This window comes from Moschus berezovskii, chromosome 16 (genome assembly GCF_049115385.1).
Source record: "Moschus berezovskii isolate FMDL1 chromosome 16, NW_MosBer_1.0, whole genome shotgun sequence".
Taxonomy (NCBI): Eukaryota; Metazoa; Chordata; class Mammalia; order Artiodactyla; family Moschidae; genus Moschus; species Moschus berezovskii.
Window position 1 is genome coordinate 38,299,287 of NC_142475.1, and position 288,358 is coordinate 38,587,644.

General features: G+C 41.0%; 2 protein-coding genes across 4 annotated transcripts; both read left to right on the plus strand.

Annotated features, from left to right (window-relative positions):
- The first annotated feature begins 6,142 nt into the window (after nt 1-6,142).
- TPD52 (tumor protein D52) lies at nt 6,143-138,692 on the plus strand. 3 transcript variants are annotated; one of them, XM_055432467.2, is made up of 6 exons: nt 6,143-6,305; nt 103,962-104,077; nt 116,459-116,607; nt 118,685-118,786; nt 131,309-131,357; nt 135,913-138,692. In XM_055432467.2, exons 1-6 carry the CDS (start codon nt 6,287-6,289, stop codon nt 136,030-136,032), a joined length of 555 nt encoding a protein of 184 aa, XP_055288442.1. In that variant the 5' UTR covers nt 6,143-6,286; the 3' UTR covers nt 136,033-138,692. The 3 variants fall into 3 exon arrangements, with proteins under 3 accessions (XP_055288442.1, XP_055288441.1, XP_055288440.1); XM_055432466.2 differs by lacking the exon at nt 6,143-6,305 and adding an exon at nt 39,907-40,180; XM_055432465.2 differs by lacking the exon at nt 6,143-6,305 and adding an exon at nt 87,020-87,508.
- A 4,224-nt stretch (nt 138,693-142,916) lies between these two features.
- MRPS28 (mitochondrial ribosomal protein S28) lies at nt 142,917-243,583 on the plus strand. Its single transcript, XM_055432469.2, has 3 exons — nt 142,917-143,160; nt 158,802-158,983; nt 243,175-243,583. Exons 1-3 carry the CDS (start codon nt 142,945-142,947, stop codon nt 243,341-243,343), a joined length of 567 nt encoding a protein of 188 aa, XP_055288444.2. The 5' UTR covers nt 142,917-142,944; the 3' UTR covers nt 243,344-243,583.
- Nucleotides 243,584-288,358: the final 44,775 nt, after the last annotated feature.

Genomic DNA, 288,358 nt, shown 5'->3' on the forward strand with positions numbered 1-288,358 from the left:
TATATTATTAATTAGGTTCTTCTTTACTTTCCCTACTGCCAGCTTAGCAATCAGCTTTTTTTCTCAGATCTGCAAGGTCTGAGAAATGCAACCTCTTGCATTCTTTTTGTCCTTGTGGGTTTTCCCCTTCTCTGTAACTTTAGTAGCATTGGGAGGAAGTAAGAATAAATGAAAGTTCATTCAGAATTGTGAGGTTTAAAAAGGTGAATTTTATGGCATGTGAGTTATATCTCAATAAAATACATTTAAAAAATGAAAGGCTGTGTGTTATATGCTATCATTATCCCAACATATGCCTCCTAATTTTAGAGGACAGTGAGTCAAAGAAGTTTAAAGTGAGCAGCTCAGGACTGTGACAGTCTTAAGTCAACTTTTAAATGACTTTCAACTAAATCCACACAAGTTTTCTAAGTTGTGTCTGACCTTGCTGAGTTACATTTTGGGACAGTGGCATATACTTTGGCTTCTCAAGCCCCAATCTTGGTCATTCTAGCCTGCACCATTTCTAGAAGAGGAACATTGATGCTCCATAAAAACTAAACATCTTTGCAGGGTGAAATGGACTGCATGTCATTGAGTCCAATGCCAGTTAAAAAGTGTACAAATACTTTTGATCACTTAATGATTGAATCTATACATAACTAATACAATTTGTATTATGCAATATCTTAAAGATAGATGAAAATACTGAGAACAGTGATATTTAAGGCTCCAGGAGGAAAGGGACCATGGCTATCCCTGCATTCCCCTCCCTACCCAGCTCCCATGATGTAATTTGACAAACACACAGAACTCAAAGTGGCTTAGAAAATACAAGGAAGTTTAAGTGGTCTATGGCTTTTCTTAACATAGCCAAAATCAATAATGTGAGATCTCTTCCTGTTAACATTAGGGATTTACATGTCTCACTTCCATTAGTATTAAGTACTCTTTCCTGCCAACATCCATTTTCGTGCATTTTAAAATTGTTTATAGCATATTCACAGTGAGTTTTTTTCATAGCTGAGAAAATAAAAGATGGCTGTAATATATTCTAAAGCAGTTAACTGTTAATTACCTGTCATTCAATCAATATTTCTCCAAATCTTCTTGATTTCTTGGCCCTCCTAACCTTCACCTAGCATATGGACCTTGTTTACTTCCACAGCTCAAGTACCCAGAGTCTGTCTTCCTGCTGGAAAATATGATGACTTTTTCAAAATTGTGGTATCATAGGCCTTTAGTGGTTTGACTGATCAGAGTGCTAGAACTGTCCTTAGAAAGAGTTTGGGTTGATAGAGTCAGCAAATAAAAACACAGGATCCCATTAAGAATTTCAGATAAACAGTGAATAACAATTTTTAGTGTAAGCATGTCACAAATATTGCAGGGGATATACTATAGCATATATTTTTTTTTAACCTGAAATTTAAATTGCACTGAGTGTCCTGTATCTTATCTGGCAATCCTAGACCCAGGTGACTTGGGACCTCTATACTGGGCCCCAGGCTTTAGAGATCACCCATGGGTGCCTTTCAAGGATGAGGAATCTTTGGCACAAAACAGACATACCCACACATTCCTGTACCCTCTTTATACATCATGTTCTGGGTATCTGCAATGCTAGTCTAAAGGTGTGAGCAAGGAGTGGCTGATGGGAAAGGGTGGATCGAGACGGTCTTTGGGGCTGAAGTGCCTGTACACAGGAGCATGCTAGGCTGGTATGGCCATAGGACAGAGTCCCAGGGGAGAAGACCGAACCAGAAGGAAGGGCTGGGGCCTTTGTCACCTTACCCTGGGTTCCACAAACGTCAAGCCTGCAGAGAGCATCTGACCACGTACACATTTTGTATGCTTTCTGCTGGCTATCAGATGGGGGATGGGTACAATGAGGGCAGAGCGTAAGTTTTCATTTCTAACGTATGGCTTCTGTTTCTATTCTCTTTAATATCTTCATTTGCTTCAATTCATCTGCCTTTTGGTACATTTGCTTTTTTTTTCTTTTTCTGTTCTTTTGCCATGCTGCATGACTTTTGGGATCTTAGTTTCCCAATCAGGGGTTGAACCCATAACCACTGGACTGCTAAGAAATTCCCTTGGTACATTTCCTTGTAGAAATTTCACCAACGAATGTGTATTTGAAAAAAGAAACTGAAAAAAAAAAAATTCCATATCACCATCAACAACAACAGCACTGCAAAATGAATCTTGTTTCTCTTTCCTATACCTAGGCTTTTAAAGGATAGCTCCGGTAATGCACCCAGGTGCTCAGTTTAAGTGCTAACTATTCCCCAGAGACCCTTTGGTGTGCTGAAACATAAGCTCTGTTCATTTTAGAAGTAACACAGCGTGAGTTACAAGTGCAGATTCTATTTGTCAAGAAAAAAAAAAATTAAGTAGCTGGAAGACACAAGAGAAAAGTAGGCTTTTGGGGAACTATCATATACTAGGTTTTTATAATATAAACAGTGCTTATTTAGCCTCACAGAGAAAAGTTTAATATTTGCCTAAGGCCCAGGGTTGCATGAAGCCACCGCTGTTGGTATGTGCCAGCAAGGGAATTTTAAAATGGTATGTTGTATCAGTTAGATTTTTTTTTTTTTTTCTCATTGTAACAGGAAGTCAACTCTAGTGGCTTAAAAAAGTCAGGCATTAATTTTTCTCCCGTAAGAAACAGCTCTATGATGCCACTGAATACCCAGGTTCTTTCTGCCTTTCTACTCTGCCAAACCTGACTTTCTTCCTCATGCTTTCAATATGGCTGCTGCCCTTCTAGACTGGAAGGAGGAAGCTGAAGAAAAAGACAATGTTGTCAAGTCTTTTTAAAATTGAGGTATATTTGATTTACAACATCGTGTTAATTTCGGTTGTACAGCAAAGTGATTCAGTTACATATATTCTCTTTCTAGTTCTTTTCCATGATAGGTTATTATACGATATAGAAGACAGCCCCTGAGGTATACAGTAGGCCCTTGTTTATCTGTTTACGTACAGTAGTCTGTTTCTACTAGTCCCATGTGCTTAGTCACTCAGTCGTGTCCGACCCTTTGAAACCCCATGGACTGTAGCCCACAAGACTCCTCTGTCCATGGGATTCTCCAGGCAAGAATACTGGAGTGGGTTGCCATGCCTTACTCTAGGGGATCTTCCCAACCCAGGGATCGAGCCCAGGTTGATTCTTTACCGTCTGAGACACCAGGGAAGCCTGTCAATCCCATACTCCTAATGTATCCCTCCTTCAATTTCCCTTTGGATGCGACGAGTTGACTCACTGGAAAAGACTCTGATGCTGGGAGGCATTTGGGGCGGGAGGAGAAGGGGACGACAGAGAATGAGATGGCTGGATGGCATCACCGACTCTGTGGACATGAGTTTGAGTGAACTCCGGGAGTTGGTGATGGACAGGGAGACCTGACGTGCTGTGATTCATGGGGTCGCGGAGAGTCGGACACGACTGAGCGACTGAACTGAACTGAACTGAACCATAAGTTTGCTTTCTACGCCTGTGAGTCTGTTTCTGTTTTGTAAATATGTTTATTAGGATTGTCTTTTTAGATTCCACATATAAGTGATATCATATAATAATTGTCTTTCTTTATCTGACCTAGTACTTCATTTAAATGATCATCTTGAGATCCAGCCAAGTCTTTCTTTTCTAATGATTTCTTGAAGGTTTCTAGTTCATATCTCATTGGTGATGAATGTGTCAGAGAGCCACCTCCAGCTGCAAGGGAGGTTAAAGTGACCAGTGTTTCAGCTGGACACACTGGTGCCCCAAATTATATTTGAGTTCTCTTAGGAAGAAAAATGGTAAGGTTGGATATGGGTAGGTAATTAGCCATCTCTGCCACAAATGGGAACAAGCATATAAACTCTTCAAAATACAAGTCATCTCTCTCCCAACATATATTAATAGGATCATTACTGTATAGCAAATTAAATAGATACGAATAATAACATTTTGAAACATTGCTATTTTCAAGTGCTATTTATTTGTCCACAAGTTAGTTCATAGGTTGAGAGATTGTCTTTCCAATTGTTTATCTGTGCAGCAGCTAGTCAAAAATTATTGACCACATTGTATTTCCTGCCTATGCAAAAATATACTACTGTTACATTTAAAAGGTCATTTAAGAGCAAAATGTAGGTGACTTCCTTGGAGGTCCAGTGGTTAAAACTCTGCACTTCCAATGCAGTGGGTCCAATGCAGGGTTCCATTCCTGGTCAGGGAACTGGGAAGTAAGATCCCATACAATGTGCCATGCAGCCAATAAATAAATATTTTAAAAAGAAAAAGATATATCATTGCACTTCTTTGTTATAAACACTGGATTGTTAGTAATAGTAGATAAGATATATTAATATCTTGGCTTCCCAGGTGGCATTCGTGGTAAAGAATCTGCCTGCCAATGAGAAAACTCAGAGAAGCAGTTTCGATCCTGGGCTGGGAAGATCCCCTAGAGTAGGAAATGGCAACCCACTCTCGTACTCTTGACTGGAAAACTTATGAACAAAGGAGCCTGCCGGTCTACAGGGATCCCAGAGAGTCAGACATGACTGAGGACACAATTTATCTTATTTTGAAATTTTAGTCTGAAAGCTAAACTTATAATATTGATTCATTGCGTGGCATAATTAAAGCAGTGAAAAGATGACCCAAATGATCTTTGACTTCCTGGAGCTCATAAACTGCTGGGTTATAACCTAGAGGGGCTGGGAATATAAACCTATGACTGTGGCGGGCTGGTCTGGGAGATGAGTGAGAGTAGTGGGTGCTACAAGAGAGAAGCCAAGTGCAGTGGGAGTAGGCAGAATCAAAGAGGAGAGGTCTCATCGGATTGAGATAAACCGAATTGAATAAAATTCAGAAGAGGCTGTCAATGCAGGTGGGAAACAGATACACTTACATTAAGTCCCTTCAAGTAACTATGGCTAATTTAAAAACATAGTAGCAACAGCCAAACTCCTGTGATGTTTCAGGCAACGTGCGCTGGAGGCCTAGCCAGAGTCTCTAAGTAGCACACAAGGAAGCTTGCCTTCCTTCTTAGACCCAGATGGCTTAGGAAATTAGGCTACCACCTTGCTGCTGCTAGGTCACTTCAGTCGTGTCCGACTCTGTGTGACCCCATAGACGGAAGCCCACCAGGCTCCCCCGTCCCTGGGATTCTCCAGGCAAGAACACTGGAGTGGGTTGCCATTTCCTTCTCCAATGTGTGAAAAGTGAAAGTGAAAAGTGAAAGTGAAGTCGCTCAGTCGTGTCCGACCCTTACCGACCCCACGGACTGCAGCCTACCAGGCTCCTCCATCCATGGGATTTTCTAGGCAATAGTACTGGAGTGGCTTGCCATTGCCTTCTCCGAGGCTACCACCTTAGCACTATGTAATAATCAACGTGACTTCACGGAAGACAGTAACTGCAGAACACTTACACAGAATGTTGATGCTAATTACAAAAAGTGTTATTACAGGAACTTCAAACTGTCCCTTGATCAATGGATGTGAAGCCTTTTGATATTTTCAAAAGATCCCTGTTGATAAGTCTACCCTTTGGTTAATTTAATCCATTTAACTCATTTCAGAGTGTGGTCCTTAACCCTGCACTCAAAATAGTCAGATTTTATTACACGAAAATCTTCTGAATTTGTCACTTAAAACCTTGCACTCTATTAAAAAGACAGGGCCACATCATTTTTTCGAGAGATTCTTTACAATTTTAACCTCTTGGCCTGTTTCGGACCTACTCTGGTAGACAGTCTAGGGTATTATTTTGGGAGCAGAACATGAGGAATGTGCGGGAAAAGGAGCCACTGGCAATTGAAAATAACCTTCCTGCGTTTGCCATAAGCACAGAAGAGCGGGTGTTCGGGGAGGCAGAGAAAGGGCATCTTCAATGCCCGGGAGGAAACTTCTGATGATAAATAACTTGAGGGTGGGACTAACGCCATCCCTGTCTGCACGCGGTCCCCATGCAGCCTCCACGGTGCTGCCGCGTCTTCGCCGTCCCCGCCTTCCCCGCTCTCCTACAGGGCGGGTTCCAGCCTGCGCTCACCCGGCCCTCCCCGCCCCGCCGCCCGGCACCGCCCGCCGGTCCTCCTCCCGCGCCGACGCGGCGGAGCACACCGGCCCGCGGGGTCAGGTGGTTGGGTGACGCCCCGGGACAGCGCTCCCCACCGCGCGCGGGCGGCGCCACCGCGCCCGACGCCTCCGGGGGAGGAGACTTCCCGGGAGCAGCCGGCGGAGGACGGGAGGAGCGCGGCGCGGCGGGCGGGCGGGCCGAGCGGGGACGGGCTGCCGGCGGGAGGGAGACATGGACCGCAGCGAGCAAGGTGAGGGCGCGGGCGCCTCCGGGCTGGGCGCGGGGCCCGGCGCGGCGCGGCTGGGGGTCGGGGTCCGGGGTGCGGCGGCGCGCGGCCTGGCGCCCGGGCAGGTGCGGAGCCTGCGGTGCCGGCGCCGCGAGTTGCGTCCCCGGAGCCGGATCCCGGGTCCTGGTGGGGCCGGGCTGCCGGGAACCGGCGGCCGGAGGGGGCGGATGGGACCGCGCGAGGGTCCGCGGGTGTTGGAGACAGCCGAGAGGAGGGCAAAGACAGAGAAGGTTCTGGGAGGCGGCGGAGGGCCAGCGCCAGGCGTTCGGAGCCGGGGCGGCCGATCGAGAAGCGCTTTGGTGGAGAGCGGCGCCCGGGAGCCCTGCTCACCCCGGTCTGGGACCCGTGGAAACTGAGGGACTGAGGACGGTGGGTCGTTTGGCCCCCCACGAGGGGCGCGTGAAGCCCTCCCAGCCGCATGTGAAGACTTTCTGCTCTCTCCTTCTTACGTGGTTAGGATTTTTGGTGGCATTTGAGCCCGTGGCGTTGGTTTTGGTTGCGAACATTTCGCATCCCCCAATTGTGGAGCAGTGTCTCTAGGTTTGTTTGGAGGCGGGGAATTTTTCTTTACGAGGGTCCCCTTTTATCCATCAAAGGTGAAACCCCCCAACACAAAACCTTAGTCTGATTACTCTAGCTTTGGATGCACTTGTTTCTGAAAATAGTATCTCAAGGGAAATTGCCTCCAGTAAACATTATTTAAGAGAGATGTGGCATAGGAGAACTAGGTTTTCAGATTTAAATATTGCCACATCCTAGAAATCTTTACTGATAATAACACAGTAACCACACTAACCATAACACAGATTCGTGGCAAGATTTTAAATGTATACGTATAAAGGCTAAAAAAAAGTAACAATATTGAGGTTAGTTTTGGGAAGTTAATGGAAATTATTACTATTTTGAGTCTTAACACATTTTTTTTTTTAATGCACTACCCTCCAGTATCTGCCTTCATGCATATGAGTTTTTATTTAAGTCAAACCATATTCCATGTATACTATTTTGTAGTTTACTTCTGGTCAGTTGTAAAATAGGATTTTTGGAGCCTTCCAATCCAGCTTTTCCTTTCTCTCAAACCCTCAAATTAATCTCACATTCATTTTATACAGTATGTACATGTGTGCACAGTTGTGTTCAACTCTTTGCCACCCCATGGACTGTAGCCCACCAAGGTCATCTATCCATGCAGTTTCCCAGGCAAGAATGCTGGAGTGGATTGCCATCTCCTTCTCCAAGGGATATTCCCCACCCAGGAATTGAACCCAGATCTCCAGCACTGCAAGCAGATTCTTTACCAGCTGAGTAATGGGGAAGCCCCATACAATATGTAGTTTATAGAATATATGTAATACATTATGTATGTACATATATACACATGTCCACATATTGTCTAGATTTCAAACTTTCTGAAGTTAGAAGCATATATTTCATTTTTGTCTGCAGTTGAGTAACCTGGTGATTTGCACATGGTAAACATTTAAATGTTTGAGTTGGAAAGCTCCTCACAGGTCTCAGGTGTATTATTGTTAGGAGAAGGCCTAGGGGCCACCACGTAAGTCAGCATTTTTCTATCTGGATTTTGATGGGGTAGTGAGGGTGTCCAGCATATGAGCATGCATACGTGTATATGTCTTACACTATGATATTTAACATAATGATGTTTTTAGAATATGTGGCTATGTTTGGTACTCCTCCAAGTAGATGAAATATTAGTGTTTGAATTAGGTGAATGGAGTGACTGATTTTATTAGATTTTGTATTCTAGTTTGGCTGGTAAGAGTCACGGCCAGTAGTACTTCTGTAATATTCCAGTTTGCTGATATGCTTTATGTGGTTATTGTAGGATTACTGTTTGTGCGTGTGTTTGTGTGTATGTGTCTAAGATATGTTTAATAAATCCCTTGGTTTATAAGAGGAGTCTTTTTCTGCCTCTAATTTTCAGATGTTATTCTTTGGTAAAGATATTTGTTAGTCATGTTACTCCTTGCGTGTACTTGTCATTCTTGGAGGGCAAGGGAAGTCCATCCTCTTAAAGTGGAGAACCTGGAGGCTAGACTCTAAATGAAAGATGAGCTTGCCTGGGCAAGGTCAGCTGAGGCTACATAGCTTTGCGGTCTTAACAACGACATGGCCTTTCCTTATACTTTGGGTTCCTTCTGCCTCTTTTTTGTCGTTTCATCTTTATGTTCCCACGGCACACAGTTTTTTAGAAATGTTTGTTGACTGCCTCAGATGAAAGGTAAGGGCCCAAGGGCCAGTCTCCTCCCAGCCCCTGGAACCTACTGATTCCCTCTGAGTTGGTCACTTGCTTCCCACTTCCTCCTGTTCTTTTTCCTCTGTGTTTTAAAGAAACAGAACTCTGGTTGGGTGGACAAAGTTGCTGATAAGACTGCAGTGGGTGTGGAGAGTAAGTTTATCTGTTAGCTCTCTGAGCTAGCAGAGACAGTTCCGTCTTGAGCAAGTCCATGTAGACTCTGGCTGAAAGTGAGGAGGAACCTGGATTTTTAACTTGCAGTTTCACCAGCAAAGCGTGTTGGCTGGAATAAAGTTTATACAAAATCTGTGATTGTCTGGTGAATTGTGATTTTTTTTCAAAGTGCCTAAAACCAAATCAGAATATTTTAGGATTTAACTTACTCTTTTGACATGTGTGGATTTTGTTGTATTTGTTCCTTAAAAAAATACTCTAGGGACTTCTCTGATGATGCTGTGGTTAAGATTTTGTGCTCCCAATGAAGGGAAACCTTGGTTGAGGAACTAAGATCCCACATGCTGCACAGTGTGGCCAGGAAAATAAAATCCTCTAGATACAAAATTAAATGGCCTACTACTTGTCTTGAATGCATGTCTCTGCTGAAATGTCTCCTTATCCGTTCCTTCTTATATGAAGTTGTCAAAAGCTACCCTTTGCTACTGATTTTATTTAACAGAGCTATAATGTTTTGAAATGAACAGTTTTATTTTCAGTGCTGTATTCTGAATGCTTTTCATTATCAGTCTGAGATTTGCCTATTTTTCATGCCCTCCCCCATACCCAGACTCTATATACAGTACTCTGCTTATGTAGAGAGCAGTCAACATCAGATGATTTAAAACTCACCATAAACAACATACTGCCTCTTAGGAGTTTCTATAGGTTCAGCACACTTAACATGTGTGCCATTTCCCACCTTGAGAGTGCAGCGGCCTGCTAACTGTAGAATACACCGTGTAAACAAAACTCCTGACTGCCTTTTATGGGGCTGAAGAGATAATTGTGCTCGAGTACTCTCTTATATTGGCTTCCCAGGTGGCGCAGTGGTAAGTAATCTGCCTGCCAATGCAGGAGACACTAGATGTGGGTTGGGTCCCTGGGTTGGGAACATCCCCTGGAGGAGCAAATGGCAACCCACTCCATATTCTTACCTGGAAAATTCCATGGACAGAGGAGCCTGGAGGGCTACAGTCCATGGGGTTGCAAAGAGTCAGACATAATTAAGCATGTGCGTGCATACACACACACACACAGACATGCACTCTCTTATATTAGTAATAACTTGTAGTTTAGCACCATTATATTGACAGTCACCTAGCCACTAAGCATTTTATCTGTGTTTGAATTAAAACACCACCACAGCTTTTTATTTTAAGGGAGTAAGGGAAGGCTGCTGTGGTCGAAACAACTGGGGAAAGGGGAAGCCTTCAATGAAACAGTGACACAATAATAGGCCACTATAACTTCAGGTTGGTAATTATGCCTTTGAAATAACGAAATGGTGAGGTGTTGTTGATTTACAGATAAACGTAGAAATGAATGGGTAACAGCTTTGAGGGTCTGCTCACAGATCTCTGGGTGTGAGTCACTCAGCTTCATGGTTTCTTTGGTCAAGTCTTGCTTTCCATATGGTGCTAATATCTTTGTTAACTTGCATTCACTTCCTGCATCTGTTTCTATGCAGCAGTCTGCCTGGTCCCTAGGGGAGAGCTGAGTGGTAGGAGGGGTTGTGATCCATCAGTGATCTCAAAACAGAATAATCTATGTACACAATAAAAGCAAATACACAGAACACCCAAATCCCCTGACTTTCTGTGCTCCTGGTCCTTGTATTGGAGGCTCACTTTATTTTATTTTCCTTGTAGAAAATTGTTTCTGTTTATTTGTTGAGTGTTTTAAAATCTGTCTTCTGAGACTCTCCCAAATTTTATTTAAACTGGGTGGGTACCAGAAACTGTAGTCTTGGTAGTGTATTTTTATTAGAATACATGTCCAAGGGATCAAGGGATTTAAAGTCTAGTGCAAGTTGAAAAATGTTTGAATTAAAAATACTTCTTGGTAGCTGAGAGGAATTGTTCATTTTAGAAAAATCAGAAAATACAGATGGAGAGAAAGAACATAAAACCACCTATAATCCCATCCTGGAAAATCACTGTTAGCATGTTGGTTTGTATTCATCCATATAGCTGTCCTTTTAAACAAATCACAAAATAATCTCTTATTGAACATGTCATCTTGTATCTTGCTTCTTCTTTAAAACTCAGAATATTTAAAAAATATCCTTCTGCAGCATCATTTTGACTAGTGTGACCGGGTAATTAATGCACATGATGGAGATCAGAATGATTAAAAGGCGCAAAATGTTAAATCTCCCTTCCATTCCTGTCTCCTTGGCTATTTCCCTTGGGTAGTGATGTCACCATTATTAACAGTTTCCTCTCCATCCATCCAGAGAGATTCTACTTATGTAGGTATACACACTTATATTTAAATACGTACAATATTAGTGTGTGTGTTATATAAGCTGTAGTGCACACATTATTTAGCACCTAACATCTTCCACTTAAATACAGTGTATATTTTAGAGATCATTCAACACATGTTATATAGAGTTGTTTCATTTTTCAGGGCTATTTGTAGATGTCTATTTTTAGATGTACCATGTTATGTACCATAACAGATGATACTTGTTCCCTATTGAGGGACATTTAGGTTTACCCTGATATTTTGCTATTAAAACAAAGCTGCAGGAAATAAATCTGAATGCAAATTATTTGATAAATGTGCTGGTGTATCTGTAGGAAGAATTCTTAGAAGAATGTGACTGTTCAATTTTGATAGTGGTAGATTCTGCTCCAAAGAAGTGGTGCCAGTTATAATCCACCAGCTATGTGTGAGCATCTGCTTCTCTCTATCATGTGGCCAGGGTGTTGTCACATTTTTCATCTTTGCTTCTCTTGTGGGGGGAAAGATGTTTTGCAGGCTGTGTTTTATTATATATTTTTCTTAATATGAAGGCCATTATGCTTCTTTTGCTATGTTTGAGATCTACCTATATTCATTTTCTGTGACATGCCTGATCATATACCTTGCCAGTTTTTTCTATTGTTTGATCTTTTTCTTCTTGATTTCTTCATGACGTGAATTGCTGTTATATTTTTTCCTAGTTTATCATTCCTTTTTTGACTTTCTGGTGATTTTTTTTCTGAGCAGAAATATTAGTTGATGGCAATTTTCATTTAATAGCTTCGAGCTTTTGAATCATTCATAGAGGTGCTATCCTCACTTTGATTTATGTTTTTATTTTTTGCCTTTAAATCTTGCATCCATCTGGAGTTTATTTTGATTAAAAAACGTGGGTTATGAATCTTAACCTCCTTCCCAACTCAGCTGGCTCCTCAATTGTCCAGCACCGTTCATTGACTAATGGGTCTTTGAAATCCTGCCATGTCAGCACTAAATTTCTGTATTCTTTTCTTTCCCCCTGTTCTGTCTGTTCACTCCTAGCAACTAAACTGTTTAAATTATTGTGGTTTTATAACATGTTAAAATGTCTGGAAGGACTAGTCGCTCCTGATCACTCTATTTTTCTTTTTATTACTAGATAATTTTTTAGCTGTTCTTGCCAGATTTTCTTTCCAAATGAACATTAGAATCAACTTGGTCTGGATAAAAATCCAACAGAAATGTAGTTGATATAGCTTTCTTCCCTTCCCCTGTTCTCTGTCCTCCTCATTTCCCTTTCTCTCCCTCTCTCTTTTTTTTTATTAGACCTGTTTCCTTGTTTTTTTCTTTATTGAATGTCCCAGTATATGTTCATCATAGTTGTATTGTACATACTATATATATAATTTTATATTGCATTTTGGATACTGCTAGATAATAAGAATTTGAATGTACCATTGAAAAAAGTATCTTCAAATTATATTTTTTGACAACTGTACTCTTTCAGCATTTGATGTTTGTTTTTTGTGTGTGGGAATATAGATTGCTTTTCGTTTTAGCTATTATAATACTTTAAAGAGAAATTGTTTTAAGATAAATTTCTTGAGACATGACAAAGGATGTGAATATGCTTAGGTTTTTCATGCCTTTGGCTAAATTGCTTTCTGGGAAACATAATTATTACTGCTTTTTTATTGTAGTAAAAATGCATTACAAAAAATATATCATCACAACTGTATTTAAGTGTATAGGATAGTATTGTTAACTCTATGTACTTCATTGTGTAACACGTCTCTAGAACCTTTTCATTTTGATGACTGAAACCCTGGACCCATGAGCAACACACATTTTTCTCTCTCTACAGCCCCTGGTAACCACTATTCTCTTTTCTGCTTCAGTGAGTTTGATTACTTTAGATACATCATTAAAGTGGAATCATGCAGTATTTGTCTTTTTATGACTAACTTATTTCACCTAGCATAATGTCTTCAAGGTTCATCCGTGTCATTGCATATTGTAGGCTTTCTGTCTTTTTTTAGGCTGTATAATATTCCAGTGTGTCTGTATGCCACATTTTCTTGATCACCTTTTATTTTTTTTGTTCATCCTTCGCTGGACATTTAGGTTGCTCCTGCCTCTTGGCTGTTGTGATCACGGGTGTGCAAAATCTCTTTTATGTCCTGTTTTCCACTCTTTTGGGTATATATTGTAGGAAAGGAATGTTTATTTCCCCTACCTTTCTTAGTTCTTTGGCTTGTCTAATAATTAAATTAACACAGGGCAGACTAACAGGAGAAAAACAAATTTAGTTGTATATGTTTGGGGATCTTACAAGAATATGAAACCCTCAGGCATTTAGCCAGTTGAGGCTTACATTACATTCTGAGCTATGGAGAAAGGGACAGGGCTCTGGGTCTTGAAAGGTGAGAAAGACAATTCACAGGAACATGGCGAGAAGGTTTGGTAAAGTGTTTTCCATTCCCTGCAGGACAACGGGGCCCAGAGAGGACTTTGATCCCTAGCCCCAGTCTGGCTGCCTGCAGTTCACCCCACCTCACCTGTACTATTTGTAGTTATCTCTTGTGATAGTTCCATTCCTGGACCAGACCCTCTATCTAAATTCTTTTAGTCAGGTAAGGGAGAGATAAAGGTTTTCCTCAGTCTGCTGGATTTTGATCGCCTTCAACTCAAAACAGTCACAATTCCAAAGTGGTATGTTTGAGGGAGACTTGTTCTGAGCTCCTCAATACTCAGAAATAAAATTGCTGGTTCATATGGTAGTTCTGTTTTTAGGTGTTTTGTTTTGTTTGTGAACTTCTCTCCTGTTTTCCATTGTGGCCGTACCATTTTACATTCTCACCAGAATTTATTTTAAAAAGAACATTGTAGGGACCAAACACCTGCAGAGAGAGGGAACCTGTGTGGGTTCTAATTTTTCCATATCCTCAGCTACACTTTTCATTTTCTGTTTTTGATAGGGGCCTTCCTAATTGAGCTGAGATAATATAACATCTCAGTGTGGTTATGATTTGCATTTTCCAGATGATGAGTGATGTTGAGTGCTTCTTGGTCATCTGTATGTCTTCTTTGGAGAAATGTCTATGGTTGGATTATTAATTAGTAATGTATTCTGGATACTTAGCCCTTATGAGATATGTGGTTTACACATATTTTTCTCCCATTCTGTAAAGTGCCTTTGTCACTCTTGGTTGTTTCTTTTTCTGCACAGATGTCATTGCCTTGGAAAAAAAAAATTATAAAGCTTATAGGTAAAAAAAAAATGCCATCCAACTTCTTCCACCTTCTAAGAGGCTGTAGATGACATTAGCCATTGTGTTCCCCTTTTGACACTGGTTGTTCTTTCATTGTTTTAATATCTTTTTATTTTATTAAATTAAAAAAGTTTTAATTGACTTATTGATTTTTGGTGCACTGGGCCTTGGTTGCTGCATGCGGGCTTTCAGTGGTTATGGTGAGCAGGGGCTACTCTGTGGTGTGCGGGCTTCTCAGTGCGGTGGCTTCTCTTGTTGCGGAGTCTGGTTCTGGGTGCGTGGGCCTCAGCAGTGGTGGTGCACAGGCTCAACTGTTGTGGCTCATAGGCTTAAGAGCAAGGGTCCAGCTGCCCCAAAGTGCGTGGGCTCTTCCCAGACCAGAATCAGACCCATGTCCCCTGCATTGGCAGGTGGATTCTTTACCACTGAGCCACCAGGGAAGTCCCCTCCTTCACCTTAAAATTGTGCCTTTGCCTTCTGCTGCTGCTACCCACCTCCCCTGTTCATATTAAACCTTTGTGTTTTGTAGGAAATATTTATTTTTTCTATTTTTTGGTTTTGGCTATGTTGCATCTTTTATGTTATTTTTCTAATGGAGGACATTATTAAGAGCAGATATTTTCTTGGTAACAGTTTTTAGAGTAACTTTCATGGATCTCAGTTGCCTCGATACTTTTTTCTCTGTGTATGTCTTCTCTTTAGATGCTTTTGTAATCAATATTAAAAGTAGTGGGTTTAGGTAGGACTATTAATTTACATGCTTTGGCTTATAGGTGTGGTGACTGTATTTCATGTTACAGCTATGCAAATGTAAATGTCAGCTTAAAAATGATATAAAACATCACCATATAAAGTTTTGGATTGAGAATTTGCTTAATAGGATTAAACTTCACCCCTTGTATTCTGAGCTTTTTGGAGGCATTGTGGTGTGGTAAAGGAGCTTATGGGGTAATGAATAGGGCTGTAGGAATAGAGATAGCAGTTTATCCAACCCATTAAGATTTGTACTTGGCTAGAAATGAAGTGTCAGTAGGAAACTGCTCTTCTGTTTGTATACCAGACTCTCATTCAAGTGTATAGACAGTTGGTACTCCATAAATATTTGTCCTATTGTACATATGTTCATTAGAAAGATTTCTAGCATATATAGAGTCATATGGGATTAGTTAACAGGGAAAGATAATAGTTTGGCAGGGAGACAAGAATACCTGTTCCAAATGTGCTTATAGTTTTATACATAATCACTGAAAGTCTGATCTGTAAATAGAAGCCAAATTGGTACTTTACTTCTCAAGTGTCTATGTAAGAGTATTTATGTATACATTTACAAGTAGAGGAGGGGACAGTGCTGATTAAATGTTTATTCTCCAAAGGAAGTTGGATGTAGTGCTCACTAAGTAACTTTCTTAAATGTTTTCTATGCTGTTTCATCAAAAGTAGTTATTTGCTTCTAATGTATCCTGAATTTAAGAGGCACAGATGGTGTTGATACATTTTAGAAGTTTTCTTTCAATAATTGAGAAGGGCAGTGGGGATGTTGACAGTGGTGGAAAGGGTTTGCTACTAGTTAACCAAAATGAAAATTATATAAAGAGGGAAAATGCAAACATTTACGCTGGCTGGAGCATTTTAGCAGATTGATGACCAACTTTCTATTTTTGTATATACTGATTATATCACTTTTGGTATATCTGTTTGTTAGCAGTGGGAATGATGATGATTCTACCTGCTTTTTTCACAACTCTAATTTTTCTTCATATTATTTCAATTCAGTCTTTCCTCAGTTCAGTTCAGTCGCTCAGTCTTGTCTGACTCTTTGCGACCCCATGAATCACAGCACACCAGGCCTCCCTGTCCATCACCAACTCCCGGAGTTCACGCAAGCTCATGTCCATCAAGTCGGTGATGCCATCCAGCCATCTCATTCTTTGTTGTCCCCTTCTCCTCCCGCCCCCAATCCCTCCTAGCATCAGAGTCTTTTCCAGTGAGTCAACTCGTCACATGAGGTGGCCAAAGTATTGGAGTTTCAGCCTCAGCATCAGTCCTTCCAATGAACACCCAGGATTGATCTCCTTTAGAATGGACTGGTTGGATCTCCTTGCAGTCCAAGGGACTCTCAAGAGTCTTCTCCAGCACCACAGTTCAAAAGCATCAATTCTTCGGCGATCAGCTTTCTTCACAGTCCAACTCTCACATCCATACATGACCACGAGAAAAACCATAGCTTTGACTAGACGGACCTTGGTTGGCAAAGTAATGTCTCTGCTTTTCATTATGCTATCTAGGTTGGTCATAACTTTCCTTCCAAGGAGTAAGCGTCTTTTAATTTCCTAATGCAAGGTAATAGGATTGGTATCATTTTTGTTTTATGTATGAGGGAACAGAAGCTGAGAGATCACGACTTCTCCATTCTCTGCTAGATGTGGAGATTGTTACAAAACCTTTGTCCCGCACCTGTTGTTTCTCAAAGGGTAACCAGGTGGCCAAGAACAGTTTCAGCTACATTTGCAAATCAGTTTAAAGGGCTGGGAACACTTCACACTTTTTAGAAATGTTTTCCTTCCAACAAATTAAAACAGAATTGGAATCTGAAGGGACTCCACTTCAAGCTCTGCATCATAATGACCTAAGTTTTCCAGCTGGGGTTTTACTGGGCAACTTTTAGTAATACCGCTACTACCACTAATACCAGCAACAACATCTGCTCAGGGTTTTCTGTATACCAGGTTCTGTTCTAAATGTTTTTCATGTTTCATTTTGAAAATGTTTAGAGCAAACCTATGAGCCACATCCTTGCTTTACAGATGAAGAAACAAGATGTGAGAAAATGGAGTAATAACTTCTGCAGGGGCACAAAGCTTGACATAGACAGAGCTGGGTTTTAAATCCGAATTATTTGGCGATAGTGTTCCTGTCCTTATGCTCCCTAACAGTTTAATGAAAGCTGTTGTTCAAAATGATGCCATTCTGTGGTAGCTACCATGGGGAAGGGAGCTCTAGGACTGGTATCCACACCAGAATGTGGTCTGGCCTCATGCACCAGAACTGATTGTAAATATTCAGGGTAAAGAATGCTAGAGCCGAAGTTATGTCTGGGTTGAAAACTGGCTTCATCGTTTTCTGGCTATGAGACACTGGATAAGTCACCCAACCTCTTGGAGGCTGATTATACCTCAACTATTTGTGAAATTTAAGTAAAACTCTGTGACTGGCATAGGGGCTCAATAGATACTAATTCTAAACTGGACTGTTTGTATTTCTGTAAAATGCCAATCCACTGATTTCCAATTCAAATTAAACATTTCATTTATTTGGAGACGGTTGTGATGCGGGCTTGCCTGGTGGCTCAGCAGTAAAGAATACACCTGCAGTGCAGAAGACACAGGAGATGTGTGTTCAGCCCCTGGGTTGGGAAGATCCCTGGAGGAGGGCATGGCAACCCACTCCAGTATTCTTGCCTGGAGAATCCCATGGCCAGAGGAGCCTGGCGGGCTGCAGTCGGTAGGGTCACAGAGAGTCAGACACGACTGAAGTGACTGAGCACGCACACACACATGATATGACGCCTGCCCTCACAGGCCAGGCTGGAGAAACGTACAGAGAATTCGGCCACTGTGTGAAGTGGAGGTTGTAAGGACTGCTTGGCTGGCTGAGAAGGAAATGAGGAACTCTGGCTTGTCATCAGGACAGGAATCTAGCCTCAAGTAACCTTTGAACTTAAAGGTGAAGTAGGAATCCTGGTTAGAGGTAAGAGAAGGAAGGGTGTGGAAGAGGATTTGGGAAGAAGATTCAGTATATGTAAAGGTGCAGAAGCATGAAAGGGCAAAAAGATACTCAGAAATTCCCTGTGACTGGAGTTCATGGTGGTCACTAGGGGTGTGTGAGCTGTCTTGTGTGCTGGGATCAAGATTCAGGACTGTGATGTACAGCAATAGGCTGGTGGTGGCAGGTGGGAGTTTCATTTTAGAGTAACATTTTGGCAACTATGTAGAAGGGGCTAGCTAACCAAGCCTGGGGTGTCACTGTGTTTCATGCCAGTGGTGGGGGGGCGGTGCTGGATTCCTGAGGGATCTTTGGGTAGAATGGGTCAGATGTGAAGGGCAAGGATCTGAGAATAAAGAGCAGAGAATAAAGAAAAGCCCTTGGACTTTTCAGACCGCATGGACTTGGAAAGGGGCCAGAGGCAAGGGAGAGAGAGGGAATTTCATTTGGGGTGTGTGTTACATCTGAGGTCTGTTCCATTTGTCCAAAGTTGTATAACAGACCATCCCCACACCTAGTGGTTTAAAACAACAGCATTTTTTTTTTTTTTAAATGGTCACAGACCTGTACGTGGGCAGAGCTTGGTGGGGACAGCTTGTCTCTCCTCCACTCAGCTCAGCTGGGAGGCTTGTATCATGAGGCAGGGCTCATCTGAAGGCTTCGTCACCCACATGGGGGGCAGCAGTTGGGGCTCCTCAGGCACCTGGTTCAGTCCCCATGGGCTCTGGTAGGACCAGCATGGCCTGTTTGAGGATGGTGACTTGCTTGCCTGTTTTTAGCTGGAGACCATGCTGTGGATGCAGCAGCAGGCCCCCTCAGGATGCCCCGTAACAGGCTTCTTACATGACCCCAGTGCTTCCAACCCATGGGTCCTAAGAGAGAGGCTGGCAGGGGCTGTGTGGCTTTGTATGACCTAGCCTCAAAGTCATGTGGAGTTGCTTCCTCCTTGTTCTGTTAGGAATGTGTCACAAGGGTCAGCCCAGATTCAAGGAGGGAGAGTTAGACACCACTTTTGGTGGGAAGAGGGTGCATGCAACAGATGTGTGCATGTGTTTTAAAACCACCGCCGGGTCCTTGTGGGATGTCAGTGTGGCTGGGTTAGGGGTGAACTATGGATCTTTAAGAGAAGGAGCTGGGCAGGAGAGCATGTGATCATTTGTAGCTGTTAATTATTAGCATGTTACTTCCATATTAGCACGTGTGATATTTGAAGCTATTAAGTTGCTGAGACGGCGAGGAACAAAAGTAGAACAGAACATGGAATTTGAAGATTTCAGGGCAGGGAAAGAAAGGTGCAGGATAGGGAGTGTGACTTTCACAGGCTCTGGAGAGGCCAGGTAGATTGAGGGGAAACAGTAGATAATGGCTTTGGTGATGAGGACCAGTTATGGATAATGCTGAGAGATTCAAGCTCCAATGATTGGGAGGGAGTTGAGGAGAAGGAACAGGGCAGATGCTATGGATTTGGGCCTTTGAGAAGGGTCAAATGTGTGTGTGTGTTTTGGTTTTTTAAAAATACGAATTGAGAGACTGACCTTTTGAGAAGCAAGATGGTGTTTTAAAGGGAAATCTGGATTACCTGGGTGATTTGCTTGCCTGCACTGAGTGTTGTCTTTTGTTTCCAGACACAGAGAGGATTCTGTTTTGACCTTTGGGTCTGTTTGTAAAATGAGAGAAGAAAGCGAGGCAAGGGAGAATAACTGGGTGCACCAGTCCTGTGTAGGTCACTGGTTTTGGTTATGATGCTTTTAATGCACAATGTATTTTAATAGCCATATCCTAGAGTCTGACCTTCAAGGTGCTCAAGTCTGTAAGCAATAATTCACTTGAATGTGTAAGAACCTTGTGGGGAATAAGTACTTTCTAAATATCTGCGAAATGAAAGCATGATACATTCTCCAGGTGGAATGAGGGCCACAGAAACAATTTAGCCTCGGGTTGACATTAGAGCCAAATCATAGTAAAGCTGTGATTTTTTTTTTTTTTTTTTTTATATACCAGCAATTTCTCAGGGCACATCTGAAGTTGTGAGCGCTCCCTTTTCTTCATGGAGCGTCTCCGCTGCAGGATTGATTTATGCCACATCTGAATTTGTGAAGTAGTCTCTTGAGAAATATTTTCCCTCCAGAATGGCAGTCCCCCCACAGGAGAGTAAGCCAACTGGGTCACGGTTGACCTTCTAGTCAGCTGCCCTGGTGATTTTTCAGTAGGTGGCTACTTACTATTTGCTGCTTCAGGCATTCAGTGAAGACTTTGACTAACAGTAAAAAGATAGGCGCCGGAGAAGGCAATGGCAAGCCACTCCAATACTGTTGCCTAGAAATCCCATGGATGGAGGAGCCTGGTAGGCTGCAGTCCGTGGGGTTGCTAAGGGTCGGACACGACTGAGCGACTTCACTTTCACTTTTCACTTTCCACTTTCACACATTGGAGAAGGAAATGGCAACCCACTCCAGTGTTCTTGCCTGGAGAATCCCAGGGACAGGGGAGCCTGGTGGGCTTCCGTCTATGGGGTCACACAGAGTCGGACACGACTGAAGTGACTTAGCAGCAGCAGCAGCAGCAGCAGTAGCAGCAGCAAAGATAGGCGCAGTGGTAAAGAATCTGCCCATTAATGTAGGAAGCATAAGACATGCAGGTTCGATCCCTGCATTGGGAAAATCCCCTGGAGTAAGAAATGGCAACCTGCTCCAGTATTCTTGCCTGGAAAATGAAAATCCCATGGACAGAGGAGCCTGGGGGCTACCGTCTTTGGGGTTGCAAAGAGTTGGACGTGCCTGAGTGACTGAACACATAACACACACAAAGATAGCATGGCAGATTTCTCGGCTTTTATTTTTCCCTTTATTACAGTCCCTCCCCAAACTTCCTGCCTCTTTTTGGCCCCGGTTAGAGACTCCAGGGCTGGGCATCTTGCTGTCCTGCAGTGACCTCTGGCTGGGCCTGTGGTCACTGCCCATGAAGAACTGATGACATTTTCCTAGTCTGATTATTCTCTTCACAATGGCAACATTGCTGTTAAATTTGAAAAGCAGTGACTTATGATGAAACAGCCAACTTTTCAGAGTGCACAGGGTCCCTCCTATTTGTAGCAACATTGTTTACAAGCTTTCCAGTGTTCACAGCAGCATTGTTTACAATTGGCAAGGTACGGAAGCAATCAAAGTGTCCATTGACAGATGATGGATAAAGAAGATGTGGTGTATATATACAATGGAATACTACTCAGTCATAAAAAGAATGACATTTTGCCATTTGTAGCAGTACAGATGGACCTGGAAGGCATTATGCTAAGGGAAATAAGTCGGAGAAAGATAAATGCTGTATGATAATCACTTATATGTGAAATCTAAAAAATACAGCAAACTAGTAAGTAAAACAAAAACGAAGCAGACTCACAGATACAGGGAACAAACTAGTGTTTAGCACTGGGGAGAGGGAACAGAGAAGGGCAGTGTAGGGGTAAGGGGGAAAGGTTACTATGGGATTATGTGAAATTGAAAATTGAAGCACTCTAGAATTTAAAGACTCTTTCATTCACTATAAAAAACAAACAGCAAACAAAGTGTAGTGGGTTACTTTGGTAATTTTCTAAAATCCAGTGCTGCATAAACCTCACATCCCACATCAATTTGTCTGTTCCCCTCAGTTTGGGTGTGTGCATGAACAGTTGTTTCTCTGAGTTTTCTGTTGTCCCTCTTTGCTTTTCCGTTCTCCTTCCCTTTTCGTGTCTTTTTAGTCTACCTAATTTCCATTTTCGTCTTTTTCTTTTTTATCCTTCTCCATTTGGGACATACTGTGCAATTCAGAGGTTTTGTTGCTGTTGTTCTTTTTGTTTTGCTTTTACTTAAGGGATGTCATGGATTTATTCAAGATGTTTTTTATGTTTCTTATTAGTATTAATTTTTTTCTGTAGGAGTTAAAAAAAAAAGCCCTGAAAACAGATTTCCTAGTTTGTTTATTTATTATTAATTTCATTGCTATCGTGTAGCTTATTTAGATCCCCTCTGCCCCCATTGGTGTGTGTATAGTGATTCAAAGCTTAGAAAAAATTATTTCAAATTATTAATTGGGAATTTTCAGGAATGATACTTCAGTAGTTGACCTATTTGTGTTTCTCTGTGTGGAGTCTCAGCAAAGTTAGAAACACTCAGAGGCTATATAATTCTTAAAACTTAATAGCACCCCAATGTTCATAGCAGCACTATTCACAATAACCAAAACTTGGAAGCAATCTAAATGTCCGTTGACAGAGGAATGGATAAAGAAGATGCAGTATATATACATAATTATTCAGCCATAAAAAGAATGAAAGATTGCCATTTGAAGCAGCATGGATGGACCTAGAGAGAATCATGTTAAGTGAAGTGAGTCAGAGAAAGACAAATATCATGTGATATCACTTATATGTGGAATCCAGAATATGACACAAATGAGCTTATTTATGAAACAGAAACAGATTCACAGACATAGAGAACAAACTCATGGTTACCAAAGGATAAGTGCATGGGGGAGGGATAAATTATGAGTTTGGGATTAGCAGACACACACTGCTGTATATAAAATAGATAAACATTAAGGTCCATTGGATCGTAGAAAAAGCAAGAGAATTCCAAAAAAACATCTACTTCATTGACTACAGTAAAGCCTTTGACTGTGTGGATCATAACAAACTGGAAAATTCTTCAATAGATGGGAATACCAGACCACCTTGCCTGCCTCCTGAGAAATCTGTGTGCAGGTCAAGAAGCAACAGTTAGAACTGGTCATGGAAAATGGACTGGTTCCAAATTGGGAAAGGGGTACAAGGCTGTATATTGTCACCCTGTTTATTTAACTTAAATGCAGAGTACATCATGAGAAATCCTGGGCTGGATGAAGCACAAACTGGAATCAAGATTGCCGGGAGAAATATCAATAACATCAGATATGCAGATGATACCACCCTTATGGCAGAAAGCAAAGAGAAACTAAGGAATCTCTTGAAAGTGCAAGAGGAGAGTGAAAAAGTTGGCTTTAAACTCAACATTCAGAAAACTAAGATCATGGCATCCGGTCCCATCACTTCATGGCAAATAGATGGGGAAACAATGGAAACAGTGGCAGACTTTATTTTCTTGGGCTCCAAAAATCAATGAAAATGGTGACTGCAACCATGAAATTAAAAGACTCTTGCTTCTTGGAAGAAAAGCTATGACCAACCTTGACAGCATATTAAAAAGCAGAGACATTACTTTGCTAACAAAGGTCCGTCTAGTCAAAGCTATGTTTTTTCCAGTAGTCATGTATGGATGTGAGAGTTGAACCATAAAGAAAGCTGAGTGCTGAAGAATTGATGCTTTTAAACTGTGGTGTTGGAGAAGACTCTTGAGAGTCCCTTGGACAGCAGGGGGATCAAACCAGTCCATCCTAAAGGAAATCAGTCTTGAATATTCATTGGAAGGATTGATGCCGAAGCTCCAATACTTTGGCCACCTGATGCGAGGAACTGGCTCATTGTAAAAGCCCCTGATGCTGGGAAAGATTGAAGGCAGGAGGAGAAGGGGACGGCAGAGAATGAGATGGTTGGATGGTATCACCGACTCAATGGACGTGAGTTTGAACAAGCTCAGAAGTTGGTGATGGACAAGGAAGCCTGGCATGCTATAGTCCATGGTGTTACAAAGAGTCAGATAGAACTAAGCGACTGAACTGAACTGAACTGAACTGAAGGTCCTACTGTATAGCAGGTAACTATATTCAGTATCCTGTGATAAACCATAATAGCAAAGAATATGAAAAAGAATATATATGTATAACTGAGTCACTTTGCTTTGCAGCAGAAATTAACACATTGTAAATAAAATATACTTCAATAAAATAAATTGAAGGAAGAAAGGAATTAAAGGAAGTGGTTAGTTAGTTGCAGTTCTAGTCTGTTGCCATGCCAGGATATGGACCTTTTGTCCTATTGTCACTTCCACCTTGGACTCTAGATATGACAGGTTGGTCACCAGCAGGTGCTCCAGCTCCCTGAGCTGAGGGAGGGGCCTCTGGGTAGGTGGCCCCTTCCCCCTGGGTTCTGGGTGCTGTTACTGGGTGAGCTTCAGGAGCCCCTGTGCTCTCTGACTCTGCTGCTTCTCCTGACTAACTTGCCTGTCTGCCCAGCCACCCTCTTGCTTTTGACAGTGAAATGCCATTTGGGGGAATATTGTATGCGTGTTCATGTTCCGGTTAATAGCAGTATGTTGCACCCATAGTTTCCACACTGAACATTTTTTTCAAATGTTGTGTCCTTTGCAGGTGCATCCTGCACCAGAGAGTGGCATTTCTGCTGTCCTTTCTTTCGAGTTTGCAAAAGGTGAATGAAAGGGTACAGAGGACAAGGTGGGGATGGTTTTGGTCTTTCAGTTTTGGAAGAATTTTAAATTCTTATTCTTTTCCACTAGTACTATGTAGAAAGGAACTCTTCTGTGGCGATGATGCTAAAACATTAAGTAGGTGCTGTCTTGGCTCCAGCCAAGAAGTGGTGGGTGACAAATGCCTCTTCCTACCCTCGCCTCAGCTCTCTGTAGATGTTCTCTTCCTCTTCTGTTTTCCTGGTGAGAGGGTTTGATATGTAGAGGACTTAGAGAGCCGCCCCACCCAGGATCATGCAGTTTCTATGCAATATTTATCACCTCGCAATACGTGCATTCTCAGTTGCTTCAGTCTTGTCCGACTCTTTACAACCCTATGGACTGCAGCCTGCTAGGCTCCTCTGTCCATGGGATTCTCCAGGCAAGATCACTGGAGTGGATTTCTGTGCCCTCCTTCAAGGCATCTTCCCGAACCAGGGATCGAACTTGCATCTCGGATTCTTCTGCATTGGCAGGTGGATTCTTTACCACTGAGGCACCTGGGAATCGGGTAGAGAGATCTCATTTTAAATTAATTTGTTGCAGACATAGATTTGCCTCAGTGGAGCTGATTTATTTAATAATATCAAGTCTCCAGTGTAAGGAATCTTGCCTATGAAACGTTGTGGGAACCGCAGATGTGTGAACTATTTTGATACCCATATGGCAAAAATCCCTGGGTCTGGGACTTACGTGGTGGTGCAGTGGATAAGAATCTGCCTGCCAACGAAAGAGACTTGGGTTCAATCTGTGGTCCAGGAGGATCCCACATGCCAAGGAGCAACTAAGCCCCTGGGCCACAACTCCTGAGCCCACGCTCTAGATCCCATGCTCCACAGTGAGAGAAACCACCACGTGTACTGCAAACGGTCTCACTCTTTGCAATTAGAGAAAGTCTGAGAGCAGCAATGAAGACCCAGGGCAGAAAAAAAAAAGAAATTTTGGATCTGTAAATGCAGTCTTGAGATGGCTATTGTAGGGAAGAGGCAGAGATGGAGGCAAGAGAGAACTGGGAGGGAGGCGTGTCCTCACCTCCTGCCGCTGCCCGTGGAAACCTGGACTCCCTTTGAGGAATTGTTGTTCATACTGAGGCTCATTCCAGTGGGAATGAGAATAGTGAGCAGTGGGAACAGTGGGAACAGTGAGCAGCTCTCAGGCAGTCCTATAGGCCCCAACTTTTTTTTTTCCTTCTTTTTCGAAACAACAATGGCTAGCCTGGCTATGGTTCATAGAGTCGCAAAGAATCAAACACAACAGAAGTGACTTAGCACATAGAACACGGCCATTGTTGGGGCTTCCTTGGTGGCTCAGATTGTAAAGAATCTGCCTGCAGTGCAGAAGACCTGGGTTCAATCCCTGGATTGGGGAAATTCCCTGGAGAAGGGAATGGCGACCCATTCCAGTATTCTTGCCTGGAGAATTTCATGGACAGAGGAGCGTGACAGCCAGTCCATAGGGTTGCAAAGAGTTGGACACAGCTGAGCAACTAACACTTTTAACTTTCTCTTTCGTGGCTGTTGTTAATTTCCTTCAGTTCCTGGGCATTGTGTCATTAAAGTAGCTGTACGTAACGTGTTTAGCATTTTTATATGCTTTGCAGAAATTCTTTGTCATTCTAGGGGGCATAAGTTAAACATAATCTTATTAGAGAAGCATGTAGAAATGCAAAGTAATAAAACATTTCTATTTTTGAAGATATTACATAATTATAGACTGTAATAAAGCATTCCTTTTATAAAGAACTGAGTGACCTCTGTAATCTTAAGTACTCCTCTCCTACATTTATTTGTTGGTTTGTAAGCATCATTCTGCCTTTGAATATACATGTTAATAAAGGGACAGATATACTCATGGAAGTAAAGAACGTTCTAATGAAAGTGAAAACCAAGGTGCAGGCCTCATTTTCTTTATTCAGTAATACTTGTCTGCCCGCCCTCCTCCCCATGCCCTGCACACACCCTGTCGAGTTAGGACTCAGGTTCTTAATCACAAGCATTAACTTGAAACTCAGGCTGCTTTCTTTGGCAGGCCTTCAGGAGGTCAGGTTTCCTCAGTTCAAAAGAAACCTAAGAACTGCTTGTGCCTGACTTCTTTCACCCAAGAGATCAACTTTAAAGCTGGGATTGCCAGGCACAGTTTCCAGTATTCAGTGCAAGGGACGTTTTGGTGGGGGTGGGTGTCGAGGCGGACAGATGTTTTCACAGCTGCTTTGGGTACCTCCTCTGGGAGCTGCAGCTGTCTTGGGTCCCATCGCAGCCCAGGTGGTTCATTTCTGCCACGTGGTCTTGTCAGTTATGGTGGTGGGCTGGCCTGGCTCCTCCAGACTACCCTGGGAATGTGGCCAGCCCCTCATCTCAGCATCAGCGCTATACCTCTGGGTGGAGGTGATGAGGATGGAGTTGGGGCAGGGGAGAAAAAAGATGTTCGAGACTGACCTGCTCCCAAGGTCAGGGGGCCCTGGTGGGGAGGTTGAGGCAGGGCTAACCTTTTCCCTTTCTTTAGCTGATACTGGACATTCAGAAATGTCTGCTCCGCAAGGTGCCTTTCAAGCCCACATGCCCCCAGAAGGCACAGCTTCCCAGAGTTGCAGTGCTCCTTTGTTGAACTAACAGATGCCAGGCTCTTGTTTATACTGAGAGCTGCTTATCAGTAAATGCTTAGGCCTTCTCTGACAAATATTGACCTAAAGGCAGTTATATTCCATGTCTTGCTTTTACATGAACTTGCTTCCTAATGCATTTAGACATAGATATATTGCAACAGACAGATTGCAAAATGATCTTGTAATATGGTTTACACCTTACAGTTATTCTCTGTTTCTTAAGTCTGTTCTCTTTTTCTTTGGTTGAAGTATAGTTGATTTACAATGTTGGGTTAGTTTCTACTGTATAGCAAAGTGATGCAGTTATGCATTATATATATATATGTATATACACACACATACATTCTTTTTCATATTCTTTTCCATTATGGTTTATTACAGGATATTGAATATAGCTCCCTGTACTGTACACTTGGATCTTGTTGTCTCCATTCTATATAGAAGAGTTTGCATCTGCTAATCATTCCCGAACTCCCAATCCTCTCTCCCACCTCTCCTGCCCCTTGGCAACCACCAGTCTGTTCTGTCTGTGACTTTAGTACTCTTGATGTAGTGGTAATTTTTTTAAATTGGGCATTTCCATTATATGAGAGTGTCACAACATTTTTTGCTTCGTCTTCTCTGTGTAAAGAACCCAAGCTTCTTGCATGGATACAAGTAAAAATTTGGCCTTGTTAAAGGAAGAAAGATAATTGGTTGAATGACGGAAAATGAGGAGAACTGTGCTTGCTTTTAGGCTAAAAAAAGAAATTAGTTTTCTCTGTACCATGGAGAAACATGGCCCAGAAAATTGAATGGCATACAGCTGTTTTTTTTTTGTAGTTCTGCAGTTGATGCCAGCATGGCGTTTTGCTTGTATCAAAGAACAAATGGGTTGTGATGACCTCGATATATCCAAGAGGATAAAGCTTGAAATTGTTGGAGCTGATGTTCCTAAAACCCCAGAGTGAGAGTGTACTTTTATTCAGCTTTTTCTCTTCAGTGAAATTTGAAGAGCACTTGTTATAGAAAGCAGAACTTTTACTTGATCTTTTGTTGCAAAGTTAAGGAAGAGTATCTAGGCTGTTTTAGATGTTGGCTGTTAAAATTGTTGTGTCAAGGGTGACACCATGCACTTTTGATACAAAGTCAGCTAAGTTCTCACTTTTTAAAAAAACTTAGAATTGGAAAATTAATAAATCTTTATAAAATACCACTTATTTGTATCTCTGGGTTAGAGCATGACTTTTACCAATAGTATGGAGGTTGATAGGTTACCTCTTATTGCCATCTCTCAACTGAAAATTAAATATATAGGTTTATGTTTTAAATATACAGATTCCTCTATATGCTTAAATATTTAGGCTTTAAATACATGTTCCTATAAACCTTATTTTAAAGAGGATTCCTGACTACGTTTATGTGTTTAGTTTTTTAAATATTGACAGTAATGGTTGATTTTACTTCTGATGTTCAAGTTAAGAAATAAAATACAATGTGTGTGGAGGTCTTTGTGTACATGTGTGTTTCCAGGTCCCACTCCCTTGAAGGGGGATAATCAACACTTAGAAGCATAGTGGCTAGAGGTGAGCACTAAGATTGTTACTTCGGTTTCAAAGCTCCATTTTTTGTCACCTGCAGAACAGTCCCCGTAGATGTGAGGATGACAGTGGCGTAGTGCGTGGCCTTGACGACTGCAGAGTGATGCTGAAGAGTCCACAAAACAGTGCAGCGAAAGACTTTATCCAAGTTCAGCTTTTCCAAAACAGTGTTTGCACTGTTCTTTTTTCTCCTTTGGTAGCTGCTGCTGCTGCTGCTAAGTCACTTCAGTCGTGTCCGACTCTGTGTGACCCCATGACGGAAGCCCACCAGGCTCCCCCGTCCCTGGGATTCTCCAGGAAAGAACACTGGAGTGGGTTGCCATTTCCTTCTCCAATGTGTGAAAGTGAAGTCGCTCAGTCGTGTCCGACCCTTAGCGACCCCAGGGACTGCAGCCTACCAGACTCCTCCATCCATGGGATTTTCTAGGCAAGAGTACTGGAGTGGCTTGCCATTGCCTTCTCCGCCTTTGGTAGCTAGCCGTCCTTTACTAGAGTTGACTGTCCTGCATTTTCCCCACAGGAGACACCAGTAAGACCAATTGAACTCTGGAGTAAAATTCCTACAGGGCTTGTTTTTCCTGTTTGTGACGTCCAACATTTCAGCAGCCCTTAGGGAACTTCTATTCTCTCTTTCCATCAACGTTTCCTCCACTGTTGTGTAGTTAATCATTCCCTAATCTCTACATGTAGTATCTGAAAAAATTTATTTCTGTCTTATGGAGCAATGCATGAATATAGTCTCCTTGTTTAAAAAGGGGGTTAGGTGTATAGATAAAGATAGTTGCTCAGAGACCTCAGTTGGTATGAGTTCTGTCAATCCCTTCCTTGGGGATGTGTTGATAGAGTTGTGAAATGAAAACAGTCCTCTGGCTTTGCATGCATCAGAGGGCTTGTACAGATATGTGTTGCTGAATCCGGATGGCTGATTCAGTCCTTTTTTGGGGAAGGTCTGAGAACTTGCATTTTGAGCTAGTTGCCAGGTTCAGGTACCACAATTTGGGACACTTGAAGAATTGATTGGTCCATGTTTGTGCTCACCTATTAAAAAAGCAAATACTATAGGACTTCCCTGGTGGTCCATTGGATAGAAGACTCCACTCTGCCAATGCAGGGAGCATGAGTTCAATCCCAGGTCAGGGGACTAAGACTCCACATGCTCCATATGCCATGGGGCACAGTCAAAAGATAAAATATAAACACATAAATACAAGAATAATTCATTTAAAAATTTAATTAAAAAGCAAACGTTATTAGTACCATACATGGTTCTATATTTTTCATCAGCTCTGGGTTGTGGGGAGCTTTCTAAATTGGTGCATATTGACCATTTCATTCTTAACTGCTGCATAATGTCCCAGAGTATAAATATGCCTTAGTTTGACTTCTGTTAATGGGCACTTAGATTCATTATATTAATAGACTTTCTTGGTAACTGAGCTGGTACAGAATCTACCTGCAATGCAGGAGACCCCAGTTCGATTCCTGGATTGGGAAGATCCCCTGGAGGAGGGTATGGCAACCCACGCTAATATTCTTGCCTGGAGAATCCCCATGGACAGAGGAGCCTGGCGGGGTACAGTCATTGGGGTCACAAAGAGTCAGACACGGCTGAGCGACTAGGCACACATATTAATAGTATTTTTCAAAAAAGCTATAATAAACAAATGCTGCACTGAGCATCTTTTTATTTTAATTCCTGTTTCATGTAAGCTGTTTTGTCTAGGGTAATATGAAGAAGTGAAATTGCTGAGCACGTATCTTTTTTATTTTATTTTTGTTCTAAGAGATGATATCTCCCTGACTCTCTGCCATATTTACCACATTAATGCCCAGCACTGGGTAATTTGTTTTAATTCTTCCAATCTAGGGCCAAGCCAAGTTGCTAGGAAAACTGTAAGAGTGCTGACTGGGCTCTTTGCAAATTCAGCCTGCTATGAGCTTCAGGCTGCTGGGCGGTCTTTTTTCAGTGTTTGTGGACTTCCTAAAACAGTGATATTCAACTGTTTTCCCCCTCAGCACCCTTGATGGATCAGCATTGTCCTCAGTAACAGTGGCTAAACTAGGGAGTTTAGGTCCAAATGTGTCTTTTAGGTAAAGTCATTGTTAGACTAATCTTGGCTCTTCTCCCCCCGCCCCTTCAGACTCTCTGTTTATAACCAGATGCAACATTCCTTGTGCCCTCCATCTTGTACGCCAGTTATTCCTGTTTTTCTGCTCTCTCCTGGGCAGTGATATGTGCTAGATGAGTTGGGAAGTATTAGGGGGGCTGTGGTCATAGGCAAGTGCAGGCTAAGTGGGTGTTCCATCATAGAACTAACATTCCTAATACTTGGGATTTCATGGCAGTGAAAGTTGCTCAGTTGTGTCCGACTCTTTGCGACCCCCATGGGCTATACAGTCCATGGAATTCTTTTAGCCAGAATACTAGAATGGGTAGCTGTTCCCTTCTCCAGGGTATCTTCCGAACCCAGGGATCGAACCCAGGTCTCCTGCATTGCAGGCGGATTCTTTACCAGCTGAGCCACCAGGGATGCCCTGGCATTTCATAGACAGGTAAGATTAAACTTGGGTTTTCCAAGTGACTCAGTGGTAAAGAACCCGCTTGCCAAGCAGGAGATGTGGGTTTGATCCCTGGGTCAGGAAGATCCCTTGGAGAAGGAAATGGCAACCCACTCTAGTATTCTTGCCTAGGAAATCCCATGGACAGAGGAGCCTGGTGGGCCTCAGCCCATGGGGCTGCAAAAGAGTCAGACATGACTTAGCCACTAAACAACAACAACAAAATTAAAATTGGGGTTGGGGAGCTCACACTGGGTCCTCACATCCTTGTTTTGCCAAGTCATTAAAACCAACAAACACAAAGTCACCATTTCTAAAGTTAAAATATGAGATTTTTTTTTTTTAACATTGCTCTTCCTCCTCCAGAATCAGAAAGATACCTCAAAATAAGGGTTATTACTTTTAAGTTCAGTTTCAAGAAAATTTTTTTTCTCTTTTGCCTCAGACAAGTGAAAATTGACGATTTAGTCTGGAGTCATAGTACTCTTGCCTAGAAAATCGCATGGACAGAGGAGCCTGGTGGGCTGCAGTCCATGGGGTCGCTACTAGTCGGACACGACTGAGTGACTTCACTTTCACTTTTCACTTTCACACATTGGAGAAGGAAATGGCAACCCACTCCAGTGTTCTTGCCTGGAGAATCCCAGGGATGGGGGAGCCTGGTTGGCTGCCGTCTATGGGGTCGCACAGAGTCAGACACGACTGAAGCGACTTAGCAGCAGCAGCAGCATATTGTGTAAAGGAAACTGGCCATTTCTTGAATGAAAGATTTGATGTCTGCACTAGGTGTTCCTGGGCTTCCCAGGTGACTGTAGTGGTAAAGAACCCACCTGCCAGTGCAGGTAGATGTAAGAGGCTCAGGTTCGATCCCTGCATCAAGAAGATCCTCTGGAGGAGGGCACAGCAACCCACTCCAGTATTCTTGCATGGAGAATCCCAATGGACAGAGGAGTCTGATGGGCTCCAGTTCATAGGGTCACACAGAGTCGGACCCAACTGAAGCGACTTAGCATGTGTGCATGCCAGGCTTTACTGGTTTGTCAGACCATCAGTCCACATTGCTGGCGTGGACTGCTGTGGGTGGGGTGGTCCTGTCATGCCAGGCACTCAGCGAGTCCTGGAGAAAAAGAAGCAGAGGAAGGACTTCTTACATTTCAGCAGCTCCCTTATAGTCTGGCTTCTTCTGGAACACACAGATGGCTTTCTCAGGAAGATGTGTTCAAACTTTCATGGCGACAGCTGCCACGCATGCCTAGGATCACTCACCATCAAAATCTTTCACTTCTGTCCCCAGGCCAGGTTTAAACAAGGTCACTATTGTATCTTTGAGCTTCTTGGGAGAATCAGCTTTTCATGGAAAGAAAATCCTTTCTGTCATTAAGGAAACCTGGGTATCTGTTACCTGCTATAACGCTTCTGCCCCTTTGGGATGTGAAAACACTCTAATCAGTGACAACAAAATTTGTGCTGATTTTACCATGAGAGCGTCCCAGGTACAGGGCAGCCTCCTCCAGGGGTACTTGAGCTGAGCTTGAGACAGCTGTGCATCTTGTGGAATCTTACTTTGTGTGTGGAAACAAATTAAAAAATAACCCAGAGAGTAACTTATTACAATGTTAAATCTTTCCAAATAGCCAAGATCTAAGAGGCTTATTAGATTTTAGGTACAGTGCTTTATTAAAATTTTGTTTTCTGTTACAGCTTATTGGATGAGGTACTTGAGGGGATTGAGATGACATTAAAAAAAAATGGAAAACACTTAGATTTGATTAAAATGGGCACTAAACACCCAAAATAGACACTGAATATACCATGTAAAAAGGGACAGACCTGTGCCTACCTGACCCAAGGAACCAGTTGTGGACACTCCCTTTCTGGATTTATTCCAGTGAATCTGATAGAATGTTTGGGGACTTCACTGGTGGTCCAATGGCTAAGACACCACGTCCCCAATGCAGGGGGCCTGGGTTTGATCCCTGATTGGGGAACTGAATCCCATGTGCCATAAGAGTCTGCATGCCATAATGAAGATGCTGCATGCTGCAACTGAGACCCAGTGCAGCCACATAAATACATGAATAAATATGTATATATTTTTAAAGAGTGTTTTGGGGGAATTCACTGGTAGTCCAGTGGTTAAGACTCCACGCATTCACTGCTGAGGGCTAATGTTCAATCCCTGGTCAGGGAACTAAGATCTTGTAAGCCAAGTGGTGCGGCAAAAAAAAAAAAAAAAAGAGTGTTTTTGAAGGAAGAAAGGTGGACTCTGAGTGGTGTGTGCTTCCCATGAACTTCCCCAAGATGCCCGCTATTCTGAAACTATTAAGTATTTAAGGGGAGGCATCTAGTGCCCTTTCAGGCACTGGAGGGCTTGCTACAGTTGCCATGGAGACTGACAGGTGCTGGTCTCAGCTGTGAGACAAGACACTCAGGCGCTTCAGGAAGGGGAGCAGGAGCCAAAGGTCATTTATCCTCAGTCAGCTTGACGAGCCCTGTTGGTTGTGATGAGTATTGATCAATTTCTCTGCAGTTTTCCGTACTGTAAAATGTCGATGTAAAATGTCATTTTTAACTGTTCAGTATTTTTTTTAAGTACTGTATTACTTTAGTCAGAATTGGTTTTCTGTTGCAAAATCCTAGTTTTGTGTATTGGTAGAACTAAGATGTAAATTACTTACATTGTTTGAAATATTATCATGAGATTCTTCCTAGTAGATAAAAGAGCAGAACATTATGATATACATTTGCCTGACAAGGAGTACTTTCATTGGAAGAAGCATGACTACCCTGGTTTGGTTCTGACTATACTTTGAACACTTTTTATTTTAAAGCAGATTACAAAATTTGTCATATGTAATCTAAATTTTGGAATCTTTTACATGGATTTCACCTTACAGATTGACCAACATGTGAACTAATTGTGGCTTTTGCGATTGTTTAAAAATGTAATCTTTATATGTCATGAATGTTATGAGAGCATAAATAACATTTTTTGAAAAGTGCTTTGCTGCTTTTGTCTGCTTTAGTGTTTAATACCGTGGAATGTACTAGAATCTTATCTGGGGATCTGTGCTGGGTCTTAGTTGCTGTGCAGGTTTTCTCTAGTTGCAGCGGTCAGGGGCTACTCTCTCATTGTGGTGCACAGGCTTCTCATTGCGCTGTCATCGCTTGTCATGGAGCACAGGTGCTAGGCCCACGGGTTTCAGTTGTGGTGCTCAGGCTTAGTTGCACCGAAGCATATGGGATCTTAGTCCCTGGATCAGGGATAGAACCCATGTCCTCTGCATTGGCAGGCAGATTCTTAACAACTGGACCATCGGGGAAGTCCCTAGAATCTTAATAGACGTGCTTTATGTTGAAAATTGAACTATCCAGGTTTTTTAATGTTTCTAATTTCTTGGTTCCTAGAGTAGGCTTATGTGATACTTATATGTTCTAGAATTAATAATCCCTAGTTGATTGGTCAATTATTTGCCACTTTTTTAAAGTGGTGGACATTGTGCTAATTATGAAGCTTAACACACACAGACAGTGGAAATGAATCCCTGGCTCTGGCACCTGAGGAAGCTACAGTCAAGTGGGGGATGCCAGCTTATTAATTAGCTACAGTAAGTTCTCTGGACTGAGACTACGTGTAGTTGGCTTAGAACATGTTTATGGGACTGGGTAGACAACCCCCATATTCACTTATATACTTACATACAGCCCCAATTTAAAAATCTGACTCCTTCCAAACAAATATTTTCTCTTTTATCAGAACTCATTAAAACTTAGCAAAAGTTTTAAACATAAAACAGAAATATCCTGTCTGCATCTTCACTGGGGAATTCAGCAGAGCAGGTGGTCTTGGAAGCAATAGAACACCCCCCTCCCTGAGTCAGCTGCACTGGATTCCAGTAGCTGATCTCTTCTGATGGGGTTATTGGGGAAGGTATAGGGGTGCAGCGTTCCTTGGGCTTCCCAGGTGGCTCAGTGGTAGAGTGTGCCTGCAATGCAGGAGCTGTGGGTTTGATTTCTGAGTCAGGAAGATCCCCTGGAAAGGAAATAGCAAACCATTGCAGTATTCTTGCCTGGGGGATCCCATGGTTATAGGAACCTGATGGGCTGCAGTCCATGGTGTTGCAAAGAGTCAGACATGACTTAGTGACTAAACAACAACAACACAGGGTAGGGAAGGGAAGGAAGGGTTGGATTCTGCCCAGGACCAATCTGATTGTGCTCTCCTCCACTTTCTTTGACTTACTCCATTTTTCAAATTGTGGTCTCAGCTAGAACTGGTTTCTCCATGGATAATCAAGTCTTTATTACTGAGGACCAGCCAAACCCTAACTAAAGTCCAATAGAATTACTCTGTAGCCTGTTCTGTACACAGGTGTGAGATGGGTGAGAATCACTGACCCGATCTGTGCCTTGGAGAGCTTATGGGGTGCAGGCCTGTGAGCCTTAACTGCAATATAAGACAAAGGAAGCTCTGTGTTAAAGAGTGACCTGTGTAATTTGAACTGAGGGGAAAAGTAAGTAATTCTGGTGAGGGGACAGTCCAGTGCACTTTCATAAAAGATAAGCCACCGTCACTGGATCTCAAATTTGAGAATTTTGGTAGTTAGAGCTAGGAAAGAACATTTCAGATAAAAGTGGTGTGGAGATTGCTTTAGGATTTATTGCTGCATAACATAGTATTTCAAACTTGTTCAGCGGCTAAATTGTGTCTGATTCTTTATGACCCCCTGCACTGCAGCATGCCAGGCTTCCCTGTTCTTCATCATCACCCGGAGCTTGCTCAAACTCATGTCCATTGAGTCGGGGATGCTATCCAACCATCTCATCCTCTGTCATCCCCTTCTCCTCCTGCCCTCAGTCTTTCCCAGCATCAGGGGCTTTTCCAATGAGTTGGCTTTTCACATCAGGTGGCCAAAGGATTGGAGCTTCAGCATCAGTCCTTCCAGTGAATATTCGGGGTTGGTTTCCTTTAGGATTGACTGGTTTGATCTCCTTGCTATCCAAGGGACTCTCAAGAGTTCCAAAATTTAACAGTCTTTTTTAAAAAGCCCTAACATTTGTTCTCTCACATAGTTTCTGAAGGTTGGGAATCTGAGACTGGCTAGCTACATGGTTCTGGCTCAGGGCTTCCCATGAGGTGGTAGTAAGATTGTTGGCTGGGGCTTTAGTCATCTCAAAGTTGACTTTGGGTTTGAATGAGAAAAAAAGTGAAAATATATGGTGTTTAAATCAGTAGTGCAGAAGAAGTATGAAGGATTCATTCATATTTTGGAATTATCTTTGTCCTAATAGAAAATAAGCCATAAATATCAAGAGGGCCAAAAATGTCTTGTCAACTTTGACAATATCCACCTTTACAAGTCTTTGAGAGGAGATGTCAGTTCCTTACTCCATGGGCATTCCTGTAAGACTACCTGTGAGATTATTCCCTGAGAGTGAATAATACTAGAGAGAACCCAGGAGCAGTGTTCTGTAGTTCATGTAGACCATCCCTGGTACCATGTGGGTACCATCCAGCCATCCTTGGCCACCATCTTGAAAACCATCTTGTGGCTTTTGGAAGAGATGGCCTGGGGAGTAACAGGTGTGGAAAAGGTGCTGAGCTCTGCCATTGGAACCTATGGGGGCAGAGGGTGATGTCTAGGAGGTGAAATTGACATCACTGCTGTGTGAGCTCAGAGGGGTATGAATGGGATGTGAAATTAAACTTCAGACAGCTTAGTCTTGTGGGAAGTTACATTTTATACATAACTGTGCTCCCAGGTGGAAAGCAGTTTACATATAGAGCTATAGATCACACATGTGGGAGTTCAGAGGTTACTGCCGGTTGGGGAGCTGAGTCAGATTTGTGCATGCATGCATACGCACACTGTGTTTCGTCCCTGTAAATGCCTCTCTTGGCTTATTCCTCCTACCAAGATGAAAGAATTTGGAACAAATACTGGATTTTAAGGTTCAATTTGAAGTGTCCTCACTAGTTGGTATGATAGCGTTGAGCCCTCCACTTTTTTTCCATTTTTGCATCTTCTGGAAATAGAAGGTGTGGAAGTGTTAGTTTCCTAGAGGGCAGTGCAGCTAACCATTAATTAATGTGGAATTGTGTAGAGTTTGTTACCATATGTAACCAATTCAGATAGAGTAAGTGCAGGAGGTGTGTTGTCAGTGTGTGTGGTGTGTATCTAAGTGGGTGGCAGTGTTTAGATATCCTGCACTGTGGGTATTTTCTGTAGGCACTGGGGAAGCCATAGTCATTGTTACTTACAATGGATTACTTTCCAGAGCTTCGTTAATCTCTTTCAGGCCATTAAAAGCTTAGTGACTAATGAGTAAACCCACTAAATACTACCCTGTCTGAAAAAGGAGTTCATGTTCCTGGAAAAAGTGAAAAGCTGTTTTCTCTTGTTAACCTGGTGGAGCAGGGTGTTCCCAGTGGTTCAGGTTATATTAAGCACTTGGTGAGTAAGAGATGATGTGATTCTGGAGACAATTAGAGTGTTAAGTAATTAGAATTTTACCTCTCTTTAATTAAAAGTGTCTAACCCGTCTGGCCAAGCATCCGGGCAAAGTACTGGTACGTCTCCTCTTGAGCCTGGCTCCATTCCTACTTTGGCTTGACCTCAGGATAGCCCGGACAAGGGCTCACGTTTTCAACACTAAACAAAGAAAAAACATTTGCAGGGGCCATCCAACCAGTGTATGTGTGTCGCAGCTGGGCTAATGCTGACCAAATCTCCAGGGCCTTCTCATAAAACAAAGGCATGTTTTGTTGCGTTGAGGGTATAAATAGGCTTCCTTTCTTTTCCTTTCTCTAGGCAGATATAAAATTGCAATTGCTTAATGGTCACACACAGCCGGCTCACTGCGCTGGCTATGAGCTTCTTCCCTGGGGTGGAACAGTGGAGAAAGTGTGGGTCCAGTGAGAAGACTGGGAGTCAGAAGAGCTGGCCTGGGGGACCCGCTGGGGTAAATTTGTGGGTCAGGCACACACTCTTACACTTAAGGATCCTGGTTCATTGTAAAAGCCCTATATTTAACCTACCTGGATGCTTAAGAGTGTGGGAAATAAAAGTCCACCGAACGAAACCTAAAGAATGGACTTGGAGACACCGCGTGCAGCAGGAATCCAGGCTCTAATGACGGTTTGCAAGGTCGGGTGTCTGGTGGACAGGCACACCCAGAGTCGTTCTAGCAAGCAATTTATCCTCTAACACTCAAGTCCCTCCCCCAGTTCTTCATTGGCTGAGTACTGTGGGGTGAACCATCTTTCCAGGTGGCTCAATGGTAGAGTGTTTGTTTCCTCCCTCTTTATGGGCAGGCCCCTCCCTGACATCTTGTTTCCTCCTTTCCTGCGGACCTATTCCCATTATTATGTTTTGAATTCACCAATAAAATCAGCCTGCGTGAAAATCCTAGGCATCCCATCCTCCATCTGTTTGCCCAGACTTTCCAGTTTTGTAACCCTTACAGCTGCTACATCAGCCAGCTGTCACTCAAAGCTAGCTATCCTTGGAAATGGACCGCTTTAGATTTTTATTTCTTACAAGAGGATAGAAAAAAGCCGTGTATTAAGTGTGTTTTGTAAGCCATGAGGCACTATCCAAGTGTAAACTGCTCTTTTCTGTTGCTTGTTAATAGTTGTACTGAACTTTTCCCCCAACGGAAAGCCCTACCTCTGCCCTTTAAGTTACATTATGTCCAACAGTGAGTAATTATTAACCATTTTAATCTAGACCACATACTATACAGTTTTTTGATAGCATGAATGTTTTATAATTTTACGTGTTCTAAAGTTTGCATGTCTGAAACTGCAAAAAAATTGCAAATGGGTAAATGCATTTGGGTACAGGGTTTCTTTTAGAGCTGATGAAATGTTCTAACAGTAGATCGTGGTGAGAGTTTCATAGCTCTGTATAGATTAAAAACTACTGAATTGTACCCTTTTACAAGGCAGATTATTTGGTACGTGAATTTTGTCTAAGTAAAGCTGCCATTGAAAAATAAAGCAAAACACTGTCCTAAATGTTATCAACAAAAACCCCATCACCGCTGCCTCCGCACTAGTGTCTTGGATGTAGAGGCTGTTCAGTGCATATGGGTGACTCAGGGTTGAATAGTGTAAGTGAAATAACCTGAAGAAACACAGATAAATGAATGTGGAAGCAGGGCCTGCAGTGGTGGGGGTGAAACAACAGGGGGCCGTGCAGCGATGGGTAGGGACTCCTAGGGCAGGCTGGTATGGAGCTGAGGCAGGCTTTTGTAGACTGAAAAGATGCACAATGTTTGAGAGTTGCGAGTTAAGTTTTGTTTGGGGCAAAATGAGGACTGCAGCCCGGGAGTCAGTACCTCGGAGAATTCTGAGAGACTGTTCCAGAGAGGCAGTGGGGGGAGGTCAGTGTATGATTTTGATGAAGGAGGAGTTCAGTACAATCGAGCTCTCGTTTTACAGAAGGTTTTCTGCTAGTCACGAGGAGCTGCTGTCACCAAGAAGGGATTTAGTGCTTTTCTAGGTATGTTGGGAAGATCCCCTGGAGAAGGAAATGGCAACCCACTCCAGTATTCTTACCTAAAAAATCCCATGGATGGAGGAGCCTGGTGGGCTACAGTCCATGGGGTTGCAAAGAGTCAGACATGACTGAGTGATTTCACTGTTTCCACTATTTATATTATAGATATGAGGAGGTGCAAGAATTGGGATCATGAAATCAGTACCTGAAAATATCTGTCCAAAGACCTGTTCCGTCAGTTTCCTTGGAGCACGGAGTGCCTCGCTTTCCAGCCTGAATTCCCTCCGGGGTGTGCCGCAGGTCTGCAGCTGCAGCAGGACAGGCGTGTGGCAAATGCGCTTGTTGTTCAGTCGCTGGCAAATGCTCTTGGCAGGAGCCATTTTGTAGTTGACATTTTGTTGGGTGATGGGGGTCTTGCGGCGAGCGGTGGTGGTGATGGTGGATATTTGTCAAGGTGGCATAGAAGATGCATCACATCCAGGTGAGGAGCTGGGTGGGAGGGGCCGTGGCTGGTCTTGGGTGAAGGTCACCTGTGAGTCTCCTGTTTCACCGTTGGGAATGCTAGTATTTCATGGTCCAGATTCTGGGTACCTTTGCCTTCTAAATCCGGAAGCCAAGTGGTGACAGAGCAGGCTGAAGGCAGAGGAGGACTGACCACCACATCTTAGGAAGTTGGGGGAAAGGGGATGTGCTGAGTCACAAGTTCCTAATCTTCACAGTGTCCTTGAGCAGCCAGGTGAAGAACCCTTTCAGGTCCTCTGATAAACAAAAGCCAAGAAACGGGGTGAGGCCAGAAGGCAGAAGCCAGGCCTCCATCTGGGGTGGGAACCAAGATCTGGTTATGAGCTTCGAGACTGTGGTGTTCAGTGGCCTTTTGGGGTTCATCTTTAGCTCTTTCATTTGTGTATTCTTCTTTTTAAGTTCTTTTTTATTCATTTGGCTGTGTTATGGTTCGTTGTTTGGTCTTACTTGTGGCACACAGGGTCTTCATTACAGGATCTTTCATTCTTGCACACAGATGCTCTATTATGGCTCATGGGCTTAGTTGCTCCGAGGTGTGTGGGATCTTAGTTTCCTGACCAGGGGTCAAACTCGCGTCCCCTGCATTGCAAGGTGGATTCCTAACCACTGGACCACCAGGGAAGTCCCTATTCTTCTTTGTGGTCAATCTTGATGAGGAGTATATTTTCCATTCCCTAGTTGCAGTAGTCCTGTACAGATAGAGAAGGTATTGAATGCCTTTTCAGATGGACAGTTGCAAAGCAGAAACCACTCTGAGTTCTCCTCTAGCAGGACTGGAGCTGACTGCTCAATCTTAGGAAACTGTTTTCCTCCTCAAAGGGCCTTCTCATTCTCTTCCTGTTGGGTTTTATGCAGTAAGGATTGAGGAAAGATTGTGTCACTGTTCGTCTCTTATTGTCAGTCTCCTGGTTAACATAGTCTTCTACTGAGAAATATTTAAATTCTAAAGGACCAGACAGGTCCCTCCCTCAGACAATATGAACTAGCATCATAATTTACTCAGGACTCCTGAGAGTCCTGCCTATGAGGCCTTCTCACGAGCTTATTTATGTACTTAATGTTAAAGAGAAAAGATTTCAAACAGTACAAAGGGATATACAGTTAAATTAAATCTCTCACCTTCGACCCTGGTGGTTCAGAGGGGTAAAGAATCTGCTGCCTCCAATGCAGGAGAACTGGATTTGATCCCTGGGTTGGGAAGATCCCCTGGAGAAGAAAATGACAACCCACTCCAGTATTCTTGCCTGGAGAACTCTGTGGTCAGAGGAGCCTGGAGGGCCGCAGTTGATGGGGTAGCAAAGAGTCAGACAGGACTGAGCGACTAACCTTCGACCCATTTCTCAGAGACAGCTATCTTAATCAAGCTCCTTGGATGTCCTTCCAGAAATGTCTATGCAAGCAATGTGTATAAAAAATCCAAGTGGGGGACTTCCCTGGTGGTCCAGTGGTTAAGACTCTGTGCTTCTAATGTACAGGGCACGGGTTTGATCCCTGGTCAGGAAACTAAGAGCCCACATGCCACACAGCCAAAATAAAGAAATCCAAATTGGAACATGTCATATGAATCAGTGTACACTTTGACTAATCTGACTGCAAATGTGCTGTGCTGTGCCAAGTCGCTTCAGTCATGTCCAACTGTTTGTGACCCCAGGGACTGTAGCTCACCAGGCTCCTCTGTCCATGGGATTCCCCAGGCAAGAATACTGGAGTGGGCTGCCGTATCCCTTCTCCAGGGGATCTTCCCAACCCAGGGGTTGAACCTGGGTCTCCTGCATTGCAGGCGGGTTCTTTAACACTGAGCCACCAGGGAAGCCTCACTGTGGTATAACTCATAAAATAGATAATTTACCTGGAAATTCACTAGCTTTAAGTGTACAGTTCAGTGACTTTTAGTAAACTTAGAGTTGTGCAACTATCACCACAACCCAATTTTAGAACCTTTTCATCTGCCTTCTCTATTTGCAGCCCCTCCACATTCTCACCCCCAGGCAACCACTAATCTGCTTTCTGTCTCTGTAGATTGATTGTACTCTTCTTAACTGCAACCAGCAGTCCATTTTGTGGAAGTACGAAAATATGTTTACTGTCTTCTATCCAAGCAAATTTAGTTTTTTGCTGATGTTTTATTTTGCTGCCTTCCTGCTTCCTTTTTAAAAAACATTTAACAAGATTGAATATTTGCCTTTGAGTCAAACTTGATAAGAATGATAAGGGAATTTTAGCGAGGGTTGTGTGTGGATTTTCCAGTCTCTAGCATTAGGACTGGAAGAAGAATTTTAGGGCCTGGGTGATTATCTGCATTTGAATAAAACTGCCTGAGGTTGTCCTTGATTAGGTGGAAGCCCAAGTATTAATGTGTAGTTTATGAATGTGGGGAAGTGGAACAGAGAATTTACATGTCATTGGGGCTGAGTGAAATTTATGATGTCAACTTTTCTTTTTTTTTTACTTTCTAACTCGGAGGATTCCTGGAGTTGCTGAGTGTTCAGTAGTATGTCACAGGATATATTTTTCACACCAAATGTTGGGACTCATTTTTGGGTGTAGATTCTGACCTTTTTTTTTTTTTTAAAGTAGAACAAAATAATACTAAAATGCCTTGCACATTGTAATGGTAAACACTTTTTTCTGAAAAGTCAGTTTTAATTGTAAATTATGTGTGTATGTGGGGGTTTCCCTGATGTCTCAGATGGTAAAGAATCTGCCTGCAATGTGGGAGACCTGGGTTCAATACCTGGGTTAGAAAGATCCCCTGAAGAAGGGAATGGCTACCTTCTCTAGTATTCCGTATTAGGGAATTCCATAGAGGAGAATTCCATAGAGGAGCCTGGCAGGCTACAGTCCATGGAGTCGCAAAGTGTCAGACATGAATAAGCGACTAAGCTCACAGAGCGCATGTGTGCTGTAATTAGCAAAACAGACTTCTCATCCTCAGAATAATAGTTTCATAATAATGAAGAGAAACATGACAGTCATGCTGAGTATAAATTGGGTCAGTTGGGCAACTTATTTCCCCGTACTGCATGCATGCATGCTCAGTCGTGTCTGATTCTTTGCGACCCCATGGACTGTAGCCCACCAGGCTCCTCTGTCCATAGAGTTTTTCAGGCAGGAATACGTGTGGGTTGCCACTTCCTCCTCCAGGGGATCGTCCCGACCCAGGGATCAAACCCATGTCTCTTATGTCTCCTGCATTAGCTGGCAGTTCTTTACCACTGGCACCACAGGTGAGCCGTTTTGGACATCTCAGAAGTCTACTTTGCTGATCCTCCCTCAGCATCTCAACATGAAGCTTTCTTCTTGGCCCTGCGCACCTTTGTTGTGACTCTCTCCTTAGGTTATCTTGCCCAGGACCATGGCTTTAATTGCCATTCAGTCACTGACTCTTACAACTGCAACCGCTTCCCCCTTCAGTGGTTTCCAGAAGGCACTCTGCATGTGAGTGGGAACAAAAATAACTAAAGTCTTGGGGAAAAGTCTGGGGGAACTTCCGGGTAAACTGCTTTCTTCCTGGAACTCTCAAAATTTTTTTCCTTTTGTGGCCCTTGGATGGAGTGATAATTTATTTTGAATGGTGAAAACAGTTGAAACATGTTAAAATGGTTCCTTAATGAAACCTTCTTTTCCTTAATGAAACATGAAATCAGATACTTTTTTCCATCTTTTAGTTGATATTGTAGGGCTTCCCAGGTGGCGCTAGTGGTAAAGAACCTGCCTGCTGGTGCAGGAGACGTAAGAGATGTGGGTTCGATCCCTGGATCAGGAAGATTCCCTGGAGAAGGGCATGGCAACCCACTCCGGTATTCTTGCCTGGAGAATCCCGTGGACAGAGGAGCCTGGCAGGCTGCAGTCTGTGGGTCGCACAGAGTCAGAAACGACTGAAACCACTTAGCAAGCACACATGTAGTGTGAATTGAAGACTGTCATTGGAAGAAAATATTCCTGATGGGCTGGATGAAGGGTTACTGCTGACCTGGAGGGCAGGCGAGGTTCAACTAGACATCTCTGCCCCATCCAGCTGGTAGCTCTGCGTATTAAGGTTTAACTGATACCACAGACTGTTACTTCAGTCTACAAGCTTGCAGAATTGTTTCTAGTGTATTACTTGTGATTTTTTGACTTCATATGGCCCATTTCAGTTGAGAGGGTATCTACAAATCCCTGCTCTGGGCAAAAAGAGGGCTTTGGAGAACAGATGTGAAACTGCTAACTGAAGAGAATGGTCAGTTTATGGGATGTGATGGGGGTGTATGCAGGGGACTAAGGATCTTCAGTGCTACATTAACGAGTAAATCAGATCCTAGGGGCATTGGGGAGGAGAAGGCAATGGCAAGCCACTCCAGTACTCTTGCCTAGAAAATCCCATGGACAGAGGAGCCTGGTGGGCTACAGTCCATGGGGTCGCTATGAGTCGGACACGACTGAGCGACTTCACTTTTACTTTTCACTTTCATGCATTGGAGAGGGAAATGATGACCCACTCCGGTGTTCTTGCCTGGAGAATCCCAGGGATGGCGGAGCCTGGTGGGCTGCCGTCTATGGGGTCACACAGAGTCAGACATGACTGAAGTGACTTAGCAGCAGCAGGGGTATTAGGGAGCCTTTGTGGGCTTTTATGCTGTGCTGTAATATGATCTGCTTCCCTTGTGGCTCAGCTGGTGAAGAATCCACCTGCAATGTGGGAGACCTGGGTTCGATCCCTGGGTTGGGAAGATCTGCTGGAGAAGGGAACAGCTACCCACTCCAGTATGCTGGCCTGGAGAATTCCATGAACTGTACAGTCCGTGGGGTCGCAAAGAGTTGGACACGACTGAACGACTTTCACTTGTGTTATAATATGATCTGGCCTTTGCCCAAGCATTGAAAAATGAGAGTTTTTAAAAAGTGGTTCTATGCAGCCTGTAATATAGACTCCATGTGCCTTTGTCTGTGTCAGTTGCCTCGCTCACTCTTGCCACTCTTATCATCATGTCTTTTCAAACTTGGACAGTGTCTCCAAGCCCCATATTCAGCCCCTGCCTCGTCTTCCTCCCACCACAAGCTCTTGCTTCTTTCACCCAAATCTGAGCCAGTTACACGTAACCCTCTCACCTTCTTAACTTTAAACATTCATCACTTGCCCTGTTCAGGTGTGAAGTATGTGAGCCGACCGTCCTCTTATCCAGGGTACACATTTAGAAATACAGCGAGAGAATTGGGGTTTCAGAGGAACACAGTTCAGTTCAGTTCAGTCGCTCAGTCATGTCTGACTCTCTGCGACCCCATGAATCACAGCACGCCAGGCCTCCCTGTCCATCACCAGCTCCCGGAGTTCACTCAAACTCATGTCCACAGAGTCGGTGATGCCATCCAGCCATCTCATTCTCGGTCGTCCCCTTTTCCTCCCGCCCCCAACCTTTCCCAGCATCAGAGTCTTTTCCAGTGAGTCAACTCGTTGCATGAGGTGGCCAAAGTATTGCAGTTTCAGCCTCAGCATCAGTCCTTCCAATGAACACCCAGGATCGATCTCCCTTAGAATGGACTGGTTGGATCTCCTTTTGGTACAAGGGACTCTCAAGAGTCTTCTCCAACACCACAGTTCAAAAGCATCAATTCTTCAGCGATCAGCTTTCTTCAGAGGAACACAGGATGCTTCTAACTTCTAGCCCTTCCAGTTGTTGAAGTCAGTGAAGTCAGCTGCATGGACCCTGGAATGTGGTGAATTGTGATTTTGGGGGAAAAAATAAAACAATGCCACCAAAAGCATAAAGATAGAAGACGAGAGCAAAGAAAAGCTACAAGCACTTAGATAACTCAGCCAACAAACTCCAGCATTGACATTTCTGTGGCTGACTTGCTGTTCCCAGTGCCTGGGAGATTGTTCCTGCTGGAGCTTTAGCTGATTTGGCAAAGCTGGCATGTGAGTTTCAATACAAATTTGGTGGATATATAACTTTCAGTTTAGTAATGTTTAATTTTAATGTAAAGGATACGCTTTAATTATTTTAGTATTTTATAATTAGACATTTGCTTAATATTTTGTGTCCGGTTGTGATTTTTAAAAAGAATAGCAATTATGCAAAATTTTCCTTTTTAAGGATTCACGTTTTGAGGTATGAGTGGTGAAGTGAAGTTATTCACTCAGTCATGTCTGAATCTTTGCGACCCCGTGGACTGTGGCCTGCCAGGCTCCTCTGTCCATGGAATTCTCCAGGCAAGCATACTGGAGTGGGTTGCTATGCTCTTCTCCAGGGGATCTTCCCAACCTTGGGATTGAACCTGGGTCTCCTGTGCTGCAAGTGGATTTTTTAACCATCTGAGCCACCAGGGAAGCCCTGAGATATGAGTGGTAGGAACAATTAAGAGCCTAATAAATAAATTCATGTATTTATTACTGATGAAAAATGAATTTATTACTGATGAGAAGTCGTTAGTTTTCCCTGCCACTCATACCTCATACGGTGATGAGAATGAGGATCCTGCTTGTACACTTTCACTCTCTCAAAAATAAGTGAAGGAATGTATCAACCAAAAATTTACCTGTTACAAGACATTCAAGCAGACTTGAAAGGTTTAAAGATTTAAAAGATGCAATAATTTATATATTTTATAGATGAAATATAACATTATATTGGGTGACCGTATTCTGGTAGTATTCTACCCTTACCACCCAAAAATCAAGAAGGAAAAATGATCTGGAGAAAGTTAAAAGCATGAAAGAGGTGAAGGAATGAGTGTTTTAAAATTTTTTGCAAATTTTGATGAATAAGATAAAACATTCAATGACAAATGATTATCTGTGCATGTAAGACAGAAGAAATGGAATGTACCTGAAATTCACAGTCAGATGTTCTACTTACTGAAAACAGAATTTACCATTATAAAGTATGACAATGTCTTTCCCTTCAGAGTATAAAGATGAATAAAAATCAGAATAAAAGCTAAAGGTTAAAAAAAATTCATTTTATGAATTCTAAAGCTTAATATGTACAGAATGAACAAATTTCAAGTAAAATAAGAAATGCTGAAATATAGTAGGGCATTATAAATGAGATTACCGTTTCTTCTGTTTGTACAAGATGGTCAGTAGAACTATGGACAGCTGGCAGTTTGTTTAAGGTCATCTTTCACATATTCAGCAGATATCTGCTTTCATGAATTATTTTTTAGTGATTGTACAACAACAGCATCCAAAAAATCAAATAGCATGAAGGAGTATAAGGTGAAAAACAAAAACATCCCCATCTATTTTCTGACCCCAGTCCCATGTCTGAGAGAGAACAGCTGTTAATGATTTAATATTTATCTTTATATTTTATATGATATATCAACATGTGTGTGTATGTGTGTACTCACACGTGTGTTTGTTTAGAAATCAGGAATGGGACCTGTATTTGTCAGGTTATAGGCTGTAGGATGACACCTGTTACCATCTCAAAATTTAGGGGATTTCCCAGTAAAATTTTGAATCTCATATAATGGTCAAGTGTGTAGTGTCTTGGCTGGGTGGTGCTCCTTGGCAGCTTTGTATTAAGCAGAATCTTGGGGACCCAGGCTCCTTCCGTCTGGTAGCTTTACTCGAACCTGTAGGGATATGAAAGAGAGAACTCCAGAGATCTCACAGGAGGTTTTTCTGGGCCAGGTCTGAAGGTGGCAGGCGTCACTTTCACACACGTTCTGTTAGCCAGTTTCAGTCACATACTCCACATGTCTGCAGGGCAGCCTGGGAAATGTAGTCTGGCCATATGCCCTGGAGGAAGAAGAGATGTGATTTAGTAAACAAACAGAAGTCTCTGCCATAGCAGTTTTTTTTTCCATTCATTTTAGCAATGTGATGAGACATGTTTTCGTATTGACATTTACAGCAATCTCACTTTAAAAATGGAGTCAGACTAGTCTGTTGCATAGCAGTATCCTAATGACGCTGTTTTCCTCCCTTCTTCATAATCAACAGTGCTATAAGGATAACCTCATGTATGATGTAAGTATACTAATAGGATAAACTTGTATAATTGTTGAACTATAAGGTCTGTATTTAACATTTTTGTAGATATTATCAAATACGAGCAAGAAATTTGCAATAGTGTGTCTTCAGTAGTGAATCAAAGAGCTTGCCTGGGGTCTCAGTGATAAAGAATCCACCTGCTAATGCAGGAGACCATAGGTTCAATCCCTGGTCTGGGAAGATCCCACATGCTGCAGAACAACTTTAAGCCCATGAACCACAATTATTGGGGCTGTGTTCTGGAGCCCGGGAGTCACAGCTACTGAGCCCATGTGCTGCAACTTTTGAAGCCCCTGTGCTCTAGAGCCCATAACAAAGAGGCTGCTGCATGAGCACTGCAGCTAGAGAGCAACCCCTGCTTGCTGCAACTAGAGGAAAGCCTGCACAGCAGGGAAGACTCAGCACAGCCAAAATAAATTTTTTTTTAATTTAAAAATTCATTAAATTAAGAAAAAATAAGTGACCCAGAGTGCCTGTTGTCCATCTCCCCAATATTATCAAACTTTCCACGTAGAAGTTTTCTTTTTCTTACTGGTTTAAATAATTTCTTTTAACATTAAGAAAATTACCTCTTTGCTTGTCACATAGTCCAAATACCTACCCAGTTATTTAACTTTTGACTTTGTTTATGGTTCGGTTCAGTTCAGTGCAGTCTCTCAGTCGTGTCCGACTCTTTGCGACCCCATGAATCACAGCACGCCAGGCCTCCCTGTCCATCACCAACTCCTGGAGTTCACTCAGACTCATGTCCATCGAGTCGGTGATGCCATCCAGCCATCTCATCCTCTGTCGTCCCCTTCTCTTCCTGCCTCCAATCCCTCCCAGCATCAGAGTCTTTTCCAGTGAGTCAACTCGTCGCATGAGGTGGCCAGAGTATTGGAGTTTCAGCTTTAGCATCAGTCCTTCCAATGAACACCCAGGACTGATCTCCTTTAGAATGGACTGGTTGGATCTCCTTGCAGCCCAAAGAACTCTCAAGAGTCTTCTCCAACACCACAGTTCAAAAGCATCAATTCTTCGGCGATCAGCTTTCTTCACAGTACAACTCTCACATCCATACATGACCACGGGAAAAACCATAGCCTTGACTAGACAGACCTTTGTTGGCAAAGTAATGTCTCTGCTTTTTAATATACTATCTAGGTTGGTCATAATTTTCCTTCCAAGGAGTAAGCGTCTTTTAATTTCATGGCTGCAATCAGCATCTGCAGTGAGTTTGGAGCCCAAAAAAAGTCTGACACTCTTTCCACTGTTTTTCCATCTATTTCCCATGAAGTGATGGGACCAGATGCCATGATCTTTGTTTTCTGAATGTTGAGCTTCAAGCCAACCTTTTCACTCTCCTCTTTCACTTTCATCAAGAGGCTTTTGAGTTCCTCTTCACTTTCTGCCATAAGGGTGGTGTCATCTGCATATCTGAGGTTATTGATATTTCTCCCGGCAATCTTGATTCCAGCTTGTGCTTCTTCCAGCCCAGCGTTCCTCATGATGTACTCTGCATATAAGTTAAATAAGCAGGGTGACAATATACAACCTTGACGTACTCCTTTTCCTATTTGGAACCAGTCTGTTGTTCCATGTCCAGTTCTGACTGTTGCTTCCTGACCTGCATACAGGTTTCTCAAGAGGCAGGTCAGGTGGTCTGGTATTCCCATCTCTTTCAGAATTGTTTATGGTAGATATTTCCAAATAGAAGTTATGAATCTTCATGAGGTAACGTTTGTCCATCTTTTCCTTTGTAACTGAGTTTTCTGTCATATTGGAAAGTCCTTTCAACTCCAAAATTAATTCTGAAAAATTTCATAATATATTTTATAGATGGAAGAAATGTACAAAATAAATGTACAAGAAAATATACAATTATTTTTTTCACCTGGAATGTTTTTGTGTATAACAAATTACTGAGGTGGGAAATGAAGCTTTATGGTATATGATGTGAGTTTTTCCTAATGGCTATCAGGTTGTTTCTGCCAATTATTGAATAAACTGTCATTTCTTTGCTTCTGCAGCTAGCTATCTTGATAAAGTCAAATAACATCTTCAGTTATTGATGGCACTTCTTTAATGAATGTATGCAGGCATTAAAATAATTTATTTGCAGCAAAGTGAAATTGATTTGAGTAAAGTGTGTGTTCAGTCCTAGCATGGCTCCATTTTTTGTGAGTCGAGAATTTTACTTGTATAATTAGAGAAAAAGAACCATTAGCTCTGTACTTATGCTGTCATACACATCTTCTGAGTTTATAAGTAATTAGATTTTGTGAATATGTGAACATTCTGTTAATTTTTTGTCAGTCTGTTTCATTTTACAATTATATTCATGCTTTTATAAAATGATTATCAAATTATCAAAATAAATGTAAGCAAAGTGAAAGTACAAAAGGCAGGAAGAATGTAATCTATCAAAAACATTCAGGCCATAAAGTGAAAATTAAGAGCTGGAGGATGTTAAAATGTTGCAAGTTGTATCAAAAAATTCTTTAAATGTACAATTAGCTGCTGAATCAGTTAGTTGACAGTGGTTTCTACTTGTGACTTTATTTAAAATTTCTTTTAATGTACTATCTTGAATGAAAATATTCTGAAGACTTTAAAAGCAAAATTTTAAACTTTTGTCTTCAGAAGCATTATTTCAGTCAGAGAGAAATAATAGCTATATTTAAAATCGATTTGGAAAGAATAGAGAGTGTTTGCACAGATCATCTCAAAAGGTTTCAAAATAAAAACAAAAGCAAATTAAAGAATGAAATCTTTCCCTTTTGAAGAGAAGAATAGAACCTGAAATAATAATGAACTGTGGCATTTTGGATACACATTTTCCCCTTTCTCAAAATAATAAGATTTATATTCTCATGCATGGATATAGATTTGTTTTCAGGCTTTCAGAAATTAATTAGAGCAAAATGGAGGCAACATATGAATTATCTAAATAAACAAAATACACGTTTAATAAAACAAACATCAAAGGAGTAGGAGAATTTTAGATTCTATGAGTGTGAGCATTTGATTTTATTGAAACTGTGCAGTGCTCAGCTTATCTATATTTGTCACCTTGTTAGTACAGGTTCTCTGTTTACTTAGTGTGGTAAACAGCATGTATGTATGTATGGCTTATTTCCTAGAGTGAATGTATACTACTTGATGTGACTATTCAGGGCAGCCAATGGAGAGTGCTCATTTCCTTCTAACATACTCATGTGGACCATGGGTGCTGATTCTGGGATGGGATTTGTTTCTCTTCTTTTTTTTTTCTAGCCATGCTGTGTGGCTTGTGGGCTTTCAACCAGGGACTGAACCTTGACCCTGCCACCAAAAGCATGAGTCCTAACCATTGGATAGCCAGGGAAATCCCTGGGATGGGATTTCTTCTCTAAACTAATAGAGCATGTGGCTGTGAATGGTTTTATATAGAACTGTGTTGTATCACCTTAGACACTGTTACTGAGTCTAAGCTCATACTGCTCGCTGTATGACAAGCCAGTAAATCAAGATGTGTGGTGTTGGGGCAAGGAATAGCGACTTTATTTAGAAAGCCAGCACACCAAGAGGGTGATGGACTAATATCCCAAAGAACCATTTTGTCCGGGTTTGAATGCTAGTTTCTTTCTTTTAAAAAAAAAATTTATTTATTTATTTATGTGGCTGTGGTGGGTCTTAGTAGTGGCATGGAAGATCTTTAGTTGTGGCATGTGGGATTTAGGGATCACCAGTGATCAAACTCAGGCCCCCTACATTGGGAGTGTGGAGTTTTAGCCACTGGACCACCAGGGAAGTCCCTGGATGCTAGTTTCTTTTTATAACAAAGAAGGCTAGGTAAGGAGATAAAGTAAAAAGGTAATAAGTTGTTGCAAATATTTCATGGTTCTAGTCAGACTCTGAAGGGGATATGTAAATTTCTTTTTTCTTGCAGCAGATGTGCTGGTCAGGCTGTTTCCTGTTAGCTGAACAAAGGTATTTTAGCTTTACACTCAGGCATGGGAGGCATTGTTCCTAGAGACAGGCCATCATATATACTTTATAGGCAACATCCCATTAGTGATTAACTTAAATGTGTCTGACTCTTTGCAACCCCATGGACTGTAGCCTGACGGGCTCCTATGTCCATGGAATTCTGCATGCTAGGATACTGGAGTGGGTTGTCATTCCCTTCTCCAGGGGATCTTCCCAACTAGGAATCAAAACTGGCTCTCTTGCCTTGCAGGAAGATTCTTTACCATCTTAGCCACCAGGGAAGCCCCATAGCAAGAGTAATAGGCCATAAAGTTTGAAGTATAAGAAATGGATCCAGTATGGAGTCAGATTTGTTATTCCCTATTGCAGGATGGACAATGATTAATAGTTTATCTTTAAAACGTGCTGTGTTTTCATATTTCATATTTAAACTTGTAACCATTCCAGCAATCTTTCGGACCTTAAACTAAAATTGGGATGACATCATAGAAATGAACAATTATTAAAATACTGTATTTTATTGATTCTAAAATTGGGGTACATACCATAGTCAGTAGCATCTGAGATAAGATGAAATGCAGACATTTTTTTTCTAATGAAAAGGACAGATTAATTTTGAAAAACATTAACTTCAGATCTCTCAAAATTTTTGACTTGCTTATTCATCACTGCCTGGAAAAAGAAAGACCCATATCATCTCTCCCTTACCCTGCACTAGGGTTGCATCTTCATCTCTACCTGAGATTCTCTTGCTCTTCAGTCAGCCTTTCCCTGTTTTGAACCTTCCCTCTTCCATTTCTGATAAACTAATACCTCTGACTCCAGTGGTTCTTGAATCAGCTGCACATTAGCACCCTCAGGGGAACTTTTAACGATGACTGATGTCTGTCTCAGGTGGAGAACCATTGTTTCATCTGTGAAACATGCCCGCAGTCCCTTCTTTGCCCATTGGTCCCTCTCCAGTACTGTCTATTATTTTACCTCTGTTTCTGCAAAGTTCTCCAGAGAGAGGGCAGCTATCATAGTCTTCACTTCCTCAGCTTTTGGTCTTGGTTGGGTCTAGGAACTTCACCACTTTTCTGAAGTGCTGTTGCCAAAATCGTCAGTCACCACCTGCTTGCCTCTGATTTTTCCTTCCTTAGTTTACTGGGCATTTCTGTTGTGTTGAACACCACTGCCCATTCCTTTTCTTGAAACTCCTATTTCCTAATCTTTCTAGGTGTTGAACTTTCCCAGTGCTCCTCATACCTCCTTGACCAGGACTTAAAGACTCTACATTCTCTGTCCATCACTTAAAGATTCCTTTCCTTGCCCCCTTGCATATGCTCCTTTAGAGAGCTTATATGTCCTCACATTTTCAGCTACCAGTGTATGCGAACATAAACCTATTTCCTTGGTTATTCTGTCAGTATCATAATCTTATTTCCAACTTGTGCCTTCTCAAATTGCTCCTCCATTGTAATCAGAGGGACTCATCTAAGATGGACATCTAGATTGTCACCTCTTTACTTTCCATCACCTACATTTGTCTCCTGTCACCTCTCTAACTTTCCATCACCTACATTTATCTCCTGTCACCTCGTTACTTTCCATCACCTACATTTGTCTCCTGTCACCTCTCTAACTTTCCATCACCTACATTTGTCTCCTTAACCCCCTTTCCCACTCCCATTGTCTTTCTTGAGTCTCAGCTGGTCTCTCCTGCCCTGAGGACCTGAGTGGTGCCCGTGACCACTGTGTTTGCTATGCTTGTTCCTCGTCTGCTCTTCTTTGGAGGCAGAAGTCAGAATTCTGAGCTTGGCAGTAAAGGTTCTCCAGACCTTGCTTTCTAGTAAACCAATTTGCTTATTGTTCTGGAACTGTCATGTCCTTGTTTATTGCCATTCATTAAACCCAAATGCTGCTTCCTGTTCAATGCCTTTTTCCCTCTGTGCATTCTTGGTTTAATCTTGTTTTCTGTGTTGTTTTGAGATGCAGTGGGTTGTAATAGAGAAAGACATTGTTATAATGTAAGATCTGATTTCTAGTTCTCAGGACATTTTAGCCAAATGAAATAATTGATTTGATTTTCAATTTTCTCATCTATGGGCTTCCCTGGTGGCTCAGATGGTAAAGAGTCTACCTTCAGTGCAAGAGACCTGGGGTCATTCCCTGGGTCGGGAAGATTCCCCTGGAGAAGGAAATGGCAACCTACTCCAGTATTCTTGCCTGGAGAATCCCACGCACAGAGGCGCCTGGCCAACCCCAGTGCATGGACCTCAAAGAGTTGGATAAGACTGAATGACTTAACACTTTCACACTTTCACTTCCTCATCCCTAAAATGGTATTAATGATGAAACATAGTTGTCCAGGGTTTTTTTTTTGGAAGGCTTAAGTGAGATAGTATGCTGAAAGCACAAGGGGAATCTTTAAAATAGAAATAATAATGATGAACATAGTGAAAGTGAAAGTCACTCAGTTGTGTCCAGCTCTTTGCAACTCTGTAGACTATACAGTCCATGGAATTCTCCAGGCCAGAATGCTGGAGTGCATAGCCTTTCCCTTATCCAGGGGATTTTCCCAACCCAGGGATCAAACCTATGTCTTGCTCATTGCAGGCGGATTCTCTACCAGCTGAGCCACAAGGGAAGCCCAAGTATACTGGAGTGGGTAGCCTATCCCTTTTCCAGTGGATCATCCTGACCCAGGAATTGAACCGGGGCCTCCTACATTGCAGGCGGATTCTTTACCAACTGAGCTATGTGGGAAGCCCATGATGAACATAATTCCTTTATTATTAATTATATAATTAATAATAATTGAAAAAGACTTATTAGCTGAGGCTCTTGGAAGTCGGGTGGAGATCAGTAAAACTCTTCCAAATGAATAAAGAAAAGGGGAAAAGTCAGACTGGAACCCTATCTGTAAACCTGGCTATCTGTGTGAACTCAAGGAAAGAAAAAGTGATCAACCAACACAAATTTTGCATCTTAAATACAACCTGGTGAAGTCCTGGCTTGATTTGTTTTGGAATTAATTTCAGGCATTTTTACTGAGAATGCAAGCCCAGTAGGAGCTCCTTGTAACAAACATATGGAGTTCAGGGGGAGATAGTTGTGGTTACATTTTCTGAGTGGCTCCTGAGGTCTCTAAGAACCATTTGGCCGATCTGTTGGGGGTTGGCTATTTTTATACAGTGTATTTGTTAGTTTTGCATCATGGTGTTCATGAGGAGTAATGACTGCATTAAGTAAGAGTAACCCTAAGACTTTCTGAGAGCTCCTTACACAAACCTCCAGTCTGTGTGACCATCATCTTTGAACTGAATTCAATAATGTGACCTCTTATGCTGCACAGAGAAGGATTCTGTCACTTCATGGGCATTTGGGACTCCTGTCATGCCTTGCTTTTCTGGGACCATGAAAGGGTGGCAGTTTTGACTTGTTCACCTTAAATAATCCTTAGTTTTAAATTGATTATCCATTCTTAGTGGAAAATGGTAGAGTATTAATTTTTATCTTCTTGTACCTGACTGGGTATACACAAATTTGTGTAGGTAAAGAAAGAGAAAAACAACATAAATCAATTTGAGTGTTTACTTTAATATGAAGTTTTTGTTTTAAATACCACACACACATACATCTTTGTATTATAGGATGTGGTCATTGAAGCAAACATGCTCAATAGTTCTATGCTGAGAAATAGTCATCTCAGATTTTTTTAGCTGAAATTATTATAATCAGGTTTTTTTTTTTTAACTTTTTCTATGTTGAAAGCATTGCTTTTTTTTTTTTTTTTTTTTTACTATTATTAAGTTTCAGGTGTACTGCATCATTTGCTATCTGTATACGCCGTAGAGTGGTCACTGCCATAAGCCTAGTTACCAATCCATCACTATACAGTTGACCTCCTTCACTTACCCCTCTGGTAACCACTAGTCTGTTCTCTGTATCTATGAGTTTGTTTTTGTTTTATTTTGTTTGTTCCTATTTTGCTTGTTTTAGATTCCACTTATGACTGAAATCACATGGTATTTGTCTTTCCGCCATGTATTTATTTTAGTTTGTATAATACCTTTGGGTCCATCCAGGTTATAGCAGATGGCAATATTTCTTTCTTTTTTATGGCTGAGTAATATTCCATTGTAATATGGACTCAGTAGTTGTAGCTCTGGAGAAGGCGATGGCACCCCACTCCAGTACTCTTGCCTGGAAAATCCCATGTACAGAGGAGCCTGGTAGGCTGCAGTCCATGGGGTAGCTAAGAGTCGGACACGACTGAGTGACTTCGCTTTCACGTTTCACTTTCATGCATTGGAGAAGGAAATGGCAACCCACTCCAGTGTTCTTGCCTGGAGAATCCCAGGGACAGCGGAGCCTGGCGGGCTGCCGTCAATGGGGTCGCACAGAGTCAGACACGACTGAAGCAACTTAGCAGCAGCAGCTGTGGCTCACAAGCTTAGTTACCCTGTGGCATGTGGGATGTTCCCAGATCAGAGATCAAACCCATGCATTCTACATTGGCAGGCAGATTCTTAACCATTGAACTACCAGGGAAGTCCTGCAAACTACTTTTAAGTTTAAAGCTGTTCTTCACTGCTCTTCATATACATGTAAGAATATATATATACAATATTAATATTGTATATATATACAATATATATTATATTTGAGTTTTATCAACCTGTAATTCAATATATTCATTATTTTATTAAAAATGGTAATTTTGATTTTTTTATTTTAAGATACGTCTATTGAATTGTTATTACATGTATGGTTTAAAGAAGTATGTAAACTCCCTTTTGTTGTAAAAATTTTCTTGCACTGTCACTTGTGTTTTAAGTTTTCATGTAATAGAGTTTAAATTTTCATGTAACCAAATTTGTCAGCCTTTTAGTGACTTTACATTTTAGAAAAGTCATCACTCAAATTATGCAGGTAATCACTCAAATTATGCAGGTAACTCCTTATTGCCAAATTCAGACTTAAATTGAAGAAAGTAGGGAAAACCACTAGACCATTCAGATATGACCTAAATCAAATCCCTTATGATTATACAGTGGAAGTGAGGAATAGATTTAAGGGACTAGATCTGACAGATAGAGTGCCTGATGAACTCTGGATGGAGGTTCGTGACATTGTACAGGAGACAGGGACCAAGACCATCCCCATGGAAAAGAAATGCAAAAAACCAAAATGGCTGTCTGAGGAGGCCTTACAAATAGCTGTGAAAAGAAGAGAAGTGAAAAGCAAAGGAGAAAAGGAAAGATATAAGCATCTGAATGCAGAGTTCCAAAGAATAGCAAGGAGAGATAAGAAAGACTTCCTCAGCGATCAATGCAAAGAAATAGAGGAAAACAACAGAACAGGAAAAACAAGAGATCTCTTCAAGAAAATTAGAGATTCCAAGGGAACATTTCATGCAAAGATGGGCTCGATCAAGGACAGAAATGGTATGGACCTAACAGAAGCAGAAGATATTGAGAAGAGGTGGCAAGAATACACAGAAGAACTGTACAAAAAAGATTTTCACGACCAAGATAATCACGATAACGTGATCACTGACCTAGAGCCAGACATCTTGGAATGTGAAGTCAAGTGGGCCTTAGAGAGCATCACTACGAACAAAGCTAGTGGAGGTGATGGAATTCCAGTTGAGCTATTTCAAATCTTGAAAGATGACGCTGTGAAAGTGCTGCACTCAATATGCCAGCAAATTTGGAAGACTCAGCAGTGGCCACAGGACTGGAAAAGGTCAGTCTTCATTCAAATCCCAAAGAAAGGCAATGCCAAAGAATGCTCAAACTACCGCACAATTGCACTCATCTCACACGCTAGTAAAGTCATGCTCAAAATTCTCCAAGCCAGGCTTCAGCAATATGTGAACCGTGAACTCCCAGATGTTCAAGCAGGTTTTAGAAAAGGCAGAGGCACCAGAGATCAAATTGCCAATATCCGCTGGATCATGGAGAAAGCAAGAGAGTTCCAGAAGAGCATCTATTTCTGCTTCATTGACTATGCCAAAGCCTTTGACTGTGTGGATCACAGTAAACTGTGGAAAATTCTGAAAGAGATGGGAATAGCAGACCACCTGACCTGCCTCTTGAGAAACCTGTATGCAGGTCAGAAAGCAACAGTTAGAACTGTACATGGAACAACAGACTGGTTCCAAATAGGAAAAGGAGTACGTCAAGGCTGTATATTGTCACCTTGCTTATTTAACTTGTATGCAGAGTACATCATGAGGAACGCTGGGCTGGAAGAAGCACAAGCTGGAATCAAGATTGCTGGGAGAAATATCAATAACCTCAGATTTGCAGATGACACCACCCTTATGGCAGAAAGTGAAGAGGAACTCAAAAGCCTCTTGATGAAAGTGAAAGAGGAGAGTGAAAAGGTTGGCTTGAAGCTCAACATTCAGAAAACGAAGATCATGGCATCTGGTCCCATCACTTCATGGGAAATAGATGGAAAAACAGTGGAAACAGTGTCAGACTTTATTTTTTTGGGCTTCAAAATCACTGCAGATGCTGATTGCAGCCATGAAATTAAAAGACGCTTGCTCCTTGGAAGGAAAGTTATGACCAACCTAGATAGTATATTAAAAAGCAGAGACATTACTTTGCCAACCAAGGTCCATCTAGTCAAGGCTATGGTTTTTCCTGTGGTCATGTATGGATGTGAGAGTTGGCCTGTGAAGAAAGCCGCCAAAGAAATGATGCTTTTGAACTGTGGTGCTGGAAAAGACTCTTGAGAGTCCCTTGTACTGCAAGGAGATCCAACCAGTCCATTCTAGAGGAGATCAATCCTGGGTGTTCATTGGAAGGACTGATGCTAAAGCTGAAACTGCAATACTTTGGCCACCTCATGTGACGAGTTGACTCACTGGAAAAGACTCTGATGCTGGGAAAGGTTGGGGGCGGGAGGAAAAGGGGACGACAGAGAATGAGATGGCTGGATGGCATCACCGACTCTGTGGACATGAGTTTGAGTGAACTCCGGGAGTTGGTGATGGACAGGGAGGCCTGGCGTGCTGTGATTCATGGGGTCGCAAAGAGTCAGACACGAAGAGCGACTGAACTGAACTGAACTGAACTGAACTGAATCTCATATAGTTCTTCAAACATTTTTATTGAGTATATTTTTTCATGTTTTTAAATAGCTTTTTAATCCAGCTGGAATTTCTGGCTTGAGTTAAGGAATGGTTTATCTTTTCTCCACTGATCCTGACCTTTGTCATATATTAAATTCTTTTGTATACAGAGATCTGTTTATTCTCCTGCCAGTGCCGTGTGGGTTTTTAAAAGTTTTTATTGACGGATACTTGATTTACAAAATTAGATTAGTTTCAGGTGTACATCATAGTGATTCAGTATTTTTACAGATTATTCTCCATTAAAAGTTATTACACGATAATGGCCATAATTCCCTGTGCTATACAATATACCCTTGTTGCTTATCTGTTTTATACCTAGTAGTTCGTAGTTCATGCCTCTTAATCCCATGTCTCTAATGAACCCCTCTCTCGTTCTTCTCTCCCTAATGGAAACCACTAGCTTGTTTTCTACATCTGTGAAGTACTGTGTGGTTTTAATTACCATGCAAAGGTCTTGTTTTTTAATTTTTAAAGTTTATGTTTTCTTCTTTTATTTTTTGGCCGCACCTCGTGACTTAGGGGATTTTAGTTCCCTAACCATGGATTGAACTCGGACCCTTGGCAATGAGAATGCAGAGTCCTAACCACTGGACCGCCAGGGAATTCCCTACATTTTCTTTTACATGGTGTAAAACAGTTTATAAGCAAGGGACGAAGTGAAAATTGAAATCCCTTTCTTTAACCCATTCACCATAATTTCCCTTCTCTATTATTAATTATAGCTAAAATTTTTATTTTTTTTCCCAGAAAACTTTTAGCCATGTTCCAGGACATTCATTTACTATCAGTAAAAATGTATACAGATGGGATCATACTATAAATACAATCTTTTATACTTTACCTTACTTAAAAAAAATGGCTTTATTGAGATAAAATTCTTTACCATGCAGCTTACTTATTGAGTATATATATAATTTGTTTTTTTTAGTATATTCATATACTTGTACAATCTCTACCACAGTTTTATTTATTTTACTTTTATATTTTTTGGCTCCAACTTGAAACATGCAGGATCTTAGTTCCCCAAGCAGGAATCAAACCCATGCCTCCTGCAGTGGAAGCGCAGAACCGTAACTATTGGACTGCCAGGAAATTCCCTATCCCAATCAGTTTTAGAACATCAACACAAAAGATACCCCCCACCATTAAAAGTTATCATTCACCTCTTCCCCTCTAGCCCCCTGCCTTCAGCCCTAGGCAGACACTAGTCTGCTTTCCCTGTATTTACCTATTTTGGACATTTCACGTTAATGGATTCATACCTATATGGTCTTCTGTGACAGGCTTCTTTCACTTAGCCTGATGCTTTCAAGTTTATCCATAGTATAGTATGTATTCATATTTAATTTTTTTATTGTCAAAAAATATTTCATTGTGTGGTTATAACACATTTTATTTAATCCATTCATCACTTAATGAACATTTGGGCTATTTCCACTTTTTGACAGTTTTGAGTATTCAGGTACACTTGTGTTCATGTATCTTTTCATTTCTTTTGGGTGTATATCTAGGAGTATAATTGCTGACTCGTCTGATATCTCTGTGTTTAACTTCCTAAGGAACTGTTGATTGTTGTCTGGGCTTCCCTGGTGGCTCAGATGGTAAAGAATCTGTCTGCAATGCAGGAGACCCGGGTTCGATCCTTGGGTCAGGAAGATCCCCTGGAGAAGGGAATGGCAGCCCACTCCAGTAGTCTTGCCTGGAGAATCCCATGGGCAGAGGAGCCTGGTGGGCTACAGTCCATGGAGTCATAAAAGAGTTGGACATAACTTAGCGACTAACACACACACACACACAAACTGTTGTCTACAGTGACTATACGAACTTACATTCATACTAGCAGTGTATTCTTAGTCTGAATCTTCACCAGTACTTGCTATTACCAACTTTTTGATATTTGGTAGAATTTACCAGGTAAATATGGCAGAATTTACCATTTGGGCCCCGGCTTTTCCTTATGGGTATTATTTTAATTACTAATTCAATCCTTATACTATGGAATGTCATATTCAGTTTTAGTAGATATTAGCAAAGTCATAAGAGTTTTCACCAGTATGTATGAAAGTTTCTTTTCAGTCTTTCCAGCACTGAGAATAATGTTACTTTTTCTTATTTGCCCCTATGATGTATGAACATTTTTTAAAATATATTAGCTATTTACATTTATTTCTCTGCAACAAACTTTTATCCTTTACTCTTTTTTGTTGGGTTATTGATTTTAGTGAATTTTTTGTTACGTTTTGGAAATTAGACTTTGACATATGTCTTTTAAATATTTTTCCCCACTTGTCATTTCTTTTACCTTTTTTGGATGTTTTTGCCTTATTGAAGTTTTACATTTTTGTGTGGTCAAATTTATTACTCTTTCCTTTCTGATTTTGGCTTGGTATCAAGTTCATTTTCTTAACCACTGTTTATTGCTGCTTCCCATGTAGCTAAGCTCTTTTAGACTTGGAGAAACAAATATACTTGGTTTACCTCTGTTGATGTGTTTTATTGTAAACATTCATAGAGAACAGGAAGAATAGAATCCGCCATGTAATCAAGTTGTGTCGTTGGGACACAGCAGTAGTCCTGAGGTTAGTCTGCAGACTGTTCTCTGCAGGTTGTGTATGTTCAATTGGTAAGAACTGTCCAACTCTTTATGATCCCATGGACAGTAGCTCTCCAGGCTTCTTTGTCCATGGGATTCTCCAGGCAAGAATACTGGAGCAGGTTGCCATTTCCTTCTTTAGGGGATCTTCCCAACCCAGGGAAGATCGAACCTAGGTCTCCTTCATCTCCTGGATTAGCGTGCGTGCATGCTAAATTGCTTCAGTCGTGTCTGACTCTCTGCGATGCTATGGACTGGAGCCCACCAGGCTCCTCTGTCCATGGGATTCTCCTGGCAAGAATACTGGAGTGGGTTGCCATGCCCTTTTCCAGGGGATCTTGCATTGGCAGGTGGGTTCTTTCCCCCTGAGCCACCTGGGAAGCCCTCTTTGCAGGTTGCTGCTGCCTCGCTTTAGTCGTGTCCGACTCTGTGCGACCCCACAGACGGCAGCCCGCCAGGCTCCCCTGTCCCTGGGATTCTCCAGGCAAGAACATTGGAGTGGGTTGCCATTCCCTTCTCCAATGCATGAAAGTGAAAGTGAAGTCATGTCCAACTCTTCGTGACCCCATGGACTCCCCATGGAGCCTACCAGGCTCCTCCGTCCATGGGATTTTCCAGGCAAGAGTACTGGAGTGGGGTGCCATTGCCTTCTCTGCTTTGCAGGTTAGATGAATAGAAAATTCTGAAACCATCTCCTTAGAGACAGTCCTTTCTTGTGCTCTGCTGTAGTGTTCAACTGCTAGGTTCCTCCACCTTTTCTTCTGCTTAAGTGACTTGATCTTTCTCCTCTGCTGGCTGGCTTCTGTGCTTGGCTTGTTGTCATCTGTCTTTATGCCATCATGGCTTCTGTTCTCATTACTGACTCGTTGTCTCCATTTTAGCTTCCCATTCAAAGAAAAGATCAGATTGGCTGGCTGCTCACACTGTTCATTGTAAGCCACCCCAGATGGGTCGAAATTTTCTGTCCAGCCTCTCTTCAGTCTTCCGATTGGTTGCTCTTTGCACTTGGGGGAAGCTCCCTAACTGATCAGCTGTGACTTCAAATGTGGGGTCAAGTGATAGAAACTAGGACAAGTTTTAAGTTTAAAAAAGTTAAAAAGCTTGAAAAGGTGCTGCTGCTGCTGCTAAGTCACTTCAGTCATGTCCGACTCTGTGTGACCCCATAGACGGAAGCTCACCTGGCTCCCCCATATCCCTGGCATTCTCCAGGCAAGAACACTGGAGGGGGTTGCCATTTCCTTCTCCAATGTGTGAAAGTGAAAAGTGAAAGTGAAGTCACTCAGTCGTGTCCGACCCTTAGTGACCCCACGGACTGCAGCCTACCAGGCTCCTCCGTCCATGGGATTTTCTAGGCAAGAGTACTGGAGTGGCTTGCCATTGCCTTCTCCATGAAAAGGTGCATGTGACAGGAATTTTGAAAAACTGGAGGGAGCGTGATAAGTGGTAGGCACCTTGCTTGACTTGACCTGTGAAATGTGCAGCACACCAGTCACCTGTGCTGTGGGGAGCAGGTGTACCCCCAGCCCCAGATGTGATCAGTGGCCTCTGTTAATCACATCAGTGGAGGAGATGTGGCTCAGATATGACTCATCCTAGCGGGAAGTAGATGAAGTCGGGTACTTGACAGAACTAAGCCGTTGGAGTGGACCCTGTTATGCTTCTGAATTCAGGCAAGTATTTGAAAAAAGACATCCTTCCAGAGGCCTTGGAGAGTGGAATCTCTTTGACAAGTGGTATGAGGTTGATGGTAAGGGCTTCATAGAGGACAAGGCATTCCTGGGAGAGGAGATGCATGAACAAAGGCAGCAGGGAGCAGAGGAATTGCTGACTCCCTGGGTTTCTGAGCCTGAGTTATGGGAATTAAAGTTGGGGAGAGGTCAGTTAGCATCCAGAATCTTTGAGAGGATGCTTGGACTTTGATAAGCAGCAGGCAGTTTTGAAGGGACTTCCCAGGTGACCCTAGTGGTAAAGAACCTGCCAGCCAATGCAGGAGATTTAGACACAAGTTCAATCCCTGGATCAAGAAGATCCTCTGGAGGAAGCATGGCAACCCACTTCAGTATTCTTCCGTGGAAAATTCCATGGACAGAGGAGCCTGGTGGGCTACAGTTAATAGAGTTGCACATAGTCGGACATGACTGAAACGACCTAGCACAGCATGGAGCTATTGAAAATTAGGGTTGGACAGTGATGTTGGTTTGTACTTTCATTCAACAAACATTTATTCATGTCAGCCACTGTCCTGGGCACAATGTGCATAAAAAACCAAAAAAGAAAAAATGTTGCTCTTGTATAACTTACAGTCTAGTGGGGGAGACAGGTCAGTAATCAGTGTGCATAATTAAGTGTATAGTATGGTAGGTATTATATACCATTGATAAATAGAACAAGATAATGGGAACTGGTTATGTGTGTGGAGGTGTGTTTAGGAAAGAACGTAAATATAAGTTGAAATAGGTGATCAAGGTAGGCTTCAGTGAGCAGATGATAGAACCTGGTAGTTCATTAGGGAGAAGAGTCTGGGGAGCCAGGTCCTTGGGGTTGAACAGGGAGAGGGAACGGAGAGATCTGGAGGTAGGAAGATCACATGGGTGCTGATTTGATGCACCAGTTTGGATATTGAGTTTCTTTTCCACTTGCTATGTCTTTTTACCTTAGCAATAAAGTCCAACAGTTAACTAACCTGATAAACTCTCCTTTTCTTTTTAGATTGAGGAGAGAGACAGTTTTGAAACTAGCATTATTCTTTATTACCAAGAGTTCAGTGTTTCTTGAAGTGTATTTATGGACCACCTGTATCAGAATCACTCGGAATACCACTGAAAAATAGATGTGCCTGGGCCCTGCCCTTGACCTGATCTTAGAGATAGAGGGGATAATGGTTAAGAACAGACTTGTGTGATTAGTCCCTTTGAGTTCAGCTTCTTAATCTTGCCTGTTACTTGACTGGGCGGTCTTAGGCAAGAGACTTAACCTTTCTGTCCCTGGTGGCTCAGAGGTTAAAGCGTCTGCCCCCAGTGCAGGAGACCCGGGTTCAATCCCTGGGTCGGGAAGATCTCCTGGAGAAGGGAACGGAAACCCACTTCAGTATTCTTGCCTGGAGAATCCCATGGACGGAGAAGCCTGGTAGGCTACAGTCCACGGGGTCACAAAGAGTCGGACACGACTGAGCGACGGAACGGAACGGAAAATGGGAATAGTACTAGTGGTAAGGATAGTAATATCTATTTCACAGCACTGTGAGAGTTAAATACAGTTGATTGTTGAACAACACAGGTTTGAACAGTGTCCACTTATATGTGGATTTTTTCAATAAATATAGTATCTGTATTTTCATTTTACATATCTGTTAGCTAATTGGAGGGGAGGAAGTTTTGTGATCAGTTAGACATCACAGTATGTGGAATCAAAAGAACTAGGTTTGGGGCTTCCCTGGTGGCTCAGTGGTAAATGCAGGAGACACAAGTTTGATCCCTGATCTGGGAAGATCCCACATATGGCGGAGTAACTAAGCCCATGCCCCACAACTAATAAGCCTGCGCTCTAGAGCCTGAGAGCCACAACTAATGAGCCTCCTCATCCTGGAGCCCGTGCTCCACCACGAGAGAAGCCCTCATGTTGCAACTGGAGAGTAGCCCCAGATCATGGCAGCGAGAGAAATGCCCATGCAGCGATGAAGACCCAGCACAGCCAAAAATAAATAAATAAACATTAAAACAAAAAAGAATTAGTTTTGAATCCTGATTCTATACAGACTGTTTCAGCTTCTTGCCCTTGGGCAAGTCATAGTCAATTTCTTTGCTTTTGAGGCAGGTTTTTTGAGTGTGCTGGGTCAATGCCCTTAACCTCCACTTTGTTCAAGGGTCAGATGTCAGTCAGTTCTTGTGAAGTGTTTAGAACACTGTTTGTCATATTGTAAGCCATTAGTTTTAGATACAGTTATTTTGTTTTTGCTAAATCATAACTTCTGAAGGTGAGGCCATTAATCTTCATTTTTAATAGATACCCTGAATGGCTCATTTGCCCATGTGCTATATTGTTAATACTTTCAGTGTTAGGGTAATAATACTTGGTGACTTTTGTTAAAACAAGAGTCAATTAATGTCTTAATTTTCCAGATAGAGTGGTTTATTGGATAACAAATGCTGTTGTTTGCTGGGTGTATGTGCTAAGCATGTTCTAGGCTGTTTGCAGCAGCCCTAAAGGGGTGAAAGTGAAGTCACTCAGTCCTGTTCGACTCTTTGCGACCCAATGGACTGTAGCCTATCAGGCTCCTCAGTCCATGGAATTTTCCAGGCAAGAGTACTGGAGTGGGTTGCCATTTCATTCTCCAGGGGAATCTTCCCAAACCAGGGATTGAACCCGGGTCTCCCACATTGCAGGCCGACGCTTTACCATCTGAGCCACCAGGGAGGCCCAAAAGGGTAGGTCGATATTAATCAGTTTCACAGATGAGAAAGTTGAGGCTTATGCTGGTGAAGAAGCTTGCAGAGGTGAGACAGCCAGTGAGTTGTGGAATTGTCATGGATCTCCAGCTCTGCCCAACTCCAGAGCACTTGCTTCTTCCATGAAATCAGCATCTAGTTACTCAACCTTTTACTCTTGCAAGTGTATGCTCTTTATGCTCAGATGCATTTGTGCAAATCCCTCCCAGTACTGGAGAAAAACCTCATTGGGCATGCTTTATCTATGTTAGGCAAGTAGAATCACTCTGTACAGTTGAGAACTTAAAAACATTTTATCTTCATGAGATACGCTTGAAGCCTTTATTATTTGCAAATTTGCACGCTCAATCACTCAGTCATGTCCGACTTTTTGTGACCCTATAGACTGTAGACCAGGCTCCCCTGTCCATGAAATTTTCCAGGGAAGAATATTGGAGTGCGTTGCCATTTCCTTCTCGATGGTTTCTTCCCGACCCAGGGATCAAACCCACATCTTCTGCACTGGCATTTGTCACTGTGCCACCGAGGAAGCCCATTTTCCAGTTTTCAGTTTTGCAACTGATGACTGAGATGTTCTTCCAGAACCCTTGTAGAACTAGCACATACTGGGTGGGTATAGCCTTGGGATATTTCCAGCAATCCTGGTATTCACACCTTTGTGTAGTCTCCTCCTGTGACAAGGTACCAGGTGTAGAATATGGCAGAAATGATGATATCTGATGTCACTTCTGAGATTAGGTTATAAAGGACTGGCTTCTGTCTGTCTCTCTCTTTTGATTCTTGCTCTGGGGGAGCTTGCTGCCCTATTGTGAGCTGCTCTTTGGAGAGGGCCACATGGGGAAGAACTAAAACCTCCTGCCAACAGCTCCGTGAGAGCTTGGGAGCGGCCCCTCCAGCCCAGATGCTGTCGCCTCAGTAGATGCCTTGCCTGCGATGTCATGAGAAACCCTGAGTTAGAACCACCCAGATCAGCTGCTCTCTGACACCTGGCCTTCAGAAACTGTGCAGTAATGAATGGGTGCAGTTTTAAGTTGCTGAATTTTGGGATCATTTGTTAGACAGCCTTAGATCACTAGTACATTTTGCAATTTTATTATGAATTTCTGAGTTATACCCATTCATTCCAAAAACATCCTGGTGCCCCTGCATGTCACATACACATTTACAGGCACATCTTTCACTAGGCTGCCTAATTCACTCCTTCGTTAGGCTTATTGATTACCTAGATCGTTTCTGCTCCCTTTCTCCTAAGTATATCTGTGACTGGGTCCCAGGTGCTATTTACTTACAAGTCTATCACCCAGCACTCAGTGCAACACTCAATGAGCTTCCCTTGTACAACACTCAAAGAGCTTCCCTCGTAGCTCAGTTGGTAAAGAGTCTGCCTTCAATGCAGGAAACCCGGGTTTGATTCCTGGGTTGGGAAGATCCCCTGGAGGAGAAAATGGCAACCCACTTCAGTATTCTTGCCTGGAGGATCCCATAGACAGAGGAGCCTGGCAGGCTATAGTCCCTGGGGCTGCAAGAGTCGGACACAACCGAGCAACTCAGCACACAACACTGAAACTTACACTGGTTGCGTGGCTGAGGGCAGCAGATCGACTCATCCTTGTTTAAGATGCCACTTGGTGAGCTGGCCTCCGCCAGTAGCCAGACCAAACCTCGATTCAGTTTCCCAGTGATGAGGATTCTAGTTTCTCTTGTAAAAGCTCTGTGGGTATTTAAATGAAAGGGCTGAGAACACTCCATAATCTTCCTGCTTCTCTTCCTCTGCTTATTCTTAAGCACCAGAGCCAACCATGGGGGAAGGGAGGATGGGATGGATTGGGAGATTGGGACTGACATATATACACTACTCTGTATAAAACAAATAACTAATGATAACCTACTGTATAGCATAGGGAGCTCTATTCAATAGTCTGTAATGGCCTATATGGGAAGGAAATCAAAAACAAGAGGGGATATATGTGTATGTATAGCTGATTCACTTTGCCTTATAATAGAAACTAACACACCATTTTAAAGCATCTATACTAAAAAAAAAAAAAGGCACAGTCAACTCTAAAAAGAAAAGTTGTTTGGGGTAGTATTTATGTTTTTGTTTAAAAGTAAGAGAAGGTGGCAAAGAAAAATTGTTAGGGCATGTATCAGCTTATTTAAATCAATAGTGAAGTGAAATGAAAGTCTCTCAGTTGTGTCCAACCCTTTGTGACCCCATGGACTGTAGCCTGCCAGTCTACTCTGTCCACAGAATTCTCCAGGCAAGAATACTGGAGTGGGTAGCTGTTCCCTTCTCCAGGGGATTTTCCCAATAAGCAGTAAGTGTGGAAGCCCCTTATCTTGTGGGCTTCCCTGGTGGCTCAGCAGTAAAGAATCTGCCTGCAGTGCAGGAGCCGCAGAAGACATAGGTTCGATCCCTGGGTCAGGAAGGTCCCCTGGAGAAGAGCATGACAACCCACTCTAGTATTCTTGCCTGGAGAATCCCCATGGACAGAGGAGCCTAGCAAGTTAGAGTCCATAGGGTCTAAGAGAATCAGACACAACTAAAGTGACTTAGCACACATGCACACATCCCCTTATCTTAATGGTTTGGGTCTTTGGGAGCATTTTCTGGGTGTCATTCTCCCCCTCTGCAGTTATCAGCCTTGGACTTCCAGATCTCAAAATTTGAAGGCCAGATTTCTCTAGAGGTTTATCTTTCTAAACCAAATCCTCTTATAGAGAATCTAAATTTGGTATTGCTCTCTGTTTTGATCAACATGATGGTTAAATATTTATAACAGTCTTTAGTGGATACTCTGAGGCCACATCTGTCTTCTTAGGAATCCACAGAAAGGCATGAGGGCTGCCCACTGGAATTACATCATTGGGCAGTAATGGGTTTGCTCTCTGGCTAGGGTTTTTTTCTCTGAATTTTGCCAGGAATAAAAGACTTTCAGGATAAGTGTAGTCCTTGAACTCTGTATTGAACTCCTACTTCTGTGTTGAATAGATAACTGTTTCTGGTTAGTTCTAGAGAGGTATTAGCCCACTAGCTAGTTCTATGAGCTAACCTCACTTGTAATGAAAGATTCTTTGAAGATGACAATGCTGCTGCTGCTGCTGTCACTTCAGTCGTGTCCGACTCTGTGCGACTCCGTAGATGGCAGCCCACCAGCCTCCCCCGTCCCTGGGATTCTCCAGGCAAGAACACTGGAGTGGGTTGCCATTTCCTTCTCCAATGCATGAAAGTGAAAAGTGAAAGTGAAATCACTCAGTCGTGTCCGACTCTTAGTGACCCCATGGACTGCAGCCTACCAGGCTCCACCATCCATGGGATTTTCCAGGCAAGAGTACTGGAGTGGGGTGCCATTGCCTTCTCCAATGAATGTCTAGTTTGCGTTAATAATGCAGCTTAATCATTAAGTCATTATCTCTTATGTTGAACTCAGACCTGCTCTAAACATGTGAAGCCTTGACAATAGCCTAAGCAGATGAGTTTCAGTGTCCTGGTGCTTTCCTATAGGCTGAATGGCAGAGTAGGTGAAGCGCGTTTGTTTAATTAGTCAATTATTTTTTAGAACAGTTGTAGGTTTATTGAAATTGAACAGATAGTACAGCATTCCCATGTTTGCCCCGCTGCCCTACCTACTTCCCCTATTATTAATATCCTGCATTTGTGTGGAACAGAAGTTGTAATTAATGAACCAGTACTGACACATTATTATTAACCAAAGTTCATAGTTTATAGTTGGGCTCACTATTTATGTTGTACTGTTTGCTGAATTTTGACAAATGCAATTTTGGCAAATGTCGTGTATCTACCATGACAGTATTGTGCAGAATAGTTTCACTGCCCTGAAAATCTTCTGTGTTCTTGTCTCCCTCTCCCTGAACCCTTGGCAATCACTGGGTCTCCTGCATTGCAGGCGGATTCTTTACTGTCTGAGCCACCATGGAAGCCCCAAATTTGTATAGTGCTTTATGTCAATTATATCTCAATAAAACTGAAGAACAAAAAATAAAAAAGGAATTTAAATAATCCATCTGAACTGTGTTTAGGAAACTCTTTTTGTCATTCAGCTTCCTCTTAAATTTTGCCTGCAGAAAGGGCTTCCACGTCTCAGTGGCTCTCAGCAGTCTTTCTTTGCCCCTCATGTTAATAGCCATCACTTTCATGCTGCCAGGGCTTAGTCATCTGGCCCCATCTAAGTGCAAGGGAGGCTGGGAAATGGAGTCTAGCTGCATGTGTAACAGTAAGAGGACATTGGTTGTGTGATTAGTTAGCAGTCTTAGCCATATTAAGTGAATGACTAAATCATACAATAGTTCTTTACTTCGGTCTTTCAGGGATGACAGGACAGTACTTATGTGATATCAGAGTTCTGGGGACTTTTTAGAGAAGCATTTCCCACTCTGTGTCCCTTCCTATTGCATCTTGAATTATCCTATCACTTTATCTCGGAGAGAGCTTATAGGAATAAATGAAAATATGTATTGTTTCAACCAATACCTGGTTGATAACCATGGCTCCTGAAACTGAGAAAAGCCTGTAAGAAGCCTTAACAGTAATAAAAACGGTTGTTATTAAGTCAGATATTTATTTATTTTTTTTATTTTTTAATTTTTTTTTTAAGTCAGATATTTAAAAATTGGCAGATCCTTCGTCCTTGTGTCAGAAGACGGAGGCAGTCTTGAAGCCTTATGGCTTTGATTCACCTTCAAGATAACAGATTCCTCTTCGCTTTACTCGTGACATCAGTATTCTCCTCTTGCCTTTAAAAAGGAAAATAGGTGAAATTCGGTATTGGCATTGGCTTTCCTTTTTATTCAGTTTCCTTTTTATTTCTCTTCAGCTGAGCATGGACTTTCTCCAGTCGCAGGTAGTGGGAGCCACTCTTCGCTGTGGTATTCAGGCTTCTCATTGTGGCGACCTCTCTTGTTGCAGAGCACGGGCTCTAAGTCCCTGGGCTTCAGTAGTTGTGGCACCTGGGCTTAGCTGCTCCGCGGAACGTGGAATCTTCCCAGACTAGGGATTGAACCTGTGTCCCCTGCATTGGCAGGCAGATTCCTAGCCACTAGGCCACCAGGGAGATCAGGAAATGACTTTTCTTCAATGAAGTAGCATGTTTTTAGAAAGAAATGCTGTATATTTCAGCATGAGATTCTATTAAAACAATTTAGAAAGAGATGGGTGATATTTGTGCTGTGTATTTTTTTAACGATCAATCCACTGGATTATTTTATTTGCCCAGTTGTGTTCAATTCTTTGCAACCCCATGGACTATATATAGTCCATGGAATTCTCCAGGCCAGAATACTGGAGTGGGTAGCCACCCATTCCCTTCTCCAGGGGATCTTCCCAACCCAGGGATCAAACCCAGGTCTCCCACATTGCAGGCGGATTCTTTACCAGCTGAGCTGCAAGGGAAGCCCTCCACTAGATGTGTCCAGGTAACTGATAATAGTTAAAAGGAAGCTCAGTTGCTATACATGTATGCTTGGCCTCAGTTTGCTGATGATTGAAGTTCATGACCAGATGTTAATTTTAAATAAGTGCCTACTGTTCTTGAGCAACTCCCATTCCCTTAAGGAAAAGCATTTCCTGTGAAGCCCCTAGTTGCTGAGGATAGCTGTGTAAGCACTGTGTAAGTTTATTCAAATTAAAATTTCCTCCTCCAGCTCATTTATTCCTTTCAGGTCTCTGACAGGCAGGCGTGTTTATCTCCCCTACACCCCCAAAGCCCTGTTTAAACTCAGTCAACAACTTGGAAACATTCAGCTTGGGTGAAACCTCTTTATCTTCCAATAATCTCACCATAGATATCCTTTGCTCTTAAATACATTGTTAATATCAGGCAGGATGGCCTGCTGTCATTTCCTTCAGTTCAGTTCAGTTCAGTCGCTCAGTCGTGTCCGACTCTCCGCGACCCCATGAATCACAGCACGCCAGGCCTCCCTGTCCATCACCAGCTTCCGGAGTACACTCAAACTCATGTCCACAGAGTCGGTGATGTCATCCAGCCATCTCACTCTCCTCCCGCCCCCAACCTTTCCCAGCATCAGAGTCTTTTCCAGTGAGTCAACTCGTCGCATGAGGTGGCCAAAGTATTGCAGTTTCAGCTTTAGCATCAGTCCCTCAATGAACACCCAGGATTGATCTCCTTTAGAATGGACTGGTTGGATCTCCTTGCAGTATAAGGGACTCTCAAGAGTCTTCTCCAGCACCACAGTTCAAAAGCATCAATTCTTCGGCGATCAGCTTTCTTCACAGTCCAACTCTCACATCCATACATGACCACGGGGAAAACCATTGCCTTGACTAGACAGACCTTTGTTGGCAAAGTAATGTCTCTGCTTTTTAATATACTATCAAGGTTGGTCATAACTTTCCTTCCAAGGAGCAAGCGTCTTTTAATTTCATGGCTGCAATCAGCATCCGAAGTGATTTTGGAGCCCCCAAAAATAAAGTCTGACACTGTTTCCACTGTTTTTCCATCTATTTCCCATGAAGTGATGGGACCAGATGCCATGATCTTTGTTTTCTGAATGTTGAGCTTCAAGCCAACCTTTTCACTCTCCTCTTTCACTTTCATCAAGAGGCTTTTGAGTTCCTCTTCACTTTCTGCCATAAGGGTGGTGTCATCTGCATATCTGAGGTTATTGATATTTCTTGCAGCAATCTTGATTCCAGCTTGTGCTTCCTCCAGCCCAGCATTCCTCATGATGTACTCTGCATATAAGTTAAATAAGCAAGGTGACAATATACAACCTTGACATACACTTTTTCCTATTTGGAACCAGTCTGTTGTTCCATGTCCAGTTCTAACTGTTGCTTCCTGACCTGCATACAGGTTTCTCAAGAGGCAGGTCAGGTCGTCTGGGATTCCCATCTCTTTCAGAATGTTCCACAGTTTATTGTGATCCACACAGTCATTTCCTTACTCCTGAGCAATTGTTCCAGACTTCATATTATTGTAATTCCAGACTGAAGTAATTATTACATTGAAAAGACCAGGCAGGTATACACCGTCATGACATAGCCAGTTTTGTCCCCCCTCTAAACTTGGTTGCTTCATTAACTGCTAGGATAATAGAAACACAAAAACAAACCCCATAGAAGCACATGCCCTTTGTCTACAAAATCTCTCTCTTATTTTCCAAAATAGATATTTAGAAAGTGCTGAGGTCATGTAGAATGCAAGTGTTAGATTTATTTTTTTAGAACTAACCATTTTATTTATTTTTTTGGCCATGCTTCGAGGCATGTGGGATCTTCCCTGACCAAGACAGGGAAGGGAGGGATCAACCCATCCCTCTGCAGTGGAAGCGCATAGTTAACCACTGAACCATCAGGAAAGCCCCACAGGTACTAACTTTTTCAGTTTTCTTCCACGGACGAGGAAGCCTGGTGGGGTACAGTCCATGGGGTCACATAGAGTCGGACACAACTGAGCAAGTAACAACAGCTTTCTTCTTAAGGGCAATTTAGCTGCTGTTGTCCAAAGCAAACATCAGGGAATACCTGGGGCTTGTCCAGAAGGCAGAGTCTCAGGTCCCACCCATAACTATTAGGTCAGAATCTGTAGTTTATCACCGTCCCAGGTGGTTTGTGAACATTAAAGCTGCAGAAGTGCTGGTTGGAGAACTTTAGCTTGATCCTGACCGAAACAACCCATCAGTGAGAGAAAGGACCATAACATTTGAACTCAAACTCTATACAATGAAAAATTTGTATATTGTAGTTAACTATCTGGGCACATGGCGAAAAAAAGAAAAATCTGTATATTGTAGTTACCTATCTGGGAACATGGTGAATATCGAGTTGTTCTATTATTTCCTGCTCTGTTAATGAAACCTCTTCAGTCAGAGGGCAGTTGTGGCAGGAGCTTGTCCAAATGGATAAGAGATGACCTCATTGAAAGATTTTTTTTTTTGCACAATTTTAGCTTCCCGTCCCCTAACGGTAGAGAATTCAGGCATTTTTGAGATTTCTCAACAGGTTCTTGTTTTCCCAGTTCAAGGACTTATCAGACAAGGTTTGGTTGTAGGTTGAGGGGAGGGAATGAAACCTCTTGACCTTTAATGGTTCAAAAAACATTTCTTAAAGGAAAAAAAGGCCCATGACCTGTTTATTGGGCCGAAATTCAATTATAATTGTTTTGAGAGGACAGAAAAACACTCCACCCAAAGTATTCTGTTCTTTTGGAGCTCCTGCCAAGTATGAATTTCTTTGCAAGTCAATAGGTTAAGTTAGAGAGTTGTTTTATCACTTAAAGAGTATTTGTATTTAGATCTGAGTAATATGAATCCGTTTATTAGTTTATGCGTTTTTGTTCTGGAGGAGTTTCCAAAGAGGATTGGTTTTTCTTATAACATAGTTCCGCAATAACTCTTCCCTTTGCAGTAGGAAGGGCTTTCCTAGTGGCTCAAATTTGCCTGCAATGCGGGAGACCTGAGTCCATTCCCTGGGTCAGGAAGATCCCCTGGAGAAGGAAGTGGCAACCCACTCTAGTATTCTTGCCTGGAGAATTCAGTGGACAGAGGAGCCTGATGGCTACAGTCCATTGGGTCACAAAGAGTCAGACATGACTGCGTGACTCATACTCTGCAGTAGAAAAGAGAAAAAGTAATGGCATTCCCATAGGGAGTATTTCCTAAAATCCTAATGTAACATTTCTAATCTGATGGCTGACATAATTTTAAAAGAAAGTCAAATTATCCAATGTAGGAATTGAAGCCTCCTCCCGAGCCTGGGATGTGGCTCCGAACTGCCTCCTGTATCTCATTCATCACACACGCAATGAAGGAACAAACAGACCAGGCAGCCCCACCTCCTGTTCACTCACTTCTAGCCTCTCTTCCCTCCACTGTCTGCTCCCCTCATCTGTCTTCCACCATCACTCTGACTAAAATTTCTTTGCAAGATCTCAGGACACCAAGTCCAGGGGCTCGTTTGCGAGTTTGTGTAGCATTTGGTCCTGTCCGTTTTCTCTCCTCCCATTATTCCTGTGATATTGGTCACTAAAGATTTTCTTCCATGTTTTTGCCTCTTGAGGGCACTTGAGCCAGAGCTTGAATTTGAATCCTTAGCTTCAGTTCAGTTTTGTTCAGTCACTTAGTCGTGTCTGACTCTTTGCAACCCCATGAACTGTAGCACGCCAGTCTTCCCTGTCCATCACCAACTCCCAGAGCTTGCTCAAACTCATGTCCATCGAGTGGGTGATGCTATCCAACCATCCCATCTTCTGTCATCCCCTTCTCCTCCTGCCTTCAATCTTTCCCAGCATCAGTCTTTTCCAATGAGTCAGTTCTTCGCATCAGGTGGCCAAAGTATTGGAGTTTCAGCTTCAGCATCAGTCCTTCCAATGAATATTCAGGACTGATTTCCTTTAGGAAGGACTGCTTGGATCTCCTTGCAGCCCAAGGGACTCTCAAGAGTCTTCTCCAACACCACAGTTCAAAAGCATCAGTTGTTCAGTGCTTAGCTTTCTTTATAGTCCAACTCTCACATCCATATATGACTACTGGTAAAATCGTAGCTTTGATTAGACGGACCATCATCAGCAAAGTAATGTCTCTGCTTTTTGATATACTGTCTAGGTTGGTCATAGCTTTTCTTCCAAGGAACAACCGTCTTTTAATTTCATTGCTGTAGTCACCATCTGCAATGATTTTGGAGCTCAAGAAAATAAAGTCTGTCACTGTTTCCATTGTTTCCCCATCTATTTGCGATGAAGTGATAGGACCAGGTGCCATGATCTTAGTTTTCTGAATGTTTAGTTTTAAGCCAACTTTTTCACTCTCCTCTTTGACTTTCATCAAGAGGCTCTTCAATTCCTCTTCACCCTCTGCCATAAGGGGGGTGTCATCTGCTTATCTGAGGTTACTGATATTTCTCCCGGCAATCTTGATTTCAGCTTGTGCTCATCCAGCCTGTCATTTCTTGTGATGTACTCTGCATATAAGTTAAATAAGCAGAGTGACAACATACAGCCTTGAGGTACTCTTTTCCCAGTTTGGAGCAAGTCTGTTGTTCCATGTCCATTTCTAACTGTTGCTTCTTGTCCTGCATACAGATTTCTCAAGAGGCAGGTCAGGTGGTCTGGTATTCCCATCTCTTGAAGAATTTTCCACAGTTTATTCTGATCTACACAGTCAAAGGCTTTGGCATAGTTAATACAGCAGAAGTAGATGTTTTTCTGGAACTCTCTTGCTTTTTCTGTGATCCACTGGATGTTGGCAATTTGATCTCTGGTTCCTCTGCCTTTTCTAAAACCAGCTTGAACATCTGGAAGTTCATGGTTCACATGCTGTTGAAGCCTGGCTTGGAGAATTTTGAGAAAAGCTAGCTTGTGAGGTGAGTGCAATTGTCCGGTAGTTTGAACATTCTTTGGCATTGCCCTTCTTTGGGATTGGAAGGAAAACTGACCTTTTCCAGTCCTGTGGCCACTGCTGAGTTTTCCAAGTTTGCTGGCATACTGAGTTAGCTTCGTCCCTTGCTATTAATAGTTATTTGTCTGGGGCAAGTTGCTTAACTTTTGGGTGCTTCAGTGTTCTCATCTATAAAATGGGGGTAGTGAAAAAACCTACCCCACAGGGTTGGTGTGACATGCATAGGAAAATGTCTGGCACATAGTAAGGATTTCTCAGGGGTGAGTCATCATTATCACCATCATCTTCATCACCATCACCACTATCATAACTGTCACCACCACCACCACCATCATCGCTACCACCACCATCATTACTGTCACTGTCACCATCTCCACCACCATCATTATTACTGTCACCACAACCAACCACCATCATCACCACCACCACCATCATCATCAGGCATTTCTTGCTCTTTTCAGGCTCTTTGGCCTGCTTCTAACCTGCAGGCATTCACTACTTTTGAATGTTTCTTTGAGTCTAACTGTCATGTCTTTTTCATCTCCTTTAATATGAACCATTTCTACAGCTTTTTATGACAACATTTTTGAAGAATGCCTCTTCCTCCTCTTAGAAAAAAGAGAAACTTTCTCATTTTGGATTTGTCTGCTGTTTCCTCATAAGGTTCATGTTTTGTGTTCTTAGTGTGAGTATCTCATAAGTATTCGGTTCATCACATTTGAAAACCTGGGTCTACCTGACTGTTTGGTAACGACAGTGTTGATCATCCTCTAAAGGTGGGCTTCAGTTTTTCTGCTGGGTTGTTACTGTATTTTCCCTCCCAATATCTAATTAATCTGTGGGGAGATCCCATAAGACCATGTGTATATCTGCTTCTTATTTAAAATTTTCTCGCTTGGGTTAGCATCCATTGATGATTTTTGCCTGAATCTTTATGGTGATGGTCAACATGAAGTTTTTCTGTAGGTCTTCTTTCTTCCTCTGTTTATCTATTTATTACTTGTAAGGCATGTTAGCCTGAATTCTTCAGAGAAATAGACCAATAGTATATCCATATGTGCCTCTATATCTATGAATAAGAGATTTATTAGAAACAATTACCTCACAGTTATGAAGGAAGAACTCTCCCAAGCAGTCACAAGCTGGAAACCCAGGAGGGTCAGGATACACAGTCATTCCTTCTCACCTGTGGTTTCACTGTCTGCAGTTTCAGTTGCCTGCAATTCAAAAATAGCAAGCCAGAAGTTCCAGAAGCAAATACTTCATCAGTTTTAAACCATGCGCCAGCCTGAACAGTGCGGTGGAATTGTGTGCTGTCTCACTCAGGCTTCCCTTCCTTAGATGTGAATCACTCTTTTGTTCAGTGTATCCTGCCTGCTAGTCACTTGGCACCAGCTCAGTTATCAGATCAACTCTTGTCATGTCACAGTGCCTGTGTTCACATCGCCCTTGCTTTACTTAGTAAAGGCCCCAAAAGGCAAGAGTCGCAATGCTGGCAATTCAGACATGCCAAAGAAAAGCCTGGAAGTGTTTCCTTTAAGTGAAAAGCTGAAAGTTCTTGACTTAATGAGGAAAGAAAAATATCACATGCTAAGGTTGATAAGATCTGTAGTAAGAATGAATCCTCTGTTTGTGAAACTGTGAAGAAGGAAAAAGAAATCGGGGCTAATGTTGCTGTCACATCTCAGACTGTGAAAGTTATGGCCACAGGGCATGATAAGTCCTTTAGTTAAGGTGGGAAAGGTGTTGCTGCTGCTGCTAAGTTGCTTCAGTCATGTCCGACTCTGTGCAACCGCATAGACGGCAGCCCACCAGGCTCCCCTGTCCCTGGGATTCTCCAGGCAAGAACACTGGAGTGGGTTGCCATTTCCTTCTCCAGTGCATGAAAGTGAAAAGTGAAAGTGAAGTCGCTCAGTCGTGTCCAACCCTCAGCGAACTCATGGACTGCAGCCTTCCAGGCTCCTCCGTCCATGGGATTTTCCAGGCAAGAGTACTGGAGTGGGGTGCCATTGCCTTCTACAGGAAAAGGTGTTAAGTTTGTACAATAAGGTATTTTTGAGAGAGACCACATTCACATAACTTTTCTTATAGTATATTATTATAATTGCTCTATTTTATTACTAGTTATTGTTAATCTCTTCCTGTGCCTAATTTATAAATAAAACTTTATCATAGGTGTGTATGTACAGGAAAAAATATAGTATGTGTTTTTTCCACGGTTTCCAGCATCCGCTGGGGGTCTTGAAACATATCCTCTACTAACAAGGGGAGAACTACTGTACATCCATGGGATTTCCTGGTGGCTCAGATGGTAAAGAAACTGCCTGCAATGAAGGAGACCCAGATTCAATCCCTGAGTCAGGAGGATCCCCTGAAGGGTATGGCTACCCACTCCAGTATTCTTGCCTGGAGAATTCCATGGCCAGAGGAGTTTAGCAGGCTATAGTCCATGGGATCACAAAGAGTCAGACACAAGTGAGTGGCTAACACACACTGTACTTCCAGGTTGAGTCTGAGAACTGGGAAGGCTGATGGTGTCAGTTTCATTTCAAGCCCAAATCCAGACACAAAAGACTAATATCCCAGCTTGCAGACAGGCAGAGTGAATCCTCCCTTCTCAGCCTCTTTGTTCTGTTTAGGCCTTCAGCAGATTGTATGAAGCACATCCACTTTGGGGATGGCCATCTGCTTTATTCAGTCTGCTGATTAGTGTTAATCTCGTCCACAAACACCATCAGAGATGCAACTATATACAATGTTTAATCAACTATCTGGGCACCTCATGACTCAGATTGACACATACAATTAACCACCAGATACAGACTCTGGGATTCCTGTTTTTAATGGTTTATCATCACCGACTCTGTGGACATGAGTTTGAGTGTACTCCGGGAGTTGGTGATGGACAGGGAGGCCTGGCGTGCTGTGATTCATGGGGTCGCAGAGAGTCGGACACGACTGAGCGACTGAACTGAACTGAACTGAATCCACTGCTGTCCTTAATTATGTTGGTGATCAAATTGTCCTATATTTGGCCAGCTGGCTGCTGTGGCCTCATGACATGTCCACAGGGTCTGATATCTGTGACCTGCTCCTGTTGGGCAGTCACATTGTCTGTCTGTGTGCCATTCAAGGCCCCTCCAGTAACATTTTTGTATGTATTACGTAGATTTCCGCCCCCACGCCCTGGAGGATGAAATGGCGACCCACTCCAGTATTCTTATCTGGAGAATCTTTGGATAGAGGAACCTGGTGGGCTACAGTCCATAGGGTCGCAAAGAGTCGGACATGACTGAGTGACTAAGCATATACAGATTTTACATTTAACTCCTTCAAAATTAGGGAGTACCTACACAGACATATGTAAATGATGTGTTAATAGGTAGGTAGAAACTTAATATTCTTTACCGATATTTGTATTCATTCCATTTCCACTAATGTGAGTCATCCACTGTATTGTTACCATGTAGTTAGTACGCACTTCACTGGCTGGACAGTTAACTTCTGAGCTGCCTGTGGGTGCCCCCTGCTGGCCTTGCAGCACATACACACTTTCCTGGGATTTCTGCCAATGTTCGTTCTCTTTGGGTTGGTTAGTCTCTCCAGTTATCACACAATTATGGATCATGTAGTGTAAACAGTTTTGGAATATTTACTGAAGGTATCAAGAATATCTTTCCCGGGGCTTCCCTGGTGGTCCAGTGATTAAGAATCCACCTTGCAATGCAGGGCTGCAGTTTCGATCCCTGGTTGGGGAATTAAGATTCTACCTGTTACAGAGCAGCTGAGCCCATGTGCAGCAGCTACTGAGCCTGTGCACTCTGGAGTCACATGGGTAGCACAGCTAGAGAGCCTGCATGCTTCACTGAAAGGTCCTGCAGGAGGCAATGAAGATCCCATGAGCCGCAGCTAAGACCCAACACAGCCAAATAAATATTTTGAAAAAGGATATCTTTCCCTATAAAATATATACATTTCTACATCATCATGTTTGCATACTTTCTTGCTACATGAATATTTAGCATTTAAATAATCCCCCTTTAATAAGCATTTGTATTATTTATTTTTTCCATTTCGTATAGTGGAGTTGGCAATGCAGTAGAGAATGCAGCCCCTGCTCTGGAGGTAAGGCTGTCAGGACTGCCAGGTGGGCATGTCACATCCTGTGTGCTGTTGCCAGAAGGGAGAGGCAGAGAGGGAGGGAGGCCTTCGGAGAAGAGGTGGGATTTCTGCCGGAGTCCTGAAAGATGAATGAGTTGAGCAAGCAGGAAAAAGGCATTTCGGGCAGAGGCTGTAGCATGGGAGTCAACACCAGAGGTCAAGAACATGGACATTTTGAGGGATCTGAGGACCTCGGAGGTGGCTGTGACCTGCATCATTATGTATATCATTGTTAGTATATTTGTCTTAGTTCTGGCTGCTATCATATAAGTTTCCACAGAATGGGAGGCCTATAACAAAGGACATTTGTTTCTCACAGTTCTGGAGTCTGGGAAGTTCAAGATCACGGTGTGGGTTGATTTGATCCCTGTGAGAGTACTTTTCTTGTTGGCACAAGGCTGTCTTGTGTCCTCACACGGTGGAAGGAGAGCTCGAGTTAGCACTCTTGTTGTTGTTCATTTGCTAAGTCGTGTCTGACTCTGACCCCATGGACTGTAGCATACCAGGCCTCCCTGTCCCTCACTATCTCCCAAAGTTTGCCCAAGTTCATGTACACTGAGTTCATGGTGCCACCCTCTACTCCTCCTGCCCTTAATCTTTCCCAGCATCAGTCTTTTCCAATGAATCAGTTCTTCCCATCAGGTGGCCAAAGTATTGGAGCTTCAGCTTCAGCCTCAGTTCTTCCAATGAATATTCAGGATTGATTTACTTTAAGATTCACTGGTTTGATCTCCTTGCAGTCCAAGAGACTCTCAAGAGTTCTCTCCAGCACCACGGTTCAAAGACATCAGTTCTCTAGTGCTCAGCTTTCTTTATGGTCCAACTCTCACATCCATACATGACTACTGGAAAGACCGTAGATCTTTTGTAGATTATGAGGGCTGCTCCATTTGTTCTATGGGATTCTTGCCTCCAGTAGAAGATATAATGGTCATCTGAATTAAATTCACCCATTCTTGTCCATTTTAGTTCACTGATTCTTAAGAATTTGATGTTTATTTTTGCCATCTCCTGCTTGACCACATCCAGTTTACCTTGATTCGTGGACCTAACATTCCAGGCTCCTATGCAATATTGTTCTTACAGCGTGGGATTTTACTTTCACCACCAGACACACCCACAACTGAGTGTTGTTTCCACTTCATTCTTTCTGGAGCTATTAGTAATTCCCTCCGTTCTTCCCCAGTAGCATATTGGACACCTTCCAACCTGGGGGGCTCATCTTTTGGTGTCATTTCTTTTTGCCTTTTTGTGCTGTTCATGGTGTTCTCGCAGCAAGAATTTCATTGAGTTATGCAAGCCCTTTCGCCACAACAAGGCTGTCATCCATGAAGGGGCTTCCTCTTCTTATAAGGACACAGATCCCAGCCTGGGCCCCACCCTATGGCCTTATCTAAACCCAGTTCAGTTCAGTTCAGTTCAGTCACTCAGTCGTGTCCAACTCTCCGCGACCCCATGAATCACAGCACGCCAGGCCTCCCTGTCCATCACCAACTCCCGGAGTTCACTCAAACTCATGTCCACAGAGTCGGTGATGCCATCCAGCCATCTCACTCTCGGTCGTCCCCTTCTCCTCCCGCCCCCAACCTTTCCCAGCATCAGAGTCTTTTCCAGTGAGTCAACTCGTCGCATGAGGTGACCAAAGTATTGGAGTTTCAGCTTTAGCATCAGTCCTTCCAATGAACACCCAGGAATGATCTTCTTTAGAATGGACTGGTTGGATCTCCTTGCAGTCCAAGGGACTCTCAAGAGTCTTCTCCAACACCACAGTTCAAAAGCATCAATTCTTCGGCGATCAGCTTTCTTCACAGTCCAACTCTCACATCCATACATGACCACGCGGAAAACCATAGCCTTGACTGGACGAACCTTTGTTGGCAAAGTAATGTCTCTGCTATTTAATATACTATCAAGGTTGGTCATAACTTTCCTTCCAAGGAGTAAGCGTCTTTTAATTTCATGGCTGCAATCAGCATCCGCAGTGATTTCGGAGCCCAAAAAAATAAAGTTTGACATCGTTTCCACTGTTTTTCCATCTATTTCCCATGAAGTGATGGGACCAGATGCCATGATCTTTGTTTTCTGAACGTTGAGCTTCAAGCCAACCTTTTCACTCTCCTCTTTCACTTTCATCAAGAGGCTTTTGAGTTCCTTTTCACTTTCTGCCATAAGGGTAGTGTCATCTGCCTATCTGAGGTTATTGATATTTCTCCCAGCAATCTGGATTCCAGCTTGTGCTTCTTCCAGCCCAGCGTTCCTCATGATGTACTCTGCATATAAGTTAAATAAGCAAGGTGAGAATATACAGCCTTGACGTACTCCTTTTTCTATTTGCAACCAGTCTGTTGTTCCATGTACAGTTCTGACTGTTGCTTCCTGACCTGCATACAGGTTTCTCAAGAGGCAGGTCAGGTGGTCTAGTATTCCCATCTCTTTCAGAATGTTCCACAGTTTATTGTGATCCACACAGTCAAAGGCTTTGGCATAGTCAATGAAGCAGAAATAGATGGTTTTCTGGAACTCTCTTGCTTTCTCCATGATCCAGCGGATATTGGCAATTTGATCTCTGGTGCCTCTGCCTTTTCTAAAACCTGCTTGAACATCTGGGAGTTCACGGTTCACATATTGCTGAAGCCTGGCTTGGAGAATTTTGAGCATGACTTCACTAGTGTGTGAGATGAGTGCAATTGTGCGGTAGTTTGAGCATTTTTTGGCATTGCCTTTCTTTGGGATTGGAATGAAGACTGACCTTTTCCAATCCTGTGGCCACTGCTGAGTTTTCCAAATTTGCTGGCATATTGAGTGCAGCACTTTCACAGCGTCATCTTTCAAGATTTGAAATAGCTCAACTGGAATTCCATCACCTCCACTAGCTTTGTTCGTAGTGATGCTCTCTAAGACCCACTTGACTTCACATTCCAAGATGTCTGGCTCTAGGTCAGTGATCACGTTATCGTGACTATCTTGGTCGTGAAAATCTTTTTTGTACAGTTCTTCTGTGTATTCTTGCCACCTCTTCTTAATATCTTCTGCTAGGTCCATACCATTTCTGTCCTTGATCGAGCCCATCTTTGCATGAAATGTTCCCTTGGAATCTCTAATTTTCTTGAAGAGATCTCTTGTTTTTCCTATTCTGTTGTTTTCCTCTGTTTCTTTGCATTGATCACTGAGGGAGGCATTCTTATCTCTCCTTGCTATTCTTTGAAACTCTGCATTCAGATGCTTATATCTTTCCTTTTCTCCTTTGCTTTTCGCTTCTCTTCTTTTCACAGCTATTTGTAAGGCCTCCTCAGACAGCCATTTTGCTTTTTTGCATTTCTTTTCCATGGGGATGGTCTTGGTCCCTGTCTCCTGTACAGTGTCACGAACCTCCGTCCAGAGTTCATCAGGCACTGTATCTATCAGATCTAGTCCCTTAAATCTATTTCTCACTTCCACTGTATAATCATAAGGGATTTGATTGAGGTCATATCTGAATGGTCTAGTGGTTTTCCCTACTTTCTTCAATTTAATCTCAATTTAGCAAAAAGGAGTTCATGATCTGAGCCATAGTCAGCTCCTGGTCTTGTTTTTGCTAACTGTATAGAGCTTCTCCATCTTTGGCTGCAAAGAATATAATCAATCTGTTTTTGGTGTTGACCATCTGGTGATGTCCATGTGTCTTCTCTTGTGTTGTTGGAAGAGGGTGTTTGCTATGACCAGTGCATTCTCTTGACAAAACTCTATTAGCCTTTGCCCTGCTTCATTCCGTGCTCCAAGGCCAAATTTGCCTGTTACTCCAGGTGTTTCTTGACTTCCTTCTTTTGCATTCCAGTCCCCTATAATGAAAAGGACATCTTTTTTGGGTGTTAGTTCTAAAAGGTCTTGTAGGTCTTCATAGAACCGTTCAACTTCGGCTTCTTCTGCGTTACTGGTTGGGGCATAGGCCTGGATTACTGTAATATTGAATGGTTTGCCTTGGAAACGAACAGAAATCATTCTGTTGTTTTTAAGATTGCATCCAAGTACTGAATTTCGTACTGTTTTTGACCATGATGGCTACTCCATTTCTTCTGAGGGATTCCTGCCCACAGTAGTAGATATAATGGAACCCAATCACCTCCAAACACCATCACACCAGGAGTTAGGGATTCAACATATGAGTTTTGAAGAGACACTAATTTCAGCCCATAGCATTTGCTGACACTTGTGACTAGGAGGAAGAATGAGAATGGAGAACTTTTTTTTTTTTTTTAAGCAGTGATTTGGTGACCAAATGTAGAGTATTGAAAGGGCCGGGGACCCCAATAACCATTTCTAGTCTAAGAATGTAACCATAATACCTGCATTACCTCAGTGAGAGATACCGTGGACTTCAAGAAATTGACCAATTCATTTTTTTCAATTAATAAAAAGAAACCATTTATTTTATTTCTAAATAGAGAACAAATAGCATTTATCCTTACCCCAATTTTGGTATCTCTTAGAAAAATACAGATTGATCTTTTTTTATTGTTAAAAATAAACTTTTTTTTTAATGTAGTTAATTTATTTTTTATTGGAGGCAAATTATTTTACAATATTATATTGGTTGGTTTTGCCATACATTGATATGAATTTGCCCCGGGTTTACATAAGTTAAAAATAAACTTTTAAAAACTCTTAAATAAGATGGACTTGCCAAAAATAGAGTACAATAGGAGAGTAATAGAAAAAAAATAGAAGATGAATCATAAGTTAAGATGAATGTAAACTGTGTTGGTGTTTATATAGTTTTATACACACTCAGATTTCTTTTTTAGTGCTTCAAATATTTATAACTTAAAAAAATTTCCTACTTGCTTCCAATCTAGGGAGAGTATATTGTATTCCCTTTTTATGAGAAAGATGTGAAAAGGTGGAACGTGGCCTTTGTTGTTTTGGCTGTGCTGGGTCTTTATTTGGGGCAGGAGAGATCTTCATTGTGATGCGCAGGCCCCTCTAGCTGTGGCTTCTCCTTTTGAGGTGCGTGGGCCCTGGAGCATGTAGGCTCGTAGTTATGGTGCCAGGCTCAAGGCAGGTTGGATCCTAGTTCTCCTGACCAGAGATTGAACTGGAATCTCCTGCATTGGAAGGTGGATTCTAAACCACTGAACCATCAGAGAAGCTTCTTTTAAAAAATATTTATTTATTTTTGGTTGCATTGGGTCTTTGTCGCTGCAAGTGGGCTTTCACTAGTTGCAGCGAGTGGGGGCTACTCTTCATTGCAGTGCACGAGCTTCTGATTGCAATGGCTTCTCTTGTTGCAGAGCACAGGCTCTAGGGTGCACGGGCTTCAATAGTTGCGACTCTCGGGCTCTTGAGTGTGGGCTCAGTAGTTATGCCACGTGGGCTTAGTCTGCATGTGCAATCTTCCCAGACCGGGGATCAAACCTGTGTTTACCAGGTTCTTTACTGAGCAAACAGGAAAGTCCTTTTTATTTATTTATTTATTTAGTTAACTTGGGCTTTTTTTGTCAGGCAGTAACAGACCACCGCTGATGTAAGGGAGGTTGCTTTTAACATGGAGGTCCTCTTTAACATGAGCTCAGCCACAACGGTGAAAGCAGAAGGAACGATACATGATGTCACTTTGGCCAAGGCCAGAGTTCTGGCAGAAAGGGTCCGTAGAGAGGCTGGGGAGTGGATCTGGAGACTGAGAAGTCTTGGTTTACAAACTGACCAGGGTGGCCATCCTGTAGGCCTGGCCTGGGTTAATGCAGAGAGGGTGGGAGGACTTGAGCCCTTCACCTGCGTGGAACTTCTTCTTTTCTCAGTACACATCAGGCAAACACCATCTTTGCACAAAAGGAAAGGGAAGGGATAGAAAAGCAAGGTAAGAACGACAAGTCAGACTGACATTTCTGTTACACTCAAGCCAGACGTTGCTTTAGATAAAGTTGTTTTGGAAATGGAACTTTATTTCTCTACCAACATACACACACAGAAAACTGATCGCTCAACCAGGAAGCTCGGCTCTCAGGCTGCCCCTGTAATCCAGGGTGGAAAAAACAGCCCCCAGATGGCCTTTGTGGGAGATTACTGGCCGGTAATCCTTCCTTGTCCTAGAAGATTAAGTCTGCCCTGGTGCAGTTGTGGTCAGCTGAACGGCTTAAAAAATAATAATTGTAAAAAAAAATAAATCTGCCAGTGTCTGACGTTTGTCTGAACTGTTTGTATGTGGAGGCAATGATACAGCACTGGACCCTCCTTTGTTTATTGAAGAAAGTTCTAGGAAGCTCTGCTTCCTGCCTGGATTGTTGGCTGTTGGCTGAAATGAACAGCAGGTGGTGATCAGAGCTGTTCCTCGAGTTGCTGGGGAGAAGTCACTTATTAAACAACCTCCTTGTCCTGAGGGTGTGACGGCTGCACCTGTCCCAGGAAGCCAGGCTCTTGGAACCCGGGGCTGGATCTCTTCCTTGCGGTTGCCTGGTGCAGTGATCCAGAGCGGTGCTCAACCCAGGAAGAGGCAGTGGCGGTAGAACCATGCGTTCTGCATTCTCCTGGAATGGACGGTAGAGAGATGGATTTTTATGAGGACTACCAGTCCCCATTTGATTTTAATACAGGAGTAAACAAAAACTATCTCTACCTGTCTCCCAGTGGAAATACATCCCCACCAGGATCACCTACTCTTCAGAAGTTTGGTAACTCCTAGTTTTCTAAAATGATATTTGCTGTGATGAAACCTGTATGCAACTGGGGATTTGCCTGGCTTTATAATTCTTAGTGTGAAAAGGGTGTTGCTGTGTTGCTACTGGTTAGTAAAGCTGTTAGGGGATTCCAAGTAGAGAGCTAGATGGCTTGTTAAATGTTTAGAATTTTATGTATATATATTTAAAAGTGCGTGCGTGCATGCTGAGTTACTTCAGTTGTGCCCAGTTCTTCGAGATCCTGTGGACTGTAGTCCCCCAGACCCCTCTGTCCTATTTGGATTGACTTATATGTACTTGGGGCTTCCCTGGTGGCTCAGATGGTTAAAAAAATCTGCCTGCAATGCGGGAGACCTGGTTTCAGTCCCTGGGTTGGGAAGATCCCCTGGAGGAGGGCATGGCAACCTGCTCCAGTATTCTTGCCTGGAGAATCCCATGGACAGAGGAGCGTGGTGGCCTTACAGTCCTTAGGGCCACAAAGAATCCGACACAACTGAAGTGACTTAGCACAGCACCTCACAGCATAGTTGGTTTTATAATGCTGTGTTAGTTTCAGGTGTGCAGCAAAGTGATTCAGTTATACATATAGATATATTTGTTCTTTTTCAAATTCCTTTCCCATGAAGGATATCACAGGATATTGAGTAGATTTTTTAAAGGTGGACATATCTGTATAGGCGTTAGAGGTCTTCTGATCACCTTAAGTTCATCGACCTAATAAATAGCCAAAATGGGGGAATCCGGAGGTCTTTGCTTCTGGTCACCTATGTAATTTAATTTAGGAAGGACCCCCACCCCCAATTTCGTTTTTGTGAAAATGAGGCTTAAGCAGGTGAAACACTGACTAAATTCAAGGTCCTGCTAACGGCGGGCCAGGTTTTGGGCTTGGAATACTGTGAGCAACGTGCAGGAATGCCCAGGTGGGAGATTTTTTTCCCTTGAATGGTACTCTTAAAAAAAAGTTCTCAATTTTTAATTGGAGTATAATTGCTTAACAACATTGTGTTGGTCTCTGCCACACAACAGCATGAATCAGCCATAGGTATACATGTGTCACCTCCCTCTTGAACCTCCCTCCTACCCTCACCCCACCCTCTAGGTTGGCACAAAGCCTGGGACTGAGCTGTCTGCATTATACAGGTGAGAGATTGTAAAAGAAAAACTCGCCGCTACTGTGCCTTTGGAAGCAGGCACTCCTTCCCATGTGCCACTAGAAGATTGTTTTGCAGGCCGGGAGCCACCATCAGGGCAGCGTTTAAGTTTATGAGCAAGCAGCATGAAGCTAGAAGTTGCCTCAGCCACGTCCAGGCCAATCCCCTCATTTTACAGCTAACGGTTGGAGACGGTTAGACGACCTCTGTGACTTTCCAGAGAAGTAAGCAGATTTTCCTTGAAGTTAATGTTTCCCTTTTTAATGAAGATTAGGTCACATTTCACTCTTCTTAAGCTTAAAAAGTAGGTAATTAAAAAAAAAAAGTAAAGGCTACAACATGAACTCTAGTTATAAACATTTTAGAGAGCATACAGCCTTCCTGTCACCATTGGTCACAATCTGTGGTCACCTTTGGGGCTGTAGCTTGGTTTTCCAGGAAGGGGAAGAGGTTGGCAATAACTGGGTTGAGCAGGTCTCCGGAAGTTGGGGACTGGCAGGCAGCAGCTGGATGTCTGTTGTGGGAACTGGATTGCCAGGAATCTGTCTTTTGCTGCCGTTTCCTGGCCCTGTAGTCCACCATGGACTCTGCAGAAAGTGCATCCTCCACTGTGCCTGTCCCCAAAGGATGGCTCCCTCCATCCTCACTGCTCAGCCCTTTGTGTAGGAAATGCTTCAAGAACAGTACACAGAAGGAAGTTAGAGCTCGAGGACGAAGAGAATCCTAAGTGACATGGGGCCATGAGAGCCAGGACTGCAGTAACCCAACCTCAGGTAGACCTCTGCAATCACCGTGCAAGGCTTTGAAATTCCCAGGATGATTCTGCCACTTGTTGGAAGTCTCTCTCTTTTTGAATCGCTGTTTTACCTCCTTTCCTTTTCCCAGCTGTGGCAGTTGCCACTCTTTCGGTGTTTTCTCTTAAAACAGAAGCAGTGGGAAGGGTTGAGTGTGTCTCTATTTTGAACAATTACATCCCTAATTACTTTAGTTGCCATTTGTAGGAGTTTGGGCTCATGGGGTTAGACACAAAATGATTTTAAAAAGCAAGCGAACAATAGAAACTGGAAACACACTCATGCATCCAGTTGTGCTCACCTTTATTGGTTTGTGTGAATTTTTGAAAAGGATTGAGGGGAGGGAGAACATTAAACCAAACAGAAATTGCCATAAGCAGTCACCTGATAAGAACACGATTCTAAAATAAGCAAATTGAAGCTGGGATCTACAACAGGAATCTCCAGTCTTCGTGCCTGTGACTCCTCGGGGCACAAGAAGCCTGCAAATCCCTTTGAATATCAAGAGGGAGGCGTAGATGGAATGAATGCTGCCTTCTGTGTGTTTGCAGCCTTTGTATTTTTAGATAAGAGCTCTCAGGATGGATACATACGTTATGTGCTGTGTGTGCTTAGTCCTCAGTCATGTCCAACTCTTTGCCACCCCATGGACTGTAGCCTGCCAGGTTTCTCTGTCCATGGGGTTTCTCCAGATTCCATGCCCTCCATTTAAAAGCTCACATGGCTATTGGCCACTCTGAATTTTCCCAGTCAGCAGACAAGTATTGCACAAGAAGAACTGATGTTAAAAGGAATCATACTCAGAAAAGGCTGGAGACACTGATCTTGGAAGCACAGTCCTTGATATTTATACAAAATGCCATCATGGGGCAAATGAAAAGGTAAAGAGATTTAATCTCTGGGCAGAATGTTCCTCAAGCAATCTGAGTGAAGGACAGGATGAGGGCCAGTGGCTGGAACAAAAAGAATTCTTTTATCAGAGATGTTAAAACTCTCTTGGTACAACCAGCCCACATTTAGAAATGCCTTATACTTCTTGATCCACAACCCTCATAGATATAAATGTCAATCGCTAAAGCAGGAGTCTGTGAAACAGAACTTACCCTTACTATGTGTGATATACTCTGATATTTTATATTATTTTTGTTTCTTCTTTTAAAGATGCTCATTTGGTACTGCTACAAGGATTTCACAGCCTATAGTTTGAAAAACACTGATTTCAGAATCTGGAATACAAGCTCCATTAGGGATGTTTTTCATTTACTGCTTTTCCCTTAGCACCTAGAACAGCACTCGACAGCTGTGGCTCTACAGATATTTGTTGGTTGAATGAACGAGTGAATGAATGAAATGGAACTGGCAAAGACTAAATCATGCTGTAGATCATCTTACAGATGTGAACGTGGAGGCCCAGACTGGTGTTGTGAAGTCCCCAAATCACAAAGCTTAGCCCAAGTCAGTACTCAACGTCACCCCTCAGTTCTCAAGCCAGTGGTTTTGTGTGTATGTGCTTTGTTTGTTTTTTGATCACATAAAATCTGCACCTGCCCAGTAACGGATATCATAGAACAGGTTAATCATTCAAGGCGGAACCTTTGCTTTGATCAAGGGTCTTACTGTAGGGTAGTTTGTTGGGAATTCCCTGGAGGTCCAGCTGTTATAATTCTGTGCTCTCACTCCTGAGGCCCCAGGTTCAGTCCCTGGTCATGGAACTAAAACTCCCACAATCCATGCAGTGTGGACTTGAAAAAAAAAAAAGAAAAGATTGCCATGGGTAATTTGTTGATTCCTCATGTGCCGCTTGGACCTGAACTTTCCATGTTGCCGTGCAGTCGGCACAGTCGTCTTGTTCCTGTTGTCCTTGGTTGAGTTTTCTTTTCCAGTCTGTGAACACTTACAAGGATAACTTTCAGTGTTATTTATGTAGATTCATTCTTCCTCTTAAGGATTTTCTCATGTGCAGAAAGATAAAGCAAGCCCTGCCTTATATATATATATTTAAAAAAACTTCTGGTTATTTCTAGTGATTTCAGGAAATAGGAGCCATTTAAAACTCTGGCATTTTAGTTTTATGCTGTCATATTTGAAACTCTAAGAACACTGAAGAAAATAAAATTGAAATTCTTTAGCTCAGAGTCCTTTTCATTCTGCTTCATTCCCCTTTTTGATTTAGACTCTGAGTCATTCTCTCTTCTTTTTAGGAAAGGGGTTATCATTTCTTGAAAGCTTTTCAGGATTGTCCAGGTCTTAAATAGTAAATATACGGGTTTACAGAAAAAAAATCCGAGCAGAACTGAAGAGCAGTAGAACCTTCTTGTCCCTGCAGAGGAAATTTAAAGACTTCCCCTCTGGGGGTCTCCAAGTTCCTCCATGGCTGATCTTCTGCCACCCTTTTTATAGAGTGACCCAGTTTTGCTAGTTTTACTTGATTGGTGTCAAGGGAGCAGATGACTCGAAATAATTGGCTAAAGATTTTCTCTTTTTTTTTTTAAGATGAAAGAGATTCAAAAATCAGTTTAAGACTATCTGGAGGAGCACATGAAACATTTGAAAATACTAATGTGTTCCTTTGCCATCTTTTCTCTCTCCTCTCCTCATCTATCAGGTGAAGTTTGGGGAGAGTGACCTTTCTTTGGACAGGAGCTTGACCGCTGTGTGGGGTCCCACTTTCAGAGTTGAGTCCTGGAACGGGTGGCCTGTCTGACTCGAGAGCTGTCTTCCCACTTTTGTGTCCGTGCTGTCTGCCTCCCCTCCTTTCTGCAGGAATTTCCTCCTTGATGACCCTGCCACTGCCCAATTCACCTCCTGGGTTCCTGGGTTCCGGCCCACCCCCCCACCCCCGCACCCTAGTGGAATGACTCTAGTTTTGTCTGCTTTCTTATTCCTTGCTGCCTTGATGACGATTATTCTCATTTTTTTCTGCCGAGGTTTTACTGTTTTTACCATGAACAAATATAAGAAAATAACAGCCTTAAGGAGTGTCAGTTACATGACCCATGCTCCCTAATCTCTCTCTCCTGAAGATGCTATGCTAAGTCACTTCAGTTGTGTCTGACTCTGTGCGACCCCATAGATGGCAGCCCACCAGGCTCTGCCGTCCCTGGGATTCTCCAGGCAAGAACACTGGAGTGGGTTGCCATTTCCTTCTCCAATGCATGAAAGTGAAAATTGAAAATGAAGTCACTCAGTCGTGTCTGACTCTTCGCAACCCCGTGGACTGCAGCCTACCAGGCTCCTCCGTACATGGGATTTTCCAGGCAAGAGTACTGGAGTGGGTTGCCATTGCCTTCTCCTGAAGAGAGCTCTAGTCTTTCCTATTCTGTTTTCTCTATTTCTTTGATTCCTCTATTTCATTGATCGCTGAGGAAGGCTTTCTTCTCTCTCCTTGCTATTCTTTGGAACTCTGCATTCAGATGCTTATATGTTTCCTTTCCTCCTTTGCTTTTGCCTTCTCTTCTTTTCACAGCTATTTGTAAGGCCCCCTCAGACAGCCATTTTGCTTTTTGGCATTTCTTTTCCATGGGGATGGTCTTGATCCCTGTCTCCTGTACAATGTCTCGAACCTCCGTCCATAGTTCATCGGGCACTCTTATCTATCAGATCTAGTCCCTTAAATCTATTTCTCACTTGCACTGTATAATCATAAGGGATTTGATTTAGGTCATATCTGAATACTATAAGTATATGTATAATTCTGAAGATAATCAGAGCCAAATAGCAAGTTTCAGAGGCTCCGTTGCCTGAAGTCAGTGAGGGTGTTTTTGGTCTCCACCCCTCCGAGGGCATCTGACCGTATCTAGAGAAGATTTCAAAATGCTTTTTGGTTGTTACCACTGGGTGCAGGGTGAGGGGGGTTGCTGCAGACATGGAGTGGGCACATGCACAAGACGTCCCATGGGACGCAGATAGAACACCCCTGCCCCCGCCCCCGCCCCCGCCCCCCCCAAGAACCTTCCTGCTCAAAATGTCCATCATGTAGCAGTTGGAAAGCCTCGCCTTAAGTGGATCCTTTGCTTTTAGGATCTGTTAAGGAGAACCACTTTGAAGTGGGGGCCTCCAAGTATTCCATCCCCATTCTGGATTTTGTTACATCTGGAAACAGAATAAGGCATAGAAAGTTAGAGCCTCAAGTGAAGACTTAAAAAAAATTTTTTTAAATTTATTTTTGGCTGTGCTGGGTCTTCGTTGATGGTCTTTTCTCTAGTTGTGGTGAGCAGGGTCTCCTCTCTAGTTGCGACAGGAGAGCTTCCCGCTCCTGTGACTTCTGTTGTGGCGGAGCGTGGGCTCTTGGGTGCGTGGGCTTCAGTAGTTGTGGCCTGTGGACTCAGGAGTTTCAGCTCCTGGGCTCTGGGGTGTGGGTTCGGTAGTTGTGGCACAGGGGCTTAGTTGCTCCTCGGCATGTGGGATCATCCCAGATCAGGGATCGAACCCGTGTCTCCTGCATCTCGTGCACTGGCATAGAATAAAGTGGATACTTTACCACTGAGATGCCAGGGAAGCCCTCAAGTTCAGACTTTTAAGGGGGAATATTTTTATCTTGTCATCTTTGTGGGTATGACCACTGAAGATATTTTGAACTATGTAGTTTTTCTTTTATTTTTTTGTATCTTTAGGTTAAAAAAAGGGGAACTCATATTTCTTCTTGTATGTGCTTAAAGACAAGCCCAGAGACTGATGTTTCTTATTCCTACTTTTGTCTTAAAGCTGTGTCGCCTCTTTAAGACTGTGTAAAGCGAAAGCGAAGTCGCTCAGTCGTGTCTGACTCTTTGCGACCCCATGGACTGTAGACTACGAGGTTCCTCCGTCCATGGGATTCTCCAGGCAAGAATACTGGAGTGGGTTGCGGTTTCCTTCTCCATAAGGCTGTGTAAGAGAGGTATATATACAGTTTTACTTTCCAGAGAAGCTTCTGTGGCTTGATTGTGCTCTTACAAATTCTCTCGGGTAGGGAGTGTTAACATTCAGACTTCAGTAGAAGGTATCTTAGACTCCTCTTACTTCTGGCAACTTCTCCCCTCCTGACTGACTGTTCTTGGGGATAGCTGATGTTATATTCCTGCTCTGTTATCATTGGCCCCACCTATTTGACCATGGAGTGTTTGCTGTGTACACACCTCTGTCACAGGAAGGTAGGAGCCCTGCTCCGAATGGTAACAATCTTCTGATAGATGATGCGTTAGACAGAGTTGTATTTCTACAGAAAGTGACATTTTGTGTCTGTTTTCAATAAGAGAACCTTTTTAGGTGAGAACAGTGAAGTGGGAATGAAGTATATAAAATAATAAGAGAGGCAAGGTAGGCTGTGATGGGAGACTGGGTTCTCATCTCTCCCTCTGACTTCATGAGGTGGTGGTTCTTGCTCAGTTGCTGAGTCGAGTCCAACTCTCTGTGACCCCATAGATTAGCCCGCCAGGCTTCTCTGTCCATGAGATTTCCCAGCCCTGATTACTGGAGTGGGCTGCCATTTCCTGACTCCAGAGGGTGCTTTCCTGCAATTCATTTATTCAGATACTCTGCACCACATTTTGTGTGGGGTGGAAGCTGTGGGATCAGAGCACAGTGCTCGGGTCAAAAATGCCCAGCCAGCTCTTTCCGAAGTACAGTAGACAATACACAGAGGGCGTTATGCCCAGAGTGGGCCCAGGCCACCAGGGCCAGAGAATTCCTCCAGGAGCAGGAGAGTTTTCCTAATCCTTTATTGAAATGAGTGGGACTTGGAAATAAGGAGAGGGTTTCAGGAAGAGAAACTAACATACGCAGAGACATAAAAAAAGGAGAGCATGATCCTGAAAGAGATGGTGAAGGTGGTCTTACAACACTGCTAGTGTAATTAATGCCACTGACTTTCGTGCTTAAAAAATGGTTGCAGGGGGAGGGGAAGGGATAGTTAAGAACTGGGAAGGTCATGTACACACTGCTATATTTAAAATGGATAACCAACAAAAACCTGTTGTATAGCACAGGGAACTCTGCTCAATGTTATATGGCAGCCTGGATGGGAGGAGGGTTTGGGGAAGAATAGATATATGTATATGTATGGCTGAGTCCCTTCACTGTTCACTGGAAACTATCACAGTGTTGTTAATCAGCTGTACCCCAATACAAAATGTTTTTGTTGTTTAAAAAATTAAATTATTAACAGATGGTTAAGATGGTAAATGGTATGTTATATATTTTACCATAATAAAAAAATTGGGAAAAATAACATGGGAGGCCATTTACTTTATCTTACCCTTTGCGTTAATACATTCCTTAAAAAAAATATATCAGTAAAAATGATTCCCCAGAGGAACTGCAGTTTGGAAGATGCAGTGAGAGCCCCGAGTGGGGAAGGGGCAATGAGGACAGGAGCAGGAGGTGGAGTCGGTGGGCTCCAGATTGTCAAGAGCAGTGAGCTTTCCTAGGCGGTGGGCAGCCATGCAGGGATTGAAGGCGAGGAGTGCCCTAGTCCGGGTCGCGTTTTAGACAGCGCACTCTGGTGGCAGGATAGTGAATGGGGTGGAGGAGACAGACCGACACAAGCTTTGGGGCAAGAATCGATAAGCAAGGCACAGTGAGAGCCTGAGTGGGGTGGGATCAGAGGTGGGGCCTGAAGTGGGCTCGTAGAGAGGGAGACGGAGCCACATCTCAGAGAGGCAGGAAAAAACCCTCGGGAGGGCGAGGAGGTGGGGAGGAGTCAGGGGACCAGAGACTCAAGAGTGAGGTTCAGTCTGCGCAACTTGGAGCTGTCGAATGAGATCCTGATGCAGAACTGTCCTTAGCTGAAGGGGGAGGAGGGGGTTGGAGAGTGATGGGAGGTGAGGAAGTGAGCCCTGTGGGGCAAGCTTCGTGGAACAGGAGAGGAGAGGAAATAGCCAGGATGACTGGTAGGACCCGGGAAAGTGAGTCACAGCAGGTACTCATCGAACATTGAGTATGTGCCCTTTTATTTCATGACCCTTTAAAACATAAAAACCCAGAGAGCTAGATGGTATTACTGCCTTTTTATTTTTTAAACAGGTAATGGGTTTGGGCTTCAGTTTCCCGGAGCTCAGTTCTCTGGGGCTACCATGACAAAGTGCCCCAGACTGCGTGGCTTAAAACGACAGAAATGTATTACCTCTATGGTTTTGGAGGCTGGAGGTTCAAAATCAAGGCGTCGGCGGGACCATGCTCCCTCTGACACCTGCAGGGAAATCTTTCCTTGCCTCTTCCTAGCTTCCTGCTGGTAACCCCTGTCTTTTTTTTCTTTTCTACTATTTATTTATTTTGGCCGTGCTGCGTCTCGCTGTTGCTCGGGCCTTTCCTTAGTAGCAGTGAGTGGGCGGCTACTCTAGTTGTGGTGCACGAGCTTCTCGTTGCGGTGGCGTCTCTCCTTGTAGAGCACGGGCTCTCGGGCATGCGGGCTTCCGGAGTTGTGGCAGGCGGGCTCGGTAGCTGGAACTCCCGGGCTCTAGAGCACAGGCTCCATAGTTGTGGGGCATGCATGGGCTTAGTTGCTCGATGGCATGTGGGATCTTCCTGGACCAGAGATCGACTTAGGTCCTGGACCTACACCTCCTGCATTGGCAGGTAGATTCTTTATCACTGAGCCACCAGGGAAGCCCCCTGGCTTGCTTTTGCTGGCCCTACAGCATCACACCGGGCGCTCCCTCTGTCTCTGTGTGCTCTGGATATTTACACAGTGTTCTCTCTGGGTCACTGATCCAAACTTCCTTTTACTTGTAGGGACACCAGTCATTGGGTTAGAGCCCACTCCACCCTCCAATCCAGTATGATGTCATCTTGATTACATCTTGCAAAGACCCTGTTGCCAAATAAAAACACATCGTTTATGGGCCCTGGGAGTTGGAAGTAGAATGTATCTTTTTTGGGGGGAGATGGAAGTCAACCCAAAACATCATCTGATTTTAAAAATCTCTGCCCTGTGTTTCCTATCTTTACACAATGAAGTATTTGAATTTAAATGATCCAAAATTCTTTTCAGATTTAAAATTGTATGAAGATGATTGTAAAAGTTTTAAGTGATAATCATAGAAAGTCTTGAAGGGAAACAGTTGACCTTAACTGGAAAAAATAGTCAAAGATGAAGAACTGGAGGGAAGAGAGAACCGCTTAGGTGAGGGGTTCCACTCTAGGGTGGCCTGGGCTGAGCTTTAATGGTAGGCTCTAAATTTCTATTTAAAGAACTGGTTTCTTCCCTGGTTGAAATTTTGGGAAATATATGGCAAATGGATGGCTATGCATGGGGCATAGGGAGGGGAGGAGAGAAAAGAGAAACTTAGTTTGAACAAATCTTTAATGAATGAGTCAGTTCAAATGAAGTATTTACAAACATTTGCTTTGTTCTTGGTGCTGTGAGTCCTGAGGTGTAAAGATAAAGGTGTGACATTAGGACCTTGTTTTCTAGGTTTGCACATTTAGAGGCAGGTGATGAACAATATACCACAAGGACCAGTTAGCCAGTTGGTTGTACAATGATCTCCAGTAAAAAGACGTAAAATGTAGAAGAAGACATTGTGTCTTGGGACTTAAGGGCGCGTCCCTCCTGGTTCGTCTCTGTTGCTCTTTTGGCTGTGGATCTCCCAACAGATCGCCTATGCGTGGAGTCCAGGCTCTTCTCCCCAGATGAAATTCTTTAGGGTGATCCCATGTGTGCAATTGAAGACAGGTTGTCAATCTGTTTGCACAACTAGAATTATTAAGCAAGTGGCTGAAATGGTAAAAATCTGACAGAACAAATTATCACCAATTTGCAGTCACTTGGGCTCAATATTGGCATCTGTGACTTTCAAGCCAGGCATCCCTTTGTGTTCTCACAGCCTCAATGAAGTGAAAAGCCCTCTGCTTCCAGTTTTCCTCTGACCTGCTCCTTGTCTTCCCAGCTCTTTGGAATTTCTCTAAGAAAAGTATACATGAAGGAGCAAGAATTTAGAGTCAGAAAGACCCGTGTTTGAATTTCTGCAACTCTGGGCACATTACTGAACCTCTGAGGGCCTCAGTTTCCTAATGGGAATAAATATTACAAATACTACTTGTCTCACTGGGTGATGGTTGTAAGAGTGTGTGTGTTTTAGATAACGTGTAAACTTTTAAATCTCTCGTCACAGTGGCTAGTGTATTTGACCTCAATAAATATGTAATATTTTCTCCTGCTTATTCCGTCTTTTAAAAATAGATCTCTGTCAGACTCTGAGGAGAAACATTAAAATTAATGATCAAATAGGAATTTTTTGAATTATTCAGTTTTCAGTAATCTTTAGAGCGTTTCCATTTCCCAACTTCTGTGTCATGAATGAGAATTTCCCAAGTGCCAGATTCTACCTCTGCAATATATACTCTCACCCCCCTTTTTTAAACTTTTTATTTTATACTGGAGTACAGTTAACAATGTTGTATTAGTTTCAGATGTACAGCAAACTGATTCAGTTATATATATTCTTTTATAAATTCTTTTCCCATTTACGTTGTTACATTATACTGAGCAGAGTTCCCTGTTCTGTACAGTACGTCCTGATTGGTTATCCAGTTATATACTCTTACTGAACATGTACAAAATAGGATAGATAATACCTGCTGCTGCTACCTCGCTTCAGTTGTGTCCGACTCTGTGCGACCCCATAGACGGCAGCCCACCAGGCTCCGCTGTCTCTGGGATTCTCCAGGCAAGAACACTGGAGTGGGTTGCCATTTCCTTCTCCAATGTGTGAAAGTGAAAAGTGAAAGTGAAGTCGCTCAGTCGTGTCTGACTCTTCGTGACCCCATGGACTGCAGCCTACCAGGCTCCTCCATCCATGGGATTTTCCAGGCAAGAGTACTGGAGTGGGTTGCCATTGCCTTCTCCAGATAATACCTAGGAACTCATTTAAGGCAAAATTTGGATTCCCAGGCTTGGGGAAAATATGGTCGGAAATGATGAAAAGACTGCTTTTGATCTATTCTACATTTTTATTTATTACTGGTTCTAGGTATCTTCCAAGTCTGACCTTCAGCCCCCTACTTTTGTCTTTATTTGTGTTTTGTACAATCAGTGATTGAAAGCACATGCTTTCAATTTACATGTTCAGGTTCACAATCCTCTCCACCATGTATTCAGGTATGTCACCATGGGGAAGTTATTTAATCTCTGTAAGCTTCAGTTTCCTCATCTGTAAATGGTGATGGTGACCCTTGTCTCACAAGTGTTTCACGTAAATGATGTAATGTATTACTTAGCTCAAATTTGGACGTAAATAGAATGCACTTTGTGGCAGCAGCTATGGTTATTAATAATTTTCCTAAGTCGTGATTGTTAGGTTTTTTCAGATGAGTTCTGTATCTGTCTTTCTGTTCTTCCTTCATGTCCTTAATTTCCAGTTTTTTCTCTAGTTGATGATCATAAAACAAACCTCATCTTTAAATTTTAATATTGGTAATTTGCTGCCACCTACAGGCTAATATGAAAAAACATGTTTTCTAGCTTTCTTAGACTGAATATAAAATCTCAAGGTCATTTGGGTAGTCTGAAGGACTGATGCTAAAGTTGAAACTCCAATACCTTGGCCACCTCATGCAACGAGTTGACTCACTGGAAAAGACTCTGATGCTGGGAAGGATTGGGGGTGGGAGGAGACGGGGACGACAGAGAATGAGATGGCTGGATGGCATCACCGATTTGATGGACATGAGTTTGAGTGAACTCCGGGATTTGGTGATGGACAGGGAGGCCTGGCGTGCTGTGATTCATGGGGTCGCAAAGAGTCGGACACGACTGAGCGACTGAACTGAACTGAACTGAAAGCTAACTGTGGACAATCCCAGAACCCCATCTTCTGAGACACTTATTTTCCCTGGTAGCTCAACTAAATTCTTGATTAGTATTAATAGAATCATCTTGGATTATTTTTGGAATTGGACAGTTATTCATAAAGCATTATTAGATATTATTATTATCATCATCATCAGATATTGCATCTTCCCCCATAGGCAGATTTACAAAATAGTGTTTATTAAAAAGCACAAGAGAGTCTTTGTTATTTAAGGTAGGTTTAGCGCCTGAGTTTTGTTGGGCTTTGTTGCATCCTAGTGAACTTGAGACGTCTGAGCAAAACATTAAAAATAAAATTAAGAATGTTTATACTGAACTCTGTTGTGGTTCTTACTACCTTGCCTTATACAATTGCTGCCTGTGTGCTTCTCTTCCATTCTCTTGCTTAAGCTTCTTTTTCAAATAACCTGGTGCATGGGATCCATGTGCAAGCATCCATGGTCCGTCCTCAGTGGTTTCTTTTTCTTTTTTTGGCTGTACCATGAGTCTTGTGAGATCCTAGTTCCCTGATCAGAGGTTGAAACCAGGCCCTCAGCAATGACAGCACAGAGTCCTAACCACTGGACCACCAGGGAGTGCCCTCCTCTGTGGTTTCTGACTGTACATAGTACAGCATCTTGGCACAGTCTGATTTGGCTCAAGCTTCCAGTGCCAGATAGCAGGGGATGGGTCCGGTAAGGTTTATGTGCTAACTACAGGGTTGAATTTTGCCTTGAAAATAATAGGGATCCACTAAAGGAACCACTTTAAGCCAGAGAGTGACGTGATAAGATTTCGATCATGACTTGGGCAATCCGTTTGCAGATATGTTGGAGGGACCTGCATAAGCAACTATTCATTGAGCCTTTCCTTCCACTGATTGTACCTGTCACATATTGTTTCTGCATGAGAGGACTTAATCATATCCTATTCATCTCTCCAGTTTTTGAACTGTTTTATTTGTATTACTTTTATGCCTTGAACAATTCTGTAAACACCTTTCGTGTAGGCACTGTTGTGCTATTGATTGTTGTCATTTTAATTATCAACTGCTATTGTCCCGTGAATATACAATAGACCAGGAGCAACTGTCTTTGTAGCTTTTACTCAGTGTGCATATGGACATACGAATACTTCTGGGCTGGCCATGGTGCTTGCTGCTTGTTGAACAGCAGGCTTGTTCTCTCTCCTTCATCTCTGCCCGCCTGCTAAATCTGTCATCTGCCACCTGGCATCTTGCTTTGGGCGGATGCCACATTGCCACTATGGTTGAGCTAGCCCTTCCCAGAAGTGGACGTGGGGGCTGGTGTGATTACTATAACGCTCACTGGCAGAAAGAGGTGAAGAGCAGGAAGAGGAGGACACCTTTCGCTGGTTCCCTCTGCAAAAAAGCCTTTGCCATGGGACTTCCCTCCTGGTCCAGTGGTTAAGACTTCGCCTTCCAATGCGAGAGGTACAGGTTTAATCCCTGGTTGGGGAGTTGGGATACTACATGCCTCATTGTTAGAGGACCAAAACATAAAACAGAAGCAATATTGTAACAAAATCAATAAAGACTTAAAAAAAAAAAAAGCTGTTATCAGAGGAGATTGCAAATTCCAAACCATGGAAATGGATGGCAAAATAGTGACTGTGAAAAGGTGAGCGAGGCCTTGTTTCAGGTGTAAAATTTAATGGGGCATCGAAAAGCTCTGCAGTCCAGATAAGTATTATGTTAATGCATTATTTTAAGAAATTTAAAATTGAAGAAATTCATGATGAAGAAGGGCTTCCCCTGTGGCTCAGCGATAAAGAATCTGCCTGCAGTGCAGGAGATGAGGGTTTGATCCCTGGGTCCAAAAGATCTGGAGGAGGGCACAGCAACCCACCATAGTATTCTTGCTGGAGAATCCCATGGACAGAGGAGCCTGGTGGGCCACAGTCTATGGGGTCACAAAGAGTCAGATGTGACTAAGCACCCATGCGTGATGAACAGAATACTAACATTTTAAATAAAGACAAGATCTGAAACAGTGCTGTGATAAGCCACTCCTGGAACCTGAGGAAAAAAGAAAAATCAGCCATACTGAGCCTGTCTGTTTAAGAATTTGATATTCTGTTCATCATGGATTCTTTGAATTAACTTTGATTTTTAAAAAAATGTTGCATTAAGATATTAAAATTATTTATATTGAATTAACTGCCCTCATAAATTCTGCACCTAAGGTTCAGGGGCCTCACTGAACTTGCCCTTAGCCTTGTAGTTGGTTGGTTGGGCAGAAGAAGGGGGACTTGCTGAGAGACAGGTGCCTCCCTGGCTGCCCTCTGGAAATACAGAATTCTTCCTGGTGGATGGGTAGACACTGGCTGTTATTTCAGGGCAGTGGGTGTGGCAGGATTGGTCTTAAATAATGTAGAAAGCTTTTATATGGGTGTTGGTCATTGTGTTTGCCAAAAAGTTCATTTGGATTGTTCTACAAGATGTTACAGAAAAACTCGGACGAACTTTTTGGCCAACCCTAGATAAATTAGGAGCTTCCCTGGTGGCTCAGTGGTAAAGAATCTGCCTGCCAGTGCAAGAGGCTCAGGTTCAAGCCCTGGATCGGGAAGATCCCCAGGAGTAGGAAATGGCAGCCCACTCCAGCATTCTTGCCTGGAAAATGCTCTGGACAGAGGAGCCTGGCAGGCTGCAGTCCCTGGGGTTACAAAGAGTCGGATATGATTTGGTGACTTAGCCCGCGTGCATGTAAATTAGGATTTTATTCTAATGGGTTATCTGGATGAGACATATTTTTTTAAATTTTATATTTTAAACTTTTTATTTTGTATTGGGGTGCAACTGATTAACAGTGTTGTGATAGTTTCAGGTGAACAGGGAAGGGACTCAGTCATACATATACATATATATATATATATATATATATCCATTCTCCTCAAAACTCCCCTCTCATCCAGGCTGCCACATGATGTTGAGTAGAGTTCCATGTGCTATACAGTAGGCTGTTGTTGGTTATCCATTTTAAATAAAGCAGTGTGTACATGTCCATCCCAAACTCCCAAATTAGCCTTTTCCCTTTTCCTTCCCTCTGGCAACCATAAGCTTGTTCATGAAATTTGAGTGGATGAGAGTGTGCATGCTAAGTCATTTCAGTCATGTCTGACTCTTTGTGACTCTATGAACTGTAGCCTGCCAGACTCCTCTGTCCGTGGAATTCTCTTACCTGGAGTGGATAAGACATATTTTTAAAAGTTACAAGAAGGTGTCTCCTACTTCCAGTAGGGAAAGAAATGGCATACACTTTCTTTAGGCGGTTCTTCACTGAGGCTATAAGAGTTGAATCTGAATAGTAGAGGAAGCTAAAGACATTTACAGTCTCCTTCTGTGAATATTAATCATACTGATTTACTAGTTAAGCATTTAAACTCTTGGCAATATCTCATTCTTGGCCTCTTAACTCTTCTGCTTTGCAGTAAGTATATTGTGACTGGAGAAATGAACAGAAGCTGAGAGAATGCTGTATTTTCTAAATTCCTATTTTGAAAGAGTGTAATTTGGTGGGTTTTAGTAGTTAGCGCATAAGTTTTTTTTTTTTTTTTTTTGTCCTTTCCTAGGAGAGCCAGGCCTTTTGAAGGCAGATAGATGAGATATGGCTCTTACCTCATTGGCTTTCTTCTGGCTGGGGCTGTGAAGGAGTCCAAAGGAGAATTTTACTTAACTTTCATACTTTACAGACTTTTTTTTTTTTGTCTTCAACAAGGTCTGCTGAGAACAGACCCAGTACCTGAGGAAGGAGAAGATGTTGCTGCCACGATTGGTGCCACTGAGACTCTGTCAGAGGAGGAGCGAGAGGAGCTGAGAAGAGAACTTGCAAAGGTAAAGGAGCCATCCTTCTGGAGCTTTGTTATGCACTTAAAATATGTCGTCATTTGTTTTTCTAAAGTACCTGGTGATATTGTATAGTCAGTTTCAGGGGAGAGAAAGCCATGTGTGTTTACTCACCCTAGAGAGCTTGAGTGAGGAGGAGAAAATGGGAACATAGAGACCAGTTGATTTTTAATATAAGGAAGGGTATCTATGGGTAAAGTGGGTCTGAGAAGTAGAGTTCGTGAAGTTGGAAATGGATGAGGGCTACTAGTGAATGTTTTCTAAATGACCTCACTAGCCCTGATGCACTTGGCTTTCAATTGCTTTGCTGACTTCTTTCTACCTTTGGCAATGTTGTGGATAGAAGCTCTTTGAATTTTCTTTCCATTCCTCACTCTCTCCCTTCCTCTTTAAAAAAAAATTAAAAAAAAAAATCAACCATTTCAAAGTGTACAGCTGAGTGGCATTTAGCAAACTCACAATGTTGTGCAGCTATTAATTCTATCCAGACATTTTCATCACGTCCAAAGGAGACCCCATACTCACTAAGCTGGCATGCCCACGCTTCCCTCCCTCATTCCCTGGCAACAACTAATTGCTTTCTATCTCTATGGCTTTACCTATTCTGGATATTTCATTTCAATGCAGTCACATAGCATGTGATTTCTGGTATCTGACTTGTTTCATTTAGCATAATATTTTCAAGGTTCATCCTTGTTGAGTTTGTATTGGTACTTCACTGCTTTTTAACGGCTGAATAATATTCTCTTGTATGTATCTATTATATTTTGTTTATCTGTCCATCTGTTGAGTGGATATTTAGGTTAACTATTGTAGATACTGAGCTAAGGAATACTTGTGTAAAAGAAATCGTTTGAAAACCCATTTCCAATTCCTTTGGGATATACCCAGAAGTAGAATTGCTCATCACATGGTAATTCCATGTTTAACTTTTATTTTCCAGAATTGCCAAGCTGTTTTCACAGCAGGGTGGCCGTTTTACATTCCATCACCAGCTTCTCTACATCCTTGCCACATTTTTTATTTTCTGTCTTTTTGATTATAGCCACCTTCAGTTCAGTTCAGTTCAGTCTCTCAGGCGTGTCCGACTCTTTGCTACCCCATGAATCACAGCACGCCAGGCCTCCCTGTCCATCACCAACTCCCGGAGTTCACTCAAACTCATGTCCATCGAGTTGGTGATGCCATCCAGCCATCTCATTCTCTGTTGTCCCTGTCTCCTCCCACCCCCAATCCCTCCCAGCATCAACTCTTTTCCAGTGAGTCAACTCATCACATGAGGTGGCCAAAGTATTGGAGTTTCAGCTTTAGCGTCAGTCCTTCCAATGAACACCCAGGATTGATCTCCTTTAGAATGGACTGGTTGGATCTCCTTGCAGTCCAAGGGACTCTCAAGCATCTTCTCCAGCACCACAGTTCAAAAGCATCAATTCTTTGGCGATCAGCTTTCTTCACAGTCCAACTCTCATATCCATACATGACCACTGGAAAAACCATAGCCTTGACTAGATGGACCTTGGTTGGCAAAGTAATGTCTCTGCTCTTTAATATGCTTGGTCATAACTTTCCTTCCAAGGAGTAAGCGTCTTTTAATTTCATGGCTGCAATCAGCATCCGCAGTGATTTTGGAGCTCAAAAAAATAGTCTGACACCATTTCCACTGTTTCCCTATCTATTTCCCATGAAGTGATGGGACCAGATGCCATGATCTTTGTTTTCTGAATGTTGAGCTTCAAGCCAACCTTTTCACTCTCCTCTTTCACTTTCATCAAGAGGCTTTTTAGTTCCTCTTCACTTTCTGTCATAAGGGTGGTGTCATCTGCATATCTGAGGTTATTGATATTTCTCCTGGCAATCTTGATTCCAGTTTGTGCTTCTTCCAGCCCAGTGTTCCTCATGATGTACTCTGCATATAAGTTAAATAAGCAGGGTGACAATATACAACCTTGACGCACTCCTTTTCCTATTTGGAACCAGTCTATTGTTTCATGTCCAGTTCTAACTGTTGCTTCCTGACCTGCATACAGGTTTCTCAAGAGACAGGTCAGGTGGTCTGCTATTCCCATCTCTTTCAGAATGTTCTACAGTTTATTGTGATCCACACAGTCAAAGGCTTTGGCATAGTCAATGAAGCAGAAATAGATGTTTTTCTGGAACTCTCTTGCTTTCTCCATGATCCAGCGGATGTTGGCAATTTGATCTCTGGTGCCTCTGCCTTTTCTAAAACCTGCTTGAACATCTGGAAGTTCACGGTTCACATATTGCTGAAGCCTGGCTTGGAGAATTTTGAGCATGACTTTACTAGCGTGTGAGATGAGTGCAATTGTGCGGTAGTTTGAGCATTTTTTGGCATTGCCTTTCTTTGGGATTGGAATGAAGACTGACCTTTTCCAGTCCTGTGGCCACTGCTGAGTTTTCCAAATTTGCTGGCATATTGAGTGCAGCACTTTCACAGCATCATCTTTCAGGATTTGAACTTTCTCAACTGGAATTCCATCACCTCCATTGGCTTTGTTTGTAGTGATGCTCTCTAAGGCCCACTTGACTTCACATTCTAAGATATCTGGCTCCAGGTGAGTGATCACACCATTGTGATTATCTTTGTCGCCACCTTAGTGACTGTAAAATGGTATCTTGTTGTGCTTTTGGTTTGTATTTCACTAATGAATAAGATATTGAGCATCTTTTCATGTGCATATTAGTCATTTACATACCTTTTTTGGAGAAAGTCTATTCAAATCCTTTCCCACATTTTAAAAACATTATTTGTCTTTTTGTTGTTGAGATATAAGAGCTTTTTATATATTTGGATACTAGATCCTTTATCAGATATATTTATTGCAAATATTTTCTCCCATTCCATACATTGTCTTTTTACTTTTTTCATACTGTCTTAATGCACAAAGTTTTAAATTTTGTGATGAAGTCCAATTTATTTTTCCTTTAGTTGCTTGCCCTTTTAGCATTATATCTAAGGATCCATTTCTAAAACTAGATCATAAAGATTTACACAATATTTTCTTCTAAAGCTTATATTTAAGCCTGTGGTCCATTGAGTTAATTTTTATATATGGTTTGTGGTAGGGTTCAATTTTATTCTTTCACATGTGAATATTTAGGTTTTTTAATGCCATTCATTGAAGAGACTTATCAGTGAATGCTCTTGGCATCCTTTTCAAAAATCAGTTCATGTATATTAAAGGTTTATTTCTGGATTCTCAATTCTGATATATTCATCTATATGTCTGTTCTCCTGAGAGTACCACACTCTTGATTACTATAGCTTTGTAGTAAATTTTAAAATCGAGAAGTATGACCTTTTCACCTTTTTCTTTGTCAAACTTGTTTAAAGTCGCATGCAATTCTATATTAATTTTAGATCTACACTTCCACCCCCACACAAAAAAATGCCATTGGGATTTAGATAGGTTTATTACTGAATCTGAGGATTGATTTGGGGAAGTATTGTATTATTACAATACAATTAAGATTGTAATCATCTTAACAATATTAAATCTCACAATCCATGAACATGGAGTCTGTTCATTTATTTAGGTCTTCTCTAGCTTAGCAATGTTTTGTAGTTTTCAGGGCACAAGTCTTATACTGAAGTTGTTTTTATTCTTTTGATGTGATTATAAATAGAATTTTCTTAATTTACTTTTAGATTTTTCATTGCTACTGTGTAGAAATATTAATGCAACTGAAGTTTGCATATTAATCTTATATCCTACAGCATTGCTGAACTTGCTTATTAGCTCTATTAAATTTTTTGTGAATTATTTAAGAATTTTCTCTATAAAACATAATGTTTTCTGCAGTCAAAATTAGTTTTACTCTTCCTTTCCATTTTAGTTGGCTTTTTAAAATTTTTCTTCTCTATTGCTCTGGCTGAAACCTGCAGTGCTGTGTTGAATGACAGTGGTGAAAGTGGGCATCCTTGTCTTGTTTTTGATCTGAGGGGAAATACTTCCAGTCTTTCATCATTCAGTGTGATGGTAACTCTTGGTTTTTATAAACACACTTATTCATATTAAGGAAGTTCCCTTCTATTCATCGTTTGTTCAGTGTTTTTATCATGAAAGGATCCTGGATTTTGTCAAATGCTTTTCTTCACCTGTTAAGATGATCATGTATTTTTTCCCTTCATTCTATTAATATAGTATATTACATTAATTGATTTTCATCTTTTGCATCATCCTTACATTCCTAGAATAAATTCCGCTTTATCCTAGGAGTATGTATTCTAGGCCTTGATGTGTAATCCTTTTAATATGCTTCTGGATTTGGTTTGCTGATATTTTACTAATATTTTTGTACCTATTTTCATGAGAGATACACTCACAATTTTCTTTTCTTATATCTTTGTCTGCTTTTTGTATCATGGTAGTGGCTGGCCTCTTGGAATGAGTTAGGAAGTTTTCCATTCTCTTTTGTGGAAGAATTTGAGAAGAATTGGCTTAAATTCGTCTTTAAGTGTTTAGTGGAATTCACCAATGAAGCCTTCTTGTTTTGGACTTTTATTTGTTGGAAAATTTTTGATTATTCATTCAGTCTTTTTATGTGTTATAAGTCTGTTCAGACTATTTTTTCTTGGTCAGTTTTAATCATTTGTGAATTTCTAGGAATTCATTCATTTCATTTAGGTTATCTAGTTTATTGGCATATAATTGTTCATAATATTCTCTTACAATCTTTTTATTTCCATAAAGTTGGTAGTATTGTCGCCACATTCATTTCTGAGTTTAGTTATTTGCATCTTCTCTTTTTTACCTTCTGTCAGTCTGACTAGAGGTTTGCCAATTGCATTGATCTTTCTAAGGAATAGCTTTTGATTTCATTTTCACTTTTGGTTTTCTGTTCTTTCTTCTGTTTAATCTTTAATTTAATTTAATCTTTAATTCCTTTCTTTTTGTTAGCTTTGGCTTTAGTTTGCTCTTCTTTTCCTAGTTCTGTAAGAGTGTACAGTTAGGTTATTGATTTGAAATATTTTTTTTTAATGTAGGCATTTACAGCTATAAATTTCCCTCTGAGCACTATTCTTACTACATCTCATAAGATTTAATATGTTGTGTATTTGTTTTCATTTGTCTCAAAGTATTTTCTAATTTCTTTTTGATTCTTCTTTGACCCATTGGTGGCTTAAGAGTATGTTGTTTAACTGGATAAATTTATAAATTTTCTAGTTTTCCTTTTGTTTCTGGTTTCTAGATTTATTCCATTATGGTTGGTCAAGATATTTTGTATGATTTAAATTTATTGAGATTTGTTTTGTTGCCTAATGATATGCTTTGTCCTGGAGAATGTTTCATGTACATTTGAACAGAAGGTGTATTCTGTTGTTTTGGGGTGAAGTGTTCTGTTTATAGTTGGTTAATAGTGTTCAGATCTCCTGTTTCCTTATTCTTTCTATCTGCCTCTTTACATCAGATTTTATAAACTAGGTGGGGATAGGATGGGTAAGGCAGACTGGTGATAAGCCCTATCAGGAGAGTAAGAATGAAAAATACAGAGTATCTGGTATTAGTACATGCCTAATACTGTTATTTTGAAAAGAGAAAACAAAAATACTTTTTACACACGTTGCACATGTTTATCATAAAAACTAAAAGCACTGAAGAAAAGCAAAATTACCTTTACAGCATAAAAGTTTTAGATTATGTTTCCAGACTTTTTTCTATGTATGTATTGCTATAACATTTAAGTATTTTAAGAAGACATCAGAATACAAATTTATAACCTTTCTTCACTTAATTTCAAAAAAAATTTTGTGGCAGTAAATAATCTTCTACAATTTCATTTTAAATTGGTGCAGAATAGCCTGTTTTTTTAATTGCTGCAAGCCCATTTTTAATTAATGGGCATAGCATTTAATTAATGGGCATAACTTTTCAGTTATTTCCTTTTTTTGCTATTATAAACAGTATTTTGATGGAGATACATATAATCCTTTCAGTTCAGTTCAGTTCAGTTCAGTCGCTCAGTCGTGTCCGACTCTCCGCGACCCCATGAATCACAGCACGCCAGGCCTCCCTGTCCATCACCAACTCCCAGAGTTTACTCAAACTCATGTCCACAGAGTCGGTGATGCCATCCAGCCATCTCATTCTCTGTCGTCCCCTTCTCCTCCTGCCCCCAACCTTTCCCAGCATCAGAGTCTTTTCTAGTGAGTCAACTCGTCACATGAGGTGGCCAAAGTACTGCAATTTCAGCTTTAGCATCAGTCCTTCTAATGAACACTCAGGATTGATCTCCTTTAGAATGGACTGGTTGGATCTCCTTGCAGTCCAAGGGACTCTCAAGAGTCTTCTCCAGCACCACAGTTCAAAAGCATCAATTCTTCGGCGTTCAGCCTTCTTCACAGTCCAACTCTCACATCCATACATGACCACGGGAAAAACCATAGCCTTGACTAGACGGACCTTGGTTGGCAAAGTAATGTCTCTGCTCTCTGCTCTTTAATATACTATGTAGGTTGGTCATAACTTTCCTTCCAAGGAGTAAGCGTCTTTTAATTTCATGGCTGCAATCAGCATCTGCAGTGATTTTGGCACCTCTTTAATTAGTTCTTTTTTAAAATGCTATTACTTTTGGTTGTGCTGGGTCTTTGTTGCTTTGCTTGGGCTTTCTCTAGTTGCAGTGAGGAGGGGTGGTGCTTGGGCTGTTGAGTGCGGTGGCTTCTGTTGCAGAGCACAGGTTCTAGGCACACCGGCTTCAGTAGTTGCAGTGCACGAGCTTAGTTGCTCCGAAGCACGTGGAATCTTCCCATACCAGGGATCGAACCTATGTCCCCTGCGTTGGCGGGCAGATTCCTATCCACTGTGCCACCAGGGAAGTCCTTTAATCAGTTCTTTAGAATGAATTCCTAGAGGTATTAATAGAATCCCTGGGCCTACTGGGTGTTAAGAACAGTCATTACCATGTACACCAACAAGGCCAAAACGCTAGCCAGAAGATTCCTCACAGTATGTGAGAGAACAGTTTTTCCAAACCCTTGCAGCCCTCAGTATAATTATTTCATTATCAATGATATTAATAGTAATAGCAACTAATATTTACAGACTATTGCTGCATGGCAGGCACACACTGCTTGCTGGGTGGCTGAACTCTTCATAGTCATTATCTCATTAATCCTCATAACAGTGTTATGAGGCAGGTATTACTGTTTTTATGGTTTGACGGAGGAGGAAACAGAGATCTAAATCTCCCAACGGATTATGTAATGTTATTTAACAAGTGAAGTTATCAGACATATGCAACGTGAACACTTTCTCCCATTCTATAGGTTTTCCTTTTCACTCTTTGAAGCACACAAGTTTTTAATTTTGAGGAAGTTGCATTTGTTTTTCCTTTCGTGACTTGTGCTTTAGTTGTTACTTGTCAGAAACCATTGCCTAATCCAAAATTATGAAGATTAAGGTCGAAGGTCTTACATTACAACATTGGGTCTTGTGTCCAGGTCCTTATGAGCTCTGATGCGTGTGCATTTACCTTTTTATTTGTATAGTATTTACACTCAATCAGAAATTTATACAATTTTTATGAAAACTCCATGAGATGTGGCAGATATATTCTTACTTTGCATGCTTCTGTGCTATTTCTCTTCAGTCATGTCCAACTCTTTGCAGCCCTATGAACTTTAGCCTGCCAGGCTCCGCTGTCCATGTGATTCTCCAGGCAAGAATGTTGGAGAGGGTTGCCATTCCCTTCTCCAGGGGATCTTCCTGACCCAGGGATCGAACCTGAATCTCCTGTGGCTCCTCTATCACAGCAGATTCTTTACCACTGAGCCACCACAGAAGCCCATACTCTTACTTTACCTCCCATCATATATAGATTCAGTTCAGTTCAGTTCAGTTCAGTCGCTCAGTCGTGTCTGACTCTCTGCGACCCCATGAATCACAGCATGCCAGGCCTCCCTGTCCATCAACACTCGCGGAGTTCACTCAAACTCATGTCCATAGAGTTAGTGATGCCATCCAGCCGTGCTATCGTAATAAAATATGATAATAATGATCCTAATAATTAGATGTAATAAAATCATTTACATTTAAAACATGATAATTTTCTGTTTTTTATGTTAGAGTTACTGCTTGAAATAGTTGTAGAAATTAAGAGATAAAAATCTCCTCCATCCATTTTTTTAAACTTCTTTTTGAGATGTAATTTACATCAGATTTCATTCTTTTAATGTGTATAGTTCATTGGTTTATGTATATTCACAAGTTTATACACGTATCAGTACTATCTAATTCTAAAACATTTCCTCACCCTGAAAAGAAATCCTGTTCCCTCCAGTGTTCACCCCAATCGTCCCTCTCCCTAGTCCCTGGCAACCACTAATCTACTTTTGGTTTCTATCAATTTGCCTGTTCAGGGCATTTCCTATAAATAGAATCAAACAACACGTGGTCTTTTATGACAGGCTTCTTTCATTTAATATAATGTTTCCGAGGTTCATCAATGTTGTAGTGCCTATGAGTACTTCATTCCTTTTTATGGCTGAATAATATTCTATTGTGTAAGTATATACAACCTTTTGTTTATCCATTCATCAGCTGTTGGACACTTAGATTGTTTCTACTTTATGGCTGTCATGAATAATACTGCTCTGAACATTCATGTACAGGTTTTTGGGTGAACATATGCTTTCAGTTCTCCTGTTTTGTACGTAGGAATGAAATTTGTGGGTCATATGGCAACTCCATGTTTAACTTTTTGAGGAACTGTCATGCTATTTTGCTGCCAAACTGTACAATTGTACATCCCAGTCAGCAGTGTGTGAGGGTTCCAATTTCCTCTACACCCTTGTCAGTGCTTGATATTATGTCTTATTGGTATTGTCTTACTGATTATTGAACGCCATACTAGTAGGGATGAAGTGGTATCTTATGGTAGTAGTGATATTTTCATATGATTATTGGTCATTTATATATTTGTTTGGTGGAATGTCTATTTAAATCCATTATCCATTTTAATTGGGTATTTGCTTTTCTATTACTGAGCTGTCTTTTTTTATATATTTTTGGATACTGGACCCTTATCAGATTTGTAATTTGAAAACATTTTCCCAATTCTGTTAAGCTGTCTTTTTACTTTTATGATGGTATCCTTTGAAGCACATCAGTTTTAAAATTTGATGATATTGGTTTATTTTTTGGTTTTTGTGCTTGAGGTATCATATCTAAGAGATGTTGCCTAATCTGAGATTATTTAGATTTACCTCTTTATTTTCTTCTTAAAGTTTTATAGTTTAGCTCTTTCACTTAGATTTCTCTGATCCATCTTAATACATATGGTCTGACTTAGGGGTCCAACTTCATTCTTTTGCATATGGAAATTCAGTTGTCTTAGCACCATTTGCAGAATAAAATTATTGTTTTCCACTGAATTGCTTGGTATCTTTGTTGAAAATCCGTTGACCACAAATGTATGGGTTTATTTCTGGACTCTCAAGTCTACCGCACAATCTTGATTACCATAGCTTTGTAGTAACTTTTCTACTCATTATTCCATTTTTCTTGATTCATGTCAGAGATTCTTGTGTGTGTATACATACACATACATATATATATATAAATGTTGAATTAAGAAATTGTCGCTCTGTGTGCTGAGATTGAGCTAGGTATGTCAGCACACAATTACCAACAAAAGCAGGAAATATATTGGGTCATGTATTGTTCAGAAAGATTAACAGTGGTCTTTCTTTGTAAGTTTCATCAGGGCAAGTGAATACTTCAGAGATATGTCAAGGGGTACAAAACTTAACATTTAAGTCTACTCTTTGAAGTGAGTGCACATTTGTAGTTAAGGTAAAGAAAAGTATTAGAAAGCTAACAATGTGCAATGAGAATTAGCCAGTAAACTGAGAAGTGGAGTCAGAAAACCTGAGTTAAAATTCTTATTCCTGTGTTATTTAGTGACTTGCAGCAAATAATTTAATTTACTTGATTCTGAACCTTATTCATTCATACATTTATTGTTGCGCTTTCACTTTGTTAATATTTCTCAAAATGTGACTTCCAAAAACAGGTATAATTTGTGGAGTCCTATCTTATAGACTGTGTTAGTTGCTCAGTTATGTCTGACTCTTTGCGACCCCATGAACCCCATGTAGCTCACCCCGATGGAACCCATGTAGCCTGCCAGGCTCCTCTGTGCATGGAATTTTCTAGCCAGGAATAGTGGAGTGGGTTGCCATTGCCTTCTCCAGGGTATCTTCCTGACCCAAGGATCGAACCCAGGTCTCTTGTATCACAGGCAGCTTCTTTACTGTCTAAGCCACCAGGGAAGCTTGGAGTCATATAAGCATGGATGATTATCTTTGTTCTGGACCTGTATTCTAATTAATGCCATCTAAAAGTATGTTATTTGGGGGTTTTTTTGGCAGCCACATCACTTTTGATTTATTCTTCTTTCCTTTTGTTGAGTGCTCTCAGTTTGCTTAACAATACTCTATGTTGTTTTTAAAGGCCATGTTGTCTTTGAACTCATAGAAGTGTTGTGTAGGTCAAGGCTGAGATGTGGCTTTGCAACAAGCCTAGAGAAGCTTTCTTCTGAGGGTCTTGAATATTAATGAATATACAGTCATCCCTCAGTGTCTGCAGGGGGTGGGTTCCAGGACCCCTGTGAATATCAAAATTCACAGATGCTCACGTCCCTTATATAAAGTAGTATAATATTTGCATATAACCTATGCATGTCCTTCCATATGTTTTAAATAATCCCGATTACTTATAATACCTAGTGCAATGTAAGCGCTATGTAAATACCATGTAAATGCTATGTAAATAATTGCCAGCACATGGCAGTTTCAAGATATTGCTTTGTGGAACTTTCTGGAACTTTTTTTTCCCCTGAATATTTTCAATCTGCAGTTGGTTGTGATCTGTGGATGTGGAACCTGTGGATACAGAGGGCCAGCTATACTTCAGGGACCCGAGTTTTTCGACTTCTGGGATGAAAGTCTTGGGCGTCTGTTTCTCTCTGGGTCTGCCCTTTTCCTCTGTTTTCCTAGCTGTGCCTTTTCCTCTAGTCTGGTTTTTTTTTTTTTGCTTCATAGCTTCTGTTTATAATTTTGGCCTCCTCGAGTATATTTAAGCTTCTGTAACATCACATAATCTCGCTGTGCCTCACCTGTCCTTCCGGGCTTCTTTATCCAAGTCTTTTCAGTTTCTCCTCCCCATGTGATCTTAGTTTCTCAAACTACATTCCTGTATGAGACTCTGATTATTCGAGCATCCCTTGGCAATTCACTGGCTAGTAGCCACTTGATGGGTCAGGAGCCCATTTCTAACCAACAAGCTGAGGCTGGTCAGTCAGCATCAGAGGGGCCCACACTTCTGCAGGACTCTGGGAGAGAGTGTGTTTTATTTCTGCCTGTGACTTTGACAGGTACAAAGATTGACAGTATGAACTGTGATTTATATTGGAAGCATAAACTCATATGGGGCTTTCCCGGTAGTGCTAGTGGTAAAAAAAAAAAAAAACAACAAAAAAACACACCACAAAAAATAAACCCACCTGCCAGTAAAGGAGACACAAGAGACATGTGTTCAACCCCTGGGTTGGGAAGATCCCCTGGAGGAGGGAATGGCAACCCACTCCAGTATTCTTGCCTAGAGAATCCTGTGGACAGAAGAGTCTGGCGGGTTACAGTCTCTGGACTGGGTTCATAAAGAGTCGGACACTACTGAAGGGACTTAGCATGTATGCATGCATAAACTTATATGAAATATGCAATATGGCTATGTTTTGATTTGGCATGGTTGTATGTATTTTGGTGGGAATTCAGATTGTTTGGGTGGTTGATCCCTGGGTCAGGAAGAACCCCTGGAGAAGGGAGTGACTTCCCACTCCAGTTTTCTTCCCTGGAGAATCCCATGGACAAGAGAAGCCTGGCGGCCTACAGTCCATGGGGTTACAAAGAGTTAGACACAACTGAGAGACTAACACTTTCACTTTTCACTTCAGATTAGTTTAACTTAATACATAAATGTGAGTTTTTATGGGCATTCAAGCAGCAGTGTTCAGCTGGAAATGCAGACTCAGCAGTCAGGAGAGTAGCTGTTAGAATAATTTGAATATTATTTGTGTAAAGGTTTGAACCCTGAGCCTCTATGACAAAACTGAGTAAGGAAGTATAGGAAGAGGGAGAGACTGAGAACAACTCAAGACTGAAATATAGAGAAGAGAGAAAAGCAGCTTTACAGGAGAGATCAACAAGCAACCCATTTGCTTAACATATTATTTTAAAAGAGGCAGAGAAATGAATCCAAAATGTTTTAAAACGACTGGAATTTTGAGTATAATTTTGGGCTTATGCTCTTAACTCTGACTTTATTCCTACCCCAACCCTGCTCCTTGCAGGTAGAAGAAGAAATCCAGACTCTGTCTCAAGTGTTGGCAGCAAAAGAGAAGCACCTAGCGGAGATCAAGCGGAAACTTGGGATCAATTCACTACAGGAACTAAAACAGAACATTGCCAAGGGGTGGCAAGATGTGACAGCTACATCTGCGTATGTGCCCTTGACCCTGCCTTTTTCTAGGGAACACAGAGGATGCTTCGCTCATTTTGTCTGGAAGCGGGGAGGGGTGGAAAGGGACTAAGGAGGTTTCTGCAGCTTTTGTCTATACTGCACAGGGCAACCTTCCCCACCATTCCCATTCTTAAGTGTATCTGTCAGTCAGTCAGTTCAGTCGCTCAGTCGTGTCCGACTCTCTGCGACCCCATGAATCACAGCACGCCAGGCCTCCCTGTCCATCACCAACTCCCGGAGTTCACTCAAACTCATGTCCATCGAGTCGGTGATGCCATCCAGCCATCTCATTCTCTGTCGTCCCCTTCTCCTCCCGCCCCCAACCTTTCCCAGCATCAGAGTCCTTTCCAGTGAGTCAACTCGTCGCATGAGGTGGCCAAAGTATTGGAGTTTCAGTTTTAGCATCAGTCCTTCCCGTGAACACCCAGGAGTCTTTTCTAACTGGTCTTTTGGACTGTTCTAGGATATAGAGAAAAAACCAGCCTCCTATGTGAGTTGAAGAAATAAAATCTAAGCTCTTAAAACGTTATATACTGACTTACCAGATATATACATGAGTCACTTGTTCCTCAGAATAACCCAGTAGAGTGGGTAGTGAGATAGCCGTAGATAAGGAAACAGGATCAGATCAGTGTTGAGGTCACAAATCTCTCAAAGTCTGGAGGCACTGTTTGAACTAAGATCTGGCCAAGTACAGAGCCAGTCTTTTATTTTTTTTAACTCTGCTTTATACACAGCATGAGACTCTCTCAGGTCACCATCTCTGATGTGTGCCAATGGCAGAGGACCACTCCTTAATTTTCTGGTCTTTTTTGATCACATGGTTTCGGTACAGCATTATCAAGATGCAGCTTCGTTTCTTGAGTTTCCAAAAGGTGTTCTCTGTGCAGTCCCATCTGCTGAGCTGGTGACCAGCACCAGTGAGGCTGACTGCATCCTAACATGACAGTACGGGGGTACCCACCCGCTTGGGTTCTCTTTCTACCCATATAAGTAGGCAGCGGGAGAACATGCAGGACGCCATTCCTTGTATCATCTTAAACATTTTCTCTTTTTCTCTTTTTTGGTATTTGATCTTGACAAGGTAAGTAAAAATGCCTGAACATCCCTTTCTACAATGTGGGGATCTTAACCTCTTTGGGGTAAGAACCATATTCTTTTGTCTGTTTTAGTTTTTCCCTTCACTAATCCCTGCGTAGATGGGAAGAGGGAGGTGGTAAATTTTCTGCTTTTGTGCTACAGCAAAAAAAGCAGTTGAGTCAATTGAAGTGTTGTACCTTTTATGTACCCTGTTGAGAATGCACCAGTCCTTATTTGGTAACTCTGCATATAGGGAGTACTGAAAAATCTCTTTATGCTGCCCCAAATTGATTTGGGTGATAAAAAGTACTCCTGGATCCCACCTTGCTTCTGGTCCCTTTTAAGAAAATAAAGTTGTGAAAGGAATGTGAGGAATTTGATTTCATTTTTGTTTTGTTTAGCTTAAGTGAAAAAGGAAAAAAAAAAAAAAGATATAGTTTCATTTAACCTCTGGCCCATTTTGATCTTGCCTTCATAAGTGTTTTTAACTCTTACCCAGATTTCTTCAGCCTTGCCTTTACAGGCCTTTCTAGCTGTCTAGGGTGCTGCAGAAGGTTGTATTTGGAATGGTGGTTAAGTAAAAGATGATGTGATGATGTTGACTTGGCAGTCATGAAGAATTTTGGATGTTCTATTTTTTTTTTTTCCCTTGAGAATTCTCCAAGAGGTGGTGATCACTGAACTCTACGTAATGGATATTAGAAAGATTGTTGTTGTTCAGTCGCTAAGTTATGTCCAACTCTTTGCAACCCCATGGACTGCAGCACGCCAGGCTTCCCCGTGCTTCACTATCTCCCAGTGTTTGCTGCTACACAGGGTCACAAAGAGTCGAGTACAATTGAAGCAACTTAGCACGCACACATGTATCCATTGAGTCGGTGATGCCATCTAACCATCTCATCCTCTGTTACCACATAATGGATATTGGAAAAGTTAGCTTACTTTCTTTGCTCTGTTCTTTTATAATTTAATATAGGTACAAGAAGACCTCTGAAACCTTATCTCAGGCTGGACAGAAGGCTTCAGCTGCTTTTTCGTCTGTTGGCTCTGTCATCACCAAAAAGCTGGAAGATGTAAAGTACGTCCTCATTTTTCTTTGCTTAATTAAGCTGGGGCAGATTAAAATCTGTTATCGTGGTTGCATTTCCTTCCTGCCTGGTACTGGCTGATGTTGGACTCCCCCCCTGTTTGAGTGAGGAAGAGCCCTCCTTCAAACCAGGACCTGAAATGCATCCCTAAATCCTTCTAGGCATAGCCTTCAAGCTGATTATCTTATGAATACATTTAAAGTTGTAGAAAAATTCTGGTTGTGAACTTTCCTCCATTTAGCCTTTCTTGATTACATGGGGTAAGTATGCGGCTGCAGACCTGTGGTTGTGAGCAGAGCCTGGTGTCTGGTGGGGATGAGTCTGGGAGCATTGAGTCCTGCCTTCACTTCCGGGTGGTACATCTTTAGCCCATGGTGTGCTTGTCACATGCTCATTTGTGTACTGCTTTGTACCATCTGTGTTCATGCCCAGGCCAAAATCTTGTTTTGAGCTACTGCTTTTTATTTTGCATTTTATTTTCAATGTATCTGCAGAATTTTCCTGGTCATTTTGAAAAAAACCACTTCAGAGTGCTTTTGTGTCCACCGGTAACCTTATGCCACCCACCATGTGGATTAAAATAGTGCTGAAAATGACAAATGTGGATTAAATTGGCTGTGTTTCTGTTGGCATGCAAGATTTATGTGTTGTTTTTTTAAAAACCCTACGGATTGCATGACCTTGTGTTTTCTTTTTGTGGGGAAAGTAGATTTTACAACCAGAATTTTGTTGGTTGAATAAGTTTGGTTAATTGGTGTTGTACTTTGTGCCAAAAATACCCAATGACTTGCCCATTGTATTTGGACTATTATCATTTCAATACAACGTAATAAACACAGCTCTCTTAAACCCTTTTGACCATTATATATACTTCTCTTTGGTAAGCTCTTTTCTTTCTGTACTAACTCCTGATTGTGTAGCCCTTTAGAATTCAGTTAAAACTTTACACAGCTCTTAAAAAGTAGGTTATTTAATTGTTTTAGATTTACCAGAACTTCCTTTCTTTTTTAATGCTTACTCTGGCTTCTTGCAGATTGCAAGCTTTTTCACATTCCTTTAGGTAAGGAGAGTGTAAACCATCGTTGCAGCCCAGCTCTCGTCTAAGACAAGTGTGCTTAGGCTATGATGCCACACTAGATGGTCGTGTTTGTCCACTACATAATCTTGCATTTTGGAATATCTTTTCTCTGGTGCATTCCTATTTTCAAGGGAGGGTTTCTTGTATACCATGGGTAATGGATACATTAAAAGGAGAATAATTTGACACGTGATTCAAGGAATATGGAAATGATTTAGACATTTTACTTTCTTTTTGTATGTGTGTGTGTTTCGTAAAAAAGAATCAGCTTTACCATGGCATGCAGAATTCCTCCCTTTTAATGTCTGACTTTGTTTGTTTTTGATGCTTTAATTTCTTTGGTGCCTATGTCAGGATGTTGGAATCCCCCTTCACCTGGCTCCCATTATGCAGTTGTAATAGACAGCATATGTACTGTCTCACAATGTTAGTCTTTTCTCTTTCCAGGTTACTGTGACATTTTTTTATTATTATGGTAAAATATGCCTAAGATAATATACCATGATTCAGCATGTTTTAGTACTCGTTTTGTTAGCTTCTAGTGTTTACTATTTTATTATTTCTTTACACGAGTTGTATTCTGTAACTCTACACACAAGGACATTTCATAGCTGCAAAAGGAGAAATAAAGTGTAATAGGACAAAAAAGAAAGCACATTAAAAAGATGTAAGCCCACACCATCCCTTCTGGAAAGAATCTTTGTGATATTGAGCAAACCTCTCTTCTCCCTCCTGTACAGACTCTCTGATTATCCAATTAGTAGAGAAAATGAAGGTGGAAGGAGGTCTTTTGAGTATAAGTAGGAAAGTTAACACACTAGTCTCTATCTCTGTTCCTGTTAACGTGAATTGTCTTCTCAGGCAGTCACTTTCTGTGGCTAGCATTTTGCCTTCTTAAGTAATAAAATAGATACTTATAGCTGAGGCTTTCACTTATCTCTGAAAGAGTAAGTCAGGGAGATAAACAAACTCTTGAGTGTTAAACTATTTACTGTTAGAATTGTGCTTTGAAAAAAACCAAGAAATCAGTGATAGGAATCAATTCTGTATCTTTGGTGTTCAACTGAAAATGGCCTAAGTGCTTTAGGAAACTATTAAGAGAATTTTATCTAACGTTATGGGGTCATGTGAGGATGTGTTCACTCACATAAGCCATTCTGCTAACATTGAGGTGTACACCGTGGATGGCTGCAAAGGCTATAGCCTATACCAGACACAGTTCTTATTAAGAAAGAGCTTTAAATCTTTGAGTGCATGGAATGGGGGAAGGGAGGTGGGGCCCAGGAATGAGTTAAGACTGGAAGAGCCCTGGGACTTCCCTGGTGGTCCAGTAAGGGGCTGCATTCCCAGGGCACAGCTTCAACCCCTGGTTGGAGAACTAAAATCCTGCATGCTGTGTCGTGTGGCCTTATTATTGCTGTTTGTATTTATTGGGCTGCCTTGGGTCTTGGTTGCAGCCCTTGGTATCGTCATTGTTTCATGCAGGCTCAGTTGTTGTGGCACTTGGGTTTCATTGCTCTGGGGCATGTGGAATCTTAATTCCCTGACTGGGGATCGAACCCACGTCCTCTGCACTGCAAGGTGGATTCTTAACCACTGTCCAGCAGGGAACTAAGATCCCGCATGCTGTGTGGTGTGGACAGCATTGAAAGAATGGAAGAGCCCTGTTCATAGTTGATTATAAAACAACAGTAGGTGTAATATAAACAAAAATAATAAAACTATGTAAGTGCTGTTGAAGAAGGATTTCATCAGTTCATACCACTGTTTTTTCTGAATACCTTTGAGAAGATTAAGCAAATGTACCTAAGTATGGCTCAGTATATGCTCTTATTAATTCATTGGAAATAATATGAGTTGGGTGGCTCTTGCCGCTTACACAGTCCCTTTTTTTAATTTCATTTAAAAAATTCAATTAATACCATACTCTAACATTTTCAGTCCAGTTATTAATGAATAATGTATTCTTTGCATATCAGTATATTATGTATCAGTGCAGGTCCTGGTTAAAGTTAGGCTTCATATTACAACTTGGAAGTGGGAGATGTAAGAGAGCTACATTTTGCAATTATTTCTTACAGGTTAAAAGTTGAGTAAAGCCCTTAGTCGTTGGCATCTGGTTTCAGGACCTAATAAAGCTCAGGTTCTTGATGTTTCATCTCAGAAAGAATCCAGTGAGAGACAAAGTGAAAAATGAGAAGTAGGTTTATTTAGAGAGAAACTCACTCCACAGACAGTATGGGACATTGCAGAGGGTGATGGAGAGGCTCTATACAGTCAGCAAAAACAAGACCGGGAACAGACTGTGGCTGAGATCCTGGATTCCTTATTGCCAAATTCATATTTAAATTGAACAAAGTAGGGAAAACCACTAGACCTGAATAGGTATGACCTAAATCAAATCCCTTACGATTATACAGTGAAAGTGACAAACAGATTCAAGGGATTATATCTGATAGACAGAGTGCCTGAAGAAATATGGATGAAGGTTCATGACAATGTACAGGAGGCAGTGATCAAGACCATCTCCAAGAAAAATGCAAAAGGGCAAAATGGTTGTCTGAGGAGGCCTTACAGATAGCTGAGAAAAGAAGTGAAAGGCAAAGGAGAAAAGGAAAGATGTACCCATTTGAATGAAGAGTTCCAAAAAATAGCAAGGAGAGATAAGAAAATCATCCTCAGTGATCAGTGCAAAGAAATAAGAGGAAAATAATACAATGGGAAAGACTAGAGATCTCTTCAAGAAAGTTTGAGATACCAAGGCAACATTTCATGCAAAGATGGGCACAATAAAGGACAGAAATGGTATGGACCTAACAGAAGCAAAATATATTAAGATGAGGTGGCAAGAATACACAGAAGAACTGTACAAAAAAGATCTTCATGACCCAGATAACCACGATGGTGTGATCACTCACCTAGAGCCAGACATCCTGGTGAAGTCAGGTGGGCCTTAGGAAGCATCCCTGCGAACAAAGCTAGTGGAGGTGATGGAATTCCAGTTGAGCTATTTCAAGTCTTGAAAGATGATGCTGTGAAAGTGCTGCACTCAATATGCCAGCACATTTGGAAAACTCAGCAAGGCCACAGGACTGGAAAAGGTCAGTCTTCATTCCAATCCCAAAGGAAGGCAATGCCAAAGAATGCTCAAACTACCACACAATTGCACTCATCTCACATGCTAGCATGTGGATCCGTTGGATCATTGAAAAAGCAAGAGCGTTCCAGAAAAACACTTACTTCTGCTTTAGTGACTACACCAAAGCCTTTGACTGTGTGGATCACAACAAACTGTGGACAATTCTTCAAGAGATGGGAATACCAGACCACGTGACCTGCCTTCTGAGAAATCTGTATGCAGGTCAAGAGGCAACAGTTAGAACTGGACATGGTACAACAGACTGATTCCAAATCGGGAAAGGAGTACGTCAAGGCTGCATATTGTCACCCTGCTTATTTAACTTTTATGCTGAATACATTATGAGATATGCTGGACTGGATGTAGCACAAGCTGGAATCAAGATTGCCAGGAGAAATATCAATAACCTCAGATATGCAGATGATACCGCCCTTATGGCAGAAAGTAAAGAAGAACTAAAGAGCCTCTTGATGAAAGTGAAAGAGGAGAGTGGAAAAGTTGACTTAAAACTCAACATTCAGAAAACTAAGATCAAGGCATCCAGTCCAATCACTTCACAGCAAATAGATGGGAAAACAATGGAAACAGTGACAAGACTTTATTTTTTTCGCTCCAAAATCAATGCAGATGGTGACTGCAGCCATGAAATTAAAAGACATTTGCTCCTTGGAAGAAAAGCTATGACCAACATAGACAGAATATTTAAAAGCAGAGAGATTACTTTGCCAACAGAAGTTTGTCTAGTCAAAGCTATGGTTTTTCCAGGAGTCATGTATGGATGTGAGAGTAGGACCATAAAGAAAGCTGAGCAGTGAAGAATTGATGCTTTTGAACTGTGGTGTTGGGGAAGACTCTTGAGAGTCCCTTGGACAGCAGGGAGATCCAACCAGTCCATCCTAAAGGAAATTAGTGCTGAATATTCATTGGAAGGACTGATGCTGAAGCTGAAACTCCAGTCATTTGGCCACCTGACGTGAAGTGATGATTCATTTGAAAAGACCCTGATGCTGGGAAAGATCAAAAGCAGGAGGAGAAAGGGACGACAGAGGATGAGATGACTGGATGGCATCACCGACTTGATGGACATGAGTTTGAGCAAGCTCTGGAAGTTGGTGATGGACAGAGAAGCCTGCCGTGCTGCAGTTCATGGGTCACAAAGAGTTGGACAAGACTGAGTGCCTGAACTGAACTCAACTCTCAGTTGAGTTAATTTCACTTTAAAAAATATTTTCTCGATCATGGTGTCCTGATTGTAATCTGATTTATATATAATAGAAAATATATGAAAACATATAGGAATATATAAAACGTATATAATAGAAAACATGTATAAAAAATCTACATCTTTTTAGGTGAGTGAGGCACAGAGGCAAATACTGACCACACGCCCCCAAGACCTGTGCCAGAAGGGGAGCATGGGCAGCGGGCTTGAGGGTTTCCATCTGGGCAGCATGGCCTTTCGTCTCACGGAGATGGATGCAGGGGCCCCTTTTTGCCAGGGCTTGCAGTAGTTGGGTAATCCTGTTGACTACCCTTTGTTCCAAGTTCATGCTAAACCAGATGACCTGTGGCGAGGATTTCAGTCTCTGATGGAATTGTGGGCATTCTGCTGACTTGCATTGTTAGAGCCGGCAACAGTTTTGATTGTACTATTAATACAGTATCAGTTAATAAGTTAGCACTTGAGGTGTAGATATTGTCTATGCCTTGGGTGGGTGAGTAAGGAAGAGGAAGAGGAAGGGAGGGATGGGGAGAAGGAGTGAGAGGTGAAGAGGAGAGAAGAAAGGAGGAAGAGAGAGAGAGATGTCTGTTTTTGGCAACCTCACAGGTGCCAGCCGCAGGCCAGAGGAGCCCTCTGAGGACAGACGTCTTGTCCAAGGTGGTGTGTTCATAGTCACTCCTCTGCTATTGGCTTGTTTCTGCACATACATGATAAACATGGACTGATGCCTTTATTTTTGTTGAGAGAAACTTTAAAGGAGTGTTTTCATTTCACTTGGTGCAGGTTTTTAATTGACGTTCATGTTATTAAGGGCATGCTCTAATAATTCAGCAGCCTCATTAGACAAATATTTCTGATATGTTCAGGAGGAATTGCCTTTCTCTTCAAAGGAACCTTCTCCTTTTGGCCTGTGAGTCTCTTCATGTAAACCTCTAATTTTTTAAAATTGGTTTGGGGTTCATTCAAGTTATTCCAGACGATTCCATTTTGCTGAAAATTTCTACCACTTAATAAGAAATGATCTCTTTGTTGTAATAGGGTTCCTTTTGATTTGAATTTGTAAAGGTTTTTTAAAAAATTTATGTGGCTGTGCCAGATGTTAGCTGTGGCATGTGGGGTCTAGTTCCCTGACCAGGTACTGAACCTGGGCCTCCTGCATTGAAGGCGTGGCATCTTAACCACTGGACCACCAGGAAAGTTCCAGAATTTGAAAAACTTTAATGCACTTTCCTATCTTTCATGCTCATACATCCTAATTTCAGTTGCTGCAGTTATTTATTCATTTGTTCTTTAATTCAAAAGTATTTATAGAATGACAGCTTTGTGCCAGGCACTGTCCTGGACTGTAGGGTTTGAGTTACCAACCAAAATAATAGCTGGGTGAAATTTGATAGTTTTAAAGGATATAATCTTAGATAAGTATTAATGTGTGTTTCAGTTAAAGTCATCTGTAGGGACTTCCCTAGTGGTCCAGTGGAAAAGAATCTGCCTTGCAATGCAGGGTACACATGTTCAATTCATGGTCGGGAACTAAGATCCCATATGCCATGGGGATGCACACCACAATTAGAGAGTCCGTGGGGGTCCTACAAAAGATCCTGAATGATGCAAAGGAGGTCTTGCGTGCAATAACTAAGACCCAACATAGCCAAATACATAAATAAATAAAAGTAAAGTCATCTGTAATAATAATACAATGGTAAACAGTTATAGTAGGTACTGTTAGTTTTTTGAGTTTTCAGATGAGGAAAACTGAGCCACAGAGAGGTTAAGTGACTTCCCCAGGGTCACACAGACATCTGGCTGAAGGCCAGGACTTGAACCCAGGGACACATGAGTTCAGGAGCCTGTGGTCCCCTCTGCCTTGTTCTTTCTCCCCAGGGCAATGATAGCTTAAGACTTTGACCCTCCAGCCACTGTCTGGCAGTTACTTTGGTTCATCACCTGTGATAAAGAGATTATTTTGAGGGCAAAAGGGAATAATAATACATGGATGGCTCTTAAAAGCATGCTTGGCACACAGTATGCTTTGAGACATGTTGACCAGCCTCTCTTCTTTGTCTGTCATTTGCTACATTCTTCCTTCTCCTTTTCCTTCTACTCCTTCCCCTGTAATATTATTAGGGATGAAAAGTTCAAACAACTGTGTAAGAAACAACAAAAATTTAAAAAGTCAATTCATCTTTTTAAAAGAATAACTTCCAAAATAAGAGTAAATATTAGATTGTAAAATACTTATTGTGTCTGAGTGAGAGTCAGGTTGTCCTCTTTGATTTTTTTCCTTTAGTATTTTGAGGAATCCAGATTTAATTCCTGCTTTGATTGTAGGTTACCATCTTTAAGGGTTGAAATCCAGTTGGAGAAACTTGCAACAGAATTTGCTTTATAGATGCTAGCTAATCTTCCCAATATATTAACATATATTAGAGACAGTTCTGGTCCAGTAGCAACGTGGCTTTTTGCTTTTGAAGTTTTCCATATTATATCTGAACATCAGTGAAATTGGAGGTGATATGTAAATTGAAGCAAGTTGAAACTTTGTGGAGCCTTGCATAGGGAAGCTAGGAATACCAAGACAGCTGACCGATTGTTAGATTACAGACTAGCCACCAATAAAATAGAATTTCATTTGAATATGGGTTGTAGAGATGTTCAGGTAGAGAAACCGTGGTTGGACTTGAAATTAATATGCACTGCTTGTTCTTGCTGCTGTAATGGCTACTTCAAAAATGGGGACACCTTGACTTTGTATTACTCTAACTGATTTCATTCTCTGTTCGCTTTAATCTTTTCTTATTGTGAAAAGTAACACATACAGAAATTCAACTGTGTTTATCACAAAATGAACACCTTATTGTAATTACTTCCTGGCTTTTTGTTACATATTCGCACTTACATGTATTTAGTGAGTGCATCCTTCATGGTACTCAAATGTTTAAATTCTTTATCTGCCATAGCTGCTGATTGAAATGCAATACCAGCAAGAGTGACTTTGTCAATATCCCATAAAGGACCCTAAAATCCTCTACAGGATATGCTGTACTATTTCTTAGAATTCTCAAAGAGATTGTTTTTAACATTCTTTCGGTCATGTTACAAACGTCTTTGGCATCTGCTCAGCACTTAATAAGTTAAAAGGCTCCCAAATTATCATTTCTACTTTGGTTTTCTTGGAAGCGTATTGGTAGTACTTTTCTCTGATAATGTTGTAAAAACAAAATATTTTTTAAAAGTTGTCTGTATTTTCAACATTATTGAGTCTTCTCCTAAGTGTTTACCCTATTGGTCAGTTTCCCCTCTCCCCAGGATGTCCCCTCTCAATGATGCTCCACCACCATTCTTCTCTTACCTAATCCAGGGAGGACCCCTTGATGAGTCATGCATAGCTCCCCACTGCTTTCCTGTTTTAATTCTTTATCCCCTGAAAATTCCAGGTGACATTTACAATTCAGTTTTTCAACTTTTACGATCAGGACTTGTTTCTTATGGAGTATAATCCTGAATTGACTTGTGCCCTGGATGTTGACTTCATAGTCAACTTGATGCATCTAGAATTAATTCACTTTTATGATCTTTCTCCTCACTCTGCCTTTGTCCTAGTTCCTTTAAACTAACTTGTCTCCTGGTTTAAAGGGGCATGGAACACACCAGATGGCCACTGGAGAAAATGATCTTTTATGTAGGTACTTAGGGATAATTACCAGAATTAACTGTCCATTTCTGAATTTGTACTTATTCACCCATTTTCTCATATTGTTGATACTATGGAATTCACTGTGTGAGTCCTGTGGACAAACAACTTATCACTGGCTTAGCCATGATGTACTTTCTTTTGCCAGAATTTGATTATTTCTGCCAAAATGTTCTAGTGAAAAGTCTTTTAGTTAAGAAGAATAGAAAACTGTGACTTTGCTCACCTAAAAAGGGAAAGGCGTTGCACAGAATAAACGTTGTTTTGGAATTCAAGACAAGGCAAGGAAGCAAGCCCAGCCCCCTCCAGACTAGTCCTGCAGATTGGAAAGGTGTTAGAAGCCAAGGTAGCTTCTAGAGTCTAAAGAAACCAAGAAACTCCTTTCTCTCCCACTTGAGCCCTCTTTTCTTCATGGTCATCTCTCCTTCCTTTCCTCTTCCTCTCTGCTCATATACAAATCTTTCTTTGGGAATTGGCTTCCTCTGTATTCTTACAACTTTTACCGGTTTCCCCAAAATATCTTCTTCAACAGCAAAGCCTCCGTGAGTTTTTAGCTCAAGTGCCTACCACTAACTGATTAGCGCCTTAGTGTTTTAATTACACAATCCCAGGATAAGAATCTTAATTGTATCAAATAGTTTTGTTTTTCTTTTAATTTAGTCTAAACAATTTGTAGATTACCAGAAGATTAATTTTGGTGGGTGGAACTCTGCTGATGGTAGAAGGTGGCTTGGGCAAGGTGGCTGTGGCAATAGAGGCAGCTTCATGTCAGGTCGATTTATCTCTCTCCCTCTGTTCTTGTCTCGTCGTAACAAAGATTTGGGATGATAGACTAATTACAGCTCACACAGACAGGATTTCTCAGTTCCTATCTCAATGTAGCAAGGATTCGAAACGACTGACTGGTTACAGCGCAGTTACAGTTCTTTTATTAAACAGAAGGGACAGTACATTCCCAAGACATGGGAGCAGGCTGACCGCAAAGGAGTGGCAGTGATCGCTCTCTGCTTCCCTTTTTATACTCCCCGTCTCCTCCTCTTGAGTCTGCCCTGTGCAGAATAGGGCTTGTACCCACCACCAGTCAGGAAAGGGAATGAAAATAGGCGTATGCGCAAGGCTGATTGACAACTGCAAGTTGTATAATGACAAGGGGCCAAATGTTATTTGAATGGCCTATAAGGACAGTTTAATTAAGAGCAAGTACAGGTTTCTTACTAGAAAACTGACTACTGCTACTCAGAAGTGATATGTCATTTTAAAGTCACTTGAAGTTGTCAAATAGTGACTCTGAAACCTTCCTGTTCTAGTACCAAATGTGTGGGAGAATGATGGCTGCAGGAACTCCTCAGTGGTCTTGCGTGTGTGTGTGTACACGTACCTGTATGTTTGTGTGTGTGTGTGTGTACGTACCTGTATGTGTGTGCTTCATCTTTTGAGAGGAGGTGGTGAACACTGGATTAGGAGTTCAAAGACCTAAGTTCCATTTATGATTCTGCTGTGACCTATAAATTATTAACTCTTGAGCCTTGATGCCAGATGCCTTATAGGTACTGGTGAAAGCACTCGACAGTTTTCAGAGTGCTATAAAAATGCCAAGTTGATTTATTAGCTGAATTATGAACTACTGGAATCAAATTGGCTCATGAATAAAAGTTATGTTGTGCTAACTTTGATCCCCTCCACCTCAAAAAGCAAGTAATTTTTTATGGTGCCAGAAGAACAAGATTCTAGAAAACTAAGTTTTGTTTGCTTTTTAAACTATCTAATCGCCACTTTACTAACTCCATTTCTGTCTCTTTTTAATGCTGCCTCTTAGTATACGCTCCATTCAACACTCAATTAGCATGCCTGCTATGAGGTAAAGTATATTTTCACAAAATGTAGTTGGTCTGATGCTTTCTTACAGTTTATCCAGATGTTTCTCTTAAACTGTTCCGAAGTAGGAGCTAGAAGTCTGCTCTAAACAAGCTGTGAAAACTGTTACCAGCTTTCAGTTGGTCCTCCCAGTGTTTTTAGGCTGGTGTTAAGAAATCCATTAAGTGTTTGTGACTTTAAAAAGGAATTATTATTTCTACTTTATTTTGTAAACCTATTAAATTGTTTCATTCTGGAATCTGTTTAATTAAAAAAAAATTGAACACTGCTCATCTGATCAACCTTTTCTTTTCATGGATGTAGGTGGCCCACCTCCATTCACATTAGCTTTAGTTACAGTCTCTGTTTCTCTCATCCTCCCCATTTCTACCTCCCTCATCCCATTGTGATATCTGGAACCAACTGGGATCTCATTCTAGTGTCCTCTTTAATCAGTAAGCACTTGCAAGTGGCACCTTTTACTACCTCACCTGACCTCTCAATAGAGGCAGAGAATTTTTCAACGATGTATGCTTGACTTGAAATTTAGTGTACATCGGAATTACCTGGAGGGTTTATTAAACGTCCCTGCCTGGTGGGCCCATGTTGACTTTCTGATTCCGTAAGCCTGGGGTGGGACCTGAAAATTTGCTTTGCTAACAATTTCCCAAGGGCTATTGATACAGCTGGTCTGGGGAATCACCCTTTGGGACCGACTGCCCATCACCATGGTGGGAAGGGGGAAGCCCATTTTTCCTTCTTCTATTTCATCATGGTAGCAGGAAGGATATTGGGGGTCATGTGGGTAGTATAAAAGCTTTGGAAACCCAGCTGAAAGCGACACACAGGTGCTGTGATCCTTCCTAACTAATGTGGGTGAATGTGAAGGCGCAGGAGAGGCTTTCTGTGGGCTGGGAGAGCCTCTGTTAGCTGCGGCAGCTTTGTGAAGTGGCCAAATCCAGTTTCCTGGATTTTGGTCTCTCCCTTCCTTTTGGTCTCTGTTTCTGCTGTTATGCTGCTCCTGGGAACCAGGATCCCTGGTGTGGAACCTCCTGTGGTTTGCTTGTCCTGCTGAGCTGATGTGGGTTCAGGTAGAAATGTTGCCAGGCAACATATGAATTTAAACATTAGTTCTAGACTGTAGCACTTTAACCAAAATCAGACTGAGCTAACAGTGGCTTTTTCTTATACGGTGACAAGTTGGTTGAGGAAGTGATAGACTCAGTGTTGTACCTGACTTTGTTCCCGCTTCTCACACATGTATTTTATCTGTATGTTTAACACTGGCTCTGTTCAAAGAATCAAAAAGATTGTTGTAGAAATCTGGGAACAGAAGTTGATAATCTCACATAGTAAGACACCATTTGTATGTATGCCTATGGTACAGGTGTTACATATGGTTTATGTGTTCTTCTGCTGATTGAGAATAATGGCCAAGGGGAATACAGTCAACTAATAATGTTTTCTGAATTGTTGAAATTTTTGTTCAGTGTATGTGATTTTATTTGTTTTTCTTTTCTCTCCATAGAAACTCCCCAACTTTCAAATCATTTGAAGAAAAGGTTGAAAACTTAAAGGCAAGTAAAGAACAGGGTCTTTCTGTTGTTTGGTGCCTGAACTTTCTTTGTTGTGGGTAGATTATTCAAATTAGAATTTCAAAAATATTTAAAGATATTTAAGGTGATATCCAACCAGTCCATTCTAAAGGAGATCAGTCCTGGGTGTTCACTGGAATGACTGATGCTAAAGCTGAAGTTTCAATACTTTTGCCACCTCACGGGAAGAGTTGACTCACTGGAAAAGACCCTGATGCTGGGAGGGATTGGGGGCAGGAGGAGAAGGGGACGACAGAGGATGAGATGGCTGGATGGCATCACCGACTCGATGGACATGAAGTTGAGTGAACTCCGGGAGTTGGTGATGGACAGGGAGGCCTGGCGTGCTGTGATTCATGGGGTCGCAAAGAGTCGGACACGACTGAACTGAACTGAACTGAAGGTGATATACTGGAGAAGAAAATGGCAACCCACTCCAGTATTCTTGCCTGGAGAATCCCATGGACAGAGGACCCTGGCAGGCTACAGTCCATGGGGTCGCAATGGTTGGACATGACTTAGCGACTAAACCAACCAAGGTGATACATACTCTTAATAAATTTTTTAAAGTATATATTGTAGTATGACAGCATGAGTGCTGAAAAGAAACATATATTTTAAAGTAGTACTTCAGAAGTTTGTGCTGCTTTTTGTATTATTCACTTCATATACTTTTGTAATTGGACAAAATGTAATACAAATCTCGTTGTAGAAAACTGAAAACAATATCAGTTCAGTTCAGTTCAGTCGCTCAGTCGTGTCCAACTCTTTGTGACCCTGTGAATCGCAGCACGCCAGGCCTCTCTGTCCATCACCAATTCCCAGAGTTGACCCAAACTCATGTCCATTGAGTCGGTGATGCCATCCAGCCATCTCATCCTCTGTCATCCCTTTCTCCTCATGCCCCCAATCCCTCCCCGCATCAGGGTCTTTTCCAATGAGTCAGCTCTTCGCATGAGGTGGCCTAAGTATTATAGAAACGCACAAAAAATAAAACACAAATATATGGTCCTACAACCCAGAAACAGTGATATGTTGTAGGACTATACTGTTACACTTTAAAAAAAATTAACCAGGGACTTCCCTGATGGTCCAGTGGTTAAGAATCTGCCTTGCAACGCAATGGATGTAGATTAGATCCCTGGTTGGGGAACTAAGATCCCACATGCTGTGGAGCAACTAAGCCCGAGAATCGCAATTAGGGAGTCTGTGCACCACAATGAAAGATCCTGCGTGACACAAGGAAGATCTCGTATGCTACAACTAAGACCTGATGCAGCCAAATAAATATTAAAAAACAAAAACGAATTAACCGTAAATCATAAACATTTTTCTATATTATTAAATATTCTTCAATATTATGTTTAACGGCTGCTTGCATAGCATTATAATGGATAGTTTGTTCAGTCCTTAATTATTGGACATGTTTATTATTATGATGATGCTGTGGTGATCATTAATGATTCACTTATTTTTTGATTGCTTTGATTTTGGTGAAGATGGACATTTGCCCATAATAATCAACTTTATGATTTGTAAATTGGATTATCTTCAAGATTATATTTGAAACTATAAAGATCATCAAGGATCACAAGTGATGAGAAATGACGTTTTGTTCCCATCCACTGTCCAACCTTCTCCACAGTTTGTACAAAGCCCATATGTTCATTTTTTCCAAAACTAATACTATAGATATCTTTAACAAAATAAGTAATAAACTTAAAAAACAAATTAAAACTACTATCTTAAGATAAAACTGATATCTTAAGTATTTCATATATATCAGCTTTAAAATAGTCATATTTTATCTTTCAGAATTGTAACTGAGTCACTTCTTTTTAAATACAGCTTTTTAAAATTACAGAATCAGGGTGTGCTAATAGAAAGAAAACCAAACACTGTATCACAAGCTAGATCTTTTTTTCTTGCATGTACAAACACTACTCCCACCTTTTCCCTTTCTACATAAATGTGTTTTTCAAAAAGGAATCACACTGTACACACAGCCCTGCAACTTGTTCATTTAATGCCCCCAGCATGCATGCTCTAATGAATCCACAAATGCAGGCCCCTGTTCTTTTTCTCACTGATGCTTTTCAGTGGCCTGGAAGAGTCCTTGACACACTGCATCTACTTAATACATATTTGATGAACAAAAAAATACATCATAGTCATTCTTCTAGGTCAGTACCAGAGGCCTGCTTTCTTCTTGTTAATTCCTACTTCAGTTCAGTTCAGTTCAGTCGCTCAGTCGTGTCCAACTCTTTGCGACCCCTTGAAAACAAACTGTGCATTCCAATAAGTCAAGGTTTTATTCTAATTCCATTCTCAAAATTTTAGGAATGTCATAGTCTCTCCTTGAAATCTACCCTGAGTGTTAGTTTCTGAAATGACTAGTTGGAAAACCAGGCAGCCTCTGTTCTTTTAACAATGAAGAGGAGGAGAAACTTCCAGGTCATTACTATGTACTTTCCTCCTGAGTATATTCAGACTCTATAAAATCAGTTTTTGAAATATGACTAGGCACCATTCAGATTTCAAAAAATGTAATTTTTAAAAGCATATAATGTATTAGACAAATATCACAAAGGAAGCTGTATGCTTCAGATATAGTTTTTCCTAACTTACATTGATATTCAGTTAAACATGGAGTCTACTTGTACTTTCATTTAGGTTTTGGATTGAGTCATTAACTGTGATTCTTGAGCATTTGCCATGTACCAGGAGATGCGTATTGGGCACTGGGAAAACACAGTGAGCACGAGTGACACAGATGCTTTCTGAAGATGTTGAGGCAATTTAATGGCCAATGAAAATAAAGGGAGGGTAAGGGCTTCCCAAGTGGCTCAGTGGTAAAGAATCCACTTGCAATGCAGGAGAGGCAAGAGATGCAGTTTCGATCCCTAAGTTGAAAAGATGCCATGGAGAAAGAAATGGCAACCCACTCCAGTATTCTTGCCTAGAAAATCCCATGGACAGAGAAGCCTGGTGGGCTACAGTTCATGGGGTTGCAAAAGAGTTTGAAATGACTTAATGACTAAACACGGAGAAGGCAATGGCACCCCATTCCAGTACTCTTGCCTGGAAAATCCTATGGATGGAGGAGCCTGGTAGGCTGCAGTCCATGGGGTCGTGAAGAGTCAGACACGACTGAGCGACTTCACTTTCCCTTTTCAATTTCATGCATTGGAGAACCACTCCAGTGTTCTTGCCTGGAGAATCCCAGGGACGGGGGAGCGTGGTGGGCTGCCGTCTATGGGGTTGCACAGAGTCGGACACGACTGAAGTGACTTAGCAGCAGCAGCAGTAACTAAACAACAACAACAAAGCACTAGGACAGTGGAGGTCAAGGGTGCAGTGAGGTCAGTAGTGGGAATCTCTGTCACCCTGGGCAGGAGGGAAGGTCAGAGAGACTTCTCTGAAGATGCAGTAATGTAAATGGAGGCCTTTAGGTTGAAAGGAATGTTTGAAGCTTTGGGGACCCTTTGAGGAACTTTACTGTGCTATAGGTTATAGAGCAAGAGACAGAGCTAGAGAGATAGGTGGACCACGCTAAAGAAAAAGTGGGAAGCCATGGAAAGATTTTAAAGAATCCGTGTCATGCATTCTTCTATGCATTTTAGAAAGATCACTGTTGGCCCTGCAGATCTAAGGGGAGAGAGACTGGAGAAGGAGACAAGGTGGGAGGAAGGTTTGTGATCAGCCAAAGATGATGGTGTATGAGTTGAGTTAGTGCCAGTGGAACAGAGTTGAAAGATATTTAGAATTTAGAAGTGACAGACAAAAACTTAGTGATGGGGAACAAGATGGGGAATGACCAAGGATAACAAAGCAGTCTGACTGGGAGGTGCTACTGCCATTTACGGCCTTGGAGTAGGAAGGAACCAGTGGTGGGGAGGAGTTATTTTAGACTTATAAATTGCAAGAGGTCTTCTTAACATTTTCTTATAATTAAGGAATGTTTTAATAAATTTAATAACCATACAGTGGATACAAGTCATGCAAATTTTTCAAACAATTCAAAGATTTTGGATGGGAGGCCAAAAAGAATGAGAGCGAAAATTTCAACTAGATTCCAACTGTTAATGAGTCTGTGGCCAGTCACGACTGAGTTAAGAGCATCATGCTGTGTCTGGGAAACATACATGTATTTCTTTCCTTTGTTTTACTCAATAATATTTCACAAAATGTTATCTAGATATAGAGAGAGTTCAGTAGATTCTTTAGCATAACAGGCCTTATAAAATTTTATATTTATAAAAATAAATTTCCCTGTGAAGAACAATAAGCAGAGAGGGGGAAAAAGTAAAAGGGTAGAATTTACCAATTTGAATATTTTCAGCACAGAAACTGCCTAAGTTTTTCTATGAACCTGCATGGAACATGACAACAGTACTAAATTCTGTACAAATATAATAATCACTGAGCTCTCGGGCTCCTGGTTTATTTTTTCTTCAAAGTAAGATTTGAGTTATTTTATGCAGAGTCAGCAAAGTGTGTGTTTCATAACGTCTTTTCCTTTTTGAACTTTTCAAAGTCTAAAGTCGGGGGAAACAAGTCTGCTGGTGGTGATTTCGGAGAAGTCTTGAATTCAACTGCAAGCGCTAGTGCCACCACCACGGAGCCTCTTCCAGAGCAGACACAGGAGAGCCTGTGAGCCTCCCACCTTTGTTCTGCTACTCACTGCCAGATGCTGCGAGCGAGATCCAAGCACATCTTGTCAACATTCATTGCCATGAACTTCCACCAGATGTGCTTTTGTTGAGCTTTACATATTCCTTTGACCAAATAGCTTGTGGGTTCAACAATGTAAAAGTATCTTCACTTCTATTCCTGGGAAACACCCTTTAATGTGCATTTCAGCCCCTTTATTTAGGAAACATCACTATGAAAACACATCTAGTACCTGGGGATCCTCACTAGAATGATATGAAAAGCTATGGGTTATCATAATTGCTTATACAATTGCTCTGGGTGTGGGCCAACAGTTTGATCTTTGTCTTCTATACAGGTTTCTGTTTTTCCTCTTTGAATCTCTGTATATTTGATTCCTAGATTAGACTGTTCTTTAAAATGCTCTGCATCCTGCTTATTAAAAAAGTTTTGGTGAAATGTTCTTTACCTCCAAGGGAAGAACTACCAGCTACACAAATATTTTTGAGTATCGTTTGGGGATTAAGTATCTTATATCTTGGGGGTCTGAAGACACCAGACTAAATAAATCTGCTCTATATTCAGTTTCTTATAGTTTTGTAAGTGACATTACGTACAGTAATTCCAAATCCTAGGTGACCTAAGGTGGAGCCCTTTGTTTATCACCATCTGTGACAGTAACCATTTCAGTGTCATGGTTATTATGACACTTATAGCTACTTATTTTTCACCAGATTAAAATTTTAGTTTTGGAGGAAATTATAAGGTAACATTCTAAATCAAGCATATTGTATTATCAATAGGTTGAAATTTGAACACTGTCCTCAAACATTCAGTTCCAAAGCCTGAAAGTTTTTTTAGATCTAGGTAGCTGAAAAGTGCTAAAATCAACCGCATTAGGGGAAACGCTGTCTTCATTTAATTCATTTAGCAGCATTTAAAATAAGCACACCAAGTTATATGACTAATATAACTTGAAAAATTTTTATACTAAGGGGTTGGTGATAACTCCTGAGGATTTCATGCATTAATAAAAATCAACTCATCATTTTCTACTTACTTGTTTTCAGTTTGTTAGAAATTACAAAATGATACTGTAGGCATTGCCCCCTGCTTTGAAAACAGAGTGTCAGGGCTGAATGAACCGAAACCTCTGGAAGTATCTGCACGGAGGCCAAGGTACTCGCATTAACTCTAGTAGTTTCTTACTCATCACCACTCTTTTCCTTATGCTGTGTATGGTTATGGCCTACAACGTTGTATTTGTTATTTATCAAGTTGTGATTGTTTTATTATTGTTTATGCCAAATGTTAATTGCCAAGTTTGGAGTGACCTAAAGCATTTTTTAAAAGCATGACTAGATTTAGTTGGGGATAAATTATCTTATAAAAACCAAATCTGAAAAGCTACAAGTGCTGATTGTTATGAAATAACATATTGCCCTTTTTGATTGCTGGAGCTTTTGTGAGCACTTCAGATGCAACTGATACTATGCTCTATTACATGTGAAAAGCTTAATAAATTCTGTGTGTCAGTAGCACAGGTCTCAATATTTATTATGAGACCAATGGTCTGGAAACAGCTTGTTGTATTACATAATCAACTGGTACCCAGGCTTCAAAAAAAAAAAGGCAGTTTTTTACCATCTGCTTTATATCATTGCTTCATGGTATCAGAATACCATAAATTATTTACTTGAAAAGGCTTTAAGGCAAAAGTTGTTGAAGCATTGTCCCAGAGGAGTCCATGTGTATACATTTGTCTTTTTAAAGAGATACTATGGTTACTCAATAAGGCTGGTAAGTTATTTTTTCAACCAATTAGTCTTTCCGTTGCTTTTATCACATCGTTCATCACACTGATTCTTGGATGTCCTGCCCTGTTACTGTCTTTTTAATAAGGCGAAATGGAGAAGATGGCGGTTTCTTTAGTTAAACGAAATATCCTCAAATCTCTTTATTTTATGGGAGAAATGATAGAGATAGGGTTGGAAGGTGGGATGGGTGTACGTGGGTACTGGTGATGGTTGTAAAAGAAGAAAATGGAGAAACACTTTTACAGACATCTACCTAAACTTAATTTAGAAATGATTTTATCTATGGCAAAGCACTCTGCCTCTAAAGAAGCAACAAAAAAGTGGAGGGAGGATAAATGTAGAAAAATACACATCAACTTAGAAATCTTATTCCAAGTAGTCTTTGTGGAAGATCCAATATTACAAATTCACAGGTACTTAAGCAATTTAGAACACAGTAATTACTAAGAACACCAGAGAGGGATCCTGGTTATTCTACTGTGTTTCATGTTTGACACTAGAAGAACATAGCAACAAGAGTGAGAACTCAGATACTTAAGGATTCAAGAAGTGTGATAGAAGAAAACAATTACTAAAATTATCCCCTTCTTACAAAGGAATGTCCTTAATTTATGGAGCTTGTGGGAAATAAAGCAAGAATTCTTACACCTATGAAGCCAAAGTAATCCAAGGAAGAGAGTAGAAACCATTGGATTATTTTAGTAGTAATTCAAACTACTGAAATAGAGGGAAAAAATGTTGAATTTGGACTATTTCTGGATCTGTTAATGAAGAAATACTACTGTTTATTTTTTGTTGTTGTTGTATAGTATTTGAAAACAATAAAAATTCTATAATTTGGGCATGAGTTCTTTTGTATGTATTACTTATCTGCTGAGGAAAGGGGTAAATCCATTAATTATACAACTTGTATCCAGACCTGTCATATCCCAGGTATAGAAAAAACCAGGAGTAGCTGTATGGAATCAATTTATCAAACAAAAAAGCTACATGCTGACTACACAAAGACATTCGTAAGTGACTTTGCTCAGTTTGTGCCAGAGATGCTGCATAAGGCCCTATGTAAGGACTTCATGTTTCTTTATATTAAGACCCAGATGACAAAACAGATTTTTACCCGTAATGGAGAGACACTGGGCCGTTAATTAGTGAATTGTCCCACTGTAATTGGATTAATTATAGAGACCATTTAGTTTTCAGTTACTAAGAAAGCATTATCACTTTTAAGTAAACCTACAAACCATAGGTTTCAGTTTCCATGTTCTGATTCTGAAATAAAAATGAACCAAAATTAAAAGCCAAAAGAACTCACATGCCTGTCACCTGCCAGGACTTCATACATAAATGCTGGCTTGGCCACTTTCACTGTTAACACTCTCCATCCCAACATCCTTGAAAGTTTCCCCCTTGGTTTCTGGAATTAATTATTTTCTCATTTTCCTGTTTGACTATTCTCTGGCATTCTCTTTTTCCAAATCCTTGAAGGTTATGGACAATCTCTGGTCATCATCTACACGATTTGCTTAATGATAGCATTCATCTCTATGGTTGAAAGGACTTATCTTTACAGTTATACTCATCTGTCTTGCCAGTGTATCACTAGTCCATTTTTCCAGGTTTTCTTGCATGTTTGAAAGGCATAAATTTCTAAATCACCTTCTGATCACTTCCATCTAGCCACTGCTGCTGCTGCTGCTGCTGCTGCTAAGTCACTTCAATCGTGTCCGACTCTGTGTAACCCCATAGACGGCAGCCCATCAGGCTCCCCCGTCCCTGGGATTCTCCAGGCAAGAACACTGGAGTGGGTTGCCATTTCCTTCTCCAATGTGTGAAAGTGAAAAGGGAAAGTGAAGTCGCTCAGTCATGTCTGACTCGTAGCGACCCCACGGACTGCAGCCTACCAGGCTCCTCCGTCCATGGGATTTTCTAGGCAAGAGTACTGGAGTGGCTTGCCATTGCCATCTAGACACTAGTAGCCACTATTTGAGCTTTCAGTAGGTGATGGGCATTTCACACCCACTTCCTTCAATTCCTCACTCAAGGCTGTCATGCTCTCATCATTTTATAGATGAGATTACAGCAGACAAAGAGCCAGTCACTTGCCTTCTGCCATTACTGTTTTTACAAAGCATATTAACAATTTGCAAGCTACATGGGAAAAAAAACAGCTTGTATTTTTAATAAATCAAGAAGGAAGGTGTGGTTCAAGAAATCGGAGCAGGATCAGAAGGGGCCATGATGTTAAAATACTGCCACTAGGGTCGATGTTACTATTGGCACTAATATGGGAAAGGACAGTGTGCAGACTGACTCAGTCCTTCCCAATCTTATCTGATGCTTCTGTTGCTCTGCCAAAAGCAGAGAACTAGGCATGCTTGAAGTTAGTTGATACAAACTTATCCATTAAAAACATCAGAATTTGCCCCCAAATGCATTATCAAAACAAAGGAATTTATCATCTTGCTAAGGTAGGACATGAATATAATACAGCCATTGATTTTTTATGGGATATTAGCGATCCCATTTGCTCTGTAGATGCTGATTAAGTTTACAGAGCACTTCCTTAAACTTGAGAAAGAGACTAATAACTTGGTTGTATGTGAGGAAACCAAATTGGCAACAAAAAATCGGCTCGCCTGCAATCAGGAGTGGAGGTTGAATTGGAACTAAGAACACTGGCCAAAGCTCTTCACTACACTTTTTTTTTTCCTGAAGGGAAACACAAATAGCAATAGCCTTAGAAAGTAATGTAAAAATGTCTCAGGCAAGACTTCATCAAGAGGCAAGGGAAATAAACAATTTATGTACCAAAGGAGAGAACTCACCTGGAGTAGAATTTAAGCTCTCTGCTGAATTTAAGGCTTGCCATACAGGTGGCTTATACTGCAAGGAGATCCAACCAGTCCATTCTAAAGGAGATCAATCCTGGGTGTTCATTGGAGGGACTGATGCTAAAGCTGAAACTGCAATACTTTGGCCACCTCATGCGACGAGTTGACTCACTGGAAAAGACTCTGATGCTGGGAAAGGTTGGGGGCCGGAGGAGAAGGGGACGACGGAGAATGAGATGGCTGGATGGCATCACCGACTCTGTGGACATGAGTTTGAGTGTACTCCGGGAGTTGGTGATGGACAGGGAGGCCTGGCATGCTGTGATTCATGGGGTCACGGAGAGTCAGACAGGACTGAGCGACTGAACTGAACTGAACTGATACAGGTGTCACGGAGAGTCAGATAGGACTGAGCGACTGAACTAAACTGAACTGATACAGGTGGCTAGTATTAATGTCATGTGTGATTCATACAATTATGCACTATTCTAAGGTTAATTCCTTGGTCTCTAATTTTCTTGAGGTCTCTAGTCTTCTCCATTCAATCGTTTTCCTCTATTTCTTTGCATTGATCACTGAGGAAGACTTCTCTCTCCTTGCTATTCATTGGAACTCTGCATTCAGATGAGTATATCTTTCCTTTTTACCTTTGCCTTTCACTTTTCGTCTTTTCTCAGCTATTCGTAAGGCCTCCTCAGATAACCATTTTGCCTTTTTTGCATTTCTTTTTCTTGGGGATGTTCTTGATCCCCATCTCCTGTACAATGTCATGAACCTCCATCCATAGTTCTTCAGGCAGTCTTATCAGACTTGGAGAATTTTGAGCATTCATTTACTAGTATGTGAGATGAGTGCAATTGTGTGGTAGTTTGAGCATTCTTTGGCATTACCTATGATGAAAAGCACATCTTTTTTTGATGTTAGTTCTCGGAGGTCTTGTAGATTTTCATAGAACCATTCAACTTCAGCTTCTTGAGTTTGAGTAAGGTGTGGGAGATGGTGATGGACAGGTCAGCCTGGTGTGCTGCAGTCCCTGGGGTCGTAAAGTCAGACTCGACTAAGCGACTGAACAACAAAGGTTAGTCCACTTCTTGTGTTCTTTCTACTGTCCACACAATTGATGAGAATATCAGAGTTTTAAAATCCATAGTCAAAAGCATTATTGGGAATTCTCTGGCAGGTCCACTGGCTAGGATTCTGAGCTTTCACTGTCCAGTTCAGGCTTCAGTCCCCGGTCAGGGAACTAAGCTCCCTACAAGATGCCTGGCTTGGCCAAAAACAAAAGTCTCATTGTCAAAAGCATTAAAATAGGGTCTTGGGTCATACATAAAAATTCCTTCCCTCAAAGTACTTGCAAATGCAATGGAACAGTGCTTGCTCAAGTAAATAATTGTGTATTATTATAAAGATGCTGGGTAGAACGATGGGCAGCTTAATTCATTAACACTATTATGGTGTTCAGCTCAGTTTTGAAGAAGGTGGGCAAATTCTGGCAATTACCATGGTGCCGGAAGGGAGAAAATCATGTGAGCGTGGGTCCTCTGGGTGGTGCATGTTTATGCATTAGGAACTTATTCCCTAAGAGAAGGGACTGCAGCCAGAGGTGACCCCAAACGCCTCAAATTAGTATTTTTGTAACGTGGCTGGGCTGACCACAGAATAGGCAAAGAAGGACACTCTTGGAACCCAAATGTTTAAGCCCTACCATGTGCTCGCTGTCAGGGATTCAACAGCACAATTCCTGCCCTCACAAAGTTCATAAATTCAGAGAACACGCTAAACACAATTATTGTAAGTAAACCACATGGTATATTAAGAAGTGTTAAGTGGCGGGGGTCCGATAATATTTGGAGTTCCAATTCTACATAAGATAGCCAAGGAGAACCTCGCATTTGAGCAAAGTCCTGAAGAGCGGTGGGGGTAAAACCTTCGGACATTCTGGGGAAGGACGCGGGAGGCGGGGGCAGCAAGTGTCACATTATCAGAATTTACAGCAGCACAAGGCCCAAAGGGTACCTGGGAGGGCGAAATTGCTGCGAGTCAGAACACTTTCCAGGCAAAACTTAGCGGGTCGCTGCTAGGAGGGGACTTCTAGCCATCAAGGGTTTTGTCCAACAACCCCAATCTCTCTCGACCCAGAATTAGCCCCAACACCGACCAGACCACGCCCACCGCCCACAGGGCTCTGCACTGGGCGGCCCCTCGTTGCTCCGCCCCACGACCTGCGCGCTTGCGGAGAAGCCAAAGGTCAGAGGTCGTGGATCCGTCATGGCGGCGCTGTGTCGGACCCGTGCCGTGACTGCCGAGAGTCATTTTCTGAGAGTGTTTCTCTTCTCTCGATCCTGTCGAGGAGCAGGCACTGAGAGTGGCTCCGGAAGCGAGAGTTCTGATTCCACGGAGCCTAGGCCGCGCCCAGGCGGCTTCGCGAGCGCTTTGGAGCGGCTCTCGGAACTGCAACGGAAGGCGGAGCTCGGCCGGACGAGGGTGAGTCGCGAGGGTTAAGCCAGGCACTCGTTGGCGGGCGGGGCCGGGGTTGGAGGCGGAGCTCAGAGGCGGGGTTGGGGGCGGAGCTAGGGTGGAGCCCGCCGTTATGGGTGGAGCCGGGGGCAGGGCGGAGCTTGGCGTCGTGGTTGGGCCCGGCTGAGTTGGGTGAGCCCGAGGGGCCGGGGCGGGGGCGGGGCGCTTGGGACAGTGTGCGGTCGTGTCTTTCGTCGGTTTGTTGTGCTTCTGTCTGGTATCTACGTGTTGGGCCCGCGTTGTCCACACTCCTTTGCATGCATCTTCTGAATTGAGTGCTAGAAGGGAAACCAGCAGCGAAAGCTGCCGGCGGCGCGTCTAGGGCGACTCCTGGGACTCCGAGTGGGACTCAGGCTGGAAGAGGCTGGGCTCTCGGCTTCTCTTGTGCGCAGTAGCGGCAGCGTGGAGCTTAGTGTCTGGTGTTCCAGGCTCTTCAGAAATATTTCTTAATTCAGTGGATAGGTAAATGACAGAATTAGTGTCACTATGAAGTTGAGCAAGTAATTTAACCTATCAGTGCTTCACTTTTTCTGTAAATGACCTTAAAAAAAAAAATCCATCTGCCCCAGGCAATAATTCTGTAAAATACGATAGAATTATTAGATAGGTGAAATGGAAGAAATAGGGAGAAATACAAATTAGATTTTTTTGAGCTAGCAGACATGAAGTTGGCAGTATTAAACTGTATAAAAATAAATTCCCAATTTCTGTACTTAACCCCTTGGGAACCAGTCCCAAACAGGTCACAGACCGGTAGTGTCCTGGCTTACAGAAAACTGCCTGTCATCTAGCACAGTGCTTGAGTCTTAGTGGGCACTCCGTGTTTGCAAGATGCGTGAATGAAGGACTAGAACGCACAGTGCACACTTGAACTTAAGGACGGCCTGGGCAGTCTTTGAATCGAGATTTCTGTGTGACTCCTCACAGACTTTCTTGAGTTTTACACATTCATAAGTAAATGGTCTGTATCTCGTGCCTTTGTTGGTTTTCTGTGAGCTGTAGTCTCTGGGAAGTGAGCAGCTCTCATTCCTGTAACTCTTGTAATCCAGTCATTCGTGTGCCTCCTTCATGAGGATTCAGTACGGCTGTGGTGCTGTTATCCCTCTGATAGGAACTCTAACTCTGTGTAAAGCCTCAAAGGTCTGTTACTTATTTTTATTTTATATTGTACTATATTTTATTTACAGTGTTGTGTTTGTTTCAGGTGTATAGCGAAGTGATACAGTCATGTTATGTATATATATGAATTAACAAAAGCAGTTCCCATCTTTTGATGGGGTGCTCATGGTTTATAACATAAATGTCATTATTTTGAGAGGGGGATAACTTAGGTATGGCATTGGGGTTTTTTTTCTTTTTGCAGCTTGAGGCAGTTGTAAAATGACTTAATGTAGCTTTTTACAACTGTGTATTCTATAGTATTTTTTTCGTTTGGTGAAATTTTAACTGTTAATGTTTTTGGCATTGTGCTTTGTACCATTTATTAAATAAAAATTTTTTAAAAAGTGATGTTGTGAAAGGAGAATATAAATAGCACTGAAGCATTTACTGCCTGTGTTTCCTTGGAAAGTTATGTAATATCCATGTATCTTCTTTTCCTTTTTTTTAATAACAGGAAACTATGATGGGATTATTATGAGATTAAATGAATTCATTATTTAAACAGTACAGGGACCTGGTAATGAGCACTCAGTATATTTTCATTGCTGCTGCTGAAAATTGCTCTTCTCACTTAAGTATAACTTTGAATATTTTTCCTTATCATTATATATATGTAGTGTAGTGTGCTTACCCTTGTCCCTAGGTCTCCAACAAGGGATTGGTTCTAGGATCCTCTGTGATACCCAAATCCTGGATACTCAAATCCCTTATATGGTACAGTTAGCCTTCTGCAGCTTCTGTATCTGCAAATATAGGAGGCTATCTGTATACCTCACTGAAAAAATATTTGTTTGGCATTCCATGGTTTGGATGTAGCATTATTTATCTAACCAGACCTTCACTAGTGAGCTTCTGGGCTGTTTTTTTTTTTTCCCCTCCCCTTAATACAGACAGTGCTACAGTGATCATTTACATTTTTTTGCATATTTATGGGATATATAGTGCTTCCCCAGTGACTCAGTGGTAAAGAATCTGCCTGCCAGTACAGGAGAGGGCAGTTCAATTCCTGGGTGGGAAAGATCCCCTGGAGAAGGAAATGGCAACCCTCTCCATTAGTTCTGCCTGGGAAATACCCTTGTCAGAGTCTGATGGGGCTGTAGTCCTTGGGAATGCAAAAGAGTTAGACATGACTTAGCTACCAGGTGGCTCACTGGTAAAGAATCCACCTGCCAATGCAGAAGATGCCGGAGACGCCAGTTCAATCCCTGGGTTGGGAAGATCCCCTAGAGTAGAAAATGGCGACTTGCTTCAGTATTCTTGCCTAGAAAATTCCATGAACAGAGGAACCTGGAGGGCTACAGTCCATGGGGCTGCAAAGAGTCAAGACACAACTGAGCACACCCTTATCCGTATATATGGGATATATACTGACTAAAAGTGTGCACACGCAGTTTGAGTTTTGCTAGATACAGACTGCACCACACTCCCACTTATAGTGCATGACACTGCCTGTTTCCTCACCCACTTATACATGCGGGTATTATAAGTAGATTTTCTTGGTATTGGGCAGTCAAAATACAGAATTGGGAACTGGGTTGTTTATCCCTCACTTCTGATACTAGTTTGTAATTTTTATCAAAATTGCATGTTCACAGTTTTTGACTTAATATTAAGTAAATTCTATGAATTTGAACTGATAAAATGCACTTATACCAACAAAATACTATGCTTACTGTTATATATACTGGGTTCTATATAAGATTTAATTTGTAACATGGTTTCTGCTTTAAAGAAAGCTTTTGGAGCGTAGACAGTTTGTTGTTCGCTAAACAAAGCATGATATCTTTACCTTTTCTCTTCCCCCTAAAATTAGCTTCCTTGCCTACAAATTCCATAGTAAAAATCATCTCTTGTTTTAGGCTTTTATCATCTCACCAACCAGATGAAACTTATATTGAAAGTCCAGGGGCTTTGATTAAAATGTGTGTGTGTGTGTGTGCACGCTTAGTCGCTCAGTCATGTCCGACTCTTTGCGACCCATTGGACTGTAGCCCGCCAGGCTCCTTTGTCCATGGATTCTCCAGGCAAGAATACTGGAATGGGTGACCATGCCGTCCGCCGGGGGATCTTCCCAACCCAGGAATCGAGCGTGCATTTCCTGTGTCTTATGTATTGCAGCTGGATTCTTTACTCGCTGAGCCATCAGGGAAGCCTACACACACACACACACACACACACACACGCACGCATGCACGCACACACACACACACACACAAAAGGGAACACATACACACATATATATATGAATGAAAGTTAACAAACACACACATGAAAGTGAACACATATATATATATCAATGAATGAAAGTTAACCTTGTACCCATTGATTAAATTCTTATCTTTAAAGTGTAGACACATGTATGTATATGTGCACCTCAGAAATATGAAATATTCAGTAAGAACCAAGTAAGTTATCCTTAAAAGGAACTTTCCTCTGCAGGCAGGAATTTAATCAAGGGCAATTCATGTGAATTCCCTATCTTAAAATTTCAGCGATCTCAAGGAATCTCAAGTTTCAGTGACCTGAAAGTCCATTTATTAGTCCATGCTCACTTATTCATTTCTCTTTTCCTTGGTTCATTATTTAAGTTGGGCTTATTCATGTGTCTCTGTAAAGTGTTTTGTTTATTTTTTGTAGGATGGGGACCAAATCCTTTTCATTTTTGTAACCAACATAACACATGCTTACATATAGAGGACCTGGTAAATATTTGCTAAATATTACATTTTAAAAGTCAAATGCCTTTTTCCTTTTAAAAATATTTTAAAACCTTTAACCCTCTTATGGCTGTAGTAGTAGTAGTAGTTTAGTCGCCAAGTCGTGTCCAACTCTTGCAACCCCATGGACTGTAGCCCGCCAAGCTCCTCTGTCCATGGGATTCTCCAGGCAAGAATACTGGAGTGGGTTGCCATTTCCTTTAGAGAACAGAGATTTGTAGAACCTGTTAAGCCGATTGGGAGCTGTGGTGTAGTGAAAACCCCATCTTATAACCACCAGGTGGCAACAGTTGAGCAAAAAACTGGTTTTCTGCTTTATGTATGTTACTGTTTCTTAACAGTAGAGGGTGGCATGTTACTTTACAGCACCTTGAGAAAATGGTTTGCAAGAGTTTTTAAGGCCACACAGAACATTTTATTGTTTTAGGATGGTGAGTAATTATTTTAACCGATTTATGTAGAATACTGATGTTATAATACACTTTATAGTTTCATTTTAGCAATATATTAGATAGATTTTATGAAAATATTTTTAAAGCTTTTCATGAATATTTCTTATTGGTATTTTTTATTTCAAAATGTTGGAATATTCAAACTGAATATTTAAATCCTATATTTTGTCTTTTCAGAATACTGAAAAATCAAAAAATAGCTTATTTGAAGGATTGGTTTCAGTTGTCTTATTTTTAATATGATATGTCTTCTAAATTCATATACTGGCAATATCATACAGCTTTATTTACCCCTTTGTTTTCTTACTAGTTTTATATTGACAACTTAAAAAATTACACCAATGTTTTAAAAACTAATATGTAAAGGAATGATGCAAAACATTTCTGGTTTTAACCATAGTATTCCCTGATTTTTACATTATAGAATTCTAGGAGAATTATTTCCAAGTTAGTAATAAAATTCTTCTGAAATATTTGGTTTCACGGTAGAGTCTAACATTTTCAAAGCAGGTGTAGAGGAAATGACCAATTAATATAAAAACAATGAAAGAGTGTATTGAGGTAGATATAAATCTCTAAGGAAAGTAGGTTTTTATCAGCAGCTGTAATATACATATTGATATAAATAGTACTATACATTTCCTAAAAAAAAAATGAATATATTCTATATGTATTCTGTTTCTTGGTTGGTTATATGCTCTGATCATATACAATCAGACTCCTGTGATTTGCCAAGTCAGCATTAGCTTTCACTTATTATGTCTCTTTCCTAACTCTTATTTTTACTTAGAAATCTCACTTTCTTCTTTTAATATGTTTGGATTTTCCTTTATTTTGTTTTTACTTTTAAAAGTTTTATTAAGATTTTCTCTTTTGATTAATTTTTCTAATGTGATTATGATGCTTAAGTTTGTTTTTATCTGTTGGCATTAAATAACAGGAAAAAAAGAAAGCAATAGCATTTGAGTGGAGCCTGGTTTGTAGGGATTTAGGAGTAAAACTAAACAGTGATGATACCATTTGTCTTTTCCCTCTCTTTGTAAAACTTGGGGCACTCTGCTGTTGTCAGCTGGCAAACATGGAATGATAGACTCCCAGTCCAGGAGTCAGCAGCTCAAGTCCTCTGGCCTCTGACCAGGTACTCAGGTTGAGATGATCACATCCTCCCAAAGGAGATAAGTGCATACTGGAGCAGAGGATGTTTATCCCAGAGAAATGAAAACTGATGTTCATATAAAAACTTACACAGAAGTGGCCGTAGGAGCTTTATTTATTTATTATAGCCAAAAACTGGAAACAGCCCAGATGTCCTTCAACTGGTCAATGGTTAAACATACTGTGGTATATCTATCTTGTGGAATACGACTCAGCAGTAAAGAGGAACCAGTGATTGATACATACAGCAACTTGAATGGCTCTCAAGTGAGTTATGCTTTGTGAAAAAAGCCAATCCCAAAGAGTTACATACTTTGTGATTCTGTTTATATGACATTATTGAAATAATGTAATTACTGGGATGGGGAACAGATATATGGTTGCTAAGAGTTAGGATAGGGCAGAAGGGAGATAAGGAGTGGAAGGACAGCACAAGGGATTGTTATGATGGAACGTCCTGTGACTTGACTGGTGGTGTATACATGAACCTTCCCATATGATAAAAGTGTATAGAACTAAATATACACACAAATGATTACATCTGAAACTGGTGAAATTAGAATACTACTGATGGATTACATCAATGTCACTTTCCTGGTTGTAATATTATACTGTGGTTTACAAGATGTTACCATTGGGAGAACTGATAAACATTGCAGGAGCTCTCCATGTATTATTTCTTGCAATTACATGTGAATTTACAATGGTCTCAAAATAGAAAATTTACTTTAAAGAAAAGTTTCATTTCACTAGTCTGCCAGATCCAGCACTAGTCAGCCCAGTGCAGTCCATAAGCATGACCCCTTATCCACATAATTAATTATTTTTTTTGGTTAGAAACAATGCTATTTGGAATACCATGACAATGAACATGAATGGTGGTTTTGGTAGAAGCTTTGTGGGCAGGGAAGGCAAATACATATTCAGAATAAATGTCCATTCCAGTGATAAATATATCAGTACTTTCCATTTCAAATAGTCCTATGTCACCAATTTGCCACCAGGTGGCTGGCTGATGCTCCCAGGAAATGATACTGTCTTGGAAGCTTAGTATTGGTTTCTGCCATGGTAGATTGGTCATTTAGCAGTGACTATAGCCATATCGGAGAAGGCAATGGCAAGCCACTCCAGTACTCTTGCCTAGAAAATCCCATGGATGGAGGAGCCTGGTGGGCTGCAGTCCGTGGGGTCGCCTAGGGTCAGACACGACTGAGCAACTTTACTTTCACTTTTCACTTTCACACATTGGAGAAGGAAATGGCAACCCACTCCAGTGTTCTTGCCTGGAGAATCCCAGGGACAGGGGACCTTGGTGGGCTTCTGTCTATGGGGTCACACAGAGTCGGACACAACTGAAGTGACGCAGCAGCAGCAGCATAGCCAGATCAAGAGAAGACTCTACACATGGACATCACCAGATGGTCAACACCGAAATCAGATTGATTTATATTCTTTGCAGCCAAAGATGGAGAAGTTCTATACAATTAGCAAAAACAAGACCAAGAGCTGACTGTGGCTCAGATCATGAACTCCTCATTGCCAAATTCAGACTTAAATTGAAGAAAGTAGGGAAAACCACTAGACCATTCAGATATGACCTAAATCAAATCCCTTATACAGTGGAAGTGAGAAATAGATTTAAGGGACTAAATCTGTTAGAGTGCCTTATGAACTATGGACGGAGGTTTGTGACATTGTACAGGAGACAGGGACCAAGACCATCCCCATGGAAAAGAAATGCAAAAAAGCAAAATGGATGTCTGAGGAGGCCTTACAAATAGCTGTGAAAAGAAGAGAAGTGAAAAGCAAGGGAGAAAAGGAAAGATATAAGCATTTGAATGCAGCGTTCCAAAGAATAGCAAGGAGAGATAAGAAAGCTTTCCTTAGCGATCAGTGCAAGGAAATAGAGGAAAACAACAGAATAGGAAAGACAAGAGCTCTCTTCAAGAAAATTAGAGATTCCAAGGGAACATTTCATGCAAAGATGGGCTCGATAAAGGACAGAAATGGTATGGACCTAACAGAAGCAGAAGATATTAAGAAGAGGTGGCAAGAATACACAGAAGAACTGTACAAAAAAGATCTTCATGACCAAGATAATCATGATGGCGTGATCACTCACCTAGAGCCAGACATCTTGGAATGTGAAGTCAAGTGGGCCTTAGAAAGCATCACTACGAACAAAGCTAGTGGAGGTGATGGAATTCCGGTTGAGCTATTTCAAATAAAGATGATGCTGTGAAAGTGCTGCACTCAATATGCTAGCAAATTTGGAAAACTCAGCAGTGGCCACAGGACTGGAAAAGGTCAGTCTTCATTCCAATCCCAAAGAAAGGCAATGCCAAAGAATGCTCAAACTACCGCACAGTTGCACTCATTTCACACGCTAGAAAAGTCATGCTCAAAATTCTCCAAGCCAGGCTTCAGCAATATGTGAACCGTGAACTCCCAGATGTTCAAGCAGGTTTTAGAAAAGGCAGAGGCACCAGAGATCAAATTGCCAACATCCGCTGGATCGTGGAGAAAGCAAGAGAGTTCCAGAAAAACATCTATTTCTGCTTCATTGACTATGCCAAAGCCTTTGACTGTGTGGATCACCATAAACTGTGGAAAATTCTGAAAGAGATGGGAATACCAGACCACCTGACCTGCCTCTTGAGAAACCTGTATGCAGGTCAGGAAGCAACAGTCAGAACTGGACATGGAACAACAGACTGGTTCCAAATAGGAAAAGGAGTGCGTCAAGGCTGTATATTGTCACCTTGCTTATTTAACTTATATGCAAAGTACATCATGAGGAACGCTGGGCTGGAAGAAGCACAAGCTGGAATCAAGATTGCTGGGAGAAATATCAATAACCTCAGATATGCAGATGACACCACCCTTATGGCAGAAAGTGAAGAGGAACTGAAAAGCCTCTTGATCAAAGTGAAAGAGGAGAGTGAAAAGGTTGGCTTGAAGCTCAACATTGAGAAAACAAAGATCATAGCATCTGGTCCCATCACTTCATGGGAAATAGATGGGGAAACAGTGGAAACAGTGTCAGACTTTATTTTTTTGGGCTCCAAAATCACTGTGGATGCTGATTGGAGCCATGAAATTAAAAGACGCTTACTCCTTGGAAGGAAAGTTATGACCAAACTAGATAGTATATTAAAAAGCAAAGACATTACTTTGCCAACCAAGGTCCATCTAGTCAAGGCTATGGTTTTTCCCGTGGTCATGTATGGATGTGAGAGTTGGCCTGTGAAGAAAGCTGATCGCCGAAGAATTGATGCTTTTGAACTGTGGTGTTGGAGAAGACTCTTGAGGGTCCCTTGGACTGCAAGGAGATCCAACCAGTCCATTCTAAAGGAGATCAATCCTGGGTGTTCATTGGAAGGACTTATGCTAAAGCTGAAACTGCAATACTTTGGCCACCTCATGCAACGAGCTGACTCACTGGAAAAGAGTCTGATGCTGGGAATGATTGGGGGCGGGAGGAGAAGGGGATGACAGAGAATGAGATGGCTGGATGGCATCCCTGACTCGATGGACATGAGTTTGAGTGAACTCCGGGAGTTGGTGATGGACAGGGAGGCCTGGTGTGCTGTGATTCATGGGGTTGCAAAGAGTCGGACACGACTGAGCGACTGAACTGAACTGAACTGATAGCCAGATAACTACTCACAGGGTGAGTGAAAGTCAGTATTCCTGAATCTATGCATAAGTTCCATATTACAGAAATTCGGGGGCCTAGCAGCTGGTAAAATTTTTAATTGGCCAGTGGTCTGGGCCATGTTGAGATACTCTTCCTACACCCAAGACAGAAGCACATCTCTGCTATCTATCATGGCAACTTTGTTCTTGAACCCACTGGGGAGTTGGGCAAGAGTGTCAGGGAGAGAGGTTGACTAACTCCACATGACTAGCTGTCTTGTCCCTTGATCATTAAGATTCTTCTCTGCTGAAAAAAGTATTCACGTGTGACTCATTTATTTTCTCACTCGGCCTGTTTTAGAGAGGTCTGTCTTCCTATCTCTTTCGCAGACCTTCTTGTCACATATTTCCCAATCCTGTTTCTGCTAAATCTCTGACCATCCAGCACAATCATTAATCACTTGACACAAATCATTTTTGGTCCTCACTTTAGGCCATCTGTCTTTGCAGAGAGATAATCATTCAAGTGCCCTGCTCAGAGCCCTCTACTGCTGTCGTTCAGGGCTACTCCAGCTCTGCATACGCTACTCATAGAGACTTCTCAGAATACTCACTGTCCATCTCTGTACTGCAAGTATCATGTCTGCCAGGTTATAAAACTCAAGTAGTGAAAGAGCTTGCCTGATGACCTGCACCTTTTGCAGAGTCTTATCTTGTTCTGGGCTCCACTGAAAACTGGCAGCTTTTTGGTTTACTTGTTAAAAGAATTGAAGAAGCATGTCCATATGAAGTATTTGTTGCCTGCAAAAATCAAAGAGACCCCTTAAGCATTGAGCTTCTTCATGGTAAGAAAGGATATCTCAACATGGCCCAGACCTCTGGCCCCCTGGGAATTTCAACCAAGGCCCAGCATTTTTGTGAGATTCATTTCCCACCCTCTGGCATAGAGGTGTCTTACCATGTGTTGAGAGTAGTTGCAATTTTCTGCTTCCAGGTCAAGTCAGCGTGTGTAATGGAGTAGCATACTGTCCTGTGGAATGGAGTGGCCTTCAGAGTCTGTATAAACTAGACTGGTATAGAGCTAGAGAGTTAATGCAACCTGGAGGTATATCATCTTTACTAACAGGTCTAGAAAAAAAGCATTTGTTAGATAATTATTGCATGCCAGGTGCTGAGGGATATTTTAATTTACTCCAGCCATGAAATCACATCTGGAACAACAGCTGAAATTGGAGTTACCCCTTGATTAAGTTTATGACAATAAATTGTCCTGGAAGACCTGTCTGTTTTCTGCAGGGCCTCGTAGGCAAGTTGAATGCGCATGTGGTAGGAGTCCCCACCCTGAATCTTCCAGGTCCTTGACAGAGGTGCTGACTGCTGCAGTGCACTCGGAAGGTGGTATTTTGCCTTTGACTGACTTCTTTAGTAGGCAGCGAAAGTTCTCACTTAGCCATTCCTACCCTAATAGCCTTCACTCCACAGATCAAGGAAGCAGTGTGGAGATCCTGCCAGTGGCTGACTATACATGTTCCAATTGTGTATTCTAGAGAGAATAACCATAGAGTAGGTTCATGAGATAGATCTGAGCTAAGACTCCATTTATCACGCAATCTCCATAAGCCCTTGTTCTGACTGGCACTGAATTTGTTCTTGAAGAGTTAGTGTTAGTTCAGATTATCTCTGAAAAGTCTGCTAATTTCTCCTCCCTCACTTCTGGTAAATAGCCACAGACCCCTTTGGGAAAGTTGGAAGGAAGGTTGGTGGTCCAGATTTCGGGTAACAGCATTCTTCCTCAAAGGGACACGGCCTCCTCTTCATTTGAAAAGCTTGATGTCTGGAAATTGGTTCAAGGGAATTGGTTGAGGGGCCATGAGTTTCATTTGTGGTAATTCAAATCAGACTTTTGTTCTCTCGAATTAGAGTTTTCCCATCTATTTTATTTCTCAGGACTCCATAACCAACCAGGCAGTACCAGAGAACTCTACAGGTTGTCAGGCTCTGCAGCAACCATGCCCATCATGTTGTTAGCTAAGAAGTGCTGACCTGGCTCCTGCCACTGAAGGATCTCATTATTTCCCCTTGAGTTCAGGGAGCTCTTGTTGGCAGCAGTTCTCACCGTCAGTCCTGGCTACAGAGAACAGCTACCACGCGGCTCTCAGAAATGCTGGTACTCCCTTCCTGAAGGTGTTTCTCTTAGTCTTGGTAAAGTGCATACCTTATAGATCCTCCTGGGGCCATAATAAGAGGTGGGGAACAGATCATAAATATTAAATCCATCCTAACGGTGTATTCTCTTCTAGCCTTTGAATACCTTTCTCAATGGTATACTAAGGAAGCTCTGGTATTTCAACTTCATCTAGTGTTGTCTGTCATTGGGTCCAGGTTTCATTCAGTCCACCAAGCAAGCTATTAAAAGCCTCTCCCAGCCACTTAAGCTAATATGTTGTATCTGAATCTCTGCCTATGCATGAGTGCTAAGTTGCTTCAGTTGTGTCCGACTCTTCACAGCCCCTTAAACTGTGGCCTATCAGGTTCCTCTGTCCATGGGGTTCTGTAGGCAAGAATACTGGCGTGGGTTGCCATGCCTTCCTCCAGGGGATCTTTCCAACCCAGGGATTGAACCTGGGTCTCCTGCATTGCAGGCAGATTCTTTTTCCATCTGAGCCACCTGGGAAGCCCCAGTGATAATGACTGGGTCTATAATGAATTGATTATTTTTTTTTAAGCTACATTTTAGGGAGTGATGGTCCTACCAGAGGCATATTTTGAGAGCTTTCCATGTGGCTATATATTTATTTAATCCTCATTACAGCCCGTGAAATAGGTATTAACCCCCTTTTATATGTGAGTAAACAGTAGTGCAGAGAGTTTAAGTCCGTTGCCCCAACCACAGAGCAGGTAAGTGGTACCGTCAGGACCTGAGCCACATAGTCCGACCTCAGAGCCTTCAGGATCCTGTGCTCCTACTCCAGGCCTTACCTGGCTCATACCTTGCCAGACAGCTGTCATTTTGATTCTTTTCTTTCCTGATGGACTGAGTTACCTATTGCTGCATAATCAGCCCTCCAGACTTATTTCTCTAGACCATTTATTTAATTATTGTGTTTTTTAGAGAAGAGAAAAAATATATTGTCTTTATTTTGCCAGGGCAATAAACACCTTATTTCTAGGTGTGGTGAACTTGGCCTTTTTGTCAAATGTTCTGTGCTGGATAGAGAATTGCCTTCCCTGACTATATTCTTTTAATTATTCCACTTGTTTTTAGCCTCGCTTCTCATTCCAGCTTTCTATAATTCCTGGCATGATGGAGTCCTGTGCCTTTGTGGTATTCTTCAGAATAGATTGACTTATTTTCATAGCTTCCTTCTGTGTATTTTTAGCTGCAGTTTCCTTCACTAGTAATCACCCTTCTGCATGCTTTTGGTCCACTAGAAAGTTGTTTAAATTTCTTGCATACTTTTTGTCTCCATTCTGTTCTCTTTAATATTGGCAGTTTGCAATTTTTTTGTTCATTCTTTTATCATCATTGGGCTTCCCTAGGAGCTCAGCTGGTAAAGAATCTGCCTGCAATGCAGGAGACCCTGGTTCAGTTCCTGGGTCCAGAAGATCTGCTAGAGAAGGGATAGGCTACCCACTCCATTATTCTTGGGCTTCCCTGGGGGCTCAGCAGGTGAACAATGTGCCTGCAATGCAGGAGACTCGGGTTTCATCCCTGGGTTGGGGAGATCCCCTGGAGAAGAGCCCATGGACTATAGTCCTTGGGGTTGCAAAGAGTCAGAAACAACTGAGCGACTTTCACTTTCTTTCTTTACCATCACGAATGGGATTTCAGAGGGAGGGAGAGAGAAATGTTAAGTATCCACTGTGCCATCTTGAACCACTGCTCCATTCATTTTACTAACAGAACTTTGTTATGAGCATAGCATTTATTGGTTAGGGTTGAAGAAACTGAAGTTGTTGCAGCACGGTTAATAGAAGGAAGTCATTTTTAAATTACCTGTTAGAGAAGACACATGTAAAGATGTTTTTCTTGTTAACTAATATGAAGTAAAGCATATATACCGTTTCATTATTTTTGTTACTGTTTGTGTTAAAAGAGGGAGCTGGGAAGGATTTGCCTTCCTTTTTCAATGGTTTATTACTTTGTAAAATCATTTTTATATTGTAGAATATTTAAGAATTCCTACTACTAAACTTGATAGGTATCCAACCTTTTCATTAACAAGTGAGAAGACAGATCCAGAGAGGTTAAGTGACAGTCAAGATTTTTAGCTATTTAGTGGCTGATATGGAACCCAGATTTCCTGAATATTTGTTATTCTGCTGTACTGTTTGCTTCCTTTTAAGTTTTTTAGTCATGTTTCTACTTTCCATCTTTTGAAGCAACTTGTATTTAAAATCACTTTTCAGCCTGTCACGTGGTTGGAGTAGCAGATATGATATTCATGTGTGAATTGAGGTGCCTGCACTCACTGTCTTGTGCTTCCTCTGATTCCAAGCTCTATATTAAATATCTTCATATGCATGATAGTTTTATACATATTAATTAATGCATACACTTTCTAGGCTTCCCAGGTGGCTCAATGGTAAAGAATTTCCCTGCCATTGTAAGAGACACAGGAAATGAGGTTGAGAAGATCCCCTGGAGAAGAAAATGGCAACCCACTCCAGTATTCTTGCCTGGAAAATTCCATGGACAGAGGAGCCTGGTGGGCTACAGTCTTTTGGGTCACAAAGAATTGGACATGGCTGAATGACCACTCATCAATGCACATATGCTTTCTATATTAAAAATTTTAAAGTAATATCCCCACCCGCAAAAATAGATGAAGAAAAAGAAAGAAGTGGTTTGCCATTTCCTTTTCCAGGGGATCTTCCCTACCCAGGGATTGAACCTGTGCCTCCTGCAGTGGCAGGCGAATTCTCTACTAATGAGCCCCAGGGAAGCCCAAAGATGAGTGCTGCTGCTAAGTCACTTCAGTTGTGTCCGACTTTATGTGACCCCATAGATGGCAGCCCACCAGGCTCCCCCATCCCTGGGATTCTCCAAGCAAGAGCACTGGAGTGGGTTGCCATTTCCTTCTCCAATGCAGGAAAGTGAAAAGTGAAAGTGAAGTTGCTTAGTCGTGTCCAACTCTTAGCGACCCCATGGACTGCAGCCTACCAGGTTCCTCTGTCCATGGGACTTTCCAGGCAAGAGTACTGGAGTGGGTTGCCATTGCCTTCTCTGCCAAAGATGAGTAGAAGGCACAAATCTGTACTCATGGATTTCTGAAAAAGCATGTGTTTGGAAAAAAAAATTTTTGTAAGTTAAAAAAAGAAATAATTGGCCTGTATTATATATTCAACCCTACTTCAAATAAATTCAGTATGTAAAACAACTTCTAGAAATGAGTAACACAAAACAGATAAAACTGTCTTTCTTTTAAAATTTTATTTTAGGAAAAGAAAATTACAGCATTAAAATATAATGTTAAAATTAAAGTCAGGTCATTTAAAAATATTATGTAACAAGAACTGCTAATTGAGACTACTAATTATACAACCCATAATCATTTTTATCTTAATGTTTATTTAAATTTGTATTAAAACTATGGTCACTTTCATTAACCTGTATTCAAAGGCTTTTTTTTTTTTTTTGCAGATAGTCATATAGAAATGAGGGCTTCCCTGCTGGCTCAGATGGTAAAGAACACCTGCAATGAGGGAGACCTGGGTTCAATCCCTGGGTTGGGAAGATCCCCTGGAGGAGAGCATGGCAACCCACTCCAGTATTCTTGCCTGGAGAATTCCATGGACAGAGGAGTCTGGAGGGCTATAGTCCGTGAGGTCACAAAGAGTCAGACACGACTGAGTGACTAAGCACAGCATATAAGAATGAAGCCAGTTACCTTCTTGGATACCCTCCCTGCATACTCACCTCCTCACCCCCTCCCCACCCCAGGCCTGAGGCTTTGTCTAAGGACACTTCTTACCTGCTCACCTTCCAGATTCCACCCGGGGCCACATCTCCACCCAAACACAGATGCCTGCTTTTCTCTGGCTTTTCAAGGAGGAAAAGAATGAGGAGGAAGCTGAAGAGTATACTTGACTTTTTAAAGCAAGATTTTATTTCAGTGTTTTTATTTTTGCTGCAAAACAAATATACAGCAAATTGACTTTTAAAAATTTCCCCTGTAAGCTATTACTCTGTATGTGTGTGTGTGAGTTGCTCAGTCGTGTCTGACTCTTTGCGACCGCTCCAGGCTCCTCTATCCATGAGATTTCCCAGAATACTGGATTGGGTTGCCATTCCCTTCTCCAGGGGATCTTCCCAACCCAGGGATCGAACCCTGGTCTCCAATGCAGGCAGATTCTTTACCGTCCAAGTCACCAGAGAAGCCAAGAGGTTGTGGCTGTGTGGGCATGGAAGCTGTTACTGTGCTTACCATATTATACCTTTGCATTGAATTACATGCGTATCAATGTCTCTTTTCATATTTAGGGCTCTCCGAAAAATGTGGAATCCTTCGCATCTATGCTGAGACATTCTCCTCTTACACAGATGGGACCTGCAAAGGATAAAATAGTCATTGGGCGAATCTTTCATATCGTGGAGAACGATCTTTATATAGATTTTGGCGGCAAGTTTCATTGTGTATGTAAAAGACCAGAAGTGGATGGAGAGTAAGTAGAACCATTTCCAGATGCTTTGAGAGTGTGCATAAAAGTTGATATATCTCAAAAGTATTGTTGGACTTTAATTGGTGATTTTTTGAAAAGATAGAAAATATGATTATTTCTCTTCATCATGCTAGTTAGTCAACTTAGGCCAAGTTCACATCATGTTATATTAGTCAAGTTAGGCTAGATTCGTGTCTTCTCAAAGCAGTGAGATCTGTTTTGGGGAAGATTTGAATGTCCATCCTGATAATAAACCATTCCAAATCATAAAATTAAAGCCATCTTTGGAGTAATACATGCTGTTCAGCCCATTGTATGTGTAAGTCTTGTGCCTCTTCTTTTTCACAGCCTCCATCTGCCTTTCAAGAGAAACCTCTGATTTCTCTTTATGTTCTTTTCTCTTATTGTACCAAATTCTGATTCTTTATCATATTTTTTTCTTACTGTTTTGCATCTTCTCTCTGGATTACCATTTTTCCTATTATTTGAACAGAATTCATTCTATTTATAGAATTTGTAGATAAAGATAATTGTAAATATAAATATATCTTATGAAAACCACTAAGGTGGGAGACCTGGGAGTAGAATATTAAGAGGGAACAGAGATGCAGAACTAAAACTCTGAGATTGGAAAACGATAGTCAGCAAGATGGAAATGAATTTTTTCTATAAATTTTTAATATATACAAATATAAAGAAACATGTATATATCACTGGCATTTGCCAATTTATAATAAATTTGGCTGATCAGGTAAAATATTCATAATTCAGCAGACTTATATATAAAATGCTTCTTTTTATAAAGCTAATATCTGCTGGTCTGGCTTCACATTAGGTCAACTTGTAAGAATAAGGATGGCCAGTTCAACTGGGTGGCATCTATGGTGGCATGATATAAAGCTTATCAGTTGTATGGAGGAGAAGAAAGGATTTCTTTACATGAAATAAAGTAGTACTTCATTTGCAAATTACTGATATATTTTCTGTTAATGAAAAATGATCTGCTGTTGCTGTTGCTAACAGTACCCAAGAGTTTAGGATCTCTTCAGTTTGGCAGGCACTGTTGTAAGGGCTCATAAACAAGACAGACTAGCTCTCTACTTCCATGAAGTTGGGGGAACTTACTCTCTTGGGAGAATGGAGAATAGATAATAAACTAGTGCACAAATCAGTTTTAAAAATTGGTAATTAAATAAGTAAGAAGAGGTAATATAATGACAAGATGTTCCGTGAATAGAAGATAACAGTAATCAGAGAATACCTTTGACCCTTCTATTGCTGAATGTTTAAAATGCCACCAGAAGCCTTCTTTTTAAAAAAAGTGATAAACAATTGATAAAGATCCCAAATTGTTTTGGTTAACTGAATATTCTAATTAGCTATTACAACCTTTTAATAAGTTCTGTAGCTTTTTTTGTTTTAATATTCATTTCTGATTGTTGTTTAAAAGAACAAGTTTTCAGTTTTGTCCCAAGAAGTATGTTGTTGTTCAGTTGCAAAGTCACCTCCGACTCTTTGTGACCCCATGGACTGCAGCATGCCAGGCTTCCCTGACCCTCACCATCTCCCAGAGTTTGCCCTGGTTCATACCCATTGAATCAGATAGAGTTATGCAAAAAGGCTTCAGAGATTTCTCTAGGAGAAAAGGGGGCAGTTAGGTCCTATTTCAAAGCAGCTCTGCTTTCACTGTTTTTATACATTACAGTTCTGGTAACGTCTTGTTTAAGGTGTTGGGGGGAGTGGTGGTGAATATTTCTATCATACAAAAAGAGTTCGAAAAACACTTTTAAAAGAAAAATAAGTCTAGAAAGACATTACATTAATAGTAATATTTAGAATATAAAGTATTGTATTTAGGCATGAATAATAGTGTTGTGATCTACTCTGAATGAGTTGCAAAGTAGACATATAATTACATTCAGAAATTTTGGCAGTGTGTTTGGGACCTAACTCTTACAGTACCAGCCTCAAAAGTTTTAATCATTTTGTTTTTTAAACATCAGTTTATGACTTGGAATCAGAAGTCAGATTATAGCAAATCAAAATGACCCTGGCATTAACTTTTTTGGCAGTTGTCATTGAATTAACTGACTTGTTAAGTTTAATCAAGATTTTCTTCTATAAAACCTATTAACCCATACCAGCACTTCAGTTCAGTTTAGTTCAATTCAGTTTAGTCGCTCAGTCGTGTCCGACTCTTTGTGACCCCATGAACCTCAGCATGCCAGGCCTCCCTGTCCATCACCAACTGCTGGAGTCTACCCAAACCCATGTCCATTGAGTCGGTGATGCCATCCAACCATCTCATCTTCTGTCGTCCCCTTCTCCTCCTGCCCTCAATCCTTCCCAGCATCAGGGTCTTTTCAAATGAGTCAGCTCTTTGCATCAGGTGGCCAAAATACTGGAGTTTCAGCTTCAACATCAGTCCTTCCATTGAACACCCAGGACTGATCTGCTTTAGGATGGTATCAGCACTTAGACAATTAGAAACTGATAATTCTGTACCATAACGGCATTTTTGCTTCTTCAGTTGAGGTATATATTTAGCAAAAGCTATTTGTTTTTATTCCCAAATCCATTTATATTATTGCTAAATAATTTATTTGATTATTACATAAATTAATAAAATATGAGTTTTGAAAGGATCTTTGTTCTTATGAAAGCTAATTTTAATGTTTTAAAAAGGCACCATAAGGGAATCTTTTTAAAATAAAATTCTTATTGAATTAGTTTAAGTAAACTGTAAAGATGGGGATGGGGGCAGGAGTTCTTTCTGTCCCTGTGTTAGTTTAAATTGACTGACTCTGGCAATCCCAGACTTTGCAGTGCAGATATTGTTTATTTAAGGAGATCAGTGCAGAGCTCCTGTGAATGGACCTCTGCTCAGTAAGAAGGCCTGGCCCCCTCTCAGAATATTTGCATTAAATATCTCTACAGTTTATGTGTATACTTGTTTTATGGAGTCCTCACTTTGACCTGCTTTTCCATGAACCAATCTATGAGTCAGGGGACTTCTGTTGTGACTTAAAAATATAAAGTACTTTTCCCTTTAAACATTTGTGTGTGATTAATACAGCACACAATTTCACAAAATTTGTCCTAGTGTGGATTAAGATCGTTTCGTTTCTATATCTGATAATCCTGATAGCCAGGCTTTTTAAAACCTATGTTGGCACCTTATGTACATTATCTGATTTGTTCTGCATAAGAAGCATAGGCAGTAGACGATATTATCCCCATTTCCCAAATGAAAGTAAGTCTCTGAGCATAAACAAGGTGCTGCAGTCACACTCGTAATTAACAAGGCAGAGATTAAAGCCTAGGGCTGTGTGTAGCCATCACTCAGGAATGTTCTTTCACTCTGCCATGCTGCTCTCTGAATCCTACAGCATGTAGCTATTAGTACTAAAGTGTTACAGAAACTTCCTTAAAATAGTTTGACGTACGAACCAGCTTTATACCAGGGGCCTTGAAAGCATTATGGTAGTGAATCTCTATAGAGGTCTGTTAAAGATTGGTAGGTAGTCAGTTCTAATATCCTGGGTTACGGTGTCCATGGTACAGTGTGTTTGGGTAGTGTTACCACCAATAATCTAATGGCCGTCAGGTCCAGGCTTTGTTTTGGAATGGTTGTGAATCATGATTGTGGTGACTCCTGTAGTCACAGAAACTAGTTAATGTCTGACAATGGTAAGTAGCTTAGAGTCAGCATGCCTCTTGTTATTTGGGAATGACATATTTCAAAAAAGTTTATTTTGCAAAGGGTAGAAAGTTGACTCTTTATGTATAACACAATTTTTAATTGATTCATTTTATAAAATGTATCATTTGTTTTCTTGAACCTTATTAGACCTAAAAATTGTTTAACTTGTTTGTCTTTGTTTTGATGACCCAAGGTCATAATTATGAACATTAATTTCTGTATTGTATCACAGCTTAAATATATAGAATTATTGTTCCTCAGCCATGTAAACCTCCAGTTTTGTAGTTTTTGTGTTTCACCTTTGGGTGTCATGTTTCTTTTTCTATTTGTATTTATGTCTGCATTTTTAGCTTTCTTAGACTTCCTAATTTTCTTCTACTATTCTGATGCCTGGGAAATCAGTCATCAAAATTGTGCTTAAAATAAGACAACTAGAGTTTGAGTAAGGACCTTACAGCCTTTTAAGTAAGTAAAGTGAAAAGTGAAGTCACTTAGTTGAGTCCGACTCTGCGACCCCATGGACTGTAGCCTACCAGGCTCCTCGGTCCATGGGATTTTCCAGGCAAGAATACTGGAGTGGGTTGCCATTTCCTTCTCCAGGGGATCTTTCCAACCCAGGGATCGAACCCAGGTCTCCCGCATTGTAGGCAGACGCTTTACCGTCTGAGCTACCAGGAAAGCCCAAATGTTTGAAAATGTAAGTAAAGTATATGTATTTTAGTACGTGAATGTCAGTGTGTATCTTGACCACTCCTAAGCTCCCCTGCTTAATTCTCACTAGGTTCTGTGGAGACTTGATGTCACCAGATAACTAACTTCCTGATCAATGACATATAACCAGGTCGGGGTCTTGCCCCTATGTTGACTGCCTGTTCACTGAAGCCCTTGATAGGGATGGTCACATATCAGAAAAGTGTTTGTTGAATCAATCAAGCTACTGAGTGTCTTGGATAGGAGCGGTTGTCGTGGTTGAGACTTTAACACGTCTAATAGGAACAGTAGTGAAAATAGGATGGGATTATTGGATCTCAAATACTACTTGAGATGGCACCAGTTCTTACAGTGAGTGAAGCGAAAGTCACTCAGTCAGGTCTGACTCTGCAATCCCATGGACTATACAGTCCATGGAATTCTCCAGCCCAGAATACTGGAGTGGGTAGCCTTTCCCTCTCCAGGGCATCTTCCCAACCCAGGGATTGAACCCAGGTCTCCTGCATTGTGGGCGGATTCTTTACCAGCTGAGCCACAAGGGAAGCCCCTGTGCAAAGTATTGCTTTATGGCATTGATTAGTTTGGTTGGCTTGGAATGTACTCATAATACATTTTATTAATCTCAAGAACTAAGTTGCTGATTTTATTTACCTTATTTTTAAACAAATAGGCCATAGTATAATTTTTCACTGAGTCAGCAAACATTTAATGAGCAGCTGTTGTGCACCACTTCTTGTTTTATGTTGGCGATGTACAGATGAAAGACAGTCCCAGTGTTCAGGGAGTTTGTGATTCAGCTGGGGGATAGAGATGTAAACCAATACACATAGTATCATGTCAGGTTTTATTTACTGTATCCTACCAGCATGGAGAAGAGGGGATCAATGATGGAGTCAGCTTGTGTCAGAGACAGTTTCCCAGAGGAACTAGCAGTTGAACTGAGTTGTAGAGGAGGGATATGAGATACAAAGTGCAGAAAATGAGAGGGAGCTGTACTTGCCAAAGTTTTCAGTGAGAGAGAACGCAAGTGGCTTAGTTGGCCTAAGTTTAGGAGAAGTGAATTGGGAGAGTAGGGGACATGGGCAGGAGCCAGATCCTCAAGGAGTTTGTGTATCATTTTCAAACACTGAGGCTTTACTCTGAAAGTAGTAAAGATATTAAAATATCCTGACAGGTATTAGGGACCACACTGTGTTTCAGTGAGATCATTCTGGCTCTGATGTGGAGTATGTATTAGAAGAATGAAACCAGAGTTAGCGGGGCCAGTAAGGAAGCTTCTGGAAAGAAATGACAAGAATGTGAATTAAGTCTAGGTGTCAGGAAAGGAGATTTTTACTAGTAATTCAGGAGATAGAAGAAACAGGTGTTGGTGACTAATTGTGGCTTGCAAGTCAGAGGGCAAAGCTTCTGATGGTGTTTGATTTCAGACATGAATGAATAGGTAAGTAGAAAATTGAGTTGTATTGGGGAAGTGGAGAATGGAAATTTATTATATTGATACTTTTGCCTGCTTCAAAACAAAAATTTTTAAATGTCCAGATTTAGATTAGTTTGATTCTCCCTTTCCCACTCAATGGTTGTAATACTTCTGATTAGTATCAGTTAAAGAACATTCCTCTTTTTTACTGAAATGTCAAATTCTTATGGCTGAACCATGCTTACCTTTTGGTTAAAGAGCCGTATTCTCTAAGTGTTTTTATTTCATTAATTTATATTTTGATTTTTTTGTGAGAATTGACCTTTCTGTCAAATCCTAAAATTCAATTTTATGAGTAAAGTCCATTGATTTATTCATATTTCATGAAGATTGCATCTTTTAAAGCATTATTTCTACACTCACTTCTCTCTTTACAACACACAAGATTGACAGCTCTGAAAATCAAAGGTTTCAAAACAAGCATGATTGGCAGTTCTAAGGTAACTAGCACATGCATTGAATATTGTTTGTACTTTTGCTTGACACTGAGGTGGAATAAACAAGTTAATTTTCCAGTCTTTGTTTCTGTTTCAGGTTGTGTGATGTATAGGGTCACATAAAGAGTGGAATGGATACTGAATGTTTCAAAAACTAAAGTCTTCAAGGTATATTGGTAGGGGGAAAGAGAAAATAAGAAATTAAGTAGCTCTTTTTATTCCAGAGGACTTGGTTCACAGTTAAAAAGTAGGCTTGTTTTTAAATAGAGTGGTTATTGAAAATCATTCTATTAGGTTTTCTCAACAGAGCTCTGATTATTTTTTAGGAAATGGTTAAGAATATATGTAAATTATAAAATAGCTTAGGAATGATCTGAGTTCATGAAACACATGTTATTCCAACTCTGAATAACATTAGACAAAAAAAAAAAGGAGATGGGGCTCATAGATACAGAGAATGGATCGGTGGTTGTCAGAGGTTGCAGGGTGGGTGAAATGGTGAAGTTGGTCAAAAGGTACAGATTTCCAGTTATAAAATAAATAAGTCATGGAGATAAAATGTACCACATGGTTACCACAGTTAATAATACTGTGTTGCATATTTGAAAGTTGTTTAGAGGGTAGATCTTAAAAGTTCTCATCACAAAAAGTTACATTTGTTACTGTTTATGGATGTTAACTAGACTGTGGAGACTGTTTCACAATATATAGAAATAGTGAATCATTATGTTGTACCCCTGAAACTAATATAATAGCAAATGTCAATTATACCACAATAAAAATTTTTTTTAATGAATAACATTATAGTTTCCCACCCATCTTGCCTCAGGTATATGGTATAGCAGTGTTCTTTTATTTTGATTTTTTTTTCTATTGGATTCTATTTTGATTGATGTACAAAGTTCATTTACTTTTTGTGGCTTATTCACATACATGCAGCTGTATTAACGCAGAGACTGTGTAAATTTAAATGTCTCGTTCAGTTCAGTTCAAAGAGGAGAGTGAAAAGGTTGGCTTGAAGCTCAACATTCAGAAAACAAAGATCATGGCATCTGGTCCCATCACTTCATGGGAAATAGATGGAAAAATGTCTCGTAAGTTTGCCTTATATACTGTCTCAGGACTGTAAAGGTTAAAAGTGAATCTGGAAACTCCTTTGGTGGCTACTTGTTAAGGAATGCAAGCAATTAAGTGTTCCCACAAAAGCTTTGAAGTTAATATCCTATTAGGACAACAAGGAGAAAAAGTCAAGGCTACACTCATACAATTGGTTCAGGCTGTAGTTCTATTGACTTAAAAGTAGACTTTAGAAAAATTAAGTTATCTTAATAGAAATTGTGAATCCTGTTTTAATTTGCAGAATTTCATATTAATTTAAATTGCCACTTGATAACATCTAGAGACTTTCAGGAACCCAGAATTTCAACATGTCCTTTGTCATTTGTGGTTAATAATACAAGCAATAATAACTAACATTTGGTGAACACTCTGTGCCAGGCACTTTGCTAAGAGATTTGCATGTGTTTTTTTAAACATCTTTTTATTAAGTAGATACTAAAATAGATACTGTTAGAATCCTTATTTAAAAGCACTGAAGAAATAAAGGCTTACAGAGATTTTAAGTAATTTACCCAAGGACAGCAGCTAGTAAATAAGCAGAGAGGAGAGACTGTTAGCTCTAAGTCCATACTGTTAACCTCTACTTTATACATACTCATCAAATGCACTTCCAGGGTGCGCGTATATGTGTGACTTGCTAATTTTCTCAGCAGATGTTGAGTATCTTAATTACAGTGTGCTGAGAGAGTCAGACACGACTGAGCGACTGAACTGAACTGAATGCAGTTTAGAAGAACTGTATGATGTCTTTAAGAGGAAAGATGCATATAGCCCAGTAACACAGGAATATATGAATGAATGCCTAAATGAATGATGTGATTAAGCATAAAGTGTTCAAAGTAGAACTGGAAAAGTAAGAGTTAAAATGGTTTTATGAAAGAAAGAAGGGGGCTCCTCACAGAGATGAAACTCTGGCTTGAATCTGAAGGGTAGGGGAAGGGGCATTGGAAGATGGATAATGAGAGGACAGTGGTGGAGAAGATGGCATGAGCAATGGCGCAGAATTGAGAATGAGCCTGTCTTCTCCATCTGTGTAACACAGTACTCAAAAACTTAAATTAAGACAGTAAGCATTTCTTATCTCATGCAATTGCTGTGAGTCAGGAATTTATGAGTATCTTTGCTAGACCATCCTGGCTCAAGGTTTCTTATGAGCTTCATATAAGATATTGGCCAGGCTGCAGTCATCTGAAGGCTTAACTAGGGCTGGAGAATTTGCTTCCAAAGTGACTGCCTCACATGCCTGGCAAGTTAGTGCTGGCTGTGGGCAGGAGGCCTTAGGCCTTACCATATGGACTTCTCCAGGGCTCCTTGAGTGTCCTCACCGCATAACAGTTAGCTTTCCCCTGAGTGAATAAGAGAGACCTTGGAAGTGGTTGTGATGTCCTTTATGACCTAGTCAGACATTGTCACTTCTGCCATGTTCTCTTCATTAGAAGTAAGTCAGTAAGCCCAGCCCACACTCAGTGGCTGAGGAGTTAGTCCCCACCTTTTAGAGGGAGGTATGAACATAACATGTGTATCTATTTAAAATCATCATGGGTCAAGAGCCCATGGCTTGGATGAAATTTTAAGGGGTAATGAAATATTTGGGCTTCCCAGATGGCTCAGTGGTAAAGAATCCATCTGTTTAGCAGGAGACATGGGTTCAATCCCTCCATCAGGAAGATCACCTAGAGAAGGAAATGGCAGCCCACTCCAGTATTCTTGCCTGGGAAATCTCATGGACAGAGGAGCCTGTTGGGCACAGTCCATGGGGTCACAAATAGTTGGACACAACTTAGCGACTAAAATACAACAATGAAATATTTGCTTTACTAGACAGGCAAGGATCCTACAGAAAACTGAATTTCAAGATGAAAATTTGTGATGGTGGAGATACAAAGGAGCTGAATTTGGGGATTGATGTTTTTGGATGATGACACTGGTAGTAATATGGGAGATGGATAGGCAAGGCCAGTTCTGAGACTATCATAGATACATAGATGGGCTGACTACTGGTTGGACTAGAGTAAGAAAAAATGGGAAAGGAAAGTTAGGAGAGACTGTTCGAAGAAGTTGACTGATAGGTTTTGGTGACTGGTGCCAGCCCAGGTGACTAGAAAGATGGAGGTCACAGCAAAAGGAAAGTTGGATAGAGTTGCGCAGGGCATGGAGCTTGGTTTTAGACATGTGGTTATTTCTGTAGATGTTTGACCATTTGCAGCTGAATTTATGAGAAATTAGGATATAGAAAAACAGTAGACCTGAAATTAGCAACTTAATCAGTTCAGTTGGTCAGTTGTGTCTGACTCTTTGCGACCCCATAGACTGCAGCTCCCCAGGCTTCCATGTCTATCACCAACTTGCTCAAACTCAAGTCCATCAGGTTGGTGATGCTATCCAACCATCTCATCCTCTGCCACCCACTTCTCCTTTTGCCTTCAATCTTTCCCAGCATCAGGGTCTTTTCCATTGAGTCAGTTCTTCGCATCAGGCAGCCAAGATATTGGAGCTTCAGCTTTAACATCAGTCCTTCCAATGAATATTCAGGACTGATTTCCTTTAAGATTGACTGGTTGGGTCTCCTTGCAGTCCAAGGGACTCTCAAGAGTCTTCTCCAACACCACAGTTTGAAAGCATAGTTTCTTTGGTGCTCAGCTTTCCTTATAGTACAACTCTCACCTCTAACCATGACTACTGGAAATACCATAGCTTTGACTGTACAGACCTTTGTTAGCAAAGTAATGTCTCTGCTTTTCATATTGGGCTCTAAGTTTCTATATCTTCTGTATCAGCAAAAAAAACCCACAAAAAACAAAGGCAACAGCATCAGTGCAGGTTTGTGTTTGTGCCACATTAAGCGAGAGTGATTTTTTTTTCCCCCAGAAGAAATCTTGCAGTGTTCAGGTTCAGGCATCTTGTTAGAGCTCAATAGCTTTGTTTCTAAAAGTGAAATAAATGCAAAGGCAAAACTAGCAGATGGGATCCTTTCAGAGGATAACAACCTTGCCAGGTGTATTCAGCATAGGATCATATTGTAGGACTTTAAGCAGAGTTCTGAAAATGCTTTCATTTATTTCTGGTAGAGTCCTTGTTACTTTACCTTTTTCACTCTTAGTCCTCTTGTTCCTCTCTTCCACCTCCTTAGCAGATCGCTTTATCTCCTTCTTTATTGAAATTAAGTTCATACATTAATCTATATGAAATTGCTACTTTTTAGAGCAAAAAAATAGTTGAATATCTGAAATATCATATTAATTCAACTTAGTACTCCCTGGCTTTCCTGTTGTCTACTTTAAATTTTCTCTGATATTATCTTTTCTAGAAAATTTGATAAAATTTGAAACATTTTACCCTTTAAACTATTCTCTTCCTCCCTGTCTCCCAGATTGCCCTTATTTTCTAAATTTCATTTCTTCCTCAGTTCAGCCCACCTGACTCTGCCCTCGCCAAGTGCTACTAAAAGCACCGTCTTAAATACATCAGTGACCTTCTGGTCCTCTGCCCAGTTATTTTTGCTGAAGCTCTCCATAGTATTCAATACTGTCTGTTGACCATTTTCATTTCTGAAATTGTCATATACCTCCTTTATCTTGGTTCTCCTTCTTTCCTTGTTCTTTTATTTTTTTTTACATTCCTCTAAAACTGCTTTCTAAAATTTTAGAGAATAAAAATGATAGGAAGGGGATACTCTGGTTTTTGGAATGTGTAGGGAAGTTGATAGCAGGGCAAGTGTCAGGAAGAACATGAGTGTGGAGGGCAAAAGGTCTTTGGTTCTAATCCTCCGTCAATCAGTATGTGCAGTAAAAGCTCCTTTACCCCAGAGTTTTAAGCCAACTTTTTCATTCTCCTCTTTCACTTTTATCAAGAGGCTCTTTAATTCTTCTTCACTTTCTACCATGAGGGGAGGAGTGGTATCCTCTGCATATCTGAGGTTATTGATATTTCTCCTGGCAATCTTGATTCCAGCTTGTGCTTCATCTGGCCTGGCATTTCGCATGATGTACTCTGCATAGCAATTAAATAAGCAGGGTGACAATACTCCTTTCCCATTTGTAACCGGTCTGTTGTTCCATGTCCAGTTCTAACTGCTGCTTCCTGACCTGCATACAGATTTCTCAGGAGGCAGGTGAGGTGGTCTGGTAGTCTTGTCTCTTGAAGAATTTTCCACAGTTTGTTGTGATCCACACAGTCAAAGGCTTTGGCATAGTCAGTAAAGCAGAAGTAGATGTTTTTCTGGAACTCTGTTGCTTTCTCAGTGATCCAACAGATGTTGGCAATTTGATCTCTGGTTCTTCTGCCTTTTCTAAATCCAGCATGTACTGTTGCAGCCTGGCTTGGAGAATTTTGAGCATTATTTTGCTAGCATGTAAGATGAGTGCAATTGTTCGGTAGTTTGAACATTTTTTGGTATTGCCTTTCTTTGGGATTGGAATGAAACCTGACCTTTTCCAGTCCTGTGGCCACTGCTGAGTTTTCCAAATTTGCTGGTAGTTTGAGTGCAGCACTTTCACAGCATCATTTTTAAGGATTTGAAATAGCTCAGCTGGAATTACCATCACCTCCACTAGCTTTGTTCATAATGATGCTTCCCGAGGAGATCCAACCAGTCCATTCTAAAGAAGATCAATCCTGGGTGTTCATTGGAAGGACTGATACTAAAGCTGAAACTCCAATACTTTGGCCACCTCATGTGATGAGTTGACTCACTGGAAAAGACTCTGATGCTGGGAAGGATTGGGGGCGGGAGGAGAAGGGGACGACAGAGAATGAGATGGCTGGATGGCATCACCAACTCGATGGACATGAGTTTGAGTGAACTCCGGGAGTTGGTGATGGACAGGGAGGCCTGGCGTGCTGTGATTCATGGGGTCGCAAAGAGTTGGACACGACTGAGCGACTGAACTGAACTGAACTGAACTGAAGGCCCACTTGACTTCTCATTCCAGGATGTCTGGCTGTAGGTGAATGATCACACCATCGTGGTTGTCTGAGTCATGAAAACCTTTTTTTGTACAGTTTTTCTGTGTATTCTTGCCACCTCTTCTTAATATCTTGTGCTTCTGTTAGGTCCATACCATTTCTGTCCTTTATTGTGCTCTTCTTTGCATGAAATGTACCCTTGGTATCTCTAATTTTCTTGAAGAGGTCTCTCAGTTCAGTTCAGTTCGGTCGCTCAGTCGTGTCTGACTCTTAGCGACCCCATGAACCACAGCACGCCAGGCCTCCCTGTCCATCACCAACTCCCGGAGTTCACTCAAACTCATGTCCATCGAGTCGGTGATGCCATCCAGCCATCTCATTCTCTGTCATCCCTGTCTCCTCCTACCCCCAGTCGCTCCCAGCATCAGAGTCTTTTCCAGTGAGTCAACTCGTCACATGAGGTGGCCAAAGTATTGCAGTTTCAGCTTTAGCATAAGTCCTTCCAATGAACACCCAGGGTCAATCTCCTTTAGAATGGACTGGTTGGATCTCCTTGCAATCCAAGGGACTCTCAAGCGTCTTCTCCAGCACCACAGTTCAAAAGCATCAATTCTTCGGCGATCAGCTTTCTTCACAGTCCAACTCTCACATCCATACATGACCACTGGAAAAACCATAGCCTTGACTAGATGGACCTTGGTTGGCAAAGTAATGTCTCTGCTTTTTAATATACTATCTAGGCTGGTCATAACTTTCCTTCCAAGGAGTAAGCGTCTTTTAATTTCATGGCTGCAGTCAGCATCTGCAGTGATTTTGGAGCCCAAAAAAATAAAGTCTGACACTGTTTCCACTGTTTCCCCATCTATTTCCCAAGAAGTGATAGGACCAGATGCCATGATGTTCGTTTTCTGAATGTTGAGCTTCAAGCCAAACTTTTCACTCTCCTCTTTCACTTTCATCAGTTGTGCTTTTCTTTGCATGAAATGTACCCTTGGTATCTCTAATTTTCTTGAAGAGGTCTCTAGTCTTTCCCATTCTATTGTTTTCCTCTATTTCTTTGCATTGATCACTGAGGAAGACTTTCTTATCTCTCCCTGCTATTCTTTGGAACTCTGCATTCAAATGGGTATATCTTTCCTTTTCTCCTTTGTCTTTCGCTTTTCTTCTTTTCTCAGCTACTTGTAAGGCCTCCTCAGACAACTGTTTTGCCTTTCTTTTTCTTGAGGATACTCTTGATTCCTGCCTCCTGTACAATATCACGAACCTCCATCCATTGTTCTTCAGTCACTCTATCAGATCTAATCCCTTGAATCTGTTTCTCACTTCCACTGTATAATCATAAGGGATTTGATATATTAGGTCATACCTGCATGGTCTAGTGGTTTTCCCTTCTTTCTTCAGTTTAAGTCTGTATTTTGCAATAAGAAGTTCATGATCTGAGCCACAGTCAGCTCCTGGTCTTGTTTTGCTTATTATATAGAGCTTCTCTATCTTTGGCTGCAAAGAATATAATCAATCTGACGTTGGTTGGTTATTGGCCATCTGGTGATGTCTACGTGGCAGAAAGCGAAGAACAACTGAAGAGCCTCTTGATGAAAGTGAAAGAGGAGAGTGAAAAATTTGGCTTAAAACTCAACATTCAGAAAACTAAGATCATGGCATCCAGTCCCATTGCTTCATGGCAAATAGATGGGGAAACAGTGTAAACAGTGAGAGACTTTATTTTTTGGGGTTCCAAAATCACTGCTGATGGTGACTGCAGCCTTGAAATTAAAAGATACTTGCTCCTTGGGAGGAAAGCTATGACTCACCTAGACAGCATATTAAAAGCAGAGAGATTACTTTGCCAACAAAGGTCCATCTAGTCAAAGCTCTGGTTTTTCCATTAGTCATCTATGGATCTGAGAGTTGGACCATAAAGAAAGCTGAGCACCAAAGAATTGATGCTTTCGAACTATTGGAGAAGGCTCTCGTGTGTCCCTTGGACTGCAAGGAGATCCAACCAGTCCATCCTAAAGGAAATCAGTCCTGAATATTCGTTGGAAGGACTGATGCTGAAGCTGAAACTGCAATACTTTGGCCACCTGATGTGAAGAACTGACTCACTAGAAGAGACCCTGATGCTGAGAAAGATTAAGGGCAGGAGGAGAAGGGGTCGACAGGATGAGATGGTTGGATGGCATCACCGACTCAATGGACATGAGTTTGAGCAAGCTCTCAGAGTTGGTGATGGACAGGGAAGCCTGGCGTGCTGCAGTCCATGGGATCAAAAAGAGTCTGACATGACTGAGCAACTGGACTGAACTGAACCCCATAATTTAAGCCTAGATTAATTTAGCCAGGCATGCTCAGTCTCTCAGTCGTGTCTGACTTTTGTCACCCCTTGTACTGTAGCCCACCAGGCTCCTCTGTCCATGGGGTTTTCCAGGAAAGAATACTGGAGGGGTTGCCATTTCCTCCTCCAGAGGATCTTCCCAACCCAGGGATGGAACCTGTGGTTCCTGATTGTCAGATAGAGTCTTTTCCACTCCAACACCTGGGAAGCTGTACTTTAACCTAGAGAATTATTCAAAAAGCAGTGGATTGGAGCTCTCCTATTTTAAAAAATCCCATCATTATAATAATTGAAAAATATTTTAAAAGACTATAACGCTCAGTTGTGTTTGATGCTTTGCAATTTCAAGTACTGTAGCCCCCCATTCTCTTCTGTCCGTGGGATTTTTCAGGCAAGAATACCAGAGTGGGTTGTCATTTCCTCCTCCAGGGGATCTTCCTGACTCAGGTTTTGAACCCATGTCTCCTGCATCTCCTGCATGGGCAGTGGATTCTTACCACTTAGCTCCTGGGAAGCCCTCTTAAAAGCCTATAAATGACACTATAAGTGTCTCAGTTTATATGTATTGCTTCTTCTTTCATTGGCAAATTCAGGTTCAACGTAGTCCTGTACTTGAAAATATGATGCTTTGCTTTTCACTTGTTTTAATTTTTAAGAACAGATTTTTTCCCATAAGTATACTACAGTTAGATTTCCTCTAAAATTTTATTTCGGAACCTTAATTTTGGACCTAAAATAGAATACTTTGTGTTCCTTTTAAAAATGCAAATTAGCTATGAAATAGGTATAATTAGACCCTTAATTAGTACTGATTGAGCCTATTATAATGTTCATGTGGATTTTATGCTGTTGCCTGTGTCATTTTTGAATTTATTAAGCAAATGATTCTTTCCTTGATGTATTTTCCTTGAAAGCATTTAAAATATACAGTCCTTTGAAAATGTGGTTATTGAGTATTTGTTATGATATGTAGTGGAGAAAGCTATATGTCTTCCAATGTGGAATATATGATTTAAAGTTATCTGGCTTCTAAAATATGTTGCTGTGAAGGTATATATTTTGAGACTTAACATTTTTACTTGAATTAACATCACCAAACTTGTATTTTACTCACCATCCATTTAGTTTCAGCCTTCACCTTTATTTTTTATTTACTGGAAAGACATATGCCAAAGTATTTTTGAATGTTAACAGCTAAACATAAACTCTTGAAGTCTCAATCTGTTCCAGAAACTAAATATCTTTTCCTAATTGCAACTGGAAATATTTTAGCCTGCCTATTTCTGATTGTAATTTATTTAGAAACTTTAATTTTTAATTTTGCTTGTTTTCCAAATACTATACCTTCAGCATGAATTTTTTTTAAGTTGGTTTCATTTATTTCAGCAAAGAAAACTTTCTGGAGTTTGAAGGAAAATGTTCCCAAAGTGGTACCTAAAGCTGAGTATATGCTAGTTTGATATAAGTTCTAGATATGTAACTGATGGTGATGATGACGCTGATGATTGCTAACAGCAGCAGCCACTTCCTAACTTTAGCACTGGCTTATGAAATCTCCCTTTTGGCAAAAATAATTTAAAAATATCTGGTATAGTGCCTTGTAGATGTTCACCATAAACAGTCATTGCTTACCTTTAGCTCACATTAGGTATTGCAAGTTTTGGTTGGCATATACTGTTATTGGGCTTCCTAAGTGGCGCAGTGGCAAAGAATATGCCTACCAATGCAGGAGCCGCAGGAGATGCAGGTTCTATTGTTTGCTGGGTTGGGAAGATCCCCTGGAGAAAGAAATGGCAACCCACTCCAGTATTCTTGCCTAGAAAATCACATGGACAGAGGAACCTGATGGGCTACAGTCCATGGGCTTGCAAAGAGTCAGACATGACTTACCACAGATGTACACACTATACACTATTATTAGTTCCCTTTTTGTGTTATAAAGGGACATAATTGCCTTCAGTGATGAGTACTATATATTCCTGTTTCAATAAAGAAGTGAGATCATCCTAATTTTAAGCAGAAAAATAAAATTAATGTTGAATTAATGAGAATTTATTATTTTCCAGAATGAAAATTAGGATGTATCTGTTCTTGTCTTCATAGTTGTCTGACATTATCATAATCATTATAGCCAGCAGTTACTAGCTTTCGCTCTTACTATGTTAAGTCACTTTACGTAGCATCATAGTGGCTTAAGCCCCATGGCCCTGAAATAAGAATTCCTGAACTTGAATCCTGGCTCTTCAACTTACTAATTGTGTAATCTTGGTCAAGGTGATTAACTTCATAGAACCTCAGTTTTGTTGCCTTTAAAATGGATGAATGAGATGAGTAGTCCAGTTGGTTTGGGTGAGAATTAAATAAGGTTGTCATCATCCTCAAGAACAGCTGACATTACCTTTTCTACAGGTCAAACAGATAACGATACTTTACATATATATCTTAACTCTCATATTTACTTTACAGAGGAAGAAAGTGAGCCTCACAGGATTAAGTGACTTTCCAAATTATTTAGGCTTGTCAGTTATATTTAGCAGAAACCTTACAAACTCGTGGATTAAACAGATAAGAGACTTACTTTTCTTGCATAAGAATCCTGGATGCTGGTGGTTTCTGGGGTGGCTTCAGCTGTTTGACATTAGTGTCGCTGTCGCCTTCTTCTTGCATCATGGGTACAGAAAGGCTGCTGATTCCCCTGGGCTACATATCTTGTATTCTAGAGAGGAAGAGAGTCGGGGAGGGTAGAGTCAGTTTCTCTGCCTCTTTTATCAGGAAAATAAAATCTTTCTTAGCAATCTCTTCCAGATTTCAGCCTACCTTTCCTTGATCAGACCTGATGACTCCTCCCTAACTGCAGAGAAAACTCTGAAAACCAGCATTTAATCTTTTCATTGTGATGTGCTGCAGGGGAATAGGGGAGGGGAATTACTCTTCTCTTATCTGGCCAGAGGGCCCGGCAGCTTTGCCTGTGCATGCTAAGTCACTTCAGTCATGTCCAACTCTTTGCGACCCCATGTACTGCGGCCCGCCAGGCTCCTCTGTGCATGGGATTTCCTAGGGAAGAATACTGGAGTGGGGATCTTCCTGAAGCTCCAACAACTATTCAGTGGCAGAGGTGGGATTCTAACCCAGGTGTGTGTGCATATGTGCTCAGTTGCATCTGACTCTCTGCCAACCCATGGACTGTAGACCACTAGGCTCCTCTGTTCATGGGATTCTCCAGTCAAGAATACTGGAGTGGGTTGCCATGCACTCCTCCAGGGGATCTTCCCAACCTAGGAAAAGAACCTGCAGCTCCTGCAGGGGGATTCTTTACCACTAAACCACCAGGGAAGGACCTAATCCAGGTGTGTCTTGCTCCAAAGCTTATTTGTCCAATTCTGCCTCTCAAAGAATTAAGACATCATCACAAACAATTTGAAGAACCATTTTCCAACATCTGTATACAGGCACAGTTTCTCTTCTCGAAATTTTTTGTTTTTCAGAATAAAAATTACTTACCTTTTTAGGCTGGCTGAATTTTGAAGGTATGAATTATTTGTCCCTCCCTATTTTCAAATAAAATATAAACCAAAGGTTAATGATTGAGTGCTTTTCTATTAGATATGATTACCAAGTTATGTTTATTTCAGGGAATTTCTGATAACATTTTTCAACTTTCTGTAGTAAAAAAACACCCATAATATTCAATGCATCATTAACGTAATAAGGTTTTGCCTCTTTCCGTTCTAATTATTATGTTTTAACTCATGGTAAATGAGTTTGCTCTGTGCTCATTTCCTAAGGGGTGGTTATCCACTGATTTCATTTTCTGGAATGAAATTATGTCACAATTCTTGGAAACTGCATATTTATTTATTTGTTTTGTTTTTTCAGAGATGGGGGTGGGATGAATATTGGGTGAAATGAAGGTCATAATCCACATTCTTGATTCAGCCCTCAAACACATAACCACAGCTTTACTCTTTTTATTTTGTCTTTTTAATATTTGAGATAAGTTGCATTGAATTTTGTAGAGATAAAAGAATAAGGTACAGTAATATTTTGAGCCAGGCAGCGTTATTCACATTTTGTAGGCAAGGAGACTAAGCCTAGAGACGTAAGGCGACTTCTGCAATCAGTGAACTAGTACACGTAGGGTTTCGGTTGGAGCCCAACCTGTGTTGGGAGGATAGAATCCTTAGTAGTCTGTTCACTAAGAACAGATCATTCTGCTTCTTTTAAAATATTTAATAACATGTTTATCAAATAAAAATACCTCTGCATGCATATATGCTAAGTCGTTTCAGTCGTGTCTGACTCTTTGTGACCTTATGGACTATAGCCTGCCAGGCTCCTCTGTCCGCTGGATTCTCCAGACAAGAATACTGGAGTGGGTTGCCATGCCCTCCTCCAGGAAAAAATGCCTCTAGGTATCACTTTTTGTATTTGAACAACATTTTTGTTGCAATAACCTTTTGTGAAATAATAAAGAAACATTATTAAGTATAAACCATAGTTTATCCTTTTGATTTCTGTAATTGGACAATTAAGCAGAGTATTTTGAAATGTGTTTTTATCATTTAAAAAAGGAAAGTAGAAAAAAGTATACATCTATCATTGTAAATATCATCCAATACTTTGTCCTTTTTTACTGAAAATTGATAGCTTACTGGTCTTTCCCATTTTTCTGTATACTCTTGTTTATAATAAAAAATATGCTACTGACCAAACCAAATCCAATTGAATCTGTTGGTTCCTTCATTTTAGATTAAAGCTTTAATTCATTTACTTATTTTGTGTATTGATCACTGCAGTGTCAAAGCTAATTATCTCCATTGATCATGCCAACCTACTCAAATTGCACTTATGTTAGAATTTCTATTGTTAATTTTTTCTTTTTGTTTCAACTTATGGAAGTAATGCAGTCTCATAAAAAAGCTATGGGAAATTCCCAAGTAGGAAAATTTGAAAAATTCCTAGGTCCAATTATTTAACTATGTATGGTGATAAGTGTTAACCATACTTACTGCGTTGATCATTTCACGATATATACAGATATTGTTCAACCTGAAACTAATATGTTATGAAAAGTGAAAGTGAAGTTGCTCAGTCGTGTCCGACTCTTTGCGACCCCATGGACTATAGCCCACCAGGCTCCTCTGTCCATGGGATTTTCCAGGCAAGAGTACCAGAGTGGGTTGCCATTTCTTTCTCCGGGGGATCTTCCTGACCCAGGGATCAAACCCAGGCCTCCCACATTGTAGACAGACGCTTTACCCTCTGAGCCACCAGGGAAGCCCTAATATAATGTTATAGTTATACCTCAAAAAATATATATATGTATATATATAATATGAAAATATATATAATATAATGTTATATTGTCAGTTATACCTCAGAAAATATGTGTGTATATATATATATAATATGAAAAGATATATAATAAAATGTTATATTGTCAGTTATACCTCAAAAAAAGTAAAATAAAACTGCTAAAATGACAGGCACAACAGCAAGAACAAAAAAAAAACCCTTCATAGATCCGCCAGTCATTTTGGTGAATTTCCTTTCAGTCTTTTCTTTAGATATAGGTTTTCATCTTATTTGTATATGGTTTTAATCTCCCGGTATAATTTTGAATCACAACTTTCTCACTTAATTTTGTAGCACAACCTTTTTCATTATGAAGAATGCTTTATATATCACCTAATATAGCACAGTTTCTTTCAGCAGTCCTGTTTATTGGACATATAGGTTGTTTCTGCTGTTTTAACTCTTGTAAATGGCACAACTGTGAACACCTTTGGGGGTAAGACTTCTAGGACTATTTCCTGAAGAAAGATTAATTGAAATAAGTTGACCTTTCTTGGTAGTTCAGACTGTAAAGAATCTGCAGTGCAGGAGACCTAGGTTCAATCCCTGGGTCGGGAAGATCCCCTGGAGAAGGGAATGACAACCCACTCCACTGTTCCTGTCTGGAAAATCCAATGGACAGAGGAAACTGGTGAGCTACAGTCCATGGGGTTATAAGCGTCAGATATGACTGAGTGACTAACACACACACAAAGCTTATTAATATTTTTCAGACTTATGCACACCGATTGAACATTTCATAGGTTTATTTATTAATAGTATTTCCTTTTTTTGTAAATTGTCAGTTTCTTTGCTGAGCTAATTTATCTTTTTGAGATTGTAGTGTCTTCCTGACCTATGTATTTGAAGAATGTTAGATATAATTAATGTTCATCTTTTTATCATTTTATTACAGAAGTAATTCAAGCTTATTGCAAAATACAATAAATTCAAGTAAATTAGCAGAAATAAACAGAGATCATCTAGTAAAAAAATAATGTAAAAAAAGTTCTTAACAAAAAGTCTTATTTTTGAGAACTATTTTGTAACTGCTTCCCGGGTAGCTCCATGGTCAGGAATCTGCCTGCCACTGCAGGAGACATGGGTTCCTTGGGTTGGGAAGATCCCCTGGAGAAGGGAATGGCAACCCACTCCTATTCTTGCCTGGGAAATCCCATGGACAGAGGAGCATGTCGCACTGCAATCTGTGGGGTCCCAAAAGAGTCAGACATAACTTAGCCTCTAAAACAACAACAATAGATTTTCCTTCCAAATAGTTAGATATCTAAGTATGTCATCAAGAAAATTGTTAAAGACTATATAGTGTGTGTGTATATATATATATATATATATATATAGTGGGCATCCCTGGTGGCTCAGACAGTAAAGAAACTACTGCAGTGCAAGAGACCTGGGTTTGATCCCTGGGTCAGGAAGATCCCCTGTAGAATACTACTCATTCCAGTATTCTTGCCTGGAGAGTTGCATAGACAGAGGAGCCTGGTGGGCTACAGTCCATGGGTCACAAAGAGTCGGACACGACTGAGCGACTAACACCATCAGTTTTCAGGTAGCATTCCATTACTAAACTGTTGATATTATTGACATTTCCAGTGTTCAGTACTTTTATAAACACTTCAGAGATAATTCTCTGAGTGAATCTTGGTATTATCTGACTGTTTCCTTGAAGTAAATTCTTTGGAATTGGAAGACTGGAAAGGATGTATATTTCCTAAAAATTTACACATACTTTCTATTTGCCGCAAAGAGACTTATTTGTCCCTAATACTGGTTGTTATATCATTTTATCTTTCATGTAGTCTAATAGACAAAAATAGTGGCATTGTTTTAGTTTGCATTTTTGATGACTAGCAGTGGTTAACATCTTGCCATTTATTAAATTCTGGAATGAATGTTGTATTCATTTCATTTGCCTATTCCAGTTGCTCATTAGTCTTTGGGTTTGTCACGTTTTAATTTATACCCTTTGTCAAACTGTTGAAAGTATTTACTACCAGTTTACTGTTGGCTACATTTGTCATATAACATTTTCCTCTTATTATTGATTTTTATATACTTTTTCTTTTATACTTTCTACTTTGGTTGTCATGCTCAGAAAAACCATTGTGTCCGTGGAAAAATTGGCATATGTTTCCTTCTAGTATTTTATAGTTTTATATTTCAGTCTTTATTTTAAAATATTTAAAATTTATCTTGGAATAAGTCAGAACTCTTACTTCCCACCCTCCATAATAAGAATTACTGATATGCATTGAGCTCATATTACCTTCTTTTATGAAGACTGATTTATTTGAATTTTAACCTCTCTTACTTCCTTAAAATCTCTATTGTCCAGGTGACACATGTGACATAGTTGTCATTGCCTGCCCATATGCAAAATTAGTTTTGACTATTTTTAAAAAAATAATATCCATTTTTATTTCTTTATTTGATTGTGCCAGGTCTTAGCTATAGCATGTGAGATCTAGTTCCCTGATGAGGGATCGAACCTCAGCCCCTGCATTGGGAGCATGGAGTCTTAGCCGCTGGACTACCAAGCAAGTCCCTAGTTTTGACTATATTATTAACTTATTTTTGAGCTCTGTAAGACTGTAAACCACAAGGTATTGTGTCATTCTCAGCATTTTTTCATTGGTAAAATAGAATAGGATATATTAGAATGCACTGCACATAGCAAGACTAATCATAGCTTTCAGGAAACTTATTTCAGTTGTGTGTTAATGTGTGTATAGAAGATTTCTCTCTTTTTAAAAAAATATTTATTTATTTATTTTTGGCTGTGCTGGGTCTTCATTCCTGTGCTGGCTTTTGTGTGGTTGTGTCAAGGGGGGCTACTCTCTAGTTGCAACGCTCAGAGTTCTCATTGTGGTGGCTTCTCTTGTTGCGGAACATGGGATTTGGGGTGTGTGGGCTTCAGTAGTTGCAGCACATGGACTCATTAGAGCACGGGCTTAGTCATTGTGGCCCTGTGGGCTTAGTTGCTCTGTGGCATGTGGGATCTTCCTAGACCAGGGATGGAACCTGTGTCTCCTGCATTGGCAGGTGGTTTCTTTTCCACTAAGCCACCAGGGAATCCCAGAAGGAACCTCTTTATGAGGCTGCTAGGTTAAGGCAATGGCAAGCCACTCCAGTACTCCTGCCTGGAAAATCCCATGGACGGAGGAGCCTGGTAGGCTGCAGTCCATGGGGTCGCTACGAGTCAGACATGACTGAGTGACTTCACTTTCACTTTTCACTTTCACACATTGGAGAAGGAAATGGCAACCCACTCCAGTGTTCTTGCCTGGAGAATCCCAGGGACGGGGGAGCCTGGTGGGCTGCCGTCTCTGGGGTCACATAGAGTCGGACACGACTGAAATGACTTAGTAGTAGTAGTAGGTTATGGTGTAAACCGTGTTTCTTGCTTTGTCAGCCATCTTTGTCCAGAGATTGTAAAGGTGAGGTTAAAGGCAATTGTGGAAGACTAGAACCACTGCTGACCAGAAAAGACAAAGTGGCTGGTGCTGGAATGTGATAAAAGCTCTGATTTGTGTGCGCCTGGATCTTCTGATCTGAATAGCTTCCCTCTGTCTTCTGCTGCTAATTGCACTTTCCCCCTGGTCACTTGTCAGCCTTCTGTTGTTTCCAATGTTATAAACTCCCTCCTGGCAGAAGCACCCATAGGAGTTTGTGGTGCTTGGCCAAATTTTCTTTTAATCTCTGCTACACACTTAGTTATAGATACTAACTTGCCTTGTCTTCCTGTATAGGAAGCACACCCAATTTATAGAAGTAAAGCCCCTCACTGTCCAGCATATGCAGTTTACTGCATAGTTTAGGAAGTTGCTGTTCCCAAATTGTGTGCTGCAAACCTGTTGGATAAATACCTCTTTTTCATCTTTACTATATGGTTGTAGAAGCTAGCGTTCATTTTCTTCTCCATATCAGCATACTGCCTTTACTTTGCCCTATGAATATGCATTAGTTTTTCATATTAAAGATAGTTTTTCTTCTTTCTAATGACTGAAAGTATGAGCTATCCTTGAGTATATAAATTCTAATTTAGTTTCTGAGAAATTTAATTTGTCCTTTTAAATTTACATTTAAGATTCCCCACTCTTTTAGAGTGATGTATATCTATGGTGGTGGTGGTTTAATCGCTAAGTCGTGTCCAATTCTTATGACCCTATGGAATGCAGCCTGCCAGGCTCCTTTGTCCATGGAATTCTCCAGGCAAGAATACTGGAGTGGGTTGCCATTTCCTTTTCCAGGTGATCTTCCCGACCGAGGAATCGCACCCAGGTCTCCTGCATTGCAGGCAGATTCTTTACCAACTGAGCTGCTACAAGGGAAGCCCCAATATGTATGTTACATGTGTAATATTTTCATTTGGTTTAAGTAATACAGGGAGTATTTAGTGCATGGCAACCCTTTTTAAAAATAGCAATTTAAAGCTATCTTTCTGTGTTTTTGATATCTGCGTTTGAATTTCATATGCTAATAATATATAGTTTTTAAAAATCATATTTATCAATACTTATATTTTTTTCTTCAGTTACCTGTTAGAAAATAAGGAGTTTGTATTCACAATCTGTTTAATTGTTATGATTTTTAAAAGCAAGAACTTTCTGATGAATGGACACTTAAAATTCTGTAGCCACTTTGAAATTAGTTTGGTAGTTCGTGAAATACTTAAACAGAGTTACCACATGACCCAGCAATTCCATTCCCAGGTTTATAACCGGAAGAAATGGAAATATATGTCTACTCAAAAACTTATAAACAAATGATCATAGCAGTGTTACTCATAATAGCCAAAAGGTGAAAAGAACTCAAATGCCCACCTACTACAAAATAATGTGGTATTTGTGTGTGTGTGTGATTCAGCCATAAAAAGTAATGAAGATACAACCTGGCTGAACTTTGAATTATGCTAGGTGAAAGAAGCCAGTCACAACGGACTACATATTGTACAAGTACATGTACATGAAATGTCGAGAGTAGGCAGATATACTTAGAGGTGGAAAGTAGATTAGTGGTTGCCTAGGGACGTGAAGGGAGAAGGAAATGGCAACCCACTCCAGTGTTCTTGCTGGAGAATCTCAGGGATGGGGGAGCCTGGTGGGCTGCCGTCTATGGGATCGCACAGAGTTGGACACGACTGAAGCGACTTAGCAGCAGCAGCAGCATCAGTAGGGATGTGAAGATGAGGGGAAGGGCTTAAGGGGTTGGTGGCTAGGGGCTATAGAGTTTCATTTGGAGTGATGATGATATTTAAGAATTGATTGTGATAATGAATGCACAACTCTTTTTTTAGTGAGTACAGTAATACATAAAGCCGTTGAAGTCCTTACTTTAAATGGGTGAATTATATGCTATGTGAATTATATTTTAACTTTTTTCATATGGTTCAGTTCAGTTCAGTTCAGTCGCTCAGTCGTGTCCAACTCTCCGCAACCCCATGAATTACAGCACGCCAGGCCTCCCTGTCCATCACCAACTCCCGGAGTTCACTCAAACTCATGTCCACAGAGTCGGTGATGCCATCCAGCCATCTCATTCTCCGTCGTCCCCTTCTCCTCCCGCCCCCAACCTTTCCCAGCATCAGAGTCTTTTCCAGTTAGTCAACTCGTCGCATGAGGTGGCCAAAGTATTGCAGTTTCAGCTTTAGCATCTGTCCCTCCAATGAACATCCAGGATTGATCTCCTTTAGAATGGACTGGTTGGATCTCCTTGCAGTATAAGGGACTCTCAAGAGTCTTCTCCAACACCACAGTTCAAAAGCATCGATTCTTCAGCGATCAGCTTTCTTCACAGTCCAACTCTCACATCCATACATGACCACGGGAAAAACCATTTGCCTTGACTAGACAGACCTTGGTTGGCAAAGTAATGTCTCTGCTTTTCAATATACTATCAAGGTTGGTCATAACTTTCCTTCCAAGGAGCAAGCGTCTTTTAATTTCATGGCTGCAGTCAGCATCTGCAGTGATTTTGTCTTGTTATAATTCATGGTAATATTTGAAATTGTCATAGATCTCTTTAAGAGTGAAAAAAAAAAGTTTTCATAGGCTTCTGTTTTCTTTTCATTCAGTTTTGTAGTTAGAAAATCCAGTGTTTACTTGAGAATGGTGGAAAAGGCCACCAAGTCATATCTTCAAGGCATTATGACAACTTTTCATCTCGTCTAAGTACTCTGAGAGTGTCTCTGGGAGCCCAGGTCAAAGCACTATACTGTCTTAAGAGAACCATCCATACTCAGTGTCTTCTGGAATTCCTTATAAATTTCATTGAGCACCTGGCCAACAGAACATTCTGTTACCCAGCTGGTTTTCATGGCGTGGTTCTGGAGCTACACATTAGAATTTGCATTTCTAACTTCCTGCTTCCCTTTGATGTACTCTAACGGATAGTTTTTGAAAGGAGTCAGATTGTGCCAAAAGTTAGATTTTTATGCTGTCCATGCTACTCACTCACTTAACCAACTCTCCCTGCCGAGAAAAGGACTCAAAAGCATTGTGTCACCTGCCATAAAGCTAGGTGTGTCTCCTTCTCTCTCCCCAAGTCAAGTCATTTTGAATCCTGAGCAGATGGAAACAGAGAGCAGTAGTCGTGGCTGAAAAAGAAATGGCAGCATCAGTGTTGCCCAGTTTCTTTTCTGTTTCATTTTGTGAACTTGAGCAAGTCACGCATGGTCTTTGGTCCTCAGTTCCATCAGCTTGTTGATCTTTTTCGTGACTTACCAACTCTAAAATCTATGATTTTAATTTGGGGGGAAATGATCTGATTACAGCTGTCAACAAATAGGCATTTAGACACACTGACTGCTCTTATTCATGGTTTCCAAAATTGCAGGCATGCTGATTTCATAGGACTAATCCCGCTGCCCTCCTCTCCCTTATCATGGCTTCTAAAGGAAAGTCCATTGTTTGTTTATATTAAAGGCAGCGTTTTCCCAAAGTTACTATACAGTGCAGTTCACCTCATTTCTTAGCCCAAACAATACATGTGGTGCCACAGAGTCTACCGTCAAATGGCTCTAGTTAGTCCTTTATAAAACAAGCTCAGAGAGGTCCTTGTCACTGCCGTGTTAGTCAGAGGATCCCAACAAATAACCTCAGACTTTATTTATAGCACTGTATGTTTTGGATTTATAACATTCTATCTGTTATAGACGTAGTATATTATTTGCTTGGTTACTTTATAATTGTGATAGTTTCATGCCACCCACCATAGGTTTTTCTGCAGTGGTTATTCTAACCACAAATTAAGGAGTTATTTTTCTGTGGTTCAGTTATACACAAGAATTATATTGCAAGAGTTGCTGGAGCCCAAGTTCTGTAAACAATTTTTTTGGAAGAAGTCTTTGTTTAACAGACTTGACTAGATTGCTGATACTCAGAACGTTAGAAGTCAGAACTTAGATGAGTAAAATGTAACTTGTCAATAAAATCATAGAATATTGTGCTATAAAATGTCAGATGAAAGTCTACCAGCTGCTGTCCATGTTGGTATACGGCAGCAGTCTTTTCAGTAGGATAGAATTATAGGAATTTTCCTGTGCCTAGAGCAGTGACGGTTTATACTTTGGGGGTCATAGGCCAACTTGAAAATATGGTGAAAGCGCATTGTGTGTCTAGGAAAGTTTACACTTGTATATACATACGCACATTTTGCATGTAATGGCACAGGGTTCACAATTCCCCCAACCCATTCATTAACCTTTAGAGACCCATGAACGTAGGTTAAAAATCCATGGTCTGGAAATCTGGGAGCAAGGTGATTTTATTTTTTGGAGTCACTCATGGTGATAATTTGGAGGTAGAGGCATATGTTCCTCATGGCAACATATAAGGTGGCTGGATTTGTTGAAATAGCGACACACATGCTTGGCTCTTCGATTTACTGCTATGTCCAAACATATGTCATACTAGGTGCTCTGTAAATATTTATTGAATGAATGAAATTGATCCAAGGAGAAATGTGTTCTGTGGAAGAAGAAGTGACTCTTACTTCCAGATTTCTGTGTATCTTTTTTCTGAAAGTGAAGAAAGTGTTAGTTGCTCAGTTTTGTCCAATTCTTTGTGACCCTATAAATTATAGCCCCCCCAGGCTCCTCTGTCCATGGAATTCTCCAGGCAAGAATACTGGCGTGGGTAGCCATTCCCTTCTCCAGGGGATCTTTCCAACCCAGGGATCAAACCCTGATCTCTCTCATTGCAGGCAGATTCTTTACCGTCTACCCTTTCTTAATAGCTGATAGTTGAGAAGCAAAATAAGACAAAATAAGAATGCATCTAATAACATTACAGAGGAGGGGTTTGAGGACCATTTACTTTTCACCTTGCATAGCCATCATTTGTTTTTCTTTTGTTTCAGATGACCAGATTTTTCCATCACTCAGCCTTTTCCATTTCAGACATTACTTTAGTAATTAGAGAAAAGACAGGTCTCATAAAAAAGTTTTTTACTGTTTCTACTTATTTTGAAAACGTGCAGGATTTCTTGAAATATAGTTTTGGCTAAATTTTTGGTTTTATAAATGATGGGCATTTTGCTCTGTGAGATTTCAGTCCAGATTTCTAAGTTCTTTTTCTATACCTTTAAAAAACAATAGCCCAAAGCTGGGCTCAATATTTGCTTTCTTCTCTGAAATTCAAATAGAATCTAAGATTTTGAAGTTTTTTCTACTTCCCTAGTGAATGACTTCAAAAGAAAATCCTTTCCATATAAATGACTTTTTTTCTTAAATAGGTTTAGTACATTATCCTCAGTCACTTTTTGAGAAGTAAATGAAATTACATTGAAGTTCACATATAAATTACCCTCTTCGTTTTGTTGTTGTTTTATACTACACCTAAGACAGGGAATTCTTAAATGGATTGACTTAATATAAAAGTCTAGTTCATAATCTCAGCTATAGGAGTAACTTTTAAATAAGAAGCTAATATTTAATGACCAATTGCTATGATCCAGGCAAATGCTTTACATGTATCAACTCATTAACCCTTCAGTTCAGTTCAGTTCAGTCGTTCAGTCGTGTCCGACTCTTTGCGACCCCATGAACCACAGCACGCCAGGCCTCCCTGTCCATCACCAACTCCCGGAGTTCACTCAAACTCATGTCCATCGAGTCGGTGATGCCATCCAGCCATCTCATTCTCTGCCGTCCCCGTCTCCTCCTACCCCTAATCCCTCCTAGCATCAGAGTCTTTTCCAGTGAGTCAACTCGTCACATGAGGTGGCCAAAGTATTGCAGTTTCAGCTTTAGCATAAGTCCTTCCAATGAACACCCAGGATTGATCTCTTTTAGAATGGACTGGTTGGATCTCCTTGCAGTCCAAGGGACTCTCAAGAGTCTTCTCCAGCACCACAATTCAAAAGCATCAATTCTTCGGCGATCAGCTTTCTTCACAGTCCAACTCTCACATCCATACATGACCACGGGAAAAACCATAGCCTTGACTAGACGGACCTTTGTTGGCAAAGTAATGTCTCTGCTTTTTAATATGCTATCTTACAACATTATAATTGGCACACAGTATCATTCCTATTTTATAGTGTCGGCAACTGAGAGCACAGAGAAGTTGAATAACTTGTCCAAGGCCAAGTGTCACCCTCTCACAGAGCTTGAATTCAAACATTTGGAGTCTGACTACAAAGCCTATACTCTTAACCACCTCTACATTGCCTCTTAAACTCTATAATCAGGAGTGGATAAATGCCAGAGGCAGTCAAGGAAGGCTTCACAGAGAAGGCCGGTCATATTTGAATTGATTCCTAAAGAATGAGTAGATAATATAAAGAGTATGTGTCGAATTATGTGACTTGAGACCAAGCAGAATGTTTAGTATAGGCATCAAAATCTCAGATATTTATTAATAGTAAAGGCTCCAGGGAAAAGGAACTTAGCAGTTCTGTCAGAAGTCTCTAATCAAATATAGAGAAACCTATTTTCTCTACATGTTGAATGTATGTTCAACATGTCCTGTCAGCTATTTGGGCCAGTGTTGGCCACACTTCTGTCTGCTGTAGCCTCTTTTGCTACTTGAGGAAATCTACCCTCCACCTCTTTGCTTGGAGCCCAGTTGGTTTCCCATCCCTCAACCTTGGTTATCCAACATGACACCCATCTACCAGGTACAGCACTAAGTCAGTTGAGTCATGTCTGACTCTTTGTGACCCCATGGACTGTAGCCTGCCAGGCTCCTCTATCCATGGGATTCTCCAGGCTAGAATACTGGAATGGGTTGCCATTTCCTTCTCCAAGGGATCTTCCCAACCCAGAGGTTGAGCCCACATTTCTTACGCCTCCTTCATTGGCAGGTGGGTTCTTTACCTCTAGCTCCACCTGTCAGGGCGATATGAAATTCCATCAGAAAGCATATTGCTCATGCACAACCCTTGTTTCTTGCTTATGCTGAGTGCCTTTGGCAGTTTCCAACACTGTTTTCCAACAGCACCGTTAGTAACACCTGACCACCCAAACAATGATCTGTGGGTAGCCATGCGGAAGCCACGTGGGCTCTTCCACCTGATTAGACCAGAGTAGGCACCGACCCCAAGCTGGAAATCAAACCAAAGTTCCTTCCCCTGGATTTTGGAATTGTGAACAAGGAAAAGGTGATTAGTCTCTTCACTTATCTCGGCCTTTAACATAAATTCAAAGGCTTTGAGTAACCATATTGTATGCCATGCAGACTAAAGAACAGAGCTGGTTCAGAGAAGGAATTACATAGTCATGTGGCAAGAAGACAGGTGAGATGTATTAGAGAAAGTTCACTGCCTGAGTCTCTCATGGCTGCTCATAGTTTCTGGACCCTGCCCTTCTTGAGGGGCTTCCCTGGTGGTGCAGTACCTACCTGCCAATGCAAGAGACACAAGAGAAGTCTGCTCCAGGGTTTCTGAAGGCACCATATATCCTTATAATGAATTCATTTTTTCTCTCTTTTCTTAAGCTGAAAGTGAAGTGAAAGTGTTAGTTGCTTAGTTGAGTTTGACTCTTTTCAACCCCTTGTACTATAGTCCACCAGGCTCTTCTGTCCATGGAATTCTCTGGGCAAGAATACTAGAGTGCTTAGCCCTTCCCTTCTCCAGGGGATCTTCCCAACTTAGGGATCAAACCCAGGTCTTTTGCATTGCAGGCAGATTCTTTACCCTCTGAGCCACCAGGGAAGTACACTTAAGCTAGTTTAGGTTAATTTTTGTTTTGGAGAGCTGAGAGTCAGTATCTATACATCAAACCCTTTTTGTTCTTGTCTTTTTCTTGGTTTTTAAAAGATATGCTACCGGGATGTGCTGTGAAGCACACTAGGCTGCCATTTTTGAAAAGTATTTGGCCTTCAGACCACATCCTTGGATTCATTGATTCAAAATACAGGTCAGGCCTTCATATTTTCAGTCCAGCTTAGGCATTTGAATTGAACATTACCACAATTAGCAATTTTAAGTGGGAAACACAGAGTGGTATGGGTTCCAACACAAGTTTTTAAATCTAAGTACAGATCCAGTATATCTCTGAACACTTAATTCAGGGTTCTGGTTTTTACTGTTCTTTTCCTAGCTTTTTTAAAATGATTCTTGCCAAGTTTTATAGCCAGTTTTTTAATATAGAGAAAAATGGAACTTATTCAGTATCTTAGTCTCTTTGGGCTGCTGTAAAAAAAAAAACCATTCATGAGGTGGCTTAAACAGCAAGTGTTTCCTTCTCATGGCCCCAGAGACTGGAAAGTCCCATCATCTAGGCACTAGCAGATTTGGTATTTGGTGAGGATCTACTTCCTGGTTCATAGCAGCAATCTTCACGCTGTGTTCTCAATTGGTGGAAGTTGCAAGGGGTCTTGGGGTCTCTCTTAGAAGGTCACTAACTGCTCTACCCATAAAGGCTCTACCCTTGTGACCTAATCACCTCCCAAAGCCCCCAACTCCAAATAATGCCCATCACCTTGGGCATTAGGATTTAACATATGAATTTTAGGGGGACATAAACATTATTGCAAGGAGATCCAACCAGTCCATTCCGGGGGAGATCAATCCTGGGTGTTCATTGGAAGGACTGATGCTAAAGCTGAAACTCCAATACTTTGGCCACCTCATGCGACAAGTTGACTCACCTGAAAAGACTCTGATGCTGGGAAAGGTTGGGGGCGGGAGGAGAAGGGGACGACCGAGAATGAGATGGCTGGATGGCATCACCGACTCTGAGGACATGAGTTTGAGTGAACTCCGGGAGTTGGTGATGGACAGGGAGGCCTGGCGTGCTGTGATTCATGGGGTCACTGAGAGTCGGACACGACTGAGCAACTGAACTGAACTGAAACATTATTTCTGTGGTGTTCAGGGATCAAGGGTGCCTTCCATGCATGTATGCAGTTACTCAAAAGTTTTTAAAAAGGATATTTACATTAGAATCAAAGAATCATAAATATACCTTCAAGATGAAAAATTTTAAGATACCAAACTAACTCAAACAGATAATACTTTGGGATAACCTAATCGAGGAAGCTTCCTGATAAATATAAAGTAATATAGAACATGGGGCTTCCCAGGTGGCTCAGTGGGTAAAGAATCCACCTGCCAATGTAAGAGACACAGGAGATGCATGTTGGATCCTTGGGTCAGGAAGATCCACTGGAGGAGGAAATGGCTACCCACTCCAGTATTCTTGCCTGGAGAATCCCATGGACAGAGAAGCATGGCAGGCTACAGTCCATGGGGTCACAAAGAGTCAGACACAACGAGCACACACACAAACAGAACATAATTTATTTTAATGAAAAAATATTGATCACATTTTATACTTAGCTTACATGATTATACTGTGATAATCAATTATTCTTTTTGTAAATTATAAAAAACTAAAGCCAAACAAACTGCAGGCTGTTCAATAAAATAGTTTATAAGAATTAAACTGCTTTATTGTTATATAGTACATTTGAACAACTTGGCTAATTTATATATTTTCATGTTATTTTCAACATTCCATTATTTCTTCTTTAACTTATGAATTGTACAGAAGTATATTTCAAATTTCCAAACAAGAATTTTTTTATTATTAATTTCTAGCATAATTGTATTGTGGCCAGAGAAAATATTACCAAATTTTTTATATTCGTTAAGATTTCCTTTTTAAAAGTCAGTTGTTTGAATCATTTAACTGTTCCATTTTTAAAAGAATTTTGATGGTGGATTTGTCTTTTCTTCCAGGAATCCTTTAAATTTTTACTGTATTTAACTTGAGACTTTTTACCTCTTTTCTACAAATTTAGAATTTCCTGTCCTGAACTGAACTGAACTGAAGGTAACTATCTCCTTTTTCCCCATTATGTAGTGACTCTCTGTGTCTATAAAAATGTTAAAAGAAGCTCAAGTTTTGAAAACGCAGCTTCAGTGCTCTGTTTATTCTTTGAGTTCTGGCTCTCTTTTCTTTTTCTACCTTTCTATAATCAATTGTAAACTGCTGACTCTGATACAATTAAAGAAAATTCTTTTGCGGGGTATTTTAACCACTGTGTTTATTTCTTTTTAGCAAGGGCTTTGGTCAGTTTACTTATCCTAACATACTGCTGGATATGGAAGTCTGTTATCTTTGTTTTTAATTTCATTGTAATAAAGGTCATTCATGAATATTTGTCGAGGTTTATATACGTCTAGATTTTGAAGAATAAGTTAAATCAGAGCCATACAGAATGAATTTTTGAATAAGGGCAAACTTTTACTTAAACTTCTGACATGTTCTTGCTTGGTATTGAAGTTTCATTGACTAATACCATGAGAGATTTAGATGTAGGGAGGCATTCTGAAAGTTATTGAAATTGGGTACATTTTTTTCTTTTTGTAATCTTTTTTATATGCTTAAAGCATCTATCTTCAAGGCAGTTACTTTTCATTAATTAACTTCATTGCAGTCTCAGAATCATTGCAGATATAATTAACATGTAAGGTTAAATTCATAAGCACGAAACTAATTACAGTTGTGTGGTGATGAAAGCAATTAAACAAGCATTTTACTTTTTGACTCCTACTGGACTAGTAGTCAGCAACAACCTGTTCCTCAAAAAGGGTAAAAGGATATACCTTAAACATTTTAATTCATAGTATATTATCATTTACGAGACTGCTGTGGGTATTTGGTTTGATTCTGTGCCAGAATCTTCCATGGAAAGGACTGCTTTTGTTTGTTACATGTAAGAGTAAGGATAGTTCAGTTCAGTTCAGTCGCTCAGTTGTGTCCGGCTCTCCACGACCCCATGAATCACAGCACGCCAGGCCTCCCTGTCCATCACCAACTCCTGGAGTTCACTCAAACTCATGTCCACAGAGTCGGTGATGCCATCCAGCCATATCATTCTTGGTCGTCCCCTTCTCCTGCCGCCCCCAACCTTTCCCAGATTTAAATTGAAGAAAGTAGGGAAAACCACTAGACCATTCAGATATGACCTAAATCAAATCCCTTATGATTATACAGTGGAAGTGAGAAATAGATTTAAGGGACTGGATCTGATAGAATGCCTGATTAACTCTGGATGGAGGTTCGTGACATTGTACAGGAGACAGGGACCAAGACCATCCCCATGGAAAAGAAATGCAAAAAAGCAAAATGGCTGTCTGAGGAGGCCTTACAAATAGCTGTGAAAAGAAGAGAAGCGAAAAGCAAAGGAGAAAAGGAAAGATATAAGCATCTGAATGCAGAGTTCCAAAGAATAACAAGGAGAGATAAGAAAGCCTTCCTCAGCGATCAATGCAAAGAAATAGAGGAAAACAACAGAATAGGAAGAACAAGATATCTCTTCAAGAAAATTAGAGATTCTAAGGGAACATTTCATGCAAAGATGGGCTCGATAAAGGACAGAAATGGTATGGACCTAACAGAAGCAGAAGATATTAAGAAGAGGTGGCAAGAATACACAGAAGAACTGTACAAAAAAGTTCTTCACGACCAAGATAGTCACGATAACGTGATCACTGACCTAGAGCCAGACATCTTGGAATGTGAAGTCAAGTGGGCCTTAGAAAGCATCACTATGAACAAGGCTAGTGGTGGTGATGGAATTCCAGTTGAGCTGTTTCAAATCTTGAAAGATGATGCTGTGAAAGTGCTGCACTCAATATGCCAGCAAATTTGGAAGACTCAGCAGTGGCCACAGGACTGGAAAAGGTCAGTCTTCATTCAAATCCCAAAGAAAGGCAATGCCAAAGAATGCTCAAACTACCGCACAATTGCACTCATCTCACACGCTAGTAAAGTCATGCTCAAAATTCTCCAAGCCAGGCTTCAGCAATATGTGAACCGTGAACTCCCAGATGTTCAAGAAGGTTTTAGAAAAGGCAGAGGCACCAGAGATCAAATTGCCAACATCTGCTGGATCATGGAGAAAGCAAGAGAGTTCCAGAAAACCATCTATTTCTGCTTCATTAACTATGCCAAAGCCTTTGACTGTGTGGATCACAATAAACTTTGGAAAATTCTGAAAGAGATGGGAATACCAGACCACCTGACCTGCCTCTTGAGAAACCTGTATGCAGGTCAGGAAGCAACAGTTAGAACTGGACATGGAACAGCAGACTGGTTCCAATAGGAAAAGGAGTACGTCAAGGTTGTATATTGTCACCTTGCTTATTTAACTTATATGCAGAGTACATCATGAGGAACGCTGGGCTGGAAGAAGCACAAGCTGGAATCAAGATTGCTGGGAGAAATATCAATAACCTCAGATATGCAGATGACACTACCCTTATGGCAGACAGTGAAGAGGAACTCAAAAGCCTCTTGATGAAAGTGAAAGAGGAGAGTGAAAAGGTTGGCTTGAAGCTCAACATTCAGAAAACAAAGATCATGGCATCTGGTCCCATCACTTCATGGGAAATAGATGGAAAAAAGTGGAAACAGTGTCAGACTTTATTTTTTTGGGCTTCAAAATCACTGCAGATGCTGATTGCAGCCATGAAATTAAAAGACGCTTGCTCCTTGGAAGGAAAGTTATGACCAACCTTGATAGTATATTAAAAAGCAGAGACATTACTTTGCCAACCAAGGTCCGTCTAGTCAAGGCTATGGTTTTTCCCGTGGTCATGTATGGATGTGAGAGTTGGACTGTGAAGAAAGCTGATCGCCGAAGAATCGATGCTTTTGAACTGTGGTGCTGGAGAAGACTCTTGAGGGTCCCTTGTACTACAAGGAGATCCAACCAGTCCATTCTAAAGGAGATCAATCCTGGGTGTTCGTTGGAAGGACTGATGCTAAAACTATGCTAAAGGATAGTTACTACTTAGCAAATTGTTACAGATGCTTTCATAGGAATATTAATGAAACAGTACAATGTAGTGTTGATCAGCACAAGATGGAATGTTATTGCCTGGATTTACTTATTTAACAGTGTAATCTGAAGCAAGTTACTTAATGCTTTGCCCTTTAATTTCTTCACTGTAGAAATATTGTACCTTGGATAAGTCTCTTAGAAGATTATCTAGACAGTAGAATAACTAGTGCTTCTGTAAAATTGCTATTGTTTTCCCCCTTAGGAATAATTACTAGGCTTTACATTGATGTAGATTTGAGAAAAATTCAAATCATACACATTTTTTGAAAAAGTTTGAATATTAATAGGCTTACGTGCCTTATTTATAACTTAAGTCACATGTGTACCATTCACATGGAGAAGGAAATGGCAGCCCACTCTAATATTCTTGCCTGGAGAATCCCATGGACAAAGGAGCCTGGTGGACTACAGTCCATGGGGTCAGAAAGAGTCGGACATGACTGAAGTGACTTAGCAGCAGCAGCATAGTGTTAGTTAATAAAGCTTGAATTTCTTTACTGGGAACCACTAAAAACAGCCTCTGAGTATAGTACCCTCCTGGACTCAAGGGTCAGTGATCTTAATTCAATTATCTGGCAAGAATTTTCTGTAGAGTCCTGCAAAGGCAGTTCTCTCTGCAGGAGCGGTGATGGAGTTTGTGATGTCAGCGCTAGTTAGAGGATTAGAGTAGTGATTCTGATAGCAATAGGGACTAGCACTGAGTATAGGCAATATTTACTGAGTATTTACATGATACCAGGTCCTCTTCTATGTGCTTTATGTGTATTTTATCGTCACAGCAACCAATGAAGTTGTTGTTGTTCAGTCACCCAGTCGTGCCCAACTCTTTGCAACTCCGTGGACTGCAGCGCACCAGGCCTCTCTGTCCCTTACTATCTGCTGGAGTTTGCCCAGGTACATGTCCATTGCATCAGTGGTACAGTAGATACTATTAATATCTCCATAATTGTTTTTTTGGATTAATAAATGGAGGGACATCCCATTTTACAGATGCAGGAATTAAGAGTTGGAGGGGTTATGCAAAATCACACAGCTAGTATGATTTGAATTTGAACACAGTCCAATTTCAAAACATGTACATAAATGCTAATGCATTTCTGTCAAGATGGTTTTGGCTCAAGGCAATGACATTTCATTCATCGCTGGCACCTGTCCCTCACTTTATCTAAGTTTCTTGGCCAGTATCAAGCAAACCAGTCTTAAGCCTATGGTACTATCTGTTCATAGTCTCCACTGAATTGTCTTAGAAGTCTACTTTATCCCTGGGTTGGGTTATTTACTGTTAAACACCTCTTACCTTGGGAAGTAGGCATAAAGAGAGATGTGTATATACCTGGGACAGTATGCTGTTAATACGTAAGTGAAGAAATGCCTCTGCCAGCCTTACTGATGCCTCAGACCCCCTACCTGGATTTTGACTCCTCACCTGCTCTCTCCACCTTTTCCTGTGGTCTCTAGTGAGTCCTGGCCTGCATTACTTTAGTTCCCTACTGCGAGCCGGCCCCAATTTCTCTTTGCACCTAACATAAGCTTTTAAAAAGAGGTACAAGAAATGTGACAGAGAACAAAATGCCAATAGGCCAGTAATGCAGTCATTACTAATTGATTAATATATATAATGAAATGTATTAGTATCAAACCAACAGTGACTTTTCTAGGCTTTTCTAGGCACTCTAAATAATGCCCTCTTTGTCTTTTAACTCAAAAATCACTTTAGCCCTGTAAGCTGAGGTAGGAGGAGTTGTATCGAGTGACTTTGCATTTCTCACTTGACCTGTTCTGTGCCTGTGGAGACAACTGCTGGCCACCAGGAAGAGTGTGGACCATTCTTCCGCCTTCACTTCCTCGGCTCTTTGGCCCCCATTGAGCTGTGAACAGTGGCTGCGGACAAAAGCTGTACACACTGTACAAACAGAGCCCCACAGCAGCAGCACACTGCGTCATTCTTTGCTCTGTGTGAGAACTGAGGGGGACTCTATTCATGTTCTTTGTGCTGGTGTCTGTCAACAGCGCTGTTTGAGGCGAGGCCTATTGTGCCGGCCAGTGTTTCTTATTGACCTAAGTCTGTGCCTGCTATGTTCCCAGGGTCGAAGTTGCGAGTGAGAGAATGTTTGAAAAGGGGTAATCATAGGCTAAATGCGTTTGCTGCATTGTCATCTGACCTATTAAATCTAAACTGTGGTCTCCGTTAATGCAAACAGGTAATTATATAGTCACAGCTGCAGCTATTGACATCTGGTTACCACCCCCATAGGAAAAGAAAAATGTGTGTTTTTTGTCTGTCTCTCGGTTCTTATAAGCTGGACATTAATGATTTTTAACTGAATATAGATAGTGGATTAGGGGCAAGGTGGGTACTTTGAAATAGCCTCTGCCACAGCTGTTTGCATATGCACTTCCCTTTGATGGCACAGTGCATTCCCATGACTCAAGATGGAGTAAGCCTGGCTCAGTTTTAGTTTCTCAGGTGTGTGAGGTAAAGATAATTTTTATGTTTCCATTCCATACAAGCCCATCATACTAAGTCACTTTGAAAGATCTATCTCTCATAGCTTTGTCTCGCTTGCTTGCCGACTGGTTTTATCCATTGTGTTTTATTGCCCTGATCCCCCAGTGTTGGATCATATATGCAAGAGGTCCATGTTCCCCAGTCATAAGAAGTACACTGGAGTGAATTGAGCCTTTATGGCTATTAATTATGTTAATAAATTCTGTCCTTTCTAGTTTCTTTCAGTATTCTAAGGAGCCAAAGTTATGAATAAGTCAGCCCTGATACCTTACATCCTCGATGTCCTTTGGAAACAAAATACGTTTGTATTAGCAGAAGAAAAAACATTTAGAAATGTGTTCCCACCAACCATGAAAATCCATTTACCACGAGAGCATGCTGTACCTGTATTTCATTCACCTCCATAATTCTTTATTGAACAATGTTTATTTAAAGCCTAGCAGGTGATCGACTCTGGAGTAGGTATTGGGTTACCATTTAAAAATAAAAATCTGCCATCTTAGTTTTTCTGATTCACATGATCACTAGTAGCAAGCATTATGAAGTCTACCAGGATAGAACTGAGGCAGGAGACAGAGTAAAACAGTTTTAAGACCTTGCAGCTTCGAGGTTTTTCTAATGTTTTGATGCTTCCCATCTCCTAAATGTTTAACTATATGTTGTATGTGTCTAAGTGGATAGTAATCATCCCACTGGGGCCTTGAGGAGAGAACACCCTGGATGCCCGAGTGCTTGGATTTGAGCCAGAGTTCTGTGGACCCGGCTTAGCCCGTGCCTTCTTGCTGTGCACTGCTCCGAGTGTGCTTAGGACTGGGTGCGCTGCCTTCTTTGAGACGGTGAGGTTTTTCAGGGAGACTGTTATTATTCAGGGATGACAGATCATCACAACCTCCTATATCCTAGGTGCTGGAGCTATGATGGATAATATAAAACTCTTACCATCAGGGAACTCAGATTAAATGCCTTTTTTTTTTAAACTATCCTCAATATAAGCACGATTTTGGGGGAAAAATGGCATAATGATTAAATTCAATAGAATATATAATAAAAAATCAAGTGTTGAATATATTCTGCCTTTGAAAACATTGGCCAAAAATGAAGAAATAATCTTTTCACTTTAAAAATTATATTTCCTGTTGGAACTTACCTGGTGGTTCAGTGGTGAAGGCTTCCCACTTCCAATGCAGGAAGCGCAGGTTCGATCACTGATCTGGGAGCTAAGATCCCACATTCTGCATGGCATGGCCAAAAAAAATTTTTTTTTAATAAATGAAAATTTAAAAGTTATATTTCCTGTTAATGTTCCTAAGTAATGTTGGTATATTCTTCATGGAACAACCACTATGTGAAATTAAAATATTTGCTAAAATGCATGCTGGTCACTGTCTTAACTCTTAGACATGAAAACTATTTCCAAATTCTTATAATGAAATTTTTTTTTTGCAAATAATATTTTAAAAATTTTATACAGTTTCATGTATAGAATTGCTTTGACAGATACAAGTAGAATCACTTCAAAAGGCTTTACATATTTGTAAGAAATAACAAACCATATGCCATCTTGCAGAAGCCTCGATTTGGAAAGAACGTGGCTCTCATCCAGCAATTAATTAAGCCACTCTTTTGTTTTGACCATATTGTGGTGTGTATAGGTGTGAAATTTTCTGTCTTTAGCAAATAGGAAAATTCCTGTGTATCCATGATAGTTTATAGGGAAAGCAGTTAACTTCTGGTGTTATTCTCCTACACAGTAATGGAAATTTTAAGTACAGATATTTGAAGCACAAGAAGAATGGGGAAAATTTGGGGGATAAAGTGAAAATATGAATTTGCCACTGGATAGCTGACAAGTGACTCCTGTCACTTTGGTCCCTTTAAAATTTCCTCATTGTTATCAGGAAGATGGAAGCTGAGCATCTATAGAGTCTGTTGCTAGAGAATACAGAATGAGAGAAGATTGCTTAATTATCTGGTGTGTGTAGTGGGATACCCTGTTGTCAAAAAGAGAGAATAATTATCCTGACCAATCAATTTCCTGCATTTCTCCTGAATCCAGTTCAGATATCCTTAAATTATCTTCAAATACAGATCTCTCTGATATCAGACTATAGGGGCTCAATTAGGTTGCTCAGTCCTCCTCTCCTCATGTGACTTCACTTGCTTCTCATTAGAGCAGAATTAACTTTTTAGTCAGGATATAGTAGTTAAACAGAGTTATGGGCTTGGGTCTAAAGATCGCAATCAGGGAAGGCTGGCCTCAACAGAGAGCTTCCTTTCACCCATTTTGACCATTGTCACTGCTTCCCCTCATTCATCCTCATCGCTGTTGATCTTAGCGAGAGACCCAGAGATACCATTGCCCTGCTTACAAATAAGGTTTTATGTTTGATCTTTTCATTTTGTAAAAGATAAAGCACCTCAGTCTTAAAAGGGTGCTTTCTCCTTTTAATGAACCAGCAGCGACTCTGGGAATTTCAAAAGCTCTATAATGTTTTGTTCGTATGATAAAAAGGACTCACAGCATAGCGGGTGATCCAAATACTTGTTTTCTTTCTCTTAATGGAAAATTAGTTCCCTAAGGTTAAACATGATTAAATTGTAGAAGTCTTCTGCATTTTATTCCAGACCCTAACAAATAAAACCAAACTCCACATATATTTTGGAGTGACTTTCTGAACCCTGGCCTTAGCGATTGAGTTTCTCCTTTACAGTAAGTACTGGTAGCAATTACCAGTACTCTGGGTGCCTGTATGCACCATCCGTGCACCCTGAGGTACACTGTTAATAGTCTGGTGCTTATCTTTATCTTTGGGAAGAGGGAAAACATATCGAAGTGCTTTGCAAATAATTGTAGGTGGGTGCAATACAGAGAGGATTAGCCATCTAGCATTTTCAGTGGCTTAATTAAGCTCTGGCGAAGAGCCAGGATCAGTAGAAAATGGGATAGCCTCGGAAACCAGTGGGTTTCAGCATCTTGGCAATGTCTGGAGCATTCGGCAATAGCCTGTGCTTGTGCCTACCTGTTGTGGGAAAGTGAGAGGCTGTCCAGACAAGGGGCAAAGCACCGGGCGTTTTCCCATCCAGGTTTCCTGTTGTAATTTATCTCTTTCAAAGGGAGCAGGGGTACCTGTGATCCAGACAGTAGTGGCTCACTTCATGCTGTGCAGGGAGGGGCTGATTTAAACCCCCGAGGAAAGCCCGTCTTCTCTCTGAGGCTGCACCTTATGGAAAGAGGTCTTCCCTGTGGCTCAGGATGTTGTCAGGATTTGAGGTTGGGAATGGTCCCTGGGGAGCTTTGGAAGGGTTGAGAAGTTTCATTCAATCCATCAATGTTTATTTAGCCTCAGTGCTTTTTCAAGAAAAGAAAGTATAAGAGTTCTGTTGTCATTATTAATGATAAAATCAGTATCTATCACAAGGTTATGAACCTTTGAAATAAGAAATTATCATTGTGAGTTTTAAAATATATACACTGGTTTTGTGAAGTGTCCAAAACTAAAAGACCAAGGATTTTAATTAAATATTTTTACTTCTCTTTCTGGCTAAAATAAATTGATTTGCTGTTTGATGATTCATAACTCAAGTTTTTAAGATTAAAGTTTCTATAGTAAACTTCCTTCCTTTTGTACCAAAAATCTGTATAGGAAACGTATTTCTTTCTGCCAGAAAAAATTTCTGGGTGAAATTTTCAGTTAGGGGAAACCACTTCACATTAGAAACCTTCTTCTGCCCCATTTATTTATTTATTTGGTTTATTTATTTATTTAGTGTTTAATCTTTCAGGATGAAATCCAGCTTTAAAAAACTGTGACTCCAACAATCATGTAACTTTAAAATCTTGATGATCTTAGAAAAAGCTGTGTTACATCTTTTTACTTAGAAAAGTCACTTTTCCTATGATTATTACAAATAGATACAATGCCTCCCTGGGAATAACAGTTCTGTTTTTTATTTGTTTTATACTCTTTTGTATAACAAAGACCTTTGTGTAACAAAGATCTCAGCCTGTGACCTGCTCTTGAAGCATTATTTATATAGTGCTTTTTCACCATCATAAGAAAATTAGTAATAGTATTTTGGAATTGATTTGGTCTTACAATTAAAGTCAGATTAACAATCAGTTCAGTCACTCAGTCGTGTCCAACTCTTTGCGACCCCATGACTGCAACCTGCCAGGCTCCTCTGTCCATGGGATCCTCCAGGCAAGGGTACTGGAGTAGGTTGCCATGCCCTTCTCCAGGGGATCTTCCCAACCGAGGGATTGAACCCAGGTCTCCTGTGTTGCAGGCAGATTCTTTACTGTCTGAGCTACCAGGGAAGCCCAGTTTAAGGAATCAGTTCAGTTCAGTTCAGTCGCTCAGTCGTGTCCGACTCTCTGCAACCCCATGAATCACAGCACGCCAGGTCTCCCTGTCCATCACCAACTCCCGGAGTACACTCAAACTCATGTCCACAGAGTCGGTGATGCCATCCAGCCATCTCATTCTCCGTCGTCCCCTTCTCCTCCCGCCCCCAACTTTTCCCAGCATCAGAGTCTTTTCCATTGAGTCAACCCGTCGCATGAGGTGGCCAAAGTATTGGAGTTTCAGCTTTAGCATCAGTCCCTCCAATGAACATCCAGGATTGATCTCCTTTAGAATGGACTGGTTGGATCTCCTTGCAGTATAAGGGACTCTCAAGAGTCTTCTCCAACACCACAGTTCAAAAGCATCGATTCTTCGGCGATCAGCTTTCTTCACAGTCCAACTCTCACATCCATACATGACCACTGGAAAAACCATTGCCTTGACTAGACGGACCTTTGTTGGCAAAGTAATATCTTTGCTTTTTAATATACTATCAAGGTTGGTCATAACTTTCCTTCCAAGGAGCAAGCGTCTTTTAATTTCATGGCTGCAGTCAGCATCTGCAGTGATTTTGGAGCCCAAAAAAATAAAGTCTGACACTGTTTCCAGTTTTTCCATCTATTTCCCATGAAGTGATGGGACCAGATGCCAGGAAGCTATTAATATTAGTACCCAGGTGCCGCACATGTTTCCCCCTCCCCAACCCCACCAGTCAGCACCTCCTCTCCCTGTGCAGAGGTCAGGCCTCTCCTGACATCTAATACCAGAGATTAATTTGGCTGGTTTTTGCCTTTGTTTAAATGGAACCGGTGGAGTAGGTGGTTTTTGTGTCTGGCTTCTTTTGCTAGCCTGTTGAGATGACCGTGTTCCTGTGTGTGACATTAGTGGAGTCATTTTTGTTGCGGGACAGGTGTGTATTCATAGTAATGGAGTTGAAACCTCACTCTCCTCTGTGGTAGCAGGAGAAGTTACGCACACCCCATGTGTCATGCAATATGCAAGCAGAGTGGTGGTGTGTTTTGTTTTGTTTTTAAATCGAGAGATAGCGGCTGCAGCCTGCAGAGCACAGGCAGCTGCTGCTCTATGTCTTGCACTGTGAGAGCACCTTTCTGACAGGTTCTCAGGCTCAAATCTGAGGTCAGAACAGGACTAGGACAGAAACCCACTCTGCACTGACAGCTGCTCCGTTAGTCAGCGCACTGACTTCAGCCCCATGGCTTCCAAGGAATGTTTAATTAGTTTTCTCACCACCAAAATTATCTCTAAGAAAGCTGTAATCATGTGTTTTAACTGGTTTGGGGTTTTTGCAGTCAGTTATGATTTTTTCCCCCAAATCTGATGAGATTTTTGTCCCTAAAGCTCAGATGCTTTACCTAACACAGATTTATCGTTTCTCCAATTGTGAATGTCAGCATGCTGCCTTCTTTTTATGATTGTCCATGAATAGACTGTTTGCTGTGCAGACCCAGGCAGCTCTCAGAAGACGCCTAACCATCTATTGTATCAAACAGCTGGCTCCCTGTAGCAGAGAAACTGCTCCTGGGGAAAAAAAAGGAACTCTGTTTGTGGGACCCTTCCTTGTGTGGAGGACCCAGATGTATGGAGTAGGAGAACAGGGATGCCTCTGTTGGGGTGCTTTCCTTGATGATGGCTTTGCTAGGTAGAGATGAGATTCCAGACCATTTGGATCTTGGTACCGGAATGCTCCATAGGAAGAACATTTCTACCTCTGCCCAAAAGCTCGTGTCATTCTCTTACCGGATAGAATATAGTGACATATCTAGTTTCAGTGGAAATATGTTTATGTGGTACCCAGCTTGGACTTCCCTGGTGGCTCAACAGTAAAGAACCTGTCTACAATGCAGGGGACCTGGGTTCGATCCCTGGGTCAGGAAGATCCCCTGGAGAAGGGAATGGCAACCCACTCCGGTATTCTTGCCTGGAGAATCCCATGGACAGAGGAACCTGGAGGGCTATAGTGCGTGGGGTCAAAAAGAGTCAGACATGACTGAGTGACTGACACTTTTCACTTTTCACTGATGGTGAGCTTGATTTTGGAAGGCCAAGATAGGAAGAGAAAGAAAATAGATTTAATAGAAAGTTGGCTTCTTTCTAAGATACCATATTAAATCCATCATGATGATTCACCTGAATATATAAGGAATAAGTTTTTTTTCTGTCTAGCTAGCTATGATCTAGAAACCACTGAGAATCTTCTAGCAAGTTTAGAAAGGGCATGTTTTTGAATGGTTTAGTTTAAAATATGAGCAATGTAATACATCGAATTCACTCGGAGGAACAGGCAGTTATTTTTCACAGTTGATAAAATAGGTTCTATGAGGTCTGTGTTGCTATCAAAGCTGTAGTATCTTATATATCAAAATGTCTTCAGCACTTAGAATGCTTCAGCTGCAGTTAACAGAAAGTGCCACTCTGTCTTAAACAATAAGGAAATGTATTAACTAACATCCCAAGGAATCCAGAGGCAGGACAGTTGTGATTTAGTTTTAAGTGCCCTGGGTCCTCCCCTTTGCCATTCTGTAGTCTAACTAGCTCTCCCCTCCATATAGGTTTGTACTCAGGCTGGTCTCTTTATGATTATAAAGTAGTGGTGACAGTACAAGTATCACATCCATAATTGACAGACTACACATTGCAAAAAGGGAGTATCTCTTATGTCTCTTTTAAGAGTAAGAAAACCTTCCCAAAAGTTCCCCTGAAAATATTCCTCCTTCTATTATTGGCTGGAATTTCAACATATTCCAATATATGAAGCAGAACTAGTGGAAGAGACCACCGTGACTGATTCAGACTTGTCAGAATCTGCTCGGGCTAGCTGCATAATTTGCGAGATTCAGTACAAACTGAAAGTGTGATGCCCAAATCAGGAGCAGGGAAATTAATCTTCCCTTCCCGTGGTCCCACAACCCTAATTCACCGTGGGGGGCAACCCCAAAGGATTGCTACCTGTGCACAGGGGAACCTGGATTGCGGATGAGTGAGGGGCTCCTGGACTTGTGCCCAGGGCCCCCCCCACTGTGGGTGTGGTGACAGTGGAGTCTGGGCTTTTCCTCACTGATCATGGCACGGAGGAGGGGAGCTGAGACCCTGCCCTAGGAAGGCAAGACTACACGCAAGTCAGGGCTTGAAGCCTTGAGTGCATATACCATTGTTTCATCGTATTTCACTTAAAAATACAAATGCAAAGGTCAATTTATTAAAATTTTCAAGTCAAGGGCCATAAAGCATTACCCCAAACACAGGGCCTCTCTGTGCATGAGGCCCTGAGTGACTGCACTGGTCACACACTCATGAAACTAGCCGAGAGATTGTGGGGTGGCCCACTCTCCACCAACTCATAATGATCAGAATAGAAGGGCTTCCCAAGTGGCACTAGTGTTAAAGAATTAGCTTGGCCAGTGCAGGAGAGGCAGGAGGTATGCGTTCAATCCCTGGTTCAGAAAGATCCCCTGAAGTAGGAAATGCAACCCACTCCAGTATTCTTGTCTGGAGAATTCCACAGACAGAGGATCTTGGCGAGTTACAGTCCATGGGGTCACAAAGAGCTGGACAAGAGTGAGAGACTGAGCATGCACCATAGACTACCAGAACCAGACCAGAGCGTCCCGAGAAAGGAGAACTACAGAGAGTATCTCACGAGTTTGCATGTAAAAATCCTTAAAATGCTAGCAATCCAAAAATGACTTTTTAAAGGAGTCTTGACCCAAGTGTAGTTTTTTCTCCGGGAATGTAAGCTTTGCACAATCAGTGTAATTTATCATGTTGTTAGAATAATATAATCAGCCATAGAGCATTTGACAAAATTCAACACACATTCAATAGTAAACATTCAGCAAACTAGGTATGGAAGGGAACTTCTTCAACTTAATACAGACATCTGTGAAAAACCTACAGGTCTTCCCCAGTGGCTCAGCAGTAAAGAATCCACCTACAATGCAGGAGTCACCAGAGATGCAGGCTTGATGCCTGGGTTGGGAATATGCCCTGCAGTAGGGCATGGCAACCCATTCCAGCTTTCTTACCTGGTGAGTCCCATCGACAGAGGAGTCCGGTGGGCTCAGTCCATAAGTCCAAAGAATTGGATACGACTGAAATGACTTAACACACACGCGTGAAAAACCTACAACTAGGATCAAACTTGCTGATGTATTTTTTTCTTTACTGTAAAAGTAACTGGAAATTTTAGAAATTATGTAAAAATAAAGAAAGAACAAAGCAAGTCATACCACTCGCAAATGACCTTTGGAAATATAACAGTGTGTTACAGTCTGAGGATTTGTTTCCCAAGTAGGATATCTTGAACAGAGGACTAAATGGTATTTTTAAAAGCTAGCTATAATTTTGGCAAATTGGTTCTCTTCCTATAAGATTTTGAAACTCCAAGTGAATATTAAATTGGATTTCAGTTAAAAAAAAAGTAAAACTCTTTTGTCTAGGAGGATTGTTTGTATTATCAGTAGTAGGAAAGAACTTATGTTCCAACATCTATTCCTTCTTCCCTTCAAGCAAACACGTATTAAGAGAGCAATCCAAGAATGCCACAGTGTAGTTTATCAAAACATGACTGTTGTCATAGAATTTTCTAAGTTTTTCTAGGTGGAGGAAAGGGTGAGATGAGCCCAGAAGAGAGGTACCAGATGACTGCCATAGTCAAGGTGTGACTTAACTTTGACTTAATGATTTAACTTTGGGCAGTGGTATGTGCAGGTCAGGAAGCAGCAGTTAGAACTGGACATGGAACAACAGACTGGTTCCAAATAGGAAAAGGAGTGCGTCAAGGCTGTATATTGTCACCCTGCTTATTTAACTTATATGCAGAGTACATCATGAGAAACGCTGGGCTGGAGGAAGCACAAGCTAGAATCAAGATTGCTGGGAGAAATATCAATAACCTCAGATATGCAGATGACACCACCCTTATGGCAGAATGTGAAGAAGAACTAAAGAGCCTCTTGATGAAAGTGAAAGAGGAGAGTGAAAAAGTTGCCTTAAAACTCAACATTCAGAAAACGAAGATCATGGCATCTGATCCCATCACTTCATGGGAAATAGATGGGGAAACAGTGGAAACAGTGTCAGACTTTATTTTTTTGGGTTCCAAACTCACTGCAGATGCTGATTGCAGCCATGAAATTAAAAGACCCTTGCTTCTTGGGAGAAAAGCTATGACCAAGCTAGACAGCATATTAAAAAGTAGAGACATTACTTTGCCAACAAAGGTCCGTCTTATCAAGGCTAAGGTTTTTCCCGTGGTCACGTATGGATGTGAGAGTTGGACTGTAAAGAAAGCTGAGCACTGAAGAATTGATGCTTTTGAACTGTGGTGTTGAAGACTCTTACGAGTCCCTTGGACCGCAAGGAGATCCAACCAGTCCATCCTAAAGGAGATGAGTCCAGAGTGTTCATTGGAAGGACTGATGCCGAAGCTGAAACTCCAATATTTTGACCATGAAGTGAAGAACTGACTCATTGGAAAAGACCCTGATGCTGGGAATGATTGAAGGCAGGAGGAGAAGGGGACGACAGAGGATGAGATGGCTGGATGGCATCACCGACTCAATGGACATGAGTTTGGGTAAACTCCAGGAGTTGGTGATGGACAGGGAAGCCTGCCGTGCTGCAGTCCATGGGGTAGCAAAAAGTCAGACACAACTGAGCGACTGAACAGAACTCAACAGATTGGAGATGTAAGGCAAGAATGGGTTCATGAAATATTTAGACAGTATTAAGCCATGGAATTGATATTTAAAATTGAGCATTGATATCAAAAAGATTTTTTAGATTTCCATTTTAAGAACCTTGGATAAATAAAATTTGGTCTTGAAATTGTGTTATACCTTTTTGGATTGGTTCCTAACACAGATTTAGTAGTTTTAGGAAGATTTCTCACTAATCGCTTTCACTCTCATTTTAAATTAGGGCTTTATAGTGTACCTTACAGTATTGTTTGAAGGACATATTGAGTTAACATTAAGAATATTGTACTTAGCACATGTTAAGTGCTCAGGAAATGTTAGCTGTTATCAATGACAGCTATCCAGTGTGAGCCTAAAACATACTGTGAAAGTTGCTCTGTCATGTCCGATTCTTTGTGACCCCATGGACTATATAGTCCATGGAATTCTCCAGGCCAGAATACTGGAGTGGGTAGCCATTCCCTTCTCCAGGGGATCTTCGCAATCCAGAGGTCGAACCCAGGTCTCCCACATTGCAGGTGGATTCTTTACCAGCTGAGCCACTAGGGAAGCCCCAAAGCACATGCTCAGTGCTCAGGAAGTGTTAGCTGTTTTTCTTCTAATTTTAGAAAGAATTGCTTGTGTAGACTTTTTCTTTTGTTCTCTCCCACCTTTTTAGACTGTAGAGTTTCTTTCTATATAGTTTTGAAAAATCTGAAGTCATTCAATATATTTATTCAGGTTAAGCTAGCTAAAGCAAGCTGCAAAATTCTAATATCTTACAACTATTTCTCACTCATGTAACACTGCCATGTCACTCACTGTTCCTGGGTGATGGCTGGTAATGTAAAGACCCAGACTCCTTCCACTTTATGGCTCCACCATTTTCAGCACATTTCCAAGGTCACAGTGCTAGTATGGATCAAACTGATGGAAAACAGAGACTGTGAAAGGCATTCCCACTGCTTAAAATTAAGTTCCTTGTTCTTTGTGTGACCATTCTCATTTCTGCTAATATTCTATTGGTCACGTGACTCCACCTCAACAAAAAGGTGCTGGGAAATATAATCCTTGCCCTCTCAGCAGCAGTTTATACTTTTCCCTATTGATGAAACTTGAGTTGGTTAACTATTATATTATGAACATTAGCATTCTTCTCTATGTCTCCAGAGACAAGTGCATTTGTTTCCTTGTATCATCTTGAAAGCTTAATTGTTTGGTTAAAAACTGTATATATATTTTTCTGTTTTATTAAATACTGCCAAATTGCTAACATCATTATTCCATTTAAAACTCTAAAGTTTATGGTGGTTGCCATTTTCCCTCATATTCATCAAACTTTGGGTATTTTAAGTCTTAAAGACTTTGACAGTCTAATAGGTGATTTGTTTTGATTTGGTTTTTCCTCATCACTATAAAATCATGTTGAGCCTCTTTTTCATATAGTATCCAGTTTGGTTTTCCCTCCTATGAACTGACTGTTCATATTCTTCATCCATTTCTCTGTTTGTTCTTTTTTTCTTTTTCCAACTGATGTGTGTGTGTGTGTATATATATGTATATAATATTTTCTAGATATTCTTTCTTGTAAATGTTACAAATTGCCTCTTTTCAAATTATCTTTATGTTTTACCTTTTATCTTTTCCGCAGTGAGTTATCATGTAAGGATTTTAAATTTTGGTGTAGTCAGCTCTGCCCAACTTTTCTTTCAGGAATGGCTATTGTCTTAAAACACAACCTTCAAATTCTATGCACATTCTTCCCATCAAGGATGGGTCTGTACCCCCTGTTAAATCTGAGCCATATGATTCTTTGAGCAGTAGACTGAACAGAGGTGACATTGTGTCAGTTTGGGGGACCCAGGGTTTAGGAAACCAGTAACATGTAATTTTGAGCTGTGGTGTTGGAGAAGACTCTTGAGAGTCCCTTATACTGCAAGAAGATCCAACCAGTCCATTCTAAAGGAGATCAATCCTGGATGTTCATTGGAGGGACTGATGCTAAAGCTGAAACTGCAATACTTTGGCCACCTCATGCGACGAGTTGACTCACTGGAGAAGACTCTGATGCTGGGAAAGGTTGGGGGCGGGAGGAGAAGGGGACGACGGAGAATGAGATGGCTGGATGGCATCACCGACTCTGTGGACATGAGTTTGAGTGTACTCCGGGAGTTGGTGATGGACAGGGAGGCCTGGCGTGCTGTGATTCATGGGGTCGCGGAGAGTCGGACACGACTGAGCGACTGATCTGATCTGATCTGATCTGAACATGTAATTCCTATTTCGTGGGATGTTTCTGAAGTAAAACCCCCATCCTGTGAGGAAGCCCAAGCTCCGTAGAGTGTTACATGTGGACAAAACTAGCAGCCAGTTCTCACCTCCCATCTTCGTGAGTGAGCCATTTTGGAGATGGATCCTCCAGTCCCAGCCCAGCCACCCCAGCAGACATGTGGAGCAGAGATGATCTGTCCTTGCTGAGTCCTGGCCATATTTCAGATTCTTGAGCATAATAAATGATTGTTGTTACTTGAAGCCACTGTTTTAGGGTAATTTTTTTATCCAGCTTTCATAGTTGTATTCTGTGTATCTTTCTTATCTTGAGGTCAAAAAGATATTTCCCATTTTTGTACAATTTATTGAATGACTCTTCCTTTTTCCTACAAGATTAAAATGCTTTCTTTATTATATACTAAGTTCCCTACTTAGGTTTTTTTCAGCATTATTTATTCTCAGTTCTCTTGCTGAGGGATTTTAGAAAAGTAAGTTTATATTTATAAACGCACTGCCTTTTGGTTAAATTATTATACTAGTATAAGCTTCTTTCCAACATCTTACTGCTCTTCTACATTGACCTAAGCAAGTGTGGTTATGCCCTAGTCTTGGGCTCCTTTTGTAGATAATGGTAACCTCCAAAGAAATTTGAAGTAGGTAAGGACTAAGCTACTTCTTACAACATCATTGTCAAGTTATAATGAAAGCAAATCTCAGACCTGATTCTGCTGCACCAGAAGACACACATACAGAAATTTGTTGCTCAGGTATTAACAAGGCACAAAGGAGTGCTTGAAACAGGAGGAAAACTATAATCGGAATAGGAGGAAATCGCTGTTCTGAGTCCTCATAGTGGCTCTGACCAACACCTTGCAGAAGAGGGATTACTGAAAGGGAAATTTTGCCTCCTTCATACCAGCAGCAAGCAAGCAGAGTCTTCCACGATTCAGACTGATGAAGGAATGTTGGATTTAAAGGAGGGCATGGTCCATCAAGGAGAGCATCTATGCCAACTTGATCCCTAGGCTCTTCTCATGAAAGAATGGCACATTTATCCAGCCCATATTTCTTAAATGCTTTTTATTTCCCAAATGAGACCCCATTTTTAATATTCATCATGCTGGTTATAGGCCTCTATGTGAATGATAGTTGCTCAGTCATGCCTGACTCTTTGCAACCCCATGGACTGTAGCCTGCCAGGCTCCTCTGTTCATGGAATTCTCCAGGCAAGATTACTGGAGTGGGTTGCCATTTCCTTCTCCAATAGGCCTCTACATTCACCAGCAAAACCTCTTCTGACAGTATGGTGATTAGCAAAAGGTCAGTTGTCCTCTGAAATACAGATGTTAGAGGCACTTATAGGGGCTACCTTTAGAATATGTTTGGTGTTTTTTTTAATGACTATAATTGACCATACTCTGAAATGTATGTAAGTATAATTTTAAATATTTCAAAGTAAATTGCAGGCATCCTGATCAAGTATGGTATGCAATATTTTTATTAAAGTAAACATGTCTTCTAAAAAAGAAGTCTAAATATCAGATCTGTTTATAAACTCTATGTAGACTTTAATCCATATGAAATGTATACAAAGTGGACCGTTTTAATGAAACAGAAACACTCTAACAAATGTTAGTTCCCGTCAAATTATTGTCAATCTCAAAGTCAGTTGTACCCTGGGATGATTTGTCAGATTATTTTGAAGCTTTATAACAGTGTTAATGTTAGAAGGAAAGTTATGACCAGCCTAGATAGCATGTTAAAAAGCAGAGACATTGCTTTGCCAACCAAGGTCTGTCCAGTCAAGGCTATGGTTTTTCCCGTGGTCATGTATGGATGTGAGAGTTGGACTGGGCAGAAAGCTGATCGCCGAAGAATTGATACTTTTGAATTGTGGTGCTGGAGAAGCCTCTTGAGAGTCCCTTGGACTGCAAGGAGATCCAACCAGTCCATTCTAAAGGAGATCGACCCTGGGTGTTCATTGGAAGGACTTATGCTAAAGCTGAAACTGCAATACTTTGGCCACCTCGTGCTACAAGTTGACTCACTGGAAAAGACTCTGATGCTGGGAGGGATTGAGGGTAGGAGGGGACGGGGACGACAGAGAATGAGATGGCTGTATAGCATCACCGACTCGATGGACTTGAGTTTGAGTGAACTCCGGGAATTGGTGATGGACAGGGAGGCCTGGCGTGCTGTGGTTCATGGGGTCGCAAAGAGTCGGACACGACTGAGCGACTGCACTGAACTGAATGTTAGAAAAATCTATTATTGTTTGTAACTCTTAAATTTTTGTGTACAAATCTGTAAGATTCTTTATTGCTTAATTTATTAAAATTGAAATACAAATCAGTACTGTTTGTTTAATAGTGAAGTTTTGCCTCTGTGCATAGAATCATGAAGAATCTAAAATTTTAAATATCAAAAACCATGTAATATCCCAAAGAGAAAACAGTTTGGAAATAGGATGTGTCATTGGTAGAAATTAGTAGTATTCATCCTTTCTTGGTCTCTGTAGCTATTGTCACATAGCACACTCTACAGTAGTATGATGGGCAGGCAGCTGCCTACACCGCCATTGCCAGTACTAGAGATTATTCTAGGCCTTTAGCACTCTTCTTTCATCTGTAAAGACAGGCAAGGCAGCTGTCTTTATGTATTGTTGTAGTGTTGGTTGGCATGGTTTGCTATGGCAGCTGCTAGCCTGACTTCACAGCTGGGGAAATGGCACTTGGTATTAACAACAAAATTTAACAGAAGTATGAAAAAGACAATTGGCAGGGGCTGGGTTGAGTCTTTCAATCTTAGATCTTGGCCAATTCAAATGGAATAGGGCTATTGATTCTTCTAAAAATATAGATAATTAATGGAAAGAGAGTGAAGTAGTTTTAATTGAGTTTCTTGCTAGCCTTTTATTTCCCTCATAATCTACCCTTCCTGAGTTATTTAGGACAGGGGCATATACAACTGTTTGTTTTATTCAAAAGTAGGTCCATATATTCAAAATTCCTTTTATCTATAGACAGCACATGAGGTTTTATCTTTAGGTTAGCCATAGTTATAATGACTTATTAGAAACTTTAAAATACTAATTTTTAAAGTATTTTTAAAACAATCTTAAGACCAGCTTTATGGGGTCGCAAAGAGTCGGACACGACTGAGTGAACTGAACTGAACTGAAGACCAGCTTAATTAACTTTAGATGATAAAAGCGTATAAATAGTGGTCTGGTTTTGCACAGAGATGAGTTTTGATGAAGTCAGTGAATACACTGGTATTCTTGAGAACGGTTGGGTAAATTCACATTGACCCATAACAACTCTGACTCCAGGCCTAGAAGTACTGGTCCTCTCAGCTTTGTTCACAGAAATTTTATGAAAGAAACTAGTGTCACAGAACCACAGATGGATACAAACATTGCCTGGAATTGGTCGTTTAGCCAGAAATTTGGGGATAATTCTGGGATTTTGAGACTCATCTTCAAAACCCTAGTAATGTCATACCTTCACATTGAGCATAATCAGTTCTTGAACCTGAGCCATCCTGAGGTAGCTGCAAAGCACAGTTTATGCTGTTGAAAATGTATGGCTGTCTTGAAATTGTGACTTTACCTTTCCCCATCTTCCAAGTGTATCGCTTCCTTAGGTGTAGCCTAGCCTGGCCAGGGGAGTCAGCGTAATCTTTATCACCATCTCCTTACCCACTTCTCTATGGGATTAGAAGACCGACCCTGAACCTCCTCAAGCAAATCAAAATGTTCTCATTTTTATCCGGATAAAATTTTTTAAAGTACTCGTTTATTTATCTGACTGTGTCTCAGGTCTTAGCTGCAGCATGCAGGATCTTCTCAGGTTTCTCTGGGTGTGCGGACTTAGTTGCACCCGGCATGTGTTACCCCCACATTTTAAGGTCACCATTCTCAGACATCTGTCCTCTCAGTAGGAAATTCTGTGTGCACTCGGGAGTCTTAAGTCGAGTCTCAGACCTCCAGGTGCTTTATCTGATGTAGCTTACTTACTAACCTCTTCAACAAATTTTCTTGCCATCTGACCACATTAATCCAAGTTAAATGCGCATACTACGCTTTTCCTTCTTCCATAGCAATGGTCAAAGTAACTAGCATGAGCATGAACATGAAATACATTTTTCACCTTAATCCCTTTCACCCTGTTGTCCAGTACTCGTTATAAATTCTTGTGACGGATGGTATAATGGAAGATATCTCTATCTTCTCTTTAGATCTGAATAAATTGTTGACAGTTTTCTCCTTCTTTCACAAGTAACACTGAACTTAACTTTTCAACATTTAAAACCAGACTTCTCAAATTCATTTTCAGCTCGTTAGTTAATGCCAGCTAATTTTGACTTTAAAGAAAAAAAATTGAACCTAAAATCTTGGAGGAGCTGCATTTCAATCTCCTGTTGAGAATGAGATGGCAGGATGGCATCACCGACTCGACGGACATGAGTTTGAGTGAACTCCAGGAGTTGGTGATGGACAGGGAGGCCTGGCGTGCTGTGATTCATCGGGTCGCAAAGAGTCGGACATGGCTGAGCAACTGGACTGAACTGAACTGATACAGCCTTTTGATTTAGGAGGACCAAGGGCAGGAGGTTTGACTGGGTGACTTCTCAGAGCCTCAAGAATGTAAATTTTATACTATATTTAGTTTGTTCTGTTCTGCAGATGCCTTTCTTAATCAGTAATGGCTTAGTGTGGGGAACTTAGTATGAGTATCGAACATCTCTGGGTTTGAGATTGTACAAACACAACATCTTGGACCTACTGTGGAGCACAGGAAACTCAATTCAATACATTGTAATAACTTATAATGGAAAAGAATCTAAAAAAGAACATATATATTTATATATACATATATAACTAAATGTATTTATTAACTAAATATATATATAGCCGAATACATATATATATATGTATAAAACTGAATCACTTTGCTGTACACCTGAAACTAATATAATATTGTAAATCAACTATACTTCAGTAAAAATTTTTTAAAAAAATTATACAATTGCAAGGATGTGGAGAATAATAGTTATATCTTTGTGCCATTTGGAGCATTTTTCAGAGGGAGCAAATAGATCAAGATGTTACATTCCCACATTTGGAATTGAGGAAGGGCTGGAATAGTTGAGCTTTTCATAGATTTTTCCAAATGATTAAATTTATAAAGCAGCAACCAGCGATTGATTATATGTCTTACTTTTTCTAAAGACACTTATTTTTCTAATGTCCTACTAATCTAACATTTTTATACTTAAGCATAGGATTGTATCACTGATTTCTCTGTTAGTAGGGGAAAGGGGATTACACATATTCACAAATGATGGTTTCTTTTCAGGTATTTCAACACCTAGGTCCAAAAAAATCATGAAATATAATCAATGTTACATGCTTCATTGCATTTTTCTCATGTGAGAAAACTTTCAACAAATCTTTCTACTTAGGGGTACTATAGATTGTTTTGTACTGTCAATACGTTCCTCCATTTCTTTTGTCCAGTACAATACACCTCCTTGTCCCTTTCTTTGGGAGTGGTGGTAGAATTTCACCTACCATTTAAAATGTAGATGATGCATTGTTGGGGAAAGTTGGCTTTGAAAAAAGTAGTTTAAATCTGAGTGAATTATCACCTAGGTTGTGCTTGTACCTAGACCAGCAACCCGATACTGTGGGAAAGCTACATGCCACCTTTGGAGATGGTAAAAAAAGAAAGATTCTGCTGTATAGTTTCTTTTTTTCTTTTTTCTCTTTGTTTTTTTTTTTTAATTGTGAAAGTATGATAACACATTTACAGGAGATCTGGAAAATACAGAACAAAGTTAGGGATAGTTCCACTATATATCGTAATTATTTTGTAAGAGGATGAATTAAGATTTGTAGTTGGAATTTCAATATCAAACTTTCAAAAATAACAGAATGAGGGGACATATGTATACCTGTGGCTGATTCATGTTGTCATTTGACAGAAAACAACAAAATTCTGGAAAGCAATTATCCTTCAATTAAAAAATAAATTTATTAAAAAATTAATAGAATAAATATACAGAAAAGTAGAAGGATATGGTTCTGCTATGTAGTTTCTTTGGCTCTGAAATAAAGTTAGGACTTCTTAATCATTTGCCTATTGTTCTTTCCAAATTTATTGTATGCACCCCATCCTACAACACTGATTTCAAAAGCAAAATTTATAAGAAAAGCTTTAAAAATCACTTATCACTTAGAATAAGACTCTGATAATGATAGCTCTTCAGAACGAAGCAGAGAACCTGAGAATAATGTGGAATTCTGAAAACAGTGGCCACAGAACTTCTGTGTTAAAACCTGATATCTTCTTATTAGACGTTTTCTGCTCAATATGTAATCCCTTAATTTTACCCCAAATGTAAAGAATCAGAACATCTGGGGATGAGGCCCAGAAATCAGCCTTTAACACATCCGTCAGCTACTTCAAGTGCTTACTCCAAATGAACGTTTGTATAATTCCAGCGCTTGTAAAGAGCTTCACCAACCTTCATTAACCTGTATTTCTTAGTAAGATTTTTTGTTTCTCAGCTAAGAGGAGATCAGAAGTGGTTTACTTGTAAAAACTAAATGGGAAATTGAGGCAAGTACCAAGTCATCTTAATGATGACTGCGACCATGCTGGGCTTTTTTTTTTCAAGTTTTACCTCTTATTATAACATTGCTTGTACAATAAAATTTTAGATGGAGCTGTATTCCCAGTGACCTAAAAAAGGCAAGGAATTATGTATACTTTAGGCAACTCTGACTAGGTATACATTCGGCTTCAAAATTACTCAATACTCAGTAATGGCCTAAATGGGAAAAGAATCTTAAAAAAAAGGAAAAAGTGTGGGTCCATCTGTATGTATAACTGATTCACTTTGCTATAACCTGGCACTAACACAACATTGTAAATCAACTATACTCCAATAAAAATTTAATAAATAAATGAAATTATCATGCAGGCAAAGTGTTAACAGATTAACAGAATGATAAATGGCCGATTGATGACTTGGATGATATTTGATTGCTTGACTGTATCTTGATGAGACTTTAGGAATCAAGCCCCTCAGTGAGCAGTGACTTTGTCAAAGGAGTTTTGACCCGCTTTGAAATGTGTAAGAATGTGGTGTGACCACCAAAGGTATTTTATTCTAGTGTAAGCAAAATCATCCTGAAGGGAAGGGTGAAAATCATTCATGAAACCAGGCGGCTGAATCCAGTCTTAAGAAGTTCATACGGAGAAGGCAATGGCAAGCCACTCCAGTACTCTTGCCTGGAAAATCCCATGGACGGAGGAGCCTGGTAGCCTGCAGTCCATGGGGTCGCCATGAGTCAGACATGACTGAGCGACTTCACTTTCACTTTTCACTTTCACACATTGGAGAAGGAAGTGGCAACCCACTCCAGTGTTCTTGTCCGGAGAATCCCAGGGACAGGGGAGCCTGGTGGGCTGCTGTCTCTGGGGTCACACAGAGTCGGACACGACTGAAGTGACTTAGCAGCAGCAGCAGCAGTGACTGTATAACATCCAGCTGAAGACTAGCAGGTGGGTACTCTTTCTGCCCCCTTCTGATGTCTATGTCAGAAGCTTTCTCTATCTCCTTTATACTTTAATAAAACTTTATTACACACACATACACAAAAAGAAATTCATAGAGAAACTCTGCCCTAATCTGTCAATAAATGTCTCAAACTGTGATTGCTAGTGCCTATCAATAGAAACTAGAAGCGGAAGTAGTAGTCACTGCAGACATCTTGCCACCCTTCTCCCCTTTCCCACAGGCAGAGAATGCCCCACTCGTGGATTTTATGTTAAATGTTTGGTTTCACTTAATAGTCTCAAATGTACGTAAAGATTAATTTTGTTTCTTTTTCATTTGTTTATGTGATCAAATCAAAATTCCCTGAACAGAAAACCCATTTATATCTGTTAGTTCAGCTTCTCTGGATGTCGTGTTAGAACTTGACAGTCTGCTGTGCCTTTTTGACAGATTTGCAAAAAAAAGGAAAAAAAGATCATTGTCCAGTTATCTATAAATTCACATGTCAAACACATGGTTTGGATCTAACTTGTGCTATAACAAATGGACTTTGCATGTGTCTTGAGGAGAGGGAAAACCCTGGTAACAAGTAAGGTATCTTTGATCTGATGCTGTTACTGCTGAAACTTCAACCATAAGGGGTCCTCCAATTTCAGCATTCAATCAATCTACTTCTCTTGACGCGATAACTTGGTAAAAAGAAAAAGAGCACTGACTGGGACTTCCCTGGTGGCCAGGAGTTAAGACACCATATTTCCAACACATGGGGTTAATTTTACTTCTGAATGTATTTGATCATATGTTAGTGAACATAATTTTACATATGAACTTTAATTTTACTTATGAACATATTTGGTCATATACTAGTGAACGTAAAGAATGGATGGACAGTTAGCATATAGAATAATAATACTTTAAAAATATCACATGAACTCTGTGTCCAGTGAGAGGAAATCCAGATCACAAAGCAGGACACTTTTTATTGCTTTTCCAGTGATGGCTTCTAAATACCACGTAGTAAACTGGTGTCAATTAATAGAGTACAGCTCTGTCTGTCTCATTTCTTTAACAGCTACTTTGCAAACACATTTTTGTGTGTATGGCCATTTTAGCAGTTAACTTTATTTTTTTCAAAAGAAATATACAGGTGATTGTAGCATAAAGCTAGTTTATAGAGTTTGTCATAGTAAAAAAATGATATAACTCAAAGGATAAAGCTCATACTTTGTCTGCTTTCAGAACTCATAGATCTTCTCTTTGTAGCTTTCTGGCTCCTGTGCAAGATGTCAGAGGAGAGAGAGTAAACATATTAAATATAAAGTAGCAGAAAATTCCTTTTATCTTGTTAGAATAAAACTGGAAAGTCACTTCCTTATTAATTCAGTTTTGTAGTATAAGGTAAGACAGGTAGAAAAAAAAAATGTTCTCCATATTGTCTTTGAATTAAAGACTAAAAAGCCTCATTATTTTCTATTTATTCCCTTTCTGTCAATAAGCACACACACATAAATTATAGTTGTTTTTTATGTTGTTTTAATCTACTAAAATTAGAGATACATTTCACATGGACTGGCTTTTCAGGCTCTGAAATCATTGTCAGCTCTCTCTATCTTCATTAAACTTTTTGAGCTACAGTTGTATGATTGCCAACTTCTACTTAAAGTGGTAAGTCTAAGAGATTTTTCCATTCTCAATCTGAAATTATTGTACAGATTCCCTCTGTTTGTTTCTTGATACTGCTTTCATGTGAAATTTTACATGATTTTCAGGTTTTGAAAACCTGGGAAAATGTTAATGTATCCTTGAGAAGAAATGAATCACCCTTTATTTTTTTAATGATAATAAATTAAAATTTGCCATCAAGTCTAAGAAGAAATAATTCAGGGACTTTTTTCTGGTTTAAAACTAAAGGCATGTTTATTATAAAATAGAGAAATTTATTTTTACATCATCATGAGAAAATACTATTAACATTTTTTAATTTTTCCTAAGCAGGCATACATTTTTTAAAAGGTGGATTGCCATTACGTATCATATTTTATAACTTGCTGTTTTCACGTAACTATGCAATAAATTTTTTCAACTATGCCATAAAATTATATATTCCCTTAAACTTTATTGTTCTTGGTTGTATAGTACTTCTCAGAGAGATGTATCATAATTTACTTAACAAAGCCTCTATAATTGGATAGTTATCTGTTTCTAAATTGTTTCTATTTTAAATAAAGCTACAGTAGACATCTGGATGCCTGTCTTCTCACTTGTTTTGGGCCAGTTGGTATAAACACTCATAGTGCCAAATTGCTCTCTGGAAAGGTAGTACTAATTTAAAATGCCCACTGTTCCATTCCTTTGCAAACCTGTGTACTCTATTTTTAAATATTAGTCATATTGATAGCAAAAGTATCCAGATTTAATTTGTGTCTGTTTGATGACTAATGAAATTAAGCATTTTTTTCTCTTTTGTTTGGGGAGCAGATAGAAGTTGTTGGTTTTTAATATGTAATTTTTGTCTAGTTAATTCCTAGTCATATTCTTTGTGCAGTTGTCTCTTGGTGTGTCTTTATTTCTTTTACTTTTTTAAGCCCAAATATTGATTTGAGGTGAAATACAGTAGGAAAAACATAATAGAAAAGTCTTTCTTTGGCATGAAACATCAAAATGTAATATTTTATGGAAATAATAGCTTTTGTTGTAAACTTTCTACAAGGAACATTAGTTTATGAGTTTTTTATTCTCGTGAATTTATTACATTTTTTAGTGTTTTTTTTTCACTTTGTAAATATAAATGAAGTTCTAGAATATTCTTAGAATTGAATATGTTCTTTCTGTTAATATACCTTTAAGGATCTTTATCTTTAAAGTCAATACTCTTCAGATGATCACAAGTCTAAACTTGCAGGGAATTGGGGTTTGGACTTAATGTGCTTTCGGGATTTAGACTTAAAGTAAGAGTAAATGGCAGATGTAGTTGTTTGTCACTTTAAACAAACAAACAAATAAATAAAAAGGAAGAGGAAGGGAATGAAAGATCATTTCCTTACCAGCAATCACACAGTTTATTGTCTGGGAAATGAAAAAGAAGAGAACAGAAAGTAAGAAAAAGAAAAAAGAAAAGAGCCAGTTTTGTGTACTGTCGAGCACACAGATGTTCCACTTGGCAGCCACACAGGACTAGGCAGGATCAGGGTTTGTGCAGACGTAGAATGTGAGGCTTCTTTGTTGGAGACAAAGTGTTGCCTGTGGTGGGAATTGCGGCAGTGATGGGAAAGTATCGTGATGTATTGTTGGATTACTGTGATTTTCAATAGAGACAGTACATTAAAGTAACTTTGTGGGCAGTGGATTGTTCCAGCCAAGCCTGGCTAATAACATGCTCATCTTGGCAAACTCTGTTGAAAAGGTAGAGCTGGCGTAGGTTTGTGGTCATGGAGCCTGTTCCTTACTTGGGCACCAGAATTCCTTTTACAAGCACTAGTTTTTAACAACCAATTTGTTTCACATCATCCCACAAAAGAGTTTGTGAATGTAAAGTTAGAACTGTAACCAACTTTTCAAATGGAACTCTTCCGTTTCTGGATAATTACTAAACTAGTCTGTTTCTGAATTGTTATAGAAAATATCTTTTTAATTGAGTTGCTTCTTCTCAACCCACTGGATCATTTGGGATGAGCTTTTGTTACAAAATAGAAGGTGCATGGCTTACATGTTTTACATTTTAGCAATCTCTTTGTATATAGCTGGAGTGTGTTTTTGTTTAAACATCAGTACTACATTGTGAAATGCTTGGACCATGTGTTTTAAATCTAATCATTAGAAAGCAAAAGTGAGTACATAATTTGCTTGCCAGTGTTTTCTGTCCTGATTTTCCGTATGGTTTGCCTGAAATAGAACGATTACGTTAGATGTTAACTGTATTTTAAGGTTAACATTTAAACTTGAAGGATTGATAATTGAATTTTTTTGTTGTTCCTTCCTTCACTCTGTTTATGTTAAATATCATATTGGGTGAGTTTTTATGAACTTTTAATTGCTTGTATAAAATCTGAATGAGAAGGGAAAGGAAATTTTTTTAAAGTAGTAAGGACTAGTACCTTTCAGTTCAGTTCAGTACAGTTCAGTCGCTCAGTCGTGTCCGACTTTCCGCGACCCCATGAATCACAGCACACCAGGCCTCCCTGTCCATCACCAACTCCCGGAGTTCACTCAAACTCATGTCCACAGAGTCGGTGATGCCATCCAGCCATCTCATTCTCGGTTGTCCCCTTCTCCTCCCGCCCCAAACCTTTCCCAGCATCAGAGTCTTTTCCAGTGAGTCAGCTCGTCGCATGAGGTGGCCAAAGTATTGGAGTTTCAGCTTTAGCATCAGTCCTTCCAATGAACACCCAGGATCGATCTCCTTTAGAATGGACTGGTTGGATCTCCTTGTGGTACAAGGGACTCTCAAGAGTCTTCTCCAACACCACAGTTCAAAAGCATCAATTCTTCGGCGCTCAGCTTTCTTCACAGTCCAACTCTCACATCCATACATGACCACGGGAAAAACCATAGCCTTGACTAGACGGACCTTTGTTGGCAAAGTAATGTCTCTGCTTTTTAATATACTATCTAGGTTGGTCATAACTTTCCTTCCAAGGAGTAAAGCGTCTTTTAATTTCATGGCTGCAGTCAGCATCCGCAGTGATTTTGGAGCCCAAAAAATAAAGTCTGACACTGTTTCCACTGTTTTTCCATCTATTTCCCATGAAGTGATGGGACCAGATGCCATGATATTTGTGAAACCCCTAATTAAATAGGGTTGTTGAATGAGAGATTGAACTAGTGTGTACATGAAGGTTCAACTTGTATGTTTGTAGACTTTGTCAGAACCATAGATACCTACCTAGTCAACTCTTTCTTTCAGCAAAAAAAACGTTAACTCTCTTTTGGAGACCCAGAGAAATTAACCAGGAATATTCTCTTTGTTAATGAGGTGTCAGAACCTGATTGTAATGCTCTTAATTCTCATATCTTAGTCCTCTCTTGTACATCCTTCAATCTCATCAAATCAAAGAATGTTCATTTACTACTCTTGAACGATTCATCAGATATGTTTTTTACCTTCAAGAAACGTAAGCATACACTCATTAAAACTTACTGATAATGAAAGACTTAGTAATTTAAGATAATACTAGAAGCTGTATCTCAAAGCAGTGCTTTAAAGGCCAAAGGAACTGTGCAAACAATAATTATTCTTGAAATTCAGTAAAAGGATATATGTCTTCAGGCTGAGGGTGTCCAAGGAAAATCTTTTTCATAGAAGTTGAATTTTGAGGTAGGTCTGGATTTTCTTGTCTGCCTCATTGGTGAATTCCCACGCATTCTCTAAAATTTAACTTAACTTTCAGTTCTTCTCCTTATGGGTTTCCTGACATTTTTTCCCCTAAGAGAATTCTCTGCATTCATATACACTACCTCTAGTATGGACTTCCCTGGTGGCTGAGATGGTAAAGTGTCTGCCTACAATGCGGGAGACGTGGGTTCGATCCCTGAGTTGGGAAGATCCTCTGGAGAAGGAAATGGCCTGTAGTATAAATGGCCTCTAACTTCTAGTATAGTGTTCCACATTTCATTGTTGGGCCAAGGATGAGGTATGGGCAGATGGGGAGGAGGGAATAGTTTAGGAAAGGAAGCAGGATAAAGGAAATCCTCGTGGGAGATCAATTACCCAAAGCATAATGACTCACTTTGCGCTAATATAAAGTGGCTCAACAGTAAAGAATCCTGTAATGCAGGAAACACAGGTCCCATCCCTGGGTCGGGAAGATCCCCTGCAGAAGTGAATGGCAACCCACTCCAGTATTCTTGCCTGGAAAATCCCATGAACAGAGGAGCCAGGTGGACTGCGTCTATGGGGTTGCAAAAGAGTCGGATGCAACTGAGCAAATAAATAGCAAAACTTCTTGAGATCACAGATTTATTCTTCATTTCCTGAATATCTCCTTGGCATATAATGGCAATAAATATGTTTCAAATAAGTTTAACATTTGCATGTACTCACATAAATAAGAATTCATAGTAACACATTGTTATGTACTGAACTGTCTTCCCCAAATTTATATTTTGAAGCCCTGATTCCCATTATGACTATATAGGGCCTATGCTGCTCCTGCTGCTGCTGCTGCTGCTGCTAAGTCGCTTCAGTCGTGTCCGACTCTGTGCAACCCCATAGACGGCAGCCCACCAGGCTCCCCCATCCCTGGGATTCTCCAGGCAAGAACACTGGAGTGGGATGAGGAGGTACTAAAGGTTAAGTGAGATCAGGATGAAGTTAAGGCATTAAGGTTTAAGTGGGGTTAGTATCCAGTGGGATTGGTGTCCTTATAAAAGAGTTAGGGGAAACACACTGACTGAAACTGCCCACCCTGTCCAGGCATCATAGTAGCTATTACTATTTGCATGAGTTATTTTACGACAGGAGGTTCTAGTAAGGAACGTGGAACAAACAAGCCACCACCAACCAGAAGAGTAGAACTGAAGAGTAACTGGTAAAGAATCTGCCTGCAAAGGGGGAGACCTGGGTTCAATCCCTGGTTGGGAAGATACCCTGGAGAAGGGAAAGGCTAGCCACTCCAGTACTCTGGCCTGGAGAATTCCATGGATGGGGTTGCAAAGAGTCAGACATGACTGAGCAACTTTCACTTTGGGCTTCCATTGTGGCTTAACTGGTAAAGAAGAGTAGAGGAGAGGTCAAAAGGAAACCCCACGTATCCTACCACTTCCCAGAATCCTTCTCACTGGCTGAGCAATGCATGTGCCACCAGGAAGGACCCTGAATGAGAGTGATAGGCCAGACAACCCAAAAACTAATCCCATCACCATAAAACCCAAGGCTGTGAGCCACGTGGCAGAGCAGTCCTCCTGGGTGCCCTTGCCTACCTGTTGTCCACCTGGGCCCCCCTTCCCAGTAAAGGCTCTTGCTTTGTCAGTATGTGTTTTCTCCTCAGACAGTTCATTTCCAAGTGTTAGACAAGAGCTCCATTTTGGGCCCTGGAGGGGTCCCCCTTCCTGCAACAAAAGGAGAGGGAGACACGAGAGTCCTCTCTTGCTGTGTGCAAGAGCACAGCAGTCTGCAAGCTGAGAGAGAGCCTCTTCCAGAGGCCAGATCAGCCAGAACCTTGACCTTGGCCTTCAGGCCTCCACAACTGTGAGAAAATGAATTCCTGATGTTTGAACACCTAGTTTTGTTACAGCAGCCCAAACACACTAGTATTCACTTCCGTAAACAAATGTAGGAGCAGACATTGTTTTAGGAAATCTCAGAAGCCATGCCTCCCCAGATCCCACCACACATCTCTGAAAACCTGTCAACCACTGTCTATCTTCATAAGAATCCAACTCCCTTTCCAAGGCAGTTTGCCAGCCCAGAGGACCTCGCAGCCAGGCTCTGCCAATTATAACAGGAAATAGGTGACTCTGCACTGACATAAATTGTTTGTTAAAACAAGAATACAAGCGGTGTATTAAAAGGTTCAGCCGAGTTCTACTGTGATCCTGGATGAAGTGTAACCAAGACAGCGTTATCAAGAGGATTAGATCTTTGAGCCTGGATTGTGGTGTGCCAACACAGGTGTATCTGTGCAACACCCTTGCCCATGGATAAGTTCCTACTTAGCACTTCAGTCCTCCACACCCATCGTCTTTCCATCCTCATCTCCTACAATTCACTTTCCGAAGAGTAGCCAGAATGATCTTAAAAACAAATTTGATGGTGCATTTCCCCAAATCCTTTCCATTGGCGTCTGAGGCACTATGGGTGGCCTGCCCCCTGCCTTGCTGTCTGCCATCTGACTCCTCCCAGTGTCCCTGTCACTGGGTGCTCTCCAGCCACAGTGGCCTTCTCTTGCTTCTCTCGATATGCCAAGTTGTCCTTGCCTTTGAGCCTTTGAATTCGCTGTGCCTCTGCCTGAAAGGCTCTGCCCCCATCTAGACACAGCTGACCCCTGATTTACCATTCCGGGCTCCACTGAAATGTCACTCTTCAGAGATTCCTTCCTTCACCACCCCGTTATATGTCTCCTCTCTATAATACCACTTTTACCTTAATTTTCTGCATAGCTCTTACTCCTGTCTGATTTGTTTATTTGTCTTTTCCTTCCTACCACAACGTAAGCTCCGTGAGCCAGTGAGCACTGGAATCTTGTCTTTCTTGTTGGGGACTCCAGCATATGGAAGAGTGCCTGCCACAGATGGGATTTTAAGAAATATTTGTTGAATGAATGAAGCAGGGAACAAACTGACAGGTTGGAGTCCCAGGTCCCTGGCCAGCACTCATGCGGGCCACCTTTCTCAGGGTTCATGTACTGTTCTTATATCCTTAGTCACCGGAGTCCTGCTATCCACAGAAAGGCCATTTAGGGCCTAGGAACACACTTCTTCATTGAGAGTCCAGCTGCTTATCCAGTAGATAAACAATCGACATCCGTCAAAAGTTAAACCTAATCTCTTTGAGTAAGAGATCTTTGAAAACTTTTTTTGTCTACCAGTGTCTATCCCCAGATCAACCCACCTGCCAAGTCAGCTTGCCGGCCCCAGTGAGCCTTACAGCCAGGCCTGCGTTACTTGTGACAGAGCAAGTTATATGCCTGAACTATTGCTTTGTTAAAGAAAGGCCTGTCCAAACTAGACTCACACTGAATGCTTCCTCCGTCCTTTATTTGCATTCTCTTGGACATCTTCTCAGCAGTCCTAGGAGGTAGATACTGTGGTGATTCCCTTTTTACCGTAAAGATAACCTTGCCCAGCATTACATAACGATCATAGAATTGTTTGCATAAGATGAGTAAATTGGGGAACAGAATTGTTCTTAGACACTGTCAGTTTGTTATCATGGTCCTAATTATCACTGAACAATAAGCCAATAAACAGTGGCTTTCTTTCGCTGTTAATAGGAAACAATTACTTTTCTTTTAAATTGGAAGCAAAAAAAAAAAAAAATCCTCAACTGGCTGAGCAGAAGCCCCTGGTCACTGTGCAGTCACAATCCTGTTCTGCTAGGAAGGACCCAGCGATCGGCGGCATGTACAGCATCCTGTAACACTGACAACACGCAGGCTGCTCTCAGCACTTTGAATAAATCCGTGTGGCATTGAGACTGGAGCTCAGTTAAGGCACATGTGACTGGTGGTGGAATACACTGGGGTCAAATGTAGACTCCCAGTTTACAGAACCAGTTACAGAAGTTTTGTGCAGCACTTGAGAATATATATCCACTGTGTGTGTGTGTGTGCGTGTGTGTGTGCGCGTGCTCAGTCACTCAGTCGTGTCCGACTCTGTGACTCCACAGACTTTAGGTTGCTAGGCTCCTCTGTCTGAGATTTCCCAGGCAAGAATATTGGAGTGGGTTGCCATTTCCTTCTCCAGTGTATTGATTATAGTCTTCCACAGACATGATCAAATGCCGGTTATGTATAGTGTGGCACAGTGCTACAAAGTAGAGGTTTAAAAGTATCACATTAACATAAATTTATTAAAGAGAGAACCACAGGTAACAGGAAATGGTAGCTATATTTGGCTTATTTGTCACTTTTCTCGCTTGTATCCAAGCAGAAGTGAAGTGAAAGTGAAAGCCACTCAAGTCATGTCTGACTGTGTTCATTCTCCAGGCCAGAATACTGGAGTGGATAGCCTTTCCCTTCTCCAGGAGATCTTCCCAACCCAGGGATCGAACCCAAGTCTTCGCATTGCAGGGGAATTCTTTACCGGCTGAGCCATAAGGGAAGCCCATCCAAGCAGAGGGAAGTGACAAGTAGAAAGGGTAAAATATCTTTGTTTTTTGTGCTCAATTAAGTGTGCATTCTATCTGAAAATTTAGCTGGCCACCTGGCAAGCAGTCATGTCAAGAAGCATGATTTAGGTTTCAAATTCAAGCCAGAGGAGTCAGTTAATTGTGCCTAACAGATCTTGCTATCCAGAAATAAGTCCAGGCACCAAAGGAGGTGGTAAGTCATTAATGAGAGTAACTGTACTTCATGGTCTGAAAGAGTTAAGTACTGAAAGGTACACTAAAAATTGATCTGATTTAAAATATTTTACTGCATACCCGGCCTACCTTCTGACTGTTTGGCTGCTCTTTCTTTAACTTGCTTTGCAGCTTTTGTGCTTCCTGATGGTGGGAGACCTAATAAGTATTTTGAGTCATAGACTCATAAAATTTTAGAAATGAAAGGAATTACCGAATTCAAACTCCATCATGAGGTGACCATGCCACAGTGCTCATCTGTCATGAAAATTCCCTGTGATTTCCTCTAGTAATGCACAAAACAACCATTTCCCCTTCCAGCCAACTCTGTTAGAAGTTCTTCCTCATATTAAAGCTGAATCTGCTATATATCTGCCATCCCCTATAACTTTCTATTTTTCTTATTTCTGCTTTCTTGGAGGCATACAAAATAGATGCACAAAATAAATATCGTGACCTCTTTAGTATTAAAGACTTCCAAATTCTTTAGACATGTATAAGATCCTTTTCTACTTTTTGTTCAAACTGCTCCTTCCCTTAATTTTTCATTCACATACTACAAGATTATTTGACTGTCTTCTTTCCAAACAGATGAAAATTCCCTAGATGTGGTCAGAAAAGTGAAAGGAGATTAGAATTATTATGTGGGAAATATAATGTGGAACCCGTACTTTGTTGTTGTTTAGTCATTAAATCATGTCCAGCTCTTTTGCAACCCTGTGGGCTGTAGCGCTTCAGGCTCCTCTGTCCGTGAAATTCTCCAGACAAGAATAGTGGAGTGAGTCACTATTCCATTCTCCAGAGGATTTTCCTGACACAGGGATCGAACCCAGGTCTCCTGCATTGCAGGCAGGTTCTTTACTGTCTGAGCCATCAGGGAAGCCCCTTGTTTAGAGAGAAATACATATTATTAATCTCTTCAGTTTCATAATAGGAAAGCAACTTTGCTTATCTCATATTTGATATTTAAAATATGTAGTTCTAACTTTGACTTTCTATGTAATGTCTGCACTGCATGCATTTGTTAGGGAAACTAAAGTTTGAATTGACCAAGATTCAGCTCAGTCCCTTGACTGCCATGAACCATTTATCTGGAGTTTGACTGACACAGAGACTCAGAGAATGTAACTTATAAATACTTTTAAAATGCTTTTTAATCCAGACTCATTTGAGAAGTTTTTCCTAAATGTGCATGAATCTCCAGCTCCACCCTACTGATTTTGATGGAGTAGGTCAGGGTTAGACCCCAGGCATCAGTATGTTTTTAAAAAAAGGAAAGAAAAAAATTGTAAAAAGCTTCCACAGCCAATTGATTGTGTTTTGCCTCAGTTCTGACTCCCTGCAAAGTCATCAAGTCTGTCCCTATAAATTATAAAGTAACTTCTGGATTTTATTATCCTCATCCCTCAGCCCCAAATTCAGATTCAAAGGATGCCTTCAGTCAGTTTTGTCTTCCTTTCGTTTCTTTTATATATATTGAAGGCTGCTGTCAGACTTGTCCATTTGAGCAATATTCTAGTTTATATTTGAAATTATTATCCTTTTAGTTATCTGTTACACTTTATATTATGTAAAAGAATCAATGTCATGAATTTCATAACGCCTATTATTTATTGAGTATGTACTATGTGCCATAATGTGTTAAGCATCTCAGCAGCTTTACCAAGTGTTATATACTCACTTTACGGCTTAGTAAGGCATCCACGGTTTCCAAGGTGGCTCAGTGGTAAAGAATACACCTGCCAATGCAGGAGGTGCAGGAGGCGGGGGTTCGATCCCCGGGTCAGGAAGATCCTCTGGAATAGGAATTAACAACACTCAGTATTCTTGCCTGAAAAATTCTGTGGACAGAGGAGCCTGGCAGGCTATAGTCCATGGGATCTCAGAGTGGACATGACTGAGCAACTGAGCACTGAGCACTCAGGCAAGCAGTCCATATGAGCTAAGTGTCTCATACTCGGTCATGGTCAAATCTAGACCAAGTATATATTTTCTTCTCTCATAAAACAAAACTTGTATACCACAAGATATATCCTTTTTTTACTTAGATACTCTAATTGTAGTTCCAGCTTTGATCTAATGTTAGTTATCAGCATATCTCAGGTGCCTGAAGGCATTTATTCCTTCTGTTTCCTTTGGATTTTTTTGTCCCTCCAAATATATATATTCTTTTTTATTGCATAGGTATATTCTGACCAGCAACACATATTTTGATGTTTTTTTTTTTCCCAAAAATTAAAAATAGACTATAGTCATTAGGTTTTAGGGTATTTCTTTCCCTAATTTCTTGACACATCTTATTGTGCTAACTCTAAGAAAAGTTTATAACTATCTTTATTTATGCTATTTGTAATATATTACATTATATGCATGTTCCACATTATTAAAAAGTGAAAATTTTTATTGGACATTTAAAAATGTTTCATTTCATAAAATAAATCTGTTTGAACAAGAGATAAAGCTTGTAGTTAAAAAATGTTTGGTTTAAGGGAAAAACAAAATCATACGTTTATCGTAGAGTTGCAGAAAAAGATTAAATTCCAGGATGATTGCAATTTGAGGAAGTACATTTTAGCATTATGAATAATAATTTAAATTTTAATCAGTTGAATTATTGGAGTTATAATTATTGGAATTATAGAAAGCTAGCACTTTCTACCTTTATTTATTAACTGTGCTTGATAATACAGAATAGTTAGTATGATGGTGAGTCAATCTCATAGGCATCCTACAGACTGAGCAGAGAGAAGCAGCAGACTAGAAACACAGTCAGAGAAACCCAGTGGATGGTGTTTGAAAAAGGGAGACACATCTGAAATATACCAAAGAGCCTGCATATAAAATTTTACTTGTTAATCAAATATTTAAGACTATAATAATATCATATGTAGCTAATAAAAAGTCTTAACATTTTGCATTTTGTATGTATATAGAATGAGTTTTGCACTCAGTAGCTCTCTGCACTATATTAGTTTTCAAACACCTTTAACTTGTATAAAAGTAGAATAAAATCATTGAACTGCAGAAGACCTTAGGTAGGTTCTAAGATTATGCTTTTCAAAGATGAGGAAGTTGATGCCCAGAGAGTTCAGTTAAAGGAGAACACAGTATATACATTCCTTCACGCTCCTGTGCAGGTGCTCTCCCTCACAGACTCGTGCGTAAGCGTACACACACAAAGTCCTGGCTTCATATAGAGGTCAGCATTACTGTGAATGTTTGTATGAATTAGAAAAAACAAATAGGGAGTAATTAAACCATTAAAGATATCTTAGCTGTCTCTCTCCAAAGAAGAAAAGAAAATTTTACTCCCAAAGTCTTAAAACTTTAAAATAACAAATCATAAGAAAATCAGGAAAAGTTCTAAAATATTTTAACTTGTTGGGATGAAAACATAGATGGTTAATGATTTCAAAACAACTGTTCCTAAAATCTCTGTGAACTTTAATTGTAGTAAGGCAGCTACATTGACTCCCAAAGGCAGAATTTCTTACAAAATTCTCTTTGGATACTGAGATTCAATCCAAGACTTGTATTTGTTGGCTTTGTATTATTTAATTTATGTATATCGAAGAACTAGTCAAGACACTGTCTCTATTTTAAGTCTATGAGAACCATCACCAGCCTGCGCTGACAGATGTTAAAGAATGTCTGTGGAAAGAATGTCAAAAGCCCCTTCCAAAGGAAGGTTTTTAAACCGTGTCCTTAATACAGAAATGCAAAACCAGATTTAATTGCCCTTTTCCTAAACAGCTCAGACATGCAGACTCATTTACTGCAGCATATGGTCTGCGAAAGTGCACACTGGAAGAGAGCAGTCGTGGTTTAGGCTGGAATTCGCAAAGATCCAGCAGAGGCAAGCATTCAAAGTTAAAGAAACACATTGACCAGCGAAAACACGGGCTATTTTCATTTTGAATGTACTCATTGGAGACGTCCTATTTGCTTTCAAGACAGCAGTATTCAACGGTTCTAAACCAGTCCATTCTAAAGGAGATCAATCCTGGGTGTTCATTGGAAGGACTGATGCTAAAGCTTAACTCCAATGCTTTGGCCACCTCATGCGACGAGTTGACTCACTGGAAAAGAGTCTGATACTAGGAAGGATTGGGGGTGGGAGGAGACGGGGACAACAGAGAATGAGATGGCTGGATGGCATCACCAACTCGATGGACATGAGTTTGAGTGAACTCTGGGAGTTGGTGATGGACAGGGAGGCCTGGCATGCTGTGATTCATGGGGTCGCGAAGAGTCGGACACGACTGAGCGACTGAACTGAACTGAATATGAAATACAGCATTTCTGAAAAAATAATATCTAAGGTTTTTTTCCTCCTAATTAAAAAAAGGTATAAAAAATAGACAACCTTGCATGAAGTCATACAGTTTCAGGGTTTTTGTTTTTGGTTTTTTTGATAATTTATTATTTGTTACCACTGAAAGTAACCATTTTTCTAATTAAAACAATGACTTGGGTGGCAGCAACATGGTTTACATTTTATTTCAAAGGGATGACATTATGAGACTACATGAAGTGGCAACTTTTTATCACTCCCAAAGGGATTAGGTTTACAGTTCTTGGAAGAAGTCAAGGTCATTGAGAACTGAAGAAAAGGAAGAGAAAAAAAATCTGTAAATCGTCTTATACAACTTTGTGGTATTGGCAAATGACTTCACGTATCTTAATTTTCTACCTATAACGTGCAGTAAGCTATCTTTACAGGGAATTTTGTTTTAACCTCTAAATATGTAAAAGACAGTTCAATTGCTATGTGTCTAATGCAATGTCACACGATATGAGGAAAAATAAAAGGTAATAGAATGGAAAGAAGCACGTGAGCAGTTATGAATGGCAAGCATGGATCTGATGGTTTACTCTTGCTGGAATCTAATTAGGAATAGCTATTTATTATAACAAATTACTTCAAAGTGCTATTTTTCCTGTGAAACTAGAGTTTCTGCAGTGTTATGTTTATATATTTGTAAGACAAGTATTTGACTATTTTTACTGTCAATTTGAAGTTGTCTACAGCTGCACTGTCAAGCAGCTGTTTAAATTTAATTCACATTACATAAAATTAGAAAATTGGTTCCTCTCCACATTAGTTATATTTCAAGTGTTCCATGACCACATTATATAGAATGTTTCTGTCATTATAGAAAGTTATGTTTTGGAATTGTTATTTTAATTAAGTTTTATCAATGTATTCCACTGAAAGTCAAGAAGATAAATTGTATATTTTTGGATAGTAGGTATGTGTGCCAGTGTGCTTAGTCACTCAATCATGTCCGACTCTTGGCAACCCCATGGACTGTAGCCCACCAGGCACCTCTGTCCATGGGGATTCTCCAGGCAAGAATACTGGAGTGGGTTGCCATTTCCTTCTCCAGGGGATCTTCCTGACCCAGGGATCAAACCTGGGTCTTCTGCATTGCAGGCAGATTCTTTACCAATTTAGCTAGGAGGGAAGCCAAGTTTTATCAATGTATTCCATTGAAAGCCAGGAAGATAAATTGTACATTTTTAGATAGCAAGTATAGAAGAGACTAATCACCTCTCAATGCAAAGAATAAGCCAGAGTTGAAGCTGTAAAGATGATACATTTAACCCATGTGTGTATGTCTGCGTGCTAAGTCACTTCAGTTGTGTCCGAATCTTTGCAACCCCCTGGACTATAACCCCCTAGGCTCCTCAGTCCATGGGATTCTCCAGGCAAGAATACTGGAGTGGGTTGTCATGCCCTCCTCCATGAAATCTTCCTGACCCAGGGATTGAACCTGCATCTCTTACAGGTTGAAATTTGCAGGCAGATTCTTTACCACTGGTGCCACCTGGGAAGCCCTTAACCCATGTTGCTGCTGCTGCTTCTAAGTTGCTTCAGTTGTGTCCGACTCTGTGTGACCCCATAGACGACAACCCACCAGGCTCCCCCATCCCTGGGATTCTCCAGGCAAGAACACTGGAGTGTGTTGCCATTTCCTTCTCCAGTGCATGAAAGTGAAAAGTGAAAGTGAAATCGCTCAGTCGTGTTGGACTCTTCTGTGACCCCATGGACTGCAGCCCACCAGGCTGCTCCGTCCAGGGGATTTTCCAGGCAAGAGTACTGGAGTGGGGTACCATTAAATGAAATGATGGTGTTGCTTATGACAGTGTGATTTTTCTGAAATCGTGAACAACTCTTGGTAACATTCTGGACAAAATCAGTCTTCCCTTAATTTACATTGTAATCTCATTCTTGAAAATATAGTGTTTACTTAAACTCTTATTTTTAAAAAATCAACCTTTAAAAAATATTTAGCAAACAGAGGTCCAGGCTTAGATCATTACAAGCAGATTTTTCGCCACTATCAGTGGCTAGCAGGATGGCTCTTGCATGGAAGAGTTCCTTGCATTACACAATGTCTCCATCCCATCCATGCCTCCTATATGTCAACCTGATCTTTGTGACAACCAAACAGCACCTCTGAACATTTCCAACACATCTTGATATAAATATTTTTTATAAACAAATAGTTATGGTATAAATATTCAGGACGGTAGCCTCCTTCAACTTCTTAAGACCATCATCTTAAGCCTGTTCTTTTGTTGCATATATTCTTTAACTTAATTTTTCCCATGTTTTTAATTTTTTAACTAAAGTGAGGAACCTCTTGATGAGAGTGAAAAAGTTGGCTCAAAGCTCAGTATTCAGAAAACTAAGATCATGGCATCTGGTCCCATCACTTCATGGCAAATAGATGGGGAAACAGTGGAAACAGTGACAGACTTTATTTTTTTGGGCTCCAAAATCACTGCAAATGGTGACTGCAGCCAGGAAATTAAAAGATGCTTACTCGTTGGAAGAAAAGTTGTGACCAATCTAACAGCATATTAAAAAGCAGAGATACTGCTTTGCCAACAAAGTTCTGTCTAGTCAAGGCTATGGTTTTTCCAGTAGTCATGTTTGGATGTGAGAGTTGGACTATAAAGAAAGCTGAGCTCCAAAGAATTGGTGCTTTTGAATTGTGGCGTTGGAGAAGACCCTTGAGAGTCTTCTCTTGGACTGCAAGGAGATCCAACCAGTCCATCCTAAAGGAAATCAGTCCTGAATATTCTTTGGAAGGACTGATGTTGAAGTTGAAACTCCAGTACTTTGGCCTCCTGATGCAAAGAACTGACTTATCTGAAAAGACCCTGATGCTGGGCAAGATTGAAGGCAGGAGGAGAAGGGGATGACAGAGGATGAGATGGTTGGATGACAACACCGACTCGGAGGACATGAGTTTGGGTAAACTCTGGGAGTTGGTGATGGACAGGGAGGCCTGGCATGTTGCAGTCCATGGGGTCGCAAAGAGTCGGACACCACTGAGCAACTGAACTGAACTGATTAGTTAATTTACAATATTGTATTAGTTTCTGGTATACAGCGAAGTGATTCAGTTATATATTTTTTCTTATTCTTTTTCATTATAGTTTATTATAAGATACTGAATATAGTTCTCTATACAGTAGGACCTTGTTGTTTATTTATTTGACATATAGTAGTTTGTATCTACTAATCCCAAACTCCTAATTTATCCTTCCTCCCTACCCTGTTCCATATTTTTTTAATTGAAAATATTATGCTGCTGTGCACCTAATTCTCTTTAAGACTTGTCCTTATTCATTCATAATAAGGTCAGACTTAAGGAAGTGACTGGGGTAATAAAAGAAAACTTCCATCTTTACTTATATATGCTGTGAACTTTTTTCTTATTTCCACCAGAAAATGAGGCTGTGGTAGAGGTTGGCTTTTCCACTTACAGCTGTGTGGCTGCAAGCAGTGGCCCGGTGAGCTTCTTCATGAAAGTCCTAAGTTTCCTTAAGAAACACATTAGAAATAAAACAACAGAAATAATTATCATAAGGCCATGTTGTCATGTAGATAGAATGAGAACCCATTCCTTTTACCTCAAGAACTATTTATTGTTGTTGGACACGATATAACCTAAGTCGTGTCCAGCTCGTTGCAACCCCGTGGACTGAAGCAAGCCAGGCTTCCCTGTCCTTCACCATCTCTGCAGTTTGCTGAAACTCATGTCCATTGAGTCGGTGATGCCACCCAACCATCTCATCCTCTGTCACCCCCTTCTCCTCCTGCCTTCAGTCTTTCCCAGCATCAGAGTCTTTACCAATGAATTGACTCTTTTCATCAGGTGACCAGAGTATTGGAGCTTCAGCTTCAGCATCAGTCCTTCCAATGAACATCCAGGGTTAATTTCCTTTAGGATTGACTGTTTTGATCTTGCTGTCAAGGGGAGTTTTGGAGTCTTCTCCCAGCACCACAGTTGGAAAGCATCAATTCCTCGGCACTCAGTCTTCTTTATGGTCCAACTCATACATCTGTACACAACTACTTGGAAAAACCATAGCTTTGACTATCCAGACCTTTGTTGGCAAAGCAATGTTTGAATACACTCTCTAGGTTTATTATAGCTTTTCTTCCAAGGAGCAAGCATCTTTTAATTTCCTGGCTGCAGTCACCATCCACAGTGATTTTTAAGCCCAAGAAAATCTGTCACTGTTTCCACTTTTTCCCATTCTAACTGCCATGAAGTGATGGGACCGGATGCCATGATCTTAGGGTATTTTTTTTAATGTTGAGTTTTAAGCCAGCTTTTTCACTCTCCTCTTTCACCCTCTTTGAGAGGCTCTTTAGTTCCTCTTCGTTTTCTGCCATTAGAGTGGTATCATCTGCATATCTGAGGTTGTTGGCATTTCTCCCGACAATCTAATTCCAGTTTGTGATTCACCTAGCCTGGCATTTCACATGGTGTACTCTGCATATAAGTTAAATAAGCAGGGTAACAATATACAACTTTGTCATACTCCTTTCACAATTATATGATTATATTATATCCAGAAATATAAATAGACTTAAAATCTAGAACAGAACTTCTTAATCTTAGAGGTCCATAGATGACCTTCAGGTAATCTGTGAACCTCTTGAAATTGTACCCCAGTTATGTTTATGGGCATTTGTGTGATTTTTAGAAGGAAGATTCCACTGATACAATAAAAGGAATGAGGGAAAACTAATTAAAAGAATAATTTTTTGTGCGTGCATGCTTAGTCATGTTTGACTCTTTGCGACCCCATGGACATGCCAAGGCTCCTCTGTCTATGGAATTTTCTAGGCAAGAATATGGAAACAGTTTGCCATTTCCTCTTTCAGGGGATCTTCCCAACCCAAGGATCAAACCTGTGTTTCTTGTATCTCCTGCGTTGGCAGGTGGATTCTTTACCAACTGTGCCTCCTTGGAAGTCCAAAAGAAGAATAAAACCTCATTATAGAAAAGGTGGTGGCTTTCCCTGGTGGCTTTAGATAGTAAAGAATCCTACAATGCAAGAGACCCAGGTTCAATCCCTGAGTCAGGAAGATCCCCTGGAGAACGGAATGGCAACCCACTCCAGCATTCTTGCCTGGAGAATTCCAGGGACAGAGGAGCCTGGCGGGCTATGGTTCATGGGGTCACAAAGAGTCAGACATGACCAAGTGACTAACATGCATAGAAGACAGAGGAAGTAGAGTCAGGTCTATAAAGAAAGGGATGTTTGACAGGTTAGAAGTGAAGTCTGCTATTGAAATGGTAAATTTTAAAAGTAGAAAAATTATGAACCTATTGAAAGGATCATCTTCCCCTTCCAAGAAATAGTTATGTGCTAAAAATAGATTCATTGACCTCCATCAAGAATAAAGGAGTGATAGGAGAAGGTAAAATTAGACAGTTCTGCCTGCCCCTCAGTGTTCATTGAGCCCCTGTCAAAAAGAATACTGGAGTGGATGAGTCACTGTGACCCTTCTGTGACTCACCATATATTTCTACTTTATTGTTCTCAGGAATAATGTAGCTAATTCGGGGAAGTGTGGACCATTAAATGTGGCCTGAATGTGCTGTGTAGTTCTGTGAGTTTTACTTGCTTTTGTTGTGCTAGTTTGCCTCACATCCTCAAAAGAAATTCAACATTCATTGTAAATAATTGTTTTCTTTTGGGTAGGACATTTATAATCTATTTTAAGAGAGGAATGTTTATACTATTAAAATAAGTAAGATTTGAATCAAAGCAAATTATTGAAAGAAAACCCATCCCCAAAGCTTACTGTCTGTAGAAATCCTTTAACTGATTTAATTATAACTTGAAATTATATCTGAGAGTGTTCTAATTTTTTTTTTCTTGTAGTCATAATTTTTTTAGTTGGAGTATAGTTGCTTTACACTGCTGATGTTTCTGATGTATAGCAAAGTGAATCATTCTTACATATACCTATATCCCCTGAGAGTGTTCTTGTAGCCTCCATCATGCCAAGGCTGGAACACCTACTGTCACTGGGTTTGTTTTGATGGTGATGGTGGTGGTCGTGGTGGTGATTAATGATGGCAGCTAATATGTATTGAGCATGTATAAGGACTTCGCAGGTGTTAACTCATTTCATACTCATAGTAACCTGAAAGTGAAAGTGAAAGTGAAGTCGCTCAGTCGTGTCTGACTCTCTGTGACTCCATGGGCTGTAGCCCGCCAGGCTCCTCCATCCATGGGATTTTCCAGGCAAGAGTACTGGAGTGAGTTGCTGTTTCCTTCTCCAGAGGATCTTCCCGACCCAGGGATCAAACCTGGGTCTCCTGCACTGCAGGCCAACTCTACTGTCTGAGACACCAGTTCAGTTCAGTTCAGTTGCTCAGTCGTGTCTGATTCTTTGCGACCCCATGGACTGCAGCACGCCAGGCCTCCCTGTCCATCACCAGCTCCTGGAGTTTACCCAAACTCATGTCCATTGAGTCGGTGATGCCATCCAACCATCTCATCCTCTGTCGTCCCCTTCTCCTGCCCTCAATCTTTCCCAGAATCAGGGTCTTTTCAGATGAGTCAGCTCTTCGAATCAGGTGGCCAAAGTATTGGAGTTTCAGCTTCAGCATCAGTCCTTCCAATGAACACCCAGGACTAATCTCCTTTAGGATGGACTGGTTGGATCTCCTTGCCTTGCAGTCCAAGGGACTCTCAAGAGTCTTCTCCAGCACCACAGTTCAAAAGCATCAATTCTTCGGCTATCAGCTTTCTTCACAGTCCAACTCTCACATCCATACATGACCACGGGAAAAACCATAGCCTTGACTAGACGGACCTTTGTTGGCAAAGTAATGTCTCTGCTTTTTAATATGCTGTCTAGGTTGGTCACAACTTTCCTTCCAAGGGGTAAGCATCTATTAATTTCATGGCTTGCAATCACCATATGCAGTGATTTTGGAGCCCCCCAAAATAAAGTCAGCCACTGTTTCCACTGTTTTCCCATCTATTTGCCATGAAGTGGTGGGACCGGATGCCAGGATCTTAGTTTTCTGAATGTTGAGCTTTAAGCCAACTTTTTCACTCTCCTCTTTCACTTTCAAGAGACTCCTTAGTTCTTCACTTTCTGCCATAAGGGTGGTGTCATCTGCATATCTGAGGTTATTGATATTTCTCCCGGCAATCTTGATTCCAGCTTGTGCTTCTTCCAGCCCAGCGTTTCTCATGATGTACTCTGCATATAAGTTGAATAAGCGGGGTGACAATATACAGCCTTGATGTACTCCTTTTCCTATTTGGAACCAGTCTGTTGTTCTATGTCCAGTTCTAACTGTTGCTTCCTGAGCTGCATACAGGTTTCTCAAGAGGCAGGTCACATGGTGTGGTATTCTCATCTCTTTCACAGTTTTCCATAGTTTATTGTGATCCACACAGTCAAAGGCTTTGGCATAGTCAATAAAGCAGAAATAGATGTTTTTCTGGAACTTTCTTGCTTTTTCGATGATCCAGCAGATGTTGGCAATTTGATCTCTGGTTTCTCTGCCTTTTCTAAAACCAGCTTGAAAATCTGGAAGTTCATCTGGTGTCATCTGAGACACCAGGGAAGCCCATAATTATTATTTCCATTTTACAAATGAGGAAACTGAAACAGAGATGAAGTAACTAGCTCAGAGCTGCATGTTCAGGGGTGGAGCTGGGCACGTTTCTAGTTATCTGGCTCCGGAGTCTACAGTCTTCACCACCTCATTGCCTTTTCTGGATATCTATACTTAGGCCAAAATCTTTGACTAAAAGGAGCATTTGGAAACTGTATGAACAATGCAGTCTTGGGGAAAGAGTGTACTGGCATATTTGTTTTCAGTCTTGTTATGTGAAACAATGGAAACCCGAATGGGAAGACTTAAGTGGTATAAGGGATTATCAAAAACTCCAGCACTGGAGGGTCACCTCAAATTACATTGGCAGAAATGGAGTTCTCCGAAATACATCAGTCATTTCTTTACTTCCCTCGAATGAAGTATTTCAAACTTAAAGCAAGGATAAACTCCACATTAATGGTATGGCTGCTGTTCCTGTGAGTGAGGACTACTAACCTTTCCACGTCCTGGGTTTCTCAGAGAGAACAGTCTGTGTGTGGGAGAGTCAGTCCCACCCCAGTGGTCAGCAGGCTTTGTTCAAGGGACTCTTTTAAGGCGCATTTCTCCATAATATATTGTCATTGCCTGGCTTTATTTTATTTGGTCAATCTAAATTACTCATCTGAAGTTTGTTGGTTTTGTCATCACTTGTGGAAGACATCTGTTACTCTCAAAGGCTGTTTGTTCATGGTGGCCACAAAGTCCATCAGAGGTCCTCATTTTACTGGCCCTTTGTATGTATGTAGGATGCCGTGCCTTGTATATAATACAGGTAATCTAGGCCAGATTTTTCTCAAATGCTGATCAGAGAAGACTGCATCCGTGTTACCTGGGGAGCTTTAAAAAGGCCAATTCCCCTGCAGCCCCTCCCTAGGTGAGCACTGAAGAACTCAGGATGTGAAAAATCTCAGCATACTGGCCCCAGATTGCTGAGATGCCTGTGGAAGGAATGCTTTCAGTGAGCCCCAGCACTTGCATCTTCCCATACATAGAAAAGGAGAAAGCTCTAAATTCCTTAACTTTTGAGATAATCTGGTTTTCTTTAATTCACAAAAATACTTTTGATGCTCAGACTACCCGCCCTTTGTTGCAAACTTCTGTATAACCTGACTCCTCCCTGCTCCTTGCCCCTCCCTGCCCCGCCCTCTCAGAGCAGTTCTCTCAGGGTTACCTGAGATGGTGTCTCCCAGGCTTGAAGTCCTAAAAATTCCCACCGAATAAAACATGACTCTTAACAACAACAAAAAAGCAAATTCCTGAGTCCCACCCGAGATTTGCCAACTCACTCTCTGGGGTTGCTTCCCTCATTTGCATTTTTAAGGAGCACCGCAGTTGCTTTTGATGTATGAAATGTATAGGTCTCCTCTGAGTGCTATAAGAGAGACAGATGAGATAAAAGCCCTGCCCTTAATGAGCTTATGGTCTGCTAGGGAAGATAACACTCAGAAATAATGCACAGTGAAAATTAAGTACCATCAAGGTAGAAACAGCTACTTCCAGACCACTGAAGTCAGAGAATCTTCTAGAGGTATTTTTGTTGTTGTTTAGTGCACAGTGCGGGTGATTCTTGATTCATTCAGCACACGTAAAGGCCTGCAGCTCACTTTTCATTTCTGTTACCAACTCACTGGATAGCTTCTAGAATTTCCGTACTTTTTAGAGATGAAGGCAACATTTTCATATTATCAAAGGCTCCTCCATCTAAACTTAGGGACAGTTTTGCTTTCCATAAACTACCAAGCATACTGGACACTCGTGGTATTTCTGATTTTATTTTTGTAAGAGGAGATTGCTAACATTTACAAGACGCAGGACTGTCTCCACTGAGAGCTGCCCCTTCAGTGTGACTATGCCCAGATAGCGTGTCCCAAGTGTTTGTGAATGTTCAACTCTTTTCATTAAAAAAAAAAAAAAAATCACTGTTCCCCTTTATTGTGGTCGGTTTATTGTCCAGCTCTGAACAATAGAAGGAGAAGAAAACTAACATTTATTAACCACCGTGCACCAGGCACTGTGCCAGGCAAACTTCAGAGAGGCTGAGTAAATGAGCCAGGCCACACAGCTGCTAACGCCAAGAGAATGGGGAATCTAGACTGTCGATGAGGTGGTGGCTTTTGTCAGCAAGTGTCTTGTTAATTTATTGACAAATATTTGCATTCCTGCTGCATTGGCCCTGGAAGGATGCAGATGTAAATACAGTGACAGATCTTGGGGAGCATTTGATCTAATGAGAAATCAGAGATTTACACAGATAACCAATAGAGGTGAGTGAAGGGCACTAACATTTGTGCTTACTTGGCTATGCTGTCTTTCTTGGGAATTCCAGTGACAGAATCTGCATTCTGATAAGGGGAATGTGGAAGCTCTCAAGGCTGCGTTTGATACATTCTACCTGGATACCTGGGAAACAGTAGGATTTTTTATAAGGAAAGTCCAAGCAGTGCAAAAGGCAAAGAGGAGTAGAATGGGAATTTCTGTTTTCTAAGAGTATAAAGCTAGGCCTTGCTATTCTAGGATATCTCTTCAGTTTTTTTAAGCAAAGAAGTATGATCTATGCCATCACATACACACACCCACGTACATATATATAAATATATATATAGAAAGACTAGGAAGTGTGACTGACGTGATTTTTCAAATTTTACAGAAGGACATTTTGTTCTGTAATCAGAAAGAAAAATGACTTCGAAAAAAGCCAAATAACCTAAAGGTTTACTTGATGAATCACCTATAAATTCCTCCAGAATACCTAATCAAACATTATGTGGAGACTATTCATTGTATGCTCTACCAAAATCATTTTCTCTTTTTGGGAGAACTCTGTTTCTTCATTTTCTGTTTATATAAAATTATTTTAATTTTAAAATTACCTTAGAGTACTTGAGGTGTATATTTAGATGTTTTTAAGAAAGAGTTGTGATTTTCATTCAGTAGCAATATTTTCACTCTCCCGTACCTTTTCACAATGTTGATATTAAGCTCTTAAAATGATTGATCAAGGAAGAAAGATAAATGAGCATCAGTTTTCACTTGGTATTGTGAAATACTTGAATATTTTTATTTTTACCAAATTGACCCACCATACATTATATGGCCAGCGTTATATTTTAATTACAGTGCAGTCAATCCCCTATAGTAATTTTTTGCAGTGAGACTTTTTTCCATTTTGTTTTTCAAAGAAGATACTAATTTTAGAAGACAAAGTGTTTCTGAAAACATTTTTTCCCCTTGATACTCTTTGACTTTAAAAATGAATGACATTAAAATAAATGTCAGTTTCAAGGACCAACTTGTTTGAATTTCAGTTTGGAATACATTTTCATTTCAGTTATAAAATCTTTAAAGGTGACTTTAACATAAAAATTCTGATACAACTAAATAACTTTTCTGTCAAAAACAACTATTTCCTTGATACCAGTGTTAATTTCCTTATCTGGAGCCAACACGAATTAGAATTTGAGTTTGATTTTAATTGTTCATTTTATGATATGAAGAATTAATGGAATTTTTTTCTTACTATTTAGGAAATACCAGAAAGGAACCAGAGTCCGGCTGCGACTTTTAGATCTTGAACTTACATCTAGGTTCCTGGGAGCCACAACAGATACAACCATCCTAGAGGCTGAAGCAGTTCTGTTAGGACTCCAGGAGAGTAAAGACTCAAGATCAAAAGAGGAACGTCGTGAAAAGTAAATGAACTTTGCTGAGTGCATTCATTCCTTTTATGTTGAATGCAGATATTCAGGAACACAATTAGACAATTATGAATAAATGATTAGAAAAAGACATAGTAAATGAAAGCTATAATTATAGCTCTTATTTGTTAGAATTTTCTTTAGCTGTATCTCCCCTCCCCCTGTTTTTATGCCCGTTCTTTCCTTTGATTGGAATAGCTGTACTGAGAAATTCTGTCATTCAATAAATATGTTTTGAGTGTTCACTATGTGTATGCTACTGTTCTAAACACAAAAGAAACAGTGGTAAACAAATCAGATGAAATTGCTTGCCTAGTAGGGCTTACCTTTGCCTGGGAAAATTGACAAGTAAGTAAAATATATAGCATGTTAGACGGTGATGAGTGCTAAGGACAAAAATAGAGCAGAAGGGGCAGAGGATCCGAATAGACATTTTTCCAAAAAAGATATACAGATGGCCAAGAGTTACATGAGAAGGTGCTCAGCATCAAGGAAATGAGTCAAACCACGAGATCCCACCTCACACCTGTTAGAATGGCTGTCATCAGAAGGCAAAAAGTAACAAGGGTTGGCAAGAATGTGGAAAATTAAAAGGGAACCCTGGTGCACTAGTTATTGGAATGTCAGTTGGTGCAGCCACAGTGGAAAATAGTATGGAGGTTCCTCAAAAAATGAAAAATAGAACTATCACATGATACAACAATTCCACTTATCGGTAGGTATTTCCAAAGAAAATGAAAACATTAACTCAAAAAGATATGCACCCCTGTGTTCATTGCAGCATTATTTACAACAGCTGAAGGTACGGAAGCAATTTAAGTGTCCATCAGTGGAAGAATGGATAAACTGATTTTCTCTGCAGGAGACCCAGGTTTGACCCCTGGGTCAGGAAGATTCCGTGAAGAAAGAAATGGCTACCTATTCCAGTATTCTTACCTGGAGAATTCCATGGACAGAGGAGCCTGCCAGGCTGCAGTCCACAGGGTCTCAAAGAGTCGGACACGACTGAGCAACTAACACTTTCAGGTGTCCATCAATACATGAATGGATAAAGAAACTGTGATATACATACACACATGTGCATCATATATATAATGGACTATTATTCAGACATTAAAAAATAAGGAAATCTCGCCATTTTTGACAACATGGATTGACCTTGAAGGCACTGTGTAATGTGAAATGTCAGACAGAGAATGATGAAACTGTATGATCTCACTTATATGTGGAATCTAAGAAAAAGAGCTCACGGATATAAAGAATGTATTGGTAGTTGAGGGCCGGAGTTGATGGTGGTAACAGTGGGCAAAATGAGTGAAAGCGGTTAAAAAGTACAAACTTTCAGTTATAAGATACATTACGGTGATGTAATGTACAGCATGGTGACTATAATTACTAATACTCTATCATATATTTGAAAGTTGCTAAGTTTAGTGTCTCTTCGCAAAGAGTCCAGACACGACTGAGCGACTGAACTGAACTGAACTGTAGTGTCAGCAACTCAATGGACACAAATTTGAGCAAACTCCAGGAAATGTTCCATGTCCAGTTCTAACTGTTGCTTCCTGACCTGTATACGGTTTCTCAAGAGGCAGGTCAGGTGGTCTGGTATTCCTATCTCTTTCAGAATTTTCCACAGTTTATTGTGATCCACACAGTCAAAGGCTTTGGCATAGTCAATGAAGCAGAAATAGATGGTTTTCTGGAACTCTCTTGCTTTCTCCATGATCCAGCGGATGTTGGCAATTTGATCTCTGGTGCCTCTGCCTTTTCTAAAACCTGCTTGAACATCTGGAAGTTCACGGTTCACGTATTACTGAAGCCTGGCTTGGAGAATTTTGAGCATAACTTTACTAGTGTGTGAGATGAGTGCAATTGTGCAGTAGTTTGAGCATTCTTTGGCATTGCCTTTCTTTGGGATTGGAATGAAAACTGACCTTTTCCAGTCCTGTGGCCACTGCTACGTTTTCCAAATTTGCTGGCATATTGAGTGCAGCACTTTCACAGCATCATCTTTCAGGATTTGAACTTTCTCAACTGGAATTCCATCACCTCCACTAGCTTTGTTCATAGTGATGCTTCCTAAGACCCTCTTGACTTCACATTCCAAGATGTCTGGCTCTAGGTGAGTGATCACACCATCGTGGTTATCTGGGTCGTGAAGATCTTTTTTGTATTGTTCTATGTATTCTTGCCACCTTTTCTTAATATCTTCTGCTTCTGTTAGGTCCATACCATTCTGTCCTTTATTGTGCCCATCTTTGCATGAAATGTTCCCTTGGTATCTTGAATTTTCTTGAAGAGATCTCTAGTCTTTCCCATTCTGTTGTTTTCCTCTATTTCTTTGTATTCATCACTGAGGAGGGCTTTCTTATCTCTCCTTGCTTTCTTTGGAACTCTGCATTCTAATGGGTATATTTTCCCTATTCTCCTTTGCCTTTCACTTCTTTTCTCAGCTATTTGTAAGGTCTCCTCAGACTACCATTTTGTCTTTTTCCATTTCTTTCTCTTGGGGATGGTCATGATCCTTTCCTCCTGTACAATGTCATGAACCTCCATCCATAGTTCTTCAGGCTCTTTGTCTATCAGATCTAATATCTTCAATCTATTTGTCACTTCCACTGTATAATCATAAGGGATTTGACCATACCTGAATGGTCTATATATAAGAATATAGTTTTCAACCTTCTATTGAATGAGTCCATGACCTGAACAACTTGGGGCATGCAAGAGAAATATGCTGTCCTGTAATAAATAATGGGCTGATTTAAGATAAGCTGGTTCATTGGGCAGCATCTTCACAGACTCCTTTCTTGCACCCCTTAAGGTGTTTGATGAAATCTATAACTACCCTCCATGTTTTGACAAAAAGTACTGGACTCTTCTTATATTTTCTGATTTGCCCTTTTCCACGCAAATGTTCTATTTCCATGGTGTTTCAAACAACTAGGAAAGACTTTAGAAATCATTTAGGCTAGGAATTTAAAACATCCGTCAGCACAGAAACCCTTATTCAAATAAAATTTTATTCGGTGTGAAAGGTTGGATTATTTATCTCACTTCTTGCCTTCAATGTAGTAATATTGTACACGCATACTCTCAACATGGTCTCATGATGGTCAAGTAAACTTTCCTACCCCTTGACTTTGGACTTGGGCATATGACTTTGTTAGGCCAATGGTATCTTAATAGCAGTGAGCAGAGGCTGAAGCATGCCTTAATGTTTGGCCTTGCTCTGTAGTACAGACCCTCAGAGTAGAGCCAAGCCTAATGGACCCACATTAGGCTCAAGTCTGAAACAGAACCATCCCAGACTTGTAGACAAATGATTGAAGTGAAAGCTTATTATAAACCACTGACATTTTTGTGGCTTTTTGTTAACTGATACAGAAATTAGTACCTGAAAGTGACACTGGTCCTGGGATTGAGTGGTGGGCAGCAAAAAAAAAAAAAGTTATGAGGGACAGAAAAAATAGCAGCCTGTGTTAAATAGTAGCAAAACATTTGTTAAAACTGTCAACTAAGGTAACTTAGAAGATAGAAAAATTACCTAATTAACAGAGACATTTGGGCAAAAAAAAATTTGACGCAGAATGTTGAAAGCATAAGCTGTACTTAATAAGGTACTAAAATGAATTCAGGAACAATTTTATCAAAGGTGTAGGCATTAAAACAGCTCAAACAAAAGTGAAAACCACAGTGTTGACATGATCCCAGGGTAAAGACCAAATCTAGAATGTAACTAAAACATTTTGAAAAGACTTTTCGAAAGGACTAAAATATGTCTAGTAGATTCTTTCAGATGAACAAAAGAACTCAGAAATCTTAAGGACAAAGTGTTATAGAAGCCTGACTGTGCCCAAAGTGAGGTAATTAAGCTTAGAGACATAAAGGCTTATCTTAAATATATATATTTAGTGGATGTGCTTTTTGGCATATGATGTTTTTGGAATCAAATAAGTAGACAGCCCATAAAGTTTTGGGAAGACACATTTTGACAAAAGTGCTTCCAGTCAAGACTGAAACTGTTCAAGATATAAACGTGGACCTGAACTCCTACAGCAAGACAGGGGTCTTTAAAAAATGGCTTAGCTGGTATGTTTTTATGTGCTTCTGTTCTTGTCACAAGATTGTAAGAAGCATGATGGAACAGAAAGAACCTCAGAGAAGACAGGAACAACGGAGAAAAACGGACTTGAGAGCTACTCCTGTGAGGCAGAATAGGGGTCTAATCAAGGAACACCTCTTAAGATAAAGGGGCTTGACTGGTTAACAATAAGGAGTCTCTTAAACCTAGTGGGATTTTAGAATTGCTGTGGTTCAGTGATTGCTGTGTGCCCTCTATTTTTTCACCTTTTTAAATTGGAGTATTTATTGTCATCATCATGTTTCAGCATTGAACATTAAGTGTTAAAGTAATTATCTATTGCTCAGTAACAGATTATCCCCAAATTTAGCAGTTTAAAATGACACACATGTATTATCTCACAGTTTCTGTGGATCTGCTGGGTCCTCTGATTCTGAGCTGTCACAAGCCTTCATTCAAGTTGTCAGCTAGAGTTCAGGGTGTGACTAGAGAATGACCCTCTCCTAAACTTGCTTACAGAGTTGGCAGGATTCAGTTCCCTGGGAGTTTCTATACAGAAGGCTTCAACTCCCTGGTGGCTGTTGAATAGAGGTCACCCTCAGAGCATCTTCCATGTGGCACTTTGCTTCAACAAAGTCATCAGGATAAAAAGAGAAGGACACTGCTGGCAAGATGAAAGTCACTATTTTATGTGACCTAGTCACAAACGTGGCATCCCCTTACCATTGCCATATTCTACTGGTTAGAAGCAGGTTACTAAAAGGAAGAGGATAGCTCAAGGCCATGAATGCCAAAAGGTGGGGGCTGTTGGGGTCATCTTAGAGGCTACCTGCCTTAGGTATGTGGAAGACAGATAATTTTCTATTCCATGTATAGGTCTCTGGGTTGAAAGTAGCAGAGTCTGGACTGATGCAAATCATAGGATCCTGGACTTTTGACAAATACCATAATTAGATGAGGCTTAGGGGAGAGGATGATCATTGGATGGGAGTGAATAAGTTTTTCATGTGAGATGTGAATAGTTGTATCCAAGAGGACAACCATAATAGGTTGAATTTTTTCACCCCATTTCTTCTTTCCTCTGTAGTAGAACCCCTGCTTATAGTCTCATGATGTATGGGGTGTAGAACCCTTGCTGTTGGGGAACTCATTGTTTCCATAATTGATATAACCTAAAGATATGAGTAAGTATAGGAAACATTTATATGAATCTGCTGCTGCTGCTAAGTCACTTCAGTCGTGTCCGACTCTGTGCGACCCCATAGACGGAAGCCCACCAGGCTCCCCCGTCCCTGGGATTCTCCAGGCAAGAACACTGGAGTGGGTTGCCATTTCCTTCTCCAATGTGTGAAAGTGAAAAGTGAAGTCGCTCAGTCGTGTCCGACCCTTAGCAACCCCACGGACTGCAGCCCACCAGGCTCCTCCATCCATGGGATTTTCTAGGCAAGAGTACTGGAGTGGCTTGCCATTGCCTTCTCCGTTATATGAATCTATGAATGGTAAATCCAGATTTGAGTAATAAAGGAAACCAGGGAGTTTGAAATGAATCCCAAAACTTCTGAGGCCAACATTAATGCAATACTACGAGACTTTGAAACCACAGGCTGGTTAGACTATTGGGTTGACCCAGTATTACATGTCTTATATTTATATCATTTGGTTCTTAAAAATAAATACTCATTTTAGTATAAATTCCTAAGGGAAACTTGTAGTTTATTTGAAATGACTGTAACTTTCCCCCCATGTTTCTTTTAAATGAATTACAAAGAACTCAGAAACGCTATAAGCCAAAGGATACAGGAAACCGTTATGAATGAATGTGTGTGCTTTTATGTTCTCACACCTGCATTCTATGTATAGGAAATGGAAAACAGGATTTTGAACACAGGGTCTTAGCCTCCAGGTAAGAAATTGCATGGGACCCTGAAATCATCCTGTGGACAGATGAAATCTTTAGAAACCAAAAAAGTGGCTCAGATTACTACCATTTGCTTTACAAAATTGCCTGCTTGAAAAAACAGTCCAACTCTTTTTTTTACCATATAAGTCTCAAATCATTATGGTTTGGGAAAAATGCACATGAGACTGTGATAGCAATAATTACTTCAAATGAATAAAAGAAAGCAAGATACTGTGTTTTTTTCCAGGCAACATTTAAATACAGCATCTTTCATTTTTAGATGCAGTAAATACCACAGAAGCCAGTAGATAAAAATGATGTCCTAACTCCCGAAACCAGACCAAAGGAGTGGGAATTCCATTCAGGCAGGCAGCTGAGACAAGGATTGTTGGAAAACCCTGCAAGCCTCTTGGTGGGAAATAGTGGTACATCTGAGTTATGTTCCAGCATGACTATCTTTTAGATATATTTCAGTTCAGTTCAGTTCAGTCGCTCAGTCGTGTCCAACTCTTTGCGACCCCATTAATCACAGCACGCCAGGCCTCCCTGTCCATCACCAACTCCCGGAGTTCACTCAAACTCATGTCCATCGAGTCGGTGATGCCATCCATCTGTCTCATCCTCTGTCGTCCCCATCTCCTTCTGCCCCCAATCCCTCCCAGCATCAGAGTCTTTTCCAGTGAGTCAACTCTTCGCATGAGGTGGCCAAAGTATTGGAGTTTCAGCTTTAGCATCAGTCCTTCCAATACACTAGTGTATTTCCATAAAAACACATAAGATAGGTGACAATTTAAGGTAATTCCATGCCTATAATTTTGTTTTGAAAAAAATTCTGGTCCATTAGTCATTTCTATCTTTGTTAACACCTTTCCCTTCCCACTCAGCCTCTGGTGCAGGTGTTAAAATTTGAAATGACTAATGGATGAGAAAACGTCCTGGAAAATCTACCAAGTGGATATTATAATCAGCCTCCACATATTCTAACTTAAATCCTTGATTGGTGTGGAGCAGAACTAAAAAAACAGAAAAGGCATGATTCCACAAAGAGCAAGAAGAAGAGTGATTATAAAGTGAGATCCTCTGGTAAACCACAAATTAAGGTCTTACTCATGTGAGGTGAATTAACTTCACAGTGACTACCTTCTAAATAATTCTCTATGCCTAGGAAGTCATCCATCATGGTTATTTACAGCGTGGATTGGATGACCACTTGAGAAGAGGCTGTAATGTTTAGGGAAGACTCTACAAAGTTTCCACAGTTTTTCAAGCAAACAGACTCAGAACCCACCTGTAACAAAGAACTTGAGCTCATTAGACGAGACTTGCTTATCCTTATAAGACCCAAGGCTATGTTTTGGCTTATGTTCCTACCTTCCTGTCTCAAGACAGCAGCTTCTGCTTTCATCCAGGTGTTCCTTCACACAGCACCTCAAGCGTATCTAGACAGCTCCAAGTCAAAGCCCAGAGAAATGAGGCTCTGAGAAACTTAGGTGTCTTCTCTCCCCCATGTAAGTACCTGCTTGTCAGGTTTATTTCCCATTCCCAGAAGTATACCCCTTCTGCAGGGCCTGGACAGAATTTGCATATTGGGGTAAAACACTGTAGTCCTCACATCTGTTGCAGCGAGATATACAGAAGCATGTTCTCCAAACCTCAGGGCCTCACCTGTGGTGTCCTACCTCCACTTTCCACCACAGTCTCTGTGCAGTGGTAATGGGGAAGACCAAATCTGACTCCATACTGGATCCCTTTCTTTTACTTTAACCTTTGTATCTATTGCTTTTGCTACAAGGGCTTCCCTGGTGGCTCAGCTGGTAAAGAATCTGCCTGTAATGCCAGAGACCCGGGTTCAATCCCTGAGTTGGGAATATTCCCTGGAGAACTAAATGAAAACCCACTCCAGTATTCTTGCCTGGAGAATCCCATGGACAGAAGAGCCTGGTAGGCTACAAGTTCATGGGGTCGCAAAGAGTCAGACATGACTGAGGGACTAACACACAAAACAAGTTAATCACCAAAGGGATGTTGCCTATATATAGCTTGAAGTACACATAATGGTCCATCTCTGGGAGTTCTGCCTCCCATGCCTGAGTGTTAAGTTAGAATACCTTTTTTAGGCTCACAGGAAACATCCTGACCTGGCCAACCTGTAAATGGCTGCAAGAAATTAACACATCCCTTCCAGATTCTTGGCCGGAACCAGAAAATATTCGCAACAATTTACTGCCTTTTTTGCTTTACCTCTTCACCTTCCTTTCTTTGTTCCATGAAAGAAACTAGCATCCAAACCAGGGCAAGATGGTTCTTTGGCACACTCGTCCACCATCATCTCAATCTGTTGCTTTTCTAAATAAAGTCACTCTTCCTTGCCCCAATGCCTCGTGACTTATTGGACTGTCATGTGCTGAGCAGTACAGACCTGGTAGCAGTGAGTTCATACTAGCATTAGCAAAGGTGCCAAAACACCACATATTCTTCAAGTTGTTTTACTGCTTGCATTGTTCTCCCTGTCATTTCTCATCAACACATATTCAACACAAAATGCTTTCCCCAGTATAAGCCACATTTATACCTAAAAATAATTTTAGAGATGTATGGAAAACAGTCTATTATTTTCCTGGCTAGCCATTTCTAATTATATGTTAACATGTTTGGTATTTATTAAAGAAAATTCTTTAAAAATTTTATTGATCTAAAATATGGTAAACTCCTGTTAACCAGAGAGATGTCAGGTGCTCGGAAAAATGCAAATGTCTACACAACCAACTCTTGCCTAAAAACCTCTAAAATGGATTACTCAGTCTTCTGCCCCACCCCCACCCCCAGACATTTCCTGCTTTTCAAAATAGAGAATACTGAACAGGATTTAAAGTTTCCCTTGATGACTCAGGGCCACCATTATGGAAAACAGTTTCATAATGATGTGATTTCCCAGGGATTCTGAAGGTGAGTTGAGTTGCCAGTTCCTACTAAGTGGTCCAGGACCACTGCACTATTTGAAATTTTTTAAATTGTTACCTGTTACCTCCCTTGCTATTGCCTGATGCTTTTTACTTATGCCAGTGCACCTGCTTCTTCTTGTAATCCCCACGCTGCCCTTAATCTAGCTTCGGGGGACTGTGGCTGTACACTAAATGAGCCTCAGTGACCATCCTTCAGCTCTTCTGTTTGCTTCAAACACTTTTGCAGCTTCCTTCCTCTTCTGTCAGCTGTCACTTTTATTGATGTCACTGTTCTTTTCTGTGTCAATTTAAATGCTTGTTTTACACTAGTTTGGAAGAGGATTGAGAGAAATTTTGTAGAATTGTAGAAATGTGCACATGTTTTGTGATATCTGTTTTTCTATTTGAAGCCTTTTAATCCATTATTTTCAGGACCACATCTCTGTTTTAGATGCCAAAAATTGCTATCACTCTATCACTGACATGAAAGGTTTTAGAAAAAAGAGAAAACAAATAAGAAAATAACTGATGAGATTTTAGATCAATTTTAAGAGTATCCTGATACAATTTTCCAGGCCGGAAGTATCTAAGTAAATAAGTGACGGATGAATGGTTCGATTAATTATTTCTGCTTTGAAGCCTATTAGTACTGTACTTTGTAGATGTATCTCTTAGAGAGTTATTTACACTTTCTTAATAAATTGTAAATATCTCCAAGATGGGGATTATGTTTTGCTCATTTTCGTGTCTTCTGTGCCCAACACAGTGTCAGACATAGAGCAAATACTCATCTGCATCTGTTTAACGTAATCTAGTTGATGCAGTGTACACTGAATGGTCTCATTTTGTCATCACTGCAGAAAAACCTCTGTCAACAGAGAAAGTTTAGATGGTCTCTAAACTCTGTCCCCCATGGTAGGAGGCAGACAGTTAGCAATGAGATTGGTACAAGTAATCTCCTGGATTCCCTTCCACGTTGCTCTTCCCCACTCCCACTCCTGCCCTCACTGCCACCCCATGCTTTCCGAGCCACCACTTGTTTTAGAGACTTTGAACAGAAGCTCTGAGAGGTGATGCTACATGAACAGATTTTATGTATCCATCTGGGTCTGGTTCATGTCTCCTAATAATTTTCTAGCAAAAACTGGTTGCTGGGCCCATGTCTCCTACTTCAGCATTTTGCTGGCCTGCAGAGCGGGGACAGAGGCAGTAACTGTGTGTGTTACTTGAAAGGATGTCTCATTATTTTATGTTAACTGGGCTCTTTTTACTGCTCTGTTGGCACAAACATTAGAGTAGTCACTATATTCATTGTGACCAGGGTAGACGTTTTGAGCCTAAAGGATGTGGGAAGTTTGAGGAGACAGAAGAGAGGAAGGCCTGAATTCCATTTCTTTTTGGAACTTTCTGGTATGTTCATGAACTGCCTGCAGGTCTGGTGGTTCAGTGCCCACTGCTTTTCTGCCTCTCGGTACTTTTCCCTCCATCGCTCAGAGATGTTGTTTACCCAAGTGTTGACAAGCAGCCTTTTCCTCAAGGATGCTGGAAAGATGGTTCCATTGAAGCTAATCTTTTGACTGCCTGTTCAATGGCCCCCAAAGTGAATAAGAATGCCTCTTAATCAAGTTTGTCCTCACAAAGAGATAATCTCTGCTCTTTACTTTGAGAACCACTCCTATACCACCATTCTCATAATTAACAATGGCTTGTTAAACTTTTCTCCATGTCTATACACAAAACAATGTCACTCAGACATAGTGAGTAATTGCATGGTCTACACAGTAAAACTTCCCTCCGTTCCATCTGTGTTTCTTCTAGCCCAGGTCCCACGGATTAAGCTGTGACATAGTGGGTGAAATGTTTCTATTATTTACCTAAAAATGTAAGCAGTGGGAGCTATGGAAGAGGCCCGGCTAGACTCACTTATGACATCAGACAGTCTTCTTACATATACCCTCACAGGCAAGGCCTAGGAATTTATTCATTTATTAGGATGAATTAATTAGAACTTCAGAACAGATATGTAGAACTGTTCTTTTTCTGTGTTCATCCCAAGTTGTAGTTAAAACAGCAACAACAATTAAAAAAACTTTTTTAAAGCCATTATCTAAACTTTTTTGGCACTAATGTAATCTATATGCTGGAAGTTCAGCTCTATGGATCTGATCCCCCAGGGAGTTGATAAAGAGAGGGCACCTTGTTTTTGTGGACTTGAAAGTGACTTTAATTATAAGTACATAACTTCTAGATGGATGTTCTGGCCCACTTGGCTTTAAAAAAATTGTTTTGATGTTGAATTGTATGAGTTATTTTTATATATATATACATATACATATACATATATGTTAGATACAAGTAAGCTGAAAAATGGGCAGAAGACCTCAATAGACATTTTTCAGAAGAGGAAATTCAAGTAGCCAACAGGCACATGAAAAGATGCTCAACTTCAGCAATCATCAGGGAAATGCAAATCAAAACCACAATGAGGTATCACCTTACCCCTGTCAGAATGGCTGTAATCAAAAAGCACACATATAACAAATGTTAGCGAGGATGCAGAGAAAAGGAAACCCTCATACGTTGGTGGTGGTAATGTACATTGGTGCAGCCACTGTGGGAAACAGTTTGGAGGTTTCTCAAAAAGCTAGAAATAGAACTGCCATATGACCCAGCAATCCCACTCTGGTGTAGATATCCAAAACAAAATTAATTAAGATCCATGCACCTCAAAGTTTATAGCAGCATTATTTACAATAGCCAAGATATGAAAGCCACCTAAGTGTCCATCAACAGATGAACGGATAAAGATGTACTTATATATGTATACAGTGGAATACTACTCAGCCATTACAAGAATGGGATTTTGCCATTTGCAGCAACATGATGGACATGGAGGACATTAAGTTAAGTGAAAGAAGTCAGAAAAGACAAAGGCTGTATGATATCTCTTATATGCAGAATCTAAAAAACACAGCAAACTAGTGGATATAACAAGAAAGGAGCAGACTCAAAGATACAGAGAACTAGTGGTTACCAGTGGCGGGGGAGGGCAATACAACGGTGGGGGGTGGGAGGTAGACACTGCTGGGTATAAAATAGACTCAAGGATGTATTGGATAATGTGGGGAATATGGCCAATGCTTTGTAATAACTGTAAATGGAGAGTAACCTTTAAAAGTATATTAAATTAAAAAATAAAACATTTTTTTCCAGTGGAAAAACATTCAAACTTACTATTTCTGTCTCTGGCAAAGACAACACCTCCTCTTTGAATTTAAACCTATTACCCTTGTTATAGAGATATAGAAAGTACAAAAGTATACAATGCTCTATCTTAGATTTATTATCTCCATGTTTCTGATATTTCCTGGCCAATTCTTTATGATATGTCACCTCAGTGGTAGATAACTTACCAGTAACCTTCGATACGTTCTTGTCTAAAAGGCATTGAAAAGTATTATCAGTTGAAAAATATTATTTTGTCACTGTATTTTTAACCTCAATAATAGTATATTTTCCCTCTTCAAGTAGTTATCTCTCAAATACTAAAGGATTCATAAGTTGATTTGTGTCCCTCCTCATATAGCCTACTTTTATGTTCATTTTCAGTCATTTAAATGTTAATTTTTTAGGATTTATATCCTAAAATTCCAGGAGAAAATGAGCAACTTATAAAAATTACTACCTTGAATTCAGTCCCTGCTAAGATTTAATTTATTCAATAGAATTTCTTCTCCTTGGCTCCTCTGGAACGTGAGTTATCTGGATATCTGTTTTTGTTCAGTCACTCAGTCATGTCCTACTCTTTGTGACCCCATGACTGCAGCACGCCCGGCTTCCCTGTCCTTCACTGTCTCCTGGAGTTGGCTCAAACTCATGTTCATTGAGTTGATGATGCCATCCATCCATCTCATCCTCTGTCATCCCCTTCTCCTTCTGCCCTCAATCTTTCCCAGCATCAGGGTCTTTTCCCATGAGGTGGCTCTTTGCATCAGATGGCCAAAGTATTGGAGCTTCAGCTTTAGCATCAGTCTTTCCAGTGAGTATTCAGGCTTGATTTCCTTTGGGATTGACTAGTTTGATCTCCTTGATCTGAATATATAACCATCCAAATATCTCAGAACACTTGTCTCCAGGCTGACCCACTGTAACTAAGACCTCTCGGCCTCACACTGTGTAATCTTTGCCTGGAGATGCAGCGTTCAACCAACCTCTTCCTCCTCACCTCTTTTATACCACTTCTTGCCTCCTCATCATTCAAGCCTCAGATGGTCTGGCTTAATTAGCCTTCTGGGTAGGCAAGACTCACCTAGGGCATTTCTGTGGTAGTAGGTACTTAAAAGAAACAATCTGCAGCAAACGATAACATATTTTCCAAGTAGGTAATATATTTTCAAATTTTCTCATGGCTTGTTGGATTCCTTTCCAGTTTTTCCTGTTCTTTTCACTTTGGTTTGCACATGTTTTAATATTCTCAAAATAGCTTATCTTGTCTTTGATTTTGTAGAGAACCCAGAAGGAGAATGGCATCTTTCTGAAAAGCTAAATAACTCTGTCATATTGTAACAAACAGAACCTTTACTTGGGAGCAAAGTATCACCATAGTTAAATGCTCTCCAGATGCTTGCTCTACCACCAGAGTGTAAACAGATATTTTCCGGTCTGTATTTACCTCTTCAAAATGCAGCCCTTTAAAACACACGCATGGGCACATACACTTACAAAAGCCTTAAGAGGTTTTCCTCTCTAACTTTGGACAATTAGTAGTATTTTTCCCCTGTTTAGGGAGACAGGGGTAAGAATCTGGCCTGTCCCCCTGGAAGCTTGACCAATTGTCTGGATTTCATGGAAACCTGCCTGGACTGTGCGGTGGATGACCCTATTCCTGGGAGTACTCCTGCTTCCTAGAGGATTTCAGTGAGGAATACTCAACAAAGAGAAAAAAGTGGAAAAGCTTAAACATCTTAATGAGCAGAATCCAGTATGAGGAACATCTCTGACAGTGTCTGAGTTTTCTACATCCTCAGAACGAGAGCACGACGCTTGAACTTTCCAGGGCTTCCCTGAAACATAGTGTGACCATCACAGTCCCCCTGGCACATACTGTGGAGACTGGGTTACAAGGGTGAGCCAAGCTGGTACAGCCCTGGCCTCCCAGAGCTTCATTTCAGTGAGAAAACAGATAGGGTACACATACTTTCAAAAATAAACATATGAGCAGAAGTTTGATAAGTTCTGTAAAGAAAAGGTTCAGTTTACAGGAAACTATAACTTGGCTTAGATTGAAGAACCTAAGCAAGGAGATACGGGGGAACCTGGGGGCAGGCACACGTATGAAGACCTGGAATTGTGGAAGAGCTTGGCCAGATGCAAAGACTGAAGAAACAAGAAACATCAATGGGCAGAAGTGTCAGGATTACTATGGGCAGAGTATTTTTTCAGGAGAAAATCAATAATGATGGTTTTACAAAACTGACAACTTTGAAACTATTTCTTTGAAGATGAACGAAAATGTGAAATTTTAACTAATGCAGTAAAATTGTGACTTGGTTGTTGAAGGTGTTTAGTCACTAAGTTGTGTCTGACTCTTTTGCAACCCCATGGACTATAGCCTACCAGGCTCCTCTGTCCATGGGATTTCCCAGGCAAGAATACTGGAGTAGATTGCCATTTCTTTCTTCAGGGGATCTTCCTGACCCAGGGATCCACCCCATGACTTCTGCATTGGCAGGTGTATTCTTTACTACTGAGCCACCAGGGAAGCCCACTTGGTTAGGGGTGATCCAAAAATATTTGTGTGAACTGTATTTATCAAGGATTAGGTTCAACTGTATGTAAGAGAAAATTCAACGATAGTGGCTAAAGCTACAGCGAGGTTTCTTGTTCTTAGTGACTGGTTGGTTGGTGGTTCAAGGTATCTGTGATTCTTGATCTTTTCCTCATGGCTACAAGGTAGGTGCTTATGCTCCAGCTCGAGTCACTACCTCAATTTTCCAGGCAGTAACAGTGACTTGTGTATCAGAAAAGCAAAACATCAGACAGAGTTGATCAGCAGACTTCACATAAATTTTATTGGTCAGAACAGTGGCACATGACCACTCCACTTTGCCAGAGAAGATGGGAAACTTTCTAAAGCTAAGTATGAAAGTTAGGTTTAGGTTCTGTAACTAGGAAAAGGGGAAAGATGGGTATTGGATGGACAATTAGCTGTGTTTGCAACTTACAGTTTTTAAGCCTACTCTGCAGGTGAAAATGCTTTTTTCTACACCCATGCAAAATTTGTTACATGTATTTCATGACTCACAACAATCTGAAAGATTCTGTTGCAGCATTAACTGGACTTCAACCAAAATGAATCTTCTTTGATGAATCATTCTATTAACATTAGTGTTTTAACACAAATTTGCTTCCCCTTAGGGTTGTGTTTTGCCCTGTTCCCTAAAACTCAAGCATCAGATCAGCTTTGCTCCCTGTTACAAGCAGACAGTCTCGTGTTGGCTTCTGTAGCCTGTTTGCTGTAGGTTCGGAGTGAAAGAAAACCGAGAAATAAACTTTCTGAGGTGGTTTAATCAATCCAAGATGCATGCCATTTTCAGATCATCTGTTGCATTTGTATTTTAGAACTCTATAGCTTAGCTCTGCCCATCAGTATTTTCTGAAATCTTTGTTTAATTTGAACATCCTTCTGGGTTGAACTGGAGGAGCCCAAGAAATGATCTGACCTGAGTGATGGAAGATTCCAAAAGGTATCTGGACACCGCAATGTTTATCTTCATGGTCTCATGTTGTTATTCAGCCACAGTTGGGGTACACAGTTCTGGTAGGTTTTGGTATATCTATGCTGCCAAGTGCCCCTTCAGCACATAATCATATGTGGTAACCAGCCTAAGTGATGACCCTTGATTATCTCCACCTTCTGGTATTCCCACTCTTGCGTAGTCCTTCCCCATACTGTATCAGGATTGGTCTGTGTGGCCAACAGCATAGATACTACTGGCTAGGTCATAGAAGACGTCATAGCTTCTGTCTTACTGTCTGTCTTGGAACTTTCATCCGGGAGAAGCTAGCTGCCAACCTGCGAGGACACTCAAGCAGCCCTATGGAGAGACCCAGTGATGAGTAAATAAGGCCTTCTTGCAACAGCCAATGAGGAATTGCCACCAGCCATGTGAGTGAGCCATCTTGGAAGCAGATCCCCCAGCCCTCATTAAGCCTTCTGTTGACAGAAGCCTGGGTCAACCTCTTGACTGCAGCTTCATGAGTGACCCTGAGCTAGAATTGCTCAGCTACTTCTATATGCCTGACTCACAGAAACTATGAAATAATAATTGCTTGTGGTTCAAAGCTACGAACTTTGAAGGTTATCTATCAGGCAGCAGTAGCTAATATATCACATGCTTTTGCTTTCTACCCTGGAGAACCACAGATACGATGACTGTTGGCTTGGCCCAAGCATTCACATAGATCAGGAAGTGAACACTCCTAAAGGTGATCTTTGACTGATGGGATGCGAACTAATGGACCTACTTCCTGTCTTTCAAGAGGACGATTCTGGAAGGCATTAAGTGGGTTTCTTGGGTGGTCTCTGGAAAGAATGAAGCCCTTGTTTCCCACAGTCGTGTGTTCTCTTTGTTTTTAAGATCACTTCCCAAATTACCTATTTGCACACAAACCCTGTGCAAAGGTTTCTTCCTCCAGGGAAACCCAAGCTGAGACCAGGAGTGTGTGAATAAATACCACCTGCCCCCAGGGCTGTTCTAAATGAAAATGTGCACTTTTGACTTAGTGGATGAGAGCAGCAGCTTAGCCTCGCTTGCATGGACTATACAAATAAAAAGCTTATTTTATTGGAGGGCTTCTTTAGCCATGTAATGATAAACTCTTGTTTCTTTTTCTTGACTTTAAAAAAAAATTGAGCATTTTAGATGATGTCAGCTTTGAAAATTTCCTAATGAGACATTTACATGTCAAGGGCCCTTATAACCCCTTTGTCTTGGCATTAATGAGGAAAAAAATAACTCCTGAAGAAAAAAAAAGTACATTGTACATATTGCATTCCTCAGTCCTCAAAAAAAGAGAACTCATTCTCAGTAGGCATCATTGCCAAGTTCAGGCACAGTTAAGTTGCTTAGGAATTTGGTGTTCACAAAGGGAGTGCCCTCACCCTGCCAGCCTCCACGGTGGTCTCCTGGAAAAGTATTTTCCTAAGAATAAAGAATTCACACTTTCACTATGGGGCAGCGAGTATCTTTCTTAATCTCTGTCCACATACAATCATTCTGTATGTGACATGTTTTGGGGTAACTGTGAAAGGAGTTCTTTCATCTGATCTCATTTTTTTTAAACTTAATTTTTTGGAAGCCAAAACCATTCTGTATTGCAGTATAGCCAATTAACAATGTTGTGATAGTTTCAGGTGAACAGTGAAGGGACTTAGCCATAGATATACATGTATCCATTCTCCCTCAAATTTCCCTCCCATCCAGTCTGGCACATAACACTGAGCAGAATTCCATGTGCTGTACAATAGGTTTTTGTTGGTTATTAACAGTGGAAGGAGTTCTTTCAATTTCACACCAGCCATGGAGCTCCAAGGACAAAGGAGGATCTTTTAATGGATATTTTTGTCCATTTGTCTCTTTCCCATGAAAAGAATTGTCATCATGCACTAGGATTTCTTTTTCTTAACCAAAAGAATTCTCTTGCATTAACCTAATTTTATGAACCTTCTGAAGTCTAAAGGACTAACCTTAAGTCCACTCTAATGGTCAGGTTCCTTTGACTTGGACACATCTTTACCAGTCTGAGAGACGGTCAACAAAAGGAGGACAGAGCATGAGTCTAAGTCATTTTTCAGCTGATTTACATCCAGGATTCTATAGCACCCATTTCCTTTTCATAGCCCCCACCCGCCTGACAATTCAAATTCACAGCTGTGAGGACCCTAACAACTATTATGGTCAGGGGCAACATTTTACTGTAAATTTGGGCTTCCACATGAAGATTACAGAATGAGAGAAAATCAAGTGGTAATGGAACAGAAACAGGGGCCACAATGGAGGATAATGGGTTTTGGAATTACAGGATCTGACATTATCCATTTATAGAGTGCCACTAAGTGCCTGAGGCTTCCCAGGTGGCGCTAGTGGTAAAGAGCCTGCCTGCCAATCCAGGAGACATGAGAGACGTGGGTTCCATCCCTGGTAGGGAAGATCCCCTGGAGGAGGGCATGGCAACCCATTCCAGTGCTCTTGCCTGGAGAATCCCATGGACAGAGGAGCCTGGTGAGCTACAGTCCACGGGGTCGCACGGAGTCAGACACGACTGAAGTGACTTAGCATGTGTGCATGCACTAAGTGCCTGATGTTGTGCTGAATTAGGAAGGCGATGAAGGCCCGGGCCATACCCTTAGGGAGCTCAGCCCAGTGAGAAACAGGACTCAATTTTTTAGAAGAATAAATGCAATTCTTAGTTGGCACCACTTTTGAAATTTTTCCAATGGGAGGTTGGCAGACAAGAACAGTGGGTAAAGTCAGAGATTGATGTCATTATGACAGTGACCATGATTCCGAGTTCCAAACTCCTCTTTCCTGGTAGAATAACTCTACCAGACTATGTAATTGAAAGGTTTTTTGGAGAGTACCTGAAGAATGTTAAGTCTCTGCCAATCTAAGTGCATGTAATAGCTTAAGTTCTCCAACTTCAAGCTATTTTCCCTCACAACACAAAACCCTAGTTTCCCAGAACTTGCTTTCTCCTCCTTATCGCTCAGTGTTTTCATCATGACCCCCACCTTCACTTGCTCCTTCTGAGGGCAAGGCAGAGAGGGCCGCCCTGGAGCTTGCCAGTGAACTGAGCCCCATTGAGAGCTGATCCTTTTTGACCACAGTATCAAAGCAATCCAGCTGCAGATTAAGGAAACAGAAGGCTCTGAAGCTTTGGTTTAAGAGTCAGGTCATGGAGCTCTTTGAAGAGCTTGAGCTTTTGGAGGGAAAAAAAAAGGTGAGGCAAGTTCCAAATGCACATGCATCATATTTAGATAAAAAGGAAGGAATATAAAATAAAGTGACAAACAACAAGGTCACACTGTATAGCACAGGGAACTACATTCAAGATTCTGTGGTGAGCCATAATGGAAAGAAATATGAAAAAGAATATATACATATATGTATACATATGTGTATATATAACAGAGTCACTTTGCTGTACAGAAAAACCAAACAACATTGTAAATCAACTCTACTTCAGTAAAATTTTTTAAAAATAAAATTAAGTGACAGACTTTTTAGCAAATATAACAGAGCATTCATGTCTTACTGAGTGTTATTTCCTTCAATGCAAGTTACCATGGTAGACAAAATACTCATTTCAACTCTGTCGCTATTGCTCAAAACAATTTCCTTTCAGAAGTGCCTGTGAAGTTGGCAGAGTATTCTTTTGAATATGCTCAGTAGAAGGCATTTTTATCCTTTAAGAGAGGATTTACTTTTTTGTTAAAGAGTCAAAGCCATTTAGAGCCAAATGTGACAGAAAAAAGCTAGCAATTAAGCTGGCTAATATTGTTTGTCACTCTAAAACAACAGGGCTGATTTGGTACTTGGGCTTAAGCTAATTCTGAGGCAATTGCACAAAACACCCTAAATGTATTTTTGTCACAAGTTTGTAGGGTTTCCATAACAAAGTAATATAGACAGAGGAGTTTAAATAACAAAAGCTTATTTTCTCACAGTTCTGGAGGCTAGAAGTCCAAGGTGAAGGTGTTGACAGGTTTGGTATCTCCCGAGGCCTCTCTTCCTGGCCTGCAGATGGTCATCTTCCTATGTCATCATGGTCTTGCCTATGTGTGTGTATCCCTGGTGTATCTATGTGCGTCCAAATTTCTTTTTCTTACAAGGACATTAGTCAGAATAGTTTAGAGCCCACCCTAACAGCTTTCTTTAACTTAATCACCTCTTTAAAGGCCCTATCTCCAAACACAGTCACATTCTGAGATATGTGGGGTTAGTGTTTCAGCATTTGAATTCTGTATAGGAGAATTCAGCCCTTAGCACAATTCAGCCATTAACAACAGTCATCACTGAATAAGTGTATACCTTTTCACGTGCTCTAATCTGAAAGAAAGTGAAAGTGAAAGTTGCTCAGTCATGTCTGACTCCTTGCGACCCCATGTACTATACAGTCCAAGGAATTCTCCAGGCCAAAATACTGGAGTGGGTAGCCTTTCTCTTCTCCAGGGGAGCTTCCCAACCCAGGGATCGAACCCAGGTCTCCTGCATTGCAAATTGATTCTTTACCAGCTGTGCCACAAGGGAAGCCCAAGAATACTGGAGTGGGTAGCCTATCCCTTCTCCAGCAGATCTTCCCAATCCAGGAATTGAACCAGGGTCTCCTGTATTGCAGGTGGATTCTTTACCAATTGAGCTATCAGGGAAGCCCCACTCTTAACTGAAAGACCATGTAATTTTTACATGTCAGTACTGACATGCTTTTTAAAAATTAATTACTTCTGTGTATAAATGAGTGGGTAAACAACAGACTGGTTCCAAATAGGAAAAGGAGTACGTCAAGGCTGTATATTGTCATCCTGCTTATTTAACTTATATGCAGAGTACATCATGAGGAACACTGGGCTGGAAGAAGCACAGCTGGAATCAAGATTGCCGGGAGAAATATCAATAACCTCAGATATGCAGATGACACCACCCTTATGGCAGAAAGTGAAGAGGAACTAAAAAGCCTCTTGATGAAGGAGATCCAACCAGTCCATTCTAAAGGAGTGTTCAATCCTGGGTGTTCATTGGAAGGACTGATGCTAAAGCTGAAGCTCCAATACTTTGGCCACCTCATGTGAAGAGTTGACTCACTGGAAAAGACTCGGATGCTGGGAGGGATTGGGGGCAGGAGAAGAAGGGGACGACAGAGAATGAGATGGCTGGATGGCATCACCGACTCGATGGACATGAGTTTGAGTGAACTCCGGGAGCTGGTGATGGACAGGGAGGCCTGGCGTGCTGTGATTCATGGGGTCGCGGAGAGTCAGACACGACTGAGCGACTGAACTGAACTGTAAAAATAGTTAAAATGTTAAATTTTAATTAACTTCTAGATCTTTCTTAAGCATCTTGTATCTTCCCTATCTGTGTCTCTATTCTTTATCCAAGATCTTAGATCATCTTTACTATCATACTTGTAATTATTTTTGGGTAGATAAATTTTATGGTATTATATATATTTTCTCACAATAAAAAATGTTTTAAAGTGATTACTCTGTAGTTGTTGGTCAAGAAATAAAGCCTAAATTTTCCAGGAAATTAGGCTTAATATGGTCTGTCTATTGAAGTAAAAGACAAATGTGCAAACCTAGGGGTACAGCTAGCCTAGGAACCCAGGAAAGTTGAAAGGTTATAATTTAGGATGTGTGTGTGTGTGTGTGTGTGTGTTCAACTGCTCAGTCATGTCTGACTCTTTGCAACCCCACGGACTGTAGCCCGTCAGGCTCCTCTGTCCACGGAATTATTCTGGCAAGAATACTGGAGTGGGTTGCCATTTCCTTCGCCAGGGGATTTTTCTGACCCAGGGATTGAACCTGCATCTCCTGTATTACAGGTGGATTCTGTACCGCTGCGCCACCTGGGAAGTCCATAATTTAGGATGCCATGCTTTGATTATTCCTGAGCAATAATTGTCTCAATCCTGTATAATAATAGCAGTTTTGTAACCTCTGTTTCTGACTTAATAAGTAGTACTATGAAGGTCCACATGAACCTTCCTTTCAAGAGTGAGCCATGTCCCAGGGTTGGTGTACAATATTTTTGCCCCTGCTCAGGACCTAATCTGGTTAAACCATAAAGCATATAAAATCTGGATGACAATTCCCTTCCTTTCCTCTTTATCTCTCTGCTGAAATCTTATTTCCCCTTCCCACGGGACAGTAAAATGCCTTCAGTGGTTAAGTTTCGAAGTCCTAATCCTCTTGCCATCAGTTGCCCATCTTACCCTCAGACTTGCCATCCAGGAAGCCAGGCATAAGCAACCAGAATATCTTGACTTGCACCTCTTTCTGTCATATCAAAGCTTCTAGTGATCTAATAATAGGTTTTCAAAGTGCCTGGAGATCATGGAAAGTAACACTCTTTACTACAAACTGTATAGCGATTTGTGAAATGATTAAACTGTGGGAAAATATATTAATTCCATCTATTATTTAAGAGAAAAACAAGTTCAAACTAAGATGTAAATGACTGAAGGGTTTACTAGCAGAAGAGGCAATTCTTTAGGTCAATGTTATAGCCATCTTTCCTTTGTCATCCTTGGCCATTCGGGGTCTTGGGGAATATTTTTCTTTTCTAAGCATTGAGGTCAGAGGGGAATTTTATTAGAATGTGGCAGCCATTAGTTCCGAGCTCTTTCCCATAATCAACCCAACCTATAGAAAATGCCATTAGAAAGCAAACAAGAAATCATTCCTTCTGTTGTCCTTATGCTCGACTAAGATAAGCCTTCTCAATCGGATTCTTCTTTCACATATGGAGAAATATAATCAATTTCCTGATCAATCTGGACTCCCTGGATCTGTTTTTTTAAATAAATGAAAATTATACCAAAACAGACTTGCCTGTGAGTGTCCAGGAGTCCCTGGCGGAGGCGTGGGTTGGCAGTGGCCTGCTGCAGTTGGGGGCACTCAGTGTACCAGTGCATGCATGGGACCTTTTGAAGGAGGTCACCATTATCTACATTACCTCCACCATAGCTTAAGTGAAGTCGCTCAGTCGTGTTCAACTCTTTGCAACCCCATGGACTGTAGCCTACCAGGCTCTTCCATCCATGGAATTTTCCAGGCAAGAGTACTGGAATGGGCTGCCATTTCCTTTTCCAGAGGATCTTCCCAACCCAGGGATTGAACCCAGGTCTCCCACATTGCAGGCAGATGCTTTACTGTCTGAGTCACTAGGGAAGCCCTCCACCATAGCTTGGCCCCAGGTAAATAACAGGGAGGGAATGCAGCCCCATCTATCAACAGGAAATTGGATTGAAGATTTACTGAGCATGGCCCTGCCCATCAGAACAAGACCCAGTTTTCCCTTCAGTCAGTCTCTAACATGAGGAAGCTTCCATAAGCCTCTTATCCTTCTTCATCATAGGGCAGACAGAATGAAAACTACAATCACAGAAAACTAACCAATCTGATCACTCAGTGAAACTATGAGCCATGCCATGCAGGGCCATCCAAGACAGATGGGTCATGGTGGAAAGTTCTGAAAAAACATGGTCCACTGGAGAAGGGAATGGCAAACCACTACAGTATTCTTGCCTTGAGAACTCCATGAAACAGTATGAAAAGGCAAAAAGATAGGACACTGAAAGATGAACTCCCCAGGTCTGTAGATGCCCAATATCCTACTGGGGATCAGTGGAGAAATAACTTCAGAAAGAATGGAGATGGAGCCAAATCTAAAACAACACCCAGTTGTGGATGTGACTGGTGATGGAAGTAAAGTCTGATGCTGTAAAGAGCAATATTGCATAGGAACCTGGAATGTTAGGTCCATGAATCAAGGCAAATTGGAAGTGGTCAAACAGGAGATGGCAAGAGTGAACGTCGACATTTTAGGAATCAGTGAACTAAAATGGACTGGAATGGGTGAATTTAACTCAGATGACCATTGTATCTACTACTGTGGGCAAGAATCCCTTAGAAGAAATGGAGTCGTCATAGTCAATAAGAGTCTGAAATGCAGTACTTGGATGCAATCTCAAAGATGACAAAATGATCTCTGTTCGTTTCCAAGGCAAACCACTCAATATCACAGTAATTCACATCTATGCCCTGACCAGTAATGCTGAAGAAGCTGAAGCTGAACGGTTCTATGAAGACCTACAAGACCTTCTAGAACTAACACCCAAAAAAGATGTCCTTTTCATTATAGGGGACTGGAATGCAAAAGTAGGAAGTCAAGAAACATCTGGAGTAACAGGCAAATTTGCCCTTGGAGTATGGAATGAAGCAGGTCAAAGGATAATAGAGTTTTGCCAAGAGAATGCACTGGTCATAGCAAACACCCTCTTCCAACAACAAAAGAGAAGATTCTACACATGGACATCACCAGGTGGTCAATACCAAAATCAGATTGATTATATTATTTGCAGCCAAAGATGAAGAAGCTCTATACAGTTAGCAAAAACAAGACCGGGAGCTGACTGTGGTTCAGATCATGAACTCCTTATTGCCAAATTCAGACTTAAATTGAAGAAAGTAGGGAAAACCACTAGACCATTTAGGTATGACCTAAATCAAATCCCTTACAATGGAAGTGAGAAATAGATTCAAGGAAAACAATAGAATGAGAAAGACTAGAGATCTCTTCAAGAAAATTAGAGATACCAAGGGAACAGCTCATGCAAAAATGGGCTTGATAAAGGACAGAAATGGTATGGACCTAACAGAAGCAGAAAATATTAAGAGGTGGCAAGAATACACAGAAGAACTATACAAAAAGATCTTCATGACTCAGATAACCACAATGGTGTGATCACTCACCTAGAGCCAGACATCCTAGAATTTGAAGTCAAGTGGGCCTTAGGAAGCATCACTATGAACAAAGCTAGGGGAGGTGATGGAATTCCAACTGAGTTATTTCAAATCCTAAAAGACGATGCTGTGAAAGTGCTTCACTCTATATGCCAGAAAATTTGGAAAACTCAGCAGTGGCCACAGGACTGGAAAAGGTCAGTTTTCATTCCAATCCCAAAGAAAGGCAATGCCAAAGAATGCTCAAACTACCGCACAATTGCACTCATCTCACACACTCAAAATTCTCCAAGCCAGGCTTCAATAGTACCTGAACTGTGAAGTTCCAGATGTTCAAGCTGGATTTAGAAAAGGCAGAGGAACCAGAGATCAAATTACCAACATCCGTTGGATCATCGAAAAAGCAAGAGTTCCAGAAAAACATCTACTTTTGCTTTATTGACTATGCCAAAGCCTTTGACTGTGCGGATCACAACAAACTAGAAAATTCTTAAAGAGATGGGAATACCAAACCACCTGACCTGCTTCTTGAGAAATCTGTGTGCAGGTCAGGAAGCAGCAGTAGAACTGGACATGGAACAACAGACTGGTTCCAAATTGGGAAAGGAGTACGTCAAGGCCGTATATTGTCACCTAGCTTATTTAACTTATATGCAGAGTACATCATGAAAAACACTGGGCTAGATGAAGCACAAGTGGGAATCAAGATTGCCAGGAGAAATATCAATAACCTCAGATATGCAGATGACACCACCCTAATGGCAGAAAGTGAAGAACTAAAGAGCCTCTTGATGAAAGTGAAAGAGGAGAGTGAAAAAGTTGGCTTAAAGCTCAACATTCAGAAAACTAAGATCATGGCATCTGGTCCCATCACTTCATGGCAAATAGGTGGGGAAACAATGGAAACAGTGACAGACTTTATTTTCTTGGGCTCTAAAATCACTGCTGGAGAAGGCAATGGCAACCCACTCCAGTACTCTTGCCTGGAAAATCCCATGGGCGGAGGAGCCTGGTAAGCTGCAGTCCATGGGGTCGCTAAGAGTCTGGTGACTGCAGCCATGAAATTAAAAGATGTTTGCTCCTTGGAAGAAAAGTTATGACCAAGCTAGACAGCATGTTAAAAAGCAGAGACATTACTTTGCCAACAAAGATCTGTATAGTCAAGGCTATGGTTTTTCCAGTAGTCATGTATGGATGTGAGAGTTGGACTTTAAAGAAAGCTGAGCTCTAGAGCATTGATGCTTTTGAACTGTGGTGTTGGAGAAGACTCTTGAGAGTCCCTTGGACTGCAAGGACATCCAACCAGTATAAAGAAAATCAGTCCTGAATATTCATTGGAAGGACTGATACTGAAGCTGAAACTCCAATACTTTGGCCACTTGATGCGAAGAACTGACTCATTTGAAAAGACTCTGATGCTGGGAAAGATTGAAGGTGGCAGGAGAAGGGGATGACAGAGGACCAGATGGTTGGATGGCATCACCGACTTAAGGGACATGAGTTTGAGAAAGCTCTGGGAATTGGTGATCGACAGGGAGTCCTGGCGTGCTTCAGTCCATGGGGTCACAAAGAGTCAGACATGACTGAGTGACTGAACTGCATGACATATTAGCCTGAACCCAAACTGCTCTATTTCTCTAGTGGTCTAGTGGTTAAGAATCTCCCTTGCAATGCAGGGGACATGGACTTTATCCCTGGTTTGGAAACTAAGACCCCACATTCTATGCAGCAACTAAGCCAGCTTGGCATATCTACTGATCCCACCCATGCACTCTGGAGATGGCCTGCTATGAGCAGAGAGTAAGTGGGCTGCAGGGAAAGATCCCACATGACACAATGAAGACCTAATACAGCCAAATAAATAAATAGTAAAATATAAAAGCAATAATGCCCTATTAAAGAAATGATTCTAGTTTTGTAAAAAGTAAGTTTGTGTAAGTTGCTTCTAGCTACAAGAAAAACTTTTGAAAATATGATTCTCTATAATGCAGAGTGTATTTCCCTTTCCGAAATATAATCTAATTTTTGAAGTGTCAGAGGCATTGTTATACAACAATCCATCCTGAAGAAGGTCTCCTGGTATCAGACCCTGAAGGTGGCTTTAAGCTGTGCTTTATGGTATAGGCAAATAATGAATATCAAGTCATATCTTCTAAAATGTTAAATGATTCTACAGCAGCAACAAGGGCATCACTTTTCTTCTCTCCTGTTTACTCCTACCCCATTTCCATTAATATCAATGCATTAATGAATATGTAAGTATTTGTTGCTGTGGAAGGTATCACAGCATCCCCATCTCCCCCATGTTATTAAGATATAAGTTCATACATCACTGTATAGGTTTAAGGTACATAACGTCATGTTTTGACTTAGATACGTCATGAAATGATCACCACAGGTTTAGTTAATATCCATCACCTCATATGGATACAATTTTAAAGAAAGAAAAAAATGAAAATGTTTTTCCTTGTGGTCAGAATTTCAGGATATACTTTCTTTACAATTTTTGTATATACCATACAGCAGTGTTAGCTACTGAGATCATGTTGTAAACAACATCCCTGCTGCTGCTGCTAAGTCACTTCAGTCGTGTCCAACTCTCTGCGACTCCATAGATGGCAGTCCACCAGGCTCCCCATCCCTGGGATTCTCCAGGCAAGAACACTGGAGTGGGTTGCCATTTCCTTCTCCAATGCATGAAAGTGAAAAGTGAAAGTGAAGTCCCTCAGTCATGTCCGACTCTTCGTGACCCCATGGACTGCAGCCTATCAGGCTCCTCCGCCCATGGGATTTTCCACAAACAACATCCCTAGTACTTATTTATCTTACAACTGGAGATTGGGTACCACAAGTTTGAGTTCTGGATCTGTGCTGAAACACTGGTGCTATTGACCAAATTATATCCCCTCCCCCCCAAATTTATAGCTGAAGCCCTAACTCCTAATGTGAGGACATCAGAGACAGGATCTTTAGGAAGTTGTTGTTTAGTCACTAAGTCGTGTCCGACTCTTTTGCAACCCTATGAATTGTAGACTGCAAAGGCTCCTCTGTCCATGGACTTCTCCAGGCAATACCGGAGTGGGTTGTCATTTCCTTCTCCAGGGTATCTTCCCAGCCGAGGGATCGAACCCATGATTCCTGTATTGGCAGGCGGATTCTTTACTGCTGAGCCACCAGGGAAGCCCCTTTAGGAAGTATTTAAGATTAAATGAAGTCCTAAGGGTGGGTGTTATGGGACTGTAGCCTCATAAGACGAGGAAGAGAAAGTCATTATGATAGTTAAACCTGATACTAACTGCAGCTTGAATGAGTTTCTGAACTTCCACCCACAAAACAGATGGCTGTGAGAGGTAAGGTAATAATAAATCGTGCATGGTTGGTACCAAGTAAATGGTACTGCTCTATTTTTGTTGGGAGGTGCAGAAATGGGAATGGCTTCCCGGTGGCTCAGCGGTAAATAATCTGCCTGCAAAGTGACAGACCCAGGTTCCATCCCTGGGTGGGGAAGATCCCCTGGAGAAGGGAATGGCAACTCACTCCAGTATTCTTGCCCGGAGAATTCCCTGGACAGAGAAGCCTGGCAGGTTACAGTACATGGGGTCACAAAGAGTCGCTCTCCTAGGTGGGAAGCAGCTGTTCCCTTAGGCCTGTTCCTGAGGCCTAACACCGGTTAGGAAACCCAGACACCACAGGGCAGTTAGTGGTGACCCCTCTAGCCCCTAAGAGTGAGTGATGCTGAGAGGGGTAAGGCCCTCCTGTCTTTCCCAAGAGTTCAGGCTCTCTCTCCTGAAGCAGAATGAAGGCAATAGTGAAAGAAGCCACGTTTCAGTGGCTGCTGCAGAGAAGACTAAGAAAGGTTGGGCAATTTACTAATCCCTGAACAGGTAGAAGAAATTTAATCTAGGCCAGGGCAGGCTTGGGTTGATCCAAGTGGATTCCGGTTCTGACAGGTTCCAGTGAAATGACTTTAGGAGGGCTAGCATCTAATCGAATTGAGTCACAAGTCCCCTTTGAGATACACGCTAAATAAAAGGCAGAGGCTAATACTTGACCAAAATGAATCTGGTTAATTCTGGAGGGCTGACTGTGTCTGGTTTTCCCCAGGGTTTCCTCTTGGCCTCTAGGTTTCAGAGGAGTTGCACCAGGCTAAGAGGCTGCAGGGGCATCTTGGGGGCGGGGGCGGTAGAGGACAGAGGCCGAGCGGGAGCCCTCGGCGGGGATCAGAGGCCGCCAGCCGCCGCGGGCAGCGCGGGGCCCGGGGCTGTGAAAGAGCAGCCTCGCTCTGCAGCCCCACACGCGCAGGATCACCGGGGAACTGACGTTTCATTTACCGACTGAGCGACTCTGAAAAAGGCCCCTGTGCCCAATGACCGCGGCGCGCGGTCTGCTGGGCGGCGGGCTGGGCCGGGCGGGGGCGGCGGAGGCCTTCCCGGGAGCCGCGGAGCGGGGCGCTGGTGTGAAAAGCCGCCGCCGCGGCGCGGAGTCGGCGCCCCTTCGCCCCCGGCCGCCTGGGAAAGCGCGGGCCCCGCCGCGGCCGCCAAAGGATGCTCGGCACCCTCCCGCCCCGCAGTTCAAGCTCCAGTCATTTCTCAGGACCTTTCTCCTTCCCCTTTTCTCTTTCTTTCTTTTTTAAGGAATGTGCCAGTGGCATTTGCGAATAGAAAAAAAAAAGAAGAAGAGGAAGAACAAATGAGGCTTGGTTTTCAGTCCCTCCCGCCCCAGGGCTGGGCTGGCACTAAGGGGTCCCCCGGGGCGGCCGCCGCTCCCCAGCGGTCTCGCGGGGTCCGACCGGTTTCCTGCCAGCTCCTGACGCCCGTGCCCAGATCGAGCTTGGTCGGAGCCAGTTTTCTCCAATTAGAGACAATATCTGAATCTCCAACTTCACTGGTTTGTACTGAAAGATGTCGTGTTAATAAGGAAAAGCTGCACTCCAGCAGTCCCTTTGGCACGTAGGCGGGAGGCACCCTAATCACCGGATCGGTTGACCTGTTTACGGACACCTGACAGGAAGGTGGCCTGGGGGAAGGGACGGGACAATGGCCTGCAAGTCAGGAGCCTTGGGTTCGGTTTCCAACCTCGCCGCAGGCTCGCGGTGCCTGGCTTCCTCCAGTGAGAGAGCCTGGATAAAGCCGCTTTGAGAAAGCTCCATTGAGGATTAGCGAGATCCTATCTGCCTAGAGCTCTGCGGTTCTTGAAGGAAAATGCGGTGTAAATACAACTTGCTGAGCTTGTTTTCATCAGCAACATCCTTGTTGCTGTTAATCTTGACTTCCCTTCCTTGTCAGTTTTGTCATCGTTACATAACCCGATGTGGAGATGCGTGTGCGTGCGTGCTTCTGTGTGTGTTTGGGAGGTGGAGTGCATCTGGGTTCAGAATAAACGTTAACCTTTAAAAAACTAGTAAAACCAGGTAAACAACAGGCTGAGAAACTCCTTAAGTTGACAGATGAAAGTAATGGCTGTTTCATCTCAGTTGGTCCCTATTAACACATTTTTTTCTATCTTTCTGTACTACATTCACTTTCAGAAGACTTCACTGAATGAATGATCAAGCTCATCAAAATTAAAGGTTCTTTTTTTTTTTTTTTGCTTGCTTGCTTCTCCATATCCAAATGGATAGGTCTATGTAAAAATTGTAAGGGACATGAGCAGAATTTAATGTAAGAGATAATTATCTGCATTGAGTGAAGCATTCACCTGACATTACCTTACTCCTTGTGGGCAACAAGGAATTAACCCATTCTCTGTCCAGGGCTAAGAGCTAGGTGTTGGGCTGGGGAAAATGAGACCTCTTGCTGCTAAGTTGCTTCAGTGGTGGTCGACTCTTTGCGCCCCTATGGAATATAGCCCACCAGGCTCCTCTGTCTATAGCATTCCCCAGGCAAGAATACTGGAGTGGGTTGCCATTTCCTCCTCCAGGGAATTTTCCTGAACCAGGGATGGAACCCAAGTCTCTTATGTCTCTTGCATAGGCAGGCAGGTTCTTTCCACTAGTGCCACCTGGGAAGTCCCTTACAGGAACAGTATTCCACTCAACCTGGGAGAGGTATGGCACGACGTTCAGTGATTGCCTTGCTTTCAGCTACCCTCCACTCCTATAACCCGGTGTCCTCCCACCCACACCCCAAAGCCCTCCCATCCGTTTGCCTAGGCTAAAGCAGAAATTTCTGCACTAATAACGCTTTTAGTGTATTTTCTTGTTGGGGTCTGTGGGTCTGGTGCTTGCAGTTAAAGAGAAAAAAAAGATACAGCTAAATAAATCTGTTAATCATAGATACTGCCACATTTCAAATAAAAGTGTTGTGTACTGGATTGGAGCAAGATATTAACAAGTAAATTACTGTTATATATAAAATAAATTAGCTACAAGGATATATTGTACAGCACAGGGACTGTAGCCAATATTTTATAATAATGGTAATGGACTATGACCTTTAAAAACTGTGAATCACTATGTAAGCCTGAAACATAATACTATAAATCAACTATACCTTGATTTTTTTTTTTAAAAAAAAGAACTTTGTGTTCTAAAGATTTAGGCTGAAAGTGCTGTTCATTTTTCTGCAGGATTTTACCCTCCTAAAAATCCAAGAAATCAACTCAATGCCTTTGTAACAGGTGGAATTATAGACACTTGACAAGAAATGCATATCTCCTTTTACTCTAGTACATGTTCTTGAGGGGTCACATGATAAGCAGTTACTTTCATTTAAATAAAGTCTAAACCATATTCAGCTCCTAGTCCCACATGGCAGAGACAGGTACCATGAAGCATCCTGTCCATTGATACCGCTGCTGAAGCCCCTCTGTGTATGAAAACTGATCATTTTGGGAAATCACTAAATATAGTATTGTCATAAACAGATAGCAGTCTGTCCATTGTGTTTGATTTACGCATGAAACAAAACAAAATACCTTAATTGAAATTTCAGGTAAGTGCAAGTCCTATAGATTATTATGAGTTTGCTGAATTGATTGGAAAGTTTAAAAGATGTAGTTTCTGTGTCTGTTTCTTACACTCATGTTACTGGCCTTGCTTAAGTCACTTCACTGGTTAAAATAATGCTGGTGGTGATAAGGACTAAATGCATTATGTTTTCTTATAAGGAAACAAATTCACTCAAGCAATTGACTCCTGCTGCTGCTGCTGCTGCTGCTAAGTCACTTCAGTCATGTCCGACTCTGTGCAACCCCATAGACAGCAGCCCACCAGGCTCCCCCATCCCTGGGATTCTCCAGGCAAGAATACTGGAATGGGTTGCCATTTCCTTCTCCAATGCAGGAAAGTGAAAGTGAAGTCACTCAGTTGTGTCCGACTCTTCGTGACCCCATGGACTGCAGCCTACCAGGCTCCTCCATCCTTGGGATTTTCCAGGAAAGAGTACTGGAGTGGGGTGCCATTGCCTTCTCCGAATTGACTCCTACCTGAACACAAAAGTTCTTATCAAATTAGAATGCACTTAAAAAAAAAATAGCCCAAGAAGGCCACACACAAGAGGTTATAAACCTTAGTATTAGAACATTACCACAGGCCTCCACTCAGAGCCTATTTGCTTTATCTTGAGGTACAATGCAATGTGGTGTTGGAGAAGACTCTTGAGAGTCCCTTGGACTGCAAGGAGATCCAACCAGTCCATCCTAAAGGAGATCAGTCCTGAATATTCATTGGAAGGACTGATGCTGAAGCCGAAACCCCAATACTTTGGTCACCTGATATGAAGAGCTGACTTGTTGGAAGTGACCCAGATGCTGGGAAAGATTGAAGGCAGAAGAAGGGGACGACAGAGGATGAGATAGTTGGATGGCATCACCAACTCAATGGACATGAGTAAACTCCGGGAGTTGGTGATGGACAGTGAGTCCTGGTGTGCTGCAGTTCATGGGGTCTCAAAGGGTTAGACACGACTGAGTGACTGAACTGAGCTGAACTGAGGTACAGTGCAAATGGTGTTGGACTTTTAATTCTCCACGCCACAATAGATAATTAGAATGGGGAAGATAAGATATTGGCTGTAACTGATAACCTGAAAGTTTAAAGCCTAAATAAAGAAGTGATGAGTATTAATAATTTTAAAAACATGTAGTCATCTGTAGCTTTTGTCACTGTGCCCAAGCTTTTCAACATAAACTATCTGAGGGTCATCAGTATTCATCAACATTTGTTGTTGTTTTCAGTTGCTAAGTCATGTCTGACTCTGTGACCCTGTGAATTGAAGCAAGCCAGGCTTTCCTGTCCTTCACTATCTCCTGGAGTTTGCTCAAATTCATGTCCATTGACTCAGTGATGCTATCCAACCATCTCATCCTCTGTCACACCCTTCTCCTTTTGCCTTCGATCTTTCCCAGCATCAGGGTCTTTTCCAGTGAGTCAGCTCTTTGCATCAGGTGGCCAAAGTATTGGAGCTTCAGCTTCAGTATCAGTCCTTCTGATGAATATTCAAAGTTGATTTCCTTTAGATTGACTGGTTTGATCTCCTTGCTGTCCAAGGGACTCTCATATATACTCAATAAAAATGATGATAATTATGACCTTTAATCATTAAGTTCAAGTGAAATAATTCTTTCTGCGCTCTGTTTAGAAAAATGGGGATGTAGAGGGTAATTTTATAAAGGTTTTTTATTTAAAATAGAGTTTTAGCACTTAAAGGAATAAGCTTCAGTTGGTTGTGAAATATACAAGTAGAATTTCTTACTCCTTAAGAATGTTAGACAAATGAAGCATTGCAATAGGAAAAACTAATAGCACCTTAGTTTTACATATTATAATGGATGGCCTCCAATTAAACTCAGATTACAAGGAGTGTTTTGTACAGTGCTGATTATAAGAAAGATTATCATCCACTAAATAATTCCCAGCCCACATCCTCTTTTCCTCCAGTTTTCTAGCCAAGAAGCATCAAGGCCTGGCTTTGATAAGTTTGTGAGATTCTGATCCAGAGGTGGTTGGCTAAAGATCATGAGTTCTAGACATGGTAGATTTGGGTCACCACATTGTCTATGTAAATCATTAAGGATTGGGATGCAGTTTGATAAAATCACAGAAAATATCTGGGAAATGAAAATTCAGAACTGACCACAAGAATTACATGGAAAGTCATACACTAGAGGTACATGGAGCATACCAGACCACTACTGGTTATGGTCCAATAAATATGAAAAAAAAAAGAAGATCTGGGTTTATTTAAAGAGCTCAAAAAGAAGGAGACAATATCATAAGAGCTTGGTTCCTCCTGAGTCATACAAAGCAAAAAAGATCTTCAGTTCAGTTCAGTCGCTCAGTCGTATCCGACTCCTTGCGACCCCATGAATCACAGAAAAGATCTTAGGTGGATGGAAATATAGTTTCAGAAATGAGATTCTGATATTAAGATTTTGTTTGGCTTAGCTCAGTTTGTTTCAAGGGTAACTAATGGTTGTTTAAAAAATTGATTCTAACACTTCAGTTGGACCTGGAAAATTTTTCATCTGGCATCTAATTTAAAGGGGAAAAAGTTCACAGCTTTCCTTAGAGTAAAAAACACAAAGTTGTATTTATAGATTTGGTAATGTCTAAGGTTTCCTTTCGTTGAAAAAAAAGATGATGCAAACCACAACATTTAATCACTTGAAAAAGAGTTATATGTTTTCCCCGTAGTCAATAATGTCTATTTTAAAACACAATAAAGTCCTCATCACAAGAAAAAATTTTGTAACTGTATGATGACAAATGTTAATTGGACTTACTGTGGTGATCATTTTGCAATATATACAAACAACAAATCATTATGTTTTACCCCTGAAGGGCTTCCCTGGTAGCTCAGTTGGAATAGAATCCGCCTGCAATGTGGGAGACCTGGGTTTGATCTCTGGATTGGGCATATCCTCTGGAGAAGGGAATGACAATCCACTCCAGTATTCTTGCCTGGAGAATTTCATGCACAGAGGAGTCTGGTGGGTTATAGTCCATGGGGTTGCAAGGGTTGGACATGACTGAGTGACTAACACACACACAGACACATACCTGAAACTAGTATAATGTAATATGTCAATTATACCTCAATAAAACAAAAATCTAATGAGAAAGACATTTATTATCTTCTTTAAATGAGAAAGCTAAAGCTTAAAATGTAACTTGCCCTTGTATTCATTGATAGTAAAAGGGATGGAGGTCTGCTTCTTTTCCTTTTTTAATTCAAGTATAGTTGATTTGCAATGCTGTTCAAGTTTTATATATACAGTGCAGTGATTCAGTTATACATATATATTATTTTTCAGACTCTTTTCCCTCATAGGTTGTTGCAAAATATTAAGTATAGTTCCTTATGCTATACTGTAGGTCCTAGTTGGTTATCTGTTTTATGTACAATAGTGTGTATATGTTAATCCCAAACTCCTGATTTATCCCTCTACTACTTTCTCCTTTGGAAAACTGTAAGTTTGTTTTCTATGTCTGTGGGTCTATTTCAGTTTTGTAAATAAGTTCATTTGTACCTTTTCTTTTTAGATTCCACACATATAGTGATATCATATGATATTTGTCTTTGCTTTGCTTTACTTTGGGAAGATCCCCTGGAGAAGGGTATGGCAACGCATTCCAGTATTCTTGCCTGGGAAATCCCATCGACAGAGGAGCCTGGTGGGCTATGGTCCGTGGGATCGCAGAGTCGGCGATCACTGACTGAGGCAGCCAACACTTTCACTTATTTACTTAGTATGATAATACTAAGTATCCATCCGTGTTGCCCGAGATGGCATTGTTTCATTCTTTTTCACGGCTGAGTAAAAAGGCCCGTGTTTTTCTACAGCCTGTGTTTCTCCATATGCCTTCCCAAACAAATGAAACTCCATTTGCTTATACTGGCATCCAAGTCCTTGCATATATGTGTGTTAAATTACTTTAGTCATGTCCGACTCTTTGCAACCCCATGGACTATAGCCTGCCAGGCTCCTCTGTCTATGGGATTCTCCAGGCAAGAATACTGGAGCGGATTGCCATTTCCCTCTTGAGGAGATCTTCCCAGCACAGGGATCCAACCTGAGTCTCCTGGGGCTCCTGCATTGCAGATGGATTCTTTACAGCTGAGCCATAAGGAAAGCCCCATCCAAGTCCTTAGGCATCTACAAATATACAGACTATGTTTTAATATTCAGTATCAACGACGTGTCAGTTCTCTTTTCCCTCCTTTTTCAATAAAGACTCAAACTTTTCAGAGTAAATATCAGTCTCAGGTGTCTGCACCTCCTTTGTTATTGCTAAGTTTGCTTAGTAGAATGCAGTTAGAGACCCCTGATGAACACAAGAGCAAGTTAAGAGACCTGTTCTTTCTGCAACTCAGAGAGAGGGGAAGAGTCCTATGTAATTGGACAAGGGGCTGGTATTGTATTCTGACACAGAAAAAGGATTTGGAGCCTTTTGTACTTGTGTACTTTCTACCTCTTTGTTTAGTGGTTTGAGAAATTCTGAGGAGTACAATGAGGTAATAACACAAAGTTTAGGTTTGAGAAAAAGAAAATTAGGAAGCACTTTACCCATGATATCAAGTTTTCTTTTCTTTTTTAAATCTACATTCCCCATGATTTCTTTCCAGGTAATAGTGTTTGTTCCTCCATGAGCTAACATTTTAATGATTCAAACTTCAAAAAATAAATAGGGAGAAGGTGGTGGCCTCTGGGAGGGCTCATGCCAGTGGGTGCTCCCCAGAATTTCCACCACCTGTGTCTGTCCCCTCACTGGGCTGCCACTGCCCCTCGCCTCTGTAGGGGACCCACCAATACCAGCAGGAACATTGTGACCAGACTCATGTCAACCAAAGGCAACTGACCGGGAATAGAGTTTTCACAACCTTCCTCAGGTGCTGCTAGTGGTAAAGAATCCTCCTGCCAATGTAGGAGTTGCAAGAGACATGGGTTTGACCTCTGACTCCGTAAGACCCCCTGGAGGAAGGCATGGCAACCTACTCCAGTATTCTTGCCTGGGAGATCCCATTGTCAGAGGAGCCTTGCAGGCTACGGTCCATGGGGCCACAAAAAGTCGGAGATGATTGAGCAATTGAGCATACGCTTTAGCATCTTGCTGGCACTCAGATACGCCATCGTTAGTCACTTACTGAACTTAACCCTCTCCTGCTTTCCCCTACCCTAGCATAAAAGAAGATTGAATTTTACCCCAAATTAAGATGGTTCTTTAGGACATTAGTCTACCATCTTCTCCATTTGCTGACTTTCCAACTCGTCTTTTTTTCTTGCCCCATCCCACAAATAAAAAATACATAGAAATTTAATTCTCTTCCAACTTCTCTCCCCTTCCAGTGTTGGTGGGAGAAGAGGGCAATCAGAAAATAACTTATGCATTCTATTTAGTATAATTTTTATATTAAAAAATTTCTTAATGTTAAAATCTCAACAGCCAGACATAAAATGCACATAAAATGTACAGTGTAAAAGGTTTCCGTTGTAATTAGAGAATCTCTGGTGTGGCAGGGTTCAGGGCTCAAAGTTTCTGTGTATTCTTCAAGAATCCAGCCAAACATAGATGCATTGGTCCTGTTTCTTTCTCAACAAAAGTGAACAGTGTCTTAATTAGCAGTATAAGAGAACTTACATATTATTTATTTTTGCTGCACCTCTTGGCTTGTGGAATCTTAGTTTCCCAACCAGGGACTGAACTCAGGCCACAGCAGTGAAAGTGCTGAGTCCTAACTAACCACTGGACTTCCAGGAAATTCCAAATATGTATTTTGCAGCTGAACATTCCAGAATGGATTTACTTGGGAAATATTATTAAAGGGTGATCAAGGGACATCCCTCTCCATTTTCTCACTTTTACCCTCCAAAGAAAAAGAAAGAACATAGGATTAGAATATAGGGCCCATACACAGAACAGACAGTTTTGGCAGCCAGTTCTGAGATGACTTTCTAGAAAATTATAGCTAACAAACTGCCAATTATACAAGTTGTTGGCCTCAGAGAAGAAGGACCCCAATGGGTTTACTTTAGGGGATCTGGTGAATGTTAGGGACGGGACAAATACAATTTAGAAACAGATTCAAAATGTGCAAACATATTTTCACTTCCTGTTTCCCTACATCTTAACATTCAAGTGTGCAGACTTAGTCCTTACACCTTTTATCTGCAGATATACACTCACCTCTGCTCAAGTGATCTCATATGGTCTTATGAGACTTTTCAGTTCAGTTCAGTTCAGTTCAGTTCAGTCCCTCAGTCATGTCCGACTCTCTGTGACCCCATGAATCACAGCACGCCAGGCCTCCCTGTCCATCACCAACTCCCGGAGTTCACTCAAACTCATGTCTATAGAGTCGGTGATGCCATCCAGCCATCTCATTCTCTGTTGTCCCCTTCTCCTCCCGCCCCCAACTTTTCCCAGCATCAGAGTCTTTTCCAGTCAGTCAACTCGTCGCATGAGGTGGCCAAAGTATTGCAGCTTCAGCTTTAGCATCAGTCCTTCCAATGAACACCCAGGATTGATCTCCTTTAGAATGGACTGGTTGGATCTCCTTGCAGTACGAGGGACTCTCAAGATCTTCTCCAGCACCACAGTTCAAAAGCATCAATTCTTCGGCGATCAGCCTTCTTCACAGTCCAACTCTCACATCCATACATGACCACGGGAAAAACCATAGCCTTGACTAGACGGACCTTGGTTGGCAAAGTAATGTCTCTGCTTTTTAATATACTATCTAGGTTGGTCATAACTTTCCTTCCAAGGAGTAAGTGTCTTTTAATTTCATGGCTGCAATCAGCATCTGCAGTGAGTTTGGAGCCCAAAAAAATAAAGTCTGACACTGTCTCCACTGTTTTTCCATCTATTTCCCATGAAGTGATGGGACCAGATGCCATGATCTTTGTTTTCTGAATGTTGAGCTTCAAGCCAACCTTTTCACTCTCCTCTTTCACTTTCATCAAGAGGCTTTTGAGTTCCTCTTCACTTTCTGCCATAAGGGTGGTGTCATCTGCATATCTGAGGTTATTGATATTTCTCCTGGCAATCTTGATTCCATCTTGGGCTTCTTCCAGCCCAGCATTCCTCATGATGTACTCTGCATATAAGTTAAATAAGCAGGGTGACAATATACAGGCTTGACGTACTCCTTTTCCTATTTGGAACCAGTCTGTTGTTCCATGTCCAGTTCTAACTGTTGCTTCCTGACCTGCATACAGGTTTCTCAAGAGGCAGGTCAGGTGGTCTGGTATTCCTATCTCTTTCAGAATGTTCCACAGTTTATTGTGATCCACACAGTCAAGGCTTTGGCATAGTCAATGAAGCAGAAATAGATGTTTTTCTGGAACTCTCTTGCTTTCTCCATGATCCAGTGGATGTTGGCAATTTGATCTCTGGTGCCTCTGCCTTTTCTAAAACCAGCTTGAACATCTGGGAGTTCACGGTTCACATACTGCTGAAGCCTGGCTTGGAGAATTTTGAGCATGACTTTACTAGTGTGTGAGATGAGTGCAATTGTGCGGTAGTTTGAGCATTCTTTGGCATTGCCTTTCTTTGGGATTGGAATGAAGACTGACCTTTTCGAGTCCTGTGGCCACTGCTGAGTTTTCCAAATTTGCTGGCATATTGAGTGCAGCACTTTCACAGCATCATCTTTCAAGATTTGAAATAGCTCAACTGGAATTCCATCACATCCACTAGCTTTGTTCATAGTGATGCTTTCTAAGGCCCACTTGATTTCACATTTCAAGATGTCTGGCTCTAGGTCAGTGATCACGTTATCGTCACTATCTTGGTCGTGAAGATCTTTTTTGTACAGTTCTTCTGTGTATTCTTGCCACCTCTTCTTAATATCTTCTGCTTTTGTTAGGTCCATACCATTTCTGTCCTTTATCGAGCCCATCTTTGCATGAAATGTTTCCTTGGAATCTCTAATTTTCTTGAAGAGATCTCTTGTTTTTCCTAGTCTGTTGTTTTCCTCTATTTCTTTGCATTGATCACTGAGGAAAGCTTTCTTATCTCTCCTTGCTATTCTTTGGAACTCTGCATTCGAGACTTTTAACTAGACTTTAAACTATATATACGTATGTATATATGTGTATATCGCTGGACCACACAACATGTGCTCCAGTATGTTGTCTGGTCAGAATTGTAAAACATTGTTATGAATGTCTGATCCCTTTACTTCTAACCTCCCACAGACTTCTGTCCCCACTTAACTGGGCCACTCACTCGGGGCAAAGATCTTGGAATCCCCCTCCACTCCTCTCTTCGATGTACACTCCATGTCTGATTTCACAGTAAATCCTTTTGTCTCTACCTTCAAAACATGTCTAGACTCCAACCACTTACCGCCTCTGCTTTAGCATCCTGGCCCAAGCTGCCGTCATCGCTCCCCTGAGTTACTGCACTGGCTTCCTGAGTGGTGGTCATCCTTCTCCCGTGGCTCCCTTAACAGTCTTCTCAACACAGAAGGCAGAGTGATCATTTAAAAACCAAAGTCAAGGAGACTTCCCTGGTGGTCTAGTAGTTAAGAATCTGCCTTCCAATGCAGGGAACATGGGTTTGATCTATGGTCAGGGAACTAAGATCCCACATGCCCAAGGCAACTAAGTCTGAGTATCACAACTACTGAAGCCTATGCGCTCTAGAGCCTGTGCTCTGCAACAAGAGAAGCTAGTGTAAAGCCCATGTGCAATGAAGATCCAGCACAGCCAAAATAAAATAATAATAATAATAAAGTAAAAATAAATAAATTGAAAGCCTAAGCCAAATCCTGTCATACCTCAACTGAAAATGCACCATCTCACTCCACATAAATCCTGTTGTCCCTAGCATGGCCTAGAAGGTCCCACAAAATCTACTGTTAGCTCCCAAACCTCACTCCTACTATTTTCTCCATCAGCCCCTCCATTCCAGCCACTCTGACCTTGAAGTTTATTAAACTCAGCAAAGCCAGTACCCTCAGGGCTTTTGCACTCACCTCTGCCTGCAGTGATTTCCCACCTCTGCCTACTTAGATATCCATAAGCCTTCCTCTCTCATCTCTTCAAATATTAATTTCTTAGAATCCTACTATGATCACCCAAATTTAAAGTTTCAGCTACTGCCCCACACTCTCCATCTCCTTCCCTATTTTAGTTCTCTCCATGCACTCATGACCTTCTGTGATATTATATCATATACTTACTTACTTATACTTACTTACTTTGCTTATTGTCTATCCCCCTCCACCTTAGAATGTAAGCTCCATGAGGGCAAGGGTGTTTTTCTTTGTTTTATTCCCTGCTCTATCTCCAGTGCTTAGAACAGTGCTTGGTAATTGGTAGGTACTCATTAAATACTTGTTGACTGAATGGATGAGTGTTTTAGGACCAGTAAAACTCTAGTTGGATCACCAGTACTTCTGCCATTTCTCTCAATACTTCTCAAAATCAAACAGATTATTCTGAAAGAACTCTTAGGCTAAACATGTTATGATAGTAGAGATGTGGTTTGTCTAGGCAAACAGCAGTTATAGCACATTTTTGCAAAGGGTCTGGCCTTGGAACATTCTACAATCATCTTCTGTCAATAAGTATTTAATATGTATCTATTATGTGATTTGGAAGATACAAAAAAGAAAAGAAAGAGACCTGGCTTTCAAGAAACTTCTTTTTAGTAGGATTATCACTGCCTATAATACTACATGTGATAAATACCAAAAACATCATAACAACACATAGCTCTATGGATAAAGTCGATGTAGACACTATTTCTGTAGCAGTGGTCACAAAAAGCTTTATGTAAGAGCACATATTTTTTGTAAAAAAAACTAGTCTTTCTGATTCCAATAATGGATCTTCTCCATGAGAATTTTTTTTTAAATAGTCCAATTTATTTGTTTTTAAAAATAATTTTATTTATTCATAGATTTTTGGCTATGTTGGTGTGGGCTTTTTCCAGTTGCAGCTTGCGGTACAATGGCTTCTCATTGAAGCTATTTCTTTTGTTGCAGGGCATGGACTCTAGGCAGATATTTTATGAGTCCTGAAGTACAGTTAGGACTTGACAAGTGGAGACAGATACTGAGATGCAGAGAGGATAGTAGCTGAATGGGTGAGTTCATCATCCTTAGAAGGTTTCTCTTTGAGGGAGGAGGGAGAAGTTTTGTCATTTTTAGCCATTTTTGCTTTATCCTAAGTTCAGTTTGGCCAACGGGGGTTATGTCTCCTGAAGAGAAAGTTTTGTAGGAAGAGGATTAGGGCTCCTTTCAATAACATAAAGTATCAAATAATACTTGGACATTCAGAAACTCACTTTGACAAATATTTATGCAGTCCCTAATTTATATATTAAAAAACAGAGACATTACTTTGCTGATGAACGTCTGTGTAGTCAAAGCTGTGACTTTTCCAGTAGTCATGTATGGATGTCAGAGTTGGACCATAATAAAGCTGAGCGCTGAAAAACCGATGCTTTTGAACTGTGGTGTTGGAGAAGACTCTTGAGAGTATCTAGGACTGTAAGGAGATCAAACCAGTCAATCCTACATGAAATCAGTCCTGAATTTTCATTGGAAGGACTGATGCTGAAGCTGAAGCTCCAATACTTTGGCCACCTGATATGAAGAGCTGACTTGTTGGAAAAGTCCCAGATGCTGGTAAAGATTGAAGGCAGGAGGAGAAGGGGACGACAGAGGATGAGATGGTTGGATGGCATCACCGACTCGATGGACATGGGTTTGAGCAAGCTCTGGGATTTGGTGAAGGACAGGGAAGCCTGGTGTGCTGGAGTCCATGGGTTCACAAAGAGTCAGATACAACTGAGCGACTGAACTCACTGACTAACTGTATGGAAGAGGGGCGTTGAAGGAGGGAGGAGGAGCATGAGGATGGCCCAGGAGCCACAGGATTGAACAGGCTGCATTTAGAAAAGGAAATAACCTTTTGTAGAATGGAGAGGTTACAAGACACATGGGAAGCAATGAAAGTGCAAATGAATGCTTGGACGGCGAGACGAGGAAGGCAGACTGGTTTTCCCAAGAACTATGCTGGTGTTTGGAGAAAAGAAATTTGAAACTCTAGTAGATGAAGGAATTAGCTGGGTCCATGGCTGGCATTTTCTGGAAGCATTTCATATATATCCGTCTATCTATCCATCTGCCTGTATCTGTCCATCTCTCATCTATCCATTACTCTGTCTACCTACTTGCCTATCTATCAAGAAAGATGGGGAAGGAAGGAGAGTGAGGAGGACAAGTGGAAGATGCAATGGCTTAGAATATCCACCTTCCCCTGAAGTTAATACATGTCTTTCTGAGATAAGAGACCAAATTGGACCAATAATAAAATTGACCAGATGCCACAACTACATAAGAGCAGTTTTCACCTGTTTCCTGTGGAATCACTCTCATTGGAAGCGGTATTAGAGACCGCCTAGTCCAATCTCCTCCTAAGTGGGAAAATTGAGACCAGAGAGAAGTAACTTCTCCAAAGTCAAAGAGCCGGCTTATGATATGGCAGAAACCAACACAATACTGTAAAGCAATTATCCTCCAATTAGAAATAAGTAAATTTAAATTTAAAAAAATCAAATAGCCAACTTACTGGAATGGTCATGGTCTCTGGCCCTAGTCGGCTGGTTGTTTCCCTTCACTGTGCCTCAAACCTGCAAGTCTCACTGCTTATTTTTCCAGCTGGTAAATATAATTCTGCATTCTACTTTATAAAGTGTACAGTTTTGTTTTGATGTTTATAAAGATCCCGTGATTTTATGTAATTCTCGTATACAGCTGCGTTAGATCCCAATTAAGAGAAGCCTCGCTCTACACAAGACACTGCTTGTTGTTCTGCAGAGAGTCACTCCTTGGCAATCCAGGTCCTTAGGCTCTCCTAAAAATAAAGAATTCTTCTCTACTTAGTGAGATTTTGGTTTTCAGCAAGGCCTCATCTTGTCTTTTACGAGGGAAAGAATATTCTCTCTTCCATTTAGCAAGTATTTGTTGCAAGACAGACAGGTTCCCAGCTCTTGGGGAATGTACACTCTTGACAAGAGAGAAATAATAAACTATGAGCAGAAACTCTTTGTCATCTCTTCCTGCGTGAACTCCACATGATGAAAACAAAATGAATCCTTTGGTCAAGGTCGTTGGTTGGAAGGCAAGAAATGATTCATGAAATGAAACCCTCTAAAGCAATATTGATAGGAACAAACTATTGGTTACTAGCAGAAAGAAGGAAGAGGAAAGGGGCAATATAGACGGAGGGGATTAGAGGGGCGCACTGTTATATATAAAATACATAAGCTACAAGAGTGTATTGTACACACAGGAAATATAGTCAATATTTTATAATGACTATAAAACAAACATAACCTTTACAAATTGTGAATCACTGTATTGTATGAGTGGCGTGCTGCGATTCATGGGGTCGCAAAGAGTCGGACACGACTGAGCAACTGAACTGAACTGAACTTGTATGATATTGTATATCAATTATACTTTAATTTAAAAAAAAGATTTTTGCCTGGTTAAAAAGAAAGTGACATTGATCTGGATATAATTTTGATTCTGCCCAGACAAGTAAGGCTTTAAGGACTTTGAGATGAGACATTCACTTCACTTCACTCTGTTTTCAAAGATGACACAAGTGAGGCTGTGTAACTTGTTCCAGGTCACTTGATTTATTAATACCAGAACTAGGATCACACCAGAACGTGGGCTGTCAGAGTCTTTTCTCCGAATCTCCCCTTGGAATTCCATGGCCAAATGTTGGCTGGGGCACCCTGAGAACACAGCACTCACCGCCTGTGGTCTCAGGCACGAGGCTGAGGATGTGCCGATTTTGTAGTTGGGAATGCCGAAGGGGCTGCCCCTCCTCTGACTTCTTCATGAAGCAGGAAGACTTCCTCCCTAGAATTAGAATCTGAGCGGCTCCTTCTTTTGAATTTTGAATCCCTGTCTTTTTTCCATTTAAAGAAAAGAGAACAGTCGCTGGCTGTGTGCCTGTTCTGTGCTGTGTTAGGTGTCAAACCCGTCACCAAGGGTAAACACCTACAGTAGGTGAAGTGGGATCAAGATTGTCCAGGCAAATCCCCACACCCTGGCACTTTTAATGGTTGAACAGAAAAGTAGAACAGAAAACACGTTGCCTAATGCTGTATTAGTTGCCTAATGCTTTATCTATAGACTGAATGCTTATTGTTTCATCTAAGCGTGGAAGATAAGTGTCTCTGGGTGCAGAGCACAGCTTGTGCCCATACTTTCAAAGGCTGGTTATTGTTGAAGATTATGTAAAAAGGCTGTTGGGAGCTCAAAAAAAAAAAAAAAAAAAAGGAAAAGAAAATCACAGAGTTCCGTTGTTCCTGTTGTCAGACTGAGATAGCAGCCAAGAAAAGAAGGAAGGAAAGAAAGCCTAACACCCTGGCAGATAGCACATGAGTTCACCGTGTGAGCCAACCTGCTCCATCTTTTAATTAGCACAAACCATGCTTCTGTCAGCATCACAGCCCAAGAGCCGGTGTTCTCACCAGCCTGTGGGTGGCTGGGTTGGGGAACAGCTATGAGGTTTCCAGATTCACACTTTTCCACTGCATGGCTGGAATAGGAGGCCTTCTTCCCATGCACTGTCTTAGT

Coding starts and splice junctions, on each gene's coding strand:
- TPD52 (XM_055432465.2), top strand. CDS start 87,370: ATGGACGGTAGAGAGATGGATTTTTATGAGGACTACCAGTCCCCATTT. Junction 116,608..118,684: donor GATGTGACAGCTACATCTGC/GTATGTGCCCTT, acceptor AATTTAATATAG/GTACAAGAAGACCTCTGAAA. Junction 118,787..131,308: donor AAAAAGCTGGAAGATGTAAA/GTACGTCCTCAT, acceptor TTCTCTCCATAG/AAACTCCCCAACTTTCAAAT.
- MRPS28 (XM_055432469.2), top strand. CDS start 142,945: ATGGCGGCGCTGTGTCGGACCCGTGCCGTGACTGCCGAGAGTCATTTT. Junction 143,161..158,801: donor CGGAGCTCGGCCGGACGAGG/GTGAGTCGCGAG, acceptor TTTCATATTTAG/GGCTCTCCGAAAAATGTGGA. Junction 158,984..243,174: donor AGACCAGAAGTGGATGGAGA/GTAAGTAGAACC, acceptor CTTACTATTTAG/GAAATACCAGAAAGGAACCA.